The sequence below is a fragment of the Hippoglossus hippoglossus genome, chromosome 17 (genome assembly GCF_009819705.1).
Source record: "Hippoglossus hippoglossus isolate fHipHip1 chromosome 17, fHipHip1.pri, whole genome shotgun sequence".
Classification (NCBI taxonomy): domain Eukaryota; kingdom Metazoa; phylum Chordata; class Actinopteri; order Pleuronectiformes; family Pleuronectidae; genus Hippoglossus; species Hippoglossus hippoglossus.
The window spans coordinates 8565128-8848048 of NC_047167.1; the positions used below are offsets into that span (position 1 = coordinate 8565128).

Consider the following 282921-nt stretch of genomic DNA (forward strand, 5'->3'; position numbering starts at 1 on the left):
CCAGAAAAAGAAACGCGGTCAATTCAAGGTAACATATCTTCATGATCTAATCCTGTCTCATTAGTGAATGCAAACCTTGGAGGATCTATTTTTGAAGCTATTTCATAATCAAACTTTTTTTATTCTGTCTTATATAGTTCCCTCACTGCTCTTTATATCACCAGACATTGTAAAGTTCACCTCGTTAAAATTTACGTGAAACCTGAGTTATGAGCTATTTACGCTGACAAACAATCATTAAATCCATCGATTTCAGAGCCGATATTCACTGTGCTGCTGCCGTCACTGGGCTCCAACTTTCCGCAAAAACTTGTGGGAATCATCATTTCCTCGGTATCCAGCCAACAGCAGGAGCTCCTTTGTGAAGGTCATCATTCATTTGCAAGAAATAAAACCTCTTTAAAATAACTTGTAATTAGGATATAAAACTTTTTTCAGTGAAAACATGAAAAAACATCCACCTGATGCAGATTTTCCCATAAAAGGCTTAATAGAGCTGTAACATTTTTAGTGAAAGTCTGGGAAGTTTCACAGGAAGATCAGACTCGAATAGGTACACCCTGGATTTACAGATGGAGAGCAAGCGAAGAGCAGCTCTGCTCATATTTTCAGTAAATGAGCTTTGTGGTTTGTTAATTTAATTTTAATGTTGACTTAATCGGTGATGCTGGAGGCACAAACTAGTGCAGGTGTAGCAAAGTACTTGTGTTAAGACTTCTAGCTTTTTGGCTGTCACTCATTTACTTTTGAGTGTTTTTTGAAATGGATGATGGTTCAATGAAAACTCGTCCATGTTTAAAACCCTGCCCTTTAAATGATATATGTTGTATGTTCTAGCGTTTAATCAAATGTGCGTGTCCATGTGTGTTATTGCCAGCACTTTTTTCAAACACACACACATTTCGTCTTGAACCACAGGTCCTGTCTCTGCCCTTGGATCTCAAAACATTTCCCGCTTTTTAATCAGAGCTTATTTATTCTTTTTTTTTACTTTCGAATGATGTGTCCTCCTTTGATGCACAACAGCAAGCTCAACCTTTTTTTACAACGGGGGGAGTGACAGCAGCTCAAATGTTTTCCTCGCTCATCTGTCGACGGCTCGTTGCACTGGAATGAGGAGCATCAGTGTCGACGCCGGTCAGAGCAGCTCTGTGAATATTTAAGACTCATTCGCAGCCTTTTATCCTGTGTTGTTGAAACAATAATGTCAGCTGAGACCCTTGTCCCCCCCCCCCCCCGCCGCCCCCTGCCCGCACATCTGAGAGAATACACGACTTTCCACGTTTCAGCACATGAGATAGAAGGTTTCATCACTTGATTCCTCAAAACAGCTCAGGCTTCATCATTTGACTGACAAGAAGATGGCGGCACTGAGTGTACGGCGGCGATTCGAGCCTGTAATGTAAAATGGGATTTTTTTTTTGCTGTGGCGGCGATGCCTTCTTGATGATCTGAGTGGAGGGTGGAGAATATTACGCGTTCACTTAGTCTGCGCACATTTTCCCATTGAGTCTGAGGGTTTGAAACACCTTTAAGTCCCCATCCGGCGCCTCTCACCTTAAGGCGGCTGTCAGTCATCCGCGGCGCGTTCTCTATTCATGGATATCGCATTCCAGCATGAGGCAATCAACACGCTCCCAGTGGGGATCCTTTCTGGGACGCGCGCTCCTTACTAGATCAAAAAGACTACGGCCTATTGCAAGAATAGAAAACACTTTTGTTTCAACTTTTCCCTCATGAGGAACAAAGAGCAGAAAACAAGTGGGGGATAATTCCAAATTTAGCCCTCTGCTCTCTTCACAGAGCGAGGAAGCTTATGCTTTAGATGTTATTTGAACCCCTTTTACCCAAGATTTACTACCGTGCCCATATTATATCTGCATTTTTTTCAAAGAATGTTTTTCTTTTTCCTTTTTTAATTAAATTTTCATATTTGAATTAGGTCAAACAATTACACACATTAACAATTAATAACATGTAGGGAGGCACTTTTTTCATCGTTTTTTTAAGTACCTTAGCATAACACAGCAGGCGTCACAACAGTACAAGCATAATACAAAACAAAACAAAAGGAAAAACTGAGACATCCCCAGGTTGACATCATTACATTCTATTGTAATTACTACGGTATGCTGAAGTCAACTACATAGGACAAAGTTCAGTGTAGAGAAATGGCCATGAAGGGTTTAAGTCACTTTTTCAAGAGAAGAGAATTGTTGATTCCTCCTTATACCAATTGTCCAGTGCAGGGACATCCTTCGAGATCTAGAATTTCTTGCTGGATAAGAATATACAAATTAATTTAGCATTTTGGTGGCTGTTTGCACTTTTCACTTAAGATTTGAGTGATTATTGTCTTTCATTTAAAGGTTAGGACCCTGTGGTTGTATTCCTCTGCCAAGCAATGCAGCTTCAGTCCCTGCAGGTGTTGAGGAAATAAGCTGCTTTCAGACATGGACTGGACTCCACAGTTCCTCCGTATTTTCCCCAGAGGAGGTGCATGTGTGAACACAAATGTACGAGTTCGACCCTCCGCAGTCTCTGCAGACCCCGCTGAATTCAATGCGACGAAATTGGGGGGGGGGGGGGGGGGGGGGGGGTTGATGACGCTTCTAAAATGCGACAGGCGCAAAAGAGAAAACAAATACTTCTCGGTGAAAAAGCAGAGCCATACGCGTAGATGAGCCCGACAAAGATGTCAAGGGAGTTTGTGGTGATAAGAGCTGGCTACGGTGTCGGGCTTCTGTAAACATGACCACGTGATCTACGCAGCAGAGTTTATACGTCACTTCCTGCATCTGTCTGCTGCGTTATTCATGCTTCGCCTCTCGCATGAATAACGCAGGATTTGATGCTGTTGTGAATGCATCTGTGCAGAGAACCTGGCACTGCATTGTGCATGTGTGAAAGGCAAACTGCAGGTTTACTCTGTAGCCAATTATCATATTTATAGGATATTTTGCCCTCTGTACGATCAATAATGACAAAAAGTCCCGTAATGTACGATAATTTGGTCATTTTGAGGCACTTTGTATAAGGAATGGTATTAAGTCTTTGCTCCCGTCATTGGTCTTGGCTATCTAAATGTACTTCCCGACATGCCCATGACATCACTTGCCCTCACGTTCTGAAGTGGCATCTTGCCATTTGTGTTTTAGGATCACGTTCTCCCACCTCTCACGTGCACCCTTTGCGATTCCCTCATTTTAAAGTGTCCGGGCTAAGAGAAAGGTGAACATATTGACGAAATGAGTGCTGGAGGGAAAGGTGAGGACAGGACAGAGGTTGAAGAGGAGGGCAGAGTCGGTGTTGGATGAACCCAAACCTAAACATCGGCAACAAAATGTACAGGCATGAATGGGAAAGGGACCCCAATTTTACTGTGTGGCTAAAACCTGTCACATGCTGTGGTACTATGGCCTGGTTGTGTTGCTGCAATGTAAATCTCTACATCTGTGGCCGAATTAACCGTTTTAAAAAATCACGCAAAATCGAAAAAACACTTCAGAAAGAGAAGTGTCTGGCACGAATGGAGAGATCAATAGCGTGATGTTTGCAGAGAACGTCGGAAAAGGACCGGATGGACACAGTAGTGAAGACAGCAGAGGTAAAACTAGGGCTTCAGACCATCTTGTGGACGTTTTAAAGGATATCCTTAAAGACTCAAAAATGGCACGAAACTTAAATCTTGGCTGCACAAAGGCAACTGCCATAACCAAGCATGTTATTGGTGACTGTTGTTTCAAGAGTTTTATCTAAATCCTGAAAAGGGAAAATTGATGATTCAACCGACATTGGAAACATAAAATCCCTCTGCAATGTTGTCCGCTTTTTTGATGAGGTCACAAATAGGGTTCAGACACCTTTTTGGAATACTGCCGCAAATCTCTTCAGAAGAACAGAGGCATAGAGAGGGAGGCACAGACAAAAGGCTTCATGATGAAATGATTAAGTCATTCACAGAGTCGGGAGTGCCACTCGAAAATATATTGGGGTTTGGGTCTGATGCGTGTAACACAGTGATGGATTCTGTGTCCAGTCGGCTCAGAAACAATTAACTCCTCAGGGATCACAGTGCAGCGCTGAAGTTGTCACTCGCTACACCAGTGTGCAAGTGACGCCTGTAAACTGCTGCCTCGCCTATCCCGAGGATTTAGCTAAAGAAATCTATGGATACTTTAAAAACAATGCTAAACGTATCGCAAAGCTCCGCAAACTCCAAGAGTTGTGCCATGTCCAACCCCACAAAATTCTGAAGCCCTCACAGACACGAGGGCTGTCGTTGAATGAAGTTGTGTAACATGTGTCTGCCCAGTCGGATGCTCTCTGGCTTTTTTTCACTGAACAGTGGCTTGAGGACAGATTGGAAGCTGCACAAAATATCTTTCACGCCCTGAACGACGAATCTCTCCGGCCGTATAACCACTTTCTGGAGCTGGGTTCTGCCAAAGTTTACAGACCTGAATCAATATTTTCAGAGTAAAAAGGTGGTAATTACTTCACCGAGGAGCAAAATATGCCCGACCCACAAAGATCTCCTGCTGACTTTCATGAAAAGGGACTATGTTCTGCACTCCACAGTGGATCAGATCGATACGAATGGCACCTCAAAGCTCACACCGCCCAACACGCTGTACCTGGGTGTAAAAATGATGCAGCAGGTCCAGCAATCAAAGATCGGCAACGTTTTCTTCGGGTTGCGTGCAGAGAAATCAAGAAACCCCTCGACTTTGATGATGCCCTTGTGACCCACATTGTATGCCTCGCTCCTGCCACTGCCACCGATCCTAGGGCACGAGCAGAGCATCCCTCTCGGCTTCCAGATCGTCTCCAACCCATCGATGACCAGTCGTTGCGATTGGACGAAACCACAAAGGCAATGGACGTGGATGAGTTCTGGCTCCATATCTCTACTTTGAGGAACTTTGTTGGGGGGGACGGTGTTCAGTGACCTGGGAAAGTTTGCCCCCGATACACCGGTGCTTCCCCATTCAAATGCATCATGTGAACGGGTTTGTTCCAAAGTCAACTTGATCAAAACAAAAACCACGAAACCGGCTCATCACAGACACGCTTAATGGGCTCGTGCACACATCAGAGTGTGTGAGGAGCGCACGTGGATGTGCCCCGTTTAAACCATCAAGCACTATGTTGCGCTCCTTGACATCATCGAATCTGAACCGAAAAAGGAAAAAGGCCCCTCAACGTCTGGCACACTGACGGAGGATGTAGCAGCCACAGACACCGGATCAGAGGTGGAGCTTGAACTGTCTCACTAAAGTAAACCCAGTTATTTATTTCATTACACTAACTGGTGGCCATTCCAGTCGTGTGGTCAGTTTTATAAGCTATTATACATAGAATATTTTAATATAAGTTTTCTGGCAGCATTAAAATCATATATTTTGTTACGACTCACAACGCTGCTCATGAGTATGCCCACCTCTTTTGTGTAGCCTTTAGTTTCTATATAGCCAATATATTTGTATTATATATAAATATGTTCACAAACCTTGTTTGTCAGTTCACTTCAATCGATTTCCTTCAAGTTTATGGTTTGTTTACCTCCCTGGATTTTCCTCAGGCTTCAGTTTTGATGGTTTGTTTTCTTCTCTTGTTTTTTACCAGTGTTTCAGTTTTTGCTTGAGACATTTCATTCCTAGTTTGTATCCTCTGCTAAGGAGCTTATGCTTTCAACCCTCTTTGCTTTTCTGGTTTGTTTTTTAACAAGATTATATTTTTAAAAATATTGTTTTTGAGCGTTGTTGCACAAAAACAACTGGACAAACTGAGACTTGGTGGAAGATAACGATCAGGAAATAACTTGTTAAATTTTTGGGTGGATCCAGGGATTTTTTTCTCCAACATTGCGAGAATTTTCAACATTTTCAACCATTTTCCCAGGAAATCATTCATAGATCTTGATGAAAAAAAGATCAGGCATATTCAGACAATAGATTTCTATGAGTGTGTGCAAGTTGGTGCAGCTCAATTGGATTTAAGGGGACTGTTGGGTGCCTTCATTTCCTTTAGTTTAGGGTCTACATATTTTAACAAACTTCTACACATCATATACCTGCATTGCCGTTTGGTCTGCCATGACACAAAACATGACACAGAGGGGCTCAAACAACGATGCATCCATTCAACAAGCAAACTTTGCTTATACATTTTTGCCCCAAACAGTTAAAGGTTTGATTCATTTCTGAAGTTTTGTCTCTGTGTTCCAGAAGAATAGAGAAATATCACTGATCCAATAAGAAACTTTATTTGGAGATCCAGGTTAGGTGAACTGCAACATCCCCAGTTTGAGTCTGACTCTGACCTTTCGTTGAGTCTCTTGTTCACTCATTTCCTGTCATCTCTCAACTTTGACAACAGAGAACCGTCACAGAAAGTGAATGTGAAAGGTTCTTCTGAGTTTACTTAGTTTTTCTATCAGTTGTTTTTATTATCGGGTGTAGAATCTTAATCATGGGTTACTTGCTTGTTTTTATATCAAATGTAGGTTTTTAATTCTATGTGGTGCAGTTAGTTGAGATGATAAGCATATTGCACATGAATTATCCATAGATATAGGACGTTTAATTTGATTTCAAGCTGCCTTGTAAAAACTGGCCAGATATGTACCAAGCCTATACAGCTAACTGTGGCTCATTCACAGTATTTTGAGCACTGTCCCGATCAAATAAGTCAACAAATAGCCTAAATAAATGAAATAAATCTGGATAGTTTGCATAATAGCAAAATTGCACCATGCTATAACAGGTCAAACTATTTTCAGCTGTTGTTTAACACTTAAATTCTTCTTTGCATGCAGTTCTTATATTAGAAAAGCTCAATTCATATTTCTGATGGAATTCATCTTTAGTCTAATAAATCTCTGGATAAAGTGAAAGTGAAAGAAATGTGACCTTAAAGCAACTTTTATTTTTCAGTTAAGAGACTGACATTAATCCCACACTTATATTTTTATATCATAAGGCAGTGATATTTAAATGTGGCATCGATACCATCACAGATACTGTATCTGCTCCACTCTGTTTCTATGGTTTTCGGTGTTTCCGTGCTTTCGAGATGTCTTCTTATCAAAACACCATCAAGTTTTCATATGAATAAATATGACTTCAGAGTATATTTCTTTGTAGAACAAACTTCCCATGGAAACTTCCCCTATGTTGTGGTTTCTTCTAAATGAGTTAACTTGCATCAGATCAGTCTCCCCTTGTTGTCTAATGCCCAGGTTTTCTGTGAGTGGAATCTAAAGCAGCCAGGCGTGAGAGAAAATAACAGCAGGAAGGATTTATCACAGTTTTGCTGAAAGCTTAACTAGATGTCTTAGATTGCTTTAATTTATATAAGTGTGCGGTATGTCGCCTGAAGAACAGTTAATTGTTGAATCAGTCCAACCACCCAGCGATCATTAGTGACTGCATGCAAAACATGTCTTGTTTATCAGTTGTCAGAAAGTCCTGGCTGAGAAAACAGAGCGGCAGAGACGTGCCGTTCTGATTTAGGTTTAAAGCTCATCTGTCAGTTGCTCTCCCTTCTTCTGTCAGTGAGTGATATGGCTGCATTTTGAAGATCTCTGCAATTGATCTATTCCCCCTTCAGATACCAAACACCACAATTACTTATTCATTACTCAAGTGCTTGACTGACACACAGTTTGAATTACTGACTAATTCACTTTGCCAAAAAGAAAAAATCTATTGGGCACAAACTGACATTTTCAGGATGAGTGGTCTCTGCGAAGCTACTATTCAGTCTTTTGAACTGAATAGAAAGAATTTTCGGGACTGAACGTTTTTTCTTGCCTGTTAATTAGTTCTTATAAGGGGGCTGATGGAAAGGAAGTGCGTCCTCTATCACACCCGGAGTTAATCCCCCTGAATATAAGGAGGGAGGTTCCTCGTGGACACACATGAATACCAAGGATGGACACACACACACACACAAACACACACACACGGGGACCAAGACAAGAAAGAGAAAAAGAATCTGGACGAGTGTTGCATAAATCATCAATTCAAAAGTGCGCTTTGGCCAGACTCTGAGTTCTACAATTGGTAAACCACCCAGTGTGTTGTTCTTTTACCCTTGACTTAAAACAGAGAAGACTGTGTCCTGGAGACAAATGAGGCAGACCGCTGGCACAGAATGAAAGGTATCATTTAATCTTGGCCTTGGATATAATCTAAGTGGGTTAATTAGGGCAAAACACCACTCCTTCCACCGCGGGCAAGATGTTGTGTTTATAAATATCGGCAAGGGCGAGATCCGAGATGCATGGTTATGGGGGTGATTTGCATAGATTGCTTTTTGAGTTTCCAAATCTCATCTTAAAAATGTTGGGGGAATGAAAGCAGCATTTGTCCAGCAGTGTTGTCGTCTGTCTGCTGCAACAATGTCACCTGGTCAATTTCCACTTCTGCTGTATGAATGGCAGTCCTTGCTGAGTAATTTTGAATCTGGACCAAAGTGATGACAGACCATCGTTTTTATCCTTACAGCTGCAACTTTCTGGGCATTTTCCTCCTTTGTTTTTACTCAGAGGAGAGGAGTGAGAACAAGGGACACGCAGCAAAGGGCTGGGGCGGAACCGAACCCGCGGGCTCTGCAGGAGGACTCCAGCCTCCGTACGCCCGCCGTCCCCTTCTCTCACCTGGTAGTTGTTGGAGCGCATAACATGACATTTCTTCATGTAGGGCGACAGGAAGAGAAAGGTCAGATTCAAGCGGCGACTGTACAGAATTTTTCCAGAAAAGTAACATTTTGTTTGGTTAGTTAATTCTCTTTAGCTGTGCAGAAACAGGTTGTTAGCTCTCGCAGCACGAACCAGACCGAAGCGGACACAATCAGAAACATCCACATTCGTGCTCATTTGTCAAAGTTCTTTTTCAGTTAAATGCTCAAGAGTGTATGTGGCTCCTACAGACAAGAATTCTCCAGGCCTGTATGTATATTGTTCAAGTTGCCATGACCTTTGTCAGTACACAAAAGCCGTAAGTGTTTTATGAGTATGTGAGTGTGAATGGTAAAATCTGCCTCTTATGTGTAAGACTATGGAATCTGAAAGGTCACCTGTTTTAAAACAAGGCCAAAACACGGAGTACAAACAGAAAGTGATCTCATATCAACTCAGAAACTCCAATTCACACATCTTACATGTGGGTGAACTGTGGGCGGAGACACCTGAGCACCTGTGACACAGCGAGGGCACTCCACAAAGAAAGGCTCCAGGATTTAAACCATTATAAAGTGTTTTCCTGTGAAAATGATGGTGTGGAACTATTAGGTCATCATGAAAACACTGCAGAATCATTCCAATTTCATGATTTTTGTTTTGTATTTCACTCTGTCCAGTAAATTAGCAGTTGCAGACTGGCTGCTGAAAGCCGACAGCGACACCGCTGCAGCAGCGTGAGGTTCGGTTCCTCACTCGAAGGCTCTTAACTTTCAACACTATTTGCAGAACAGCATAAAAGTCTATTATTCACAATCCAAACCATCGCACTCTCATTTAGGAGGCTCGTTCGCGACCTTATTACAAACATCTGCAATTTTTATTACAACAAACGTGGTACATCATCGTGCACATGTTATGAAGCTGTATGAAATTGCAGAGTAAATACAGCGAAATTAGAAGTGTTGGATATAAAACATTGAGGAGGTGGCTTTTCCCGTCGTGACACACATGCATTGGGATCATTTTCTGCTGAACTCCGTTAACCTTTCTTTGATTCATTAGTCAGCGCTGATGGTCTGTTTTTAGATTTTTCATCACACTTAATTTCCATCAGCCACCAAAATAACACCCAAAGGATCTTTTCCACATCTAACACGGTTGACAGGAAACGACAGGGTTATACGTTCTGTCTTGTCATATTTCTGAAGCTTGCTAATTTAAATAAATGAAACGGACTCATAACTAACTGCATTAGTGTCAGGTCAGTGAGCGCTTTAATTCCCCTAATGCAAAATGCAATGTATTAATACTCGACAAGGCTGATGATGTGCTGCTGCGATGTACACATGGTAGCTAGAAGTCATTTAGCCCTTTTTTTAAAATGAAAATATCACAAGACATTAAGAGTAATGACGAGTGTTTTCAGAATGCACAGACTGACACACTCACGGGGGGGGGTCATCAGTGTAACACGACAGGGAGCGGAATCCATTACCATGCCTCCGCCTCCACAGTCGTCCCTGTCTTTTACTTAAAGATGCTTTATGACGGTGGAGGAGACTACACAGTGTGTGTGTGGAGGTATTTTGCTTAATGCGAACTATAATTACAATAAGAAATGCGCTGTAAACAAGCCACATTGGGCTTGATAGTTATTTGATTATTTTTCAAAAGGGCTTTGTTCACATTCCCCGGTAATCAGCCAGGATCAGCCTACACTTTGATGTCTGGTGATTCTAATGATGTTCTAAACCCTCACAGGTCACTACCGGAGCACAGTAAGTCACTTCTTTATTCATTAAAAACACTTTAATGAGACCCCGGTGACTTGTGTTAACTAGAGCACAAGCTATTTAGAATTACTAATAAGATTTAATGCCGTATAGTGGGCCGGCGATGCTGAAAAGTGCAGTGTTAACATCATGGTGTACTATAATAAGGTATGCTGTTGTTAGCTGTTGTGGGGGAATTGAGGTTGCTGGTTGCATCTAATGTCTCTCTATAGGGTGGACATTAGGGTTTACAAATTCATTATAGACAGGGGTGAGGAGCTGTCAGTATTCACTTCTACTTAACTCACATTAAAGGAAAAGACCACCCTGAGAGGGGGAAGGCACACCCCCTTAGTTACTGTTGCTACGCGTTTCAAGCTTTCTCCTCAGCAGGTTCCACATGGAGTTTACAGTGGTAATGGTGTCAGATCCGAGACTACCCCAAAAAAAATGACCCCGGAGAGTAACAGGAACTGGATACGGCCAAAATATACCGAATACGAATGCCACCATCTTGGAGTCTGTGCTGTAACAATCGTTGCATGGAGCCACGGTAGTGAGGGCCTGTCAGCTGTCAATCATGATGTTTCTCCCAATATTTAAAGCATCTAATAACAAATAAATATATAAAACGAACATACATCAGTTTGATAAGAACTAACCTAAACTGACCGCAACCATCTTGAGAATATTTTACTTGACATCTACTTTGACTTTTTTAGTTTGGTAAATGTCCCATCCACTAACATGGAGGAGGTGGGGTTTATGACCAGCACTGCAGCCAGCCACCAGGTGGTGATCTAGGATTTTTGGCTTTTTGGGGAACTGTCATGTCGTCCATTTTATATACAGTCCCATATTTTTCATTGTTGTGTATCATCTAAGAGCCATATGCTAACAGCATCAGTCTTTTATCTCTCTCCCTCTAGTGGTCATAGTCATTATGACGGGAATAACGGGGTAAATCTGTCTCAGAATTACCAAAGTCCAAATAGGCAGGAGGCCAGAGTGGATCCATTGATCAACAACTTTGGACTTTAATTGCGAGAAACTACAGAGTGTTTTTTCATTTGCTTCTTTTTATCATATAAACACGTGTTGGGGAGACTTTTTTCCATCAAGGGCCAATTAAATTTTTATGAAATCCTCTGGCAATACTAAATATGTGAACACATATATGACATGATATTTTGTACTTGATTTTGTGTCTCTTTTTATTTGTTGTAGGATGAGGTTTAACCAACATGTTTGGCTGGAGTTGCTGTGTGTGAACCAGTGGATGACGCAAACAGGTAATATAGTCCATAACCTGAAAAACTAAAGTTAACCAAAAATATGCCTGGCCTTGGAAGTAGCACTCCTCACTGTAGGTAGATAACGGACATGCTAACAGTTGCAACTCACATTTGACACCTGCCGTGCACAATGATTATATATAAAGATGGAAAACATGTCCAAACTTCTTCTCATTGTGAAAATGAAGGCTTTTCGACACACTAATGTTTGCAGCTTACATTTTACAGTTTAAACAATTCATGAACTTATAAAACATCTTCCAAAACAATCCACCAAAAGTTCAAGATGACAAGTATCCCTCTGATTCCATCTCCAATGCGAAAATTCACACTGCTCCAATACGCTCCGAAATCCAAAGCTTGACAAGTCTGTCGCTCGTGCTTATGGGTGAGAAACTATTATTAGACTGTAACTGTTTGGGAGAGGAGTTTATCAAACTGTGAAACTGTGGAGCAGCTTAATGACAGATCCCATTGTCTGCTTATTTGGATCCTTGGACCAATTCATTGTCAGTGTAGTATATTGTAGTGTGACTTGATGGCATCAATATTACAAGTCAAACGCTACTATAATTTGTATCTTTTTTATAGTAATTGGCAGTATAGAGAAATATATTCAGTGTTGGCTGCTGAGTCACTCTGACTAATTTTATCTTTCGATGGCAGATGATAAATGGAGCCATTAATGACTCATTGAAAACAGACGCTCATCAGTACTAGAGCAAAAATGGTTGTAGCTTAATTATTAAATAATGATGGAACTGTTTTAAGATTAAATTTAACATAATCCCAAAACTTTGCAGACTGTATCCTTACTTTTTTGATCCTCTGTATGAAATGTTTTTTTGACCTTTACATTCATTCAGTGATATTGAAAACTTAACAGATCAAATTTAAACGATGGGGGTGAATTTGATTTACTTGAAACTGAGACAAACATCAAGAAGAAGAAAGAGAGTGTATTCACCCCCCTGCAGGAGTCTCCAGTTTGACCGATGGATAGTTTTATCTATGACCTGGTTTCTTTGCATATTAACCACGCTTCCCTCCTCGCACGCTCGCAGGCAGAGGGATTTCGCAGATAACGGTCGGTTTATAGTACGCTGATCATCGGCCACAGAGCGTTTCACAGACCATCAGCCAGATAATTCACTCTAAACAGACTCGCCCAAACACAAAGTGAGAGCAGGGGGAGCTGAACTTTGAGAGAATGAGAGATGAGAAAGCGGGGCGGGGGGGTAGGGAGGAAGAGAGCGGGGGGGGGACCTAAGTGATGAGTCATGAAACCTCCAGACCTTCAGATTAACTCAGAGAGAGAGAGAGAGAGAGGGAGGGATGAAGGAGGGAAAGCAGATGGCACTGAGGCTGTTTCTGATGATTTACCATTAATAGTCTAAATGAAAATATCAGGATGCATCCTCTATAATTAATTAACAATAGCGGGTAGTGAGGTGAAAGTGACATGACATTACTGTTTAAAGATCTGAAACTACTTGTCTTCAACTGACAATTTCAACGTGCAAATCTATTTGACCTCTTTTACTGTGCAATGTTATATCATTTCTCTTATTCATTTTATTATTTTCTATTTTAAATACCCCAGATCTCTTTGCACAGCCATATTGATCAAATAGTACTTGCTTTGATTTATAACTGAAACAGTTACTTGGGAATATGCAGAACACGATCTATTTAAATTTATTTCTGAAACAGATGGACTGTAGAGCGATATTGTTAGTTACTTATTAATGCATTTCATTCATTGCTGTTTATTTGGGTGAAGTGTTTCAGAGGTGACTTTTTGGGCAGCAGTGTGGCACATGGAGCAAGGTCACCCACCTTAATACCGGTGGACACGGTGAGAAACCGTCTTCTAGGAGCGTCCTTGAGCTTGACAGTCAGTACGTACTCGACAAACATCAGGATTTATTCATAAAAGATCATAATAATGACATGTTGTTATAATCCAATCAATTTACACTTATAATCGTCATTCTATGATTAGTGACAAGGGATGACAGGGTTAATTTTTAGTTGTGACACAAATATCGCACTGACACGAAACAGGACAACAGATAATTATCCTGCTGGAAAGCTTTTCACAGTCAATACTCCAATCTGCATTCACACCGTGGGGCTGTTCTCTCATAGAGTCTGTCCTCTCATACTCCAGCAGTTAAACGTGTATTACTTTTTTCTTTTTTGTTTTGCGATGGAGTCACACTGACGCCGGTGTGGCTCCACCGTGAAATATCAAGCATCTGTCAAGAAGTTTTTGCAGTCTACCTGCGTCCAGGCGTGCAGCGACATCCGTCACGGCTGAAATGGAGCGTCCTCCTCCTCATCTAACCTGAAGAGCGCAGTCATTTGTTGCTTTCCTCCTCGGCTTAATCAGTGTGTGTGCAAAATGCTTTCAGCAAATTGATTAAAATGATCTCTTACAGCATTATCATTAGCCTCCTTATAATTTTGGCAGCTGCAGCGGCTGTGTCTGTCGGCATTTGTTTAGTGTCTAACAGCATTAGCCGCATCTTTCTGACTAGACTTAGAATTAAAATAAAGACATGTGGATGTGACTAGATACAATTTTTGCGTTTTATTAACCGACAAAACATACCTGACAAAAGACGACCTTCCGAGAGGTCGTCCCACTCATGCATCTTCTTATATATCGATAGAAAAGTTTTTGGATTATAAAAAGAGACTTGCAGATGCAGCCTCTCCTCAGGGGTAAATGTTTATTGATCAAGAAGGACTGGGCCATGTAAATTCACTTTTCTGCGTGTAGCCTGGCACTGAGTCGCTGCAGAGTGGAATCCATCACTATTGGCATGTGGACCTGATTACTGGACAGACTCTGAAAGTCTCGTATAGACCTATGATGAAGAACTCTGTCCAAGCCCTTTTGCTACCACATCACTCAGAGTATCTGTGCAAAGAAACACTGCATTTAAAAAGGGGGATTAAACACACACATCGCAGGCCTTGTTTTGGCACAATCACCTTAACTTGAATCTCCGCAGAGATTCCAGAAACACACATTTAAATTCTTTCTGAAATATGGCCACAGAACATCGTAAAACAGGATAACACTGAACTTGAGTTGGATGAAAACCTGAACTGAAATCACATTAAAACATAAATGTCTTGAAAAATGTTGGCCTGTCAGCAGAAAACATATGTACTGTTCACGGGGAGGCAGAGTGCTGGAATCTGACTCGTATTTGATTTCGCCTTTGAAACGGCGGCTGCAGAGCCAATTTGTTCGTGAGAGTGGGCGGGGTGGTCCGTTTTGATTTGAAACACCACACCGGCAAAAAGAGAAGAAAAAAAATAAAAAATGTGAAAAACGATCTTTCCAGCAGCGGGTATGGTAATCAGGAAGGAGTTAGCATTTTGCAGCAGCAGGCAGAAAAGCCCAGTCTGATTAAGCTCCTGGCTCACAGAGCAAGTATAGACAGTACATCTTGTACGTGTCTTATGATAACTGTTCACACACACACACAAAAAATCCTCCATCCAAACCTTCTACCTGAGGGAAATACATTTTCATATCCCTGCAACTGAAAGCCATGAAAGCTCCATTTCTATTGAGAAAATCCAACATAGTCTTGAGTGTGTTTTGATGATGTTGAGCTTTTGGTTTGACAAAGATTCCTCATCGGGTGGCGGCGGTGAGTCTGCTTTGCTTGTCAAAGGATCTTATGCAAGACTCGTGTAAACAAAGCAGATGCTGGCCTGTGCACATTAGTGAGGGTCAGCTGGCAGCATTGTTCATTGGAACCAGATGGCCACTTATGGGCAGCACACTTCCATAATAGTGTTACAATTACGGCCGCAATTAATTTAGTTTTGTTAATTTAGTTTTTACTCAATCAATTAATTATTTGAGCTAAATAAAAACAGGAAGTAGTTAAATAATATAAATGACATTCAGGCTAATGTGTAATGTTGCTCTGTCTCACCAACACTGCAAATATTATTTATTGTTGCCTAAGTGACCGACTCAAGACACTCTGTATGTTGATGAGTCATTTCCCAGATTAAAGCCATTTCACATTAAACCTGAGCAGACGCGCTTTCCTGTGCATTCTCCTTTCTCACTCACTGCTGTGCTGTGAGCTTGCAGAGGGACTTGTCTGACTCAGTGACAGGGAAATGATGTCACCACCACGCGGCCATGTTGCCATCTGCCTCTCTGACGCGTCAGCTAAAAGCTGATTTCCTGAAAGCCCTCGACCTTCTTGTAAAGTCTAATGAGGGAGATCCCACACTTCTGTGCGAAGCTGTGAACCAGCCCAAGCTGTGAAAACCCTTTAAACGCACAGTGTGATTTAAACAGATTCAGAACTTCAAGCCAACATGCTGCATAGTCATTGTACCAACTTATCAAATAATATTAATAAACTAAACTAACTGGGGGTTTTTTTCGGGTTTGTTCTATTCCAAAAATTATTAATTTCCTCATTATTTATTCTCATTTATGTCAAAATAGAAGCTTTCATGAGTTTTGAGAGGGATCCATACAATCGGTTTGAGAATTTGCATTTGCATTTGGAGAGATTGTAGAAAAATAGCATTGTGTTAAATAATATCACAGCTTATAGCATGATATTTTTATGTGAATTTGATTTTTTTCCACATTAATTCACAATCTTACTACAATATAGTACTAATATAGTACTATACATTAATATATCATATTGATAATAATAATAGATGAAAATAAAATGTTAAAATGTAATTCAAAATAACAAGAGAACTTATTTTAAAATGTTTTAAAAATGCATAAAAACAGAAAAGAAACAAAATGATCAAAAACTATAGAGCGTAGGAGTGCAGGTAATTGCAAAGTCAAGTTAAAATATACACTATATAGTATATAGTATCAATACAGGTGGTTAGCACTTTAGCCTTACAGCAAGAAGGTTCCCAGTTCAAATCTAGGTTCAGCCAAGGTTGTTTTCTGTGTGGAGCTTCTCCCCACGTCTGTGCCGGTTCTCTCCTCGTACTCCGGCCTCCTCCCACAGTTCAGACTTGCATATTGGGAATATTTTAGTCAGAGACCAATGTGAAAGGTTGTTTGTCTCTCTGAACTGTAATTATCATAAAATATTATTACATGGAAGATAACCAATATGTCTGTAATTGGTCCTGTTTGTCCACTTGCTCCATAGTACCACTCCTCAACGGTCTAGGAGCCAAAGACAGCTTTGAGTGGGGACCATAGGAAAAGACCCCAGGCCTCTAATGGACTGCTTTTGTGTTAATTTAACAGGATTGGTGTTAGAGAGAAGAAGAGCCCAGTTATGCCCATCAGGTTACATTTCCTGCAATACTTTTTGTTTTGCATTCACTGCACAAGCACACAAAACCACCCATAAGTGTCATTAGTCTAGCGACACCATCTGCACGATAGCAAGCCTGAAGCTGAAAAGCAGCACAACACACTACTGATTCCAGTTTGCTGTAGCGCATGACAAATGTGCAGCACAAAGGCCCCAACCATGATAGCTTTCTGAGCTTCGCTTGTGCAAATACGTCACGGGAGGGAGTGCAAGAGAATTGCAAATAAAGGTTGGTTTGAAATTCAGCCAACTCACGTTTTAATCCCTTGGTGACCGAGTGAAATCTCTCTTTTTTTCTCTTTAATTTTCCAACAAGGGCCCACCTGCTCAGTTTCATTAGCCCCCCACGTGAGCAGGAACACACTGGAACATTTCACTTTTAATATGTTTTTATCATGTTTTTATGATGTTGTATTTGACTGCATTGTATTCAGAGGTGTCTCAAAAAATCATGTTGATCATATCACATTGACAATATCACCAAAAACAGAACATTATGAGCTCTGTAACAATCGATGTGATGGCAGGGTTCCTGTATTGGATTGTTTTTTACAAGAGTAGCTAATTAAAGTTAGGGTTGGTCATTTGTTCCTGAAACACTTTTTATCTTCTTTGTTGAAATCCTCCTCCCGTCCCAATAGCCATCAATAAAGCAAGAAAAGTTTAGTGGCCCTTGAAGGACTGTGATAAACACAACCAACCATTTTATCTGGACCAAATGAAATTTGGCGTACCTGTCTGTCACTAACCTGCCTGCCTGTTCTCTCAGCGGGCATGATCGCAGTCTTCGGCAGAGACAGACACTGATAGCCAGAAGTTAGCGAGCAAGCCACGGGAAAGTCGGCGTCTATCTGTTGTCACTCAGTGCGCAAAAGTGTAGCCTGCTCTTTTTAGCTTTTCCAAGATTACCAACCCTAGCTTTAAGTGGCCACTGCTCCAAATACCATATTATCACTTACCTGGTCAAGGTGGACGCTGTGTATGAAACAAGCAAAGGTCTCTAGAGTACGGCCTCAACAGGCTTCACTTATATTTATGGTCAGAGGTAGAAGTCCAGCTCGGTCCCAAATTATATCAGCAGACAAAAACGTCAATAGTATATGTCCCTGCATAACCTCTAATATTCAATGTTTACAATTTTAATCACACCACATCTGTACATGGTCACTATGGTACAGTTACTGGGAAATATGACATAGTTCACTTATAGTAAGGTTCAGGCAACACCAGAGCACAAACTGGTCTCCAGCATGAAAATCGAATGCCCTGCTACCACAGAGGGAACACTATCTTAGCCACCCTCACTTTTATCATCCTTATACAATAGCCTTTAAAGACCAGATACCCCATTAGTCTGGTGGAATACAAAACCAAGCCGTGAAATTTCATTTCCAAGCTGACATACATTTTTATCAGATAAAACTTTTTTTTAAGAAAGCCATTTACTGAATGAATGAGCAGATAACGCACATTTTTATATCAGGAGTGTGATAGAAGCTTATTATAATTCTAAGCTGCTGTCATTAAATAGACTGTCTAATATGGCAGATGATAACAAAAGAAATGGAAGTAGTCCTCCAGTCGTCTGCCCTGATTTAACATACTGTACCATCTATGGGAGAGATCAAGGCCTTATCGATGCCCGGCCTCTCCAATGAGCACCCAAAACTTCTTTCTCTTCCACGTCCCATTTTTAGATAAAAGCAATTCCGCAGAGGCATATTGTTCATCTGGCATTTGAATGCAGGAACATAAAGGGAATAAAGCAAATTATGTAAATGCGAGGCAGTTTCAAGGGATTTCACAACTTAACTTTGTTTCTATGGTTATTTGTGTGCGTGCATGTGTGCGTGCGTGTGTGCGTGCGTGCGTGCGTGTGTGCGTGCGTGCGTGTGTGCGTGCGTGTGTGTGTGTGTGTGTGTGTGTGTGTGTGCGTGCGTGCGTGCGTGTGTGTGTGTTTTAGTCTCTAATCCGGTGTACTACTGACCTTGTTATGCGCAGTAGACCTCATGGCGACCAAATCCGAGGCAAAACATCATTTCTGAGGTTCTGGTTAAAGTTAGTGGTAAGTTGTGAATCAGGGTTCGGTTAAGCTTAGAGTTAGGCATGAATTGGTCACGGTTAAGGCTATGGATGAGATTCCAGTTAATGCAAAGTCCTAAGCTGGGAAAACCTGTGTGTGTGTGTGTGTACTCTTATATCTCTGTGAGGACCATTTTGATCATAAACCTTACGGAATGAGGACATTTTGGCCAGTCCTCAGTTTTTCAAAAGACGGTTGGGGGGTTATTGTTAGGGTTAGGCATTTAGTTGTGATGGTTAAAGTTAGGGTAAGGGGTTAGGGAATGCATCATGTCAATGAGTCTCCTCACAACTATAGAGAGACGTGCATGTGTTTGTGTGTGTGTCTGTGTAGTCCGCACAACATAAATCACTAAATGTTAAGGACATGTTTTAAGTTTAGGTTAAGGTTATGGTAAGAGTTAGGGTTAGAATAAGTCTCCAGGAAATCAATGGTAGTCAATGTAGTGTCCTCTGAAGTCATGGAGACATGACTGTGTGTGTGTGTCGGATGCTTTAATGGCGTCTGTAAGTTTTCTTTTTTTCGTCTTTGTCTGACGCTGGTGGGATTTCACTCTGCAGGCCATGGCAGACTGTACACCGACATGTGAACAGATGTTTTCAGACAGGAAGTAACGACAGCCACCCTTCCCCCTTCACCCGTGTCAGCACTTTGCAATTTGGACTTTATCACTTCCCCTTTCACCAAACAACATCTAAAGCACTCTCATCAAGATCAACTGACATATTATCTCTGCACACAGATGCACATATCTGTTTATAGATGCAGATATACAGGAAATTCATGCGATGATAGACACACTGGGGAACATACGTCTACCAGACATCATGTGATTTCAGATTAGTGTGACCACTGTGCAGGCAATATGAAATGCTTAGTTCAGTGACACTTCAGACAGCACATTTCCATATGTTTCCCCATCATACATAGACATAATTTAGAAAGAATGGTCATATGCACAGTCACTCTTTGTATGCTCTCATTGTATGGAGAACCAACCACAGGAGTAGGTTACAGTTAGGAAATTAACATGGAAAATGGAAATATTCTTTCAAAATACTCAAATAAAACAAGCCTAATCTTTTGTGCCCAGCTGGTGGGAGCACCTTCTTGGCTGCATGTGTGTATTGATTTTGTTGGTTCTCTCATCTGGTATGTTGACAAGAGGCAAATACATACAGTGAAGCTAAATGGCTGCTATTTAATTTGGTTTCAGTGATTCAGCAGTCTGCTGTTTACCTGAGGGGAAAGGATACTGCAGCTTCAGTTTATCGGACCACTGGGCTGGAGCTGCACACACGCATTTGCCGTACAGAATTTGTCTCTTTTAATCAACTAGTGCAGGGCCTTCTCAAAATGTGCGTGTCGGTGGGGGCTGATTGCTTGAGTCTGTGTAAATCCATATCGCGGATTTCTAGAGGGCACCATCTGAACAACGACTCGCTCGACAATGGACTTCCTTGGGTCCTTAGCAATACACCTGCAACGTTTAAAGTCAAACGGATGATCGGTTTTGAAGGAAATCAAATTACAGGGACAAAGACAATGAGATTCAAGAGCTTTTGGAGATAAGGCCCAACACCAATGCTATAAAAAAAAACAACAACCATAATTTAAACAGTGGAATCTATATGTGCAGACCCAGTTCTCCAAACAGTTTCCAAAGTTCACGTCTGAAAAAGTCTTTAGACAATTTGCCCATCTGGTTGCTAGCCACGGCTAACAGCGACAGCGACAGCGACAGCGACAGCGACAGCGACAGCTAACAGCTAACAGCTAACAGCTACGGCCAGCAACCAACAGACTAAGCACATGTGTGGAGCTCATACACATCCCTTACACAACCAGGAACTCTATTCTTCTCCTCCAGACCCCTCTCCCCTTTCCATATCTATATTTTAACAATAAGAATAAAGTTTGAGACATATAATATTTACATCCAAGTTTTTTTACTCTTTTGTCTTTGCCTCAGTTTATGCCATCAAGAGCGAATTCACATTCATTCACCGAACCTGTACTTGCAGTGTTGCTGCTTAGTTTTCAGTCTGAACGCACCTTTCAGTAAGGACTTACTGGAAATAACCAAATCATGTGACTCCACCTCTGCCATTCCCCACCTGTTACAGGCTAAGTTTGGTGTCTGTGATATAGACTGGTTCCAAATCAAACATCATCAGTCAAATCTAAATTGATAACATTTTGCAGTGCACATCTACGAATTTTAAGTTTTGTGATTTTAAACCTCTTGCCAAAATGCACCTTGGGAGACGTAGTTAACACCTTCGTCAAAGCCCACAAGACTGTGTCGTTGACCTTTCATCAAAGAAGCTCATACGTTCATTTTTTTGCACTAAATATTTAAGCGGGAGCTTGATGCTGATCCAAGCTGATCCAAAATGACCCAAATGCTCCAACTGTGAACCGAGTTGACACCACCGGTAGGAAGAATGAATTGGACGTTTCCTTGCAAAGACAAGCAATTGTGTTCTAACATTACAGTAAAGGAGCATTCTAAATACATCCACATGTGTCAGGTTGGGCAGATGGTTCTTTTCTGCAAAATAGATATTTGGCTTTGTTTAGTCCAAAATGGTCTTTAGGAAGGTTTGCCTCGGTCCACACTCATCCCAGTTGTTGGTAGATTAATTATGTTGACACATAAAATTATGGTTTAAGCTATCGTGGTTTCAATTCTATTTGCACAGGAGGCTTCAAGGGTCCACATAAAACGTGTGTGTTGCCTATTGGACCAGGACTCTCACAATATCATGTTAAACTCAGATTGAAGGTAGGTGCAGAGAAAACAGTGTCAAACTCCGCACATGGATCATTCTGCACGTTGAAGGTCAAACATCCAAGTGAGGTAACAATAAGCAACAGACATTTTTCCCTCTCTCTCTGTCAAAACTAGAGAAGCACTGTCGGGATATTCCACTGGTATCTTTAAAGACGGTTTCAGTCTCTCTAACAGAGACATCACATTTGTCTCCATCTACCCCAGAACGCACCTATTCCCTGCTGCTTTCCACCGTGTCACAGCGAGTTTGTCTTTCTCCATTAAGGCTCTGATGTTCTGGAGAGAGCTCAGCCCAGACTCTGTCTATATTATTCATTACATTTCATTCTTTCATTCCATCCAGTGTCTGGCCTTGCTCGAGGTGCAAGAGTTCCCTAATAAACTCAATCTCTTTAATAACCCACACTTAAAAAAGACATTCATCAACTTGCTTGATGTGACTCATGTGTCAACCACACAAGCGCATTGCATCAGCGAGGGAGCATAAACAAAATGTTGAAAATGTGTCCCAACATTTAAAAACTGTCAACATATTGTCTCAAGCAAAAAAAACGAGTGTTGATTCCTGTGAATGAGTGTAAGCCGCCGACTTTTCTCAAATTTCTGAGTAAAACAGTTGACAGGATGTTGAACCCAGGGGCTTTTCTCTGTCACTGATGAAGCTGCGAGTGTATGCACCATTACAGGAAGTACCGCCAAAAAGGTATAGGAAACGAAAACGCGAGCGAGGTTTATAAAGGCACAGAGCGGCTCAAGAAGTGATGGGTTAAAAATGTTTGGCGAGCTATTTGTGGCCTGTCGCTTTACACGCAGCATACAGACAGAGTAGCATGGAGACACTTCTTTTTCTATTTCCTCAATTCAACTACATGGCCCCAAAGGAGGAAGCATATTTCAAAATGCTTAGTCCAGAACACTTGCAGGCACCAAAGATGAAGGACGATTCGAGCAGGTTGGTGTGCGCGAACCTCGGTTATTTAAAAATGTATTAAAATGTGAAAATATATATGAAAATATAACATAAAAATGTGTTATTTTTCAACTGTTGCAGCAAATGTCAGAAATCTAAGAAATGGACTACAATGTCGAAAAAAGAGATAAAGCAGCAGTTTGTTTTGTATGGAGAAGCTTTTTACTCAAGAGCAACCTCATGTTTTCATAATAGCTACAGTGTGGGATGCTTTTATACACAAGCTTGTGTGAGTATGACTGACAGCCACTTCTCTATGTGAGCCTGTGAAAACTTTTAAAAAGCTGCCGTCCTCCGTGATGACTCTCTACTGGCTCTTTGTTTGAACACATGTGCGAACGTGACTTGTCTCGCATTTTGTGGCACAAAGGTTTGTGAGTGATTTATGGCGTGTCGTGTGAGCCACTTTGGAGACGCGTCTGCGAGGAGTAATTTCTCTGATAAGTTGCTGATTTGGTGAATAGCGCCGCAGCTGCAGCTCAAGCACACTTTGTGGAACTTGATGTATTTTCTCTGTTGTTTGCAGACAGAAAGACAAGGAGAGGAAGAGTCGACTAAGCCTTTTTCTCACCAAGTCGGGCTCCCATGAAAACGTCAGTCCCCATAAAAAGACAAATCCGACGGCCAGCAAGTGAGGCAACATCCATTAATATCATGTACAGGCAACGTTGTTTGGGGACAAGTATTATTCATGTTTTGACCTCAGTTATGCAGCTCTCTCCATGACTCATTGCACACTTATAGAAACATGACTTCCTGACACCTCATGAGAATCCTAAACATTTTTGCTGCATCATTAAGGAAGAGCTGACTGCATCTCTGATTTTTTCTTCTTCCCAGTATCTCACCAGAGGCAGCTTTGCAGTGGAGCGACTCCTTTGAAGAACTGCTGAAGCACTCGGGTCAGATTAATGCCTCAAACTTTTCAGAAACGTTGTGTCGAATTGCTGACCCCCCCCCCACCCCAAAAAAAACAGCTTCACCTGCTGTCAAGCCGTTGGCTCCATTTGAATTGTAAACTGCTAAGAAGTGCCTGAGGCAATAAATAGTTAATAGAGAAGAGCAGCGAGAGTTTCACTACAGCTTTTAATGTTTGTTGGCACATAGAGTAAAACAGAAACTGTTCTACTTCCTCATAGTCCCAGACGTTGCACTTCAGTGCCACATTGAAACACTGTGGACCCCTGAATGTGCTCATTTAGGAAATATCTATTTGATGAAGACAGTATATGAATAACACTGTTTTACCATATTAAAGCTATTACTTATGTATATATATATGTATAAATATACGGTTTATACAGGCCAATTAGACTTTGGGATGAGGATATAAGGATGTCCATAACTCCTTTAACTCCTTTGAAGATATAATATGTAACAATTCTTAAACATTAAAAACAAATCCAAAGAAACATCTAAAAACATCTAAAAACAAGGTTGATTTTCATTGGCAAGCTGACTCATAGTTTGGGTTGAGCGTCCCCTTGCAGCTGAAGTTACATATTGTACTTTTAAAGCATCCTCAATTCTGAGCCTCATTCCCCAACATCATCAGAAAAGTTACAGATTAACTTTTTAACAGCTTTCGACTTTCTGTCACTAACAGTGTCTCTGTTTCTGCTTCTTTTTTTTTTGTTCTGTTTTCAGATGGGGTAGAAACCTTCGGTCAGTTCCTCAGGACAGAGTTCAGTGAGGAGAACATTCAGTTCTGGTTGGCCTGTGAAGAATTCAAGACCATTGATTCTGAGACAAAGCTGCTGTCTAAAGCCAAATGTATTTATACAGTATTTATTGAATCGGAAGCCCCTAAAGAGGTAAGACATGGTTTGTTTATTTATCATAAAAATACATGGATGCAATGCAGAAAAATAGGCTGTATAGTCTTAAATAGTTTAGCATTCTCTTTAGCTCACTTGTCAACGTGGGCTGTTTGAGGTTTAAAATATTTATGCCATTGTAATGAAAACAACAGTGGGCGAATTGCAAAGCTCTGTGCAGTGGAAAGCCTGCAGCAGGTTGACCTTTGTGAACAATCATTAGGTGCAGGAGCCCGCAGAGGTCACATCCTGCACGCTGCACTGCAGAGTTGGATATTTTTGGGCTATTTCTGTGCGAGACAGTTATCGTTGCGACCACCGTGCGATATGCGTTCAGGGCCTACAGCGAATCGGACTGTTACAGAGGTTTGGTGTCAGGTCTGAGGTTTTGACATTCCACTGCAGAGCTGACGAGAGACTCACCCACACACTTTCAGTCTGAGATGAATGTGTATGTAAATGTGGACGTTTTGTTTGGAGCATGCTGCAGTGGCATGAAAGCACTTACTAGCACAAGTGATTTAATTAATGTAAATTCATTCATTTAAATGAACGTTACCTTCAATATCGTTGGTGGGAGATAAAGCAGTTTCATACGCATGAATATTTTGAGTGGTGTATCAGTGATGATTGTTTTTTATGGCTGAGACACTCAAGGGCTATAAATGTCATAATCATGATTTCTAACTCAGAATTTTTAAACAAACAACTCATTCATGAAACTAAAAGCCAGAGAATTAACACACTTTTCAGTCTAAGATGAATGTGTGTCATCTGTGATCATATCCAGGAGGATGAGAATGTCTCCGTATTAATAATAGAGTCCTGTAGCAGTGTTTCAGTCGTACCTCGCCAAAAGATCAGGGTCATAAATAAAGTATTTTATCTTCGGGTTCACATGAACCTTTAAGAAAATCTGACATTGCCAGACGACGCTTGTGTCCTTGTGAGAAAGATCGTCTGAGGTTATAGAGAACTAAACTTTACTGTTTGAGTTGGAAGAAGAGTGCGTACATGTTGATTTTCTCTATCTGTTTTAATGGATTTGATTCACACCTATAACTCGCTGTGGATGTTGGCGTGTCCCTTCCTTGTCACTGTTTGATATATCCTCAGTGAGAAACAAATCTGCTAGAACCTTAATCCATCTGTGTTGTTCTGAGCTTAAGTCAAATTTTCCATTCAAGACACAACAATTCCAAGCTCTTGTATTAGGATCTGAACTAAAATATGCATTGTCATACGTAGCCCTCCTTTAATTATAGATTTGATGTGTGTAGTTCATTTGTATTGTTAGCGAGTACGTTTTTTTAATTACGACGATTTCTCTCAGGTCAACATTGACTACAGCACCAAGGTGGCCATCAAGAAGGACATGGCACAGCCCACAAACAGCTGTTTTGAAGCCGCACAGATGAAAGTCTACAGCCTGATGAAAAAGGACTCCTACCCTCGGTTCCTGCACTCTGACATTTATCTGCGTCTCACCAGGCAGAAAGGCCCCGGGGCCAACATGTTTCGCAGAAGGTCACGCTCCTGTGTATTCAATGAGCGAGGCGAGGCCACGACTGAACCCTCGGCCTGGCAGCTGTAACATCCTGGGCGCAGTCGGTCGCTCTGTGAAACAGATTAAACAGGAGATAATCCTTGATTTGCAGCACAGTTAGTGTAGCACAGAGCTTTGTTATTCACTGGTTTGCTTCTGCAAAGTGCATATGTTTTCTTTTTTTTTATAACCCCAGGGGTCATAGTGGATTATGCATCAAAATTACAGGGATACACAATTAAGGCAATAATTTGATAATTTGTGAAATACATCTATTTGCTCTCTATGAGTTACACATGAGGGTCAATACCTTTCTCCTGTGTGTATATAACAAGCTACAGCCAGCAGCCGGTTAGCTTGGCTTATTTTAAATGGTGGAAACAGGGATAAATTAGCCTGGCTCTGTCCAGTATTAAAACATCACATCTGAAACTCACTACACTCACTAAGTCACTCACCAGCACGTTATATCTTTTCTATTTAAAGGTTCAGTGTGCAGAATTTAGTGACATCTAGTGGCGAAGTTGCATGTTGCAGCTGAACACCCCTCACCTTACCCTCCCCTTCCAAACATGTAAGAGAACCTGTGGCAGCCTTCAGCTGTCATAAAACCTCAAGAGGTGTTTAGTCTGTCCACTTTGGACTACTGTAAAAACATGGTGGTCTCCGTAGAGAGGACCTGTTCCCGATGTAAATGTAAAGTATTTAAATATAAAGGGCCCATTCTATAAATTCATTGAATTTAGATGAAACACACTAGTGAAAACATCGCTAGGATTATTTTATATTCAATTTGTGCCAATAGATCCCTTTCACCTAAATCTTACAGACTGGACCTTTAATCTGCACCGGACCATTTCTTGTCCAGTAACCTCTTGGAGTCTTCACTGGTTTCATCACAACCTCGCATACGACAACATACATGGAAGTTTAAGTTTGCTGTTAACAGTATTTATGCTAAGCTAACTGACTGATATCCACCATACAGACATGAGAGTGATATTGATTTTCTCATCTAACTCTTGACAACCAAGCGAATGAGTTTGTTTCCTCAGATGTAGTTTTTCTTTCAGTTCTATACTACGCAGCACGATAACAGCATGACACCATCGGCCTTTCAGCTGTAAGAATACATTTAGAAAGGTTATGAGGCCGCTACGTCGCAGCCTTGTGGTTATCTGAAAATAGCGAAAGCCCTCTGGCCAGTCAGAAGTATGTGGCCACAGAGAATAGAGTATCTGTCTGTCTATCAGTATAAAACCAGATGACTCTATCTATTCATCGTCTTTCTCAGAGGCACTGCACTGTTTGTGGATTGAACCTGATGATTTCTATAGTTTCTCAACTCTTGACAAAACTTTATTGACAGCGGTAGACAGAATCTCTTACTGCTTCTCTCTAGCTCTACTGTACAGGCCTCCGCACTGACCTCAGACATGTTACATTTCCTCATCTTCCAAGCCAGAGACAGCACCTCATACCACATAATTACAGTTGATTTAGTGTATATAAATTGACCATATCACATTATAACATATTCATGATTTTAGCCCTCGCACTGTCCAAATTGCCTCAAGTCTCACCTGCAGTGGAAGCCTGCAGCCACGTAGAGAAGCTCTGAAACTTTTTAACGAGGGATACCGATCTCTCATTTTCCATTAACAATTATAATGTATTCTCACACACAAAATATGCATCTATCTTATTTGAATACTAATATCTTATTAATCATGATTGCTGATTTCAGTTTACTACCATCTAACATTATTTATGCGTTTGTTGTGATCATATGTGTGTTGCTCGCTGTTGTAAATGTACATACTATAATATGTGAAATAATTCAAATAAACACTTTCGTATAAAAGTCGTTTTAATGAGGCCTTTAGTTTGAAAGGCCACTTCTTAATGTGACAAATTGAGTCATAATTTGTGCATATTACACTAGTGGGGGAAATTGTGATCGCGTGCGGCTCCCTATTCCAAATCACTGAAAAATGAATAGACCTTATCAACTCTACCCACTGTAGCACAGAATTATTCATGTTACTGTGTATGTATGCACAAACTATACTTCTTACCAAGACAAACACGTATTAATTCCAAGCCGTCAGTGATCCCACTGAGTTCGCCCCCGATCGCCTGAATATGTATGCAGAAAAACCATATCCCAGTACATTCCAGCAAGGCGGTTTAGCTCATTAACACAGATGTCAGGGTTTCCAGTAGCCTTCTGAGGGATAAAGTCCACCTCAGCCCAAGTTATTTAATGGAAAACCTGCGTGGAATACCTCACAGTCTCCATTAATTATGCATCCATGTAGACGACAGTGGCATGAATATACTGCAGGTCCCGCTGTTTTCTGACACAAATAATCAGAAAAGGCGGGGCAGACCCTAATGATGTGTTAGCAATGGGAGAAGCTTAGCTGGCTTTCAAAATTCATCACAGATGAAGACTAGTTGCCCACTAAGAATTTGCTGGCAGGTTTCTTTTTTCTTTCCCCATTGGTATTTAAATTTGTGTCTCACTCTGCGCTAAAAGCCTCTGAAATCACAAGTTAAAGATGTATTGTGGGATCTTTGAAGGGAAACAAAAGAAAAAGACGGCAGTTTGCCTGAAGTTATGAGGCTTGTAAAACAAGATGAATACGAGTCAAATAGAAGTTTAAAGCAAAGAGATCTGTTGTAAGCTGTCTACTAGCTGCACATTGTCCCAAAAAATTGGGTTTCATTTTTACAGACTCCTCAGTCGAAGCCAAATCCATTGATGTCTGCAAACTTCTACACCACAGGTTTCCATTTTTAAAACCTCTATGTCCGATCCAAGCTTTTAATTGACTCCACGTGAGACAAATTTACTCATAGATCTGCTGACTCCCAGGCTCATATATTGAGCTGTGAATTCTTCTCACAAAACTCTTTGCACTAGATGCTGTTGCCCTGTAATGATATCGACAGGCCTAGATGAATGTCAGTGCAACTGCAAACAGGAGGCTGTGTTCAGACTTGAGGTACGAGTTTGTACTTCGGTGTCTGAAGTATATTTAGAGAAACACCTGTATACAGGGGACAAGATTCAGTTCAATGGCTAATGAACATCTTCGCACAACTCTGAAGGTGTCTTTGTTTCCATCAATAAATCAGTGTCATGTTCCTGGAGGCTATAAATAACTCCTAACGCCAGTTTCTTCAGACTAAAGCTGCTAAAACCAAGTCTGTAACAAAGCCATTGGACCTGTATGAACTCTGCATGTGCTTTTAAAAGCAGCTTGTTAAAGAGAATATAGAATGCAACAGCTTCTCATTGTGTTTTTCTATCATCGTTTTTTGGGGTTGACATGAAGCCAAACACGACGGTGGTGTGCTGTCAGGACATGCAAGGCAAGTAGTGTTTGACCAATTAAACCTAAAAATAGACTTGAATTGGAACGAGACCGAAGTGGAGATCTCCTCGGTGCAGCTTTCTGTCCCATAAAGGATCAGATGTTGCCTGTTGGGATTTATCTTGTTATTTACTCCTCTCGTGTGGCCACACAGTCTCTGGTAGCTAGGTTGCCTATAACCATATTAACTTGGCCTATAGCATAATGTCACATGTCTGTTTTCATTAGTGACCGTGAACTAAGACGATGAATGTTGCTATTACTGGAAGGCTTACTGTAAACATTTCGGCTAATGGCTGTGGCTGGAATGATTTTTTGTTTGCCATCCTCTATTCAGTTGTTATTCTCTTGCACGTTTAATGAACCACTTTTACTGAGCTTCAAAACCTCTTGCTGAGAACAATAAGGGGAAGATAGGTGTTGTTTTTCGAAGATGGCAAAAAATTTGGTCAACAAACTATTTGTTTTAATCCAGGATGTAGTGCTCTGGAGTGACATCTAGTGGCAGTCAATGTGAATGACATTTAACATTGAAGGCTCATTTATGTTCAATGTTAAAATGCGTATATGGTTCATTTTGCACGTCTTCTAAAAAACGTACGGATATGGACGAATCAGATCAGTACCAGAGGGAAATCATGGGGGGCGGCAGGGTAGCCGATAGTTCAAGTGAAATGATGAAATTTCAACAATGGCAGAATTTTTTAAGGAGATACTTTGAGAATACCTTACTCTGGAACTGGGGAAAACCGCCACTTTTGCCTCTTTCACAATCACAACCTCCTCCACCGATGTGTTTGTTCTTGTTGGAGATTCTCGATTCTGCCCTGTAGTGGATACATCGCTCAACAACCATTGCCAATGTAAAGGACGCATGTAAGATTGTGGGCAGTGATGGTTATATTCTTTGAAAGTGATGTTTCTCTATTGGCAAGTAAAGTCAGCATGAATGAGCCTTAGAAGGCAGCAGTAGCAAAAACAAGCTAAATACACTGTAATTTGTCATCTCACTTTGATTTATGTCGTCGTAGTACCTTAGTAAACATGTGTGATGTGTTTTTCTTTCTGTTAATCAATTTGAGAATGTGTGAGGCTCGCAAACAAAGCTGAGGACAGGCCCATCCAATGTACTATATGTGCACCATAAATGCTACAATTCCTCAAGACACAAGCCAAATTGGCACCTGCTGGTTGGAGTGATGGAGTGTTTGCCCTGTCAGGCTGTCTCACTTCAGGCCTGAAACAGAACACAAATCTCCCCTGCATGCCTCCTGCAGATGGTCCACACGACTCGCCACAATATCTTATAACAACACTGAAGCAGGAAAACACAGTCACTGGAGCGGGTCATTGTCAGTAAATGGTAAATTGTTTGAAGATTACCACAGCAATGATTCTCAGATATTTGCCCTCTATGTACTGTACATTTAATGTTTACTGTCAGTTCAAATGAATAATCCTTGTAGTTCTTCGGCCACTAATGTTATATTATATCATATAAACCGTGTTCAGTATGGGAAGGAAGGAACAAGTTGACAATGTGCAGCAAGAAAGAGGAGAGAGACTTTCTGAGCAGGAAAGTCAGGCAGCAGAATCTCGACACAGTGAATTTTGGAGAGTCGCTGTTTCCACTGTCACGGAAAGGTTTGTTTCAGTCTCATCAATATTTTTCTCGCTGCTGAATCACCTGCTGAAAGAGTGAGTAGATAAAAAAAAAAACAGGGTCATTTGAGGATCTGGAAGAGACGAGACACTCCCTAATCAAATCAAATGCTTGCCTACCGAATCGTGCTCAGGGACTCGAAACCTAATTTAGGAAGGTTTTCAGTTACATCTTCACTCGGCAACCTCCCACCTGCAGTCCAGGACTTGTACGGCTTCAGCTGAATGGGTCAACACCCCATTCATCCTCAACTGAATAAAACAAGCAGCAAGGAGAAACACACATATTCAGTGCTGTCACCAGTTACAGAGAAAGGTGGACACATGAGGGGATGGCATCGTGGAAACCTGTGTGGAGGCCTGAAGAGGACTGGAGTGCCACCCTGTGTTTGATGGGGAATGTGCAACTTGGCATAAAGTCCCATTAAAATGCTGTATCATTGGTGAAATATCATGGATGCATGAAAATGACTCACTCCCCCTTAAACAAATCTTCTCTGGGTTTTATGGAGTCACTTTTGTCCTTGGGTGGTCACAAATGCTCACACTTGATTTAAGGAGCATGAAAGACTAAATGAAAACAAGACCAAACATTGTAGATGGTCTGCGGAGACGGCTCAACGACGACACTGAGTCCTCATGTCGTTCCTTGTGCTGCCTTTTTTGAAAAACAAATTCCTCAGCTTGGTGCGTCCACACACATGCAAATAGAGGCAGCCCGGGTGTTTTCCATCACCTGCTCTAATTTACATTCTTGCTTTGTGTCTGTCCAGCAGTGGTCAGGAAGGTCAGGACAGGTTCAACTGCACTGGACACGTTTTCAGTGATTCATTACCAATGACTCTGTGTCCTGACCTGTGTACATCCAGCAGAGCAGAGGACAGCCGTCCACGTAAAGCTCATTATATGATGAGCATAATGTGATTCTCTGTCGCTGTGCAGTGTCGTGCAAACACCGCTCTTGTGTTCATCTGTTCTAAATCACAGGAAAACGTCATGATAGAATACAAGGTAATTCAAACATGGGACAAAATGTACAGTACTGTGGAAAGGTACAGTATGCCACACATTCAGCATGTGTCATTTCAACATCAGTCAAGTAAATGTACACGGGTGGAAATTGAATTGTACACAGTAGACTTTATGTAAATGCAGCAGCCTACTTAGCTCAAGCGGTGAGTGTGTATGATGAAAATTGAATATACGTCTTTTCCTGTCAACTGTTTTTCACACGAGCAAATCTTTTTCAGGGTTTTTATCTTCTAATCAAGTTTACATACAAAATTTGCATCAAAATACATCATCTGTTTGTCAACAATTAAATGAACATTCATGTTCCGTGAAGACAAATCAGAGTCCAGCACCACCAGCAGGTCAAATCTTCCATTTATAATGTAAAACATCTTAATGTCTACTGGAGGGATTGGTCTGGAAATGCCTGGAATAGGCTGGCGAAGGCTGATGCCTGCAGGAGGTAGAACATATTATGTAAATTCCGCTGCGCATGTGTCTTTGTTTGTATTGACACCAGCATCTGCCCTTATTTAAGCTTGTTGTCTTTCGAACTTGACATCTTCGTCTGCGTTTTCTACGTGTGTGACACCACTTTTTCATCCTCGGTGACATTCGCACATTCTCCAGAAAGTTTACCAGGGGGCTGGGAGAACAAGTTCTGGAAAATGTTTGCAGTTCAGTTCATGTCAGGAAGCAGTTTTGTTTTTGAGTAAATTGATTACTCAAACAACTATTGGATTCTATTGGTGCAGACATTTTCTCCTTAATAAGATGAATTGTCATAACATCTGTGATGCTTTATCTTTTCTTATAGCACTATCATTTTCCTGATACCTCGGGTAACGACCGAACTATAATTAAAGTAATGGTATTCAATCAGCCTCAGATGTACTTTATGTCAAGTGGCAATTAGCAAATGTGGCGATAACATGCTAAATAAATATGTTGGACGTGGATTGCATTTCTCCGCTAAACATCAGCATGTTTGCGGTGTCATTGTATAATTGCTCTTATGTTATTCATTCATTAGAATTAACATTTAGCTCAAGGCTAAACCAAAAGAGCTGCTAGCATAGCTGCAGTCACTGCAACCCTATTCTGATTGGTTTGAAATAAGGAGTGAATAGAACTGTGCTGTGTATGTAACGGCATTTTAACCCCAGTATAATTACACGATGAGGATCTGTAATACACATACAGCACCTACCTGTGGCGTACTTTACAACAACCCATTTAATGTACTTTTGTGGGGTCATGCTCTCCTGATGACTTAACCATGTGCATTGTTCAGTCATTGTAGTGGCTCCCAATAGGCCTCAATATTGGTGTTAACATGAAAAACCATGAATTTCACACCTAGCATAAAAAAGACGTATAATGACACAATTAAAGATCAAATAAACTAATAGGATGAGTTCACCGGGGAAAAAAATGAGCGTACTTTCAGCTTTGAGTATTACTGAAGTGAGATAGAAAAATTACCCACATACACACTCTTAAACGGGATTGAAATCAAGTCAGTAAACCTTGACCTGTAGAAAAAAAAAACAGTTTAAGCTAAATGGGGCTTCAGTCATGTGCAAATGAGCAAATATGAGTTTTGCTGCCTTTTACTTCTCTGTCGCGCCAGAGGTTGGCTAAATTATGGATGAGAATTTTTTGTCCAAATCTGAACTTTTCTGTTTGAAGTGTCAGCGGTCACCTGAGTCAACTGGAGGTAATGTGTGAGGCATATTAACAAATCCAGTTTGCATGTTCGCCTGTGTCCTTGTGGGTTTTCTCCAGGTACGCCGGCTTCCTCCCACAGTCCAGAGCCATGCAGATTGGGGTTAGGTTAGACTCTCATTTGTCCGTAGGTGTGAATTGTTGTTTCTGTATGATGGCCAGGTGATGAGAGGTGACCTGGCCGGGACCTGCCTTAACCCTCAAAGGATAAAGCAATAGCCTTTATATAATGGATGCATGGATGGATATTAACAAATCAGTGCCAATAAGGAACACTGCAGCCATGCAAATAGCAGGAGAACAAGCCTTTTCCTTAATAGTGAATTTGTTTGTGGCTATTTGTTTATGGTCAGGATATTTCCTGGATATGACACGTCGTTCTCTACCACAGAAGCACAATCTGTTACCAGCGTCGCCACTATAATTTATATTCCTCACTGCTGGGCTGAATAATAATAAAGTCATGAAGACATCAAGTGGATTTTTTAGGAATATTAGGAATATGGCTTGAATATATCATGATTAGATTCACCAATTTATTCTTCGGGTTAATCTTCCACCTTGTGTTGTCACATCCGTGTTAGTCGTGACCACTGTTTAGGAGATGAGGTCAGCTTTAATCACAGCCGGGCTCTCTGGTCCTGCTCGTGTGACAGCCATGGAAGGGTGCCCCGTCTTCCCCAGAAACAACAACACTTTGCATACAGATTTCCATATATTCCATCCATGTAGGGTGTGTGTGTGTGTGTGTGTGTGTGTGTGTGTGTGGGGGGGGGGGGGGGGGTCATTTAGATTTGTACAGTCACTTGACTCCCTCATTTCCAAACAATCCCAACCCCATCTTCCGTCTAGCAGGATCTTATCTCTGTCTCCCTTCGTAGAGGACGAGGAGATGGCGATAAAGTGAGTTACTGCATATTTGATTATTGGGCCTTTACCTTTTTACAGACAGCAGCCATGTGGAAAATACCAAGGGGTTTTTCACTCACTGTAAGTCACACTTTTGCATGGTGCCTTTATTTGTGAACTGGGGATGTTCAGTTCATTAAATTGAATGTTTACAGGTCATCTGGAAACCTATCACATACTTGAAATGATTAATGAATGGGCCTGCCAGTCTGGTTTGGAGGTGCCGCCGCCGCCGCGTGCCGAGTTCACAGATAACTGAGCTAGTGATTGATCTTGATGCTCTTTTCAAGGGTAGATTGTGCTGCTTTCCCAAGGATCCGCTGGAGGATGTTGAGACCTGGAGTGAGTCTGTGGACAAAGTCCTCAGTTGTAAAGGTGAGAGTCTCCTCCGACTACACACACACACACAGAGAGGCATTTGTTTGAATATGCACTTTTTACCTTTGCGATTTCCCAGCCGGACAGATAGCTTTGCGGGAGTTCCTGAAGTCGGAGTACAGCGAGGAGAACATACTGTTTTGGCTCGCCTGTGAGGAGTACAAGAAAACCAAGACAGTCCCAGAGATGATCTCATCTGCAAACAGGATCTACTCAGAGTTTGTCCAAACAGAAGCCCCCCGACAGGTAATTCACTGCAAGGTTTAAAAAAAAAAAAGACAGAATATCAGTGGTTCAAATTGGAGCAGTGCAGCGGGATGGTCATTGTTTGTAATTTGAATTCAGTGAGCCTATTGTGATATAGTAGCTGCAATAAAGCTGTGTGTCTGTGCCTTTTGTGGCGGTAAAAGTGCGGGGATTTGATTTAAAGGCACTCAAGTTGTTACCCCAAAGAACATTATGAAGATGAAAAGACTTGCTGTAATATGCCGCTGGGCAAAATTGTTTGTTTCCAGATCAACATAGATTGCAGTACCAGAGAAAACATAACGAAGAACATCTCCAAGCCGACCCTGACTTCGTTCGACACGGCGCAGAAGCTCATCTACAGCCTGATGGCCAGGGATTGTTACCCCCGGTTCCTGAAATCTGATATTTATCAAGGACTCCTGAGGAGAACTGATTCAAGGTGACTGTTTAAACAAAACAAAAAAAAATGACAGCCTGACAGCGAAATCATCTCCGACTCTGATCTGCTGCGGCGCTCTTTCATTTCAGTGTGGATAACGGGTTTATGCCATACAATCCGGACCCTAATGTGTAGCAGAGCTATCTTTCCCCTTACCTGTGTGATTCAGTAGACAGTTAAAGCTCAAGAGAATCTGAGGCTTGTATTATACTTTATCTCTTTAATTATGTTAAGGTTAAACAAAATCTTTAAAGATATTGTGCACATAATTCTTCTCTGATTATCTGTTTTCTCTCCGTGAAGTTAGAAATGAAAAATAATTCCCTTTTTGTGAAGTATTATCAACGCTTTATCTAATTGATTATGCAAATCTACATTATCATATTCTCTGATTGAGTGTATTGTAGAAATTCTGCCTCAGTTGCTTGTTCTATTAAATGGTTTCTTGTCGTTGTTGTATTTTTTTTTTTTGATATCTAAACATCTAAAAACTAAATACATTCAGTCCAATGACATTTGGGTGCAGTCCTTTTGAATATAATGCAAATCAGCCTTGTTGTTGTCAGAGAACAGTCGTCTGTACTGCGACGTGGTGGTTGGCCTCGTAGACAGCAGATGGCAACAGAGTCCCTCAACCATCATGTAAACAAGAAGACGTACCGATGCAAGAGGTACAGTGAACAACGTCACTTGTGAAGCAACTTCCTCTTTGTGCAGTGTATGTCTGCAACCAGCCAAAGCACAACAACAGCAACTTTATGAATCAAACCGGCCTCGGGTTAAATCTGCTTGACGTGGCAGACACAGGCCTGGAGGACTAGGTCTGTGCTTGTGGTTGCATCTTAGTGTGCTCTCATGCTGGTGGTTGGTGGTTGTTCATCATGAGAAAAGTATCTGAGAGGATTTAAGTCCCAACTTTGGATCTGATGAAATGTAAAAGCCTCTCCCACTAAGCTCATTGGGCTTGATGTAAATCTCCTTTCAAAATAAGATTAGTGTAGGTTGTGTCATACAGAATTTTAGGCAGCATCGTGAGATAGCATTGCTATTTTCTCTTTTTCTATTTAGGATATGTTGAATGCAAAAAGCATGCAAACAATAGAAAGCAGAAGGTTTTTCAAACTGCGATTAGACTTCATGTTCAGATTCAGAAAGGGATTTAACTCATGAATGCATAGGATTTAAATTGACACAACATAGGGCATTCACTTCCCAAAACATTGCTCCATTTTGCACAAACTTTAACATATTAATTGTGTCTTGTGTTTGTATTTTTTGTTTGGAAAGTGGAAGTAGGCACAGCGTGGTTTGTCCTTGTGACGCCTGGGCGTTAGACACACACTCTATTCTGTTTATGTAGCTGGTGTTAAATGTTCGGGGGATTTATTTTAGGAGGTGTTTCACATGTTTGGCAAAAGCTGCTCCGTGTTGTGCAGACAGTTCACCGCAACTTCCTCTAACGGAGACAACACTGGTTTCGCTCGACTCTTTGTGGGAGGAGGGTTACATTTGTCGAGTACTGTAAAAAAAAAAAAAAAAAAAGTGCTTGACAAACCTTGTTCAACCTGCGTTGGTAGCAAAGCACACTCAGACTGTAACTGCACAAGACGTTGCATGCAGGAAGTGAGGACGATATAAAAATGACTGAAACTGTGCAAAGTTGTACTTGTGCGATAACGGCTGATGGAGGAAACTCACAGATGGCTGTTGCAACCGATAAATAAAACATCTGCGATAATGTTTCTGTCACCACAGCAACAGCTGCATTCTGTCACAAAACATTTCCTGTCGAGCAAAACATTAGCATAGACAGTGTAACAGAGCAGGCTCAAAAGCAGCTTTCGTTATAGACTTTACTTCAAATGTAAATATCTGCATTTTGTTAAACTAAACACATAAATTTAGAGTTTTACAAAGCTTGTTTTTGATATCTTACGTTTAAATACATTGTTGTTTTTATTTATGGCCACATGTACATATACATGTTTTTATGTTTTTCTTTTGCCTTTCAGCAGACAATTGTTTTAAATGTTTTCACAATGAAAATCATCTAAAAGAGAGTTTAAACAGTGAACAGTGAACATCAGCACGGGGCGGCTGTGCCTCAGGTCGTCCACTAACCAGGATGTCGCTGGTTTGATCTGCGGCTCCTCCAGTTTAGCAATCCAAACCAAACCTTGGGCAAGATACTGAATGCCAAATTGTTTTAGAATGATAGAAAAAGAGCTGCATATAGAAGTGGTGTAGGTGACTGGGTGCATGCGGCTTGTACTGTAAAGCCTTTTCAGGTTGATACATGTCTAAATACAGTCTGTTTACCATCTATTTAAAACACAAAATCAGACTGAGGGATGACATTTAGGTCAAATATGGGTGAATCAAAGAAACCACAAATTGAAAGGTTACTAAATAAATAGTAAACATGTGAAAAGAGAAACAGCAAACTACCCTGTTGAAATAAATTGTCGGAGGAAAGTTAACAGCCTTTTCAGACTTAATCTCCACAGGTTGGTTTTAGCGACATTGCTGCATGGCCCTAAAGATGATACTGAATTTCCATTGGTCCATCTGTCCAGCACTTCCAGAATATCTCAACATCTTGTGAATGGTTTGTCATTACATTTCATGATCCCCAGAGGACGAATCCGACCTATATGGACCCCCGACTTTAACCTCTAGCGCCATCAGCAGGTTGACATTTCTGTCTTTTAGTGAAAACAGTTGTCACGGTAAATAAGTCCACTGGAGATGTGTGGAAAGAATTTATGAAGGCTTTCTGAGGCAGGAATAAAAACTAATCTTTAAGATTTTGATGAGCTGATTAAAAAGAAATCTGGTTTACCAGCTGTTTTGCTTTTCACCCAAAATGATCAGACATAAAAATATATATAATTTCCTCCTAAAAACCTGGAAAGTTCAGACTATTGCGATATCACTGTGAGAGGAAAAAACACTGAGAGGGATAAAACAGAGGAACTAAAGATGTCACATTTATGAACTTAATAAAAGCGAGCATAATGAAAACTGAAAGTTGGGACTCTTTATGTTCCTCTTGTAAAAATTCAGAAAATTCCAGGCGGGGGGGTGAAAGTTTTTGTTTTGTTAAAAGATCATGTCATCATATGAAAGGGGAAATGAATCAAACAATCATTTGCATCTATTTTATTTGAGACAGAGAGCTGACATTAAATCCTCTGTGTCTCACTCTGACCTCAATGGAAATACATAGGGCGACATAGTGGTCTAAGATTCATTACATGGAACCACAGTGTCTCGTTGTTCTGGTGGGTGAGTTTTTCCGAATGTACTTCCCCTCTGCCTCCACTCTCTGATCAAATAATGGCAGGAAGCTGATACATTGAAACCAAGACATTATTGCATTCATCTGACAAGCCATTGAAAGAAAAAGAAGATCCAACTGACCCAAGGAAATACTGAACTTTGCTGTGGAACGGCAACAAAGGTTTGAGGCTAAGTTGCTCTCAATCGTAAATCAAGTATCCTTCAAGAAATTTGTGTGTGGTTCTTGTTGTTGAGGAATTTTTGACCATTCTCACATATTACTGTAATTGCCACTGTATGTTATGTATATTGTATATTACATATTATATCTGTACAGGAGAATAGTGCCTGTCTAATTCCACACATACTCCCTTCTCTCTCTAAGCAGTACCCAAGGTCAGGTTATAGATAAAAGGACCAACAACAGCACATTGTAGCGTCTACGCTTAGCGACTTTCATATCTAACTCAGATGTGCCAGACAGAGAGGCACCAACAACTCTTTTGCATATTACACCAGGGACAAAACGTGAGAACACAATGTGATTTAGTTATGCATACTTTAGGCTTAACTATCCAATAGGATGCAAACACCTACATGTAGCACAGAGAGTGACAGCAATTCTAGCCATTCATGGATGTGCTGTTAGAATGGGTGACGCAAGCAGTGGGAGATATACTGGGATGCTGTGGGAGACATCTTCAGACTTGTTGGTGACAGTTGCTCATGTTACTCTGTTAGCGTTTGTATATTGTTTCACCTTCTGGTCTCCTTAATGCATCACGTCTACATTAAACTCTCCTGCATAAGACATCAGCTGCTGCCTGAGTTCTCCTTTCACCAGCTTCCAGAAAACTTCCAGAACACTTGGTCAAGCGTGTGTCCCACAGACGACGGGCTAACTGGATGCTGGCTTTGTCTGCAGTATATAATTAACACACAGACATGAGAGTGATGTCAGTCTTCTCGTCTGAGTTTAGGCTGAAGCATTAAAACCCCTGAGTGTCCTCAATTCAGAGAGGATGTATTTTATTATGTCATGTCAGTAGCATTACTCAAAAATGACAGAAGTGATTTCCATGAAATTTTGTGGAGGGGTGGGACATGGAGTGGATCTACATTATCGGGCAGTTTCTTCAACATAGTGAGACAGGGTGTTAGCTTTGGTGGAGGTTGATACGTTCTCCGAGTGCCATTCAAGTTAACTCCACCAAGGAGGTTTACTTTTTGTTTGTTTGTTTGTCAACAGAAATAATGCCAAAACAACTCAACCCATTTCAATGACATGGGGGGGGGTCATGACCCAAGGAATAGCCAGATCAGCAGGCAGATCCAGGGTTTTCTTTTCACTTTCTTTTACATTGTGAGATAGAGTGTTTTTCAACATTGTCGTGGATTTCTTATGGATCTTGAAAAATAATAAAAATCTGGATCTACGGAATTTAAATGTGTTTTCATGTAGCTTCAGGGGACTGTTAGGCCTTGGTGGAGTTATGAATGGTGATGCCTATGGCTTTTCAAAAGTAAAAGCAAAAATGTGTTACTTGCCACCGTCATTAATTCGTGTGTTTCAGATGTTATTTATGTACAGTTGAGGGCTGAAATAGCCTCAGCATCTAATTCACAAAATCAGAAACATTGGTTTCTGGCAGCTGTTCTCGAGAAGAACTGGGACAGAGCCTAAAACATTTGCTTATCTACTGTTGAACTTTCCACTGCCCCATTTGCATCCTCAGAACTAAAACCAAACATGTTATGATGCAGGTATATCAGCGTAGCAAAGGCACAAAGGAATGGCTGCAGTTGGCGTGCATCTCTGCGTCATACCCAGCTTCCTCTTTTTCTGTGGTGAGTACAGAACGACGTGTGACGATACCCGCCAAACCCCCATCACACGTCAGATGAACATATATAAGTCACCGCTGGGCGGGTTCCTCAAACACAGTTCTTAGGAGCGACTCAGCGAACAGCCACACACGTACAAAGCACTGATGCCATGCCAAGTGTAGTCGCATCACCACCACGGGAGCTGCAGCACCTCAACATGGACATGGAGGATAAGAAGAGGAGGATAATTAGGTAAATATTTTATTTGAATTGATGCATAATGCTTTGGTTTCGTGCCTACGAACACGTCAATAAAATAAGTGTTTGTTTATTCAGAGGAAGAAACCTGAACTCTCGACTGCGCTGTAGATCGTCTAAAGCTGGCAGCACCGAGGGGTAAGTGAAAACGTCTCTAACCTGGAAACTAAACATCCAAACTGTTGACGTACTTATACCACGTGTGAGTGACACTTTACCCTTATTTTACAGGTTTTGTTTTGAGGAAATGTCCCAGTGGTCTCTTTCACTCGAGAGACTTCTATCATCCAAATGTAAGTTACCCAGTCCACAGTCCAAAGATTAGGTTCCATTGTCAGCGTCCTTTCTTTACACTGGCTAACTTCTGCTCATTGTTCCTACCTGTTAAGATGGCACGAAGATATTCCAGGCCTTCTTGAAGTCCGAGTTCAGTGACGAGAACATTGAGTTTTGGCAGGTGTGTGAGGACTACAAGAAGATCAAGTCGTCCTTCAGGATGTCGTCGAGGGCCAAAAAGATCTTCAAACGCTACATCCAAGCCGAGGCTCCAAGAGAGGTAGGCGCAGAGAGATTTACAGTTTTGCAATACTGTACTTACCACCACTGCTAATGTTTTAGTGTTTATCGATCCTCATCATGTTTCCTCATGCTTCCAGATTAACATTGATCACAAGACCCGGGAGCTGATCAGGTGGAACATTAAGGCGCCCACCACAGCGTGCTTCGATGACGCACAGAGGATTGTGCTTGGGCTAATGGAGAGGGACTCTTATCCACGTTTCCTCAAGTCTGACATTTACAAAGCTCTAATGGACTCCACGCCGGGAACAGTGAAGATGTGAAGAACATAGACACTGGGGACATTGTATTTGTCAAAGCTGTGACAGTGAGCTTGAGACCAACTCTGGACAACCTAAGAAAAGCCATGGTGTGTGGTTGTCTTGGGATGACCACAGCCAAACGCATTGAAAACATTCAAAATGTTCAGCACATTCATGCCTTCCTTTTCAGCCGGAGAGGCCATGTTTTGCGGTTGCACCTGTTGTGATCGTGCCTGTAAAGAAAAGCGAGAGACTTCCCAGAGATGCAGTGATTATACAATAACAATGAGAGGGACTTTCTGTGAGAGATGCCAGGAAGTGGATGTGTTACACACCTTCCACCCAAGACTGAAGAGATGGTATCTACATTTGCACAACGTCTCATCTTAAGTTTGTTGTTGTGACTAAATCAACAGATTAGTAGATGGCATCTATGCGTGGATTCTTCTGTTTTTCACATTCTGTCGTCTGTGCTGTCGCGCTAAAATATCTGTTATATAATGTCACAACAAACATAATCTGTTATAAGCTACTCTCCACAGTGTTATGAAAGCATCATGAGTGTGAATATTAAGATTGTTTTGCGCATATTTAATAAAAAAATAATTATTTGAATTGTAATCTGTGTTAAGCACATTATTTGAATTGTAGAGTCTCGCAATGGCTAAAATATGTTCTTATCAGACCACACACCAGGTCCAGTTGATGAAACTTTTGACTCACGTCTCCTTAAAATCCCAGGAACTTAATAACCTACACTCCAGTTCTTTCATTAATTTATTAATTCCCCCCCCCCCCCCATTCAAACCTACTTGTGGTTACAATATGTTTCATAACATCATAAAGTTTTTATGAGTAGTATGTCACTGTACCAGGATAACTTAGTAAATACTTATACTGACTATTAATACTATTAATTAGTCATTAACACAATACAGAAAAGAGCCAGTGTTAGTTTTTCAATCTCAAACTTTAATCAGAGGAACAATAAGATTAATAGCACTCTCACGTCTGAACTGTCAACATGAAGCCTGACAGGCCCAAGCAAGCTGCATCCCCCATTTCTTTGTGCTAAGCTAAGTAGCTTACATGTCATATTTAGCCTTTTTACAGGACAGTAGTGCCAATCTTCTCATCTAACTCTAAAATGTATAATTTCCCTTTCTTACCCTTTAATCTTCACATGTGTGACATAATCAAATGTAGCCTATAATGTTTTGAATCTCGTTCTTTCTGCTCCTCATTGGACCTTCAGGGAAAATTTGGTGACCATTAAGAAACATTTAAATGTTGAATATTTCTTGTACATCTAGTGCCAGTTACCCAAAGTTATGGCAACTTTGAGAACCACTAGAGCATTACATTATGGTCTGTTTAGATGCAATGTACTTGTATGTTACGAGGCTCAATGTGGTTTTGTAATGACACGTGGTGGTGTTCGTGTAGTTTACTGAAACTCCTTCAGACGGGGCTACATGAATAAGATATACTTTCACACAACCTCCCACCTACACAGCTGTTTTTTACATCAGCCTTTCATGCTTATGAATGTGTTTCAAGCTCATCCTGCCATTCAAGGCTTAGTTTTACCATTCAGCCTGACTTATCAGTCCTGCAAATCTCACCTTCACAAAAAGCCCAGAGCAGATATCTGAAACGACATTACTAAAAACCCCAAAAGGAAGTCCATCCGTGGGAACTCATCACATGTCAGTCTGCTAAGGGTTACAGAAATTAGTGTAAAGACCCAATTGCTCCACCACATCTTCTTTCGATTTCAATTGTGCATGTTTGCGCAAGCACGCACACAGGAGGAAACACAACGAGAGTAGATATGCCTGTCAACCCCTGTTTGTGCTTTCAGACTGTAAAAGATGCAAATTATCTGTGGCACCAAACTTATTGCGTGTTTTCACCAAAAGAGCTTTCAGCAGAATGAGACATCCACTCTAACTATGTGGGGGGGGGGGGTTTCTTCTTCAGATGCAGTTGAGGTGTTAAACTGACATGGATGGATCACTGCCTGACAAGTCATCATTTCCTTATTTGCACTGTTCTGTTCCTTAGTAACAAGATGGTCCTGTGATATGCCAGTCATATGACCATGAGATGCTATTTTAAAAAACTGAATAGCTGAGGACACAGTATGAGAGGATGTTCATGTTATCAAGCATTTAATCAGTCAATCCTCAATCAAATTTGTATTTGTATAGCCTATATTCACAAATTACAATTTGTCTCATATGGTTAAACAATGGCGCAAAATATATATATGACATCTGAACATCTCTGACATTAAACTTTGAGGGTATCTACTCTCTATATAGGACTCAACCATTGAGAGTAAAATTCAGATTTGACAGCTGCCATGTGTGTTATGGGACACAGGTCAGGGAGGGGTCAGGAGGCAGGAGGCAGGAGGCAGGAGGCAGGAGGCAGGAGGCAGGAGGCAGGAGGTCACTGGATTACTCTGTGATGTTGTTTGACCAGTTCAACAAAGGAAGCTTTGTTTCAGGTCTGTGTCAGACCCAGGTGAAAAGTGTTTTATCAAGGAAATTGTCCATCAGATAAAAGTCTATTTTAATCAAACATGAGGTTAAAAAAATGCTGGTGTTGTCACCAGTTGGATCACAATTCATCTTAAACCATTTAAAGACATCAGGTCTGTTTGTATTACAACATTTATTTAGAGGAACAAATAAAAGGGGAAATTACATCACAGAGAGTTGGATACAGAACAGTTGTATAAAGACTGGGCAATGCAAACACCTCTGTAAAGCACATACATATATATATATATAGGCACAGTGTTACTTCAAGCTAAATGCTAGCATCAACATGCTAACCATACACTGTACATAAAGATGGACGACATGACTGTTCCCCAAAAGTGAAGACAATGTATCTCAATCTCCACCTGGTGGTTGGTTGTAGTATAAGTCATAAGCCATTCCTCCTACATGTTAGTGGATTAAATAGTCGAAGTACACGTCAAATACATTTTTCTTGATGATGGTTTCTGTAATTCACTGTAGTTAAAATCAGACTGGTGTGTGTTCCAGTGCTACTTTGGTAAGTTTGGTTTTAATTAGTTATTTGATCCTATAAAATGACATTATCATCATGATTGGCAGCATTTGTATCCACAATATCTTGGCTTCATTTCTGAATAGTGGGAGGAAGTGGAGATGCAACGTCTATATTTCTAGTCTATGATATGGATATGTTCACAGTGACAGAGACACCAAAGTTGATAGCAGGTATAATGTTTACCATGATGTACCCCATCACAGCTTAACATGTTACCATGCAAACATTTGTTAATAACAGCTACGTACAGCTGAGGCCGATGTCTTACTTTTGCAGGTGTTTGGTCATAAACCAAATGATTGGACAAGATAGTGACGCAAGATAAAAAGTCAATGGGTCACCAATGTTTGTTAATGTCTGTACAAAATTATACAATAATCCAAACAATAGTTTTTGAGGCATTCACTCAAAAACGCATGACAATATTTTGTTGGCACTCTTTTGTGATCACGAAAGTCATTAGCATTCATGCTCCTGGCACCATGAACGTTTCATGGCAATCCATCCCGCAACTGTTGAGATATTTTAGTCTGGTGAACCAATACTCACCTAGAGCCACGCCGTCAACATGGCTGGAATTATTATATTGTCATATTAAAATGTTATCTTTAAAGTGAAAGCAGGACAGACTGCATGCAGAAAATGCCATTGTGTTGAGCCTGTTAACTGTTTGTGAACAGGTTTTGAAAAACATTAACATTTTTCCACGCTTGGTAAATGGGTTGATCCTGACAGTTGACTCAGTGTCTCGTAAGTTCAATCAGGAAGACTTTCCGCCATTCAATCAATCTCAATTCTCTCACTCTATGCTAATTCATCAGCTGATGGTGAACGTTTCTAAATGGCCAATCAGATTCTGCCACAGTCTCTTCCAGCCAATCTTGCGGCTGCTGTCCAACTTTGAATCCCTCCTCCTCTCTTCTGCAGTCAGCCGTCATTCAGTGACGCGCGTAACCTGCCTCCAGCCTAATCTCCTCCGGTCTTCAGCAGAATCATCATCACCTTATCTGGATCCCCAACCACAACCAGTGTCTAGATGCCGGGGGGATTTCTGTCCTACGTTCTACTTCATGTGTCCCCAAAGATGCTTACATTGAAGTTGAATATCCATAATTTACCTTCTCTCTCTCCCCTGTCAATTACAGATGGGAACTTTAAACCACAGACCTGCAGAAATACCAGTGTAAATGCATGTTGACTTTCTAGAGCTCATATTAAAATGTCTCACATTTGACTATATTGCAACTTCTGATCTTTCGCAGGCATTAAAAACACCGTTTCAAATACACAACCACACTTATTTCAATTATACTAACAAATTATAATATCAATTCTATAAAGAGGCATTTAACTTTTTCTTCCACTTTAAAATGCTGTTCATTTCATGTGATCTAACATTTTGAAATCCACAGCATTTTAAAGAAAGTAAAAGTAAAAAATAGCCGAATAAAAAGTCCCACCAATGACAGTGGAGAGGAGGTAATCCAGACTGTGAAAGAAAGATGGAGTAACAGCAAAGAAAAAGCAAAACTGCTCAAAGAAACTCATGACCACTTGACCTGTGTCTAAGAATAGCGCAGACTTGAATGTGAGCGAAGTGACGTAGGGAGTGGATGACTTTCAACAGCCTATGGAATGCTTTTAACTGTGGATAATTTGATGGGGGCTGGTTGTGACACACAGCAATGTGTTGTTCTATTATTAAACATTCAGGAAGAGCACAAGGTTTGAGGCACTTTGAGTATTCATGTGGCTCCTTGTAATTGCAGTATTTAACAATCAGTCTGCATGTCAGCAGAGGTTAGAGAGAGCAAGACACCAGAGGCGGGGGGGGGGGGGGGGGGGGGACCAGGGAGGAACAGTGGTGCCCTGAAATCTCAGATTCCATCTGGCGCTGACCCTCATTGGTGTGGAGAGATGTTCAGGATCATGTGGTGAGACTGTCGGATTTCAAATCTGACTGAAATCTAAGGATCGTTCCTCTGTGGATTCTGTGGCATCATGCACAGTGAGACATCAATTTATGATTCGCACAGGAGAGAGGGTAATTCAAATCTAACCATGAATGAGCTCTCTACGACTTCTCTGGACCCCCGGGATACAAAGAGAATGTAAGTACAGTATGTTTGACATGTAATGCTGTTTGTATTAATATTCAAATTAGTGTTGAACATTTGAATTCTCATAGTTTTCTTCTCTAGACATAACGCATGGAAATCAAAAGTGCAGAAATATTTCCTCAGGAGTCCATTATCATGGAGGAAAATCAACAAGTGGGTTTAAATTTGATTGTACTGCATATTCATATTGTATTGTTAAATATTTTTTGTGAAGATATCCCAAAACTTAACTCTTCTTCCATCTACAGACAGGAAACATATGAAGTAAGCCATATGGAAGAATCACTCGAGACACTACTTTCACAGAAATGTAATATTCATCTGCTTTCAAGCAACACAACACTAATGCGATGGTTGGTTTTCCTTACGATGACGTTATGTTTTTCTTGTGTCACAGTTGGACGAACAGCATTCCGGGACTTTCTGAAGTCCGAGTTCTGTGAGGAAAACCTGGACTTCTGGCTCGCGTGTCAAGAGTTCAAAACCTGTGACAGTCCAGACGAGCTGACGAGGAGAGCAGCCAGGATTTATGAAGAGTTCATCAGCGACGAGTCCCCCAGACAGGTGAACATAAGAACATGTGTGCAGCGATATGTGGCTCAAACCGAAATATAAGCTTGGCATAAGGAAAATTGTCCCTTTTTTGCACATGAGTATTCAATGCATTTTAATGTGTGAGAGCAAGAACAAGGATGTGTTTTGAGAAAAATGCAGCCCAGCATTATGCATTTATTCTACATTAACCACAGCAGCCAGTTACTCTGCGGATGTGGTAATGATACAGGTGTGCATATTGCAACACCGTGCAATATGCATCACAAATCCAATTAAACCAAACCAGTCCATATATATATATATATATATATATATATATGAGCCTTTCGTAAGTTGCTTTACAATGTGGTTAAAATACAATAAAGCAACACAATGAGCGGTAAAATTATAGGTGAGATAAACCGAATAAAATGAAGCAGGTAGCAGGAATGTTAAATAAAAAAGGTAGGTCTTAAGTTTCCTTTAGTGTCTGAATTGTAAGTCCAGTCATTTTATCCGTGTGTTCTTTTATATCTTGACAGGTAAACATAGACTTCTACACACGAGAGATCATCAGCCAGAATCTCCAGCAACCAAGTCCATCGTGTTTTGTCGTGGCACAGAAGAAGATCTACGGCCTGATGGAGAATGGCTCCTTCCCCCGCTTCATCCAGTCGGAGTCTGATACAGATGCAAACAGAGAGGCCAGACACAGAGCAGACACTTCCCCTTCCCTCAAAATGTTCCCTCGACAACATAATGTATGAAAGGACTGAAAACTCTGTGTCTGTGAAATGAACATGACTGCAGGAAGGTTGTGTATTTTGTGAGTTTGCAATATTTATAAAAGTATTAGAAGATCTGGACACGTATGCATCAGTAGGTGCTGCAGGGCTTTGGACTTTATTTTGTTTTAAATTCATGAGAGTTGCTCAACTCTCTGAATAAGTCAGCTGACCGGATGACAGCGTCCACGTGTGTCATGAAAAATGCATGATGTAATATTACAGTCTGTGTGCTACTGCCACCCAGTGGTTCCATACAAACACAGTAAGGATGGATGAAAGGAGCCTTTGTCTCAATTGTCAACAGCTGTGTATTGTATTGTGCATTTTCACAAAATCCCACAAATGAACACAATATATTTTCTATTTCAAATGGGGATTCACATATATGTTTCAGACAAAAGCATTAAATTTCAGTCCATTTGAAATCACATTTCTAAATCATCTCCAGGAAATCTGTTCTTTTTTTCTGGCAATTTTTTCACAAAAAACCTTTGTGTGGATGGATTCGTTCTGTGTTCGGTTAAAAAGAAATGTCTTGTTGTAAAGAGAATAAGAAGACGGTCAAATTGGTGATTCTGTTGCAATGCACTGTTCAGACATCTTTATCTTTCCTACTGTGACAAGCTAAATTGTTCTCCGTGGAAAAGGCCTGTCGGTCAGGCTCCATCAAAACCATTATTATACTAGGACTTTACAGGAGGGCTATGTGAGTCATCAGCCCTCCACAGAGAGAAGAGTGGCATGAATAGTCTTCATGCAATGTAAGCATAGGGTCAGCACTTAACGTCATCATCTTCTTCTCTGAGCCTCTGCTCATGCTCTGTAGCCGGCCGGAGGCATTTTGGATTTGATTATAGAAAATAGAGGTTGAAAACAAAGAGGCAGTATCAGGAATCAGAATCTGTATGAAAGCGTACAAATAACGTGTCCACGCATGCAACACAGAGGAATGGGAATTTTAAGAAGGAACAAAAACATAGCTGTGATAAATAATGAATGAGTAATTAATAGTGAAATAATGAAAATCTTTTTGCAAAATATGTCTTTTAACGTCCGGTGAGATGAAGCTTGTTCTTTTACTGATGATTGTTACATACTCTATTCTATTACTGACAATAACTACACCGTCAATTTGTCATTGCTGCTCCCTTCGTTTCTATCACACATTTCCTTACGTACAAATAATTTAAACATTGACACACTTTTCCATTATGTTACAAACTGTTTCTTCTTATCAATGCTGTGAATGCTGCTATTTTGCTGATGTTCTCAGTTACACGTGGCACTTCTGTCCTTCCTGGGAGAGGGATCCCTCACACGTGGCTCTCTCTGAGGTTTCTACTTTTTTTTATTGACCCCTGTCAATAGGTTTTGCTCGTTTTTTCCCTACTATAGTTGAGGGTCAAAGGGCAGAGGATGTTGCACCTTGTTAAGCCCTATGAGACAAATTGTTGATTTGTGAATATGGGCTGTACAGATCAAATTTAATTGATTGATTGTTGATCTTTTCGTCAGTTTTTTTTTAATTTTTGTAATGCTTATAATGCACCACAGCAAATTCCTTGTATGTGTAAACCTGCTTGGCAATAAAAACAGATTGTGATTCTGCACAACTTTGTAACTCTAGTTTGGAAAGATACTATAGAAATAAGGTTTATTATTATTATTATTATTATTATTATTATTATTATTATTATTAAAAGGGGGTTTATTAAAAAATCAAACACATAAATTGTCAATTGGTACTCGGTGAGACTTCAGCGGTGGAGAGGATGCTGAGGCAGAACTCTGTATCCCAGCATCCTTTGCAGCATCGCACCGGCTCACTGACGGTCTGACAGGAGGCCTCCTCTCTCTCTCTCTCTCTCTCTCTCTCTCTCCCTCTGGTGCTTTTAGCCTCATCACAAACTTGAGCAGTGTGCGCGTACATCGTGGTAAGTTCCCGTATTTACATCCTCTTGTAGCCGGGCTTAGTGTTTGGAGGAACGCCGCTGGGTCGGAGCAGCAAAACCCACAAAGTGCGGCTCGTGTCATCGGATGTGAGGAGCCCAGCTGCCCTGGTGCCCGGCGAGTCGCTCAGATGGAGGGTTTGGATCATCTGCGTGGCTAACAGTAGCATGCAGCTGCAGCTAACAAACAAACACAATGAGCAGACTGGGTTATTGCCCACTGCACAACCTGCTCTGCAACAATTTAACATGAACACAACACCATCGGGCTAGTGTTGACAAACTTCGCGCTGACCAGACCGGCCTGACTAAGTTAGCCACCTGAGCTGGTGATGTTAGCCAACCTGAGCCCTACAGGCTAGTTGGCAGCTGAGGTGTTTAGCTGTATCTAACCTTAGCGTTATGAATGGTTAGGTTTATGGTGTGTAAACAGCTCGGTGTGGCTGGTGGCGGTCTTCTGTGTATCACCATGACCGGTAATCGGCTTTAAACTATTTCCGTCGGTGCTCAGAGGCGCTGAGTAAGTAGCTGGTGGAGTCAGCTTTGTTTGGTTGTCAGCTGTTCACTGGAACTCAAACTAATGTCTCCCTGGTAACGTTATGTTTTCCTGCTGCTTACTCCTTCCTCACAGCAGCAACATGGATCAGGTTTATAATCTGAACTGTGGTTGATAGTCCACTGATTAGTATTCATCTGATCTATTAGTGTCTTATGTGTGATGAAGTAGCAAAGTGTCCCTTTACCAACTGTCAATCATTATTGTCCAGTGAGTGTTTGTTCTCTGTATGTGAGAACGCAAATGTCTGAAATAGAAACTCCAGACTTTCTCTGGAGTTTCTCCTGCCAGCCACCCTTGGAAAATATCTGGATAATGTCCAAGTGAAAGCAAGTGAGAACCTAGTGGGAGATTCTCCAGAGGACTCACCTCCAGCGAGTGGGCGTGTTGAGGATGTTTGTAAAATGAACACAAAACTGAACATGACAAAAAGAATAGAAGTATCTCAGGATGAAAAAGTGATGCCGTGTATGTAGGACAAACGGTCGACGCTGGTGTCGATTTGCTGTAAACAAAACCACATAATCTCTGCAGCGAAATGTATATGTTACGTCCTGCCTCACCAGATTTCTATGTTGTTGTGGACGTGTCTGTCCAGAGAATCTCCTGCTGCGTTTTTTCATGTGTGACAGGCAAGATCCAGGGAGGAGCTCTGGAACCAATTGTGTGGACATTCTCTGGAGTTCATGTCTGAAAACAGCTTTTCTTTTTTCAGGCCTCGTCCAGTTTCACCATGGAGCCATCGGAAAGTACTACAGCAGCCTCATCGAGCAACCACAACCAGAACTCGACAGGTGGCAGTGGCTGTCCGTGGGAGATCAGCGATAAGGTCAAACTGTGCCGATTCCTCTGCTATGCCTCGGAAGGAGACGTATACACGGCCAGGGAGGAGGGTCGTGTCAGCATGGAGAGCACTGAAACCCTCCTCTCCATGCTGGAGCAGGGCCGGGGTGCTGAGGTGGTGGAGGAGATCAAGAGGTTCGCTCAGGACGGCCGAGCTGTCAGACTCGACCCCTCCTTCTTTGCCTTGGCCTTGTGCTCCCAGTATTCCGAGCTGAAGACGAGGCAGGCAGCGTTTAAAGCTGTAAAGGAAGTTTGTCGGAACCCTGCCCACCTGTTTTCTTTCATTCAGTATAAGAAGGACCTGAAAGAGGGCATGAAGTGTGGGATTTGGGGACGCGCCCTGAGGAAAGCAGTGTCCGACTGGTATAACGAGCAGGATGCCATGAGTCTGGCTGCGGCTGTGACCAAGTGTAAACAGAGAGAGGGATGGACGCACCAGGATCTGCTTCGGCTCTCTCACACCAAACCAGCTAATGAAGGTTTGTTTACACAGGCCCAACGTTACTCTTCATGTTAACAGGGGACTGGCTAAAATATCTTCCACCTCACATTGCTACATCCCTGCTTTGCATCAAATAACTTATGAAGGTCCTCACTCATTTTTGGGAAAGATAGATGAATTAATACATTTTTTGGGAGGGATATACGATCAATAGCAACATAAGCAGCAAACTGCAAATTAGAAAAGCAGTTAGTAAAATATCAGTTGTTGGTATGTGTGAGCTTTAATCGAGGTCGGACAGTCATTATTTGCCTGAAGCGTTGAAAAGTTTAATTCATTTAATAATTAATTAATCACACCGTTTGTGTTTCCAGCAATTACTTTGATCAGCAAATATGTAACGAAAGGATGGAAAGAGGTCCAGGCTGCGTACGCAGACAAAGAGAACCCAGAGGAGGTCGTCAAAGTGCTTTCATATCTTGAAGTGGTGGAGAAGGTCAAGCACAGTTGTGATGAAACAGAGGTCATCAATTTGATAGAGGAACACAAACTGGAGAGGGAGCAGCTCCTGACAGACCACCTGAAGTCCAAACAGGTGATAGAGTGTGTAGTGTGTGTGTTTTGTTTTTTTTTATAGGTGTGTGCGATTTAAGAATGACTTTATAGACGAATGATGGTTTTTTCCACACATCAAGCACTAAAGCTGCAAAACAGCATTGCATTTTCAGGGTATCAGCAATTTGTAAACAGTTTTTGTCTGTACAACCGAACAGTGTGAGGTTTTCACTCTATTTTAAACATTTCCCTGCAGACATTTTAAAGATGTTATGAATATTGGGAGGGGCACGTGAGCTGCCCAAATCAATTCTAGATATGGGAATGACTGATTGGAAGTGTATCATCTGTAATGAATCTTCTCTAAAAAAATATGTGGTTACGTTTTCTTTAGGTATGGAGGGCTCTGTTGAAGGAAATGCCTCTCCAGTCAGTGCTAAGGATCTTGGGTAAGATGACATCAAACGCAATTCTTGAACCAGGAGGCTCAGAAACACAAGCTGTGTGTGACAGAATCCAGAATGAAGCGGCACTAAAGAAGGTAGGAGCGTTAGATATTTTTCATTCATTTGTCGCTGTATTTAAAAAATAAAAAATAAAAAAATACAGGAGACAGTGCTTGAGTTTTTGATTTCCATCTTGAAATTGCCAGGCAAACATCCACCCTTTCAGTATACTCTTGGCTTCAGAGAACTACAAAAGAGGCCAAGGCTACCAGGGTAAAACCAAATGGACACCAGACAGCAGCATCCTCAAAGCTATGGACGCTGCCTTTTACACAAGTTTTGTGGTCGGTTCTTTCATTCTCACAGCTTCTCGTGAATATCGGATGAAAATAGCAATCAGTAGCATTAGATAGCACAAGTAATCTCGTGCACTGTTTCCATTCTGCCCCCAGAATGTGGAGCCTGTGGGGAAACGCTTCGTAGTGGCAGTAGATGTGAGCACGTCACTGAGCAGCATTGTCCCGGGAACGTCGATCAGCACTGCTGTCACCGCTGCTGCAATTACCATGGTAAGAAAGTGCTGAAGCTAGATAGCTATAGTTGTTGCAGTTTGAACAGCTGCGTCTGTTAGCAGGGCTCAGACAGCCCCATCTATGGAGGAAGCCCGGGTAGAGGAATCGGTCTGTTGACACACACTGCGGATTCCTGCAATATCTGTCTGAATGTGAGACGGATGTCATGATCTTCTTTTGACGTTTGTGTCTGGGCAGATTTTTGCAAGGACAGAGGTGGAGACACAAGTGCTGGCCTACTCTGAAGGAGCTGTGGTTCCATGCACTGTGTCTGCTGACATGACTCTGGCACAAGCAACAGTTGAACTGGTGAAGGTGAGACATGTCACAGCATCAGAGAGTTAGAAATTACTGAAGGAATTAGAACATTATCTGAACCATTATAATTTACAAGTCCTTTAATAAATGATCGGCCCAGGTTAGGCAGGTTCGGTGTCGTGTTCACATTGACTTCACTGAACATATTTTACTCCTCGAACTCTGACCTTTCCACCGTGTGCTCCAGATCCCAGGTGGAAGCACAGACTGCACTCTTCCTGTCACGTGGGCCACAGAGAACGGAAAATCTGTCGATGTATTTGTCATTCTGACCAACAACCCACTGTGGGCGTTTGCTGCCAGCCCAGTGGAGTCTCTACAAAAGCACAGAGAAGTACGTTCATTAATTTGCATCTTTTTAATTGACCTATATGCTCTTGTTTTAGAAAATAACGGCCAGGAAAGAAATCATCTGCAATTTCTGCAGACTTAATCAGACAAATGGGATGAGGTTCTATTTCACATTTATGTTAAAGCTTATCCCTGACTTTTAATTTCTTCAATGGCATTGGCAGTTGACCAGTACACAGTTATTCATGTAATGTTAGATAGATGTTTGTTTTTAATATGAACACAGTTTATTTTCTTTAATTATTCACATGCACATCCATCTTACCCAGTGCTTTTTTTCTCTATGACAATCAGAATTAAGGGTCAATTTTCAAGTAAATGTGAACTTACATACTCAAGCGTTTACTCAAAACAATACCAAAAAATGTTTTGTATGTGCATTTTCTCAACAGAAATCAGGAACTAATTCCAAGTTGGTGATGTGCGGGCTGACTTCTATTGGACACGCAAACACGGATGACAGGGGTTTCGTAAGCGTCTGTGGCTTTGACCTTGGAGCTTTGAGTGTCATTCGTAACGTAGCCCAGGATCTGATCTGATGAAGACTTTGTTTTGGAATCGTGGTCAGAGTTTAAAGAGAAGGCACAGAGTGGACCAGTGTGGCATACTCAGCATGTACAGTGCCCTTAAGCAGCACTAATCCAAAAGGTGTTGACATTTACAATTCCAATTCCTCTTTTTCTATTATGTCACTTACAAATTAACTGACAAAGTGTCCAGCAGGCTGGAAAACACTCTGGAAATGTTATGTGAATTTATTTTTTCATAAATTTAAAAAAGAAAAGGACGGGAATAGGACATGATAACCCTAACCCAATCATGCTGAGTTAAGGTGCCAACAGCACTCTGTGTGACAGGCTGTGCAGTGGTGGTTCTTAGTGAGACACTAACCCATTCAATTAAAAATTCCACTAATTTATAGCAAGATGTTTGTAGATTAAATAAGAGGGAATGTCTAAGAGTCAGGATGTTAGTGAAAGTGCAAGCAACGGTTTATTTTAAGGTGTTTTACTGTAGTTTTCTGGTTTGTATCGATGGTATGATTCTTACAGAATTGATGTGATCGTAGAGGAGTGTTACATTTGAAAACCTGTTACTCTGTTGCATGTAGCACAATTATACAATATTAACAGATATAAATGAATTAAAACAACAAAGCCCCAAAAGTAAGCAGAATACTGGAATTCTCGTTGGGAATTCTGTTCAAATATTTCATATTTTTGATCAGAAGATTTTTAGCAGTAAAATTTTAATAAAATAAAAACGTGTAGAATCCCGTTTCTGCAACTCTTGCGTTTAGTTCAGTTCAATTTTATGTTATTTTATCAATATTTTTTCCCCCTAAACCAGTTTTGGTTTCAAAACTGAGTTTTGTGTTCTGCTCTTGTTGAATTCGTTTTATAAAAATAATACCCTTGGTGCTCTTGAATGTCATGATTCATTTTTGGGGGATTATTCTGGTTGTTGTTTTCCCCTGTGAATCAATGATGCCAATGTTTGGGACTGTAAGTCGAAATACTGTAAGTTGGAGGAATGGACTTGTTCTCATATTTTAGTCGGAGTCCTACGCACCACAATTGGGATTTTCCTGTATTATTATGTCCACGCAGGTCAATTCATAGCTATTTAACAACTGTTTACTGAGACTGAAACTACTATCACAGTATTGATATTGATTGATGTATGAATCCTCATTATGCAAAAATTAAATGAATTGAATGTAACAGTAGAGGTTTAAAGTACCACGCTTTATATTTCTCCAGACACACAATGTACACACTACTTACAGGGTTGTAGTGTTAGGGGCCAAGTCATTGTGGTGAAATCAAAGCAAATGACTGCGGTGGTGCTTGTTGTTTTAGTCAGCAGTAATTGCCGTAGATACTGACAGCAGTCACTTAACATGTCACTTATTTACTCTCGTGTCATTCACACTTTATGAAGAACAAACCCCTGACCATGTTACTGTGAAGGATTTTCCTCCACACATGCTGATAACTGTCATTTTCAATGTTAAGACAATGTCCACTGTATTTTTGACCAAAGCTGAAGTGTGTGTGTGTGTGTGTGTGTGTGTGTGTGTGTGTGTGTGTGTGTGTGTGTGTGTGTGTGTGTGTGTGTGTGTGTGTGTGTGTGTGTGTGTGTGTGTGTGTGTGTGTGTGTGTGTGTGTGTGTGTGTGTGTGTGTGTGTGTGTTTTATCATTATTAAAACAACATTTGTAGCTGAATGTCTGGCACAAGAGATAGATGATAAGAAGTTTGGAAGTTCACAAGTGTTTCACCACCGTTGTTGGTTCTATCCATTCTGGTCAACATATAAGTATTTGACTGTAGTAACATTGCAAACCCCTAATAAACACTTTTCTGCTCATCAAATTGTGTTTTCTTTGCTTTAAATGTTACAAATAACTGCCTGAATTCCTGGGAAAATACACAACTTTATTCTTGGTTCATCCCTTCCTCTGACCAAAGTGTCCATCCAGGGGACATGTCCTTGAGCAAGGCACCAGGGCTGTCACAGTTCTATGTTTACCATGTGGGCAAATACTAGTAAAATAACTAGTAATAATCGATATTGGCCTTGGAATTTAATCAAACACATTGGAGTAGGTGTGTAGAACCATCTGACCAAGTATGTCACCATGGGGGAATTGTTAGAAAAAAACAAAAGGTAGAATTCAGATCAGGCATCCTGTGAGGCCACATGCTATTTATAACTGGGGGCCTCGCAAACACACTACAACAAGAGAAGTGAAGATGGCGGATGTGTTGAGTGTTCTTCGTCAGTACAACATCCAGAAAAAGGAAATCGTCGCTAAAGGAGATGAAGTTATATTCGGAGAGTTCTCCTGGCCGAAAAATGTCAAGACCAACTACATAATCTGGGGGTATGTCAGCGCTAGAAATACATGTGAAGGTTTGTAGGCCGGCGGCTGCAGCTCCTCGGTGCCTTGTGCTGCTGGGAACCGCGAACACTCGCTAGCAACCAGATGCTAACTCAGCTCCTGTGCTCGTTGGTGTACTTGGAACTTAAAGCACTCTTTAGTTGCGCTGAAGTTATATTTAAACAGTGCAGCAGAGACTCCCGAGTCTCTGTGTCTGCACTCATTCGCGTCAGTTCGCCTTTTGTCAACTTAAAATACATGTGAGAGCTAAACTTGCATTAGTGATGTGTTGCTAACTAATAGGTCCCTATTAGTTAGCAACACATCACTAATGCAAGTTGGCTAATGTTGAGCTGTCTGTCCGTGAAGTCAGGGTTCCACTGGCTCAAGGGTAAAGAAAGAATTGTGTGTGTTGTTTTTTTTTAAAGCATCTGCATTCATGACTATTAGTAGCCTTGTGTTAGCTAACGAAGCGCACAGGGGGTCAAAAGATTAGCTAGCTCAATACCTCAAGATAGTTCCCTGCTTATTTGACAGTAGAACCAGAGTGTGGATTTTGGGGATTTTGCATTAGCTTCAACTTGCAGCAGTCAGTGTTGATTTTAGTGGTTTGCAATGATGATCAATTAATGATGAGGTCTGAGTGTTTTTACTTCTTCCTTCTCATGTTGTTCTTTTCCTGTGTTTCTGTGTCCTCAGTACTGGCAAAGAGGGCCAGCCCAAAGAGTACTATACTTTGGACTCTATCTTGTTCTTGCTCAACAATGTCCATCTTCCGCATCCATCCTATGTTCGAAGAGCTGCAGTAAGTTTTCTGGACAAACTATCAAACTGAGCCAAACTGTCAAAAAGTAAATTCTATTGCAAAACCCCCGTTGCAGCCTCTGTTTTTATAAGTCCCCATATACAACATCTTTCAGACTTCCTTACAGCTGACCTGACTGTGTTGACGTGTTTGCTTTTAGACAGAGAACATTCCTGTTGTCAGAAGACCTGATCGAAAGGGCTTGCTGTCATATCTCAATGGCGACAGTTGTAAGTAGCATTTATATCATCTCTGGTGATTTGTAAATCGTGTTTCTGTTCATGTGTAGGCTGTAAATGATTTGTTTCCGCGGCACATTGTCCGGATTTCCTGTAGGTTTCGACCCAGTAAAGGTTGCCAAGGTTAAAGCCCTGTAAATAAGGCCCTTCTTACAGTTGGTCTTATAAGAATTTCTAACATGTGATCGAATTGTCTCCATTTACAGCTACATCAACGAGTATTGACAGAAGTGCACCTATAGAGATAGGTTTGCAACGGCCAACACAGGGTAAGTTTACACCTTGCTTCTTTGTTTGCAGCTTCCTGATTATTATGATTAACCATGGTTATTTGAAACAATGACAACTAAATGGTGGCTTTTGTTATGACCTTTGCTGCTATATTCAAATTTGTCTTTCTTTATTTTTATTTGTGCTATTTCCGTGTGAATGGCTGCAGCAAAACACAGTGACATAATGCAATTATTTTGTTCCTCCGCCCAGTCAAAAGAGCAGCTGATGAGGTCTCTTCTGAAGCCAAAAAGCCAAGGATTGAGGTAAGTTGATAGGGATATAATTTCTTCATACAAAACAACACTAATATAAAAAGACATTAATAATTACATGTTGTTCTGTGTGACTCAATGCCATTTTGGATCGCTTAACTGCCTCATGGTCGCACCGTATTGTTGATGACATTATGGCAATGATAACAAGTGGCATATTTTGGTCTAATGCTTTCCAAATTATACTTTTTTATGAATATTTAAATTATATGCAATTTCATAAACATGGTATTAAATCTAATATAGATTTTGTGATAAATGAAGTACACTTTGTTGCAATTACAAAATCACCATCTTGCATACATGGCAAAAGAAACTGAAGGTAAATAGATAATCATAAGGGTCCTTGTTGTCGACAGATTTATTTCATTGTAAAATCCAACCTAATTTTCTGACTGATTCACAGTAGCCACAAGTAATAAAGTGTTTTTTGCAAATGTGCAAATTTAGCACTAACTTGTTCAACCACTGGTGTGTACGATTAATTTGTGGGTTATTCTGTAGTGTGCTCATCAAGTTTGTTCATGGCTTTGATTTTTAAGGATGAGGAGCGAGTGCGTCTGGACAAGGAGCGTCTTGCTGCCCGTCTGGAGGGCCACAAGGAAGGCATCGTGCAGACTGACCAGATCAGGTAACATTCAACATACTGCATTGTCAGTGTGGAGTGATCAAAATTAATGGCATGTTTATCACCTGCAGTTTCATGAGCCATTTAAATGAACAATATATTTCCTTCTCTCCATTTTCTTCTTCTCCTTCGCCAGATCTCTGTCTGAGGCCATGTCCGTGGAGAAAATCGCTGCCATCAAAGCCAAGATTATGGCCAAGAAACGTTCCACCATCAAAACAGATCTGGATGATGACTCAAACCAGAAGCAGAGAAGCTTTGTGGATGCAGAGGTGGATGTCACCAGAGATATTGTCAGCAGAGAGAGGGTCTGGAGGACCAGGACAACCATTCTCCAGAGCAGTGGAAAGGTCAGTCGGTTTAAAGCAAATGATATCCAATCACAGAGAGCTTTCTCTGCAAACAGGTTTTTCTTTTCTCAAAGTAAATAAGTATATTTCCCTATATACACAGTGTGTGTCAGATCAGAGTTTTCTTGTATCCTTGCCTGCAAAGTGGTTTAGTATTAGACCTTGACACTTCAACTAGCTGGGTCGATTTTAAATGAAATTTGGGCTCTTTCATACGTATCTTGTTTGGTCCAGACCTTTTAGACTTTTCAGTTAAGTCAAAACCGAAATAACAGGTGTGAAAAGTTTCTTGGACCATGTATGGGACCAGTGGACCAAAATTAAGTTCGAGCAAAAGAGTATTTTTCTCGATCTCGGATCAAACTGAATCATGGGTTTGGTTTATTCACAATGTGAAAATACTTTTTGGGGATAGTTTAGACTTTCTGACCAATTGCAGGAAGTTCACCTCATTAAACAATTGAAAAAGAAACAGAGGACTAACTCATCTCTCCAGAGATAGCTACCCAGGCTCGCAGTATTGCTTTGCAGTCTTACATACAACATAATGTTTGAAATACAAGGGCGTTTATTTGCTGCATTCAACCTGGTGTAGAGTATCTTGCCTGAAATTTGTCATGCTGGTAGTAAAACTATAATGATATTACAGCAAAGAAATTATCAATATGAAGGGGTCCCTAAATTGTTTCCATTCAAACAAGACAACTACAACCTGCTGAATTGACCAAGTCCCAGTCAGACATACGCCCGTCCACAAACCAAGCATGTATGCAGACCATGTAGGGGATCACAACAGGACGTACATATGTCATACTAAATTCTTTAGTCCGGTCCCTAAATAGCAATGTGAAACCAAAACTAACCATATCAAATGTAACAAGACATGAACCTTAGTTTAGGATTTCATGTTTGAATATGACCTTGCTGGAAGAGTCAGACGACATTTGGAACTGTACTCGAGAACAGCCTTCAGAGTTTGAAAACAGCTGTCCTAGTTTACCAAACCTGCTGAGCTCCCAGGGACAAAATCCTTGTGTGTGTGTGTGGGGAAACATTGGACATTTCCAGATGGCCAAACCTCTTCCTCAATATGTAGCAACATGACAATTACAACCACTAGATGGCAGCAATGACATGAGTTCTATCCAGTTTGAATTGACTCTCAAAAGATTGATTTTTAATGAACCACTGAAGGACTCTCAGAATGAAGTCAATCAACACTATAGCAAGTTGGTCAAACTAATTATTCTAATAGAATATAAATTACTTACCATATTTAATGTCCATTCCAACCTGGCTACAATGAAAAATTAAAATGTAAATCTAGTTTAAAATTCACTCTTTTTTTTCCCACTCTGTTTCCTATTTGAGTTGCAGTTCAAATTCAAAGGGAAATAAATTCTACGAGGACTGCAACTTTAGAAAACAGGAGGACTAATACCAGCCATCAAAACCAGTGTCAGTGTTCATATAGGTACCTGACTGTGATTTTAAGTAACACTTGTACAAGAACAGACTTTCTCCGGAGATGTTGCATGATTGACATCAAATCCTAATCCATAGATGGCCTGCATGTGTTAAAATAAAACTATATTTGTGTTATATGTCTAATTTCCCATTTATAATGATCAACTTAGTTTTTACTGTTAACTAGAAACCACCTCTCATCAGTTTTGGAAATTGATCCGCACTGGTCTTGATTTGTGGCTGACTTTCTGTACTTGCCCTGGAGGACCTCATGTAAACAGAGCTCCCCACTGTGCAATGAACAACATGATATTTATTCTTCCAACATTTCTTCTGACGTTGTTCTTCCTGGGAATTTTTCATGGCTCTTGATGGAAAATATCTGATTTGTTTTGGGGACTGATATCTATGAGTGTGGGAAATGTGGTGCAGCTGATATGTGCTCTACTGAGTGCCATTCCAGTAATAGACAGGTTCTATTCTGTGAAGACTAACATGTGACTCACTTTGCTGCGCATGCCTTTGATTCAAAATAGAATTACATAAAATATCATACAATAAGTTGTGAATAGGTTGAACAGCTCCTGTGATGGAAAGTTGTGTGTGGTTCTTCTGTTTTCATCAGCCTTTGGCCACAGATCCTATAACACAAACACACAGGATGAATGAAACAATAATGTTTTGTATATCTGTCTCGCATCATTTCAGAACTTCTCCAAGAACATATTTGCCATTCTTCAGTCAGTGAAAGCCAGAGAAGAAGGCCGAGCACCAGAGCAGAGACCAGCACAGACCACAACTCAAGTGGTACAAATTGAATTTACTCCGCTTTATATATATTTGTGTCTCACATTCCTGTTTCTTCAGATTTTCAAGGCAATTTGAAACATCAGTCAAAATAAATGTGTGTATACTAATAGCTTTACACCCAGGAATGACATTTGAATGATGTTTGATTTAAATTAAGCATGAAGACGTAGAAACCCTTTTTTTCAACCCATGAAAGCATCAGTAACCCTATAAAACTACTGAGGTTTTAACTAAAGAGAGTATGACAGTTACAACAATAATGAATTGTTTGTGTTTCATGCAATTTTCAGGACCCGTCCTTAAGGAACAAGCAGCCGGTCCCTGCTGCCTACAACAGATACGATCAGGAGCGATTCAAAGGAAAAGAGGGTGAGTTGTATTCGTGTTTCTCTAGTCTTGCTCTCAATGAAGGAGAAGGTGTGTGGTAGTTGAGGAATAAAGAGTTGTTGCTGAATTCAGATCTCCAATTACACCTGGTATCAACTAACAATTTAATGCAGGCTATAATTTCACACTGAACACATTGTAGCAGCCAGACTTCCTCCAGAAGTGAGAGGGCAGGTGAACTAAAAATGGAGCTAATGAATTAGTTTTGCTTCTTTTGCCCAAGGTACATAAGCTTTGCCTTAAAATGGATTTCATTTTACAACACATTTTACAACAATGGTTACACACTTTTTATGCCGCAATCAGTTGTGAGAACTTGTTTGATGTCATTGTAGCTATTAATGATTATTATTATTAGTCTAGCTGAATCAAGATCTTATTTCTGTGATCATTTTTATTACAGTTAATGCAAAAGTTTTCGCACACGACTAGGTACTGATTTATCAGGAACTACTGTATATGCCTCTCCAGTTATTACAAACCTTGTGTTTGTAATAGATAGAACTACAGTATGTAGACATACCTCTGTATAGAACATCTTACTCATGTTGAATGACTCAATCAAGCTGCTCATTCAAACATAGAAAACTATGATTTTCACAGTTTCATAGTATCACTTTACTCTTAGTTTATAATTTTCATTCAAGAAAAGAAATCCGTAGGAAGGTTCTGGGTTTAAAAGCTGGTTCGACCGTGTCTGTGTGGGTTTTCTCCAGCTTCCTCCCACAGTCCAAAGACATGCAGTTTAAGTAAATTGGAGAATAAATTGCCCGTTGGCGTGAAAGGTTGTTTGTCTCTGTATGATGGCCCTGTGATAGACATGCAACCTCTCCAGGGTTCACCCCTCCTCTCAACTAATGTCAGCTAGGACTGACTCCAACCCCCTACAACCCTCAGGGAATAAGTGGTGTAGCTAATGGATGGATAGATGTAAAATATTCAGGGTGTCCATCAAAATACCCACATTTGCGGTATTTGCAAATAGTCAAGTGCTTTCTTCCCTGATGTATTTCTGGTAATTGCCCATCAAGATACCATTATAGTGTATTTGGTTAACAATGACATCCCACTCCTTACACCAATATATGGTTTTATAGGGCTTGTATAATATGTTTATAGATTATTTAATAAAAACGGTTGATAGCATGATATGATCTTCAATGTTTATGTTGACAATGTGTTGTATCAGTCTAATACATGTTATTAAGAAGAATATCGTCCGTAAAGGTGTGTCTTATAGGCTGCATACTAAACGTGTTGGAGAGGAAATTGTATCCTGTATGGTTAGGGTGGTGTGTCGGTTAGCTGAGTTCTTGGAACAAAGCACAAACCTAGTTAAACCGAGGTAGAGCAAAAGGTCACTATAGAATTCAGGTGATCTCAGGGTCAACTTCTGCAAGACATGAATAGACAATGGGCTCACATGCTAGACAGTAAATTTCCATTACACTGCTGCTCTGTGCATCATCCAGTGTAGAATACATGAAGCGGTCATTTGCATTCTCAATTTTAAAAGAAAATCAGGCTTTTATGGAATAATGTAAATAAATCAAATTTAAGCATCAGAATTCATTCTTTATATAGTGTCAACTACTTGTACTGCTATTAAATGTAGGTTTAATATCAACTATTAAAGTACTGCAACTAACTCTCCTGATTAAGTACCTCTGCCAAGGAGGTTATGTTTTCACCCATGTTGCTCGTTTACTTGCCCCAAACCTGGTGAAGAGCTGTGGCGCTTGCTCGAGAAGAACTCATGAAATGTTGGTGCTGATCAAGGAGCAGATCCAGACATTTTTTCTTTGACAACATTTTTCATTATTCTAGTTAGAACCTCAAATGATGATGCTTACAAAACATCAAAACAAGATAACTCCAAATACCACACCTCCAGTGGCATGAGCCTTTTTGATTTAATAATTATTTGCTTGTTACTGATCTCCTGACTGTAAAATGTTGCAATACAGTGAGCCACTGACAGAGGTCACAGACACTATCTTTGTTGGCGCTAAGCCAGCTACTGTCAACACCAGCTATCTAAGGCTAGTGTGGCTCCATGTCCAACCCAGCTGCTTTCATACTAACATACTCCCACAATTTGAATAAGCAGTGTGAAATTCATTATCATTGAAGTTTTACATTATTTATAACTATGTTGTGTTTTTGATGTGTTACTGAGTGTATTGAGCGAATAGAGTCTGCAGACACAATGCATACAGCAGCACAGTATGATGTATTGTTTAGGAAACACAGAAAGAGTCAGTTTACATCATTGACAAGCAATTTGCAAGTTATACAGACAAAACATGACATTTTCGCCCATTCAAAAAGTCCCCCACATCAGGTGTTAACTTGCCTTGCATTCAAAGTGTTGCCCCCATTCACAGAGATTTACTTTGTGCATGTTTGCAGACGAGGCATGCATCTTCAATTAGGCTTCCCTCAGCTCTATTATAAAACCAAAAGACGGCCACACTTCACAATCTGTCTTTGAAGGCTGAAAATCTCCGGAGCCATGTACATAAACTGCATGCTGCGCGTGCTCCCCTGTGTCTGGGGAACGGTTTCTAACTTTGGCTGAAGCTGGACATTTACCTGAGTGTGGAAATCAAACACAGCTTTCGTAATAATCTAAGTTTAACACAGCTGTACTAACTGTCAGGACTTTTACTGTGGTTTACTGGTGTTTTTACACTCTCACCTCTTTTCCCCATTTGTAACAAATGCAGTCACATCACAGTTTAAACTCTTTGCGTACTTTGCCTCATTGTTTTAACACTTGTAAACTGGATTCTACCTTTCAGCACAAATGGTGAACTATTAACTATTGATATGATGTTCAGCATTTGCAAAGTTTCCTTAAGCGTTGGACAATAAGTGTAACAATTAAGGTGCAAACATTGCATAATATTTTCATGCAACAAAAAACTAAATTCTGTCAGCAGTCTTTACTCATTGTGTATATTTTTCTCAGAAACGGAGGGTTTCAAGATCGATACCATGGGCACCTACCACGGCATGACCCTGAAGTCAGTGACGGTAAGAATGGGGCTTCTTGTTTGCTGAGGATTTACCTAAGAGCTACACCGCATGTTTATATTTCATGTTGCCAGTATCTAGAAAGAGACACTTTTTAATCAGTGGTATTGGCTGGAAGCTGCTAAACCAAGTTTCAGTGTGACATTTACTGTTCAGTCTCATGTGTTTGAAGACAGTAAACACAGAATGCTATGATCCTGACTCAGTTGGCACTTGCGTATGTTGGTGTTACTTCCTTTATCTGCATATGCTTGCATATGCTTGCATGTGAGTGCTGCCCTGCGCTGTTCTCCTTGTACACAACATTTGTTTGTTCACAAAGCCACTACACCACAAAGCCACTGTGCATGGTATGTACCAAGTGGACTACAACATTCTATAATCAAAACAGCAATGTGTCCATGATGTGCGATCCAAGGGAATATAATTGAGACTTACTCGCTTATTTTCAATATTAAAGCTTTCAATATTCTATTACAAAGAAATCCTGCTGGTTTTTCCTATTCCATTTTACCTTATCAAAGAGAATCAGCAGAAACCACAGAAATATTTTTCTGTAGATTGTCTTTAGAAGGGTTTTCTCATCTACCATCATGTCCCAACAGGACCTTACTTGATCAACAAGAGGATCTGTTGTGTTACATTAACTCCCAAATGTAATTTGTATCGGCAATTTCCAAAAATGTGATATATAATGGTCTGATAATTTGATGCATAAAGTGTCTGTTCCCACATAGGTTGTCAACCTGCAACAATCTCAGTCTGCTGTTACTTAACTGTTGATACTCTTTTAAAAAGACTCCCCTGACTATTTGATATGCAAGTTTTAAATTTTTTAAAGTTTATTGGCACTGTACCTTGTTTTGAACTTGTATCTGAACATAGAAATCATGAAGTATCGCATACATTATTACAAAAAGTAGCTTTTGCACACACAGCTTATTCTTTTGTAAACTAGAGCTGTGGACATAAACTCTCCAGTGGTTTGACTCAAGACATAGAAACTTTGTTCTTCCTTTGTACAAAATTGGCAATAATAATGGAGCACACACATCAGGTTTTACTCATTTATGCAGAGTTCCCATATGAAAAGTGTGGACAAATCTTTTGTATGAGATAAAAATGATTTGCATCCAATCCCCTTTTTATATCCAAATTAACATGGATATGCAGGTTTCTTAAACTTTACCAAACCCGCTACAAAGATAATTGACTCCTTTCTCATTGCCAGGAGACAAGTTTGCCTCTCTGTTTTGAACTGCGTTGGAAGTTGTGTCTGAGGGTACAGGAGTTACCAAGGATACGGCCATGACGAATGTGATAACATCAGAAAAGGGGCAAAAATGTGTATGTCCACCCGCGTGTCATGTTACCATGACTGCCAATCAGAGCTGGAGTAGACTGTTACCACTGACTATGGCAGAGTAATGAGAGGATTGTACCTTCCCCCCTAAAGACAAAACCCAGATGTTTGTGTGTTGTTGTTTTTTTTTTCCAGTGTGAACAGGCTTAACAAGAGCTTGTGAGTGAAAAAGTGTCAGTTATTGAGCTTGTTTCGTTCATTCCTTTGGACTGTGTGCATCCTGCCCCCTCTCTCTTTAAATGTGTTGATGCAGGCATTGTGTTTGTTGGTCTGTAGGTGATGCCAGTATTTAAGTAGTTCATTGGGATGAAACCCATGCGATGTTATCAGATGGCTGTACTTGCAGCTGGAGTAAGACACCCGCCAGTGGTTGAATAGGAACTCATTGGGCGGTGGCGTGGGCTCGATCCGGAGCTTGGCTAGGCATATTCCCACATACACATCCTCCAGATGCAGGTGAGGGATACTGAGAGATGCTTGGTAGATCTTCATCGCCAAGTCTCCAGAGAGGACGTAACCAGTCCCAGAGCAGAAGGTGGGGTACTTCTCGCTTGGGTACAGCTCTGGCGGCATGTACCATTTGCTGTTTTTATTTCGGTTAGGTGCAAAGCCTCTCATGTTATTTCCTGTGAAGTAACTCTTCCTGGGAAATAGTTCTGGCCTGAGAAGCTTATAAATGAGGTACTCTGTGTTGACGAACATGTCACTGTCCGTCTTCATGACATAGCTGGCCCGTGGGCAATGCATTGCCACCCAATTCATTCCCATCAATGTCTTAATTGTCAGGTTTTTGTAGGAATCCTCAAAGTCCTGCTGAATAATATCATGATGCCTTTTGCTCTCTGCTTCTATTATCCTTTGTTGTAAAAGTCCTAGCTCTCCCTCATTTTTCCCCAGCATGAACAGACGGATGATTCCCAGAGTCAGACCGACACTCTCATTCCCCCACGTCTGGCGTATAGCGTTCCTAGCCTCCACCTTCCGAGCTTCAGTGGCTATCAGTAACACCAGAAATGGGGCGGGTCTGTTTTCTACACATTTGTCTTGCTCATTGATAACATAAGAGAAAGGCCCGCGAGTTATCATTCCTCTAAGATCTCCCTCTCCACTTTGGCTTGTGTTAGCTGCCAGGGTGTTCTCAGAACTTGGGTCTCGAGGAGAGAAGACGCCTTCCTTCTCATGGAAGCTGATGTTGGTGTCAGCCTTCAAAGTCGGCTGAGGAACGATGACAAACCTCCAAATTGAATGTTGGGAGCTCATATTCAGTTTGGTTTTGGTGTTTTGAAGTCCACCACTTCCGTACACCACTGGATGGCCTCTCCACCATGGCATACCTGTTAGCCTAGGCAGCCACACCTGGTGGGCCAGAAAGACCAGTACACCCAACAGTGAAAGGAGATACAAAAGTTTAGCTGTGTGTGCACAGCAGTGGCGTCGTCTCCACTGCATGGTTCTGTTGATAGGAGTTTACTCAGTCGGTAGGCATCGAAGTCCACTTGTCAGCAGCATTTGATCAAGTCTTGATCCCGGAGACGAAAGGAAGTTTCCTTGGTGAATTGACGAATGGACTTGGTCCCTGTGTTGGTATCCCATTTCCATATACTATATTGTTGATGTCCAGTGATGCCCTAGAAGATAGTAGATAAGAGGATATAAATGAGAATGAAATAGATACAGCATATCACATAGCCCCATGAAAGCAGCTATAATCAACGATTTTATATTGACAATGGCTGGAGTGTCTACATGGATGTTAAAGGTGTTGTTCTGTGACAAACACAGAGAGACATACCAGCAGTTCCCTGTAACTCTTTGGTCCTTGTTGGTTTTGTTGGTTTCATGCTCTGCAATTTTGTTTGGGTTAATGTCTACTATTTTTATCAGGCAGCTGTTTGTCGTTCAATAATATGTAAACTCTATTAAGCTGCAAAGTGCTAGCTACACATTTAGCAGCCAGATACAGGGTTTTTCCTGCATAGAGAATTGTGAGGTGGCCGCCTCCATCCAATTTTGTGCCGCCTCCGCCTCCCGACAAAATTCTAGTACCTGTTTACACCGAAAACATCACAGTGCAAACCGGTTATAGTGATTAACAATTTCTCTGGATAAAAGCTTACGACAGAATCATAATCATAATTTGGGTCGTAATTGGATCTTTTCATATACGTTAGGATCGTAAAAAAGTTTATACCAGCTCTGTCAGTAATTTACTGCTCCTCTCTTTCTATATCATTCCGCGCTGCAAACTGCCAACCTGAATCGAGCCAAACCGAGCGCGCCCCGCCATCTCCTCCGGCTCTCCATACTTTGTCTACATTTACAAATTCTGTTGGTTTTACCCAGTCACAATCAACCACTTATAGTGATTCATTTGGCCTGGGACAAACATGATCACTCTGACCAGAACAAATGAGTGGATTCAGAAGGTGAAACTCTGGAGTGCTTTTACTTTGAAACGGGTTCGGAAAGTGTTGTAAATACATTTGTGTCATAGACAGATAAACATTGTGGTTCACAGCAGAATAAACAGAGACAATTATCTTTCACCTGAGCTTTAATGTTTATCTGATGAATTTATGTCACAAACAAATGTTTGCCACACTTTCTTTATGACTTTTCAAAATAAAAGCACTCCAGTGTTTCTGTTGATGTAATTCATTCCCTTGTTTAAAAAGGTTTTTTTATTGTGAAATAGTTGCAGGAGCGGAAGATGCACGGCTTCATACTGTGTAGTACTGGTATTTATTTGAGTACAAGGGACTTCTTTCATACAGGGCAATAATCATATTTGGCCATATTAAAATCAAAGCCGAAATGTAAAAACATTGTGCTGCAGTAGCAGTTCCTATCTGAATTGATATTAATTTGAATATTGTGCATTGAATAGAAAAAGTTGCACAACTGCCCTTTTGTGTAGATTTATTTCTTGTACATTCAGCCTTTAACAGAAATTGCAAAAAATAATAATTGTGACCCTCCTAAGTGGTTTTTTTGGAAGGTATCAGGGTGGTAGATCTCAGCTTACGTTTGGAATTAAAGTGATCTTGGGCTCGAAAAGGCTGGTGACCACTGTTATACACTAATAGGTTGAATATTGACGTCAAATCCATGTTCCTTCCTGCTGTTCTGTTGTGGCCCTACAGATGATTTAAAAACTGACTGCAATAGATAATGACAAGTCAGCAGACTATTCTGTCTTTGGCACGTTGTAAACTACCATGCATGAAAAATTGGTGGTGCACATGTTTTTACAGCAAGCTAATGTAGAACAATATAAATAAACAACACATCTGACTGTTTCACATCCTGAAACCTTTTCTTACATCGTTGCTTTCAGTGCAAGAATGAACTGATTATGATTTACATTCACAACTCGACATTCCTTTGGTTTTGAACAGAACCCAGATGGTAAAGAACAGCCTATGTTTACATGCTGGACTATGACGTGAAGTGTGTTCTCTCAGTTCTTTACTGAATTACACACTACCCCTCTTAAAGGACCCCAACAAGACAAAGACCGGTTTGTGAGAGCTAACAGAAGCACTGAAAAGACGTATGTTTGCTCTCTTGAATGTACAAATGGAAACCAATGTTTCCTGTATAAAACAGGAAACCCCCTTCACATTATTTCTTCGTGGTTGCATTTTGTTGGCATGCATTTATTTTTAAGCCTTCACATCAAAAACGTACCTGTTTTCTTCTAAGTACTCATTTCTTTCTCATATCCATCGGTATTGATCTCACGTACAGTTTAGGTCCTCATTATTTACTTTGACATGTTACAAATCAGCCTTTCTTATAATTAGAAGGTAAAAATATTGGGGTTCTTTACCAGTAGTAGTCCTCTTCAAGGAACTCGTAGTTATCTACCACATGCATGAAAGAAAACGTGCGTCTGTGTGCATCAGCAGCACATGTCAGAGCTCCAGTGTTGCAGTCTCTCTGTCTTTGGCGCATTGTCCCCAGTGGCTTGATGCTAATGGTGCTGCTGCCGATGCTTCCTCTGGCCAAAGGCAGAAGAAAGTCAGCAGCTGACAGTTAGCGAGGGTCCTTTCACTGTCCTCTCACTCCATGTTGTGAATATTACTGCAGCAGTCGGTAGATTGGGTTATTCTCTGGATGATGCATAACCAGGCTAATGCTTGTTTCCTCTTGCTTCTCTCTTTCCTCTGATTCACATGCTCTTGTGATATCTTCCCTCCCCCTATTTGCTTCTCTTCCTTTTTGTCATTTCCATTTTCCTCTTCTAACCCTCCTCATTCAGCGGCCCATCTGTGCCGTCTCGTTGTCTGTGAGAGGACTAAGGCTAGGAGGGTGAAAGCAGCGGGGGAGGAGAAAGATGGAGCGGGAGGCAGCGCTGTGAATTGTGTATTCATTCTGGAAGGCAGCTCCCGGCTTGGTGGCAGTACGCTCTCTTACCACGTCATGCCGTCTCTGCTGCTGTTGCTGCCTACTCCGTTGTGGGGGGAGGGGTTGGTCTCCTGACCTATATGAATTCCTGACCACTCTTCAAAAAGGATAATAAAGCATTATCTCAATCTGTCGTGATTTGAACTAATAGGAGAGGGTTGTGAAACATTCATGTCAGCACCTCCACAACCGCTTCCTTTTAACCTGTGCATGCATGGACAGTGCAGCTCAAAACCCCATTTTAGTTCCAGTCTCTTGTGTTGGGCGATGATTAGGACACTTAATTAAAACAATCTTTCCACTGTGCTCATTCAACCGTGTTGGACTGTTGTCTGAATTTTCATATTCAAGCATTGTCATTTTAATTCACCTACTGTATGGCTAGGAGCAGCATTTTTCTTCCCCCTGAGTAAGGCAGGGGAAGAGGGGTGCTTGTTTTTGTGTTTCAGTCACAATCCCATTTGTAGCCTTCTGCCCACCTTTTTAAAGAGGCTTCCACAGATTTTCATAATCAAGTCATGCTCACGTCCATGTTGCAGGAAAGTTCAAATCTCAACATGATGAGGTATACAGGTTGATTCCTGTAACCAAATTGCGTAGCTTCTGTATGATAGTCCTGGAACTTGATGGTCAAAACAACAGTATTTGTAAACTAGGACAATGTATGGAGAGCCGGAGGAGATGACCTATCGTTAAAACGTGTATAAAAAGGCCCCAAATGAACACTGTAAGCTTATCACTATAACCAAATAATTTAAACCGAATTTGTATAGGAACGATTTTCTCCCAAGCATTTTGATCCATATAAATGGTTGATCATTATATCCGTGATCTCTATAGGCAATTTCCACTGACTCAAATTTTAACTCTCTAAAAAAGGAAAAAGGTTGTGTCCTGTTCAAATGTAAACTTGTAGCGGCACATCCTGTTAAGGAGAACTGTGTTCTGTGGTGTGGGTCATCCAAGCGAACATTTCTGGTAGATAGCTTTGTGATGTGAACATCATATCATATTCCATCATTGTGGATCTGCTACTCAACCTGGACTCCATCAAACTATTTCATGTCTGAAACACAGACTGGTGCCTGAACAACACCCCTCTGCTGTTTGGTCTACCTGTTTTTATGTGAAACATTTGGTTTGAACCCTCTCAAGAATACTTGTCCAAGGTTCACTCTTGTTGTACCTTGGTTTCTATCACTCTTCCTCTTGCCATCTTTGTCTCTTCTGACAGCGGGGCTCTTTTTCCTTCACTGGATAGAATTTCTAAACTTACGCAGGATGTTCCAACATCTGCCATTTCAGCAACTTGGGTAAAGGTTCTTCTTCTACTGGTGTTTTGGTGGTTAGCAAACAGCTTTTTGGTGCAGATACTGTCAGCTTCTGAATTGGAGAGAGGGGAAGCTGGTGGGCTGCAGCAGATTGACGTAGTCGTGGAATATGTTGTCAGGGCTGTCGCATATCTTTCAGTTGAGTAGTGCATCTGAATTATCTCCAGAAGCTGAATGCAAGTCATTCATTGAGTAGGAGATTTGTAGATTGTGATCAGTTCGAGTTCCTTCCACAAAGAACTGATGTCATTGGCTGAGAACTGATGTAGAGTTCAGTCATTTAACTTCTGTTAAGTATTGCTGTGAAACCATGGCTTGGATAACTACTTTAGACACAATTGCTGTTATTTTGATGTATTAAAGGGGACATAGCATGCCCATTTTACCACAAGTTGATATGGTTCCTTGGGGTCTTAATGAAATGTCTGTAACATACTTTGGTCAAAATACCACAAGGATCATTTAAAACAGCACCCTTTTTACCCTGTCTAAAACAGCCCTCCACAGAATGACCTGTTTTGAGTGCCTGTTCCTTTAAATGCTAGTGAGCCAGCTCCCCTCTCCCCCCATGATTTTAAACAATATAAATTACATATTTTATATGATATAAATTATCAAATATGCAATCCCATACTTTGTATTCCCCTTCTGTTGTCCTGGAGTTTTAATTTTCCCAATCACATAATTAAATGTCCCCCTCTGCCCGTCCACTACAAGCACACAAGCAGATAGACAGAGAGAGAAAGAGAGGGGTGGGGGGGGCTATGAAGACCATCATTTACCCCCGAACCCCGACATTCAACGGGTACAACAACAAGCGGAGAAAGCAGAATCGCGGGCTGACCTTATATATACAGTCTATGGGGCTGACCAGCGCGGAGAAATGCGCGTCCCGTGTGACCAGCCAGGCGGCTGCGCGCTTGAGAACGGCGCTTCCGCGTCCGGTGTAAACCTGGCGTAACAAGTGTGGGGGGATGAGGTGGGGGGTGGGCCAAGGCCATGTAGGGAGACTTCCAGTGTATTGTGTCACAATACACTAGAAGCTCATTCCAGTCACTCAAGCATGACGTTTCTGACTTAGAGGAACCATAACAAAACGTGCGAGTGTCTTTTTTCCAGAGTTTTTGGGTTGGTAGACATGCCAGATACCCACATTAACGTGTAGAAGCACTAACAAAGTGGAATTTTCGTGATATGTCCCCTTTAAGAAGTTTTCTCCTTAAGTTTGTGTGTTTCTGTTCTGCATTTTGTCAGTGGTGTGGTTTTGTGCAGCACAACACTGACCGTCTTGAGACTGAACATCATTCAGCCGCAGCCAGGTTAGGGTTAGGGTTGGCCACTTTTTAAATCCTCCTCCTCATCAAACACAGGCACATAATCATGCTTGTGTGTGCACACATACACAAACACACAGGGAATCAATAGGGACTTGGAATGAGAGAAGGATACCCACCCTCAACAAGGAGAATTATATTAACTAGGAAAAAGGGTTGCAGCCTCTCTATGAAAGTTGTCCCAATTCAACACTTTCTCCAAAGCCACCTTTTCCTCTTAGACTATCTAAATTTTGCAATTCTCAAAGGTTTTTGGACGCACACCAACACAGCCTGATATTGTTGCAATATTGTATTCATATAAGATTTGCTGTATAGTATGTTTGCTGCATGTATATGACCTTGGGATGTTGTGTTTTCCAGGAAGGAGCATCTGCTCGGAAGGCCCAGACCCCTGCACTGCAGCCTGTCCCTCGTCCTGGTTAGTGTTTATTTCCAAATATCTACATACATTCATGCACAGGCTTCCTGACATTGTTTGAGGGAAAGTTTACTAACATTAAGTTGCCTCATACATTACAAGGACCGAGAAAAATGGGTTTTCTTATAGAACAGCACAGGTAACAGAGGATTAATAGTCTATGCAGAGCTCTGCTAACACTGAACATTTGAATTGTTTGTCACGAAGAGTCGAGGTTAACGCTAAGGTTCAATGTAATAAACCAGTAATGGGTGAACATGTACAAGTATATGGGTTTCTCCTCCACTGGATTCGTCTTGATGTTTTGCGTTTTGAAAGGACCTGAAATCAACAACAGACTGAGTAACTTTCTCCGACACAAATTAAAGTCTTGTTTTATGTTGCCGTTTGTCATGCCCCATCTGCTCCTTCCTCTTTATCTATTTCTTGCATTCCATTGCATATTGGATATGCAGGGAAGGTCCAAGCACATGATGAATAACTACAGTGTGAGCTGTAACAAAGCAGCTTTTCTCTTCATGTTTCACAGTCAGGCTGATGCTTTCCCCCTTTGTCTGAATTCCTCAAGGGTTTGGCCCATGATCAGACTGCTACCTCTCTCAAAAAATTATCTTGAGCTTGCCAGTAGCCAGGTTATAGATTTGTAAGATTGATTTTTGCTACACATGGCATATTTACACACACATTATTTTTAGATGAGACTTCCCCTGTGGAAGAGGCGTTGTCTTGCAGAGAAGAATCACACTTATTTTGAGAATCACAACATAGCAGCATCGATCTATGTGTTGCAACTGATGACAAGACTGATTCATTTTGGATGCATTCCCCTAAAGCTGTAATACAGATTAATAGATGACTGATAAAAAGTCCAAAGATACTATTTAAATATACTACTTGCAGATTAGAGATCTTTTACATGTGTACTTTTATTTAGCATTTTAAGCAAGGCATGTGCTATAATGTCTGAGGAATCATTCAGTTATAAGATGTTGATGTTTGTATATAATGGTCACTGTAATTTAGTAGTTAATTTAGGTATCAAAACCTTATCTTGTCTGCTCTGTATTAGATTTGTTTTTACATGGATATGCTCATAAACCTTTCACATTTTCCTTGTCCTTTCCTATCAAGTTTCACAAGCCAGACCTCCACCAAATCAGAAGAAAGGTACATCATTTTTTTTGTGTCATAGATATAAAATACTGTTGTTTAGTGTATACATTATATGTCTTTGTGTTTTTTGGGGACTTTTGCATTTACCTCTTGTAATTTCCTTTATTGATCTGTCTGTCCGACTCATTATCTATTTTTTATCTATTTATCTATATTTTTTTTTCTACAGGTTCCCGGACACCCATCGTCATCATCCCTGCTGCCACCACCTCACTCATCACAATGCTCAATGCTAAGGATCTTCTGCAGGATCTGAAGTACGCATACACTCCTGTTGCACTTTAGAAAATTGTGTTTATTTCATTCACTGCTGCAGTTTGGTGGCAATTTGAGAAAACCTTAGTTCTCGTTGTTTAGTAACTTGATACTGAGAGAGCAGAGGGCTCATTCGAAAGTTTCAATGAGTATTTTTTAAACGCATTAAATGGATCCAAAAACTAATTGACCCACAGTAATTGCAATATTATAATATTATTTCTGGGAAGATTGTTAGATTTTTTAAATATAAAATGAAGCACAGAATGGGCCTGTGACACCTGAATCCTTTTTCTTATCAAATTCTTATCAAATCAAATAAGTTGGTTAATCAAGATTTGTTTTTAAATCATCAAACTACGCAGAAAGCATTTCACTACATTATACAGCAAACACAGCTTAGCAAAATGTACAACGTTTTTCAACTGAAGCATGCAGGTTCCAACATATACAAAGTTAAATCTGTATTTTTTTCCCCAATGATTTCACAGTTAGGACATAGACATAAGTTCACCATATACTCTGTTCACACGCTGCATGAATACGCTCACTGGCACTCACTCATGTAACGAGATGACAAAATATGAACTTAACAATCAACTAACATGTTTTCAATGTGGCAACTGTGAGAATTGCCAGTAAATCCTGCACATTATACTTTAAAGAAGTATAATACGTGATGCACATAGCAACTGTGATCAGGTTTAAGTCCAGAAGAGAGAAGTGTTACATGTAAATGAACTCCATGTAAATGAACCACTTTGCAACAACAATGCAACACTTGTTTATATCTACATGTTAGACAAAGCAACCCACTCGAGCTTTAAACAGAATATACCTCAACAGCATTACATCACACGAACCTCCTTTTGCTACGACTCTTAAATACTACACTTCAGTCGAAAAAAACCTGACTGAGATTGTAATAACGTTTATCTCCTCACTTTAATAACGGGTATTATTACCTGAAATGAGGCTGGTTCCGGAAAGGTCACATTATTATGCAGCTGGTTCTGAAAAACAATACAAGAAAGAAGAAGTACAGAACAATATAAGGGAATCGCTTTGTTTTCAATTTGAGGAAACAAATTGAGTAACATGATCGAACTTGTCCCCTTCTCAGTTCCCAAACTTTCTCACAGAACAGGATCAGTCGGCCTTCCACTGAAAAATATAATACTGTGTTGATGCCAGTAACTAAATGTTATGAAGGGATTCACTGGAGGGAGAATTGATCTCACCCCTTTGATTCTGTTTTAACTTGTCTCTTTAGAAAAAGACTGGATGTTGTATATTGTGCTTTCCTGTGGTTTTTAACAAGTGGAACCATTCGTTCAAATCCCTGTTATTTACATGAAATTGTTCAATGAGCATCACTATGTCAGGTGGAGAAAGCTGGACTGATGTGCTGTGGCATTTACTGTTGCAGAGTCACTGTACACAGAGGGGGGGGGGGGGGGGGTTAGTCAACTGAATGTAATGTGTGTATTCAACATGTAACATTGTGCAAAGTAGAGGGTTGGAAAAGAAAATGAGAAGATTTAAAATGTTGTTTGTAACTCACCAGGTTTATCACATCAGAAGAAAAGAAGAAGGGCGGCATCCAGCGCGACAACGAGGTTCTGCTTCAAAGACGCAAAGACCAGATCCAGCCGGGCGGCACAACCCTGAGCGTGACTGTGCCGTACCGTATCATCGACCAGCCGCTCAAACTGGCTCCACAGGACTGGTTAGCACTTCATGATTTATTTACAGAAAACCAGCGAGGCCTCCAGAGATGGCATATTGTCAAAGTGTCAAACTTAATCTCGGTTGTAATATGAAATGCCTTCTCTTTTTTTTTAAATGGGTGTGAGCAGTCTCAACAAACGGTTGTTCGCTGTAGTCATAACATGAAGCAGCCACTTGTCAGACCCATGTTCAGATGACTCAGCTGTTGACTATGAGACTGAGTCATTACAGTTTGACACATAGGATTGAGTGGCACAAATGCAGCCTGTGTCAGAACCACATGTAATCTAACTGGTACAAAAACCCTTACCTCTCTGTCGTCCCATTCATTGATTTTAGATGAAAAAGAGCCAGTGGTTTTTTTTTTATTGTTTGAAGAAATGGATCCTGTTATTTTTTCCTGTGGGTGTGTTGTTCCAGGGTTTTCACCATCCTGTGCATATCTCTTGATATTACAATAGCTGCTCTTTCATTATAATGTCAACCCTCAGTGCATAAACCATACGCTGCAAAATGATTAAAATCTGCAGGGAACAGCACACTGCCAAGACAAACACATTGATGATGAAAAAGCAGCATGATGTCAACCACTGCACCAGTAGTTTGAACTGGTGGCAGGTAACGTGGTTTTATGTCTCTGCGCCGGGTCCTGCCGGAGGCATTGTGTTTTTGGTTTGACGTCCATCCCTGTCCATTCTTGTGAAGACAATATCTCAAGAACTGTGAGGGGATTTTGTACAAATGTTCAATTGGACTCAAAGAGGAACTGAATAGATTTTGGTGGTCAAAGGTTAAGTTGACCTTGCAAACATTTTTAGCCATTTTATCTTAAGAACGCCTTCAGAGAATTCTTTCAAATTTGGCACAAATGTTCACTCACGGATAAAGTGATTTAGATTTGGGTGGTCAAGGTCACAAACAGGTTTTTGGCCTCTTGAACATATCTCAAGTCTGTCTTTCATTTTAAAAATGACCTCATGAGTTTGGAAAAAAACACAAATTGCTCTGGTTAGTGGGGCATACAACCACTGGGCAGTAATTCCAGTTGTATCCAGCTGTGATGTGAAGCACATCTGCCTCTGTTTCATGACACCAACCGGAGGATGTTTCTTCTTGCAGGGATCGAGTGGTGGCTGTGTTTGTGCAGGGACCTGCCTGGCAGTTTAAGGGCTGGCCGTGGCTGCTGCCCGATGGATCTCCTGTCGACATTTTTGCCAAAAGTAAGCAAATTTTTTACTAATGAAATTGTTACCACCCTGACAGCAAGGTTTTAGCTATATTTATAGAGTGGCTGCAATATATAAACAGTCTATAGTGGTCCCTGGTCAGCCTGTTGTTTGTGTGCTGGTCAAATGTTTCAAAGTCCCTCACCAGTAGCTTATTATACCTCCTAAAAGTCCTCTCTGTTCCTCAAAATTACACATTCAAAAGATTTGTCATGCGAAGATTCCTCTCGCAGCCTATAAATGGCTCAGATGTATCTCTACACCTTCCTTCCTCCTCCTGAGATCTATGAATATGCTGATATGGTCGCTCCAAGTCTCACAGCACCACCTGCAGTTGAGGAGCCTTTTCCAGCTACTGAGCTCTACCCACCCAGGGTGACATCACAAACCCTGGCTGTTTGAATCCCTTTTTAACGGACTGACATTTGTTTACTGCGATGTTAAGGTGAAAGAACTCAACCAATTACGTTGAGTATTTATTTTTGCTCAAAATATATCTTTTGTTGTATAAAAGGCACAAGGGGGACATGTTAACATGTTTTACATTTAAATTTTCACTGGAGTAAAAGGCAGAAGAACGTTTTAGTTCTGCACACAACCTGGATTCTTCTGTGTAAATGTGCGTATGATTTCCCTCCAGTTCGAGCCTTTCATCTGAAGTATGACGAGGCAAAGATAGACCCCAATGTGCAGAAGTGGGATGTGACCGTCCTGGAGTTGAGTCACCACAGGCGCCATCTGGACCGGCCCGTCTTCCTGCGTTTTTGGGAAACCCTCGACAGGTGTTTATCTCATGCACCTTCTTATATACACAGCTGTTTGTCGACTGGTTGCCTTATTTCTTACGGATGATGTAATTTATGAAGTCATTCAGTCTCAAACTAACATTTCTTCCCTTCTTTCTCCTTCATCAGATACTTGGTGAAACACAAAGCTCACCTCAGGTTCTAAACCCAGATCACAGCATCCATCCCCGATGGTCCCACAAATAAATTCTCTTCCAGGCCCAGCTCTCGCGGAGGTATCCCCTCTCATCCAGGCTGCCATCCCATCTTCTAATACGATCCCCACGACAACAGGAGGAGGAGGGGGACAGATCACCCGCTGCTCTTCCTCCTGCACTTCCTCTGGGACTCCTAATGCAATGTGCTGGATTTCTTGCTCTGGACACTGGAGAGGAGATTTATGGGATTTTTGTGTTTCTGTTGTAATTGTTTTCTAATGTTTTCATGTAGTTAAACGAAAATACCAAAATATGTTTTATATAAAAAAAAAAGGCAACGTACTGTGGAAACAATTTAAATGAGATGTTAAGCAACATACGGGGGTGGAGGGGGAGCTGGGTTTGTCAGTGGTAAAAACTGATTATTGTGAATTCAGCTCAGAAATGTTTAGATTGAGAGACGTGTGAAAATATCTCTCGGTGCAGCCACTCAGTTTGAGGAAAGAGACTCCCTTATACTTATATTTTTTTTCCATTTTGGGTGTTTGTGGTCTGAATGTACATAAATGATGAAACCTGTTCGAGCAGAGAGGAAGATGCAGTTAAGGGATTTAATTTAGAGAACTACTCTGCTCGGGCTCAATAAAAGAATCTCAGTCAAGCAGCCAGTTCCTAGTTCAGTTTTTGGCGGTTCAGCACATCTGGGTCATGCAATGACCCTGTTTAAGTCTTCTTTTTCTTCTTTGTTGGTGTCACGCTAGAGGAGAGAAATGATGCAAGTATTGCTTTAAGTCATCACATAAAAATAGACAATAAAGCCTCAGAGAAACAAACTGTGCTGCCTGTTGAAGATTGTCAATGTTTACTTTGTTCTTTTTTTTTCTCTGTAGTTTCATTTGAGGGTTTTTATGCCTCCTGCCGGTGACACCCAGTGGCCAGAGGTGTTCTTTCTGTCCAACCCATTCTTGTGAACAAGATCTCTCAAGAACCCCTTGAGGGAACCTCTTCAAATTTTAGATTTTGGTGGTTATAGGTCAAAGTCACTGTGACCTCACAAGACCCTTTTTTTTACCTTGTGAACGTAAACCTTCACATAACTGAAAAACACCTGGAGAGAATCTCTTAGAAATGATATCTCAAGTCTTGTCTTTTGGGAACTTCTTTGACCAGTTGTCACTAGGACTCAAAGATTAACTGAGTAATGGTCAAAGGTTAGGGTGACCTAATATTATTGTCAATGCAACATCTCAGGACAATAATTCTTGCGTTCATCCTGTCGTAATATATGTGTAAATATAATGGTGACGGGACACGCACACCAATGGGAGGTGAACCAGCAGTAGTGACATTTCTTTAGGGCCTTAAAGCATCATGAGTGCAGCAGATCCTCTTGTCACTATACATAGAAATATTCATTTATAGAAATCAATTAAATATTGATACAGATACACAATGTTTTCACACAGATATTGCATTATCATTGATTAATACAGAAAAACTACTGCATGTTTTATTTAAAACGTTAATTGATTTTAATCGGCTCAAATTTATATATATTCCTGAATTCCCTTCTTTTTGATGAATTTCTTTATGCAAAGCATCACACATCCAGACAGGAACAAAAAATATGTATATTATTAGAATTCAATTCTCAGAGACGCATGACAAAATAGAGAAAAAAACAGTGGTGAGAGTGGTGAAACAAATACAAATGCTTCAATGCAGGCCACTGAGTGAGACTCAGCCCACTTTCACTTCCTTTTTCTCACCAACATTTTGTAGTAATATAACGAACTAAGTGTCAGTCAAACCTTCAGCCCGCTGCAGTTATAAATGTAAAACGCAAAGATGATACTACTGTGATAAGGGAGAAATAGTGGGAGTGTGTGTGTCTATCCATCGATCGATCATCTATCTATCTATTATCTCTGTTCATCTCTTATCTCTATCTGCCTTTTCTGCAGTATTTGGATTTATAATGTGTCTATGGGAGGCTTTTCTGACATTTCTACGATGCATTTCACTGCATGTCACCTCCCTGTATTCTATCAGTTAGATCAAAAGCAAACAATTCAATTTAGGAACCCTGGTATTTACAGAGCATTATATTTCATGCAGAGGGTATACAAGTGTGTGAGTGAAGCTCAAGCCTCACTCAGTTTTCCTTGGATTACTTGGTTGGCTGCACTTTGAATTGATTGGACTACTTCGCTCACAAAAAGATTCTCTTTGGAAAATTCTTCAATTTCTTTGCACCGACACGATGGCAGGAGCAAAGGAAAACACCACGTTGACCTTCATGCCAATTCCTCTGTTGTTAGCAGAGAAGACGAATGGTGAACAGGAGGCCGTAGTGTCTGTGGCCCACTCCAGGAAGCCAAGAAGCACGGCTTCACCTAGACCTGAGGGCGACAAGAAAGGATGCGCTCAAACCGAGCCCGTCCTACAAAGGGCAGCCAAAAGTACATGTTGCCTTCAGATTTCCGACCGAGCAGAGGACTGAGGATGCAGAGTCTCAGCCTCCAGATAAGTCAATCCAGAGTCTGTCACCGAAAGTGTTCCTGCTTCCATGACTCAGCTGCAGGACCAGATGATGGACACAGAGGAGAACAAGCAGGAATTCGTTGAGATGGTCTTTGAGAGGGAGGAGACTCTGCTGAGCTGTGCCAACGCCCCTAACAGTAAGTTATGCTTCGATGACTGGAAGCTTCTTTTATAATCTTTTTATAACTTAGCACCTTGTCATTATTTTGCATGTTCCAACCTCGCTTTGCTCAAATTACGAGTTGATGTTGAATTTGAGTTGAGGGGGGGGGGGGGAATCTGCACACACTGATCACTTTTGACTGCCTTTTGTGTTTGTTCTAAAAAAAGCCTTTCTTTGTTATAAATATCACTATGTTTTTTTTTTAAGTATGTTAGTTGCTTATGTCTTAATGTTTCCTTGTGGTTTTCTCCAGGTCCAAGTGCCTGTCGGACTGGTCAGCTTGAAGGAGTCTGTGATGCACAGCTGCATCAAGCGGCTCCTTCAAAATCAAGATGGGCCGTCTCTCGAATGCGCTCGTCCAAATGATCCACGGGGACTTGGAGAAGGTCACATCGAAGGAGGTGATGGACTCCTACTTTAACCGAATGGAGTTCATTGCAAATGAAGGGAAGAGATCACCCAGGCTCTGCCTTTTGTTGAAGGAGGCAGCGGAAGCAAGCAGCAGAGCTTGCTCAGAATCGACTGGCTGCAGCAAATAGCATCATATTGAATTTCACGGGTTCCCTGGCAACAAATTACAAGTTTCTTACTGTAACAAAAGAAATAGAACTTCAGTGAGTTGAAACAAGTCGTAGAAGTACGGAAACGTGCAGGAGGCAAAGTATAGATCATGACACTGATGGGAGGCTGATGTCATTGAGAACTTGAGTTTAACAAATTATATTTATATTGATGGAAAAAACTAAAAGTTCAAAAGAAAGCATGTGTCTGTGTGATAGTGTGTGGGGGAGTGAGTGAGTTTCTGAGTGTGTGTAAGGGAAATGTGTGGTTGGGGGCGGCTGTTGGGGTGAGTGAGTTTCTGTGTGTGTGTAAGGGAAATGTGTGGTCGGGTGCGGCTGTTGGGGGGCAGAGTGAGTTTCTGTGTGTGTGTAAGGGAAATGTGTGGTCGGGTGCGGCTGTTGGGGGGCAGAGTGAGTTTCTGTGTGTTCACATTCATACAGTGCCTCTATGGGCAGCACTAGGGGCAAGTCAGGGTACAGTATTTTTACCCAAGGACACTTCGGTGGTGAAGATTGGAGTCAAACCGCTGACTTCCAGCCACAGCCGCCCCTCAGTTGGAGTGAGAAAGGAGTTTGTCTGTGTTTTATGAGTGTGTGTGTGTGTTTTATGAGTGTGTGTGTCTTCTCATCATTTCTCAGGTGTCACAGATTCTCTGATCTTCAGAGAATAAAGACAAACCCGGACTTCTCAGTGAAACAACTTCCCACATGTGAACTTCTGCTGTCGTGGAAAATAAACTCAGAAAGTATAGGTTGCCCGTGAGGTTTGTGTATCTGATCCTGTGTGTCCTGACTGTACGTCTGCAGCTCTATATTAGCAGCTGATGTGTGTGGGGGACGTTTCCTAAATGAAGAGTAATGAGCTCTTTAGCGGCGGCGCTCACTCTGCACGGTGGATGATTAAGTAGCTGCGTTCACAGGCTTCTGGCTGAAACTGAAAAACAGCAGATATGAGGGATCTGGAGGCAATTTGCACAAATTAGGAGGGAGCGAAATAAAATGGAAGATGTTTTTTCAAGATTATATGATTCATGTTTTCTTCGGCTAAACCAGACAAATGAATTTCATTATGTCAGCAAGCTCTTTATTCTTCACACTGGCACAACACTGTCTTAATTTTTTTTAAATCCTCTTTCAGTTCACTTGTTTTCATTTGATAAAGTAGGAATGAATGGACCATATATGACAGTGATTCTCTATTAGTTCAGCCTCGTTTTTCTTGAGTCATTGAGTAGCGACCCACATCTTTGAACCACTCAACTGCAGTAATACACGTGGCTCTCGGTAGCTTTTCAACTTGAACCCATGTGTTTTGGATTCTTCATGCTTTCATCCCACATAGCAAAAATAGTTTTCTCCCAGATTTTTCCCACATCCCACTACGGCGTGGAATGATGGGACTCGGGCGGTCCGCTCCTGTTCACCAGACCTGGGACACAAGCGAGCCATAAAAATGTTGCCTGTCAACCAAAGGTGCCAAATGCGGCCCAGATGTGTATCGTGCTATTTGGTCCATATTCACTGTTGATTACATGAGCCACTTTAGGTTCACATCCAGATTTACACCTTGCCTATAGAGCACTGCATGTTAGCCAAAAATAAACCACATTTTTCTATTTTACAAGTGGGTATCTTTAGGCTCACATCCAATTCATCGGGGCCACAAGAAGGCCAGAGGTGCCTCAACATTTCCTGAAGTGGCCCACATCCGTAGGGTTTTGGTCCCTCTCTGTCATCTTTTATGACAAAAAAACATATTTAATGTAGTTGCTGGGTTTTTTAGTTTTGCTGTTTACCTTAGTGCTTACTGTTGCTCTGCATCATGGAAAGCATTTATCCTTCAAAATAAAAGCAGAGCACTCAAGAGTTTGACTTTTTTTTCGTTTTACACACAAATGTGCGACCCACTCAAAGGGGCCCTGCGACCCACCATGTGAGAACCACTGGTATAAGGTGTGAGGGGTAGTGTGACAAATCAAGGATAAATAAAAATAAAATAAAAACTCCAGAGGAAATTGGCAACCTAAACCATCTGCGAGGGGAGGATGACGAGACAGTAGAAAGACAAATCAGCATCAGACCTCAGTCGTCTTTTACACCATCTGACCCTTCGACCCTGTGTCATTTTCTGAAGTGGCTCTTGGAAGTGATGCAGAAAATCCCCATGGGTCAGTTCCTGGAACTGCAGACGTTTTCCAGTAAGAACTTGTGGCCATGGAGTTAAATTGACACATGGAAGTTGAGCAGTCGTGGCAGCATCACATGAATTGTCAGCTCTGAAGATGAAATGTTAAATAAACGCACAAGAACTAGAAGAGAAATTCAATAACAAACGCAGAAATGCAGAAAATCACAGATCAGAAATGGCGAACGTAGCAAAACGGACGTGACTCACTTACAGTATCTGTAGGGTGACCTGGATGACAACACGTTGAGAAAATGCAACATTTTAGGAACACACTAACAAATCAGAAGACACAACAACACAATAATGCTACATGGTCTGTATTTATTTTCCAGCCTTATCAACCACTCAAAGTTCTTTACAGTACAGATCACATTCACCCATTCACACCCACAGTCATACAGGGCTTCTATGTGCAGCCTTTTCATTTCCTTCACACACCATTCGCCATTCCCAGGGTGACTATGGAAAACAGACTGGAGGAGCCGGGGATCAAACCACAAACCATCTGGTTAATGGACGACCGTCTCTACACCCTGGGCCACACCCGTCCAAATTTCAGGAAAAACATCTTGCAGGAAAACACTCGAACTCAGTTCACTCCAGTGTTGTTTTTTTGTTATAATCGTTTTCTAAATCGTGCTTTGAGACACGCTCACTCGAACACGGAGAGAAGACGACAGGCTACTGGCGCCTGCCTGTTTGTTCTCTGTCACACCAAACCTCACACCATCACAGGCCTACATACACATAAATCAACAGACATGGTGTAAGTCAGTGAGTTATTAAGTTTATCCAAAATATTGATTGTAATATTCAATCACATCCTTAAGTTAGAATGAAAGTGAGGATGAATCTCAAATCAATCAATGGGATCAACACCAAATAATTGATTCATTAGTAATGAAGCTTTAGCGTAAGTTCAGTCAGGAAGACTTAACCTGCATACTGATCAGCTGATCGTGGGTGTTCCTAAATGTCCAATCAGGTCTGCCGCGGTCTCTTTCAGCCAATCATTCAGCACCTGTCAAACTTTTAAAATCCCTTCTCCTCTCTTCCGCAGTCAGCCGTCTTTCAGTGACGCGCATAACCCCTCCTCCACCCCGATCTCCTCCAGTCTCCAGCAGAATATCATCACCTCTCCCGGATCCCGACCTCAATTGATCGTATGCATAATCCCACATTGTGTTGGCAGCGATCATGGACCTTGATGATGGATCCCAATAGTATCAGTGGATCATGACAAGGGATCGTGGATTACGGCGGCACCCGATCATGGTGGCAGCTGATCGCGGACTAAAAAAAAATCAATAAGACTGCCTGACAATATACCTATTACTCGTGGCATCCATTGCACTTCTGTCCGTCCTGGAAGAGGGATCCCTCGCATGCGGCTCTTCCTGAGGTTTCTACGTTTTTTCCTGTCGAAAAGGTTTTTGTAGTTTTTCCTTACTCTTGTTGAGGGTTAAGGGCAGAGGATGTCACAATTGGCGAAGTCCAATAGGACAATTCTCACGAATATGGGCCATCCAAAACAATCGATTGACTGATGAACCACCACCAGTGTCTAGACCCCGGGGGGTATTCCTGTTTGATGCTCTGCTCCACCCCCTTCTAATCCTGATGACATCTCACAGGGGTCTAAAATGCCAAAGACTGTAAACATTCACTTTGCTTCTGTGCATTTGTCAAATAAACATTGTTAACTTGTGAATCAAGTCTCTCCTGATTGAATTAGTATTAGTATCCACTGTTAAGTCAGAAGTTCATCGCATCACAAACACACCACTGTGCTCAACCTGTAAAAACTGTCTCCTAGTGAGACACAACATACATGAAACCAGCGCCAGTGGTAAACGTGTATGTCAGATAACAGCTGCACTGATGTGTAGAACTAACAGGATGTCGAGGAATCAACGGGATTTCTGTCAACACCATAGAACCTTTTTTTTCCTAAGCTCCGTCACATCCTGAATTTGATTAAAACCAAATCTCACAGGGACTTGTGAATTGTGTTAATGTGAAGGTGCCAGTCGACAGTATTGTGAAACTATTATAGCTGTTGTAAAAAGTTCTGATGTGTGAGTGGATGTGTGTGTTTGGGCACTAAAACGTCCAGAAATGGTCCCGACAATGTGTTTTCTTCAGCGTTGTTTTGGTAATTTTCCCAAGTCAGAGAAACACAGTATCACATATGGCCTCTTTATGCTGCTGCCTGTGTTGTTCCAATCGTTAAGCTACAGCGGATGTTTGCTGTCTTAAAAGTGTTCAACTTTAGTTTGAGTTACAGTAAATCTCATGAATGTACAATCTTTTGACAATATGAGAAACAAAGGAGCGTGAAATCCTCTGTGATTGCTGGTGCAGACACAGATGCATGCGAGGAGAGGAAGAATCAAAGAGAATTATTTTGCTTAAAAATGTTTTCATGCCCGGATCGGAGACACTTTGCATCAAGAGAATGACTCATCTAAAGGAAGGAGAAAGGGAAAACATGCATGTGTGAGTGTTTGTGACGGTGAGAATCCTCTTTAAAAGGAGTTAGTGCACATTTTTTAAATCAAAGTAACGTGAAAGACAACAAAAGATTTTGCTGGTTTTAATCAGCGAGGATGCAACATCATGCATTTATCAGCATCTATAATTCCTCCTCATTAAAAAACAGAATGTGTCGTTTTCAGTTTGCAAACGATGAAACACATGTCCGTATTAAACACTAGGGGGAGTATGTAGGGGAGTAGGGGTGAGCTGCTTGTGTTCAGTCTTGTGCCCACTTGAACCAGAGAAAAGAAACTTTCTGAAATCATCTGAAGGACGAGTGTGGTCACAGTGACACATCCAGACTCTATGCATGTGTCTATTCTCAATGTTAAATATTCATACTAAACAAGTCTGCACTTATATAGCTCTAGATATACTTTTTATTTCTGGAGGTCATGTTACAGAAGATGGGTCAATGGGTCAAATCACACAGAGGTGGCCAGTCTAGGTGTTGTATCTCAGATCTGAGTTTTACGGCCCACATAGGGGACCACAACCTTATTTTTCAACCTTAGAAACACAGCAAATATTCGGCAGGAGAGTAAGGGTGTGTATCTGCCTCCACTGGGTCGGTTAAAAGAAGAAATGAGGGAGAGTGAGAAAGAGGGATGAAAATGGTGGAGAGTAGAGAGAGAGAGAGAGAGAGAGAGAGGTAGAAAAGAGTTTCTATATACTGCTCATACATGTCAGAGATGAGGACTGAGTAAAGTGGTTCTCCAACACTGAGCTCAAACACAAACTGTGCGATCACACTGTAATGATCAACATCAACATGAGTCATTTTAATAAAAAACTATGTTCTTCTGTGAATTTCACCTCTCTCTCTCTCTCTCTCTCTCTCTCTCTACCTCTAAAGTTTGGCCTTGGGCATGCGACTGTTTGTTGTGTTGCAACGCTGACCTCTGCTCACAGCCGTCCGGGAAATCATTTTGAAATCTGCTCTTTAAACAAATTCTGTGTAAACAAACATGGAGGTAAAAAAACAAAACACAACTGAATGTTGGATTGTTACACACATAAAATAATCCAAATGAAAGTTGAGACTAAAACATGCAGGTACCAAAGTTACAGTATCATCAGCGTCAACAGATTCATTTGTTTATATGCACGTTTGTTCTATCATGATTATGATTTTTTCATTTGTCATTACTTTGTGTGTTTTGACACTATAATAGGGGGTTTTGATTTCATTTGATTCTTTTAGAAGTTGTCAGTGTTCTTCACATGTGTCTCTGAAACCCATATGTAGAAAAAGTTAATAAAGAAACAACCACAGTGTTTGTCTTCCAGTGTGTATGGATTTGTAGAACATGTGTTTGGTTTGTGTGTTGGCTTCAGAGCGACAGCGTCACGTCACAGTCACTGTCACAGAAAGTGTTAACTCCTCATTCTTTAACTATTTGGGGAAATGCCCTCAACAATCACTAACTTGTTTGGATTTGAACTGGGTCTTTGCTCTGCTTCGTCCTGAGGCATCAGAATTGTCAAAATGTGCTCAAGATATTTGGGATTTTTTCTTCTGGTTTGGTTTCCAGGAGCACTACACGGTAAGAGACTCAAATTTACCCCTAGAATCATTTAAATTTGTTTTTTTAAACACACACACTTATTATAATACAATAAATATTATTCTCTTGCTTATCTCTGTTTCAGCACAAAGTGCAGCTCTGCAGTGTGCTGCTCCCTCACTGGACCATGGTTATTTCCTCCCTGTTAAAGAAACGTATTCTCATGACACCAAGCTCAGATATGGCTGTGAAAACACACATAAACCAGCTGTGGAGGGTTGGTGGGCAGAAATCGTGTGTCAACATGGCACATGGTCTCATACGCCACGATGTATAGGTACGTTTTTCACAAAATAAATCATTTGTGGTGTTAAGTGATCTCATCACTCTGTATATTAGGTATGAACAGCACAGCACTCTCAGGCATTATGCACAGTTTAAGCTTCTCTCATGTTATTAAAGCTGGTTTGGTCAGAGTTAGTTTGGGGTTAAAACGCAACACAGTGCTGCAAAGGTCACGCAGGGACTGTGAATGTTAAAGAACACTCTGAGGTTAGTGAGATATCATAAAAGGAGTGTATGAATGTGTATATATTTTTGTGTATCTTGCAAAATGACTGACATATTATTTATGGATAAAATACATTTAGGGTTAGAGATTAGGGTTCTGGTAAAAATTCATAGTATCAAAAAAAAAGAAGATGAGCAAAGTGATGTCATACATAAATGATTTTTTGATGTGACACTGTCTTCTCATTCACAGGTTTTACCCACAATACAAACCCTGCTACAAAATTCATCCTTGTGCATCCAACCTCAGTTCTCATCAGGAACTATAGACAATGTCTTGAGATATTCCTTGAAAAAATAATTTGATATATTTTTTTCTATTTTATCAGGATGTTCTATGATGATGAGGGGTCCAAACATCAACAGTCCACCCACTACATGATCAAAATGATGACAATTCTTTGGTTTGTTCTTTTTTCTTTCAGAGGAAAAAGCCTGCATTCCGCCAACTATTGCCAATGCAAAATACACAGAGGCCTCAGAAGGTTGGTACGAGGAGGGACACATCATCAGGATCACATGTGACAAAGGATATGAACACAAAGACAACATCGCAACAGCAAAATGTATAAATGGGACGTGGTCCTCTTTGCCCATCTGCGAGAGTAAGTCTTTCAGCTTTGTGCAGAGTCTAAATCTTACTCCATGAATTCTCACTGGCTACATAAACCAAACTGCCTGTTTGATCCATGACAAATGTGCTTTTAAAAAATTTTTTTGCAGTAAGCATCAAAACGTGCAGGGCGCCTCCTAAAATCCCACACGCTATTATCGTTGACCAGGGATACCAGGAGCTGTTTCTTGAAGATGTAGAAGTGAAATATGAATGTGAAGATGGATACAGCACAGAGGGATCACACAAAAAAACACTTTTCTGTCTGGCTGGAACCTGGACTGAAGGCCCAATGTGCAGTAAGTGGACAATATGCAGATAGGATCAAGGGCACATCATTGACAACATCTATCTCCAACTATGTTCAAATAAAACAAGCTGCTCACATAAAAGACTTATTTGTGGTCTTGGGAGAGCGAAGTCGGTGAGTGATCTGCTGAACTTTGTTAAAGTAAAGCAAACACGTCTGCAATGATGGTTTCATTTGTCAGTGGTATACTTGAATTCTTATTGGAAGGGGATATTTTGACAGGGTCATTTCACGAGAAGTGTACAAGGACGAGTCAAACTGAAGCTCAGAGCAAATCTGCATGTGAGCAGGAGCGGTTTTAAAGGGGGGGAGGTACAGGGTTGTGAGGGAAAGCAATAGAAATGGCTCTTAAATGAAGAAAGAAAAGAAACTCTATACTCGCTAAATCTGCGCTACATAAAGGGTGTGGATTCAGGCTTTTGAGTTTGTGACGCAGCCACGTTCAAGCTGAAATAGGATGCTACAGGGTGTTGTTCTTTGAAAGCAAACATCACCAGCAGTAAATAAAAGCAGACGTTACATCAATTGAATCAAACGTCCTTCTACACATCTGTCTCCTAGAAGTTATGTCTCTACACGTGTATGTAATGTTTGTCCATATAGGTAAAGACACAGGACGAGTGGTGTTTTTATTTATTTCCATTCAGGAAGCAGACCAGATATTGGACCTGGTGGTTCTGTGGAGGTGGGAACAGGCGGGGGACACAGCACGTCCTCTGGCAGAGGGACAACACAACCTGGGGGTGGAGGGGGTGGAGGTAAGTTACTGATTTTTATTAGAAATTAATCAGTAAATCTCTTTATCTAACCCCACTGAATAATATGTATGGACTCTCTTTTTGTTTTTATTTTCTTTCCATTCAGGAAGCAGACCAGATATTGGACATGATCGTTCTGTGGAGGCAGGAACAGGCGGGGGACACAGCGCGTCCTCTGGCCGTGGGAGACAACCTGGCAGTGGAGGTAGGCCTTTGTCTCTTCTATCACTGTGATAAAATATAAGCAGATCCCACTCATTGATTTTAAGTTTTAAAATTTCAAATGGTACAAAATGTCTTTGGACAAGACTCTGAATGAATAAGAAAGAAATAACATCCTAATGTGATGTGTAACTTCTATTCTGGCTTCATGTGCTCTGTGTCTTACAGGATCTTCCAGCACCTCTGCCAACAGGCCTCTCTTCATACCCAGTAAGTCACTCAGACTCATTCGCTTCTTTGAAACGAACCATCGTCATCATGGCTCCAACTCTCCCCCTGACCCTCAAACTCTAAGCATTATAAAAAATGAATGGATCGTGGATGGAGGACACTTTACTGGTTGGAAAGAAAAGAAAATGAATGAACTAATGACTTTTATTGCAAGGGACATTCACCATCTTGTCCTATATTCTAAAGAATACGGTGTATTCCAGCAAAATGATTGTCCTTGTCATTCCATCATTATGTCGTCGGAGGTGAAGACTTGACATGCCTCTGCCTTCTTTTCTTCTTCTATTGTTTAATGTTGTTGTTTTTTTTCCTTCCTGCAATAGATCCGTAGGTCCAAACTATCAAAAATGTTTTTTTCTCACTGCAAACAAACCAAACCTTGGATCAGTTTGATCTGGACCTGACACCACCTCTTTTGGTCAAACTGAATTTGGGTTGGTTGTTACAGACGGTGGTGCGAGACACTAAAGCGTCTGCAGGTCTGGACCCTAACCATGTGGTTGGTGTGAAGGCCCCCTTAGAAGTCTCTTTATCTGCCTGATCTTCACACATGCACAACTTGAATTCATAAAAAAAAGAATTGGGACTGTGGGAGGAGGCCCATGCAACCTGCATTCGAACCAAGAACATACTGGATGTGAACCACTGTGCTAACCACTGTACCACTGTGCCACCTGGATGCCAGTTGCACTTACAAAGAAATCTGAATATAAGTCAACATGGTCAATTCAGCATAGAGAAACATTTGGGGATGATTTGGGTCAAAATCTTTGTTTATTGCTGCACAAAGCAGATTTTCAGTTCCCAGCAGTGCTGTGTAATTGCCTTTTTCCACAATGTTCATTTTAGTACCACAAGTTATGTTGTTGTTGATGAGATAATTTTTTCACTGAGATACTGTGACAGTCTTAAATAATCCTTTTTTTTTCATTTCAGTCGACAACTGTAAGACACGCCCAATCGTTCCTAATGGTGTCGTTGTGGAAGAGCATCGAATGTATTTGAAATTCAAGTGTAATAGTTTTTACAAACAAGTCGGTCTAGACACTGTGAGTTGTTACAATGACGGCTCTTGGTCAAAATTACCCGTCTGCGAAGGTATAAAGAAGTCAACACTTATTTTAATTCCATAAGTCTGTCAAATATCGAAATGTTTTTAAAACAAAAATATTTATCCATGTGTTATTTTCTGTTCATTTTGTGCAGATGCATTTTGTGTCATGGAACCTGGTTATGGTTTAGAGCTTTCTGTGGCTGAGTATTTAAAGGAAGGAGAGCAGAAATATTTTCCATGTACTTCGTGGGATCACAGCGTGGCTGTTCATTGCTCCAATCGCAGAATCACTCGTACCCGCTGTAAGTATAAATACATTAGGTGCTTTGTATTTCAACGTGTCACAGTGCTTTTTGTTCCTGCCTTTTTTATTGTCAGCAAACAAACATGAATCTCTGAGCTCTGATTCTCAGTAACAAGCAGAGGAGACAAAGTCAGTAACTTTGTGATTCAAGATGCATTTTCAGTCAATTATCAATACTTGGATGCATTTGTCAACATTCTTGAGTGAATCTCAGGCTTCAGAGACGGGTGGTTCATAACTAGATAAAAAAAAACTACACTGACAAACCAGTGTTGTTCAGAGCAGGTTTTCTTGTGTAGGTGTCGTCAGGCAGGAAGGTATTGAATCAGATCTCAATAACAACATTTTAAGTGAATTTAGGGACTTACTGAAAAATTCACGGCTGTTTTTATTTAATTTTTTTAGGTTGTAACACCCATGACCATTATTGGGTAAGTGTTCTTGGATAATTCTTTTTTCTTAAATAATGGATTACAACTTGATTTGTATTAACTTCAGCAACTCTGTTTGTTGGTTGGTTTGTTTGTTAGTTAGCACGAATACACAAAAACTACTGACCGGATAATCAGGGAACCTAGTGGAAGGATGTGGTGTCGGCTTTTCATGATTTTCATTAATTACTAGACAATAATTCATGGATCTTGATGAAAGTAAAAATAAATATTCAGGGGACTGATATTTTAGATTGTGTGCAATTTGCTGCAGATCCAAAGAAAAATCTGGATCATGTGAATATAAATGTGGTTTCATAAGGGGACTGTTGGGCTTTTGTGCCGTTCTAGTTATTATTGTGGTTTGCATTATTGTGTTTAATGTTTTTTAAACTTTATTTTACTCTGCAGTTCTACGTTAACGGTTAACATTATTATAATTGTCTGTATTGTAACCAGGGACATTGCTCCTAAAGCTCAGCGAGGGAACTCCTCCTGCTTGTTGGATCACTCATCAACAACTGACAACCAAAGCCGAGCAGGAAACTGATGAAATCCCTCCAGCAGAAAACAAGAGTGGATTTCTTTTTAACCAGATGTATTTCAAAGATCCTCACAGTGTTGGAGCTTGGTGCTGTTTGACAGTCAGCTTGTATCTTCATAACTGGAGCACATGATCAATACTACTTATATTCTGTGCTAGTGTATGGCTACAGTAGTTTGAATAAAATGTCCACTATACATTCCAACAGAATCCTCTGTATTATTTTGTTTAGATCCGGCATATCTGTGTCAAATAATGACTTATGATTTATGATCAATACGTACGACAACCAGCTTATAGTTTAATCACTTTTTTTTATTCTTGCAAAGAGTTCATATTGGCTGTGTCTGGAATCACCGACTCATTCACTAACCCATACTTCACTTTATAAGGACTTTTATGTGGGGAACTTTGAGCTCATTGGCAAAAGAAACACTTGTTGACACTACTTGATGTATTTTCTCTGATCCTCATGACGAACAGCAGCCAGGGGAATTTCCATAGTAAATTCTGAATGTTTATTTTACACTTAGTATTAAAACCTTTAGGTAAAAAGCAGGTTCAATTCATGTAGATATGTAGAAATACACTTGTTTGCTGCAGTTTGTGCTTTTACCACCACAACTCACAGATTTGTCTCAAGCCGTTCAAAAATAATGAGTTCAACGAACAGGGTATAAAAATCTTCTCAACACATTCAGACAATACAAAATGGTGAACAGTGATTAGTAAGAGATTTGGGACACGGCCGTTGTCTTAAATGAACAATTGTGACATAGGGGACTAAACATGTGTGTTTTAGAAGCACATATGTGACAATGAGCGAGAATGAATGTAGAAGAGTAAGTTGTTTGAGACATTAGTGATCATTTTACTACATGTATTCATAACGATGTACAGATACAAATCGTTTCGTCTCTGTTGTCGGGGACACATCCAGACTCTATGCATGTGTCTATTCTCAATGTTAAATATTCATACTAAACAAGTCTGCACTTATATAGCTCTAGATGTACTTTTTATTTCTGGAGGTCATGTTACAGAAGATGGGTCAATGGGTCAAATCACACAGAGGTGGCCAGTCTAGGTGTTGTATCTCAGATCTGAGTTTTACGGCCCACATAGGGGACCACAACCTTATTTTTCAACCTTAGAAACACAGCAAATATTCGGCAGGAGAGTAAGGGTGTGTATCTGCCTCCACTGGGTCGGTTAAAAGAAGAAATGAGGGAGAGTGAGAAAGAGGGATGAAAATGGAGGAGAGTAGAGAGAGAGAGAGAGAGGTAGAAAAGAGTTTCTATATACTGCTCATACATGTCAGAGATGAGGACTGAGTAAAGTGGTTCTCCAACACTGAGCTCAAACACAAACTGTACGATCACACTGTAATGATCAACATCAACATGAGTCATTTTAATAAAAAACTATGTTCTTCTGTGAATTTCACCTCTCTCTCTCTCTCCCTCTCTCTCTACCTCTAAAGTTTGGCCTTGGGCATGCGACTGTTTGTTGTGTTGCAACGCTGACCTCTGCTCACAGCCGTCCGGGAAATCATTTTGAAATCTGCTCTTTAAACAAATTCTGTGTAAACAAACATGGAGGTAAAAAAACAAAACACAACTGAATGTTGGATTGTTACACACATAAAATAATCCAAATGAAAGTTGAGACTAAAACATGCAGGTACCAAAGTTACAGTATCATCAGCGTCAACAGATTCATTTGTTTATATGCACGTTTGTTCTGAAAGATAAAATCACAATGTAGAGATAATATCATAAATGTTGAATACTGAATAATGGGTTAGGGTTAGGATTTGTTGTTATTAGGGCCCGAGCACCTCCGGTGGGAGGCCCTTTTGTATTTCGAAGGATTTGTATTTCCCTTTTGGGGCTTTGTCAGGGCCTAGACATGCTCAGATTGTTACCAAAGTTTGGAGGGAATTCAAAACCCCAAAAAGTAATTGTATTCTGGAGTAATTTGAAATGGGCAAATGGCTCAACAGCGCCATCTAAGGAAAAGCCCCTCAGTTAGCTTTCACCGATCTTCACAAAAATCATAGCCCCGGTGTATCATGACCAGACTGGGTCTCAAGACATTGATAATGAAGGCATAAGATTACTGTGACTTTTCGTCAAACGCCATAATAGTGGCGTGGCGTCAAAGTTCATCAACTCGCCGTGACACACGAAATTGCTATAACTTCGGTGTTCGAGGTTCAACCTCCCTCAAACTACATTTGTGTAACAACAGCCCCCCCCCCCCCCCCGCAGACATTCAGATGGTTTTAAGGAATGGGCGTGGCAAAATAACTGACTAGCGCCCCCTTAAGGGCAGCCCCGGCACTACGATTGGCCGACATCTACAAAAATCGATAGAGACATGTGTCTTTCAATAACAAACAAATAAGTCTCTTGGATAGATATGCTAGACCAAACAGGAAGCCCGCCATTTTGACTTTAATGGCCATTTTGGCCATTTTCCACATTTTTACTTTGACGAACTTGTCGTAGGGCTTTCATCAGATCAACTTCAACTTCTGGGAATGTCATCTAAGCAAGATGGAGATATAAACTGACTCGGTATATTTGATTTCATCACACGGTGTGACCGTGGTGTGGCATCAAAGTTTGATTACATGCCATCAAAACATGACGGTCTGTATCTCGGACATATTTGGTCCAATCGAGTTCAAACTAGACATGTAAGACAAGAGTCCCGGCCTGATGACATCTACACAGAAATCATGACTTAAAATCACAGTGCCACCTGCTGGCTACATGAACTCACATGTTTTATACTTTGACGAACTACTCCTGGCTGCTTTACAATATACAGCTCAAATGAGCTGAGAGAAGTCAAAGGACCATGGTCAGAATTGTGACATTTCCTCAAACCGTGTAAACATTGAGGTGCGGCGAAGGTTCATCCTTCGCCAAAGGAGACGATGTTGTCATAAGTCCAGTGTGCATTGTCCTATCACCGCCAAACTTCTGTCTCATGATCAGAGACCAAGCCTGAACAGCTCTATGTGTCAATAATTCATCAGTGTCATAGCGCCACCTACTGATTAGCCATGAAACAGGAAGTACTTTGTAAATCCACTCTGCATTATCCAACCGGCCCCAAACTACTGACCTATGATCACAATCCTGACCTGACCAGCTCCATATATTAATATTAGTGCAGGGTCATAGCGCCACCTACTGATCAGTGTGAAAATGAAGTTGTTGTAACATTGTCCAATTGACACAAAATTGCTCACGCTACATCAGAGCCCCTACTTGAACAGATCTATTAGTCTGCATGTAATAATACTGATGGCGCCACCTACTGGCAACAGGAAATAAGCTTTGTTTTACAACTATCATTCAATTTACATGAAATTGTCACAGTGTGATGTGCAATTGACAGCGTGGACCGTAATGAGCAATTAGCAGTCAAGGATCGACATCGCGTGACGGAGTGAAGCGCTACTCCTTGCCGCAGTGCGCAAAACGCATGCAACGCAGAGACGTGCGCTTGGTCATTGATCGCTCTCTCCACTAACTGCAGCAGGCTTCAAAATTCCTTTGCTCGGGCCCGTTAGTGCTACAACGTAGCCCTACTTATTACTATAATTGTATTATTTATAATTATATATGAATCTAAAATAATTACTATAATTACAATTAAATCTGTATGTTTAAAGCCCCTCGATGTTATTAGTTCCTTTAAGATATAGTGTATAACTTTACTGCTTAATGAGATCTTAACTCATAATATGCAAAGTCTATCATGATTATGATTTTTTTATTTTTCATTACTTTGTGTGTTTTGACACTATAATAGGGGGTGTTGATTTCATTTGATTCTTTTAGAAGTTGTCAGTGTTCTTCACATGTGTCTCTGAAACCCATATGTAGAAAAAGTTAATAAAGAAACAACCACAGTGTTTGTCTTCCAGTGTGTATGGATTTGTAGAACATGTGTTTGGTTTGTGTGTTGGCTTCAGAGCGACAGCGTCACGTCACAGTCACTGTCACAGAAAGTGTTAACTCCTCATTCTTTAACTATTTGGGGAAATGCCCTCAACAATCACTAACTTGTTTGGATTTGAACTGGGTCTTTGCTCTGCTTCGTCCTGAGGCATCAGAATTGTCAAAATGTGCTCAAGATATTTGGGATTTTTTCTTCTGGTTTGGTTTCCAGGAGCACTACACGGTAAGAGACTCAAATTTACCCCTAGAATCATTTAAATTTGTTTTTTTAAACACACACACTTATTATAATATAAGAAATATTATTCTCTTGCTTATCTCTGTTTCAGCACAAAGTGCAGCTCTGCAGTGTGCTGCTCCCTCACTGGACCATGGTAATTTCGTCCCTGTTAAAGAAACGTATTCTCATGACTCCAAGCTCACCTATGCCTGTAGAAACACACATAAACCAGCTGTGGAGGGTTGGTGGGCAGAAATCGTGTGTCAACATGGCACATGGTCTCATACGCCACGATGTATAGGTACGTTTTTCACAAATTAAATCATTTGTGGTGTTAAGTGATCTCATCACTCTGTATATTAGGTATGAACAGCACAGCACTCTCAGGCATTATGCACAGTTTAAGCTTCTCTCATGTTATTAAAGCTGGTTTGGTCAGAGTTAGTTTGGGGTTAAAACGCAACACAGTGCTGCAAAGGTCACGCAGGGACTGTGAATGTTAAAGAACACTCTGAGGTTAGTGAGATATCATAAAAGGAGTGTATGAATGTGTATATATTTTTGTGTATCTTGCAAAATGACTGACATATTATTTATGGATAAAATACATTTAGGGTTAGAGATTAGGGTTCGGGTAAAAATTCAGAGTGTCAAAAAAAAGAAGATGAGCAAAGTGATGTTATTCATAAATGATTTTTTGATGTGACACTGTCTTCTCATTCACAGGTTTTACCCACAATACAAACCCTGCTACAAAATTCATCCTTGTGCATCCAACCTCAGTTCTCATCAGGAACTATAGACAATGTCTTGAGATTAATTAAAAAACTTTTAAATTAAAAATAATTTTATATATTTTTTTCTATTTTATCAGGATGTTCTATGATGATGAGGGGTCCAAACATCAATAGTCCACCCACTACATGATCAAAATGATAACAATTATTTGGTTGGTTCTTTTTTCTTTCAGAGGAAAAAGCCTGCATTCCGCCAACTATTGCCAATGCAAAATACACAGAGGCCTCAGAAGGTTGGTACAAGGAGGGACACATCATCAGGATCACATGTGACAAAGGATATGAACACAAAGACAACATCGCAACAGCCAAATGTATAAATGGGACGTGGTCCTCTTTGCCCATGTGTGAGAGTAAGTCTTTCAGCTTTGTGCAGAGTCTAAATCTTACTCCATGAATTCTCACTGACTACATAAACCAAACTGCCTGTTTGATCCATGACAAATGTGTTTTTTTTCAGTAAGCATCAAATCGTGCAGGGCACCTCCTAAAATCCCACACGCTATTATCGTTGACCAGGGATACCAGGAGCTGTTTCTTGAAGATGCAGAAGTGAAATATGAATGTGAAGATGGATACAGCACAGAGGGATCACACAAAAAAACACTTTTCTGTCTGGCTGGAACCTGGACTGAAGGCCCAATGTGCAGTAAGTGGACAATATGCAGATAGGATCAAGGGCACATCATTGACTACATCTATCTCCAACTATGTTCAAATAAAACAAGCTGCTCACATAAAAGACTTATTTGTGGTCTTGGGAGAGCGAAGTCGGTGAGTGATCTGCTGAACTTTGTTAAAGTAAAGCAAACACGCCTGAAATGATGGTTTCATTTGTCAGTGGTATACTTGAATTCTTATTGGAAGGGGATATTTTGACAGGGTCATTTCACGAGAAGTGTACAAGGACGAGTCAAACTGAAGCTCAGAGCAAATCTGCATGTGAGCAGGAGTGGTTTTAAAGGGGGGAGGTACAGGGTTGTGAGGGAAAGCAATAGAAATGGCTCGTAAATGAAGAAAGGAAAGAAACTCTATACTCGCTAAATCTGCGCTACATAAAGGGTGTGGATTCAGGCTTTTGAGTTTGTGACGCAGCCACGTTCAAGCTGAAATAGGATGCTACAGGGTGTTGTTCTTTGAAAGCAAACATCACCAGCAGTAAATAAAAGCAGACGTTACATCAATTGAATCAAACGTCCTTCTACACATCTGTCTCCTAGAAGTTATGTCTCAACACGTGTATGTAATGTTTGTCCATATAGGTAAAGAGACAGGACGAGTGGTGTTTTTATTTTCTTTCCATTCAGGAAGCAGACCAGATATTGGACATGGTGGTTCTGTGGAGGTGGGACCAGGCGAGGGACACAGCACGTCCTCCGGCCATGGGACACAACCAGGCAGTGGAGGTAGGCCTTCGTCTCTTTTATCACTGTGATAAAATACAAGCAGATCCCACTCATTGATTTTAAGTTTTAAAATTTCAAAAGGTACAAAATGTCTTTGGACAAGATTCTGAATGAATAAGAAAGAAATAACATCCTAATGTGATGTGTAACTTCTATTCTGGCTTCATGTGCTCTGTGTCTTACAGGATCTTCCAGCACCTCTGCCAACAGGCCTCTCTTCATACCCAGTAAGTCACTCAGACTCATTCGCTTCTTTGAAACGAACCATCGTCATCATGGCTCCAACTCTCCCCATGACCCTCAAACTCTAAGCATTATAAAAAATGAATGGATCATGGATGGAGGACACTTTACTGGTTGGAAAGAAAAGAAAATGAATGAACTAATGACTTTTATTGCAAGGGACATTCACCATCTTGTCCTATATTCTAAAGAATACGGTGTATTCCAGCAAAATGATTGTCCTTGTCATTCCATCATTATGTCGTCGGAGGTGAAGACTTGACCTGCCTCTGCCTTCCTTTCTTCTTCTATTGTTTAATGTTGTTGTTTTTTTTCCTTCCTGCAATTGATCCGTAGGTCCAAACTATCAAAAATGTTTTTTTCTCACTGCAAACAAACCAAACCTTGGGTCAGTTTGATCTGGACCTGACACCACCTCTTTTGGTCAAACTGAATTTGGGTTGGTTGTTACAGACGGTGGTGCGAGACACTAAAGCGTCTGCAGGTCTGGACCCTAACCATGTGGTTGGTGTGAAGGCCCCCTTAGAAGTCTCTTTATCTGCCTGATCTTCACACATGCACAACTTGAATTCATAAAAAAAACAGAATTGGGACTGTGGGAGGAGGCCCATGCAACCTGCATTCGAACCAAGAACATACTGGATGTGAACCACTGTGCTAACCACTGTACCACTGTGCCACCTGGATGCCAGTTGCACTTACAAAGAAATCAGAATATAAGTCAACATGGTCGATTCAGCATAGAGAAACATTTGGGGATGATTTGGGTCAAAATCTTTGTTTATTGCTGCACAAAGCAGATTTTCAGTTCCCAGCAGTGCTGTGTAATTGCCTTTTTCCACAATGTTCATTTTAGTACCACAAGTTATGTTGTTGCTGATGAGATCATTTTCACTGAGATACTGTGACAGTCTTAAATAATCCTTTTTTTTTTCATTTCAGTCGAAAACTGTGGGACACGCCCAAACGTTCCTAATGGTGTCGTTGTGGAAGAGCATCGAATGTATTTGAAATTTCAGTGTAATAGTTTTTACAAACAAGTCGGTGAAGACACTGTGAGTTGTTACAATGACGGCTCTTGGTCAAAATTACCCGTCTGCGAAGGTATAAAGAAGTCAACACTTATTTTAATTCCTTAAGTCTGTCAAATATAGAAATATTTTAAAAACCCAAATATTTATCCATGTGTTTTTTCTGTTCATTTTGTGCAGATGCATTTTGTGTCATGGAACCTGGTCATTATGATCGTGGTTTAGATCTTTCTGTGACTGAGTATATCAAGGAAGGAGAAACGAAATATATTCCATGTACTTGGCCGGATTACAGCGTGGCTGTTCATTGCTCCAATCGCAGAATCACTTATACCCGCTGTAAGTATAAATACATTAGGTGCTTTATATTTCAACGTGTCACAGTGCTTTTTGTTCCTGCCTTTTTTATTGTCAGCTAACAAACATGAATCTCTGAGCTCTGATTCTCAGTAACAAGCAGAGGAGACAAAGTCAGTAACTTTGTGATTAAAGATGCATTTTCAGTCAATTATCAATACTTGGATGCATTTGTCAACATTCTTGAGTGAATCTCAGGCTTCAGAGACGGGTGGTTCATAACTAGATAAAAAAAACTACACTGACAAACCAGTGTTGTTCAGAGCGGGTTTTCTTGTGTAGGTGTCGTCAGGCAGGAAGGTATTGAATCAGATCTCAATAACAACATTTTAAGTGAATTTAGGGACTTACTGAAAAATTCACAGCTGTTTTTATTTTATTTTTTTAGGCTGTACCACCTATGACCATCATAGGGTAAGTGTTCTTGGATAATTCTTTTTTCTTGAATCACGGATTACAACTTGATTTGTATTAACTTCAGCACCTCTGTTTGTTGGTTGGTTTGTTTGTTAGTTAGCACGAATACACAAAAACTACTGACCGGATAATCAGGAAACCTAGTGGAAGGATGTGGTGTCGGCTTTTCATGATTTTCATTAATTACTTAGACAATAATTCATGGATCTTGATGAAAATAAAAATAAATATTCAGGGGACTGATATTTTAGATCGTGTGCAATTTGCTGCCGATCCAAAGAAAAATCTGGATCATGTGAATATAAATGTGGTTTCATAAGGGGACTGTTGGGCCTTTGTGCCATTCCAGTTAATATTCAATCAATCAATCAATCAAATTTTATTTGTATAGCCCATATTCACAAATCACAATTTGTCTCATAGGGCTTTAACATGGTGTGACATCCTCTGCCCTTAACCCTCAACAAGAGTAAGGAAAAACTACTTGAAAACCCTTTTAACAGGGAAAAAAGAAGGTAGAAACCTCAGAGAGAGCCACATGTGAGGGATCCCTCTCCCAGGATGGACAGAAGTGCAATGGATGTCAAGTGTAAAGGAGAACATCAAGATAAAGGTTTTAGCAGCATTGATAAGGGTAAACATTTTGAAGTATAACTGAAGGTCAGTGAATTGGTGGATTAATGTCATTAATGGTCAAGTGTCTGAGGAGAAATACTATGTATCGAGCAGTCCTGCTGCAATCATAGTCTATGGTCAGCAGCCAGCAAGATCATGATCCACCATCAAGATCGGATGCCACTATAGTCCACAGTCATTGTCCACTGCCGCCACTAGGATCCATCATCAGCTGCCACCTCGGTCGTGGTCCACCACCAGTATCTGATGCCAACACGATAAAGGATCTGCCTTTATTATCACGATCAGCCAGCACGATGCAGAATCCGCCATACAGGATCCACCATTACGACCTCTGATACGTGATCCACAGATCCTAATCCATGATGTGGCCACAGCCGCGGCCCTGGATCTGCGGACGATAAGGCAAAGGGACTCCGGGGAAGAAGTCAAGTCAGTAACATGTATTGATGGGATATGAATTACTTTGATGTGATAACGATTGAGAAGAGGAAGGAGAAGCTGGAAAGAGAAGCTCCGTGTGTCATGTGTCCCCCGACCTTCTAGACCTATAGCAGCCTAACTAAGAGCAGGTCTAGGACAAGCCTGGACCAGCTCTAACTATAAGCTTTATCAAAAAGGAAGGTTTTAAGCCTACTCTTAAACGTACAGATGGTGTCTGCCTCCCGAACTGAAAGTGGGAGATGATTCCACAGGAATTGTGGTTTGCATTATTGTATTTAATGTTTTTTTAAACTTTATTTTACTCTGCAGTTCTACGTTAATGGCTAACATTATTATAATTGTCTGTATTGTAACCAGGGAACTTGCTCCTAAAGCACAGCGAGGGAACTCCTCCTGCTTGTTGGATCACTCATCAACAACTGACAACCAAAGCCGAGCAGGAAACTGATGAAATCCCTCCAGCAGAAAACAAGAGTGGATTTTTTTTAACCAGATGTATTTCAAAGATCCTCACAGTGTTGGAGCTTGGTGCTGTTTGACAGTCAGCTTGTATCTTCATAACTGGAGCACATGATCAATACTACTTATATTCTGTGCTAGTGTATGGCTACAGTAGTTTGAATAAAATGTCCACTATACATTCCAACAGAATCCTCTGTATTATTTTGTTTAGATCCGGCATATCTGTGTCAAATAATGACTTATGATTTATGATCAATACGTACGACAACCAGCTTATAGTTTAATCACTTTTTTTTATTCTTGCAAAGAGTTCATATTGGCTGTGTCTGGAATCACCGACTCATTCACTAACCCATACTTCACTTTATAAGGACTTTTATGTGGGGAACTTTGAGCTCATTGGCAAAAGAAACACTTGTTGACACTACTTGATGTATTTTCTCTGATCCTCATGACGAACAGCAGCCAGGGGAATTTCCATAGTAAATTCTGAATGTTTATTTTACACTTAGTATTAAAACCTTTAGGTAAAAAGCAGGTTCAATTCATGTAGATATGTAGAAATACACTTGTTTGCTGCAGTTTGTGCTTTCACCACCACAACTCACAGATTTGTCTCAAGCCGTTCAAAAATAATGAGTTCAACGAACAGGGTATAAAAATCTTCTCAACACATTCAGACAATACAAAATGGTGAACAGTGATTAGTAAGAGATTTGGGACACGGCCGTTGTCTTAAATGAACAATTGTGGCATAGGGGACTAAACATGTGTGTTTTTAGAAGCACATATGTGACAATGAGCGAGAATGAATGTAGAAGAGTGAGTTGTTTGAGACATTAGTGATCATTTTACTACATGTATTCATAACGATGTACAGATACAAATCGTTTCGTCTCTGTTGTCGGGGACACATCCAGACTCTATGCATGTGTCTATTCTCAATGTTAAATATTCATACTAAACAAGTCTGCACTTATATAGCTCTAGATATACTTTTTATTTCTGGAGGTCATGTTACAGAAGATGGGTCAATGGGTCAAATCACACAGAGGTGGCCAGTCTAGGTGTTGTATCTCAGATCTGAGTTTTACGGCCCACATAGGGGACCACAACCTTATTTTTCAACCTTAGAAACACAGCAAATATTCGGCAGGAGAGTAAGGGTGTGTATCTGCCTCCACTGGGTCGGTTAAAAGAAGAAATGAGGGAGAGTGAGAAAGAGGGATGAAAATGGAGGAGAGTAGAGAGAGAGAGAGAGAGGTAGAAAAGAGTTTCTATATACTGCTCATACATGTCAGAGATGAGGACTGAGTAAAGTGGTTCTCCAACACTGAGCTCAAACACAAACTGTACGATCACACTGTAATGATCAACATCAACATGAGTCATTTTAATAAAAAACTATGTTCTTCTGTGAATTTCACCTCTCTCTCTCTCTCTCTCTCTCTCTACCTCTAAAGTTTGGCCTTGGGCATGCGACTGTTTGTTGTGTTGCAACGCTGACCTCTGCTCACAGCTGTCCGGGAAATCATTTTGAAATCTGCTCTTTAAACAAATTCTGTGTAAACAAACATGGAGGTAAAAAAACAAAACACAACTGAATGTTGGATTGTTACACACATAAAATAATCCAAATGAAAGTTGAGACTATAATTACAATTAAATCTTTATGTTTAAAGCCCCTCGTTGTTATTAGTTACTTTAAGATATAGTGTATAACTTTACTGCTTAATGAGATCTTAACTCATAATATGCAAAGTCTATCAAGATTATGATATTTTTATTTTTCATTACTTTGTGTGTTTTGACACTATAATAGGGGGTTTTGATTTCATTTGATTCTTTTAGAAGTTGTCAGTGTTCTTCACATGTGTCTCTGAAACCCATATGTAGAAAAAGTTAATAAAGAAACAACCACAGTGTTTGTCTTCCAGTGTGTATGGATTTGTAGAACATGTGTTTGGTTTGTGTGTTGGCTTCAGAGCGACAGCGTCACGTCACAGTCACTGTCACAGAAAGTGTTAACTCCTCATTCTTTAACTATTTGGGGAAATGCCCTCAACAATCACTAACTTGTTTGGATTTGAACTGGGTCTTTGCTCTGCTTCGTCCTGAGGCATCAGAATTGTCAAAATGTGCTCAAGATATTTGGGATTTTTTCTTCTGGTTTGGTTTCCAGGAGCACTACACGGTAAGAGACTCAAATTTACCCCTAGAATCATTTAAATTTGTTTTTTTAAACACACACACTTATTATAATATAAGAAATATTATTCTCTTGCTTATCTCTGTTTCAGCACAAAGCTCTGCAGTGTGCTGCTCCCTCACTGGACCATGGTTATTTCCTCCCTGTTAAAGAAACGTATTCTCATGACACCAAGCTCAGATATGGCTGTGAAAACACACATAAACCAGCTGTGGAGGGTTGGTGGGCAGAAATCGTGTGTCAACATGGCACATGGTCTCATACGCCACGATGTATAGGTACGTTTTTCACAAATTAAATCATTTGTGGTGTTAAGTGATCTCATCACTCTGTATATTAGGTATGAACAGCACAGCACTCTCAGGCATTATGCACAGTTTAAGCTTCTCTTATGTTATTAAAGCTGGTTTGGTCAGAGTTAGTTTGGGGTTAAAACGCAACACAGTGCTGCAAAGGTCACGCAGGGACTGTGAATGTTAAAGAACACTCTGAGGTTAGTGAGATATCATAAAAGGAGTGTATGAATGTGTATATATTTTTGTGTATCTTGCAAAATGACTGACATATTATTTATGGATAAAATGCATTTAGGGTTAGAGATTAGGGTTCGGGTAAAAATTCATAGTATCAAAAAAAAAAGAAGATGAGCAAAGTGATGTCATACATAAATGATTTTTTGATGTGACACTGTCTTCTCATTCACAGGTTTTACCCACAATACAAACCCTGCTACAAAATTCATCCTTGTGCATCCAACCTCAGTTCTCATCAGGAACTATAGACAATGTCTTGAGATATTCCTTGAAAAAATAATTTGATATTTTTTTCTATTTTATCAGGATGTTCTATGATGATGAGGGGTCCAAACATCAACAGTCCACCCACTACATGATCAAAATGATAACAATTCTTTGGTTGGTTCTTTTTTCTTTCAGAGGAAAAAGCCTGCATTCCGCCAACTATTGCCAATGCAAAATACACAGAGGCCTCAGAAGGTTGGTACGAGGAGGGACACATCATCAGGATCACATGTGACAAAGGATATGAACACAAAGACAACATCGCAACAGCCAAATGTATAAATGGGACGTGGTCCTCTTTGCCCATCTGCGAGAGTAAGTGTCAGACGTTAGTTTCCCATCTAGTCGCCCTTTCCTGCTCCTCTTCATGATTTATTATGGTATTTACAGGAAGTATGTCCGCCTGCAGTGAGCCTCCCAAAGTCCCCCATGCTGTGATCACTGGTTTGGACTATCAGGACTTGTTCGCTGCAGGTTCAGAAGTGCAGTACGAATGTGAGGATGGATACACTATAGACGGAGTGCACACAAAAAAATCCACATACTGCTTAAGTGGACACTGGACTGAAGGCCCCGTCTGCGGTAAGTGGACAATGTGATATTATTAATTGGCAATAAAGCAACACTATGCAACTTTTACTAAGCAACAGCCCCCTCTGCAGCCACAATGAATATCTAGATAAATGCTGGTTTGTCATTGCTCCTAGGTTTTTTTAACAGATCTACATTTTGTGATCCATAAAAGATCAGTTTGTTATAAATGCAATGTTTTTTTCCCTCTCAGGCGGAGGAAGAGGACCAGGTACTGATCTTGGTGGCTCTGCAGTGGGCGGAACAGGTGGAGGGCACACTTCATCTGCTGGCGGTGGGACACAGCCTACACGTATTGATATTAAATAGATTTATCTTATGTCTTCCAAACTATATCAATATATTGTGTATTTATTTATTCAACTCAGGCCGCAGACCAGGTAGTGGACATGGAGGGACAGGTACTACATCTGCTGGCAGTGGGACACGGCCTGTGGGTGGAGGTAAATTTTCATTTATATTAGATATAAATGGAGACCATAACATCTCAAATTAAAGTTATTAAGAATCTGAATTCAGAAGAAGAACATTTCTGGAAGAATAAAAGCATAAAAGCAACATCCTGGTGTGATAACAAACTAAAATCTAACAAACTGCTGTTTCCACTCTAACTTATAGGATCATCGACCAGCTCTGGAACAAATGAAGAGGAGATTCAAAATGCACCAAGTAAAGTAGATCCATCTCTACCTATACATTTATGCTTCATGTCATATATCTCTCTATATATCTATATATCTATATATATATGTATGTTTGTAGGTATAGGCTATATAGATACATATAAATATTGATATATTCATTATTATTACTATACAAAACAAGTACTATGGCCGTATTGAAGAGAAAAAAAGAGATTTGGAGAATAAAGTTATAAAAAAAACATACTAATAATTATTTTTATTTTCAAAATAATAATAATATAACAGGAACAAAGTCGTAATCTGACGAGAAAAAAAAGAAAATTATTTTAAGAATAAAGCCATTATTTTATGAGAAAAAAATTGTGATATTACAGGAGTAAAGTTCTAATCTGACAAGAAAGAAATCAAATTATTTTAAGAATAAATTTGAAATTGAATGAGAAAAAACTCATACTATTGCAAGAATAAAGTCCTAATAAATCGATAAATAAGTTATCGTGTAACAAGAATAAAGTTGTACTTTAATTAGATTATATTACGACAGCTCTGCCCCAGTCATTTCCTCCTCCACAAAAGAGGTATTTTCCTCCAAGTCTGTGATTCTTTCTGTAAAATAGACACAGTTTCTCTTGATCCTTATGATGATGTGGTGCTGATGACTTATTTTGTTAACATGAGACCTTATCAAGATGATTAACATTCTTCATTTTAACACACACAACAAGCTGATCTTCGGATATTCCCCCTCAAACATGACATGTAGCCTAAAATTCTTCTTTTTTTTTTCTCGTAATATTCGGACTTTATTCTGGAAATCTCTTGAAGTGGCCCTGATACTCCGTGGCTCCTATAAGTAGCACTAACGAGTTATACTGAAGAATTTAAAATCAAATTTGAAGTTGATCAACTTTGCTGTTACAGTCTGAAATTTCCCAAATCATTTTTTCTTATTCAGTTGAAAGCTGTGGAATACACCCCAGTATCCCCAATGGTGAAATTGTGGAAACTAGAGAGATGTTTTTGAAATACGCGTGCAACATCTTTTACACATATGTGGGTCCAAAGACCCACATATGTGTAAATGTCCAAAGTGGTGTGTCATTCAGACGGCACATGGTCAGATGTGCCCAGCTGCAGAGGTATGAACAGGTCAGCACTGCAAGACTTTATATCAATGGTCTGTCCAGGAGATTGTGAAAATACAAGTGTTTTTTTCTTTTTCCTTTTGTGCAGCTACCTACTGTTCTGTGGACACTCGTCAATATCGTGAATTATATTCTGATGGAGTGAAATATGTAAAAGATGGTGAGTGGCGGAAATTGGCATGTGTGAAGCTGGACGAATGGTGGACAGATCATTTTTCTGAAGTTCGCTGCACTAATGGAAGAATTAGATTAAGTGAATGTAAGTATCACTTCAGCTATGATATGTGTGTGTGTTTGTGTTTGTGTGTGTGTGTGTGTGTGTGTGTGTGTGTGTGTTTGTGTGTGTGTGTGTGTGTGGAGTCTGCTAAAACGTATTATAGTCGTCAGGCCAAGATGAAGGTTTGGATATTAAACTGCTTTCAGACATGCACTGAACTCAGGAGATTTTTCCGAGGGGCTGTATGTGAGAACGCAAATGTTGGAGTCAGTTGCTCTGAAACATTTTCTGGAGCTTTTCCTGTCAGGCCCCTGGTAAAATGTCCAGGAAATGACTGAATTAGCCTCTGTCAGAATACAGCGGGAAGAAGTCCAGAAAGACTCGAGTGGGCGTGTTCTAACACCTTTTCGAAAGATTTTGGTGATTTAGTGCGACGCCAGTGTCAATGTGCTGTAACTAAAAACAGGAATTTGACAGCAGAATTCATACGTTATGTGTCATTTCTTGTTGTGAATTCGTCAATGACTTCAATTGACAGAACAATACTCACTGCTGTGCTAACATTTTTAGGTTGTAGCTGGCTCACAATAAAGGTGAGTATTAATCTTGTATTACGCAATAATGTAGCGTAATTTTTATTTGCATGTATGACTATGGGTTCATAATATAATCTTTATTATTATTACTGTTTTTTTTATCATTGTTTGGTGTTTGTAAAACCTCTGTCATTTGACCAGAGCCTTTGCTCAGGCACTTTGAGGAAAAGGAGGTTGCTGCTGCCTTTGGATTTGCTCACTGAATGAAAACAGATGCCAGCCTGGAAAACTGAAGTTATGACTGTGATGATACATATGTTGTAACATTATAACATGTCAGCTTTTTCTAAAGCTATTTCAGGCTTCTCATAAATTCCTACAACAAGCTGGAGTTAACTGTTTTTCTGTGGGTTCAAAGCCACACAAATGACTGGTAGTCGGCCTGGTTAAAACCTGGACTGGAATCACTTGTCTTTCTAGTATTGTGTTTTTTCTAAATCCTCTCCTGAAATCAACCCATTCATTCATCTTTCTAGTCTGTCACAAGGCTAATGACACACACGTTCATTCCCATCAGATTTTATTGATCATGACACAAAGTTTGAGAAGTTTCAGAACAGAATCAATTCTGTAACAGATCATTAATATTAACTCAGCTGATTGACAGACAATAAAAACAATAACAACTGCGACACAATTTAAAACAGCAACACCTCCTCGAGGTGCAACTGATACTTTTACACAGGATTTCTATTTAATCCGTCTCTTTCTTCAACTACCCTCTGAAATTCAATCATTTCACAGTTGGAAATTGTTCATAATTGTTTTAATCATATTTCATATGATTTACCATTTCAATTTAAATCTAAGCTCTGTGCAGTATTGAAGGGTCCTCGCACCTTTGTGCAGTGTCTGGGAGGTGCAGTTGCCACGACGTTACAGATCTGACCACGTACAGGTTTTTATCAAAAACATAGAAATGTGTCCTGTTGTTCAAAGAAAACAAAAAACTTTCGCAATTTAACATTGTCAAGATCTTTAAGATTTAGTTAAGTAAACTGGATTAATTCCCTTGGAAGTACGAGGTGTGGAAAAGGCAAACAATTTGCAACTTAAAATAGAATTTCTCCTGGTGGGTTTAGGGTACGGATCCACAAGCTTTTTTATGGTCTCAAACTAATAGATGTGCTTCCCAAATTTCATACATCTTGGGCAAAGTTAAGGCAGAAGGCTTCAATTATTAAAATTGTTGGGCGGCGCAATTAAGCCATTTTTCTCGCACATGCGCGGTACAATAAAAGATTTTTGGCCAGACGTGATGCATGTACAACAATTTGTCAGATTTCAAGCATGTTCAGGTCGTCGAAAATGCCAATTGACAAATCGGTGCAATCATCAACTTCTAACACTTAGATAATTAGCTCATAATTACACTGCATGAGTAAAAAAAGTTTTTTAAAAAGTACACACATTACAACGTAAGACCACCCACTTTACATCTCCTCAGTAGTAATGTTTGTTATGTTATAATTAACCTGTGAATATGTATAACATGCAACTTTTCTGCTTTAAAACCAATAAACCTCTGTAATGTTTTGTTGTGTTGTGTACTTACACCATCCCAAATGTTTCCAGCTGTTTTTAAACCCAGAAAATACATAATTCCATTTACATGTCTGTCAATTATCTCCTATGTACTTACCCGTCTGCGAAGGTATAAAGAAGTCAACACTTATTTTAATTCCTTAAGTCTGTCAAATATCGAAATATTATTTAAACCGAAATATTTATCCATGTGTTTTTTTCTGGTCATTTTGTGCAGATGCATTTTGTGTCATGGGACCTGGTCATTATGTTCCTGGTTTAGAGCTTTCTGTGGCTGTGTATTTAGAGGAAGGAGAAACGAAATATATTCCATGTACTTGGCAGTATTACAGCGTGGCTGTTCATTGCTCCAATCGCAGAATCACTTATACCCGCTGTAAGTATAAATACATTAGGTGCTTTATATTTCAACGTGTCACAGTGCTTTTTGTTCCTGCCTTTTTTATTGTCAGCTAACAAACATGAATCTCTGAGCTCTGATTCTCAGTAACAAGCAGAGGAGACAAAGTCAGTAACTTTGTGATTCAAGATGCATTTTCAGTCAATTATCAATACTTGGATGCATTTGTCAACATTCTTGAGTGAATCTCAGGCTTCAGAGACGGGTGGTTCATAACTAGATAAAAAAAACTACACTGACAAACCAGTGTTGTTCAGAGCGGGTTTTCTTGTGTAGGTGTCGTCAGGCAGGAAGGTATTGAATCAGATCTCAATAACAACATTTTAAGTGAATTTAGGGACTTACTGAAAAATTCACAGCTGTTTTTATTTTATTTTTTTAGGCTGTACCACCTATGACCATCATAGGGTAAGTGTTCTTGGATAATTCTTTTTTCTTAAATAACGGATTACAACTTGATTTGTATTAACTTCAGCACCTCTGTTTGTTGGTTGGTTTGTTTGTTAGTTAGCACGAATACACAAAAACTACTGACCGGATAATCAGGAAACCTAGTGGAAGGATGTGGTGTCGGCTTTTCATGATTTTCATTAATTACTTAGACAATAATTCATGGATCTTGATGAAAATAAAAATAAATATTCAGGGGACTGATATTTTAGATCGTGTGCAATTTGCTGCCGATCCAAAGAAAAATCTGGATCATGTGAATATAAATGTGGTTTCATAAGGGGACTGTTGGGCCTTTGTGCCATTCCAGTTAATATTCAATCAATCAATCAATCAAATTTTATTTGTATAGCCCATATTCACAAATCACAATTTGTCTCATAGGGCTTTAACAGGGTGTGACATCCTCTGCCCTTAACCCTCAACAAGAGTAAGGAAAAACTACTTGAAAACCCTTTTAACAGGGAAAAAAGAAGGTAGAAACCTTAGAGAGAGCCACATGTGAGGGATCCCTCTCCCAGGATGGACAGAAGTGCAATGGATGTCAAGTGTAAAGGAGAACATCAAGATAAAGGTTTTAGCAGCATTGATAAGGGTAAACATTTTGAAGTATAACTGAAGGTCAGTGAATTGGTGGATTAATGTCATTAATGGTCAAGTGTCTGAGGAGAAATACTATGTATCGAGCAGTCCTGCTGCAATCATAGTCCATGGTCAGCAGCCAGCAAGATCATGATCCACCATCAAGATCGGATGCCACTATAGTCCACAGTCATTGTCCACTGCCGCCATTAGGATCCATCATCAGCTGCCACCTCGGTCGTGGTCCACCACCAGTATCTGATGCCAACACGATAAAGGATCTGCCTTTATTATCACGATCAGCCAGCACGATGCAGAATCCGCCATACAGGATCCACCATTACGACCTCTGATACGTGATCCACAGATCCTAATCCATGATGTGGCCACAGCCGCGGCCCTGGATCTGCGGACGATAAGGCAAAGGGACTCCGGGGAAGAAGTCAAGTCAGTAACATGTATTGATGGGATATGAATTACTTTGATGTGATAACGATTGAGAAGAGGAAGGAGAAGCTGGAAAGAGAAGCTCCGTGTGTCATGTGTCCCCCGACCGTCTAGACCTATAGCAGCCTAACTAAGAGCAGGTCTAGGACAAGCCTGGACCAGCTCTAACTATAAGCTTTATCAAAAAGGAAGGTTTTAAGCCTACTCTTAAACGTACAGATGGTGTCTGCCTCCCGAACTGAAAGTGGGAGATGATTCCACAGGAATTGTGGTTTGCATTATTGTATTTAATGTTTTTTTAAACTTTATTTTACTCTGCAGTTCTACGTTAATGGCTAACATTATTATAATTGTCTGTATTGTAACCAGGGAACTTGCTCCTAAAGCTCAGCGAGGGAACTCCTCCTGCTTGTTGGATCACTCATCAACAACTGACAACCAAAGCCGAGCAGGAAACTGATGAAATCCCTCCAGCAGAAAACAAGAGTGGATTTTTTTTTAACCAGATGTATTTCAAAGATCCTCACAGTGTTGGAGCTTGGTGCTGTTTGACAGTCAGCTTGTATCTAACTGGAGCACATGATCAATACTACTTATATTCTGTGCTAGTGTATGGCTACAGTAGTTTGAATAAAATGTCCACTATACATTCCAACAGAATCCTCTGTATTATTTTGTTTAGATCCGGCATATCTGTGTCAAATAATGACTTATGATTTATGATCAATACGTACGACAACCAGCTTATAGTTTAATCACTTTTTTTTATTCTTGCAAAGAGTTCATATTGGCTGTGTCTGGAATCACCGACTCATTCACTAACCCATCCTTCACTTTATAAGGACTTTTATGTGGGGAACTTTGAGCTCATTGGCAAAAGAAACACTTGTTGACACTACTTGATGTATTTTCTCTGATCCTCATGACGAACAGCAGCCAGGGGAATTTCCATAGTAAATTCTGAATGTTTATTTTACACTTAGTATTAAAACCTTTAGGTAAAAAGCAGGTTCAATTCATGTAGATATGTAGAAATACACTTGTTTGCTGCAGTTTGTGCTTTTACCACCACAACTCACAGATTTGTCTCAAGCCGTTCAAAAATAATGAGTTCAACGAACAGGGTATAAAAATCTTCTCAACACATTCAGACAATACAAAATGGTGAACAGTGATTAGTAAGAGATTTGGGACACGGCCGTTGTCTTAAATGAACAATTGTGGCATAGGGGACTAAACATGTGTGTTTTTAGAAGCACATATGTGACAATGAGCGAGAATGAATGTAGAAGAGTGAGTTGTTTGAGACATTAGTGATCATTTTACTACATGTATTCATAACGATGTACAGATACAAATCGTTTCGTCTCTGTTGTCGGGGACACATCCAGACTCTATGCATGTGTCTATTCTCAATGTTAAATATTCATACTAAACAAGTCTGCACTTATATAGCTCTAGATGTACTTTTTATTTCTGGAGGTCATGTTACAGAAGATGGGTCAATGGGTCAAATCACACAGAGGTGGCCAGTCTAGGTGTTGTATCTCAGATCTGAGTTTTACGGCCCACATAGGGGACCACAACCTTATTTTTCAACCTTAGAAACACAGCAAATATTCGGCAGGAGAGTAAGGGTGTGTATCTGCCTCCACTGGGTCGGTTAAAAGAAGAAATGAGGGAGAGTGAGAAAGAGGGATGAAAATGGAGGAGAGTAGAGAGAGAGAGAGAGGTAGAAAAGAGTTTCTATATACTGCTCATACATGTCAGAGATGAGGACTGAGTAAAGTGGTTCTCCAACACTGAGCTCAAACACAAACTGTACGATCACACTGTAATGATCAACATCAACATGAGTCATTTTAATAAAAAACTATATTCTTCTGTGAATTTCACCTCTCTCTCTCTCTCTCTCTCTCTCTCTCTACCTCTAAAGTTTGGCCTTGGGCATGCGACTGTTTGTTGTGTTGCAACGCTGACCTCTGCTCACAGCCGTCCGGGAAATCATTTTGAAATCTGCTCTTTAAACAAATTCTGTGTAAACAAACATGGAGGTAAAAAAACAAAACACAACTGAATGTTGGATTGTTACACACATAAAATAATCCAAATGAAAGTTGAGACTATAATTACAATTAAATCTTTATGTTTAAAGCCCCTCGTTGTTATTAGTTACTTTAAGATATAGTGTATAACTTTACTGCTTAATGAGATCTTAACTCATAATATGCAAAGTCTATCAAGATTATGATATTTTTATTTTTCATTACTTTGTGTGTTTTGACACTATAATAGGGGGTTTTGATTTCATTTGATTCTTTTAGAAGTTGTCAGTGTTCTTCACATGTGTCTCTGAAACCCATATGTAGAAAAAGTTAATAAAGAAACAACCACAGTGTTTGTCTTCCAGTGTGTATGGATTTGTAGAACATGTGTTTGGTTTGTGTGTTGGCTTCAGAGCGACAGCGTCACGTCACAGTCACTGTCACAGAAAGTGTTAACTCCTCATTCTTTAACTATTTGGGGAAATGCCCTCAACAATCACTAACTTGTTTGGATTTGAACTGGGTCTTTGCTCTGCTTCGTCCTGAGGCATCAGAATTGTCAAAATGTGCTCAAGATATTTGGGATTTTTTCTTCTGGTTTGGTTTCCAGGAGCACTACACGGTAAGAGACTCAAATTTACCCCTAGAATCATTTAAATTTGTTTTTTTAAACACACACACTTATTATAATATAAGAAATATTATTCTCTTGCTTATCTCTGTTTCAGCACAAAGTGCAGCTCTGCAGTGTGCTGCTCCCTCACTGGACCATGGTTATTTCCTCCCTGTTAAAGAAACGTATTCTCATGACACCAAGCTCAGATATGGCTGTGAAAACACACATAAACCAGCTGTGGAGGGTTGGTGGGCAGAAAGCGTGTGTCAACATGGCACATGGTCTCATACGCCACGATGTATAGGTACGTTTTTCACAAATTAAATCATTTGTGGTGTTAAGTGATCTCATCACTCTGTATATTAGGTATGAACAGCACAGCACTCTCAGGCATTATGCACAGTTTAAGCTTCTCTCATGTTATTAAAGCTGGTTTGGTCAGAGTTAGTTTGGGGTTAAAACGCAACACAGTGCTGCAAAGGTCAGGCAGGGACTGTGAATGTTAAAGAACACTCTGAGGTTAGTGAGATATCATAAAAGGAGTGTATGAATGTGTATATATTTTTGTGTATCTTGCAAAATGACTGACATATTATTTATGGATAAAATGCATTTAGGGTTAGAGATTAGGGTTCGGGTAAAAATTCATAGTATCAAAAAAAAAGAAGATGAGCAAAGTGATGTCATACATAAATGATTTTTTGATGTGACACTGTCTTCTCATTCACAGGTTTTACCCACAATACAAACCCTGCTACAAAATTCATCCTTGTGCATCCAACCTCAGTTCTCATCAGGAACTATAGACAATGTCTTGAGATATTCCTTGAAAAAATAATTTGATATTTTTTTCTATTTTATCAGGATGTTCTATGATGATGAGGGGTCCAAACATCAACAGTCCACCCACTACATGATCAAAATGATAACAATTCTTTGGTTGGTTCTTTTTTCTTTCAGAGGAAAAAGCCTGCATTCCGCCAACTATTGCCAATGCAAAATACACAGAGGCCTCAGAAGGTTGGTACAAGGAGGGACACATCATCAGGATCACATGTGACAAAGGATATGAACACAAAGACAACATCGCAACAGCCAAATGTATAAATGGGACGTGGTCCTCTTTGCCCATCTGCGAGAGTAAGTGTCAGACGTTAGTTTCCCATCTAGTCGCCCTTTCCTGCTCCTCTTCATGATTTATTATGGTATTTACAGGAAGTATGTCCGCCTGCAGTGAGCCTCCCAAAGTCCCCCATGCTGTGATCACTGGTTTGGACTATCAGGACTTGTTCGCTGCAGGTTCAGAAGTGCAGTACGAATGTGAGGATGGATACACTATAGACGGAGTGCACACAAAAAAATCCACATACTGCTTAAGTGGACACTGGACTGAAGGCCCCGTCTGCGGTAAGTGGACAATGTGATATTATTAATTGGCAATAAAGCAACACTATGCAACTTTTACTAAGCAACAGCGCCCTCTGCAGCCACAATGAATATCTAGATAAATGCTGGTTTGTCATTGCTCCTAGGTTTTTTTAACAGATCTACATTTTGTGATCCATAAAAGATCAGTTTGTTATAAATGCAATGTTTTTTTCCCTCTCAGGCGGAGGAAGAGGACCAGGTACTGATCTTGGTGGCTCTGCAGTGGGCGGAACAGGTGGAGGGCACACTTCATCTGCTGGCGGTGGGACACAGCCTACACGTATTGATATTAAATAGATTTATCTTATGTCTTCCAAACTATATCAATATATTGTGTATTTATTTATTCAACTCAGGCCGCAGACCAGGTAGTGGACATGGAGGGACAGGTACTACATCTGCTGGCAGTGGGACACGGCCTGTGGGTGGAGGTAAATTTTCATTTATATTAGATATAAATGGAGACCATAACATCTCAAATTAAAGTTATTAAGAATCTGAATTCAGAAGAAGAACATTTCTGGAAGAATAAAAGCATAAAAGCAACATCCTGGTGTGATAACAAACTAAAATCTAACAAACTGCTGTTTCCACTCTAACTTATAGGAACATCGACCAGCTCTGGAACAAATGAAGAGGAGATTCAAAATGCACCAAGTAAAGTAGATCCATCTCTACCTATACATTTATGCTTCATGTCATATATCTCTCTATATATCTATATATCTATATATATATGTATGTTTGTAGGTATAGGCTATATAGATACATATAAATATTGATATATTCATTATTATTACTATACAAAACAAGTACTATGGCCGTATTGAAGAGAAAAAAAGAGATTTGGAGAATAAAGTTATAAAAAAAACATACTAATAATTATTTTTATTTTCAAAATAATAATAATATAACAGGAACAAAGTCGTAATCTGACGAGAAAAAAAAGAAAATTATTTTAAGAATAAAGCCATTATTTTATGAGAAAAAAATTGTGATATTACAGGAGTAAAGTTCTAATCTGACAAGAAAGAAATCAAATTATTTTAAGAATAAATTTGAAATTGAATGAGAAAAAACTCATACTATTGCAAGAATAAAGTCCTAATAAATCGATAAATAAGTTATCGTGTAACAAGAATAAAGTTGTACTTTAATTAGATTATATTACGACAGCTCTGCCCCAGTCATTTCCTCCTCCACAAAAGAGGTATTTTCCTCCAAGTCTGTGATTCTTTCTGTAAAATAGACACAGTTTCTCTTGATCCTTATGATGATGTGGTGCTGATGACTTATTTTGTTAACATGAGACCTTATCAAGATGATTAACATTCTTCATTTTAACACACACAACATGCTGATCTTCGGATATTCCCCCTCAAACATGACATGTAGCCTAAAATTCTTCTTTTTTTTTTCTCGTAATATTCGGACTTTATTCTGGAAATCTCTTGAAGTGGCCCTGATACTCCGTGGCTCCTATAAGTAGCACTAACGAGTTATACTGAAGAATTTAAAATCAAATTTGAAGTTGATCAACTTTGCTGTTACAGTCTGAAATTTCCCAAATCATTTTTTCTTATTCAGTTGAAAGCTGTGGAATACACCCCAGTATCCCCAATGGTGAAATTGTGGAAACTAGAGAGATGTTTTTGAAATACGCGTGCAACATCTTTTACACATATGTGGGTCCAAAGACAGTGGTGTGTCATTCAGACGGCACATGGTCAGATGTGCCCAGCTGCAGAGGTATGAACAGGTCAGCACTGCAAGACTTTATATCAATGGTCTGTCCAGGAGATTGTGAAAATACAAGTGTTTTTTTCTTTTTCCTTTTGTGCAGCTACCTACTGTTCTGTGGACACCCGTCAATATCGTGAATTATATTCTGATGGAGTGAAATATGTAAAAGATGGTGAGGGGCGGAAATTGGCATGTGTGAAGCTGGACGAATGGTGGACAGATCATTTTTCTGAAGTTCGCTGCACTAATGGAAGAATTAGATTAAGTGAATGTAAGTATCACTTCAGCTATGATATGTGTGTGTGTTTGTGTGTGTGTGTGTGTGTGTGTGTGTGTGTGTGTGTGTGTGTGTGTGTGTGTGTGTGTGTGTGTGTGTGTGTGTGTGTGTGTGTGTGTGTGTGTGTGTGTGTAGAGTCTGCTAAAACGTATTATAGTCGTCAGGCCAAGATGAAGGTTTGGATATTAAACTGCTTTCAGACATGCACTGAACTCAGGAGATTTTTCCGAGGGGCTGTATGCGAGAACGCAAATGTTGGAGTCAGTTGCTCTGAAACATTTTCTGGAGCTTTTCCTGTCAGGCCCCTGGTAAAATGTCCAGGAAATGACTGAATTAGCCTCTGTCAGAATACAGCGGGAAGAAGTCCAGAAAGACTCGAGTGGGCGTGTTCTAACACCTTTTCGAAAGATTTTGGTGATTTAGTGCGACGCCAGTGTCAATGTGCTGTAACTAAAAACGGGAATTTGACAGCAGAATTCATACGTTATGTGTCATTTCTTGTTGTGAATTCGTCAATGACTTCAATTGACAGAACAATACTCACTGCTGTGCTAACATTTTTAGGTTGTAGCTGGCTCACAATAAAGGTGAGTATTAATCTTGTATTACGCAATAATGTAGCGTAATTTTTATTTGCATGTATGACTATGGGTTCATAATATAATCTTTATTATTATTACTGTTTTTTCTATCATTGTTTGGTGTTTGTAAAACCTCTGTCTTTTGACCAGAGCCTTTGCTGAGGCACTTTGAGGAAGAGGAGGATGCTGCTGCCTTTGGATTTGCTCACTGAATGAAAACAGATGCCAGCCTGGAAAACTGAAGTTATGACTGTGATGATACATATGTTGTAACATTATAACATGTCAGCTTTTTCTAAAGCTATTTCAGGCTTCTCATAAATTCCTACAACAAGCTGGAGTTAACTGTTTTTCTGTGGGTTCAAAGCCACACAAATGACTGGTAGTCGGCCTGGTTAAAACCTGGACTGGAATCACTTGTCTTTCTAGTATTGTGTTTTTTCTAAATCCTCTCCTGAAATCAACCCATTCATTCATCTTTCTAGTCTGTCACAAGGCTAATGACACACACGTTCATTCCCATCAGATTTGATTGATCATGACACAAAGTTTGAGAAGTTTCAGAACAGAATCAATTCTGTAACAGATCATTAATATTAACTCAGCTGATTGACAGACAATAAAAACAATAACAGCTGTGACACAATTTAAAACAGCAACACCTCCTCGAGGTGCAACTGATACTTTTACACAGGATTTCTATTTAATCCGTCTCTTTCTTCAACTACCCTCTGAAATTCAATCATTTCACAGTTGGAAATTGTTCATAATTGTTTTAATCATATTTCATATGATTTACCATTTCAATTAAATTAAGCTCTAAGCTCTGTGCAGTATTGAAGGGTCCTCGCACCTTTGTGCAGTGTCTGGGAGGTGCAGTTGCCACGACGTTACAGATCTGACCACGTACAGGTTTTTATCAAAAACATAGAAATGTGTCCTGTTGTTCAAAGAAAACTAAAAACTTTCGCAATTTAACATTGTCAAGATCTTTAAGATTTAGTTAAGTAAACTGGATTAATTCCCTTGGAAGTACGAGGTGTGGAAAAGGCAAACAATTTGCAACTTAAAATAGAATTTCTCCTGGTGGGTTTAGGGTACGGATCCACAAGCTTTTTTATGGTCTCAAACTAATAGATGTGCTTCCCAAATTTCATACATCTTGGGCAAAGTTAAGGCAGAAGGCTTCAATTATTACAATTGTTGGGCGGCGCAATTAAGCCATTTTTCTCACACATGCGCGGTACAATAAAAGATTTTTGGCCAGACGTGATGCATGTACAACAATTTGTCAGATTTCAAGCATGTTCAGGTCGTCGAAAATGCTAATTGACAAATCGGTGCAATCATCAACTTCTAACACTTAGATAATTAGCTCATAATTACACTTCATGAGTAAAAAAAGTTTTTTAAAAAGTACACACATTACAACGTAAGACCACCCACTTTACATCTCCTCAGTAGTAATGTTTGTTATGTTATAATTAACCTGTGAATATGTATAACATCCAACTTTTCTGCTTTAAAACCAATAAACCTCTGTAATGTTTTGTTGTGTTGTGTACTTACACCATCCCAAATGTTTCCAGCTGTTTTTAAATCCACAAAATACATAATTCCATTTACATGTCTGTCAATTATCTCCTATGTACAAACATCACTGTTGGTTGTTTAACAGAAACAATCCTGATCGACTTTTATCCAGTTTTAAGCCACATTTTTACACATTTAACAATTAAACATTTAAGTGGATGACAGATTTGAGTTATCATAGGAACAAGCTGAGCGAACAGTGGTTACACAGCTCGCAGCCGCTCACAGACGCCCTGCGCTCGCCGAACGGGCGTCAGCATCACACGGGTCTATTTGTTGTGGAGGAGGAGGAGACTGATAATGTGGATAATTTGGCTCCAGCTAAAAACCTCATGATTTATTAACACTGCAGGAATCTTAACCAGGAGGAGCTGAGCGCAGTGATGACGATGGTGGTAACGACAACAATTCCCATGATTCCATGCAAAACTTGTTATTGTTTTGACTGAGAGAATCTGAGCAGCAGAAAAGTACATGTTGTGCATTTAGGAACATGAATGATGAACCAAGTCCTCAAAACCTGCATTAAGGTTTCTGCCAATTGATGAATCAAAATGAATTGTGTCATTCCGTGACACTAAAGGCTCGTGCTAAAACTGATGCACGAAAAGAAAAAAATATTGTTAAAGCCACTTTGTGTGACCATGTAACTGGTATCAAATTGTTCCCAAACTTGTCTTTTTCACTTTTAGTTCCAGATTTTACAGTTAAAGTGGTATTTTTCATGGTTTATTATACTGTACTAAAAAAAACAAAAAAAACGCCCTGGTATAAATCCACAGTCCCGCCCAGTTTGCATGGCGCATAGAACACCATTTATCGCAGTTCAAGCAGTCTTTTGCGATACGTATATCGCGCATGTTGATATCGCGTTGACGATACATTTTCGATATATCGTGCAGCCCTAGTGTCTACGTCATTGTTTCCAAACGTCTCAGACTAAAATGAGATCAGCAGTGTTTCCAGTCTTCTCAGTTTTAGTGGCTCTAATTCTAATACTCAGGAATAGTGTGGACAGCAGGCATATCTGGAGCAGAGTTGATGCTTTTTCAAACAAATACATGTGTTGATGTAGCCTTAAATTGAGTCATTTACAGTTCAAAAAGCTGAAACTCCCTGTCTCCAAATGCAAACATATTTTAGTGGTGAATACTGAAGTTTTGTTCTTCGGATTCAAATGACTAGGTTCCTTTAAGACTCAGTGGAGTAAGGAGCATCAGTGCCTGTGGTCAGAGTTGGACATGTTCTGTACAGAGGAAGATGAATCCAGTCCCAGTAGCGTGCCCAGGTAGGACTGCTCTCGTGGATCCAGCATCTGATCAGGCCTCACAGGGTGGACGATGTTGGTGGGCTGGGGGGTGAGGGTGTACTTCTCTAAGAACGCCAGGTCGGTGGCGGCCTGGTAGACGGAGTTCTGCTGCTGTCCTTGAGCCTGCATGCTCACGACATTATGAGTCTGGGAGGAGAGAGACGACGTGTTCAGCTCACCTTGTGCTCCTCCTGCCGTCTGGATAGGAACTAAAGTGACTGGCACGCAAACATTCATAGCGGGAGGGGGGCAGCTTTGAAGAGCCGACTTAGGCTCAGCGCGATACGCCTTCGAGGTCTCCTCAAAAGGGATGGAGACTATTTTGTCCTCGCTGAGGGTGCTGACGGGCTGCCCGGTGAATCGCGTGCTGTGCACATGGTCGACGTGGTACTTGAGCTTGTCTTTTCTTTTGAAGGTGGCGCTGCACTGTGGACAGTTAAAAGGACGAGCGTCCGAGTGAATCACCATGTGCTTTGTCAAGGTCTTCTTGATCCGAAATGTCTGGTGGCATTCAGGACATCTGTGGGGTTTCTCACCTGTCACAGCAACACAAGCAGAAACGTTAGTGTGAGGATGCGTCTCTCCTTTAGGCTTTTCTTAAGTGGGGTAGTTAATTATACACCCCCAATTTCAAATCTTATGATAATTTCCGAGAGGTGAATAAATCCATCTATTATCTATACAGATTACAGGATCACGGTGGAGCAGGAGCAAATCCCAGCTGACATTGGGGGGTGGGGGGGGGGGGGGGGGGTACACCCTGCACAGGTCGCCAGTGTATCACAGGGCAGAGTGTTTGTACTGTGGGAGGAAGCCTGAGTAACTGGACAAAACCTACACAGACATGAACATCCAAACTCCACACAGAAAGCCAAAAAGGATTTGGAACCATCGCACTGTGAGGCGACAGGGCGTAACACTGCAACACTGTGCCTTCTAGAGCTGGATCTGTGACCTTTATCATTGTAAACTGTATCTGTGCCATGCAAGAGCCGTGATTAAAGGCGATAGGGCTTTTTCAATCATCAAATCATTTGACGTCTTTGTTTCCTTACCTGAGTGAGTCCTGAAGTGCATTTCCAGACTGGACTTTCCTTTAAATTCCTTCTTGCAGACCTCACACTGATGCACTGCAGTTTTATACCTGTGAGAAAAAAGTCAGAAAGCAAAAGCATTTGGTTAAGGTTGCAGGGCCCACTGAGAGTAATGTTAACATGCTGTTTGTCCGTCATAAGACAACATACTTCTGCCAGACTTTCTCTCCTAAATGAACACTTTTGTAGTGGACAGTCAGATGATCATGGCGCCTGAAGCACTTCCCACACTCCTCACACTGGTGTGCTTTCTCACCTGAAACAAAAGTGGGCTACGTTAAAATACACACAGACAGGAGGGATTAACAGTATGTTTCACTATACCTTATGTATAATAAGAAATAACACTTTATCTTTGGGAATAAACCAATGGTGACCTTGCTACTAAAATAGGAAAATCACACACTGCAGAACGCTTTAAATCAGGAGAATAGACTCCAACTGGGGCCCAATATGTTAGGGACATAGACCCAGGTCTGATCAGCCTGTGGTGGGACTGCCTTAGCAGTCTTATGATTAAAAGGCTGAAACACCCAATGGCGCTGAGGTACACAACTGAGGTTATGTCCCTGAGATCCGCTGGTGGTCGCTTACATCTGCTGGTGGTTGGCAACTTATCATCCAACTAGTGCGGAAGACCTTCAAACATACAAGTGATATTTACCATCTTCTATGTTCTAAAACAAAACGAAAAAATTGTCGAAAGAAGGACACAGAAGAATCCCACTGTTACATGTGTTCTACTGTACCGGAGTGTATTTTCTGATGCTTGGTCAGGTGATCGTGGCGTATAAAGGTTTTCCCACACTCGTCACACTCGTAGCGCTTGTCATCATGGTGTACTCGGAGGTGGAGCCTGTCCACGGAACATTGAGGGGCCAATCAAACTGAGAGCTTGAATCATAACATCACATCACAAACACAGCTGAAACCTTCTTTCCACACTCAGTGAACCCACCTGTAGGAGCTGCCATGACGGAAACTTTGGCCGCAGATACTACACAGGTGAGGTTTCTCCCCACTGTGGATCCTCATGTGCTCCCTCAGCGTTGTCCTAGAAGTAGAAATCTGAGGCTCAGCATGTTGGAAGGGTTTAGTGATACAGAACAGACCCACAGGCATCAGCCAAAGCATCACAGTGCTCTTCCATACGGAACAGACGTACCTTTCCCGCACTGATTTCCCACAGATAAAACAGGTCCACTTTCTCTTGCCTCCGTGAGTACACTCAATGTGTCGCTTCCTGTTGCCTGTGTCATTGAACTGTCGGCCACAGATCTCACAGGGAAACGGACCTGAAAACGAGACACATAGAATCAGAAAGTATGTGTGACTTTACATTTCTCTTAGTGTACTTACATATATAGACATATAGCTATAGGGACGAGGACAACAAAAAAACTAAACAAATAACTGAATACATCTTTGGAATTTAACGTTTTTCCCATTTGTAAAAGAAAATGTCTATCTCTAAATCTAAGAGCTTTAGGATTTAATTTTCATGGTGCATTTCCCACCTAAGTGGTACTTTTCTTGGTGCTTCAGCCTGGCAAACCTCGACTTGAAGTACTCATCACAGAAGGTGCATTTAAAAGGGCGTTCCTGTGTGTGCAGGATCATGTGCTCCTGCAGATGAGGCCTGCGGGTGAAGGTCTTCAGACAAATCTGGGTCAGAAAGGTCAAAGGTTACACAATGTTAAAATCTCTCTTTACATACAATATAATATTGATTAACTGCTAAAAATCCTCATCATTCTGAAACGGGTCCTTACAGCACATTTCCAGCCTTCACTCTTCCTCTTCCTCTTGGTAAGAAACTCTTGGATGTTGTCGGGATGAAACCTGATCCAGGAGATACAAATATTATGGGTCAGTCATTATTATATCTGAACTGATGGAAACTGAAAACTTTAGTTTAGACGGCTACATTGATACATACATTAAAATGAATGGGAATGTAGAGTGACATTAGACTGGATGTAGAGATATAGCAGTGACTAACCTCCTGACATGTTTGGCCAGGGTTTTCTTGCTGGCATGCAGCTTGTTGCAGAAGGGACATTTGTGCTCCTTCTTCTGGAAGGGAGCGTCGCCGGCGTGCTTCTTCCTGTGCACGGTCAGGTTAGACTTGGTGGAGTAGCGCTGGAAACAGATGTCACACTGGAACGGTTTCTCTCCCGTGTGCACTCTGGTGTGACTCTCGTACTTCCCTGAGAACAGGCAGCAACAGTTGATTACACATTTGAAACATTTGTATCAGCACTCTCATGGAAATGAGCACTACTATGTTTACTGGGTGTCCAATCAGGTTAAAGGAAACATACTGTATTTGTCAATAGGACTAAACTGAAGGAGAGCACAACCACAGCGTTTAAAGGGGCAGTAGGGAACATCTATGAGAATAACTATTTGTCATATTTGTTGAAACTGCCTCTACGATCTGACGCTAGAACATGAGGTAATATCTGACAAACATCTGGCTCCTCCCACAGCTCGTAAGGCAATTTGGAGGAATCAATCGCTCCTGTTTCTGTTGGGTCTGATTGCTTCTGATGCTAAGCTCAGAGACTGTTTTGGATCTCGGCCGAAACAGAAGGAGGGGTCTGGAAGTTGTATCTGTTAAAATGTTCTATTTTTCTCCTTCCCTGTCCTATTTTTTCAAAATCCCACCAAATGCAGCTTTAAACAGAGTTTCTGGCAACGGGTGACGAACCTCTTATGCATATTTATACTTTTTAAACAGAAGAAAGGAAGAAAAGGCAGAATTAAAAAAAACAAGTATTCTGATAAATATTTGGCATGAATAAGAAAAAGCCAGACGATGTGCTCATTCCATCTTTCCAAGTGAATCAAATCAAAAGAATTTGTCTTTTTAAAATGTATACCTTTGTAAATTCAACATCTTACTGCTACTACTACTGCCACTGCGAGAGATAACGTAAATCACAACACTAAAAATCAAGACCTTATTCTATGGTTCCCACCTGCACGGTCAAAGGTCTTGTCACATTTGGGACACATGAGAATCTTCTTGCTGGAGGTCTGGATGATGACTGGGGCCAGACCCTCAGGGTACACCGGGCTCTGGTTGGAGCTTCCTGCTGCAGGCGCCTGCACCTCCGCCTCTCGAACACCTAGGCACTCTGACCCTTCTCCATCTGGACCCTGCTGACTTGCGCTCTTGTCTGCTGCGGCTGTCTTTTGGGCAGCCACATCCTCGTTCACGTCTCCTCCCTCCTCCACTTCATCTTCCTCATCCACCACGTCATCGTCGAGAGCTGGTTTAGACGTCTCTTTTAAGCTCGGTTTGGACGTCTGCTTTTCCACAACCGCATTTCCTGCTTCCTCTACTCTAGCTTTGTGCCGCTCGCTTGGTGATAAAATCTTCTGTGTTTCCTCAGGTGTGTTGACAAAGTACTCCACATCATCTCTCTTATACTTAGTGGGTGTTCTCCTCCTACGAGCTGATCTCCGTGTGAGAACAGTCCTCTGACCTTCTGCCTTCTCTCCCTCTGTCGGGGTTTCCTGCTGTACATCACCGTGACTCTCAGCCAAGTGGTTCTGCACAGAGTTTTCTGCATTAAACTGGCGATTGCACAGGTTGCTCTGCTCAAGTGGGCTCTGGACGTCAGCGTTGCCTGCTGGTGAGTCACTGGAGGTAATTTCTACCTCGGAAGACGCTCTTATCTCAGCCTGGGCCTGGATCACACTTACAGGGTGGACCTCCCCTTCTTTACACAGCATCTTTAGTATATCCATCATGTCCAGAAATCGTGCTGCTTCAATTAGAGCCGGGAGGTCTGTGTCTGTGACAACACACTCGGAGGTGTACAAAAAGTCGAGCAGGTGCTGGAAAACGGAGTCCTCCACGTGGTCCAGAGTCACATTGGTCATTGCAGGGTTCTTGGACAGCTCAGCGTGAAAGTAGCTGCTCCCGTGAGCCAACACCACCTTGTGGGCTCTGTAGATCGTTCCACCCACAGACACAGACACATCGCAGAACTTCCCCCGGCTCCGGTCCTCATCCAGAAACTTGAGGAGGTTGTGACTGTGCCTTGACATCCTCAGGTGTCGGATGAGCGAGGTAGATTCTGGGACGGTGTCAGAGTTTGGTGGTGCATTGGAGCTAAGCACTGTGCCCGGCTCTGGAGCACAATCACCGCCGACACTGACCGACTTGCTGCGTTTGGGACGCAGGGGAGTACTAGATTTTCTTTTCATGGGTGTATCTGATGGGTGACCATGAACCACTCCTGAAATCCAGAGGAATAGAAACAGTGTGAAGATTGACAAATACAGATACTAACATTTCATGCATTTTAATTTAGATTTGATTCAATGTAATATTCAAGAGGATAGACCATAGACTTTATAAAGATACAGTCTATTTATATACACTAGAGATTCACAGCTCTTTCTAAATAAAAAAAAGACATTAATCTTATTAGGTAAATGTTGGCTACAGGCTACATGTGTTTGGTTACAGTTTTGTTAATGACTTGAATTGATTGATTTTGATTGACTGGTTTTTGAGCAGGTTGCATGATGCTGTTTGAATATATGTCGTGATATTAATTTACCAAAGCCATATTATGCACTTTATGTAGCTATTGATTTGGTATGGCTCACATGAACTGATGATTGAGGTGTCTGATTTAATATAGAAACAAGAATGTCCGCCAAGACCAAAAGTCAACTTATGAGACCACATATAAATTCACTAGATCTGGATTTTTATCTAGAGCTGCATCAAATTGTGCAAACTGAGAAATATCAGTCCCCTAAATACAGATTTTTTTTCATTAAGATCCCTGAATTATTTTCTGAGATATCAGATAAAATTTTGGGAAAATTAGACGATCTCGCAAAAAAGTGAAGAAGAATTCCTGGATCTGCACCAAATTTCAATGACTTCTTCCTTGAGCGATGCCTTACCCCTCCACATAATGTCATGAAAACCAGATGAGTAGTTTTTGTGTAATTCTGCTAACTATCAAACAAACACATGCAGATAAAAACATAACCTCCTTGGCAGAGGGAATCATTTGGCTTGATAATATACTTTGCTGATTGCTGTTGCTGTTATTATGGATCTATTCAGTCACCTACTGTGCACTGATGTTTTGTTTATGTTCCTACACTTGTGTGCTCTGATGTTATCTGTTGAGTTAAATGAGTGAAATTCTGCAATTTGGCTCAGCTGCACTTATTTCTGAGCATGATGTGTACTTTCATATGAATGTAAAACAAAAAAAAAACTTGGGCCGGAGTTTCTTGATGTAACACAATGCACTGAACTTGTGCATTTACTAAATTCAAGATATGCACTCCTACGTTGTTGTACTTCACTGTGTCTGGCTGTAAATGGGCTGACTAATATTTAAAGTCATATTTCTCAGCTCCCTCATTTGGGATCATTTTCATGATCTGGCCTCTGATCTGATCTCATTGAACAGGCCTGACATACTGATAATGGATTAGACGGGTACTGTAGCATGTAAATGCCTGAGTTTAACCACACAACAATGATATTAACAGTGTTGTGATGAAAACTCAGCACTAATGTGAAACTGCATGAAAAGACAATAACAACGCTTTGCCCACGCTTGACGTACATTTCTCACGTGTGTTGAAACAAAGCAGAGGGAAGCAGCAGCTGTAGTAAAGGGTTAGTAAACAGTAGAGACATTATAAACATTATAAATATAAGCTAACGGATCGTACATCGGTGCATCCGCAGATTCGCTCCCCACCTTGAGGACCCCTGACATGAGTGTGACGGGCGGGCCCCCTCCGGGGAGAGCGTTGACAAACGACCCTTGCTGCTGCTGCTCTGTGTGTTTCCCCCGGAAATGAACCTTTGAACGTCTGTATTTAAACACAACCTTACCTCAGAGACGCGGACGGTGTCTGTAAAACTCCGGATCCTCCAGCTGATGATGCAAAGAGGAACATAAACAGAGAAATAATAGTTTCCTGAATAGAAGTAACGCCCAACGCCGCCGTCCTATCAGAGATGTCCCGACACCGTAACAAGCTGCTCGTTGATTGGCTGTTTCAGCTTTTTGTCCTTCAACGCTCTTGTTTCTAGCAGTAAATACAAAATAAAGACACACAGAGCGAGTTAATGAGCTTCCTTTGGTTTATTTCAATGCTTAACATGAAAAAGTCAAACAGGAATCAGACAAAGAGGACGTGTTGACGTGCAGCATCACGAGAGAGAGTTCTCCAGACCAGGGTATCATGGGTAATGTAGTCTGTAGGCTCACAGCAATAGCAAACTTCCGCCAGCTGCTAACAACCTGTTCAACATCTCAGGACGGTGTGAGTATCAGTTCAACTCTATTTAGGACAATTTAACATTTAAAGGAAGAAAAAGAAAGGAACATTTTAGTTTTCATTTTAGTCTGATACAGTGATTATAAAGAAACGATACACACTCACTCAATTATTGGACTTGAGTATAATTCTGGGTTACTTGAGTACTTTTGATTTCATGTTACTTTAAAGTTTTACTCCACTGCGTTTATTGAAGAGGTTAGAATATGCTGTTGTTCTCCTGTAATAAACCATCCAAAATGATATGATAAGAGTAAAATCACATTTCCACGGCTTACATGTTAATGCATCATTAATAATAATGCAACCGTATGACATATATTATTATAACACAGACACAGCCCATTTTGAGCTGCTTATTTGGTGTAATTTGTTAAAATATATAGATGATTGTGAGACTTTGCATAGTGTGGTATTGGTACTTTTATTTAAGTACCGATTGTTTCTTTCAACAACTGTCTTGTCAATTCAATCAGGTTTTATCATCTGAGTCTATATATGGTTTCAAATATGTTTGCAACATACATTGGCTATATTCGTATACATACAAATATACACAACTATAACATATGCTCTAACATAATGATAATCTTTCAGGTGACAGTGTGTAATAGTTGTAAATCTACATGTTAGGTCATGGCTCCACATTCTGGTAAATATATATAATGCTGTTCATGCCTGTGTATAACCTGAGCCAGAGCAACTGTAAAAAAAAAAAACAACAAACAAACGTGTCACTATAAAAGAACAGTAAGACTCTTAATATAACTAATGAGCAGATTGGATGCTCTTAAGGCTCTTCTGAGAAATAACGTGTGTTACGTGAGAGACGTTTCAATGACAGAGATGTTTCCTGGATTAGAACCACTGGCCTCAGTTTACTTCTTTTAAAGACCGGGCCTCGGTCCAGCCAATTGTTGCAATCCAATAGTTATCAGCTGAGGACACGCCTTCAAGCACATGTGTCCATGCACATGCACAAATGTCTTGTGTTAGTCTCAGTGTTAAAGGGTGTGTAGTGAATTGTTTTCATTAGCTGGGCTTCAGCTGTCATTTATGTAAGTGTACATCACACTTCTGTGTGTGGGAAAACGTTTGGAATTGCTCAAATGAGGCTCCAGGATGAACCCCTCCCTTCACCAACACATGAAATGTGTTGACAAGACATTTTAAGTGCATTAGCTTAATCCCTCCTATCTGACTGGCAGCACTTCACAGAGGCACTTCAGTAAGCAGACACATGCGTGGAGGAGCAGAGCTGAGGATGGAGCCGTGCACACATGTACTCTCCACCTGTCTTTGACCTAAAATGAAGATATTCCCAAACAGCTAGTCATCTGGAGGACTTTTTGAGGACAATGTTGAGATACAGCGTGCATGTGTGGATGTTATGTTTGCTTTATGCAGGTAATATTTACATTATGTGTGTTACAGTCAGAGACTAATGTTATTTGCAGTTTTTGATCATATTTAAAGTCAGTAAAGTATGTATAATTTATTTTAGTCTTATTGTCATTGCACATAATAATATGATAATATAAATATTATGCATAGTGGCTTAGGTGCCCGAAGAGTGTATTGTAAACTACACAACATCTAATATAAGCATAATAATATAAGGATAATATTACATTTACATGTGTCTAACTTAAGTAATTAACAGAGTAATGTTTTTCTTTTTAATTTCTCATCTCTTTTTAGCTTATACAGACATATGGATGAGTCAAACACTCTGAGACCTCATTCAAGTAGTTTGTAAAAAGTTCTGATGTAAAAAGTTGTCCTGATTGTCTCTCCAGGCACTTCATCTAGTGAGGACACCAACAGATGTGAACTTCAGCCATGCCAAAATGGTGGCATGTGTGAGAGCCACGATGGGGGATTCAGATGCCTTTGCTCCCAACAGAGCCAAAATGGGCGCCTATATGGGGGTGAAACCTGCACAATTGCACTTTCAGGCTGTGATGACCACCAGTGTGAGAATGGAGGAATATGCTCTCCTTTACTTGTAAATGATCAGCACGCGTACACATGCATCTGCCTTCCTGGCTTCACAAGCTCAAAATGTGAGACCCCCACAGTCTTCTCATTTGAGTCCAGAGGCTACATGTACATAGAGACACAGCATTTTGACCCAGAGGCTCCTGTTAATGTCACATTCAGCTTCAAGACCGAAAGAGCAGTCGGTACTCTGCTGCAGCGCCGAGTGGACGACCTGCTCCTCAGCGTCGAGCTGATGGATGGGCATCTCCGCCTCCTCAGCCTGAGCGGCCACGGCTCCAGCACGCTGGTCCAAGAGCTCCCTGAATACTTGTCAAACAACAAGTGGCACACTGCGGAAGCATCACTAGGCGATGTGGTCAGCCTCCTCAGGCTGCTCTGCACTGAAGGAGACTGCACCAGACACTCCAGCACGGGAGTCCAGCCGCTTGACGGAGCCTCTGCTCTCCTCGAGCCAGGGACAGTTAATCGAAGCCTCTTCATAGGAGCAGCCGTGGGCAGCTGGGGTCTGGACAGAGCAGTGGCAAACTACCCGCCTGCTTTTCTAGGCTGCTTCAGGGATGTGCTTGTGGATTCACATCTGGTGCTGCCAGTTGTAGTGCCAGGAGATTCAGATGCCCAGGCGAACATCACTGTGGGATGCAGCGACAAAGACAAGTGCGACAGCAGCCCGTGTCAGAACCGAGGCCGCTGTGTGAGCCAGGGCTGGAGGAGCTACATGTGCGAGTGCCTCAGGCCATATGAGGGAAACAACTGTGCAGAGGGTAAGTCAAACACACACACACACACACACACACACACACACACACACACACACACACACACACACACACACACACACACGCAAACCTAACCTAACCTTTAAACATGTCTTCAAGTCCCCATAATGTGACTGTGGAAACAGATTTAGGTCCCCACATCATGAGTAATATCTTGGCCACACACACACACACACACACACACACACACACACACACACACACACACACACACACACACACATATTTTTAGCACTGCTTGCCATATCAAATTTCAATGGTATCGAAAAACGGAAAATAAATAAATAAACAGTTTAAAAACAATAAATATAACAATATATTGTTCTAAATAAGTCATACTTGTTTGGTTTGGTTCTCAATTTTCCTAAACCTATTCCATGAATAACCAACCACACTAACATATATGCACACACTGGCTACTTTCTTACCACAAATAACAGTAGTACACAAAAGCAAAGTTCAGGTGTCACACTTGTTGTCTGTCATTGATTTAAGCATGTTCTCCTTGACACGTGACACTTGACGGTGTTGGCGGAATTACACGTGCTGTGAGACCAAGTCCAGGCCAAGTCAAGTTCAACCTCAGCTGCGTCCCTGCAGAAGCCTCAGTGGTTAGCTATGACGAGCGCAACCATGCAGGGCGATAAAGTTAGTCAGTAGACGTTAAAGGAGCTTACAGAGCCAGTAGAAATAGCACAGAGTTCAGCCACTCTGTCATGCAATTAGGCGGCATTCAGGAACACCTGGACCAGGGATTACAAAAACGTGGCTTTCAGGAGCTGACTTGGAATGTGTTCACTCTGAGAAGCCAGGGAGTCGTATGACCTCACGCCACACTGAAGCGTTTACGTTGTTTGGCAGCCTCAGCAGCTTTTTCTATTCAATTAAAGGGGAGCGCACATTGTCAAAACAAGACTTATAACCTCACCTGTCTGTCATAACTTAATGTGGTCCATAACACTGACAACTGCACATAATCAAATGTTTTATTCACTTAAAGAAACCTTTTGACATTTTAAGGAAATTAAAGTTAGTTAAATGAGAAACATCAATATCACTGTGACAGGTGTCATTAAAGGGATAGTTCACCCAAAATTGAAAACTCACTATCTACTCACCACTATGTCGATGGAGGGGTGTGTGAAGTGTTTGAGTCCACAAACACTTTTGGAGTTTCAGATGTAAACGGAGTTGCAGTCAAATCCAATACAATTGAAGTAACTGGGGGCCACTTCTTCAAACGTAAAAAAACAACAGGAAAAAAATAAAATGCCTCCATACTGCTCCTGTGGTGTGATCCAAGTGTCCGTAAGTTCCGACAGTGATATTCGACTCGAAGCGGCGTCATTTACACCGTGTTTTTAGATTAAATGTCCGCTGTTAGGTTTTGTGTAACTTGCTTGTGTGACTTGTTCTTTCTCTCTCTCTCTCTCTCTCTCTCTCTCTCTCTCTCTCTCTCTCTGTCCTCATACAGAGTACATCACTGCCAGGTTTGGAAACGAGGACGTGGAGAGTTACGCTGTCTTCTCCTTAGACGATGACCCGGGTGATCCCGTAACTATGTCCATGTTCATTCGCACCAGACAGTCCAGCGGCCTGCTCCTCGTCCTGGCCAACAGCACCAGCCAGTACCTCCGCCTGTGGCTGGAGGAGGGCAGGGTCAAGGCTCAGGTCAACAACTTTGAGACCCTTGTTGGTCCCAGAGCTGTCAGTGACGGCCATTTCCACCTCGTGACTGTGAAGCTGGAAGGAACGGCTGCCAGCTTGTTCCAGTCAGCCCAAGACCAGGCCTCTATGCCCATCAGGCACATTCACGCCCACTCAGGGGATCTGGTTTTCATCGGAGGGCTTCCAGACTCGAGGGCCTCTGCTTCGTTTGGTGGCTATTTTAAGGGCTGTGTCCAGGATCTGAGGATTAACAGTAAACGACTGCAGTTCTATCCCATAGAAACTGCAGTGGAATCTTACAACCTAGAGAAGCTCATCAATGTCGCACAAGGATGCAGCAGTGACGACGCCTGTGCTGTGAGTCATATCAATGCTGTCCTGTTCACCATGTTGCCTTTAACGTGCCAAAGAGACTAGTTCATTCGTTATCTGCACCAGTAGTGGCAGCAGAACTCACAGGGGTCATGGTTTGATTGATTTAAACTGTTTACTCTTCATTAGGTCAAGCCCTGTCTCAACGGGGGAATGTGTTACTCCATGTGGGATGACTTCATCTGTAACTGCCCCCCCAACACCGCAGGGCAGCGCTGTGAGGAGGTTAAATGGTGCGAGCTCTCTCCCTGTCCCACCGGTGCTGTTTGTCTGCCACACTCCCAGGGCTTTGAGTGTAAGTATCTTGAGATCAGGGTCAGTTGTGGCACTCATTCTGTTTTAGAAAATAAAAACATATATATATATATGAGTGTGAGTCAAAAAGAGTCTGTGAGGATTTCACAAAAGAGGTTCCATGCTATAAATAAGATACTGTGTACAGCCTCAGTTGCTATTCCTGTTTGTGGCACGTGAAAAGAGGATCTATGATAAACATGTAAGCTTTTTATTACACCAGTCTATTTCTGTGTTTCCTCTGAAGGGACTGTCTGCAGTGTGCAGTCCCTTCAGAGCGCTCGCTGGTGCAGGCACTGATTAATTAGAGGGAGGCTGATTACAGCAGGGAACAGAGTCGAGGCAGGGAACCTTCACAGGATTCCTCTAAGACGTGGTAATCCCTGCTCAGATTAGGTCTGCCGCCACATGTCTGGAAGTTCATGATGACAAGACGTCTTCCTGGAGGTGTCGCATGTCCACAGAGAGAATAGGAGCAGAGCTGCCTGTCCAAGCCGTTGAAGCAGCTTCCAAACAATCTCTTTTGTCTGTTGTGCATCAGTTTAAAGGCTATTTTCTGATTTAGCTCTGTATGTTGACTGATTACGTAATTTTCTCGTTGGTTTGAAGTGGGCAGCCCTCAGAAGGTAAAAGGCGATGTAACATACTTCCATGCACTAATATGGACGCAGCAATGTGTGCAACTAACATGATACCAGTTGCACGGATGTCGTAAATGTTGCCAACACTGTTTATCAACTCTCATTAAACCACACTCTCAGACTCCAAGTAAAGCAGATTAACTCCAAACTCTTTATAAATAATAGCCCGGAATGTATTTTCCCAACCGTGACTTTGATTGTCGATTTTGTCATGATGATTTAATGTTTATAATAACTAATCCTTATCCCCTAAAAATCTTATCTCTGTTGATCTCCAACTTTTTTCTGCATGTCATTTCACAAAAATAATACATAAGATAAAATGAATAAGTAAAATACAGTAAAAGCAAAAAATATTTAAAAGCAAGCGGTACGTGAAGAATCAACAAGTAAGATAAAAGATAGAAAAAAAGCCATGGTGAATTCAGACACAATAATGTGATACAACAGGATCGAATCAGAATCAAAATAGAGCAGTAGCATAAATAGGCTCATAAGAACTTTACTTTTGATCCTATAGGATACAGGGAGCCAGTGCAGAGAGGTGCGTGGTGCGGTGATAGGTTCTCTTCTTCACACCTGCTGCTGGAGGGGGGGTTTTACAGTTTTGTGTGAAGCTACTTGTTCAGATATGAAACCAAATTTTCAAAGGGCTTAATGCTCCGCAGGGATAGCTATCGCAGTTAGGACACTATGTCTTGGAACTGGAATAAATAAAATGACTGGGAAAGCTACATTAAATGCTAGAATTTAGTTTTTGCTCATCAAGTATCTTCTATTTCTTTCCTTCAGGTTTGGCTAATGTGACATTTCGGGCCGACAGCAGCATTTTGCAGTACCAGAGCAATGGAAAGATCAGACGCAGCCTCACCAGTGTGTTCCTCAGCCTCCGCACAAGACAGTCCGCTGCCACCATGCTGCGTGCACAAAGGGGCTCGGACTACCTCATTGTGTCCCTCCAGGACTCTCATTTAGTCATGGAGATCAAGGCTGGGGACGACGAGGTAACCGTTCAAAGCCACGGTGCAATCAGTGATGGAGAGTGGCGCACAGTGGAGCTCAGCAAGACACTCCCAACCTCCAGGTGGATCATGGATGTGGATGGGAGCCAGAAGCAGCCAAGCATGTCCGAAACAGCTGCAGGGAATCTGGATTTCCTCAGGGAAGGAGCAGACATTTTTCTCGGGGGACTCGGGGGACTGGATGCTGGAGTGAACTTCTCTGGCTGTGTGGGCTCTGTGGAGATCGGAGGCCTTCTTCTCCCTTTCTACCTGGACACGGAGTTGAACCTGCCCAGACCTCAGGAGGAGCAGTTTGTGAGGGTAAATGACAACGCTGCCCCGCAACACGGCTGCTGGGGAGCCAGTGTGTGTGCATCCAGCCCTTGTCAGAACCAGGGCGTGTGTGAGGATGTCTTTGACCTGCACCACTGCACCTGCCCCTCCGAGTGGACAGGGCCGCTGTGTGAACAGTCGACAGACAATTGCATCTCCAGCCCCTGCATCCATGGCTACTGCACCAACTCCCCCGGGGGGTTTAAGTGTGTGTGTGAGCTCGGTTACAGCGGTGAACAGTGTGAGTTTGAAGTGGACATGTGTGAAAACAACAACTGCAGCAAAGGGGCCACTTGCCTCAAAGGCTTCCAGAGCTACGCTTGCCTCTGCCCTCAAAATCTGACAGGCCTATACTGCGAGTGAGTTGGTTAACACTTTATTAATATCTCTCTCACACCAAACTCACAGTCGATCACACCTATAACAAGCTAACAAGTTCTGAGTTGTACTGATTTACATATTTGTCTCCTACAGTGGCAGCGTTCCTGAAATCCCATGGTACATTGAAACATATCCGTGAGTGCTTCTATATTATTACTAACAATATATTAACTTTAACCAAAGTGGAGGGTATTGATATTTCTATGTTGTGTTCAGACTTCCTCAGCTGCCTACATCTACATGCATGGGTTCAAGATGGAAGTACAGCTGCTATAATGGAGGGAACTGCTCTGAAGTAGACAACACCTGTTACTGCCTGCCTGGTTTCACAGGACAGTGGTAGGACACGTTTAATGGTTTTTAATCTGCTATACACAGAGGGTCAGGACCCTACGGCCCCACACGGGGTCATTAGGTATTCAGACAGGGCTGCACTGATTTTTAAGACTTTATTATTGATTTAACTGCATGTGATATATATCTTTTAAAGGAATTTAACTGAAATAATTAACAATGCATTAAATATAATTGCATTTTAACAGATTTACGGATACTTAAAGGTTCAGTGTGTAAGATTAAGGTGAAAGGGATCTATTGTCAGAAATTGAATGTAAATAATCCAAGTGATGTTTTCACTAGTGCGTTTCATCTAAATTGTACGAATTGTCATTTTCTTTACCCTAGAATGGGTCCTTTATATTTACATACTTTATATTTACATCCAGAGGATTTCCAGTAGCCCAAATTAGACAAACTAAACACCTTTTGAGTTTTTATGACAACTAAAGACTACCACAGGGTCTCTTTCATGTTGGAAGGGGGCTGAGGTGAGAGGTATTCAGCTGCAACATGCAACTTTACCACTAGATGTCACTAAATTCTACACACTGAACCTTTAAGAATCTTTGGACCTATAATCAGGATCATGAGCCATAAAATGCTCCCAAATCCTTCACTGGGCCACTGCTTAAAGCTTCTATTGTCAATAGTTTAATGTTAACTCTGGATCGAGCAGCTATGTGTCATGTGAAAGGTTTGTTTGACTTGGTGAATCAGCTAAAAATATGATTCCCCTCAACTCTAGAGCATTTTACTGTCTTTCAGCTCACTCTTTTGGTTTTAGGACCAATAACTTGACTGTCTTGGTTCACTCTCAGCACCATTGTGTCATTTTTAGTCAAGCATGAAAAGCTAATAGCCCGGTTCCAAATTGCAACGACAGGTAAAGTTAGCAAACAAGCTTGTTTTTAGAACAAATATTCCCCTCTAGAGTTGGTGGAGCCTACAAATTGAGCTACAAAATGTGAATGTAAGGTTTTTATTCGTCAGTTAGCCACAATTACAAGATTGCAAATGAAAGCTAATGTTTCTTTGTGTCATAAGCTACTGCTTGCATAATTTGTCTCCTCTCATCCGTCCTTCCAGGTGTCAGAAGGATATAGATGAATGTGCCTCGTACCCGTGCATGAACGGAGGCTTCTGTGTCAACTACGTGAACAGTTTTGAGTGTGTGTGTGACATGAATTACTCAGGGATACACTGCCAAATGGACGTCAGCGACTTTTACCTGTACCTCTTCCTGGGCGTGTGGCAGAACCTGTTCCAGCTGGTGTCCTACCTCGTGATACGCCTCGACGATGAGCCGGAAGTCGAGTGGATATTCCACTTCAATGAATAGCCCCTTCCTCGTCGTATTTGACACATCATGAGAGAGGGTCAAATTGGAGTGCGCTTGAATATTTCATCTGATTATGCACACAGCACAACAAAGCTTTTCAAGATAGGGAGCAGATAAACCACAAGCTTTCTCAGGAGAAGCGGCTTCTTCTTCTTATCTGAATCAGTTTGTATTCTTACATTTTTCTCACTTCCTTTGGGCAGACACGTGTCCACATAGACATTATGAACAAATATATATATAACTACCCAGTCTCAGTGGTGAAGTCAAGCTCCTCTCTTGTATGGCCTCTTGTGATTTAGGTGGATTAAAGATGTATCTACATTAAACTTCCTCCTGCTTATTGCGGCATTAACCAGATGAAAAACTAAGTGTATAATTTTCCCAGGAACTTGTTCCCTTAGCACGAGAGGCTGTTGTGACCATGTTACCTCTTTTTAGATAAAGTGAGATTCTCTGAGCTCAGTTCTATAAACGCCAGGAAACAGAAGTTGAGTTTAGACCAGAGGAGACAAGGAACTGTGGCAGTAATTATACATTATGTGTGGCACTGTATTTAAGTACGTCTAGTGTACTGATAGAAATCAGTGTCAGTGATAGAAATGTCTGTTGTGAACAGATGTATTTGGTGATGAATATTATATATTGTACCATATTTATCACAGTATATTAATGTATATTATCTGGTTCTCATACTGAAAACCACTTTAGAGTTTTTCTTGTGCCTTAAAATGTTCACATTTTCCTGGAGAACTGTTTTATAAGTAGTGATTATTTAATAACTGTTCAGGTGGGTTTTTTTTATTACCAATCTTTATTCAAGTGTGTGGTCTGTCAGATAGAGAGAAGGAATTATTCATTTCACATTCAGATTTTGTAGTGCTTTCACTCAAAACCCTTGGCTTGCACTCAAATATAACCAGCTTGTACTCAGATTTGCTCTGCTTGGGCTCAAACTGTGCGAATTACATTGTAAGAAATCAAAGCACAAGCAGGGTATATTTGAGTGTGAGTGCAAGGTTTTGAGTGAAAGCATTAATAAATCTGAACAAGACCTGCTCTCAAACTGAAAGACCACACTCTTAAATAAAGATATGAAAGAAAACCCATATTCAGGGTCACACTAACAGTTATAATGTGCTGGAGATTAACAAAACCTGTCTATAGCAACAAAGTTGTATATGTATAAATATGTATGTAATCTAATATATATCAATAAAATACATTCTGACTGCAGAGCATACAGCGCATGATCCTGATTGAAAACAATAAAAAAAAACGTTGTCAACATCTACTTTAATTTGAAACTCACATTTCCATTATGCAACAAACAAAAACAAGGATTTTCTTCAAAAACAGAATATACCTCTATAGTTTCTATTCAGTCATGATACTAACAGGAAAACCATGATGCAAAACATCTCAATCCACAAGTCAATACATTTGGACTTTAAAAATGTGCAAATAAGGTTTAAACAATAAATATTCAACACAAGAAATGAACCAAAACAGATGAGATCCACCTCAACAGGCAGTCAAGTCAATAAGGCTCTGTTGGTGCACTGTAGATGTGTAAACTCCAGGAACAATAACAGCTTTTCTTTCCTTAAATAACATTCCTGAATAAATATCGCTCATTTTACTACAAAAATCAAATATCATGGTTTAGCATGAACAGCGCACCTCATACAATAGTGACTATCTCCTGCAGGGGTCACTCAGAGGAATTTAAGCTTGTGAGCTGGTAGTGAACCCCTGCACAGACTAGAGTGTGAGGAACGCTGACTTCAAACCTGAATTAAAAGCAGCACATATTATTATCATTATTATCAGCAATAAATACATGAATACACACGTCCGTAAGATCCTCGTCAGCCCTCCTCACGGAGTTTACAGTCACACAGCTCTTTGTAGATCCTCTTACGTATCTTTGGTATGTCCTCCTGGGAAAACTGCAGGGCTTTTGTGAGAGCAAGGCATCTGGAATACTGAAATGGAAATCAAGTCATTAGTGAAGAGTTAAAAAAAGAAAAAAGAAGAATGATTGAAGTCGTGAGTACTAAGCAGGCAGAGCTGTTACCTCCAAGACAAAAACTCCACAGTCGTTTTCATTGGTCTGCTGTGGGACATTCTGTGAGGGACAGCAGGGGGAGACAAAACATCATGTCAGGGAATCTCCAGCAGGAAGAAGAAGCTTAGAGCTAGTTTGATGCCTCCGCTGCCATCAACGTTTACGTACCTCATCAAACGACACTGTCCAGCCGTTTTCAAAATCTGTTTGCTGCTTCTCCTTTGCTTCTGCCATCAAGTATTTCAGGATGTTCTGTTATTAGCAGAGCATAAAGAAATACACTTTTATGGATAAGGACTTATTACTTAAAAATAAGCAGCTCAACTGTTCATGTATATTGTTAAAGGGACAAAAAAAAAAAAATCATCAAATTACCCTTGCAACCTTCTGGAGTGCGTTCCCTTGAGAGTCGTAAAGGCAGATTTTCTTTTCGACAAAGTCAGCAGTCACCAGACACCAGTGAACCTCCAGGTGGATCGGTACCAAGAGCAAACGCTTCGAAAACAAATCCACCTGTGAAAGAGACAGAAAAGAGTTAAAGCTACGCAGTCTTATTTTTCTCTCTTCATTTCTTCAGTCCATGTCATCTAATTTCATGAAGACTTAATGTTTTATTACCTCCGCCAAGACAGTCATGTTTTCATCCCGGTCTTCTCGTTTGTTTGATTTTAAGCAAGATTTCACAAAAAAATGGACGGATTTCCACGAAACTTGGTGGAAGCATGTGATACGAGTCACAGAAGAAACCATTAAGTTTTGGTGCAGATCCCAGAGAATAATTCATGGATCTTGATGATAAAAATCAGGCCCATGTAGGGAAATGATATCTATGAGTGCGTGTCATTTGTTGGAGCTTGTTTGAATTTAAGGAGACTGTTCGGCCTGGGCGGAGGTATGTGCTCTACTTTGGTCTTGGATTTTAATCTACATCACAAACACTGATAAAATACCACATTAGACCTGACCTGCTTTGTCCATCTCTTCACACCATCGTATCCTTTAGTCATGAGCTGACGGTGGAAGAAGCTGTTGAGAAAATGGACCTGTAAGCGGAGAAAGATTAAGGTTACAAAGGATAATCATAAAACAGAGTTTTTGTTTATACAGGCTCACGTGTTTTTGATGGTAAATTAACCTAGTCTAGCCAGATTAGGACAGAAATAATAAAAAAAGACCAGTGTATTAAAGGAAGTCAACTACAAGCAAATAAACTGATAAGGGATATTTTAATAACCCTGGTAAGTACGTAATTGCCACCTGATGCTATGATTTTAGAAGAAAAGCAACATTCAGCATCTACATATCATTAGATTACCTTGTGATTGGCAGATTCCACAATCAATTCTCCATACATGTTCATGACCTTAAGCAGAAACAAAGATATATGATTATATATGGTTAAAAGCAAAGGTTGGACCACTTCCAGGTAAATGACATATTTTAGTGTTGGATTCTAACCTGGTCATTGAGCCAGTTCTGATCTGCCAGAGTCGACAAATCGTCCAGTGTCAACGTGTGTTTCTTGTAGACCACCTGGAAGGAGGGAATGGGCTTCTGAACGATCGCACTCCTGTATTTGGTGACCTCCGAAAAGACGACATTTTTCCTGCAGGGGCAGGAAAACATTAAATAACTGGTCCAGAAATTGAATCCATTCCAGATACCAAGTTTTTACATGCTCTAATGTTCAGCAGCTCCTCTTTTCAGCCTCTTTCTGAAACACTTGGCTTTAGCGCCTGTCTCTTTAAGCCCCCCCACCCCCATTTCTGATAAAGCCCAGTCTGTTGAGATTAGTCAACCGCTTCCAATGTGTCATACATACGAGGTGAATTACGTTCCATAGGTTCCTGAATGAGGGCAGTGCAAGAGTAATAAATAAATACATACTGTCTCTAAAAAAAATGTTTAAAACCTGTAAAGAGAGAGAATCCCACGATTCAATGTGATTCAAGATTTAGATTTATGGCAGAGATTTACCTGTCACTGAAATTTGTGTTAAACTTCCTCTTCAGGTGTCTCAACACGTCGCTCTTCTGTAGTGGAATCAAACTTCCATATATTCTGTAAAACTCATCGAGGAACTCTGGAGAAACAGGGAAACACTCAGTAATCTCAAACAGCTGTGAAAACAAAAACAAAAACATAAACCTAAAAGTGAAGGTTAAAGAAAATGATAAATTGATATATAAAAAAAAAAGTACCATGTATGTCCTTCGTCAGCGCTTTAAGGCTGACATTGGTTTGAGAGGCCTTTTTACAGGTGATTCTCTCATCAGTATGTGAGTCTGAAGCCTTTTCCTGACCTGGAGTGACAGTGGTACATTGTCCTGATGTGCACCCCCTCATCCCCTCACATGCCTCTGTCCTCAGCAGGGGTTTGACTGTGCGAGAGGGTTTCGAAGGCTCTGCAGTTACACAACACCGTCCAGAGGTCTCTCTTCTTTGAGATGACACAGTTTGAGTGAATGGAGCTCCAGGAACATTTGTGTCCGTGACCCGGTTCTGAAACGAGCTGGAAGTGATCAAAGTTTCTGACGGACCGACTGGTTCAGGTGGCTTCAGCGGACAGTTCTGCCCTCTGAGCATCTCCTCTGAAGCTTCAGTATCACAACCAAGTGGTGACACTGCCGCTGAAGTCCTGTCTCGAGAATTGTCTGAGTTTACTGTGTGGTACATTGGAAGTTTCCTTGTGTTTTTCTGTGATTGAGCCTTTGAGTTGAAGCAGGGTCCAGTGCTGATCCCGTAAGCTCTTCTTTTTGCTCTGAAAATCCCAAAACGGCATTTGTCTCTCCGCTTCCTCCACATCCAGAGCTGTACTTTGAAAAACAAGCGTCTCTTGGCTCGTCTGGACAGATGAGAAACTCCCTTGACTGAAGACATGAACCCCTTCCGTCTCTTGAGGTACTTGGCTTTGCTCCTGCGGCTCTGTGTTCGGTGCATCTGGCAGATAGTGATGAGTGGTCACATGAGAACATGGAGGTGTGGGCATCATAGGTAGCAGAGCTGAATCTGGATTTTATTTTGTCTCCTTTGTGATAAAGAGATGCTCAGTCTCAAGGCCATGGTCAACTGACTCTAAAGTTTCAAGAGTAACTTTCCCTTCAGACTCCACTTAGTTATCTCTGTATTCACGTCCACTTCTGGTGAGGTGCTCAGCAGTCTGAACACCTGCTGCAATAAAGAACAGATGTGTTGTTACATTCAGTGCTCAGCTTTCATTGTGGAATACAGCAGATAACTAGACAAGTACAATGTAACTGAGTACAATTACTTGAGTATTGTACTGTGAGATATTTTCAGCTCCTCTAGTGTTTGTTTCAGCCACAATCATTAGAATGATCGGCAGAGACAAAAAGAGCAAAAGGCCTGCAGCAGATGGAGCAGTGGCTTGAAATAAAGGTTTCTATATCACTGTAGTTTTACTGTTACTTGAAATGAAGTATTTTATATCACTGTAGTTTTACTGTTACTTGAAATTAAGTATTTATATATCACTCTTGTTTAACTGTTACTTGAAATAAATTATTTTATATCCCTGTAGTATTACTGTTACTTGAAATTAAGTATTTTATATCACTATTGTATAACTGTTACTTGAAATTAAGAAGTATTTGTATATCACTGTGGTATTACTGTTACTTGAAATTACATAGTATTTTATATCCCTGTAGTTTAACTGTTAATTGAAATGTAGTATTTCATATCCCCGTAGTTTTACAGTAACTTGGAATAAAGTACCTTATATCTCTGTACCTTTACTGTTACTTGGAATAAAGTATTTATATATCCCTGTAATTGTATATGTACACAGTCACTTAACAATGTCCACACATGTTGTAGAAGGATGCAGTAGAAAGGAGACCTGTATCCAACCTAATGTGTTTTAAACCTTGACTGTAGTGGTGTGTATCAGTGTGAACCTTTACTACGCGTCTCACACACAGCCCAGTTGTTAAACCTCAGCCTGTCACGTCACAGACATCTCATGGTTTGTGGATCTTCTCGACACGTGTTAGCAGCAGTCACAGAGTCCTCGCTACAGCAGCTAGCTCAGCTAATGTTTACTGACCCAACACACACTGCTCAGTCTCACCGTCACCGCCTCGGTTCGCCTCCGCTCCGCTCCGAGAAGCTGTTGTCCGATGAGGCTCCTCCATGTTCACACCCAGGAGAGGGAATCCGCTTCTTATTCACTCATGTTTGAGCGCTTCACCTGCAGCACACTGCTCAGCATGTACACAATGCACTGCTCTCTCAGTGTCGCGGGTATAGTGCGTCATCCCGCAGCCGACCAACCACATTTCATTAAGAACGATGGTTTCAGGTCAGAAGGAGCAACACCCTTATACTACTATTAATACTAATCCTCATACTAATACTAACCCAAATACTAACCCTTATACTAATACTAATATTTGTACTAGTATTAATCCTTATACTAATACTAACCCTTATATTGACATTTATACTAATACTTGTACTAATACTAGCACTAAAACTAATAATAATACTAACCCTTATTCTAATACTAGTGTTGCTTGCGTTTTGCGGACCGCGGAAAAGATAGGTGCTTCAATTTCTTTGTCCGTCACGCAAGGCCGAACCACGCCAACTAATCACGCGTTACGGTCCCCGCCATCAAGTGTAGACCACACGGTGAAAATGCGTGAGGGCAGGGTACAACCTGGACAGGTCACCGGCTTATCACAGGACCAACACACAGAAACAATCAACCACTCACTTTAATTAACCTACATGTCTTTGGACTGTGGGAGGAAGCCGGAGTAACAACCCAGACACAAGGAGAACATGCAAACTCCACACAGAAAGTCCCTGGCCAAACCAGGATTGGAACCAGCAACCCGTTGCAGCTGACCAGGGCGTGTGGGATGGAAATGAGTCAAATCTGTTTCCCCATGTCAGTGTTAAACATCTACCTCAGGTGTCTCAATGCTTCATTCCCCATAGGGGGATGTAACTTCCATATATTCAGTAAAGGCCATCAAGGAATTCTAAGGAGGTCTGAAGAACATGGTCAGGTGAAAAAGCTATGACAAAAAGAAATGCGGGGGGAAAAAAAGATAACACAAAAACAACATTTATATAACATGAAGATGGTTTGTCAGTGTCTTGTGGCTAACCTCTGTTTGACAGGATGTGTTTTCCTTATAAGCCCTGATCAGTATCTGTTTTTCATGGTTCTGACCTGGAGTCACACCAGTGCATTTGGCAGACAGTCCAATACAGAGCAAACATGTGCTGCAGCAGTGTGTGTCCGTGACCCTCCACTGTGCCCCCCGCCCTCTCGTTGGCAAACATCCTCCCTGCAGAACTGTCGTTGAGCAAGTCACTGAGTCCCTGCTGGCAGTGGGGGCCCTGCTCTGTGGCTGATCACTCTCATTGACCTCTGTAGAGTGCAACAGCTGTTTACACAGTACGGCTGTTTGGACGTGACGTTCGTCACATGTGTTTTTATGATATTTTTTAATTCAAGGAACTCTCAGATGTGGGGACAGCTGTGAAAAGACAGAGGAGATGTTTGCAGATGTTTAAGGATGAAAAAAACACAGTGAATTAGGGCTGATTTGAACTTCAATGATAGACTTACCCAACTGTCATTTGTTTTGGCAGCAGTCCTAAAACAGACGTGGGTTACGTGTCATCAGGAGGGATGATCATGCAGACTCATGCAGTCTGCGCTGTATATATCCTGCACTTTAAACAGCGCAGACTGAGTTTTTTTCCCTCTCTTCCTTTCCCCTTGCTGCTTCACTACTCTGGTATCTCTTACATCTCTCGCAGACATGAATCCTCTGGGCTTCGCTGTGGTTGTGGGACTTCTGGTGGGGACGTGGGCTCAGGTCGACGTGCTGCGGCCTCTGTGCGACTCCCCTGATGTGGAGGAGGCTGCGATGGCGGCCCAGGATTACCTCAATGGCCAGCATGTTCACGGCTACAAGTATGCACTGAACAGGATCGAGGATATCAAGATCCTTCACAGGGTAAGTCAGAGGGCAAATGTTGTCTATTCACAGGCAAAAACATGCAAGTAAATTTTGTGTGACATTGCAAAATAATCTGCGTTTCCTCCATACACCACTGGACAGTAGGATCACATAAATCGGTGGATTGAGGTTTGAACTGAATCATGAATGTGCCACTTTGAATGTCCCATAAAAAATCACAAACTTAAAATCTGCATGACCTAATAGTAGGTAGAATTTGTTAAAGATACCTGCTTACTTTCCTTAACCATTGCACATCCAAACTATATTTCTTTCTTTCTTTCTTTCTTTCAACAGTTGATGTTTGATCCCTGCCCTTCTCTACTTTTCAGTATCATTACAAACAACATGTGCATGTTCGTCCATGCAGACACCAGAACATTTGGTCCATTTGGTGAACTATCTCATGCCGTACAATAAAAAAAAATATATTGTTTTGTTTTTTCTGTCCTCAGGCTAATGGAGTCGACACATACGTCCTTGAAATTGACCTGCTGGAGACAAACTGTCATGTGATGGACCCCACACCTGTTGCCAACTGCACAGTCCGACCCAAAATATCGACGGTGAGTCTGCGCACATACGCTTCACATAATCGCCCAGATCTAATGATGATCATAATTTTTCACAACATAAATGAATGAGAATAGAAAAAGAGACTGATTGGCTTTGTATGATCATCTCTTTCCAATTCAGGCCGTGGAGGGAGACTGCGATGTGGTGCTGGAGAAAATTGCAGGAGTTCTGAATGTGACTGCATTCAAGTGTAAAACAGACGGTATAACTTTCTGATCACACGCTCATCCATGTGAACCCACACATACACTGAAGACATCAGTGTCAATCAATCAATTCGATTTTATTTGCATAGCCCATATTCACAAATCACAGTTTGTCTCATAGGGTTTAACAAGGTGTGACATCCTCTGTCCTTAACTCTCATCAAGAGTGAGGAAAAACTACCAAAGAAAACTATTATTGTTGTCTGTGTCGCCCTCTACATAAAAAACCCTTCGTGTGTCTTTTTGCTCAGAATCAAGAGAGGACGAGTGCGAGGACCAGCGCGGGGACTGTTCCAATCTCCTCCCTCTGAATCACACTTTAGCGCTGGACTTTGTGCAGGCCTCGCTGGCGACCTTTAATAACAACACTGTGAATAAGACCTACACCATCCTGGAGGTTGGAAGGATGTCGTCACAGGTGGGCTCTGTTCAGATGAATTAAAATAATTGTATAATGTTGAACGCTCCTGCACATTTTATTAATGTTTGTCAGTAAACCAATATCCCCCCAAAATGTCCTTGTTTCAGGTTCTGCTTTCTTCGATACAGTATTCAGTAGAATATGTCGTGGTTGAGGCTAATTGCACTGGCAACGCCTGCATCCCTCTGAATGACCCCATGGCTGTAAGTACACAAAGCATCAGTTAAATCTCCAGAGAACAGAACAACCCATTTGAGAAGTTCACCAAATTGTTATTGGAATGAATAATTACACATTTGAACCCCTGGTGTTAAGTTTCGTTATGAACATTGAATGAAAATGAATTTATTTTCCCTCACAGGAACGTGGTTTTTGTACTGCAACAGGTGTCAAAGCTGCTCACAGTGTGGACTGCAGGATGTTCCCTGCTCCCATGGTAAAATGAGGCTTAAGTTCTCCAAATATTGTTTTGTGAGCAAAAATAAGTCCTGGAATTTACAATATTTCACTGTGTTGATGCACACCATTTTTCAGATGCCAGTTGTAGATGCCAACAGCACTGTGGCTGCAGCTCCAGCCGTGCCACCAATGGTCCACGTACACACAGGCAGCCTGTCACACAAGCACGGTCTGAGACACCACAAACTGACCTCCCTCCATGACCCTCATCTGAGTGGCCTTCTGTCATCAGAGTCAGGGGAGTCCGCAGAAGTTGTACCTGTGGTCCCTGCAGTGGTTGATGCTGCTGCACCTGTTGCAGGTCCTGCTGCTACTGCAGATCCTGCTGCTGCTGCTGATCCTGCTCCAGCTGCTGATCCCACTCCAGCTGCCGACTCTCTATCAACCTCAGAATCCTCCAATAGTAAAGAGGTCCCTTTGCATATCTTTAAGAGAGATGTAGTTGCTGTTGATGCATTAGTCCCTGTAGCTCCTCCAGCATGTCCAGGAAGGGTCAGATTCTTCAGTTGAACAGGTCCCACACAGTCTCCATCTTTGCTTTCTTCAGCTGTATTGGTGCCAGTGTAACTTTAATTGATGCAGAAACATGTAATGTGGTAGGTTGATATTACGCAATATGTTTCCTACAAACCAAGAATAATCAAAATTGTCAAAAGAGCGTAATGTGTTGCAAAACAGGAAAATTAGAGATTTGCATTTCATTCTGAATAAATCTGTCAACTCCAATATTGTGTTCATTCTTTTTTGTCATTACATTTTTCTCTATAATGAAACGAAACAGTCAATGAAGGATTCATGAGGTTTACTACAGGTCTGATGAGGACACATCGATAACCTCTATGCAGAGATTTCAATGAACAAACCGGTAGTGGAAAGCTTTCAATCCTTAACGCTTCATCTTTGATGGTGATTGCAAAACAGTCTTGTTTGCTGATCATGTTTACCCAGGCCAATGACATTCCTGCAAACCCATTGAGATTTCTACAAATACTGCTACAGCAAACGTCAGATTTGCTCTTGCACATTGTTGAAATCATTGGAACTCTGCGTTTGTGTTTTAAAAAAAATGCTAACTTAAACGCTGACCTAAAAAAACACCGGCCAATGACCATTAACTGCTCTCCATTCCATGAATGCAGTAAAATTCTAAGGTAAATCACACTTCAGCGCTGGACTTTGTGCAGGCCTCGCTGGCGACCTTTAATAACAATACTGTGAATAAGACCTACACCATCCTGGAGGTTGGAAGGATGTCGTCACAGGTGGGCTCTGTTCAGATGAATTAAGGTAATCAAGGATTTTTTAATCATTGTACATATTTGTTCAATGGTTCTGCACTCCCTGCTGGATCTTCCTCTCAAATCCTGTCATTCATACACCATTGTTTGTGACTTGATCAATTACATTTGGTGTAAATTCATTCGACTGCAAAGCTCTTGGGCTTCCACTGCAAAAACTAATTTTTCTAAAAACATGCCAACTGGTGAGGAATGTTTGACCATCCTCACACATTGCATCTGTACACCATTATGAGTGGGGCCTGTTTCGTGCCACACACTTCAGACTTGGGGATGACAATTGCTTACCGTTGGAATATTGTTCCACCTTCTGGTCTCATTGAGGCATCAAGTCTACATTAAAACTCTTCTGCATATGACATCAGCTGCTGCCTGAGTTCTCCTTTCATGAGCGTCCAGAAAACTTCCACAACGCCAGCCAATGTAGTGCCCCAAATTTTCCCCATTTTTATAGTTGAAGTGAAATTGAAAAGCTTATTCACTTTGGTGAAACTGGAATCAGCGGTGGATCGTTTCTTTTTTTTTTTTTACCATTTTAGATGGCAAATGCAATAATTGTGCAAGTGTTTTTCTGTATTGATGGTGGATGAGTTAAGGTATGAAGTCTATCTAATTGGAAAGACAGGTTTAAGGTTTCAAAAACCTTTAAATAAGCTCAAATTTAAAAAGCACAATGATTTTGCATTGAATTTAAGGCCACTGTTGATGAATGAACAAGAAGTGTATCCAATGTTTACTCAAAGGAATGGGTCAATGTGCATTAAGCACCAGTTCAGGGTAAGGCAAAACAAATTAGTTCAAGGGCAATGCACCTTTTGGGTCTAAAAAGCATTTACATTCCTCATGTCAACAAGTACAGAGTAAAACAACTTTGAAATGGAGAAAAGCAAAAGAGAAATAACACTTATTACCACTAATGCCAAAAGAGATTGACTACAGTGACAATTAATTTACATCCACTTCTCAAAAACTACTCACTTTTACCAAAATGCAGTCGGACAAAAACTAATTTCTAATATTATTGGGGGGGAAAAAATAAAAAAGCACAAGCTCGGGTACTGTTTTAATCATTTATTCAAATTGAATGCAACTAGTTTCTAGTTCTGATGTTCTTCACCTCTCTGGGCGCATAGTTCCAGTCCTGTAAGGAGACAAGTTTATTAGATTTAAAAAAATAAATAAAAAAAAAAAAGACTGGTTTAAGAAGTTAAAGAAATCAAAATAATCAACGCACCTTTGGTCAGCTGCTGAGTGCCATCCTTGAAATTCCTCTCCAGGAGCATGGGCTGGAATCCTTTGGTTGTAGCCGAGGGGTCGCCTGAGTTTCCAAATTTTTTCTAATAATTCAGGATTTATATGCGCTGTATTGAAAGAGTCCTTGGGCAATGGTGCAAAATGAGAGCCATTCATTGCAGAGACAAATGGGGGGTTATCCTGTAGGGGATTTAAATTCCGATGATGGGGTTTAAGATTTTGTGACTGGAGGGTTGTGTCAGCAAGCAGATCTTCAGTGTTACTGTTGCGCTCCCTACCTGGTGGGCCCTGCTGTAGCAGCACATAACTCTTTGATTGAGCGTTGGTAGATTTCTTTAAGGCACCAAGAAATTGTTGTGAGGAGTTTGCAATAGGTGCTCGGGCATCTTGAAGCATGGGGTTAGGGACAAGAAAACGATCAGCTACACTTTTGACTTTAGCTTGCATTGGCTCTTCAGAATCACTGGTTTTCACATTAGATGGTTTTAGTTCCGTGGCTCTGGGCACCCTTTGCTGGTTTGCCAAAAGCTGTAGTTGACTCAGTTGTGACTGTATATAATGTGGATTTCCTTGCCAATTACCAGGAGCCTGGGGTCTAGAGGGTGCATTGTAATTAACTGCTGACTGGCTTTGTGGTAAATTTTGTTGTAGATACAAATTGGGTACAAAATAAGGGTAGGTTGGCATCTGATTTATAGGTATACTGACACCATCTGGTGGCAGGAGATATGGCAGCTGTTCATTCGGAGGTGGAAGGGCCTGTTGTAAAGCGGTTGCAGAGGTGGCAGTTGTTGACACTGTTTGCTCTGGAGAGGGATCAGCCAAGCCCCTATCAATCCCAGAATATCCCAATGAAGAGAGATATGGCATTACTGGATAGACTAGAGGAGCATTTTTACTGCCAAGTCCAGCTGGAACAAAATGATGCATGTGTTGATGAAAAGCAATTTGTGGACAGCAATTAGAAATGCCAGATGGGCAGAATTGAGGGCAGTAGAAAGGGGGCATATATGGAGAGCCTGGTTGTGGACCTTGGTGGACATTACCACCATTACTAGGTCCTTTGTTAGGTTGTGGTCTCTGTGTGGAGGTAGTAGGGGGTAACATTATCTGCTGAGGCTGCTGGGGGTAATAAGGGTTAAAAGGGTAATACACATTGCCTTCTGGAGGGTTGACAGCTGGTTTAGCACCTGGTTCCTGAGATGGTTGTGGCTTCTCATCTGGTTGTTTTTCAGGCTCTGGTTGGTAGAAGTAGGGATAGAGCTGCTGTTGTACTTCGCCTGCAGGAGCTTCAGGTTGTGATGGCAATTTGCTCTGTGGAGCTGAAGGTGGTTTACTGGGTGACAATTTCCCAGGGATTTGGGGGTTTGATGTCCCAGGGTTTACTTGGCCCTTTGGAGCCAGTGTAGGGGTTGGCATCTGTGGCTGGTAAGGGCCTTGAGGCCATAAGGGAGTGTAAAATGGGTTTGGGTAGAACGGCTGGTATATTTGTCCCTGAGGTTCCTGAGAAACTGGGGGTACCGGTTGTGGTTTGTATTCTTGGTTCTCAGGTTTGCTTGAAGTGGGTTCTTGAGGTTTCTGAGTAGGTCCAGATGGGTAGTAATTTGGAAGGACATATTCAGGGAATTTACCTGGCGGTGGTTTAGTTACTGGTGACTGCGTATCAGGGTTTACTTGGCCCTTTGGAGCCAGTGTAGGGGTTGGCATCTGTGGCTGGTAAGGGCCTTGAGGCCATAAAGGAGTGTAAAATGGGTTTGGGTAGAACGGCTGGTATATTTGTCCCTGACGTTCCTGAGAAACTGGGGGTACCGGTTGTGGTTTGTATTCTTGGTTCTCAGGTTTGCGTGAAGTGGGTTCTTGAGGTTTCTGAGTAGGTCCAGATGGGTAGTAATTTGGAAGGACATATTCAGGGAATTTACCTGGCGGTGGTTTAGTTACTGGTGACTGCGTATCAGGGTTTACTTGGCCCTTTGGAGCCAGTGTAGGGGTTGGCATCTGTGGCTGGTAAGGGCCTTGAGGCCATAAAGGAGTGTAAAATGGGTTTGGGTAGAACGGCTGGTATATTTGTCCCTGACGTTCCTGAGAAACTGGGGGTACCGGTTGTGGTTTGTATTCTTGGTTCTCAGGTTTGCTTGAAGTGGGTTCTTGAGGTTTCTGAGTAGGTCCAGATGGGTAGTAATTTGGAAGGACATATTCAGGGAATTTACCTGGCGGTGGTTTAGTTACTTGTGACTGCGTAGCAGGGTTTACGTGGCCCTTTGGAGCCAGTGTAGGGGTTGGCATCTGTGGCTGGTAAGGGCCTTGAGGCCATAAAGGACTGTAAAATGGGTTTGGGTAGAACGGCTGGTATATTTGTCCCTGAGAAACTGGGGGTACCAGTTGTGGTTTGTATTCTTGGTTCTCAGGTTTGCTTGAAGTGGGTTCTTGATGTTTCTGAGTAGGTCCAGATGGGTAGTAATTTGGAAGGACATATTCAGGGAATTTACCTGGCGGTGGTTTAGTTACTGGTGACTGCGTAGCAGGGTTTTCAGGCGTCTGTACAGGAATGAAGTTAGGGTGTTGAAAATTGTGTGGATAATGATAAAAAGGGTTTTCCACTTTTTCATTAGGTCGTTGGGTGGCTGAAGAGTCTACTGGAGTCTCTTTTTCAACAGGCACTTGTTCAGGTTGAGATGGCCAGACATAAAAAGGCTGGAATTTCTGGGGCATTTGTCCTTCAGGGGCAGTTTGTTTGGATTGCACTTCAGTTGTCTTGCTTAAAGGAGATGACAGTGGCTGCGCAGTAGTTACAGGTTTAAGATCTGGATAAGGGTAGAAGTAATGTGGGTACGAAGGATAGTATGGTACCTCTGGGTTCTGAGCAAAAGTTTGATCAGGAGGTGAACCAGAATTATGAGATGGGGTCAAGGGATGTACCCCTTTGCTTGGCACCTCAGTTTGCAGTTCTGGATACTTTGGTGGGCTTTTTGTGGGTTCAGGTTCAGTTGCTGACAGTGATGGACAGGAAATTTTGGTTTCTCCATCTCCATAGAGTTCCAGGGTGTACAGACCATCCTTAAAAATAACAAGTTGGTTACAAACGCAGTTCAAATGTATTTGCAATTGCATTTTCTGGAAAACAAATTTGACTGTACCTTTTTCTTCAGGCAGGGTGCATAGGGAACAGAGATGACAACACCATCAGGATGTACAACTATGCTGAACCCACATTTGGCTGAGGCCTTCATCAGAGGCTCCCAGACATCATTCACTGCAAGGTAAAATTAGTCAGACACGCAAAGTTTTAAAAGTCACCTTCCATCCAAGTTAATCAAGTTTCTGGTTTACAATTCTGCTTAGGATTGATGTAAGCCACGTACAATCATGTGTGCCCATTGTTTCTATGCCGTAGATCTGATAAACAAATAGCTGCTGACTTTGAATTGTGGAGCTGAAGCCAATTTGGAAAATTAGAACATTGAGGCAGCTATGGCAGTTATTTAAGCACAGAACAAAGGAAATTTGCTGTTTGAAAGCAAGAAAAGCACATATGCCATGTAATTTGATGGCAGAAAGCAAGTGCACACACACTACAAGGGGTCAAGTACAACTAAATGTAGCCATTGTAAAAAAAAGTTACACAATTGACAAATCTATCATGCAATGCAACAGACATTTTAGGCATGGACTGAACTTTAGATATTATGTTAAATACACAAAAGTAAAAACAACTTACAGTTTACTTTAATTTTAGCAACAGAGATCATCCAATCGGTTTTCACAACCATGCCCTCAGAGTGGCAGGTGACCATTGGAGGGTTAGGTGCAGAAGGTCTCATCAAAGGACATGACATCCTCACCGGTAACCCGCACCAACGCAAGGGGAGAACATAGCAGTCCTCCTGAAATTTATAAGAAGTTAGACACGGGCAAATTTTTAAAGTTCAAGTGAGTAAAGTGCTTTTGGAAAGTACCTCACCTCATGAGCAACAAAGCAGCCATCATAGGGTGCAACCAAGACAAAATCTCTCCTTGTTGACTGGATTGTGTAACCACAGCTTTGAGGCAACTTGGACAGGGGCAGTGGAGACAGGTTGCTTCCTGGGAGATTATAGACAGAAGAGGAAAAAATATATATAGTAATGGAATCAATGATGGCTGTAAATATATGACCACAATTAAACCAAACATTTACCTCGGTCCACAAAGAATAGAGATCCGGGGGTAGAGGCAGCACCCTGGATTTGAAGCTTCATGGAGTCTCCTGTACATTCAACCTTCGGTTCCAGTTTAAGAAGTTGATCCACCACTGCCTCGCCTGGCTTTGGGCTTGACGAGTCGTCACCTTGTCCTTTAGCTTGTTTGGGCTCTGCCCAACCTATAAATAATAATGCTGTTATCTAAATGTTTTCACAATTTCGCACACATTAATTGAATTAAAAGTTCGCAAGGTTACAATCAATTAAAAGTCATGACAGGTACATTTTATACAGAATTATATGCAGAACTTAAAACATACCAATATCAGCTTGGTAATCAGCATCTAAATCCAGGAGTTCCATTGAGGTACCGATTGCTTTAACTTTTGCACCTTGCAGAGAGTTTTGCCCAATGAGGAGTCGTCCATGGTGCAGACCACTTCCTCGGCTAATCATCGAGTTTTCTTTTGATTTATCCAGTGCCTTAAGCCTCGTCAGGGGGCTACAACTGCAAAATGAACTAGCAACCACAAAAAGTCCTAGACATAGTAAACTTTTACTGCCCACACTCCACGCCATCAGAAACAATAGAAAGGAATTATGCACAGGTCTGAGGTGAATACTCAGCTTTTCTGTGCTCACTCACTTTTAAAGACTGGACACATGAGGCCTGGTCCTAATTACACCAATCAAACACCCAACTACAGCAGGTGTTACCAGTTGAGCTGGTAGGGGCGGGGCTTAGCAGGCTACAGGCTAGCACTCAGAATAGTGTTAGAGAAATGCACCTAACATTTCATGGCATTCTAATCCGGTTTATATGACCCTGATGTGTTTGCTAATCCAGCACTTGTAAAATGAATGTATTATATTCTACACACGACTATGAGAAATGCCTTCAATATCTCAAAACAACTGGCATGGGTCATAGCTAACGATACACATGCTCATGGTGTCTATGGTTCTTCTTCAGGCCTAACAGGATGATAGATGTACACATACTGTGAACACACTGTGACACCTACCTTTAATTTACAGTACTACAGTACAAAAAAACACATCGACAACACAGATTTAGTGCCAAAGTGGAAAAAGCACTGAAACAACTTTAGCTTCTCTGGGACAATATTGTCCAGATTTGACAAGTTTGGGTGTTATGGTTTTTAATCTGAACCTGGTTTGGGTTCTATGAAAAATCGAAATGAGAAAAAGCGGTGACTTCCCCCTGGCTGCTGGCACCAGTTTGCCCAACTGCTTTTTAAAATGTTTTTGTGATCATACATACATACTTAGATTATGTTTGTCTATGTGTGCTGCTTTTTTTGGCAACTTGTCATATAATATACTGTATGCCAGCATTTCCATCAAAATCATTTAGGTATCTATCTTTTGCATTTTCTTACATAGAGTAATCAGAGACTAACTTCACTGTGGTATGGATTTCAAATTCATCAAGTAGCAGCAACCCACTGGTGGGCTAGTTATCAGAAGCTCATGCTGTGCAGCCAAATATTATTTAAAACCTTTTTTATTTCTCCATTAACAGTCAGAACCGCAGGGCGCTAAATCTTGATTCCCCTGACTATTCCATTTAGGAATAATAGAATCTATTAGACAGTGATTCACACAATTGAATAAAATAACTGACTTCATCCATTGACATTAAAGATTATATACACATTTGTACTGAAGAAGCAACAGACGGGACATAATGGCATTACCTCTGGTTGGAATAACTTTTATTTGATCTGTCTGTAAACAAGACATCTCATCAATTCATGGCATTTAAAATAGCAGATTTTGTGGCAGAAGGAATTTTCTCTCAGAAACAAAAAGACAAAAATTGCAAACATTTTTTTTTTCTGTCGTTTAATTCTGTACATATTCCACAAAGTCTGGAGATTACTGATGACAAAACATCCCTTAGGAAAGTGCCATTAAAAGTTACTTCTTGCCGGGGCAGCAGTTAAAAATCCAACTCATAGTAGCAACAGATCAGATCGATTTTTATGGCACAGAATACACGGTTATTCTCAGAAAATTTTCACAAGACAACTTACAAATGCTCTTATTCCAACCAACACCATTTTCAATATGTTTAGTGTACACAGCATTTTTTTTTCTTTTAAATATATTCTAAGTACCATACTATGACATTTTGTGAATACACCTTTGATGACTAAAGCACAAGGCAAATAATTCCAAGGTGCTGGAGCCCAACAGCCTTGTTTTACAGTCAAAATGCATTCACACTGTAGTAAAATGACATTGTTGTTTCATTGGTTAATGGACATGTTAGCAACAAATCAATTAGTGATGAGACGTTTTAAGTAGTGTTGAAGTCTAAAGAAGCAGTAAATACACAGTCATCTGAAGTCGTCAATGATTTACAGTCAACAGGTGATGCCAACAATCATTCATCAGAGAAAAGATGAAGCAATTCTGATAATCCTCTTAAACTGACAATTGGTCCGAAGGGGAGGGGAAGAAAAAAAAAAAAACTGACATGAGTGTGTGTAGTGATTTACAGCGAAATTTACAAAGAGCAGGAGCTGACTGACAAATGTCGGAGCTGTCACCGAGGTGGAATGTCCACTGAGACTCCAGGATGTGTGGAAGCGTCTTGACATTATCTTTGAGACCTCAGCAATGCTGACCTTATACACTTCACTCAAATAACAGCCCAACACCACACCATTAACTTTTAAGACCACATTCAGGTACAACAGCGAAAGCATGTGATGGAGGGTAAAGGAAGCTGCGCCTGATGGTGGCGAGTAGGTACACACATACAGGACTTTGTCAGAGGAAATTTTGTTGTTTCTTTAGCGGAGGCTGTGAAGACTTGAAGATGAAGAGGCAGATGAGAAGATGGTTTTGGCTGGAATATTACGCTGGGACAGAGAGAAGATAGGGCTGGGATCTGAATGCTACAGAGGGGTATGCATGCAACTTTTAAATGCCCACATGCTGATGGAAAAAAATGGCATATTTTAGTAATGTGCAAAAAATAAAAACTATGCACCATTACATATGTACTTCCCCTTGGAATATAAGCCAGTTGGTAAGTGAATGTTACACAAGGCAAATTCAAATTTAACACTTTTATTATACTTTGCAATCATTTTTTTGCAAGAGCATGCCATTACTGCCGTGCCAAGAACATGAGAAGTACAATGTTAAAGTGGGGGTAGGGTTCTTTTTTTTTTCCTATAAAAAAAAAGAAAAGAAAAGAAAAGAAAGAAAAGTGTGGGGAGTATATAAAAGTAGACTGCGGAGGAAGTAACTTTGTATGCCATCAAATTCCCGGAGTATTGTCGACACAATGCGGTTGAGTGGGAGTGGGCTGCTAAGTTGATGGATGGGTGGAGAGGTTGCTTAATATCCAGACTTCCTCAGGTACTCAGCAATTGTATGTGCTTTCATGTTAAGAATTCCACCATGGACCGCCTCCTTTCCCATGACAAAAACCAATACTGGAGCACACAGGGAAAAAAAGAGAAATGAGCAAAATTGAAGAGTCCCCCCCCCCCCTACAGGATGCAGGGGGGGAGGGGGGACAAAGGTGACACAGCATCTTACCACTCTTCATTGCTATTAAAAGTTTCCAAGACATTTGACTGCTTGCAGGAGAAATCTTAACGGCAATTATTTATTTTCTCTTCTTTTTTGTCCCTCATTTTTATCTAAGTGAGCTCGAAAACATTAAAACCCTGAATCCCTCAAGTATTTTGCCATTGAGTAAGCCTTCTTATTCAATCCGCCTCCATGGACCCCTTCTTTTCCCATTACAAGAACCAAAACTGAAAGAGAAGAGATAGAAAAAAGGGACAGTTAAAAAAAAAGTAAAAAGGGTAAAGGCATTCCAAGTAAGAAGGATCATCACCAGGAGTGTGTAGTGCAGGGATATTTAACTGTGTGTCATACAGTGCCAACTGTCTGCATGCTTCTCTTTGCAACTGTACACGTTACCAACAGACACAATGAGATGCTGCAGCTTGGACAGCAAATGATTCAGTGTTCAAAACTTGAAAAAGTCTTTCGTAAATGGGAAATAATCTTGAGTAAATAACTTAATTTCCCAACAGAATCCTGGTCCTGAATTTGCAAAGTAAATTTGTTGTTGGGGGTTCAGCTCTCAAACAGGCCCTGGCTCATTCTGCTAAATCAGGACATGACTATAAAGATACATGCAAGAGACTAAGGTGCAGCTCACAGCTGTGTATAGAGACTGATAGAGACTGAAGCATCTCACTGCACGTTTGGTACGAATTTACTTTAGTAACATATTCCACCAAAAAGATCAACATGCACAGCAGGAGGGTGACAGGTGAGGAGGAAAAAAAGAAAACAGAAAAAGGAGTAATGTTTGGAAAATGAAAGGAAAGAGTTTGATGCAATTGATTGCACTCTGTGTTTCCCACTTAGAATTAGGCAGCACACTCAGGTCATTTCCCCCTGATACCATGATGGAGGTTGAGTTGATTAAAACAGTGTCAGATTTGTTATAGCTGTGGGAAAATGTATACACAAAAATTGTTTGTGAATACATAATGCTTGATTGTAGCCAATTATCAAACGTTTTAGATGTCAGAGCCAGATAAATATTGTGAATACGTGAGAAACACTGGAGCAATGTCAGACAGTGAGGACCACAAAGGCAAACGGACAGAGTCGGCAATACTATGGCTTACATGAGGTTTATAATAAAAATCCGACCATTAGGCAAATTAACATATTTCATCTTCAGATGTCTGCATCTGTAAGATTTATGTTCCTGGGACTAAGGCCCATTTCACAAAGCCACTTATGAGCTTGCATACATAGCTGTAAAAATATTTTTTCAGCAATAGGGCTGCAACTATAATAATCTTCATGATTGATTAATCTACATTCCCTACTAAAAACAGTGAAAATGCCGTGTGCATCCATCCTTCATTTTGTCCGATCAGCAGTCAAGAATCCCTAAGCTATTCATGCACAACAAAGAAAAGCATCAAAATTTCATATAAATGCTTGACATTTTTTAAAGCTTTAAAAAATGTCACCAAAACTATTTTTAAAATCAGTGCACAATAATTTGATATAAATAAACAATAATAATTATTGTAATACATTTTCCAAGTAATTTCTCAAACAAAAATATTACATTCTGCATGCAAATATGCATGCAGAATGTAATATTTGATGCTTTTCCCTGTCCTTTAAATCTGGACTGTAGATCAAACTCAATAGAAAGATATTTGCAGACATCACATTTACAAATGATTGTTACAACTATATAACAGATACATTTATGAGTCTTGCTCATGCATAGCTCACAAGTTTGGCAAAAAGCAACAGAAGAAATGTTGCAAATTTGGTCAAATGGGCCTGTGATATTCAGTCAGCACTTCTTCAAGTCACAAAACTTTATGGAAGAAGCTCTGATACCGACATGACACTTTCACAACATAAACAATATAAGATCTTAAACTATGAAGGGGGCATTCTAATAGCTGAAGTAAAGCATTTAGGAACCAGACTCTTACCTTTTCCAGCTTTTCCCACAGAGACATTGTATGTAGGCTCTCCTCCGTGGCTCTTTGTCCTGATGTCCATTGTCCAGTCCCCATCCTCATGGAGGCTGTCTCTGAGGACTGAACATTTCTTTGAGCCCAGAGTGAGACCGCTGGTGTAAAAGGTCTCCCTGTCCTTACCGATAAGGATGTCAATTTCTTGAGACTGAAAAACACACAAAACCACAGGATCGCGGAAACGTCAGACAGATTTTTAAATAAATAGGCCTTCAGTTACATGCCAATATTATTGAGTATATAAATGACTGTAAATAGAGGAGATCTGTGAGAATTCGCAGGCTTGAGTCCTGCTGCAGCGGCCACAGGCTCGGTTCCAACCCGGCCCTTTGCTGCACGTCTCTCCTAATTTCACGCTTATGGTGTCCTATCAATAAAGGCCCAAAAAAATCTTTAAAAAATAATTAATCTAAAAAAAAAAAACACCTGAATGTTCCGCAGAGAAGACATTAGTTACCTGAAAAGTCAAGTTATAAAAGTTAAACAAATAACCTCAGTAAAGAAATGGATTCCAGTAGCTTTTGCTGTTGCCAAATAGATGATCTTTTGTAAACTGTAAGACAACAGTGCTCCACACATTCAAGACTAATGTTATGCTGAAAATGGCTAAACTGGATCTAATAATTTACATGAACATGGGCGCTCTCTCATTTCTATCAACCATGTCTTGAAGACAACAGGTTGAACAATTAAAGGTAAGTGTAAATGATCTGAGAAAGAGACCAGCCTACTTTTGTTTTTCTAAAGTATAAGATGCTTATCATTTGAAGCCCATCTTTCCTTAGTTTCCTTTTTTGGGGTTGGCTCGGTTTTGTTTTGTTTGTTTGGTACCACTGGTTAGTTTAGTAAGGTATGAGTTGGTATTTTGGTCTGTGTTAAATAAAAAATAAAAGATAAAAACTTGATTGTGGTAGCCAAGCTGTAATGGCAACCTACAGTAGCTTTCCCTTACTGTCCTATGCAGCGATGATAATTGGGATAAGATGTACCTTCATTGATTCCCTGAAGAGGAAATTCAAAAATTGACAAAGCAGCAGAGGGGGAAATGTATTAAGAACTAAAAATAAGAATAGAAACAGAATCTCGAGTAAATAAGATAAATCTGAAATATTATATACAATAAAAATAGAACTAATATATACAGGGATGTTTTCCTAAATTTGCAACTTAGATACAAGTTGTGTAATTGTGCAATCTGTCCAAGTTCTTTGCAATATGCAATATACATAATGATAGTACAATGATGGCCTTTTCATTGTTACTGGTTTCAATTATTTTTCAAGAAAAAACGTCTAATATATGCTCCAGAGTTGTGAGAAGTAAACGATAATAAAAACGATTGTTAGTTGCAATCCTATTCATTAAGCTACAATTCCAAACGTCCTCCAAACTTGCATTTGGTTCACTCCTTCTGGACAGTAAACTGAGTATGTACATGTTTTGCACCATTGATCTGCAATATTGTTTAATTTTATTCCAAGTGTAAGCTGCAGCTCTATTCCAAACATTAGCGATCCTAGCGCCAGTATTGCATAGGAATGGTAGGAGAGGAGCTTTGTGAATAGAAAATCTGTAAATGTATCGATGCCAGCACCACGACTACAGGCACGTATCACAGCCCAGACAATAATAAAAGCCTGTAGGAAGGAGCGGAGGCAAAGTGGCGTCCTTTTCGGTGAATTAAAAACATAATGTCCCCAATAACCACATGTGCATTAATATGTGCGAGGCGGAGTGAGGCGGGATCGTGGTAAGCTGACCACAGTGAGCCGGTAAACCTGCAGCTTACTGCTTTCTAATCAAAGCGGCCGAGCACACAAAAGCATGCACGCTCCCTCCAGGCAGACACCGTCTACTAGCTGCTTTTTCACATTAGCGCCCGGTTCATTTAGCAGCGTGCTAACATTTCCGATGGGCGTTCGTCCGCAGCTTTTGTGTCCTCGCGGTACGTGCGCGCCACAACGAGCGGGGGTCTCCTCCGATTCCACACGCTGTCTAATCCCGCAGCGTTTCCTCAGCAGGAAATAGCCGCGGCAGGGCCACCGATGAGCTAGCTGCTAGCACGGCGCTGTTAGCATGCTAATCATTTAGAGGCTGCGAGATAACGTGGTTTTCTTTAGCGCCGTTTATTCTGCTGAGCGTCTGCGTGGGTGGTTCACAACAACAACATCCGAGCAGAACCACCCTTCCACTCCAATCCTCCCGTTGTACCCCCTCTTACCGTGATATTGTTGAAAGTACCACCGGCATGTGCTGCCCAAACATATTTGGCGTCCGTAAACCCAACAATGGCGCTATCCTGACAGCTGCCATCGGCCATCAGGTTCTCCACGTAGCTTTGCCAAGACATGTTCAAGAAACTGATGCTATGTGTTAGTTTTTTTTGTAAAGGATCCCTAGAGCTGAGGAGGAAGGCGGCTCTCCAACAAACAAAACGTGCAGCCGAATCGGGAGGAAACCTGCAGGCGAATTTAGAGTCTCCAATCTAAAGCCACACTCCGACGTTCAGCGACGTCAAGGCTGGGGCAGCAAAGAAAACCAGGGAGGGCAGTGAGGCAGCGGCTGGGTGTAGTCCCGATCAGATCACTCCGCACAATGCGCTCAGCAGCAGCAGCAGCAGGCGGCGGAGTAAACAGGGACTTATCAGCTCAGCCAAGAGTCAACTGTCTGAGGGAAGATGCCGGGAGGAGCACACGTATAGACACACGGGCAATTATTTAATCATTCATTCATTCCATGAACGAGTTTCCACGACGGAGGCTGAGACCGAGCAGTCGCAGCCAGTGTCAACACAGAAAGCAATGTGGGCCCGAGGTCCGTAAGGCTCATGGAGTCCAAACTATCTAATCTAATGAGATCACCGCTTTAGAATTTGATTTCTATATTATGGTGGGGGCACTGGTCAGAAGTTCATTTTGATAAGTTCCTACAGAGAGGCTATTACTCCTAAATCTAAAAGTGTTTGACCTGCATGGAGGCCCTGACATAAATATATTTTTTAAAACTTGTATAACTTTTTCCCATACAACAAATATCGTGCGAGCAAGATGATCACCCTATGACCCTAATTTACCTTAATCTCCTAAAAATCAAGCCTGGTTCCTTTGATTACATTCCTTACTGAGAGTCCATTCACCCCAGAAGTGTTGTAGGATGAACGGAGGTCTGTTTTTCTTATCTTGTGTGCACGCAATAATAAGTTGTTCCCAGACAATTAATATGTCGTGCTTACGAAATAAATTACCTTGTGGCCAAACTTATGTTCATGTCATGAAATTACTCCTAAATTTAAATTTGTCCTTATGTTGGGAGCCTGGTCAGAAGTTCCTTCGATAAGTTCCACTGAGAAGCCATTTTCTCCTTTCAAATCTCTGAAGTATCGAGATGTGTGGGGGGGCCCTATAGTCCTGACAGGTCAGTTGTTTTATCTTGTGTGCACATAACTTGTTCCCAGACAATACATATATTGTTTGTATAAGATAATGGACCTTATGCCACAACTCATTAAATCTCATGAACTCAACTTTTTTTTTTACATAAGGGGGGGGTTAGAAGTTCCTTTGATAAGTTCCTGCGGAGAAGCCATTTACCCATCCAAATCTCTGAAGTATTTGAGATGGCAGAGGCACTAACTCCCTGCAGGTGAACATTTAGTTTGTCTTGTTCATGCAAGATAATAACTTGTTCCCACACCATAAATATCTTGTGCATATAAGATTTTCTTTTTATCATTATGGTGTGAGCCTGGTTAGACTTTCCTTTGATAATTTTCTACTGAAAAGCCATTCCTCCCTCTAAATCCTAGAAGTATTTGAGATGTTTGAAGGCCCTTAATCATTAGGTGATATTTTTCTTCTGTTGTGTGTGCAAGATAACAACAAGACAATTACCCTGTGCAACAAATTATTTCTGCCAATGACAATCACGTGTCTCTATACAAGAGCAGCAATCATTTATTAAATGACATTCCAAGGTGGAAATAAAACTTGATTAGCTAAGTCCATCATGGTGCATCTGAAGTTGTTAGAGACACATATTAATTTTTAGGTAAATTATTGCATGCACAGTTATGTATGTTGTACAAGGTTTTACTATATTCTGTTATGACTCTATTGGATAAATAATTGGATTTACACTACAACCAAGATCCAATGCATATGATAAAGGATCATGAAATACAATACCAGATCAATGCATTATTTTTGTTGAGCTAGTTGAGTAAAGTAATTTGCCTTCTACAAAAAGTTCATATTGATATAAACCAATACTATGTGTTTGTGTGCAATGACAGGATATTACCAGAGGCAGGCCTACAGTTGGGTTTGTACAGTCAAGGACTAAAGGTTTTTATTTTAATATCTGTCTACAACATTTAAATATTCATACATTCCCAGTTTATAACAGCAATTTCAATACAATTTCAGTTCAAATAACATTAATATAAACGACCTAAAGCTACATTGCTTTTGCTATAAGATTTGACATAAAGAAGAGAATATAACCACTGCAGAGAACAAACAGAGGTTATACTATTTAAAGCTGTATAATTTGCAAAACTCTAACAATGACAGTATGGCCTGGTTCAAAGTTAGCCAGTGACATATGATTGAATTATGACTTGAGTTGATGGTTCCATTTATAAAGTGCATGATGTAATTTCTATTTTTAAACTTATTACTGGCTCAACTATTTTGTGGTTAATCATTTTCATTCTACTCTAAGCATGGATCATCAATGGTAGACCCAGTAGACTTTTGAATTATCATTTGGTGGCTGATCTGCTGACACACACGCATAAAACCGTACTGTTTAGGAACATAAGAGAACTTAAATGAGAAACAGTTCAAGGCTCATCCAAAATAACCAAAAAAGGAAAAAGAAACATGGTACCCTATCACAGAGAAGTACAGTCACTGACCACCGGGGGCAGTGTTCTCTATGGGTTGTGTGTCTGGTTTATTTCTGGCGCAGAGCTATGACTTGTCATGTGTCTTTAAACCTGTATTTAGTCTCTATGTAGGGGTATTTTCAAATGTGTATCTTTTTAAATTGAAACTGGTTTATTGGTAATAACAGAATTTGCATATGTATAAAAATCCTACAGATATACTTTCATCCTTTTTTTTGGACTTTCTTAGATAATAAAAGTCCCATATAATTCACTTTCTCACCTCACCTGCTGCAGATGCAATGCAGCACCAGTAGTGTGATGCTCCTCCAACCACATCATTGTGAATTAACCTCCCATCAACTCCCTTAAAAATATACTGCTTTTCTTATGTCATGCTTAAAATATCTTTACACTTGTATTAAGAATATTAGCTGGTGTAGTGATCACAGGAGTTGCCGCATGCTGTGTCATATGCTCGCTGTTTTCCAGAAACACAAGCCCAGGGTGTATGAAGAGCTGTGCGATTTCAATTCACTGAGAAATGAATAAATAAAGTTATCCCGTGATCATTCTGAAGATGCCACTGCACAAACACACACTGCTGAATTCTCCCGTGGAGGTTCACTGATAACATCAGTGTATCACTGACACTGCAGCATACACAAATACCTACAGTGTTGGGAGAGAACGAGTTGATGCGTTCAAGTTCCCTCCAATAAAGTTTGACTCAATGCCTAAAATTAATCATTTACCTGATAATTGTAGGAAAAAAATAAAGCAAAACATATTTCATGTGTGCTACACTTTGATGATTGCTGTGTTTCGCAATGGAAGCATCCCGTGGCTCCTTTTAGCTAGAGGAAGGAAAATGTTGCCGCTTTGATTCATTAATGAATGAGTCAAATTAACACAAATCTGTGGTCAGTTAGTCCATATAACAAGGGCCCAGTAGCTATGGTTGTAATTATTTTTATTACCTCCTGATTATCAATTTAAAAAATCAGTTAATCGTTCAGTCTGTATATGCTAATACTCTGATAATGCCTTTCACAATTTCCCAATGTGATGTCTTCAGTCTGCTTATTTTGTTCAATCTATATTGATATATGTTTATTTAATTGACATTGATGTTGAGCTGATTCATTTGTTGAATATTCAGATAATTAGGGCCCCCGAGCACCGACTATTGAAATTGTAATGATTATTATTTTTTCAGGCAAATGAATTGCCTTTTTGAGGCTTTGACACACTCGAGAACTCACCAAAGTTTTGCCAAAATTCAAAAATGGGTGTGAAAATGTACGTATTCTGGAGTAATTTGAAATGGGCGTGGCAAAATGGCTCAACCGCAACGAAATTCGGTACACATGTGTATCATGACCAGACGCACAAAAAAGTCTCAAGGAGTATTATGGAAAAAGCAACAGGAGGTTGGCAATTTTAGACTGAGTGGCCATTTTGGCCATTTTACACGTTGTGTATTTTAACTAACTCCTCCTAGAGCTTTCATCAGATCAACTTCAAATTCGATGAGGGTCATCTCAACAACATGGAGATTAAAACTAAATTGAGACTAACTGATTTTTGAGTTTTCGTCACACGGTCTGACCGTGGCGTGGCTTCAAAGTTTGATTACACGCCATCAAAACACAAGGTTGTTGTATCTGTATAATGTCAGTGTCAGTGGTCAAGGATTTAAAGGATCTGAAGAGAAACAAGTGTTTTTCTGTATGTAGTGATAGCACCACCTACTTGCAACAGGAAATAAGCCTCGTTTTACAACTTAAATTCGATTTTCGGGCCACACAGTACTGCTCGCAGCCCTAGTTAACATTTCTTTTTTGAAGTATCAGCAGCTCTTGTTGCCCATTACACACTTTAAAAACATTTTTTTTATTTCAATTATCAGTATGATAATTTTGTATGTTGGAACTCTACCTGACCCTTGATTTGTGTTGTAGTTACATTTTACATGGAAGATTAATTTAGGACTGTGCACCACAGAAGCATGAATTAAAGATTAAAGTGCACTTAACACTATCAGTTTTTATAATTTTATATATACAACATACAGTCTATACAAATTTGATCACTCTCCTCGTGGTTGCGTGAAATTTACGTTTTTCAAACGGTTCCCTGAAGCAGCATGAAGGGCGATTCACAAACGTTTGGCACGTAACCACCCTTTGCGCAGCCCCGCCTACCCAGGATTCAGCGCGGCCGCATACAACATAGCCATCTTGTCAGTAGTGACTGAGGGAGGGAGGTGACTGTGGGCGCTGTTTAGATCCTCGTTTTGTCTCAAAGCGTGAGGTTTAACTCAGTTTCCTTCCTTCGACCGCAGCCAGCTTCACCGTCGGAGCCCAAACGGGAGGACTTCCAGCCGGGGAAGTGTGCGGGCACGACGGACTGCTTTCTGGAAGATGTCTCGCATACTTGTTCCGACGTAGGGGGAGTGTGCAGCCGCCACTTGGCTTGACTTGCTAGCTAGCTCTGTGAGTGGAGGGCTGCGGGCCCTCCTCAGCCTCTACTAGCTCCTGCAAGCTGGGCAACCACACTGTGCGACAGCGGCCGCCTGACAACTGCACAGCCGGGATATTAGCAGGCCGGCCCGGACCCACCTACACCCCTCGGCTCGATCCCCGCACAGGCGCTGGCTCGGGCGGCTGGTAGCGGCGTCTGAACTCGCATCCGCCGGACTAGACGACACGAAGTGCGGCGTTGCGCTATGAGCTCATGAAACGAAACAGGAGACCGAGAGAGGAAGAGGGATGGCGCAGATTCATCTCGATTACAGTTGAGTAAAATAGATGAAAGTGTGCTCTTTAACATGATCTAAGCTGCTCCAGCTGCAACCAGCTCGTCCCTTTTCCGCGGAGGATAAACATAGCCATACGGGGGACTCGGAATCCGGCTCTCAATATGTCGAAAATGCCGGCCAAGAAGAAGAGCTGCTTCCAAATCACAAGTGTGACTCAGGCCCAGGTGGCGGCGATAGGTGCCGCGGACGACACGGAGAGTCTGGACGACCCGGACGAGTCCCGGACTGAGGACGTGTCGTCGGAGATATACGACGTTTCCCGGGCCGAGTACGAGCCTGCGTGTGACAGGAGTTCGTCCGAAGAAGCGCTGAACAACGTCGGAGAGCCGGATGGCGATCAGCGCTGTGGCCCATCTCACATACCTCAAGCCGGGTCACCTGTCTGCGCTGTCAGGCGCTTCCATAGGGGAGTTCCGAAAAGTGCCGGGCTCAGCTCAAGGTGGTCACCAGCCGCAGGGCAGCGGCGTCACAACTGGTTTACCCATCATCCCTCAGCCAGGAGCAGGGCATCATCAGCCTGCTCCGGCCTCCAGCTTGTCAGCAAACACATCCCAACCTGCTGCAGTGACCAGTTCAGCTGCTGCTCCTCCTCCTGCCACCTCCACGGTGAGTTGCACTCACGCTTCAGGGTCATCCAAGCTCGATCACGGTACTGGAGAACCCTTCCGGAGAGGGCCGGTGGACGTGTGCACAGAGTTTTATGAGAAAGACTCTGACGGCTCTTGGCTGTTGGTAGGACTATAGATAGCATCAGGCATGCCAGTGCAACATTGGACCCTGCTGCAGGACAGAGACAGTGGGCTCAGCCTCACAGGGGTCTCTGTGCTTTCCTCAGGTCAGGGCTTGGGCTCCGTGGCAGATCCTTCACTCCCATCATCCTGCATGCATTCAGTGGAGACACTACCGCAGCAACAGCAAAGCCACCATCAAAACTTCATCGCCCGACAACAGGTAGTTAGTGCGTCGGCCATGCAGAGCGCTTTCTCCAGCAGCAAGTCTACAGCTGTCCCGGCTCAGCAAACAGTGGGAGGTCTCCAGCCCTCTGCCCCACAGAGTGTGCTGCCAGTCGGATAAATGGCTTTGCCTCAATCTGGTGTCATCATCCAAAAGACCTCCATCATGCCTCCCACAGCCCAGCCCAGCACTTACTCTCCTCCGCAACATGCAGCACCAGCTTCCCATGGCCACCCCTTGGACCGGCCAGTCATCTGGACTGTTGCAGAACCAGACGGAGTACTATCAGCAGCAACAGACTGCTTCATGCAGCCCTGGGCTTTTCCACCAGCCAGTCCCTCCCAGTGTCCGGCCTCTCAGCCGGGTTGCAGCCTGGGAGCCAAGGGCCTGCTTCAGTCATTCCTCCAACCTCTGGAGGGGCGCCTGTGCCAAGTCAGGTTGGAGATCTTGTTGGAGCAGGAGGGGGATCCCTAACCACTGGACAACCAGCTCCGGGCCTCTTGCAGCAGCAGACTGTTGGAATGGGAGGTGTCGGAGGCTCCATACTGGTTGGTGGATCCATTCTCCAGCAGCAGACTGTGAGTCCGTATGCCCCCGCTGGACAGCCTCAACCCCACGGCCTCCACCCTGCATCCTCCAGTGTACAAAATGTGCCTGTCATGGCAGTGAGCTCCAGTGTGCCCCCCACTGTGCCCGCCGCTGTGCCCAGTACCTCCAGTGCAGCCATGCCAAATGTGACAGCTTCCAGTTTGCCTCTGGGTCTGATACCCCACAATAAGACTTCACTGGTGTTGGGGGCGCAGGGTCTCCCAGCACCTGGATTTGGACAGGTGGAGGGTGGTGGAAGGAAGTCAGAGGGTCTCGTCAACTTACAGTCTCCTGTTGTCTCTGGGAAAGAACCAGTGAAGCCCCTCATGCCTCAAAGCCTGCAGCTCACCACTCCAGCTGTCAACAGCCTGTTTGGAATCCACATACCTGTCGACGGGGAGGAGGACAGGTAACAATTTTCAAGATCTTATTGTTTACAGTTAGAAAATTCTCCTCTTTGTTCAGTATCATCATCATATGTGTTATCAATAACACACACAACTTGAACAATGGCATACAGACAGTGTAAGGCAGTGTCAGTGAACAGGGGGTTGTTACAGCTGACATGATTTGTCTGTTTGCTTTGATCCCAAGAATGTAGAAACCCATAGTTAAGGCAATGGCTTATGTAGTGTTTGTCATTCAGCTTTTCAGATGGACCCTAAAGGAAGTTATGGGGGAAGCGTATGAGTAGAGGGAAGAGAAAAGTAACACAAAAGAAGGAAATGAAAAATATGTATAGTCTCATTAGTTACTAAAGGAGTAAGTGGAGTGCGGCACAGTGGAGGATAACACCTGTGGCTTCCTCAGCGCATGCAACAGCTTGTTAAACACACACATGACCTACGTCATACCGTCATTCCCTTTGTGTGAGGATGTGTGTGTGCGTTGTAGCATTTTGTTGCAGGTCTCATGTCTCCAGCGTTGTTGTCCTCCCACTTATCTGTCACCTCCAGGACAGTGTCGGATGTGACGGCCTTGGCTGCACACATCAACCATGCGTTGCTGGTTGTTCAGTGTGTGTAGAGTTCACTCAGCTTTCTGTTTTATTCTCGGGCTTCTCCTGGCCACTCTGCGAACGTGTTGCATGCCTGACCTTTTAATAAGTTAGCTCCTGCTGTGGAAAAGACTTTGTAATACAAACACAGAGAAGAGTGTTTCGGTTTGTGTAGCCACTTGTATGATATCATGGTTTCCACTTGTTGCCACATCAGGTGGCCCTGAGGAAAGTCTTTAAAGAGGATTTTAGAGTAAGAAAAACCTGCTGACTAGCTTTTTATTGAGGGTAGTATGTTTTGTGCAATGATCCTTTGGATTGATCAGTGTGTAAATGTGAAAATAATCCATAGAAGACATGGTATAAGTGTAGGAATTTAAAGCACCTACAAGTTTTTTTTTTAATTGGTTATGAAACGGTCTTATTTTAATATTGCTGCCTCTTTATTACCTACAACAGCAAATGAGACAAGCAGGGAGAGATTTTTTTTTCTTTTATAAACTATTTTCTACTAACAATGTCTGTGGTAGTGACGGATTACTCACGAGGTCAGAGCACCGATTTACGGCAGTGGACTGGAAAAGCCTCTTGTTAGGCGGAGGGAGAGGAAACAACACAAAACAGAATCTTTATTTTTATAAGTATTTTGATCTTTGACCCCCCCCCCCCCCTTTGTCGCGCTTTGTTTCGTTTACCCAGGAATCGCTCTCTCAGTCTGCATTTGGAGCAGAGAGAGACAGTGGTCTGACAAGAGGATATAAACTGATGCAGTCCTTGTTTCTTGTTATATAATTACAGTAAAAGCAATCCAAAGAGAGCTGCAGTGTCGCAGAGTTTTCTTGTTGTGCGTCCGGAACTCCGTACATGTGTCTTCTTTTCACTCTTTCCAAAACAAATGCTCATGCTGTCTGGACATAGGTTTTTACGACAGGTGACAGTGGAAACACTACACAGAGGCGCCGAAATCAACCAAGATGAAAAGGTCCTTGTTGGAGCTTTAAATTTGACATAAAAAGATTATTAACTTCATGTATCACATTGGAGAGAACGGCTCCGGCCACAATTTTCAGTCAGACCTCGGCCGAGCATGAGAGAAAATTAGCCAAGACCGACCTGAAACCCAACAGACTCTTTTTTTGTGTCTGAATCCGACTAAAGCCCGATGTTTTCCCCACCGATTACAAGCACGCACAGTGACAAAAAAAAATCCTGCCTGACTAGTTGGGTCTCCACACTCTAGTACATATGGATAATAAGACATGTTATCACTGTGTTGCTGTCACTTAGGGGATATGACATTTGCTTCCTTTCCAATCTAATTTTCTCTCAATTCCTGAGTTTCAGCTCTTTGTCTCACTTGTAGTGGATGCCACTCACGAGCGGAAATGACACAGTGCCTGAAATCTCTGTGGTTTCCATTTACAGTCTTTTAGATAACCAGAATGTGGACCAGATATGCAGACTGCAGAACACTGGCTCTGCTTTACTACACATGTTGTTGCATAATAGACATGATTTAGATGTGTTGCAGTTTGTTATGAGCACATCAGGGAAGCTTCCTGTTTGTACTCCGTGTGTAAAATCCATCACCTGTGTCAGATGCAACTGTGACACTTTAGACCACTGTTTGTCTCAAACGTTGACCGTGTTGATAAGTGGGTCAAATCAACAAACTAAAGACAAGAATTTACTATTTACCTCACATGGTATCTTTGTCTCATATCACACCTCAATCGATGGAAAAGTCACTTTATTCCCTAAAAGTTCATTTTTTTCTTGGTGCAAACTATTTATTTTGAAATTACATACTCGTTTTGGTGTCTTAATTTGTAAAGACAAATACATTTCATTACAGTATTCATGTTTGTGACAGTGCTCCTGACTTCAGGCTGTATATTACCTATGTGTTGCTTGTGAGAAGACCCAGCTCCCAGGCTGATAAGAGCGGGGGTCTCTCACGACAGCCGAGCACTATCAGACATTGAGCAGTAGTCTTTCCACTGTGCCCACATTGTGCCGATAAGCGACCTGACAGTGGGGTGTGTCGCCAAACTGTGCTTGTTGTCACATTGTGGCCCTTTTGTTTTGCAATGCAAGCTTACTGTATATCCTGTGTAGGCCCTTTGGATGTATATAGTAGGCACACCCACTCCCTCTGTTCTTCACTCACCACCCGAGCTGGCATTAGCTGTTGTTTGATGGGGTTTTCATTTCTTACCAATGGTGCAGCATCAGTGCTTTGTACCTACCACCCCACAGACTGACAGACAAGGCAGGGCAGTTGTTCATGTACGGATTAGGTGCTGAATGACATTTCTTTGCAGCAGCAACTGTGGTACGTTCAGTAGGTGGAGGAAGCTGCAGAGTGACTTGCAGGCATGTGAGCTATGCTCCATACAACCCTTCCTCCCTCCCACCCAGCTTCTTTTCTTTGTCTCTCTTAATTTCCACACCACTGTTTATTTTGTCTCCTGCTGCCCCCCCCCCCCCCACCACACACACACCACGCAACAAAAACACTCACATTTTATCCTCAAATGGACGACTTCAGCAGCTAAAATATATCATCTGTATATGTACACACATGCAGCCGCTCATGATTTAAAAGGTTGAGGACTTCAAATAAGTTCCACAACCTGGAACAAACTCTCGGCCATTTGGTAGGAGCTAATGCTCGTCCCTTTGATCCTGCACTCTGTAGTTTTCCCAAAACAGAGATGGACTCAAGATTGAATTTGATGTTCTCATACTTTGAATATCATCTGCTCAGCTTAATGTTTCCCAGATTGCTTCAACAACTGAGGGCATAAAATAACATCGTTGGGTTGTCATAATGTCTGTGTTGCTCTGATTTTTGCTGGATAATTTGCATGAATGTAATGCATCTGTGGTCTGTGTATAACCGTAGTCATGCTGGGGTAGAATGGTTTATTGGCCCTGCATATCGGGAGCTTATGTAAAATTGTACTCCTCAGGAGGTGAAGGGGCGGGGGGGGCGAGATCTGTGATGAAGTCGAGCAGTTAGTGCCACTGTGAATTGAGGGACTGTCTCTGTGTGGGTGGATGAGGGGTGTGTCTTTAAAAGGGGATGGGTTGACTCAGCTTGTGCTCTTGCAAAACTATCCATGCTGCGGATGGGTGGGTTGTGGGGCTCTCTCTGAGGAAAGCTGCGTGGCCGTGCAATAGTTTTGGACAAACTTGCCAGTTTATTCGTTTTTAGTCATGGCAGAGTTGTGTAGGTGAGGGGAAGAGAGAGTGACACAGAGACAACATATACCACAGGGTCTTTCCCTCCCCTCCGTGACCTCTGGCGTACTTCCACATCCTGTTTTCAGTCAGCCCCTCACACTGCCACCTTCTATTCATTTAATATTCCTTAGCTCACTCCCCACTTCCGCAATGAGGCTCTCTGGTCATATCATATGACTTGTTGTGGGCACACTTCATCCAGAGTGCCTCACAGGGGTAGAAGTACACACCTATCTTAATCACAGTTCTAAACCTGGCCTGCCACCATTAATGCCGTAATACTTCACTGCACCAAATCGAGGATCTGTGCACAAGCACTGAATATAGCAGTAGTATAATTAGTCATCTTCTGCTCCTGCCCTGAACTCTGTAACCACTCACTGTGTATGGTATGTGTTTCTGTGTACACTTGTCCACTTTTTCATCATCTGTGAACCCAGTGTTCTCTAAGCCCTAAAGCTATTTAAAAAAGAAAGTTTAAAAAAAGGTTTTTCAATCCTGTATCTGTGGGATTTGCTTCAGTCATCACCTCCACCTCGGGTATGGAGGCCCTCCATTGTTCTCAGAAGAACATCAACTCCAAGACTTTAATGGCCTGTTTAACTGGGGATGTGCTGCACTGTAGATAAGCTAACTGAGAATATCCTTGTTATCAGGCATTTTGGAAAGTGACACTTATGTGACGTGAAGGATTACTAAGAACCCCATATTTCTACTGTCTTGGCTTTTCACTCGCTGGGCAGAAACAACTTATTATTATAATAACTTACGATTAACTTTCTATAAATTCATTTAGTATTCTTTAAAATCTGAAACATATTCTTACACATAGGTTTTTTCAGCATAAATGCATTTCTTCAATTGTGTTCTTTCAATTACTTACCTGTTGTTTGAACAATAACCGAAAATTAAATTAATGTGTAATATATTAATTTACCTATAAATGTAGTTTATTTGGTATGTATGGAGACTAGTAGGCCCTAACACCAAAAGCCTCTTTTGCACATTGGCACTTTTTGTCAAATAGTGCAACGATTAGGCAAATCAGACAAATATTAACAACAGATTAAAAAGCAATTTTTTCTTGTGATGAGCCAAAAGAAGGATTAAAGTCATTGTCTTTGCGGATAACTTGCAGCTGTAATACAACCACAATATTTCTGTTGAGAAGGAGGAATCCAGAGCAGGAAAGGGGGGTTGAAAACAGCAGAAAAACAAGATGTTTGTCTCATGCTTGTGCTTATACTACTCCACTAATCTAGCATTGTACTCCTTTAACACTGTCAGACTCACAATGGACAGTAAAACAAACAAAGAAACGGCATTGATGCAGCAGTACTAGAGATATCATATCTTTCATTCCACACATTCTTCCTCCTTTAAAACCTGGCACCTAAAGTACCCATAATGCAACCCTATGTTCAGCAGTGTGTTTCAAGAGTAAAGTGTGCTATGCTTATAGCGGCTAACGCAGCTGAGATGAGGAGGGACCAGACTACAGAGGTCTGCTAAGCTCACTTCTTTGTCACTCCTCACCCCCAGATTTTTTATTTTTCAATTCCAGATGTGTAGTTGTCAGATCCAACTGACACTCAGACTGAAAAAACAATAACCTTTTACAAAACTTGTTTTATACACAGTAAGAATTTGCGAAATAAAGTGAAAGGTTCACTGTAGTTTCTCTAACTTTCTATCTCGCTACCTCAGTTTCTCACATTAGCTCTCCAGTTTTTTGTTCTGGGACGTTAGCTGTATATTGTTTGTTGAAAATAGTGTCTGGTCTTCTCAGTCTTTGTATTTTAATGCTGGCTTGTAGCCTTAATGTATTGTTTACACACTACAGCAGCTTGTGTCAGCTAGTTTAAACCCTGATACTTCTTGGAAGTCCCCCATAAATTCCTAGCAAGTATGGACTCTATGGAGAACTATGGCCCACGATCCAGAAGTTGAACAAGGTTCCTGCGGTCGTCATAGCGGTAAAGATCTTTCTGTCCCTGGCACTCATCATATGCTAATCTCTCCCCCAGTGGCCTTACAGTAATCAAGCAGTGTCTCTAGGTGCTCCCTGTACTCCATCTCCCCAGCCTGCAACCCATAACCCGCTGAAGGAAACTCCCATAGGGCAGCTGGAATCTAAATATTTTTGACCTACTTCTGCTCTGTGACAGATGGATGGATGGTGCTGAGAACCTGAAGCCTCGAAAGCAGCAATAGTGAGCGTTTAGGCTACATCATAACTGTTTCATACGTTTTAGTTTTTAAATTGATTATGGTTACTATATTTACGCCTGGCATCCACACTACTTAAGAGTTTTACAGCTCTTGAACAGGGACTTTTGGAAATGCTACTGGTCCCATTTTATTTTTGAAAAGTCCGGGTCAGCATTTCAGTCTAGAAGTACAGGAACTGAGACTTTTGTAAACAATCACCAACATTTCCTTCTTGGTTGGTTCTTATTAGTTGTGACTTGACTACCAGGGGCAGGAGCAAAGTGTTGCGAACCCTAACTTTCAGCAAAAGTTCCTCCTTTTCATTGGTCCAAGAAAAGATCTCCTTGTTCTTTCTTTTCACCAATGCTTTTTCTTATTTGTATTATTTTCTACAACTATGCAGCCTACAGCAAAGAAACAATTGGCTTCCAGTTTACACCAGCATGGGCATGACCAGTGAATGTGAAGGGTCATGTGATATGTATGTTTTACTATGGACTGAGATTATTCTTACACAGGACTAAAACATATTTCTTGAGAGCATTTTAGTTTTATAACCTCTCCCTTGACTGTCTCTACAGTATCCAGTTATACTGCTTTACTCCATAATTAGGTATATGCAGGTTACGTGAATGTGACCTGCTAAAAACGCGATTGGCTTCCTTCCCATTGCCAGTAGAGGAATTTGCCTTTCTGTTTGGTTCCCCAGTGCGTCATGTTCGATGTCACAAAGGCGCTGTCTTGCCAAATTAGCGTTTTCACCTGGGTGTCTAGTTTGCATCGCTGCGGATCAGAGCCAGAGCCGATTAAAATCCTGTGTCTGCAAAGTCTTTTGACACGGGAGTAAAAGCCGATTGTATCCATTCCCATTGCAGACAGAAGCCAGATCTTTTTGGACCAGTGGAAAAGGGGCTTTAATCATCCCTCAGCCCATTTGCCCCAGCACAGTAGAATGAGAGGGTTTGGACTGAATACTTGTTGTTTTCATATGGTATCTCCATCGCCTCAAGTGTAGCACATGCTTGAGGTCACCACAACACCATAACGCAAAAGTAAAAATCTATTTTGACGTGTACTTTCTGTGTACTTTCCTCTCTCCTCTTCATTTCTACTTCTTTCCTCCAACCCTCCTCCCCGGTTCATCAATTAAGGCTCCTGTGGGGTTTCATGTGCTCAATGAGTTTGTGTGGTTATCATAAGGAAATAACCGTGAACCTGAACTTTTGACGCAGCAGCTGGTTTGTAGCACAGGCACACTGCAGGAAAAGCCATGTGTCATGCTGCGGTGAGATGTGTGATAGCAACCAGCAAGAATTTACCAAAAGGTTATTTTCTTCTGCTGTCAGGTTATAATTTTTGCTTCAGGGTACTTTCGGGGCAAAGCCTGAGCATGTGCAGCCAGCTATGGAGTTTCTGTCAGGTTAGCTTATGTGCTCTGAGAGAGTGGTTCAGAAAAAGAAAAGGGACTTTTTCTGCTGTTATGTGTTCCCTCTTTCTGTCCGCCTCACACTCCATACTCTGGGGTTTATGGGGGGAAACTGCTACACTGCCGAACGCACTGACTAGTTGGTTTACAAAGAGGTGCTTTCATAGATGGATATTGACATGTTTCATTTTAGAGTTACAAAGAGCACCATTGAGAGCTGAGTGTTTGCTACTTGAAAACAGGGAATGATGACTCCTCCAGTTCTTACCTCTTTCATGAAGAGGTTGCTGGACTCCAAGTCATCTGACCTCGATGATTTCAGCCCGTTGCTCACTCGCTCGCACACAGGCCTTGGCAAAAAACAGAGGCTTTTCTGTGGAGGTGTGCGCTTACACACGTGCAGAGGTTTTTCTTGCGCCATTGCCCGCAGAGTAAAATTAAGCAGGAGGCATGGGAGGAGGATGTGAGAGTGTTTAGTCATGAGGTAATGTGACAAAGGGAGTTTGTGCCACAGATTTCTAGGAAAAGAGCCTTGGCTGCTGTAATGTGCACACACATGCTGTAAATCAAATTCCCAATTCCCCTGTGCTCTCGCTCTTGCTCTCGCTCTTGCTCTCGCTCTCTCTCTCGCTCTCTCTCGCTCTGTGTGTATGTATGTGTGTATGTACGTGTGTAAGAGCTTTGTGTTGGCTCACTCCTCTGTGTGCATATGGTCATGTCAGTGTGCGTTTACATTTGTTTGAATAATCCCGAAGAAAAGCACTACGTTTTGAAAGGCACAAGCTGGGTGTAGATAAAGTGAGTGTGTGTATGTGTATGCGAGAGTGTGTGTAGGGGTCAGACTGGAGTTTCCTCTCCCCTTCCCAACATACCTCCTTTGGCATGGAACATCATATACATGTAGCTTATCAATTGCAGTATAGATGCTAAGACGCAAGGGTATTTAAAAATTTAACTGTCAGCAGTTTCCCTCTTTTTTTTCAGCTTGTATTTTGTAAACAACTTAAACATGGGTAAGTGCCACCATACTTTAGGTGAATGGCCTAAGGGAGGACTTAAAACTTTATGAAGCTGTCCCCACCTTTTGAACACACATTCCTGTGTTTAGGTCAAGACTCCCCCTTTGCTTCGCTGATTGAATGTCCTATAAGAGCTTTTTCTCCAGCCAATCCAAGCCAACAGGTTTTGTGCGGTGGAATGAAGTTACGTAAGGAAACATTTCTAGGAATCATAACTTCAGTTTTTCTTTCGCTGTTTCAATTCTGCCCTATCTCTGTCGTCTCTCCCTTTCCCTGAATGTGACACAGGAACCCCTCCAAGGCTTTCTACCAGGCCTTCCAGTCTGGCAGCAGATTAAGAGACTCAAAGGCTCACAGTGATAGGTACCGTACTATACTGGAATGGACTGGACAGGCCTGCAAGAGTGTAATAACGTGTGCTGTGTTCAGTAGCAGTGAGCCTTGCTTTCTACACGTGCATGGATTGAGAATGGAAACAAAGCCTGGCAGCAAGCACAGGATTGGCCAATAGTCTTCTCAGCCATATCTCTGTCTCTCTCTCCCTCTCTCTCCCTCTCTCTCTCACTCCTGTTTTCTCTCAATCTCTCTCCGTCTTTTTTTTTTTTCTTCGACTGCCTCTTTTTGTAACATTATAATTTTGCCTGTGCCGCTTCAGAATCCGGGTTTGTTTACAGCCTTGGTGTTATTTCCATTTGTTTGGAAACATCTCTAACGTCTTATGCACCAGTGTAATTGCTGAGATCTCGGGCTGCGGAGACAAACAATCAAATGGAGAAAGTTAAACAGATTGTAAACAGGTTTAATCCAATAACGGGCGCAGCTAACGGTTATCTTGCAGAAAGCTATGCAAGGTCGTCCAGAAATCCCTTTTCCACAACAACATCTTATCTTTCCTCGTGAGGGATCAAGAGAGCATTTGGTCCAAAAATTTCCAAAATTTCAAAAGAAACTTTATCAAAGTTTTTCAAAGGGAAGTTTTTTAATTACTCGTGTTTTTGGACCAACAGTCCAAAACCAAAATAAATTCCGTTCACAGTGAAGGTGAAACTGAACTAAGATATATTGAGTCATATTAACCATATATTAGCTAATAATATATCGGTATTGACGTTTTTAATTGACTATTATCTATCTTGTTGAGAAGAAGAAGGTGCAACTGGCGTAACTGTGAGGTTGGACTTATAACACCAAGTTACTACAGACTTAGCTTGAGACCAGGCATAAGACCAGTTGGTGCAACCAGCCACTATTGATCAACTAATCCACTCATTGACTAAACGTTTCAGCTCTTAACCCAATTATCTAATTTACGATACCTGTATTTGGAATCGCAAACAAAGAATTCACACAGTATGCATATCCTAACTGGTCTTTGCAAAGAAAAGCTTAAAACAAAAATGAAAATGACATGATCACAGTTGAAGTAGGAAGTAGTTTAGGGAGTAATTTTAAAACAGGCTCTTGTGGTTTATAATTCGCTTGAATTCTCACTTGAAGTAATGTAATAAAGCGGACTAGACACACAATGTCTGGTCATATGACTGTTAATGTTTGTTTAAGCCCTTGTGGAGATGTTAGTCCCTGTTAATTCATTAAGTAAAAAGTAGTTATTATTAGTCATTATTCAAAACAGAACTTGTGCACCACTTTCTGTCAACATGTAAAAACTCTCACCCTGACGCTGTATAATGAGCCTGAACGTATGCATAGTGCCTTTTACAAAAATGAAAAGGGAAGCACTGGAAACCATATCCGAGTGACAGGAAATGAAACAGATTTTTGAGAAATGAACAGCTTACACACAGTCACCGAGAACTACACGCACACACACAAAACACGCAATTATTTGTCCATTTGCTGCCCCAGCTGCAAACAGGTAAATCAACGTTGTGATGTCATTATCTACACTGACAAGTGCCTCCAGACACAATATCTGATTGACTTTAATTCACTCTCAATGTTTGGCTAGTTCCAATTCCACTCTCAGGAGGCACCGTACTAGTGAACTGGCACCAGCAGTGCTTCTTTTTTTTGTGTGTTGCTGTTGTGGATTCACTGTTCTGCCAAGGGCTGCTTTTGTTTCCATGGAAGCAGAGATAACCAGTGCTTTGTTTAAGACTGTGTTTGGCAGATATTGATAATGGCCTCAGGAGTTGACCCTTACTAAGTCTATTTTATTCAGCTTTATTTGGGATCATGTTTGAACCAACCAGATTAAGTCATAGAAGACTTAAAAAACTGACATTTGCTTAAATATAAGTGATATTTTGGCAAAAGAAGAAATCCACTATGAATGTTTTACAGGTCCTTTTCTTCGTAGTTTTTAAAAAGTCATACATGAAATTACGTTCTTGATGAAAGCTCTCCACGAGGGTCGGCTATGTAATAAAACCTCTCCCGCAATGTTTAGAAAATGATATTTACAGTAAAGTATGTATATAAAGAAAACCTTCATTTCATATGCTAATGTCTGTCGACAGCAATGTTTGTGTCATCTAAATCTCCCTATAAAGTATTTAACTCTACAGTAAGTTTATCGTAATATGATTGTTAAGCCTCACTAACGGCTCCAAAAGTGGAACCGTGCCAGATTGTCAAAATAAAAGCCCCCCCCATCAGGGAATCCTTGTGGCTCACTTGGCACATGTACGTGGCAGAGGACCTTTTCTAGAATGTTATTTTCTTCTGTCTCCTTTTTTTCTTTTCTTTCCTCCTCACCAATCACAGCTTTACGTTGCTACAATGCTGTATATAAAACTTTGGAGTTCAAGTTCAATTTAAACAAAATGTACATGTTTGCTAATATTCAGGGATCCAAGCATTGAAGGTTTACAGTACTATAACCAAAACCATATTGGTGTTGAATTTTCATGTTTACATTTTTTATGTGCAACCAGCGGAGACTGGATCCAGCCAGAAACAGTCCAGTACATAATCAATAACATGGAGTAGTTTTTCCACTTCTGTTTTTATACAAACATGATTTAGGATGATCATTTGTGCGCTTTAGAGATGCTGGTATTTGTGTTTATTCAGCTTTAGACAGAGCCAGGCTAGCTGTTTCTACTTATTCCCAGTCTTATGCTAAGCCAAGTTAGCCCACTGCTGCGATAGCTTCATATTTAGCGTACATACTTGAGTAGAGTCAATCTTATCATTAAACGTTTGGCAATAAAGCAAACAAGTTTGCAAAATTTCGGCAAAAGGCTACCAAAACAAATCTGCAAATTGACAACAAATTTTAGATCTCTAGAACTGCTAACTTTAAATGTAGATTACATGAAACAAACCGGATTCTCACAGACTATCAATGTATGTGGATCAACGACAGAAAACATTAAAAACCCCATTTTGTCCATTATATTTTTCCGCCATACTTGTTAGGACCACACTCAGTAATTACTTCACTGTTGGCGCTCCTTAAGTTTTGTTTGTGCAGATGCAAATAAATGTGATTAGACTGTCTCAATTGATCACATATACTGCTTCCTTATAATCGACCGGTGTCATGCAATTCACAAGAGTTTTCATGCACGCTCGCCTGTAATTATATCACTTCCTTGTTTTTATTCTCTGCTGGTTAACTTCCTGCATGCAAAGCTGTGTAATGTGACATTGACAGTGGGAGGTGTTGGATTAAATGGAAGTGGATATATGCTCATTTTAGTGTGAAAAATATTTGTTACTGTAAACAGCTACATGCCCAGATAGAAAACAAGATCTAGATTGATAAAGAGCAGAGTTAATTCTTTACAATGACAGGCATTGCATTGCAGGTGCCATGGTTAGACTGACTTGTGCACCTGCTGTCCTTGGGCATATGATCAGACTTTCCCTGTTAATCCCTGAACTTGTTTCATCATGTCTCAGGTTGACTTGAACAGACTTAGCGTCGTTCTTCCCATGTAGCTTTAGGAAACCTGCTACTCTTGAATATGCCAGCAGCTCTTCCAGAGTCAAGGAATGACAACAATTCAGATGAGTTAGTCACCGTTGCCCACAAACCTTTCTGCCTCCAATGGACTTTTTATTGACATTCCTACTTTACAGCTCCAACACTGTATGGGGAAAGAACCAAACTCTACCCGGAGCTTATAAACGTCAGTGCTGTTAATGTACAAGGTGAAGTTTACATAGGCGTTGGTTGCATAATCCGTGGCAGAGTAAGTTCAAACCCTCATTAGCATTCTTTTTTATCTCAGCCCAGCCCTGAGGCCTGCAGGTCCTGACCTAACTTGCATCACCAGATCTATAGTGTTTGTTTTCTAACGCTGGAGAAAGGGAGGAGGCGGCTTCACCACACATTCAACGGCTTTTGTTTTGTAGTCCGATGCTACTCTACATAACAGATTCTTGACTTGGACTTGAGATCCAGAGGCTTAAACAAGATCATGTGCACCAGGAGCCAGGCACACTCACTCTATTGAGCTCCAAAACACTACTCACTCATGCTGTGGTTTCCAAAATCTTCCCCCAGTGCCAGTTGTTACTGGAAGTTGTACTTGGAATACCAGATGTTGTCCTAATATGGCTTTGACTTGATTGTTGTTCCTGCTTGTTTTAGGGTAACTAGTACATTTACAGCTGAAGTAAAGAGAAGCTGCCTGAAAACATCATGACTTAACAAAGTCATCTTTACCCACTTTGACTTCAGGATTCAGAACTACAGTTTATCATCCAGCTCTGGGCTTTGTGGAAATCTGCCTTGCACACTCTCAGAGAAGCATTATTGTGTTATTGATGTTTTCCTGTCTCCATAGTTACAAATCTATCTCTGGCCTGTCACATGTCCTGACGCTGACAGTACACTCAGGGGTTCTTGAGTTTTCCTCTACTGTTATTCACTTGTTGTTCATCCCACCTCACTGTTGCCTCCACTGAAACCAGCTGGAGGAAAAGCCCCAGAGAAAATGCTTCACGGCGTTAAAGGAATTCAGTGATTTGTCCTGGTCATTAGGACTATTAGCTTCAACACAGCATTGTATTAAAGCTTAGACGACTGTTTTGATAATAAATTTGTTTAATAACTTCCTGGTTTCATCTCTAAAAAATAGTTTAATTAAAGTTTAAATTTTAAAACACAATCTTAAACTTAAACAAGTATGACTAGAACTGTTGAAATCTTTCAGCAACTTACAAACTGTATATTCCCATCTCCTGAATCCACCTCCACCTGGTGGTTGGCTGCAGTATAGGTCTTAAGCCCGCCTTTTTCAGAAAGTGTTTTTAATTTGTTAGTTGGTGTTATAAAAACTGTGGAAACCGTCGTGATTGACAGCTGAGACTGACTCATGGTTGGTCGAGCATTTATTGGTGGGTTTGATCCCCCTTTACTGCCCAGACCTCTGGCTCCACATGCACAACATGGCATTGTTCATACCTGGGATATTTTGGCTTCATTTCTGGATAGTGGGAGGAAGGGGCGATGTGTCGTCCATCTTTGTACACCTCAATCAATAACTAGTTGTGATTGATTGATTTTTCTCATTTCTCAATGGTTGGTGCTAAAAAAAAAAGCATGTATTTTATGTATGTAAATCAAGTGGAGAGCACATGAATCCTTAGAAAACATGTCAAATGTCATATTCAAGTTATTACAAAGCTACTGCTCTCTATTTAACAGTTAAATAAAAAGGCATGAAACGATGGCCTCAGTCAGATTCAAGCAGGTTAATACTGATGACTGCATGACTGATAACAGGTCTGTACCACATATATACATGTACATGCAAGAAATACTGCACACAATGTTGAGATGTAGTTGATAAACGCATGTTTTGTCTCGTGAAGCAACAAGGGTGTAGCCTATAGACTCCACTCAGTGTCTGCGTTTTATAGAGTGAGAGATTCCTCTGGGCACAGGCATGTTGAAAAGTCCTGTTAGGTAGGAGAACTATGGGAGGGTCTTTAAGTGACGCCTTGTTTGAATTAAACACACATTTAGGGTGAAGTTGAGGTTGATGCTGGTTTTTTTTTTTTTTTTTTTTTTCCATTTGGTTATGTAACTACTTGTGGGGGGTTCATATAATTTGGTCTCTGAGGGAGAGACACAGAAACTAATGTAGCTCATGTTAGACGCTGTCATGTCTGACGGCGATCAAAGTAAGTAATGTGGATGTGAGTGACAGTGTTTCTTAGCAGTGGAGGTATGAGGAACATTCCTTCCCCCCGTACTGCCTGATGTAAATCAACTGAGTGCTTCCGCTGGCCTCACACACACAAATTGGATGGTGTGGAGGAACAGAACATTTTGTCCTCGGGGCTTCTTTGGTCAACCGGTTCTCCACCACATTCACCTTCCTACCACATGGTGGCATTGGTCTATACAACAAGGGGATGGTTTTCCATCCTAATGACTGAGGTGATTCTTTGAATGTTCATGTTGTACCACCATAAGGTTCTGTGGTTCAGATAAAATGTCATTAAAATATGGTCTAGATGTTCAAGGTGTCCAGTGGATGAATCCTAGTGACTTTGGTTACACCTTTACAGAGTAATTAAGTTATTTTGGTGGTCCATTGGACATGTTCAATCACCACATTAATTAAGAAAATAAATTGACTGACTGATTTATAATTTTAGAATATATTACTATCCCACACTTTGCAATAGCATTAAAGAGACAAATGTATCAAAGATTTGAGAATAATTTAATAACATGTTATATCTACAAATGTCTTTTTTTTTTTTATTTGATTAAAATATTATTGTATATTTGCCATGGAGCAACCATCTGTTTGCTAATTTCTGAATGGATACATGAACTGTGTTAAATAGTTGTACTGGCCCCACTGGGCTTCCATACCGCCTCCCCTGCAGCTGTAGGGTACAGTTGCTTGAGTCACCGGTCAGCAGGAGGCGGGCGGAGCCAGGAATCATGTCAGCCCGACACCCCGCCCCCCCCCCCCCCCCGTCACGCCCTCGGCCCGTGGGTTCATGTTTCACTTTTCTAAAAGCGGTCACCGTCGCTCCGTTAAAGCGGCTCCGCTGCGGCCCGCCGGTTCTTTCTCTCCGCCGACACAGATGTCTCGTCAGCCGCGGGCCGCGCCATGCCGTGCACGTTCTCCTTCAAACCTCCGTGCTGCCCCGGGGACCCGGCGGGGCGCGCGACCCCGCTGCTCGCCCACTACCGCACCCGCCGCAGGTAACGGCGCGCGGCCGCTGCTCCGCTCCGCGTGCACGCATCCTGTAAAGTTAGTGGTTGGAGTCAGAGGGACGAAGCTGAGTCATGATAAGAAGCAGAGTTATGATCAGAAGCTGAGTCATGATAAGAAGCAGAGTTATGATCAGAAGCTGAGTCATGATAAGAAGCAGAGTTATGAGCAGAAGCTGAGTCATGAGAAGAAGCCATGATGGCTGCAGACAGTAGAGGAGTGTGTGGACTCTCTTTCTTTCTTTATCACCACACCTCCAGTGATAATTCTCTCTCACGCTGTATTGGCACCTTCTGGTACCTGATGTGTTTCCTGCAGCTCAGCCTCTGGCCTGTTCCCCCTGTGACCTCCATTCACTGAGCTCTGATTTCTTATTTACTCTTTCGCTCATGTAGATCGTTGTTCATTGTCATGATTTCCAGAGTTTTCTGATTCTACTATCTGTCCAGGGAAAGACTAGCAACCTGATTAATTCTGCTATCTAATATCTGTCTTCCCCCCCACAGTGCCTCTGGAACCAATGTCGTTGCCATTGATAATAAAATAGAACAGGCTATGGTGAGTAATCCATTCACCCTTCATCTTACATTTCTTGAAATACAATTGTCTTTCTTTCAAATTAACAATGTCTGAAGTAGGTATTCAGTTACATGGAGGGAAAGTAACATAACTGATTATTAACACATATTCTGTATTATGTTGCTGCATTAAAGTGAGTCTGGGCTTGAAGAATAAAAAGCATGTTGCCGTCATGTCTGCCTTGACTTACTGTCGTGCTCTAAGAGCCTGAGGGTCTTCAACTGCCATTTTTATCTTTTACCTTTTACACATTAACCCAGTGACTACACGAGCAGCTGTAGCCTTGAACTTCCCTCTTACATGTTGCAACATGATAAATCAGCCTGTGTGTGACTGGTCGTCTTCTGGTTACATGCCGTTGACTCATTTCGTGCCATTGTTCCCTTCTCTCTTCAGGACCTGGTGAAAAGCCATCTGATGTATGCAGTGCGTGAAGAGGTGGAGGTCTTGAAGGAACAGATCAAGGAGCTGTTTGAGAGGAACTCTGTGCTGGAGCGGGAGAATGCCGTGTTGAAATCTCTGGCCAACAGCGAGCAGCTGTCTCAGCTGTCCACCCAGCCGGCCGCCAGCTCGGGTGCCACGCCTCCCCAGCAAGGACTCAGCCATCCCCAGCAACAGGCCCCACCTCCGCTTCAAGCTCAAGTTCCGCCACAGTCGCACCCCCAGCTCCAGCACCACCCCAAACCCCAGCAGCTCCAGACTCAGCCCCAGCTCGACCCAGGCCAACAACAACAACAACTGCAACCCAACGTCACCTCTGCTTGAAGTGCATCTGCCCCATACGACGCAAAAAGAGCATCTTCTCTACAGCTTATTACAGTTAGTGTATGTGAAAATAAAAAGAAGAAAAAAACTGTGTCTTCTTAGCCACCAGCTTGACCACGAAGTACAGTGCTTGTGTGTATGTGTGTGTGCGTGAGGGTGAGTTAGCAAGAAAGTGTGAATTTGGTGTTGGAATGTGTATGCATCTGTACTGTGGGCCTTTCCAGTGTTAATGCAATCATCAAGAGAGACAGAGACGGAGAGACTTGGACAGAGGAAGTGTGTGTAGAGAGAGTGTGTAGAGACAGAGTGTCCGGGAAGGTTGGGCTGGTTTCATTGTGTCGGGTCGGCCGCCGGTTCCGGGCTCATACAGACTACGTCCTGTATTGGACCGGGCCTCGGAGACGACCTGCGACTGGACCTGAAATCTGCTCTACCTGCGGGCGTGGAAAGGGAGGAGTACACCTCACATAAGGGACAAATGAGTGATTGTCAAAAAAAAGAGTGATTATTTTTTTAAATAAGACAACTGGGTGGGTAAAGAGTTATTTTTAGCCTTGCTGTTTCATGTAAAGTAAGAAGTGGGAGAGAGTCTGTTTTCTTTTTGAGCGCCACACCGCTGCCGTTACTTTCACATCATGTCCAACTCTTGCATCGCTCTTCTGAGTCCTACTGTTAAGTGTTTTATTTATTACGGGGCTGCTATTTTCATTCATGAACAATTTCCACGAAACCAGTAGCCCTTTGACTTCGTTCCTCTTTTCTTTTACAGTGTTCAGCAGATGGGCCACATGTCCCAGGGGGCAAGGCTTTATATTAGGCAAGAATGTTGGCAAAACCAATTCTGACAAATGTTTAACACTAACTCCGAATTTTCTGGCTGCGATCGCCTGTTCAGAGCTCAAGTCCAGATCCAGAAGGTACATTTTTGTTTAGTATAAAGCATCATAACTCCTGTTGACATCAAATCTAAACGTGAGCCTGCACACACACAACATTTGAAGATTCGATTGTCTGTAGTTTATATAAAAGTGAATTAGTATTGCCACACCCCCCCCTCCTTATGTTTCCTCCATTGTTTTTCCTGAGGGGGGCCTGGGGGGAGAAGCTGTGAAATCATTCATCCTACTTTGTAACCAAAGATGCAAAGCTGTGTAAATGGATTATTTTTAAATGCACACATGTATTTTTGTTTTTTGTTTTGTTACTTCCTCTTTCACAGAATCTTTTTTTTTTGTTGCTGTTCGGCATGTTCTGCATGTTCTGTAATCTTCAAACCACTTTCTTACCTCATTTTTATTCAGCACTCTTATTGTAAGATAGTCTGTGAACAGTGTAAATGGGATGGGGGGGGGCGGGGGTAAAAAAAACAACGCTGTGGCACAGAAAGAAAAAAAAAACCCTAGTGTTATTGACACTAGTCACAGAAAAATGAAGTGAGCCATGTTTTGTTCATTTAAATGGTGTTTGAATTTCATATGCCAATAGTTTTGTTACATTGCAAATTTTAATGTATTTAAATAAAAGCAATATTCAGATTCCATAATAATGCTCGTGTGTAAGTAAAAAAACAGTTAATTCTTAGGACATTTAAAAATAATGTTCTGTTGAATATGCACCAACTTCTTGAAGCTCCACTTCCTCTTGATAACGTATTGTATTTAAATGCATCCTCTTTCTACTTAATCTCAAAACTCATACGAGAAGACGGTGCCAAATGCAGAGAGTTCTGTGTATAGGTGAAATACTTCATATGCACGTGCAAACACCAGATGTCTGTAAATCCACATGTCGGTGGTGAGTTAACACTTCACAGGCAGCTGCCACTGTTTGATGACAAGAGAAGATGGAGACCTGAAACATGTTCGTCATCAGTGTGCTGAAGACTGATGTGAAGCTAATACAAATATCACACTTTTAAAGAGACTCATTTATTTGAAGAAACATTACAAAACTATTCTCAAAAAAGAAAATCGGAAGGAATCGGGGAACATACGTGCCACCCACGCAAATACATAACAGTCCTCTGAAAAAAATACTCTTCACAATCATGACAGTCCAGAGTCCAAAGGGGGAAAAAATCCCTCTCCTTCCGAGAGTAGGACCTCCACAATACAAACGGCTGCATACAACGATAAGAATTATGAACGGGAAACCTTCCATTGACATTTGAGCAGTTGTGCACGTTGTGCTCATTTGTCCCACGATCGGTTGCCCACTCACCACTTGCAAAGTCAAGAAACATGTCGGTGGGGTTCGCTGTGTGGGTCTGAACAGGACAAAGGAGCTTCCGAGTTTTACTTAGTCACTGTTTTTGCTGGCTAACCCACTGTGACAAATCGGCTGCCTTTACCGCTTTGTGCCATCGTGGTGCGCTGATCTTTCATGATGCGGAATCGCTCGTTCAAAGTCATCGACGTTTGCTGTGAAAGGAATTGGGTGAACAAATGTTTAACACACTTTAATGAAACTACAAACAAGACCAACGCTGAGCCGATAACTGATAGTCTACAAACACCCCATGTCAGAACTGATCTAATTATAGTAAACCTATTAATACCTACTGCCTGCCTTTGAGATTTGTGGCGAACTGTAAGTAATTCTGGGACTTTAATATTCTTTCATATCTGTCGTACTTGTCATAGGCGTTACATTTCAATCACTGTGGCCTTAAAGTCTTAAATTTACTTGTTGAAATCTGCCTATGACTGTGTATTCAACAATATAGAATCAACAACGTAGGATGCTCTCACCGGTTTGCCAACACTGTTGATGTCAAACTCTAGAGGAACACCTTTTGGTATTTTCTTCTCTACTGCTTCTATCTTGACTGGAACAGGACTGACAGCCAGGGGGTGTAGGGTCCAAGCAGTGGGAGGCCTGTGAAGAAGTGGCAGAAACTGTTGGTTGAATCTGGAGGTGTCTAAGATCATTGTCAACATGTACAATTCCTCAGAGAGGACACAAAAGCAAACACATCCAAACTTGATCAACACTAGGTGCTGGAGAAAAGTGACGACAAACAGAAGACACATCAGTGGATGCTCACATAAACTTCTTTATTTGACCTCACAGGTAAGTTAAGTTCCTGGCACTGCCACTGATTCTGACATGTAAAATCCCACATGTGTAAATATAATGAATAGAAAACTGGATTAATGGAAATGATGTCTTAAACTATGTGAAAAACCAGTGGGTTTGTGTTGAGTGGTACTAACTCAGGCTGCGTCCTGGCTGTGGGGTTGTCAATTGAAACAGTCAAGATCCCGTTGTTGGCTGTCGATGTGCGCCACCTGGTGGACAAATAGAGGCTGTATCAATATCACAAGCACAACAGACACTGACCCTAAGATGGCAAACAATGGTCCCCCCAACCCCACCTCTCCAATGATTCACATCCGTAGTGGGACTTCCTCTCCCCCTGCACACACAACAGAGTAGCTGCTACTACAAAAACAGGCTGGAGCCTACAAATACTCACTGGCGAGTTCTGACTGGAGAGCGAGGACTTGGCTTCTGCACCTGAGCTTGTACCTGCCGAGCGACATGAAGAATAAACAGTGGTGCATTGACAGTTGGATTAGGTCTGTAAGTACACAGATAAACATTTATAACTACATATACAAACAGAACATGTTCTAAAAATATATTTACCAATGACCTGTAAATCCACAAATAAATATCACGTGCCTTGAGTCCCCTGCGAAGAAGAAATGTGGCCTGGCGTGCTTCCCTCCGAGTCTGCTGGACAGGTGGCAGTGGTCTGAAGGAGAGGAGCAAAAAACAGAGTTGAAATACAGCCGAGCAATCTCTGCAGGTAACAAGTGTACTATGAACTGTACAGTTGAACACATAAGCCTTCACTCATCTAAAAGAAGTTTAAAATCCAACTGCTTACCACATTCCACCGATTAAAAATATGTTTTGGGCCATAAAAAGCCAGAGTGGATTCTTACAGCACACCCCCAAGTCTCCATGCATTAATAAAGAACCATACAATAGTACATAATTGCACCATTTGACTGTATGAGTTGTTGTAAAGAGGTTCTCACCGTCGTCGCAGCTGAAATGGTCTCCTGACCGATGTGCTCGGGCCTCTCTGTGGATCCGGCTGCCTGTACAGTCGCCTCTGAACCTCCGGCTTCCTGTACGGAGTTTCAGTGCGTTGAATGAAGGGCCGGGTTTTCTGTCTTGTTTTCTGAAAGAGGAACGTGCAGTGGGTGCTCTTCAATGCATTGTAGTTATAACCAAGGCAAAGCATCCACAATTTACCCTGCAGGGAAGATACTTTTGTTTCAGCGCAAAATACACATCAGGAACGGGAAACTTCCATTTTCCTTCGGTTGTTTTACCAACATCCACACGAGAATTCGTTCATCTTTATTAAGCCTAGTTTAAAGGCACAGAAAGCTAAATGACAACACTAAAATACACTACGCTGATTATCTGAGTTAATGTCTGATATGATGTGAGGCAGTTTGATCATTTAAGTAAGAAGAGACAGAAATAAGAATGTAACTTTGATAAGAATGAGAAAGATCGAATGAATCCCAGAGTGATGACATAACTCAGTGTTTATTATGTAAAACCCATTTTAACTCTCACTCTGATAGAAAAAGAAAGAAAAACAACAAAAGATGTTGTGTTGGTTCAAAGTTATAATCACAGCTGACAAGGCTTTTGTCATAAGATGACAATTTGTAAGTGATTGGGGGGAAAAAAACTGCAACATTTCCAAGATTGTCTGGAGCAAGAGATAATGTCTTGTTGCCAGGTAACAGGATGTGACCGCTGCCTCTGGGCGTGAAGAGGGTCGGGCAGAGCCAGGTCTTCACAGCAGGAAAAGTACAGTTTGTTTAGTCTCGCTTTTAGTCTCTGCAAGCCAAGAGGGGTTTTGTTACCAAGGTAACTGCTCTGTCTTCTTTTAATTGTTCTTTGTCAGCAAGTGCAGGTACATTGAAGTTGCAGAAGTTGTTTAAGCTTCAATATCAGTCTCACATTGATTCAGTCTCACTGTAGACTGGATTTTCATTGATTAATCTTTATGAATCCAGCAGTGAAATAGAGCACGTGTGAGAGGTTTGCGTTGAGGAACAAATATGAACAAACAAATAAATCAATGTAGCAGAAAACCCTGCTGATGATAAGAGAACAGTGATCTCAATTCAAAAACCTACCTAAGAGGCTGAGAGCTCTACTGCAGCTTCTCAACATGTACAGACGCCTTACATCAACTGAGGTGATTCCTATGACCTGAGCCATCGCTCTTCTTTATTCAAACTAAACAATACATCGGAAGATTCTCAGCCATCCAGGTCATGGTCTCTTCAGAAGTTGTAAGTGTGCGTGTGTGTGTGCATGTGCGTGTGCGTGCGACCCCAGACCCACAGAGGTTAAACACCTGAAACCTCCCATAAGACTTTTGGTTGAGAGACGAAACCCCTTCATGAGACAGTTCAGCTGACTACGTACACTTGTACAACTTCTGAACAAACCCAACAAGGTCAGTCAATGAGATCTGTGACAAATACCAGTGATGCTGCTGGGAGATATTTCAGACCAGTGTCTGCAGCTGCTGTCAGTGGACCATCACTGGCATGGAGGTGTCCTCCATTACCTGGTTGATCGCTGCTCTGTTCAGGGTGCCCACTCGTTTGAGCAGGGCAGTGGGCCTCCTGGCGGCCAGGCCTGTGATGACCCCCTGACCCCGCCGTAGCCCCTGCAGGGGAGGGACCCTCCGGTTTCTTAATTTAGGCGCTCCTCCTCGGGGTGCGCCACCTCCTGGTAGAGATAATAATAGCTGCATTAGTACACGTACAGGGCAGGTTAGAAGAGGAGTAAATGACTGACACAGACACACAGACAGACACACCTCTCTGAGCGGGTCCCACAGCTGCAGCAGCCCGCGGTGACACCTGTGTTAAGCGGCCTTTCTTCTTCACCGGTCTCCGGCTCCGTGTGGCCTGTCGCCTCCTCAGCTGCTGCTGCTCCTTCTTGTTCAGGCGAATGATGTCATCTGTTAAAAATAATCACACGAGCAGAGTAAACGACGGCGTCTGAATGAGACCCACGTAGCCAGCTAGCCGCAGACGCCCTCCCATCACTGAGCGCCGTCAGCTATCATTAGCTCGGGCTGTATTTTGGTACCGTGACGGCCGGCTGCTGAGGACCTTACCCAGCGACATGTCGACTTTATCGGGCACCGCTGGTTTCCTCTCCCGGCCCTCCGCGAAGCCGCCTGTGTCCATGCTTAAAAGCCCGTGAAACACGCAGGGAGCGAGGAGACGGAGCGTGGCAGCTGCAGAGTCGCGCTATGGCTTCCTCTCTATACGATACAGCGAGAAACCTCCTCCCAACGTAAGCGGCGCCGCGCATGCGCCGCAGACGCAAAGCACTGTGGGCGACGTAGTTCCAGCTCACCGACAACGCCGTGTTACAAAACCCAAACACAGGCGGGCGCGTGTAACTCGTACCAGACGCGTTCAGACGCGTGTTAAGAGTCGCAGCCACTCGTCGCGTCGTACACTGAACACTGAGAGTCAAGTTAGTTTCCCCTGCTACACGGCGATAGAAGAACTGCAGGATCCATTCGCTGCATGTTCTGCATCTGGAGGAGGTGAGTTCATCCGAGAGAGGAGTTTGTGCAGCGTCGTCGTGCTCCTGGTTTGTTGCCTTTGATGTGTGCACGTTTCTTCCTGTATTTAATCCTCATGGTTACTCATAATGTGTTTTGCAGTTTAATAATTTCCGTGTTTTTGTTGTGATTGTCACCACTTTCTCTGTGGTCCCTCGCAGCTCTCCCTCTGCACAAAGGCGACCCCTGACGCTCACCTACCAGAGATCACCAAGGCCACTTCTCTCCCTCTTCACCGGTTCGTTCTCCAGTGTTTCCACCATGTCAGATAAGAAACGCAAGGCTGCTCCCGCCAGTAAAGAGCGCTCCGCCAAGCAGAAGAAGCTGGCCCCCACGAAGCAGCAGGAGAAGCAGGAGGAGAAGCAGCAGAGGACTGGGGGCTGGCTGCAGGACCTGATCATGCAGCAGAGGTCAGAGGAGAAGGAGATAAAGTTCAACAAGAAGCGTCTTCGAATTCTATCTGACGCTGAGAAGATGAAGCAGGGCTCAGAGGGAGTCCTGTACTGGATGTCGAGAGACCAGAGAGTACAAGGTAAACACCTGCACAACCAGCACTGAGCCATTTCCCTTCTCTTCATGTGTCTAATGGCAGTGTGTGTGTGTGTTTGTGTGTGTGTTTCCTCTTGTGTTTCAGATAACTGGGCTCTGATCCACGCACAGAAACTCGCTGTGAAGAAAAACCTTCCTCTGCACGTCTGCTTCTGCTGGTTTGTCCCAAAGTCAGAACTGTCTACTCTGAGACGTTACAGCTTCATGCTCAAAGGACTGAAAGAAGTCGCAGAGGTGACTGAAAGATTTAGTCTGGATGCACAGATTACATCCAGTAATTCTAGTAGTGCACTAGTCAGTTTATCAATATGTTTTGATTGATGGGAAAGTCACTACAGTGTATAATTTATATTCAAATAAGTTAAACAACCAAACACTTTTACGCTACTTTTTTACTAGCTAGAAAGTCAACATTTATGGTTTTAAGGAATCTACCACTGGAATTCAGATCTGGTAAATGGAGATTGGTATTTGCGTTTGTATTTCCAAAATTATATTTTTTACATTAATAGAAAATTCGAAACAACTTTAAATCGACTTGAAGTAAATTATGAAGCAAAATTCTGTCCCGTTTTACACTGTTGACCACACTCAACAAGCAACTTTAGGATGTTGCCCTGGTTTAGGGTAATCACAACCATTTTGTTTCACTTTATTTAGATGTTTAATAGAAGAAATTATCAATTGATCTCTTAAAGTGTTAGATCGAATAATGTTGGTTTGAATTAAAGTCAATGACAAATCTTTGCTTCACGTACAAACTCAAATCTCATGCAGGTTTATTTTACACACTATGAATTTTTTATTATGTGTGAACATCGCTTTAACAAGTACGAAAGAAAAAAAGATTATAAAAACAGTTTCATCTTGAGTTAAATGAGCAACAACAAATTTAAATCGCACTATACAGTCAGGGGAAGAGGGTGAACGTGCATAAATGTTGCTTTCTTCAGTGATATGTGATCCACATTGTTAAACTCAACTTAGTCCACTAGTCCTAACTCTGTTGTTCTACTCTTAACAACCAGGAATGTAAAGCCTTAGACATCCAGTTCCACTTACTCCATGGATCAGCAGGGGACGTTCTCCCCGGCTTTGTGTCTGATCACAACCTGGGGGCAGTGGTGACAGACTTCTACCCTCTCAGAGAACCTCTGCAGTGGTTAGAGGACGTCAAAGAGAAGCTTCCTGAGGACATCCTCCTCAAACAGGTAAAAGCTCCCTCTCTTGCTGATTGGCTGCTCTGCATTCTTTAAGTTTTTGTAGTATATTTTATATTAGAGTTTGACCCTGCCTCATTCTTACAGTAGAGGGGCACTCTGAGAGCACTTTCCTGCACCAAGGCTAACGCCCTATCTCGCCACGTCAGAGCAAGTGGTAGAAAAAAATCTTTGGGTCCGTCCATTTATTTGGATAGTTTTAGTTTTAGCTTAATCCTGCTAAATAACAAACAAACAACGGTCCCTGTATGAAATATTTAAATTCACATAATCCAAATTTGTCTTTATAATCTGATAACGGAATTTAACACATCATTGTCCTTTTTATAGGTGGATGCCCATAACATTGTTCCCTGCTGGGTAGCGTCACCTAAACAGGAATACGCCGCCAGAACGATCAGAGGAAAAATCACCAAACTTCTGCCGGACTTCCTCACTGATTTTCCTCCGGTAGAGAAACACCCCGTCCCTGCTACAAGAACTGCTAAAGTAAGTGCTGCAGTAACGCCGAAGGGAACATTCACGCTGCTGTGGATCAAAGTGAATGTGTTATTGAAAGATGGAGAAGACACCAAGTGTTTTTATGCCACATTCAAGGACTTTTGGCTCGGTTGAGACCACGCAAACATATTTAGTCTCATCCTGAAAATATTATTTGCCTTTGAAGTGTTAACTAAGATCAATACAATGTGAAATTAAGCTGTCAGAGAGTCAGACTGCTGAAATTAAATACCGCTTTCAATCTTTAGCTCTCTCCTCTCCTCTGCACATCGTTTATTGATGAGTGAACATAAACAGGCGTTTCTTTTTACGACTGTGAAAAGTTTTTAAATTTCTATCTCAGTAGCAGCTTTTACTGCTGTGCTGTGATGGATAAGCCAATCACTTGTGTGAGAGTACTCTCCTAATTTGAAGGGAGAGATTCAGAACTTTCTCTGCTTTAGAAGTTTGCATTTCACTGTCACAACACAGTGGAGATTTTAGCTCACCACTGGCCGCTGTGACTTCTACTGACTGTTTCTGTGTCCTCCTCTCTTCACCTCACAGCCAATAGAGTGGGAGAAAACTCTGGCCTCGCTGCCGGTTGACAGAGAGGTCGAGGTGCCGGAGTGGGCCAAGCCTGGCACCAAGGCGGGGATGGCCATGTTGGAGTCCTTCATTGATGTACGCCTCAAACTGTTTGAAAACAAACGCAACGACCCAAATGTCAGCGCCCTCAGCCAGCTCTCCCCCTGGATCCGCTTCGGTCAGTAATCTATATAATAATTCAGAAACGTCTGTCTGTTGCTCACATATCATCTTTCATCTTATCGTCTTCACACTTGGCATGTGTATTGTTAAGGGCCCATGAAAGTGCAGTGTTGAATTTGGTGCGATCTGGACATGTGATACGTTCAATATTAATAAACAGGCAACCAGCGGCGCCTGGGACTCATCAACGACGTTGGTGATCCCGACATCATCGTGTTCTCGACAGCTGATAATCCTGTTAGGGGCTCTGTGTAAGAGATACGATAACAGTTTATTGATCCACACACTGGGGAAATTCAGTTGTTACAGCAGCAGGCAGGTTAGAATGAGGTAGAGAAGAGAATACACGTATTTAAAAAAGGCAATAGACTGAGTTGAGCTTAACTGAACTCTGAATAAACAGGTGAACAGCTCTGTGTGCAGCTTCAAGGTTCTGCGGACAGAGTCCAGCAGCCAGTCTTGACTTGCTGCGGTTTAATTACTGCAGTTGACTTTTACAATTTCAGAGAAATAGCTGCAGCCAGCATCACAGAAGACTAAACCAACAGCCCATTCCAAACAGGCAGGTTCAGAACGGCCACTGCACTAGTACAATGAAAAGAAAAATACTGGGCATAAATGTAATTAATGTTATGGGGAAAATGTAAGATTTGGTTTTGCTAAACTTTGCAGAAACCATGTGTGACAGTTTTTTTCAACCTACTACAATATTACTTCTTCTTACCTCCTTTTCATTTGTGACCTAATCAACTGCTTGAAACAGATAAAACATTATACTATCCACACTGGGTGATGACCTTCAAACAACTCTAGATTCCATTAACCATCGTGCCGTTCAGTTCATTACTCAAGATATTGATTGTACTGATCACTGGGTTGTTAGAAAATATTAGATGCTCATCATTTACATCCAAGATGCATCAAGCATATCTGAGTCTTAATTTACTGGAGCTTTCTGTCAGAGTAGCTGAGATATTGCAGATCCTCAGCTGAGTTCAAAGTGAACGGTAGTGACGCACAGATCACAGAATGTCTTTGTTTTTTAAATGTTCCTCAACATTAAACTGGGGAAGAAAGTCTCTTCTGTTTGCATTCTCATCTAATCTCGTCTTTAAATTCCTCTTTTCCTTTCCAGGCCACATCTCAGCTCAGCGCGTGGCGTTGCAGGTTCAGAGCAGTGGGCAAAAGGCCGGTCAGACCGTCGCCTCCTTCATCGAGGAGCTGGTGGTGCGTAGGGAGCTGACGGACAACTACTGCTACTACAACAAGAAATACGACAGCGTGGAGGGTCAGTGGAAAACGAATCAGTTCACTCTGCTGTAACAAGTGTCCCATAAGTGACCTCAGCCAGATGAGTCATCAGCTCACAATCTGAATTACTTTGTCCAAATTACAGGCTTGTACTGAGCGTTTGAAAGGATTCAGATCTTTCTTTGTATTTTCACAGTTTCTGTAAAATGATGTATTACGTGCTTGTGTTTCTCAGGTGCATATGAATGGGCTCAGAAGACCTTGAAGGACCACGCCAAAGACAAGAGGCCTTATCTCTACACACGGGAGCAGCTGGAGAAAGCAAAGACGCACGACAAACTCTGGAATGGAGCTCAGGTAAAACACTGAGACTGACCAGGTCTCAATGTGTCTGATGTAAACCTATATGTTTGTCTGTTTTGGTGCTTTGTTTCCAACTGCTTGCTATTACATGTCTCGTTTAGTACCAGCTGATCACTGAAGGGAAGATGCATGGTTTCTTGAGGATGTACTGGGCCAAAAAGATTCTGGAGTGGACATCGTCACCAGAGGAGGCGCTCTCCATCGCCCTTTATCTAAATGATCGCTATTCGCTGGATGGCCAGGACCCCAATGGTTTTGTTGGTAAGCTCATTCATTAAATAAAGCAAGTCACTAAACACTAATAGACTGCATTGTTTTCCTCACATCTTGATTTTCCTCCTGTAGGGTGTATGTGGTCTATCTGTGGCATCCACGACCAGGGCTGGGCAGAGAGACCTATTTTCGGAAAGATCCGCTACATGAACTACAAAGGCTGCACCAGGAAGTTTGACGTCCCCCAGTTTGAGCGAAAGTACTGTCCCAAAAACCTGTGAAGCTAAACTGCATTGAGAAAGGGAAGGAAACGCAGGAGCTGGTCCACATCTATTACACGTTCACCTCAGGGAGAGTTTGGACAGCATGTCTAGTGGCCGATTTTTTGTTTCGTTGTTGTCCGCTGCTTCAAGTCCAAAATATTAGGTATGTTATAGCACAGTCTATTTTTACTGGGTAGACATGTTTAAGTAATGTTTTATCATTACTGTAACTGTTCTCTGGTATTTGACTGTAGTGTGTTATTTTGTTAACTTAAAATTAGATGATTATCTGTGGTTTTTCCTTTGTTGTTACGCTACTTTTATACAACGGCTTCTACTTTTGATTTTTACTGTTATGTTACAAAGAAGTTGCCTTGTTTGGGACCACAGTGTTTAAACTTCGGATTCCTCTTGTTGTTTAAGAACTTTAAACAAATTAAAGTCATAAACCGTTTTCTGTTCAGCAAAGTCACAGTGTCGTGATTCATTCACAGTTCTCCCATTCTAACTTGTCTCTGAAGAAAGCAACAAATCCACTTTATGTTGCCTTTTTAAAAGACTAGTTTGATTGTTTTTCAATGAAAAGCAGACATTCACCCACAGTCACTTGAAATTAATTGCATTTACAGTTAAGTAAAGACAGACTTTGAAGTTTCGCAGTATCTGCAAACAACTGTGAAAGATCTGTGACCTTTTTAAAATAGCATTGATCTTGAATGGCACTCAGTACACAATAGAGAACACACTTTGACCAAGATCCACATTAAATCGTCTTCCATTATGTGTCAGTGATGACGCATGTTGGCCACACTGACGTGACAAGAAATCCAAGCAAAACCTCAAAAAACTGATTATATTAGAAAAACATGCAGTTGACTCCTCTGTGAAATTAGCTGAGATCAGTCAGGATCACTTTGTCACGATTTACCCATTTATTGCACAAATGGGAATACAGTTACGGCTCCATTCTTTGGATGTTCCCTGGATTAGCCAAGCATCATGCTAAGATAAAACAGGGAACACGGCAAAAAAAACCCAGTGGGCGTAGCAGGCAAGAATCATTTGTTCAAGATGAATATCATTGACCACAACCATGTTTGGGCTCAGTGCTAAAAGGTGGAGGCTGGGGTGGTGGAGCCAAGTTGCCGGCAGCAGGGCATGGGTGGCAGTGTAGCTGAGCAGGGATCAGTGAGGAGGAGGTCGTATTTAAAGGGACTGCTTTGTCGAGAGAACGGGCTGTGATTGATGAGTGACTGACAGCTGAGCACATGACTCCATGTCCTGCATGAACTAACGCCATGCTTCATTTGTGTAATTTTTCCAGTTACATGTTAACCGCAGAGTGGAGGCCGACTAAAAACTCGACTACAATTTGTGAATATCTGTGCACATTTTCAGGACAATTTACCAGCTACTCCTATATCAGGTGAAGGAAACAACACACCAACACGGACATCACATTCAAGCTGCTAGTGAGGCTAAAAATGAAAAGATGAGATCTCTCACCTGTTCTCTGGGGGGGGTTTGTCTGTCTCCACTTTGCAGATGTTTGAGGTATTCCAGCACGAGAGCGTGGGACGTGTGAACCGAATGCAATCGCAGCAGAATGTTAGTGTCCTGGGATTCACCTGTCTGAGTGGAGAAAGAGGAGAAAATGGAAGCAGTGGTGAGGGTTTATCCATCAAGAGGTCCCTTTTATCTTTAATATTTAATATTTATAGTCTCCAAAGTACTTTTTGCTAACACTGACACCCACGCTACTGTTGTAAATATGTGTTTCTGCATGTGAGCTTAATCCCAGCAGTGGCTTTTCAGGAGGAGGAAAATGGAAAACACCTTCATATTAGGAAAATGATTTCTTCATATACTGGCGGACATTTGCCCTAGATTCTGTGGTCAAGTGTTAATATTTTGGACTTGGTTATTTTCCACCTATTCAGTCTTTATACAAGCTCATTGTGTTCATTGTGAGGTGAATGCAGTGGGTGAGAGGGCACTGTGCTTCACCCTTTGTTGAGTTTTCTAATTAACCTAACCTGTATGTGTTTGCACTGCGGGATAACACACACACACACACACACACACACACACACCCACAAACACACCCACAGAAGCTAGGGTGGACTTGAATAATGCTTATTCTGACTCACTATACAATATGAATACATCCATTTTCCTAATAGTAGCTGTACAAGAGGTCGAAATATATTCTAGTAGTGTTTATTTAAATTAGTGAGTTAAAGGTCTAAAGCTCCATCATTGCAGATGTGTTCCTTTTACCCTTATAGACAGTATATAAAGTCTGGATGTATTATAAGTATTATGTGTATATATATATATATATATTTTTTTAAAGTATACATGATGTTAAGACGGAAGACATGCCTGCCCCCAAAAGTAAAGCCAAATAGTCTTGATCGCCCCTAGTGGCTCAGACTGTCCTGACACCGCAGCTCCAAACTGCGATCGCTACAGCGTAGACTCTGACTCCAAATGTCGTCATTGGTACAAATTGACATGATCGTATCCAGGATGTTTTGCATTTCTGGATAGTGGGAAGAAGGGAAGACATGTCGTCCATCTTTATATACAGTGTAGTGGAAAATTCAACTGACCAGTGTCTAAGGTATTGGAAATCCCCCTGACCAGGTGTCTAACTGCTGTGATACTGTCTACCTGACAGGATGGAACCCTTATTTGGTGGTGTCTCACTGCTATAACCTTGATAAACAGGGTGCATGCCCTTATTTGGTGATGTTTTTCTTCCAACTGCTACAGCGGACGGACAGACACAGATGATGATCTCATGTCTTTCATGTCTTTTTTCATATTATGTTTCATGAAACGCCTCTTTGTATAAGTTCTGGCTTTTGTGAACTTGCGGCCAGTTCCATTTTGAGCACCCGTGCTTGTTGTGTAACCTCTGCAGAGCTTACTATTATAAAGACTCAAAGGCAACTCCAGTCTGAGAATTTCATTATTTCAAATCTCAAGATGAATTTCCATCACAACAGTCTATGCTTTTACTACAAAGCCTGCGTGAACAGCTTCAAAATAGATAATACACAGTACACAACATTTTTTCTTCGATAGGGATGATGTCAAAAGATGAATCTAGCAAGAAATGGAACATCTGTTTAGGAAGCAGCTCATTATTTAAGAATGTGAGGGTAAAACGCTGGAGACGTGAGATATGTAGAAATGTCAGATATTCACATGTTCGAATAAGTTTGTCAAATTAAGGGAAAATGAGCCCAAAGATTTAAGATTTTGAATGAACCAATCCTCTGCTTTTGTGGAGTCACAAAGCCAACGTCAGTGACAGTAGATATTTGCAATCAAAGGGTCTTAAATGATCTATGATGTTTTATGAATCATTTCCAAATCTTTAGTCTTGTATTAGCATTTAAACAGATTAATTCAAAATTGAACATTATAATCTTCATTAAAAGAGGATTAACTGCAAGGCTGGGTTGTTATACTGCATTTTGTATACTGGAGAAAGACCATTGTGAATTTTCATGAAAGTGTATTTTTGTATCAGCAACACAAATTCTTTAACAGACTGTAACAAAAGACTATTATGAGTTTCAAAAATTTCACAAAAGTCTACAACGTTAATTTGAGCCAGAAAAGAACAGTGAACTAAACACTGCCGTCCAGCTCCGGCTGCGTCTCATACGAATCAATGTTAGCTTTGTTCTAGCTTCAAGTGACAGCTGTTGTGTTGCTGTGTAAAGCTGTCTCCAATTTACAGAGCTTGGGTGTGTGTACAAAACACTTCCATGCTTCAGATGGGCTTGTTTTTCAGGAGAATCCAGGCTTTGACATGGCCCCAGTGATGCCTCCACCTTTGCAAGCTGATGTATGACGACTTCCACAGCCCGAACTGACAGTCGCTTTATGTTCTTAAGTCACAGTCGACTTCCTTGAGTCAGCAGTGCACATGCAGTTAGGGTTTCAAATGGATCAGAAGAGAATCTGAAGGACAGATGGAAAGATAGTTTCCTCTGTTTATAGTTATGTCAAATTGTTTGATGGTTTGCATGAAACCAGTTTTATGCATCACTTCACTGCTGGATGTCAGGTTTTATAACTGAATATACTGCTAACACTGAATTGCACAGAGCAGCTGATGGAGCCGCAGCCTCACTCTGCTCCCTGTTCATCGGGTCAAGGATGTGGTCTCATGTATTACCAGGGCCTTTTCGAAACTGCTCTTGTTGGAGAGTCATTCGTGCTCCATCAGTGTCAGACCCCGTCCACACACTCGTCCCATTATCAGACACCTCGTGTCATCATTTACGCAGCGAATCACATCTGCTCCTCCGCGGGAGGAATTGGACAGTACAAGGACGTACACATTCAATGCAGAGACGTGAACAGCAGCATATTTGTAATCTGTGTAAGATGTGAGAATATTCCAACTCCTGCCATTCCAAGCCTATCAGCACTGACGCTCTCCTGAGTTCTTTTGGCAGCTGGATTTGTATGATACAACTCTTTTACTTTTTAAGAGGGAACAAAAATGAAGAGGACATGGACAAAAGTCAGCGAAAGTTCTGAAGATGCGTATCTGTTACTAGATTTCAGATATCTGTTGTTCTTTACTCCAGATCTTTACTCTGGCTTCCTGTCTTTTAACGAATTGACTTCAAAATCCTGCTGTCGATTTAAAAAGCACTGAATAGAAATATAGTATATCTAATTATTCTGCTCCCCATTAACTCCATTAACAGTTCACTGGTTGCTGCCCTAACAGAGTGGACAGAACTTGTCTACACTGAGCCTGTCCACTTCCCATTAATCCCTCTGCTCCTGACTGTGTACAAGAGGACTGACTGCAATGTAGTCCTGAATGAATTGGCATGAAACGTATTAACACCTGATTCTGCACAAAAACACTACATTTTATGATTATTTATATATATTAAATATTAATATATGTCATTGTCATGGGTTAAGGGCTGAGGATGTCGCACCTTATACAGATATTAAAGCACTTTGAGGCAAATTTTGTTTTGTGATATGATTGGTGAGTTAAGGATTTACGACAGCACACCTTGATGTTCTCTCAGAGTAATAAGGAAAATAAATGGAGTGGAACAACCCTCTTGGCCAAATGTAGCTGCTGCTTTGTAGTCATGGCGACGTTAATAACTGGTTTCCATGCTTATACAAAGACAATGTCTGATTAAACCAAAATGGTGAGTGCCATTAAGTGTCTTACGGTGCTTGAAGTCACGAGTACTTACCACAAAGATAACTCACCACCATTGGAATTGTGCAAATCTAATCTGATGGAACAATATCTATAAATTCTTATCAAAACATACAGAAAATAATCAGAGTGTTTTTTTAAATGTTGCAAGTCTTGAGCGGGTAAGTTCTCATTACATTAGATATTCTCTGTGGGTGATCTGTAAGTTTTGCAACGACAGTATCAGTTAAGTTTCTCTCTTCCTTTCATTATGTTTTGAGTCAAAGTAAATTAAACAAATGATGAAAACAAGATGATGTGAGGCTCAGACTCAGACCCCCCCCCCCCCCCTCCTACAGCTCTTACCGAGCATCTCACTATGGTCTCTAATTTTTTGATTTGATGGGTTCCAACACTCCGGCTCTCTCTGCTCATTTCCCTGTGTGAAAGTCAGAATGAAAACACGTCGTATTCCTCATTTGGGTTGATTTGTGTTTTAATTTCACGGCTCCCACATTCTGCTCACACAATTGGTTAAAGTTAAATGCGTTTCTCGTGTTGTTATGTGAGAAAGCCGCGGGCGGGGATAACAACCAGTCTCTTGAAATGCCATCACTGGGATGATGCTGTGATCTGAAGTGGGTCTATTTGCAGAGGCAGCGTGCAAACAGCGTATTCTGCTGTGGAGCTAGTGGGTTTACTGACACTCATTAGTGGTGGTGTGGCACACTGATAACACTGCACCATTACAGAGTGATTTAATATTTATATAATCTAATTTCTTCTCCCCCCCTTGTTAATTTTCTGACATATAATCGACCCGGTGACATCATCCTTCCCTTTAGCCTCGACCCCTCGTCCTCATCATCTCCATGAGTACAGGTTTATTTTTATCCTGCACTGTGTGCCACCTAAAGCTGAGCTGCAACAGCCCTGTGTTTCTGTGGCACGCCTCATTACTCATAAATAACCGGTGTTGTTTAAACAGAAGACATTTTTGTCCGTCTGCTGGTCGCTCTGCAGGCGATTGAATATAAAACCATGTGCAAAGACTCATTCCTAATTTCTCAAACAGAGTCAAACCAGAAATAGGAACAGTAACCCTCTAACCACTAGCACGGATTTTCAAAAGCAGGTCATACATATGATATCAAAGGGAAACATACACACTTTCATTACATAGTAGAGACCTTTAACAATAATCAAAAACATGATGAATATTCACATGTCCTATATACTGTACAGGTCATTTTAAAGCAGTTATTTCATTTGTAAAATATCGATACCGCAATTTAAAATGAGGGAACTTGAATATTAATACATTTTGTTAATTGAGCTTTACACAATTTAAATAATATTGTACATTGTATATGAATAAATTTGTGTAAATGCTGCGATGGTCTATATAATCATAATGCCTTATGTATTTTATATATTCATATCATTTTATGAACATAATGTAAGTAGTTTTAAGGCACCTGACTAATTAGCATTGTGTCATATTCAAACCATCCCATCATTATTCCTGTTTCCCTTTATTAACTTTCATTTCTGTTTCATCCACACACACTCATTGTACCTTCACTCTTCATTCAATAGGCAAGCATGGAAATGTTGCCTCGCATTATACAGTAAATACCATAAATACATTACATAGAAATGAATTAACGTTGAGGCTGCTATATGGTTGTGTTTCCATTGCATAAAAATGCTGCTGTGTGTATTTTTATGCTCATTTCATTGTTCGTCTGAGAATTGACTGAATCCTCATTTTATCTTTTATTTTATTGTTCCTCTATTCTAAATCGGTTTGGAGCTACTATTGAATCTGTGTTGGGACGATGAACAACTTTCTCCCAAAAGATATTCCCTGATCTGCTGTGTTGATGACGAGGGTGGTAGCTCCTAAATATCCCATGAGTCCCATTCACTAGCAAGGACCACACCATCAACGAGATGCGACACATGAGAATTTAAAGGATTCTTGGGTCTTAGTTTCTTTGTGGGGAAGCTTTGGACTGGGGATCTGTTGCAGCAACCTGGCGGGATGGGCCCCCTCAGGACCCTATGTAGAGGAGCAAGGAGAGGGAAAAAGAAGGGGTGCCGAATAGGAGAATGGAAGAGGGGAGAGGGTTAGGATGATATGCAGTTGAAGAAAACATCATTTTCTTTATTTTGAATACAATATATACATCTTTTTTCATCTATCTGCTCTGGTGGCTGGTTTCTGGTCGGCTGCAGGCAGTCACCTGACATTACATGACGCGTGTGACTGAAAATGCATTACGCAGCCATGAAAAAAATAAAGGCCATTGCCAACAATGGAGTCAGAGTCAGATTGGGGGAAGCCAGCATTGCAAAAGTAGGTAAAAGACAACAATCCATGTATCACACTGAAAAAGCTTTCAGGGAAGTCAGAAGTTTTAAAGAGCAGAAGATGTCAGTGTTAAATCAACGTACACAGAACAGGAGATGTTTTTCCACGAATAGGTTGAGAAATGGTCTTTTATTCTCCTAATGGATTTGGACAAAGCAGGAGTTACACACCCTCTAATCACACCACTGCTCCACCCAACCAACCATCACCACTTGTGTCCTGTACTTGTTCAATTATTCATTTTGTTGTTTAAGTTGTTGCCCATCTGTGTATAATATCCACTGACCTCCTTTGGCCCAGACGACCCTAGGTCCAATTCATAGTGGCATTTTCTCGCTGAAGGTGCTGTGCCGGGTCCTCTGTGACATGGAGTATATCGGCCAGCTGTTAGAATAACAAGTCGCGTGACTGAACATTTCTCTGAACCTGGTGGACATGAGGTTGTAGAGGATGGGGTTGATGGCAGAGCTCAGGTAGAAACAAACTCCGGAGATGATGTGGACGTGCTCGAAGAGCTTGAGGTGCTGCTGGGAAGAGGTGTCGATGTAACTCCACATCAAGCGGTCCACGTGGAAGGGCGCCCAGCAGAGCCCGAACACGACCACCAACACACCTGGATCAGGAGGATGCAATCACATAGAGTCACAGAGAACACGCTAACAGAAGCAGACACACGATCGTCAATCCAATCACCAGCATGTGACAGACGGCAAGACAAAGCTGAAACACAATAGTCAAAAGGAAAAAGACAAAAATAACAAATGCTTATGGGCTCGAGGGCTGTTAACACTCAGATGCACACATACTCAAAACATAACTGAAAAAACACCTACACAGCATCTTGGTGACTTGCATGTTGCGTTTGCTCAGCTTCTTTTTACTTGACCCGGAGACACTTTCCTCTCCAAAGCTACACCTGGTGTCCGCCATGGTCATGATCTTCTCGTTGCGGAGCTGCAAGCCAATGAGCAGGTAGAGAACGCTGATTATCAACATGGGGAGCAGGAAGAAGACCAGCGTGGAAATCAGGATGATCAGGTTGTACATCCAGGTGGGCTTGACCACATCTGAGGATGGAGATACAACAGTGTGGAGAAGCACAGATCTGAGTCAGGTCATGATCCCAGATGTACCAAGGGCATCATCGCTTCATATGTCAGAGCAAAACCTTTGAGCACTTTGTAGCCAGCTAGGCAGTTTTGCTCTAGAAATGGTTAGTCTGTGAGTACATAACACAAATACATACATATATATATATGACCCTTAACAGATTCCTTGACATGATTTTGAAAAAATAAATGAGTCTACAGCAAGATTGTATTTAAAGATGGATGACACCTCTGATCCCCCAAAGTAAAGCCAAAGCATCTTCATTGCCCCCTGGTGACTGGCTGCAGTATAGGTAAAAGATTCTGTGAATGGGACATGGACCAAACTAAAACGTACACGTCATATCGATTTCTTTCACGTCATTTTAGCTAATTCTTATCACGCTGCTGTATGTCAAAGTGTTATTTTTCTCATAAGTTTGGTTTGAATTAGTTAGTTTATGCTATAAAAATTAGATGAAACATCATGATTGACAGCTGAGACTGACTCATGATTGGTCGAGTGCATGTACAGTATCGGCCTCGCTAGTGTTGACACTTGACCCAAATGTGTAAGATGGCAGTGCTTGTATATATCCAGGATATTTTATCTTCATCTCTGGGTAGTGGAAGGAAGTGGAGATTTTTCATCCATCTTAATATTCGGTCTATGGTCTACAGCAACAACAATTTTCGTTTGGTTTTGATGGAGGGCCCCTCGGCCTCTTTTGCCTGGGGCCCCCAGGTCCCTTTAAACACTCATTCATTAAAATGGCCTGCAAACCAATGACATACCTATCGGCCTCAGCTGTACTTTGTGTTTAGTGCTAATTGGAAGATGTTAGCATGTGAACATGTGAACTAAACCTTTAATATTCCTCCATTTCAGCACGTTAACATTATCTTTGTGAGAATATTTGCATTTGGTCTCACAGCAGTGCTACAATGGCTCTTAAACAAAGGGAAAAATTGAATATAAAGATTTACACATACGGCAGATTGTAGATCGAGGAAACGGTCGTCCAAACCTTGGAGGCAGCACCATGATGCCGTGCAGGCTGGTGTTTGGCACAGCACACACCATGGACAGAACCCACAGCATGAAGATGACCCTCCTGACGTGGGCGTGCGTGGTCATGTGTTTGACTTTCAGGGGGTGGACCACAGCCACGTAGCGCTCCCCACAGAGGGCGGTGACATTGAGGATTGAGGCGAAACAGACGGTCTCAAACAGGAAGGTTTTGAAGTAGCAGCCCCCCTCGCCGAGCAGGAAAGGGTAGTTCTGCCACATGTCGTAGAGCTCTAAAGGCATGCCCAGCAGCAGCACCAGCAGGTCAGACACCGCCAGACTCAGCAGGTAGTAGTTGGTGGGCGTCTGCATCACCCTGTAGCGTAAGATGACAGCGCAGGTCAAACAGTTGCCCAGGACGCCCACCATGAAGATGGCGAGGTAGGTGACGCAGACGGGAGAGAAGACGGGGGACCGGAGAGGCCCCAGGTACCTGGCCAGGTACTCCTCCTCACTCAAACACAGCTCATCTAGATCCTGCTGAGTGGCGTTGGCCAGCACCCACGAGATATTCATCCCACACGCCACAGCGGCCTCGGGGCAGCCCACGCCACTGAAGACTTGGGCACCAGATGTGAAAATAGCTTTGAGGGAACAGTTCAGCTCCAGCATGGTGATGTTTGATGGTTCTTTGCAGCTCTAAACCTATTGAAAGGAATAAAAAGGTGGAAATGTAAGCACCCCACTGGTTTTACACAGTTCAACCTATTTATTTATACTTCTCAACCCGTGACGACAGTTGTGTAATTTCTTGGCTAAGATTGAAAAAATAACCTTGATGGTGTCTTAAGCTGTCAGTGAAAACGTTCCTGCCAGCCCCCTTCTACAATGACTGGAAAATGTCTTAGTGAGCCCATGTGAGAACACAGCAGGACGGGTGTGTTGATGTCGTACACAAAAGTGAAAAGAACATCAATATTTTAGGATGAAGAAGGTGTCATACACGTAGAAAACAAGGATGAAGATGTCAACTTGGAATTACAGCTAGATTCTGAATCTTTTGGTGATGAGGGCCGACGCCGGTGTTGATGTGTTGTAAACAATAACACATGTTGTCCGCAACAGAATTTCTACGCTATGTTATACCTCCTGCATGACGCCACTCATCTTTTCTTTGTTGTGAACGCATCTGACTCGAACAATCTTCAGCTGTGCTCTCATAAAGAGGCAAACTCCGGAAAATGTCCTGGAGGGGGGGGGGGGCCTCGTAGCTGCGGCCTGAGGCAATATCCCGCTTTACCTACCTGTTGAAATGTCCCTGTTTGGCAATTTACCACAGGAAGGTTCTAGCCAATAGGATTATAAGATATGAGGTTACCTCAATTTTGACCATTCCTTTCTAAAAATCTGTGTCTTGAGAGTCCCTCAGCCGTATGAAACTGCGACACTAACTTTCTGGAACACCCACTTTCAGCTAAGAAAGTAGTCTTACATAATGTGATTACATTTGGATTCTAAAACAAAAACAACTCTCAGAGAGATGATTTGTTGAAGTGAATCTATTTATAATTGACTAGTTCACATAAACTGCAGCTGCAACTGAGCTCTCATCCACATCAGGGAAACTATATGCTCACAAGTGGAAGCAACAGGCGGCTGAAAACCAGTTTCATGAATTAATGGAAATTGTGGTATCACCATAGCAGCAAGAGCTGAGATGTTTGACACAACTTGCCATATTCTCTGAGCTTTAGCCTTTTAATTATTCCAACATTCGGCAATTTTCTCAAATAGGTTTGGTATTGTCTTTTGTTCTCACACAAAAATTAACTTAAAGACTAACAAGGATTGGATATAAACAAGGATTTTTTATATCCATTCAACATAACAGAGATAATTTCATTTGAGGAAAAATAAAATCACACACCTTCAGCTTGCGGGTTCCATGAGGCCTTTTTCCTCTTATTCACAAGAAATGAAGAAATGAAGACATGTGAGAAGATGTATAATCACCACATTTCTCTGCATCCTGACTTTAGTTGTCCTGCTACTTTACCTTCACTGCTTTGCTGCTTCAATGCGACGCAGCTGCCTTGATTTTATGTATTTGCAGCACTCCTTTATACCCCACCTCTCTCTCTCTCTCTCTCTCTCTCTCTCTCTCTTTCTCCATCACCAGAGCGTATATGTAGCCTGACACACACACACACACACACACACACACACACACACACACACACACACACACACACACACATTTTTGTACTTCCGTCTTAGCGAGGACACTGATTGGCATAGTGTATTCCCTGTAGCCCCTACCCATTCAATCTACACCTATTTCTAACCCTAACCCTTAAACTAAGTCTTAACCCTCAAACAGCCCATCAAAACTGGGTCAGAAAGTGAGGACAGGTAACAATGTCCTCACAAAGAATCTGAACAAATACACACACACACACACACATTTTCACATCTTTTATGTGAACCTAGAGCCTGTATACCGCAATCTTCCATTCTATTACTTTTCCCATTGAAAGACCAAATCATTTTCAAATTTGAAAACTAAGGTTGAGATTGCTTTGACCTGTGGCTTGAGTGTGTGCGGTGTATGTGGGGGTGCACATAAAAAATAAATCTTTATTCTCATCACTATTTATTCAAAGACAAAAATAAAAATCCCACTCAAATCATTACTAAGGACATTTTGATATACAGTTTAGATATATATATATATATATATAAATGAACTATTACTCTGTTGCCTTCGACTCGGCGATTCCCAGTTTTCCGTCTGCTAATCATCATTATTATTATTTATCAGAATAGGCAGCAAACAGTGATCATGATTGTGGATGTAAAATACAGAACACCACCAACCACAACCAAAAAACAAAACACCTACTGCCACTTATTTGTCCAAACTTTAAACTTGCATCAAGTTTTTTTGTCTTTTCTTTTTTCTTAATCGTGCATTTTTATAAGAAAGTGACATCACTTTGAGGCATTCATTGTTCCCAGAGGGTGAATTTTAATGACTTAATTATACCCTAAATAATAATTCCCTGAATTTCCTCCTAAAACCAACACATGGAATCTCATCAGTTTATTCACTTATCATGAGAAATATGTCTGTATGTATTAGATGAGCGGGGACTATAGGGGACTGTGGTTCAGACATTCATGGTTCCAAGAGGACGAATAGCATAGCAATCAGATATCACTGTAATACGACAACATTATAATTAGTTTTAGTACCGTTGATTTACTGGCACAAATCGTTTTGTCTGACCTCACCACAGACACTGAGAATAGCTAGAGAAAGACAATTGTCTCCCTGATTGTCTCCTTTGCGGTGATATTAAAATGAGTCAATTTCATATCCAGTTAAAAACTCCTTGTAGTACGTTGAACTTCTTTTCCCACAGTAACTCATCAGCAACTGGTAAAATCTGTTAAATGACTCCGTCTGCACTTTATGCTCCATTTCAATTACAAGCAGTGGATCTCATGTGACAGTTACATTTGACCCTGGTTTGACTTGGCGGACATCACTCCTCTGACAGACTGACTCAGTTCAACTGACTGACAGGGATTGGTCTTCTCCTGCAGGGCTGCTGTCAGTCGGAATGAGACCTCACTGAACCCACAGCACTGATTAACAAATTGCGTAGTGCAGATACACAAGAATCAAACCCTGTCCCCCTTGTCTGCTAAACTGGTAGTCAGATAAAATCAGGCATTATTTACCTTGGCAAGACACATTTAGTAAACACCACTACAGTTCCAGGCTAACACAAACTGCACTGTGTGATGGGCAAAGTTTCATTAGGTCTAATTTCATCACATCTGCAGCTCCTCGTTTCGAACGAGAGTCTGGGTAAAAATATCTCTGTGTGTTTTATGTGAGCAGATGATTTGATCTGAAGTGACTCATGTAATTCAGTATCTTTTCCCCCTGAATCAAACATACAGCGTATGAGTCACTGAGTGTGCTATCATGTTTGAACGTTAGGGCGTAGATTAGGCAAAGTGAAAGCCTAAGTAATGACACCGATATTTTTGAGGAAATATTTGATTTGCTGAGGAGCATCCTACGCAGGACAGGATCGGGCAACTCTGTGCACATAAGTCATCATCGGAGCTTCAGTCAGAGGGCAGAAAATTAACAGTCGACTGCACGCGTCGGAATGACTGCGTCTCGTACCCGCACCTCTCCACATATCCCTGCCTCCCCCCTCGTGTGGGTTACTAATTCGATCACAGCTTTTGATCCCAGTGCAGGGGGCTCCAACACGTCCTCGGCAGCTGGCATGTTCTCACTGGTGCGTCCATTTAGTCATGCATTAATGGTGTCAGAGAATCCCTCAACATGTCTGCCGGGTCTGCCACCGGAGTCTGTGATTATTCCTTTTTCTGACAGGTTTCCGCAAAATGATGTCCAGTTTTCCCGAAGTGTGACCACACAACCAAACATCACTCTGTGCTTTGTACAAACTGGGTTTCCAGACATGAGCGCCGCAAAATTTCAGAAAAATGGGTTTAGATATTTTGCTGGAGTTTGTCTTCCACAGGAGACTGTCAGGAGTCAGACATGTTCACAACAACAGGAACACTTCTGAAACATTCATGTGAGGGCTGGCGTCTGGGTAGAACATGCAGGAGGCAGGACGTGATGCTGGTCTGCTGGTTTTCTCCTGGTACTCTGGCGTCCTCCCTGCAGTCCAAAGACATGCAGATTTGAGGTTAGGTTAATCTGAGACTCTAAATTGATTGAAGTTGTGACTGTTAATGGTTGTTTGTCTCTGTATGTTGGCCCTGTGATTTGCTGGGGACTGAGTTGGGATTGGCACCGGCCCCGTGTGATCCTCAGAGGATAATCGCTAATGATAATGGATGAATGGATTCTCAGATGGGTTTAATCGGACATTTTACTGAGGGTCTGGCAGGACAGGTTCTGGAAAATGTCTGGAGCAACTGCCTCGGACATTGACGTTCTCACATACAGCCCATCTGGAAAACTTCAGGAAATGGTCCAGACTTCAGTGCATGTCTGAAAGCAGCTGTATCACAACAGAATTCGTTCTTACTTGCCTTTGGTGGCATTGATTCCAGTTTATTTGTTCGTCAGCTGGTCTGTGATTGTGTCACCACAGACCTCACAGTCAACAGTTTTCATTGGAACTGGTGTTATTGGAGCAGGAGTAATTTTTCAAGGCTGCGAGCTCTGCAAACACAATTACATTGGTCTCCACCGTACTGGACGACGGCCAGAGGGGTCAGAGTCAAATCAAACCAAGACTGGTTGCATAGATGGAGCAGTAGTTCCTCAAGAAAGAACCAGAAAAAAACTATGCTGTTCAAAATTATGTTAGATTATTATGACCTTTTTCCTCAAATCACGTTTTCATTCAATTAAAAGATGGACGGATTCAATTTGGTCACTTTGACTCAATAAAACTTTGCCTTGAGAACGTGTTATCTTAAGAATGCCTCAAGAGAATCCTTTCACACTTGGCACAACTGTCCATTTAGACACACAGATTAACTGTTTTGATTTGGGTTGTCAAAGGTCAAAGGTCAAGGTCATGGTGGCCTCACACAACATGTTTTTGGCCTCCTCAATATGATATCTCATGCCTGTCTTTAAGGAATTTCTTCAAAGTTTGACCAGTTGTCACTTGATCTCAAAGATAAACTGATTTGATTCTAGTGGTCAAAGGTCAAGGTGAAAGGGGGATACTTCTAGTTTACTGTGCAACATCTACAGTGATTTACTGAAAAAAAATGATGGGATGTTGTGACATGAAAGTACACAACATCATTATTCATGCCTTTGTTGCAGGTAAATTAGACAACAGAGATTTGCCAGGAAATGAGGCCTGAGAATGATTTGCAGCAAAGGTCACCAATTAGATTAAACCATGGATGTCTGGATGCTGCAGATCAGATCTTTGTATTTATGATATCAGCCTCTGCTCCTCTCAGCCTACAGCTTCTGACACGTCCCACACAGTGTCCAGAAAACACACATGCAGCCTGGAGAAGGTTTTCCTCGTCCTCATATTAAATTCTGTCACGCACCTCCCACCGCCTTGTTCTGTGTGTGTGAGTAACAGCAAACAGATTTGTGATTCCAGGACCGTTGTGGACCTGCAGGGGGACAGCAGCTGTGTGATGTAAAGTTACGTGTTTCACATAACAATGTAGTATGACTGTGGTTTCTGCTCCCGTGTAAATATGCAATCCTGTTTATCACTGAGACAGTATCGTATGTGAGGTTTTAGGGTCGTGGAGGAGCCCCCGGTGGCTCTCACTGACATTTCCTCCATGAATTGTTTCCTGTATCGTATACGAATGGAGGCCAGGAGCATTTATTTTAACTGTTTGCTCTTCTCAGGCTCCACCTGAGTCAGTGGAGGCTGCATGAAGGAATCAAGCGTGGACTCAGTTTATCACTGCTCTCACTTATAATTGGATAGAAACTTGTATCCTCGTGCTTCGTCTTAAATGAGCCTTAAAACTGTAAAGTCTATCCAGAATGAAGAAAACACTGCTATGAAAAGCTCCAGCACACTGTTAAACACATGCGTATAAAATGCAATTACATTTTTTTTTTATTTCATCTTTAAGCCAACCACCAGTATTTTCTCGCAAGTGCCACTGAAGTTCATTTTAAAGGATACACAGCTGCGTTCCTTTTTCCAATGAGAGTTTAATCATATTTGTGTCACATTAAATCTTCCTCTTTTTATTAGAAGAAAATATAAACACTTTAATTAAAGCTGCTGCCTTGGAAAGACTAGCAGCAGCATAACAGCATTCATTCCCTTATATGAGTATAGGAGAACCAAATACTTGTTACTGACATCTTTTAATGAAAAGTCTTTAATCTGTTTATATATAAAGGGCCAGGTGTTTTTTTTAAACAATGACTTTTAATCTGACATTTAAGAGAACTTTCTCTATGTTTTTGATTGTAGGCATGTGTGTTTTAAGTGTTTTGTCTCACCAGGGGAGATGCTCAGTCCCTACAGATGGAGACACAGGCGTCTGGAGTCTGTCCTGGATCACACTGAGACGAGTGGTTCCTTGGCTGCTGGAGGGACAGTGGAGAAAAATCCTTTTACATTCACAAAATGTAAAAACAGCTCTTTCACTGCTGCTTTACAGACTGTGTCATATTGATTTTAGCAAGGATGTGAAAACAGCTGAGACAGAGACATTTTTCATCCAGAGAATGTCCAATAGCGCTTTATCTAAATGCAGTATATATATCAACTGATTTAGTTGGTACATTCAAAGTACCTCATCAACCATAGACTGTATTTAAAGATAAATGACAGGTCTCCACTTCCGCCCACTATCCAGAAATGAAGCGGAGATCTTGTGCCGTCATTTAGACTCAAGCTGGACCAATCACGAGTCAGTCTCAACTCCCATGATGTTTCATCATGTCTTTCTTTCATCAAATCACTAATTAAAACAAAACTTAAAGGTGAAAACTTCCACATACATCAGTGTGATAAGAACGATCTAAAATATATCTAAATATAAAGTATTTAAATACAAAGGGCTCATTCTAGGGTAAATAAAACAACAATTCGAATAATTTAGATGAAACACACTTGTGAAAACATTACTAGGATTATTTTATATAAAATTCTGCCAATAGATCCCTTTCAACTAAATCTTACACACTCAACCTTTAATCAACACAAAATCATTTTTGCAATAATTTGAATAATGAATGAATGAATTGATTAAATAAATAATCGATTTCTGCTTCCAGCTTCTTCAGTGTTGAGATTTGCTGCTTTTTCCTGGTTTGTATTATTGCACGTTTAGTATCTTGGAGCTCTGCTCACAGTCGATGGGTAACTGTAATGTCCCCTGTATGAACCTTTAAAACTCAATTTGAACCCTCATCACAGTCAAAGTGAAAAGTCAAGCTGAAAACAGCACAAGGCCAACTACATTTCAAAGACAGAACATTTTTATGTACATTTTATGTAATGATAGATTGACTGTATTTATATCGTGGTTATCCAGTCTTAGTGAACAGCTTTTTCTTTTTTTCATCACATTCGCACAGTATTGGTACAGCTCAGCTGGGCCAATGTGGGGTTCAGTATCTTGCTCAAGGACACTAATGCAGACTGGAGGAGCCAGATATCGAACCACTGACCGTCTGGTTAGCGGTCGACCCATGCTGGTTGGCTAGGCTGACCCTGGCAACACCACTGGAGTTGTATGAATTAAGCAGAGAGATTTCAATGAGGACTGTGTCACAGTACGACGGTGAACAGGGAGATTTCAGGACGACCTCAGGGACGATAAACAGGACTCACTGGTGGTGCAGTTCAGATATCTGTCCTCTTCCAGAGCTCATGACTGGGTAATTCCTAATTATGTTTATCCCTTCTTTTGCAGAGGTTAGTGTTAGACTCTCTGTCACTGCTCCTGAGTTTATGGAAAGGGCAGCAGTGACACTCTGTCATACAGTTTTTTCTCCAAACATGGGTAGAGGCCTTTTTTTAGATTCAGACACAGTTTACAGAAGAGAATAGGTGCTGGTGATATACGCGCTCACTTCAAACAATCAGAGGACAGTTACGTATATAGTTACAATCATAAAAACAAAATAGCTTGGAGTTAAGCTTGCTGCTGTGGATCCACTCTTACAGACGCTTCCAGCAGCACGACACGAGATGCACGTAATCACCCTGTGGGAAATAATCAAGAAACAAACTCTCTATAGTGGATGTAAACACAGAGGAACCAAGACAAGTGGACGTTCGAGTGGAGGAGCAGTGAAGCACTGACATTCTCACGTTCACAATTCGAGCATGAAGCCTTGAAACAGGCCAAACGTAGGAAGATGTGACAGGTGCCGGCTGTCGACTGACACAGTGTCACGTCACTCACAGTGTCCTGCCAGAACAAATGTATTGTTTAAACTGTCTTTTTATAGGATACTGCACCGGCTGGGGTGTATGTGGAAAAACACTCACATTTACCGTCGCTTCTTCATCCGACATCACAACGCTGGCCTCAGTTGCCTCCATGTGCTGCAGCCCTAATTTATGATGGCTTTGTTTACAAGAGCACTTCTCCAGGGACAAGCTACTGAACGCTGTGTTTAGAGCCTGTGGCTGAATTCAGACAAAAAAAAACACAAACAAATTCCCTCATTTGAACTCATGTGGTCCATGTGGTCTTTTCACCGTTCGCTGAACATAAAGAGCAGCCACAAGCCAAACGGATCCTTTCCTTTGCCTTTCAGGCAGCGAGCGGGATTATCTCATTATTTTATAACCAATGTTAATAGTTCATAAATGTATGCATTTGTGTGAGAGTTCATTTAGTATGCAGACTTTCTTGAGTACGCTTAAGTGTTACTCTTTCTGCTTGAATGCGTCTCCATCCTCAAAAGCTGCTCAGCATCAAGTGTGTATTACTGCATTTAAGTACTTGAACACAGGGAGGCGCTCGTGCTCTGTGAGTGCCGGGCCCTGCAGCTGGAGGCATGAGTAGAGTATAACTACTGATGCGTACAGCAGGTTGCATCATCATGTAATATTTCCTGTGTCATCGTGCCAGATAAAATTAGTGAGTCCCCCCCGAACCAAATTTCAGTTAGTGTCACAGCCAGACTGCTCCCTCTCCTCGCTGCGTGTCACCGCCCGTCGCAGGGGCGAGGACCCGGGGGGGGGGGGTTCAGAGGGCGCAGACAGTCACAAGTGCTCATCATCACCATGCTACCTTTACATTTGGCTGCAGTCATTTCTGCTACATGCAACTTTTTGCAGCCTGTAATCCTCCCAGAGGGTTTGGTGTGGTTTAAAGCTTTCTCAAGCTTGACTCATTCACACACACGTACACACACACATGTACACACACACACACACTTGGCACATGACATAACCCTCACCTCATTATAAAAAGGTTTCGCAGAGTCTTTGACCTACAGGTTGACTCCTGGTCGTTTTCCTCGGAGCTGAGGCCCATGAGGTCGTGTTAGGTGTGTCTTCAGGGGAGCGCATGTCTGTTTGATGCACAGCTCCCTCCTGTTGCAAAGAAACCATCTATTCTAAACACAATACATAATAACACAAATCTAATCTAACGGTATGGAAGGTGGAAAACACCATTCTGTCTGGTTTGTGCTCATGGAAAACACCAGATTTATTTTTAAAAGCCTGCATGAGGAAGCTTGCCACGGAAATATAATATTACTTGCATTACAAAGCAACGTTCTTTCAATTCGGTATCACTGAACACTGATGTGAGCAGACTCCTGATTCTGATTTTGTATTTTATTTTTATTTCAATTATTCATTTTATAATTTGTTCACAAATTTCAAAATGTGCCTTAAAGGTGTCAATGCTAAGTGGAATGTAACCTACGCAGTCTCTATTTTGTACAAGAACATTCAGGTGCTGGGAATTTTGTATGTATTTATGTGTATGTTGTTTTTTGGGGCATGTGTGTTTTGCTTTCTTTTCTTTTTGTTGGCTCGTTTCCTCTGCTTTTGGAATATTATGCTGTAAACCCTTTCTTTTACTTTGTGGTTTCATACGTACGCATTATCATACCTGCTACGGTTGAGGTAACTGTATTTCTTATGGCAACGATAAAAAGCATAATTCAAGAAAACAATCCTGTCGTCTTTGGGCCCATTTTGAGATTTGTTTTACTCCAAAAATCTCATGTTAAATATTTCAGATAATGCCCTTTTCCCTGCCTTCCAGACGGACTTGGTATTACAAGTGCAGGTTAGAACCGGTGATTGCAGACAGTCTGTGCACTGTCAAAAAATCTCTCTCTACATCTGTTGATCCCACTGTTCACTACCACTGATGCACGCTGACCCAAATCTGTAATATCTGTTTTACACGATAATCCAGGCAGCTGATCTCCATCCTAAAACCACATTACGTTGTTCAAAATGAACTGGTCCAACAAATTACAGAAATGTCTCAGCAGCTTGAAAACACGTCTGGTTTATTACTCATGAATATGCATCATGCAGGAATAGGCTTCTATACGGTTTAGTTTGGCAGCTTCATTAGGGTCACACCTGAAACTCTTGGCTCAAATAGTTTTCGGAGATCCAGCAACATTTAGTTATATTTAAAAAAAGGGAGGAATACATATTAATGTGTACAACTCCCTTTTTTCTCTTTTCTTATTTTCTCCCTTGCTTTAACGATACGTTCACCAATGTTTTTGTCTCCGTTGGTCTACAACTGGACGGATTACCACGAAATTTGATGAACCCATTACATTTTGTTGCAAATCCGGATCAGCATAGAGAGATAGGGTGTTTTGCAACATTCTCCTTGATTTCTCAGAGAATGATTCAAGGATCTTGAAGGAAAGAAATCTGGCATGTTAACAGTTTGCAATGAGGGGCAGATCCAAATAAATATCTGGATCTAGTGAATTTAAATGTGGATTCAAGGAGACTGTTAGGCCTTGGTGGAGATTAGCGCTCTCTGAGTCTCTATATATGGGCTCAATCTATTATATCATATTCTGAAAATGAAATAAAAATGTAATGAATATATTGTTTAACTGTGTTTAGTTTTGAAAACTTGAAGCACAGCTAAGTTTGGGAGTGATTTGAGCTCCTGGTTGTAACAGAGAAGGGCCCAGGACATCTTGAAATGGTTGAGTTCGGCCTCGGGGGGAAACACATGAGCAGCCTCTGCCCAGCCTGCGAGATAATTGTGCCTGAGTAGAACCTGAAGTGGACGATACTGCTTCCTGACTCACGTCGTTTTGCAGGTTGCGCTGGGTTGAGGAAATACTCTGCTGAAGTGTGGACCTCTGGCTGAAGCTGAAGCACCGGACACTTATCTTATATCTAAGGACAATTACTCCACCTGTGGGAGGAAGTGGTCAATTTCCACACAAGAGGAAGAAGGTCACACAAACGGGTCAAAAGCTTTCTCATATATTCTTACATTGAGCATTGATAAGTGATAAGAATCGATTAAGCTGTCTTTTTTCTCACTTTCCTCACTGTATGTATGTTCAAATGTTATAAAAAAAATTTTTTATTAGTTATTCGATGCCACAAAAAGGCTCCATCCCACGATTTCAACTTTGCAAACTGTGGCTCCAAATGTGCATGATGGCAGCGTTCGTCTCCAGGATATTTTGGCTTCACTTCTGGATACTGAGTCCATCTTTATATACAGTCTGTGGAGTAAACAGAGTGATCGGACACAATTCCAATGACCACAAACTAACACAGAGTACTTCACTGTGACCCGCTGTGGCCGCAAGGCATGAAATTGCTCCTGCATTTAAGAAGAGGGCAAGTGTTCACTGACAACCAGCTCATAGTTAAGACCACAAATATGTTGACAAGACAGAAGGAGAGGCCGAAACAGCAGGCGCGCTGTCCCTCGCTCTCCAGCCTCCGTTATCTAATTTGTCTCAGTCTTCTTTGATCGTGTCCCTGCTCCATCTCCGCTGATGAAAAACAATTGTCGGTATTCATTTCCTGCCTCCGTTATTCCTTCGCCCTCTAGATCCTCTGCCTTCCAGTGGGAGCCCATGTTGGCTGACTCTAAGCTGGTGAGGGATGCGAACGCAGAAATTTAGCAGACACGCCAAAGCTAGTAATTGTTAAATTGCAGCAAATGGACCCCACGTGAACTCGGAAATCAACAAAGCCTACCCAGACCCAGTTTATCTAAATTCCAATAGTATCCTCAGTAATGGAAAAACACTGTAGAAATGCCATTTCAAATAGACCCCAATGTAATCCCCAGCCCACTGGGGTCCATTTAATCAATGCTACAGACATGAGCGTAGAGGAGGAACAGTCTGCAAATGGAAGTGGAGTTCTGAGTCAGCTCACAGGAGATTAAAAAGTAGAGGTGGATGAATAATGGAGGAGGAGAATGGTGGGAAAATTGCAGAATGTGGCGAATCATCAATAACGCCTCCTGTGAATAATTCTGAAGGAAAAAGACTTCTGCTGAAAAACTGTCTGTGCCCACTAAAATGGAATTGTTCTTAATTAGTTTTTGCTGTGCGTTGCCTCACTCTCCGGGTTGAGAACTCATTATTTCGCACGCAGGGTTCCACTCATCGGCGCCTCAGATTACCTGCAATCCTGAAATCTCCAACTGAAACTCCCCATTATGCAAAAATAACTGACAGCCCTCCTCTGATTAGCTGTGAAGTTGGGGAGTCAGAGGAAGTGCAGCTGGCGCTGGGTGGAGCTCTGTTGCCGGAGCTGTGGGCTGACAGCTCCAGTCTCCAGACTCCAGTCGATTCAGGAGCAGTTTCACAGAGACAAAAAGGCGCGGAGCTCCTTGAAACCAGCAGCATTTCATGTTTAATCAGTCAGCGGTGCACAGAGCAACACGCTGACAGCAGTCTGCGAGGAGCCCGGCAGCACCTGTGCCCTTAAGCTCCAGCTAACAGCCACCTCCCCGTCTGAGCACAATCATGTATCATTACTTCCCCAATCAATGAAGCAAATCGCCACTCCTGCACAATTTCATGTCTGGTTTAGTGGAGGACTCTGAGCTCTTTATTTTTGCCTTGTTAGCGACCAAAGAGCTCAGACTGGCATCGGCAGAAATCCAGATACATGCAGAATGGTTGTGAAAACTCTCTGGGCAAAGTCTGTTCTCTTCATTATCAGTCTCAGTTGCCCCCATTAACTTTATCCCCACTGTTTGTTGACAGATTGTTTTCTGGATTCTGAAAATCATAAACACTATGACTGATTAGCATCTTAGTTGTGCTGATATATTTCCAATGTGATATACAGAAGCCAAAGCTAATAAATGGCATACGCTAATAGTTGTATTTATACATTTTGAGAGTATTCGCTGAGATGAAAACTTTAATACAGCTCTTACGTCTGTAGAGTAAATGTAAAGCTAGTTATCTTAGCCAAGAAATATTTGTCACAAACTGTGAATTCTTTATTGTTAATATTTTCACTGAGACGTGCTTTAGCTGATACCTCTCTAATATTTGTCAGTTCCATATTGAGCTAATGCCATCAGGCAGGGGTCAGCTAGCTTTCCTAGAGCAAAGACTGGAAGCCATTGACTGAATATAAAGATGGACGACGCATCTCCACTTCCTCTCACCATCCAGAAATGAGGCCAATATATCCCGTATACGAAAGCTGCCATCATGCACCAATGATCTTGTGCTGACAACCTCGTTTGGAGTCTTCACAGCAGTGATCCTGGTGTGGAGCTTGGCTAGTGGTGAGTCATCGCAGCTTTTGATCATGACCTTTCACCCCCGTTTTTATAGCATCAAATAGCTCATTTAAACCAAACTTACAGGAAAAATTAACAATAAACCAAATATCACTGTGAAGACCTCACTAAAATGATAAAAATGTAAAAAATGTATTTGATTTATTCTTTGACTTTTCTGTTTAAGCCATGTCCCATCCACTAACATGGAAGAGGCTGGGTTTCTAACCTATACCACAGTCAGTCACCAGATGGTGATTGAGTCACTTGGGGAACCATCTTGTCGTTCATCTTCAGTCACAGTCTACGGGCGAAGCAGCTTGACTCTGTCCACAAGTAACCGAATCCTGGTGCCAGCTCCTCTGACGCTCACACAGCTGCTGTAACTCTCTGCTGAGATAACCAGCTGCAGCTTTACATTCACCGTACAGATGTGAGGCTGATTTGAAGTCCCACCTTAATCGCACAGTGCAAGAAGAAAGTAAAGGTTCATCTTCAGCTGTTTCCCCTTAAACTTCCCCTAAATAACGAGAAGTGAAATTCCCAAGAAACTAAATTTGACCATGAACACTGTGCTGACGGTGAGATTATTGCATTAGTCGTGGTTTGTTTTTCATGCTGAACATTTTTATTCTAATGACATGCAAAAAAAAAGTAATACAACATAAACACAGAATAAGCATAAACATCAGTAAGGAAGTGAAACATTCATGGAAAATCAATAGAAAATGACTGCATGAGTTTAACGTAGGTATACTTCATGCAAACAAAGTTCTGTGAGCACATGAATGTTAATCATACACACAGTGCGGTCGACTGGACAGACTCCATTATTCACAGGTAGGTTGCAGCAGACAGTCTGGGTCTGTGGAGATGTTCTGTCATCCCTTCTTGTCAGCTTAACACCGCTGTCCCACACAGCTCATTTTCATTCCCTCCACCTCATCCTTGACTCTTCACGTCTCCTCTCCATGCTCTGTAAAATATGTATTTTTCCCCCTGAGCCCGAGAGCTGATTTCTCATCTGCAGCAGGCTGGGGGTAGAGTCTCCAGAGCAGCAATCCCTTATTCCACCTGTCGCGGCAACAGCTGAAGCACAAACAATCCCAGCACATTCAGCATCTGTAAATCTTGCTGTCTGACTGCTGGTTCATCATGTTGGACCGGGGTGAAAGGCTGCGCTGGAGCGACACCTGAGGTGCAGATAACTTGAGAGCAGGGCTGCAGGGGGTCCTCTTTCACTCAAAGACACACTATCAGGATCTTTTCTGTTTCCTCCACACAAAGAGATTTAACAAGCTTGACGCTCTGCATTCCCCATCAGTCAGATGCAGGATTGACAGGATATTTCAAAACAAGAAGAGGAATGAACACGGCAGTTATACTGGATTTTTTCTTTTATTCGTTGAAATTCTTCCCTGCGCTGTGTACTTTAAGATACTGAGGGAATTTAATGACTGCGGCGAAGCTGAATCCACTGGCAGACTTGTAATTTTCTTAAACACCCTTGGTCTCTGAGGAGCCTCTTTAAAAACACACAAACAAGCAAGCTATGAGGGATATTTAACAAATACGAGCCGCAGCAGCAGCAGCAGCAGGAGTGGATTCCTGCTCTGTCACATGTCATGTTGTATAATGACTTCACCGTTGCTTGGACTTTTTTTCTTATTTGTTATTTTTTGGATGCAGGGAGCCCGTCAGTGGTTTCAGTAGTGGAGGTTGACCCAAGCCTGCTGGGAACTGAACTGTAGTTAATTAGTGCACAAAGCCTCGGGGACAAAAGCAACCCCGGGGGTTGTGTTGATGGGGGAGTTGCTTGGAAGTGGGGGGTATGTGTGGGTGAAGATTTCTTGAGGGGGGGCAGGGGTAGCACAGAGGGCCTTTTGGGGGGAAACTTTGTGTGAGTGCGTGTGTGTGTGTGAATGTGTGTGTTCCTGTGCAGGAGGGAGTGGGATTTGGGGATTGTGGGTGTTTGAGCAGTGGGAGTGGGGACACACAGACGGATGAATTAGTAGTGTGAAGGGGATCCTTGTCCCTGAGCTGTGAGCCACCACACACACACACACACACACACACACACACACACACACACACACACACACACACACACACACACACACACACACACACACACACACATTCACTGCCAGAGTGACAAAGGACAGAGTGGGTCTGGGGGAAAGGGACCAAAAAGAGACGGAGACGGCTAAAAGGTCAAAGTGTAGCATGAAGTAATGAGGACAGGCAGACTGTCGAGACACTGCATTGCACTGAAGATATCACTTTGATGAGTAGTAGATTGTATTACACACACACACACACAGCCGTGTCTCCAGCATGACTTCAAAGGACATTACGTTGAAATTGCATTACATTCATTTTGGAGACATACTCTATCCTTAACCGTACTACTACCTACATCTAAACCCAACCTTAATGTAAACCTGAACTTAAAACACACGTTTGACTTAAATCTTAATGACTTACGTTATGTGGACACAATTTTTGTCCCCATGAGGAAGACAAGTCCCTATACTGAGACTGTCTAAAGAGATTTAGGTCCCCATAACATGAGTAATACCTGGACCATGCACACACACACACACACACACACACACACACACACACACACACACACACACAGCTAACCCACTCTATGTTCCAGCACACATGTTGCCTCAGTTTATCTGAGTATTGAATTTTCAGTGGCAACATCGTTAGACTTTTTATATGAAATTATCAAATTGACTATTATTATACTATTATTATTTTGTAAGATTACCACCCTCGTTAAACCACCGACTCTCATGATGATTATTGTTATAATGCACTAAGCTGTCAGCCTCACATGACCCTCAGTAACCCTCAGGAGGCGCTGTCTGTGGATTATGATCGAAGCTCTTATTGATGTGGTCTGCCGATCTGACCACAGTCCATTTAATGCTGGGATTGATCAGTGTTGAGCTGTGGCTCCACACCAGTGTTACCTGATGCCGGCGCCACACACACACACACACACACACACACACACACACACACACACACACACACACACACACACACACTTCGGGGCTGGAGAAAGCTTCAGTCTGCTGGACGACCATCCATCCAACCAACCATCCACCCATCCACCCATCCACCCATCCAACCAACCATCCACCCATCCACCCATCCAACAAACCATCCAAACAACCATCCAACCAAACATCCAACCATTCATCCAACCAGCCTCCCCTCTCCTCTGCCTCCCTCCTCCCACCTCCTCTCCCTCACATCTTCCTCCCACCAGCTGCATCAAATCAAACACACACATCCAGGAGAGAAACGGCAGTTTGGCTGCTGTCACTTCAAAATAAAAGCACGAATGCCTTCCATAAAATGTTCTCTTAATATAAATTTACAATAGACACTGGACTGGTGTAGCCAGCCTCGTCAGTGACGTCACCACCATGCATTTTCGCTGATGATGATCTGTGATACTCCGGTGACATCACTGACAGGCATGAGGTCACCTTCAGTCTGCGGAAGCCACAACAGCTGCTGACCTGTGTGACTCACCTTGGCATCTAATGAATATTCATGTTAAGTGTCCCAAGAAGCAATAGACGTGATGATAAACAATCTTTTCATTAAGTATTTTTTTCACATTTCACAAACGATGATATAAGCTTTTCTCTCTCACTTGAAATGTGACAATATCACATCACTCATGGAATGATATAAACCTTTTATCCACATTTCACATGTGATGAATTTTATTACTATAACAAATAATGTCTTTTTATCCATATATTTGCCTTGTGGTTGGGTAAATCTTACTGTTCTGAAATTAAATAGCCTTAAATAAATGAAACTACAACTACATTAATATACTTGGTGTCTTGATGTTTGAGAAATAACCAAATTAGTCTTTAATTCCCTGGTGGCATGAAACATCCATTAATTACGATTACTTGTTCTAATAAATGCTTTTTTGACCCACGGTTTTACTTTCAGTCTCATGTGGTCACATGTGTTATAGCCTATTGATCGGTGCTTGTGTCCCCATATCAGATTTTAACATCTGGTTTTACCTTACTTATTAATTGTTGAGGGATTTTTGACGATCCTCAAACTCATTACTGTATATGCCACTATGCATTATGTATATAGTGTATAATACTTCTGTACAGGAGAATAGTGCCTGTCTAATTCCACACATACTCCCTTCTCTCTCCAAGCAGTACCCAGGTTATAGATAACAGACCAACCAACAGCACATTGTAGTGTCTACGATCAGGGACTTTCATATCTAACTCAGATGCTCCAGACAGAGAGGCACCAACTTTAACTATTTTGCGTATTACACCAGGGACAAGACGTAAGGACACAATGTGATGTAGGAGTGCATACTTTAGGCTTAACTATCCAATAGGATGTGAAAACCTTCATGTAACACAGAGAGTGACAGCAATTCTAGCCATTCATGGATGTGCTGTTAGAATGGGTGACGCAAGTAGAGGGAGATATATGAGGATGTTGTGGGAGTTCTAAATAATAATAATCTCGTTTTTTTTTTCAAGATAAAGCAAGACAAACTTTGTTGATCCCATTAAGGAAAATTAAAGTTGGCTATCATAGTAGCAGAAGTAGGAGGAGAATATATTGTAATAGGCCATTGAGTTTACATTCATTAAACATCAGCCCATATAATTCTGAGCATAGGAAAAATGAAATAGCTTAGTAATGAAGTACTAAACCTCCATTCCTCGCTACTCCTACTGATAATAATAATATTTATATGAACAATAATAATAATAATAATAATAATTATGATGATGATGATGATGATGATGATGATGATTATTGGCAATGACATTATTTTGAAAACACTGAGCGGAAGCTTAGTGTAGAACACGTGTGCATTGACTGTGTGTGAGCCCCCCCCCCCCCCCTCTGTGTCCCAGTGTTGCCATTCCGACGCACATCCCTCACGGAGGAGCAACAGCTACGCGGAGTTGTCCAAAGTGTAAACCCGGCGAACCAGCTCCCCCCCCCCCCCCCACCGGACACAGACCGCCGCTCCATCCCGCTGCAGCAGCCTGTGCGCCGGGCAGGTTTTTCGGAGATGCGCCCCTGGACGGAGGATCGGCGTGGTTGGGTGAAGTGAGGGGAGAAAGGGAACGAGACGCAGTGTAGCGCTCCTGTCACAGCGGGAATAACGGAGCCCGGCAGAAGGCAGCGGCTCGGTGGGTTTTTTTAATGTTTGCAGGGTCTTTTTTTTTTTAAATTTGCTTTCGTTTTGGTGGAATGTGGAAGTGAGAGCTCCGGGTGCACGGCTGAAGACATGAGACCGAGAAGAGGAACAAAAAGCGGGGCTGCGGTGCTGTGAGTCTCCATCCATCCACACGAAGGGTCCAGTCCACACACACCTCCCTTCATGTTGCAGACGCCTGCTCTATGACAATGGATTACTTGCTGTGGGTGTGCAGCCTCGTTGTCCCCGTGGTGCTGGCGGTAGAAGGTATGTTGATATTTCCATATGATATTTCCATCACTACTTCTGTCTCCCATCGATGGACAATGGGTTGAATGCATGGATCAGAATTAAAACTCTCTTGGCACAAGAAAATCCTCATTAATTTACCTGTATAAATATAAAACCCAATATATACATAGGAACAGAAAGTAAGGTTATTTATTCCTGTAATTGAAATCATTCTGGGATCAGTGCATCACGTCAGTTTAAATAAGCACACTGCAGATTTATCCTTTGTGAAATTAGATCTTTAACCAAGACTCCTTTCATTTTTATGTTACATTAAAGCTGTTAATAATGATAATAACAATGATGTGGACATGCTCTGTAGAATAGGCAATTCTACTGAGTATCAATTTGCTCTCTGATTGTAATACATGCCCACATGTATCAGCACGCCCTGGTGTGAGTGAGTGTGTGTGTGTGTGATGACATCCCAGTGCTTCCATTGCGGCTGAAGGACTGCCCTGTTGCTATTGTCCCCTGTTGTTGTCACACCCACAAGCTGAGCGAGGATGCCCACACTGATATTGCACCGACCCCCAGGTTAGAGCCATAGCAGAGGAGACAGTCCGGGGGGGGGGGGGGCGTCCCTCCTCCACTGTCACTGTAAAATGCAAACACACTGGCTCCTCATATGATGCATGTCAAAGCATTGAGACCTGCTGTTGTGGTTCAGGGATACCGGTGCTGTGGAGGCTTCAGCCCACAGCAGAGTGGATCGCTCCCGGCCCCCGACGCACCACAGGGACACACATGTGAAATATATTAAATGACAAGTGTGAATGAAAGGTCAACGGCTTAACAAGTATGCAGCCGTCCCTGTAGCTCCCTCCATCATCGAGGGAGCGTTGCTCCGGGGGGAAAAGCCCACCCTTGCCCACCACCGCCTCCGCCGCTGCTGCATCCCACCCAGCAACTCCTCTCTGAGCTGTAGCTACACGTCTCTTGCCTCCCTTCTCTCCCTCCCCTGTCCAATCTGCCTCTCCTGGACCGGGGCCAGCCCGATCCCTCATCAATTCTGGTGTCAGCAAGTAAATCAATGCAGCGGCAGCAGCCCTCCAAGTCCCACCGGGCTCTCACAGCGAGATGATCAGTCCTGTTTCCCCAGCCTGCACCACTAACTGTTACTTAAAGATCAAGGGTTAACTAATGTTTGTCCTCTGAGGATAAACAAAATGGGAAGATCATCAGATAGGTTTAAATGACAGGGAAAAGGGAGGCCCCCTTTTTTGGGGGTTTCAGCGAGTTACATCTCATTATTGAGCTGCTTACTCAGAGGATTTCAACACATGGCTTGAATCTGATTTTTTTTTTTTTTTGGTCTGGCAAGTGTTTGCGCATGGATGATGCAAGCTGGACTGCAACTACACACACTGCAACTAAGTGTGTGCTTATTTACAAAAGCTCCAGAGATGACTTATCTCCAGTTCACACCAACACACTGCAGTAAAAGCCTCAGCAACTGTGACACTTTTATACCATATTACTTCCATTTACAGTCAGTGTTTACTGTACTCTTATTTTAAAAGCTCATAAAGGAGATGGATGACCACTCGGAGAGCATTTTACACAGTATTCTATGGTCTGTATGTGTGCGATGGTCGGAAAAAGGCAATTTTCACATTAATAGAGGAGCTTCATTTACATTTCTCTGCTTCCTATGCGTGAGAATATCAACAAGAGTCGTAATTTGTTGACCTGTAAAATCAAATGCTGAAGCGAGACTGAATTAGGTCAGATTTACTTGTTCAAAAACCGCTCATCAGACGTCAAGCTGAGCATCACACACATCTTTGATGCAGGCAAATAACAATTCAACTCCAAAGTTCATTTTTAGTGACAAAAATCCCAGGTTCTCTTTTTACATCTGTTTATAGCCACACGTTTTATCATCCTTCGATCACTGATGATGATGTCGGGCTGTTAATATTTCATATGTTTGCTTGTTGGCAGCGAGTGTCGGTGTAGTAGAAGGCGAGGCCTCCCTTTCATCATACAGCCGCTCTCACAAAGTGAATAAAACATCAGCATGTGTGAGCCTCCAAAGCGCTCAGAGAATTCTGAGTTGTGTGGCATTTTGGCTCTGGCGGGTGATCAAAAAAACAAAACAGTAAATGCCACGGGTGGTGATGCTCTAAAGTTCCCACTGCAGCATTGTTTTCCCACCCCCGGGGGCAAAACAACTCCACCGTTTAATGGGAGCGGGGGGAAGATTTCTAGTTTTGAGTTATAGCAGCGAGGCTATCTCAGAGGCATTGTAAATTTACCGTGGAACAAATGGGATCTTTTTCAATCTTAACTGGTCTCTGGGATTTAGTGATTTGATGAGGAAACACTTTGGTGGTGATTGGCGTAGTCGAACGAAAAACCTTTTCCACAGTGAGGTTTTAATGATCCGTCGGCATCGTGAGCCTGACGATGTTGAACTCTGGCTGATAATAGTTTTTTTAGGTTAAGATACTGAAGCGGTTTTCAGACATGCACTGAAGTCTGGGTATTTTCCAGAAATTTCCCTGAGGGGCTGTAGAAGATACAGACAATATCAACTCAGAACGACAATGAGATTCAAGAGCTTTTGGCGTTAAGGGTTGACACCGGTGTCGATGTGCTCTAAACAAAAACACGCAGTTTCCGCAGCAGGATTTATACGTCATATCCTGCCTCCAGCACGCTCTACCCAGGCTCCACCCCTCGCCTGAATGTTTTTGTGACCACGTCTGACGCAGACAATCTCCCGCTGCGTTCTTCATATGTGGTTAGGGTCAGCACAAAGTCCTGAAAATGTGCAGGAGTTTGGGTCTTTTTCCAGAGTTCATGTCTGAAAATGTCTTATTGTGATTCTGAGGCAACGTGAGTCTGGACTCTGTTATTAAGATTTGGGGCTGGGCATTAAAATAATACCATTAATTATCACAACATAATTTCCATCCATAAAAAGACAACACAATTTCTATTATGTATAAACAACTGATCGACCTCAGATTTATGAAATATTTTGCTGTTTATCAGGTGTTTGTCTTTTGCTGTACATAAAAGTACAACCTGCACTCAGGAGCAAAAATCTGTCTTTAAACTTCACAGAAATAATAATGTGACATTGATCATGATAATTTTATGTATCAACTGGTATGATAAATGGTTTATTAATATAATTTTCTGCCGGATTGACCAACCTGAAGATTGGGGATAAAACAGTGTAAAAATATTAAGATTCTTTCAAATCTTGGTAGAGAAATAAATCTCTTGCTCCAAATGGAGGTTAAAGGTCAGGATGCATGATAGCACCCCTACAGCTGCTGGGGATTCAGCCTCTTGCTCAGGAAGGCTCCAGTGGGGTGAAATCCTGCTTATACCGGGGGCTTGAACCCGGCTTTTACACATGGTCACCCGGCTGCCCCCTGCATCTGCCCTGTGGGAGGTGAAGCCTGTTGAATGGAGCATCAGCTCAAACCTGTGGTTAGCTGAGGCTGAGCGATTCTGTCTCTGTTGCTTCTGGGCGCCGGGAGAGAAGAGGGATGGGGGGGGCAGAACCAGATCAGACACCCAGGGGATAGACTGGATCCATGGATCAGCAGCAGCAAGTAGTCTGGGAGTGTTCAGTCAGCTGTGTGCCTCCCAGGGCCGAGTGTAGCCAAGCAGAGACAACAGCCGCTGATTTCTCTGATTAGTTGCTCGTCTGTGGCTCAAGTCGTGTTAATCAGTAAAACAACCTTGCTCGCGAACACGACGAACATTAGGGCTCGACAACCAAAGTTATTAACTGCTGTCGCTCATGTCCTCACGCACGCAGATAAAAGAGGCAGAACGCTTTTACAAACGAGTTACACGTCTATTCCTTTTTGTTAAACGCCGCTTTATGCATAAATAATAAAATGTAGAAGTAAATGTCAAAAGTAAATTGTCAAAAAGATGAAGGCAGCCACTTTGTTTTCCCTTTTTAAAATCCATGATTTCTTCTTTGTGCAGCACCACTCATCTGTTTATTTCAGCCCACTTTTCATTTCCTAAAACACGGTTATTTGCATTTGAAATATTTCTGTTTAAGGCCATAAATCACCTGCTTAAGCGATGCACGATTCCTGTTGCTCCCCATGAAGGAATGATAAAGTGACTAAGAGTTCATGTGATTAATTAATGCTTAGTGGTTCGTCACTTAATGATTGTTAATTCGAATACTTCAGACGCTAATATGCCACCAAATTAGCTGGGATGAAGTCACATTTCAGAGCCATGAATAGATTCAGTTTGAAATCATTGCTGTACCTACTCTCGTGAAACCGGCAGTGATATGCAAACATGTACATGCTGCTGCGTGACCCACCAGTCAGTGATGGTGGATGATGGTATGTCTATTTAAGCATTAATAAAACCTCGGAGAGACTTCATCGTTTCTTAATGGTGAATATCATGAATTTGTGAGACGCCCTGAATTAATTTACGCATTAAATCACCATAAATCAAGCTGTAGTTTTTGAGAAGTATGTTTGTTTTCCTTCTTGTCAAACGTTAGATGAGAAGATGGATACCACTCTCGTGTCCGTCATCTTCACAGCCAGTTATCTTAGCTTAGCACAAAAACTGGAAACAGAGGGAAACAACTAGCCTGTCTTTGTTGAAGGGAAGAAATGACAAATACCAGTAATTATACTATTATACTTTTCTTCAATTTGCACAAAATACACAATCTTTAAAAGGGGATATAATTGCTTGTTGGTAGATTTTGTTCCCTGTAGACAAAGTTACAGTTGTTTCCTTCATTTTCCAGTCTCTATGGTAAGCTAAGCGAATGCTGGTTGTAACTTTATATTGACTGTCTAGACATGAGAATTGTGGCAATCTTCTCATCTAACTCAAGACGGCAAAAAAGTGTATTTCCCACAATGTCTAAGCCGGTATTTTATAAAATTGTTAGAAGGAATTATAAATCTTTGGATCAGCTCCTGACCATGATGGACCATGACTGGCCAGACTAGAGGAACATATGATAAACACATTTTTATCTGTCACATCAAATAGCAGTTGTCACATCCTGCTTTCATTTACACACAGACAGGCTAATTTGCATGAGAACTAAGGACGAGGACGTTTTTTGTCTCTTTCTTTTGGTCGAAGCGGTAACTGCAGCGAGAATGTGACCACATGAAGCACTAAAATGAGCTTTTAATTAGAGTGTGATCGCTGCCTGTTTGCAGTCTTTGGTGAGATTCTCTCTGCTCTCCGTGGCACACAGTTGAAAACCCACAGATGTAATGTACAGATCACAATTCATTATCTGTCATCTTCTAGGAAGAAGAAAAGCCATTGTGGTTTTTCTAATGAACACAAAGCACAGATTGTAAACACTGCAAATAGCTCGAGCTCAGCGGCTACAGATGGACCAATGATCCACTCACTCAATCAAGCAACTTTTATTATTTGCACACTGAAGCCAAGGACATGCTGTCCTGTATCTGCATTGTTTCTCGTCTTTTAGAGCTAAACGTCCACCATCAACGTTACGGGACCAGGGCCATGCTGCTGTTCTGCACAGGACATGCAATTTGTTTGCCCTCTCACACCCTGCTTTAGCGCCGTTATCAATGACTTGCGAGCAAATGGTGCACAGCAGGCGCCGTGTCACTGAGGCTCCACGAAGAAAGTGTAATTGTTGCAGTAATTATGTGCTAACAACAACGGAGCGACGAGAGCCAAACACGTTCACAGCTGCATGCTGAAAACCCAGAGAGAGGAGTCGCCTCTTCAGAGGTGCTACAGACACCTCTGGACCACCACTCGGGTGACAACTGATTGACAAGCTGACACAACAGTGCTCATTGATCCCGCTGTTTATTCGCGGCCTCTCCTCTGATTGTGTGTCCTGCTCTCACCTCGCTGTGACGTCGTAAAACAGCGAGGTGAAGAAAAGATTCCCCAAATCTCAAGTCAACTCAGATTTGACAATTGTCAAACAAAAGGCATCACATTTCTGTGTCTTGGGCGTAAGCCTCCCCTTTAAATGTGTTATATTATTACATTTCCCTGTGCTTATTTGACCTCACTGCAACAGTTCTTGCTGATGGAATATTTCCCACTAAAGGCATCTTGGAGGATGCTTTGTTCTTAGTTCTACAAATGAATATTGAAAGAGGTGCACTTTTGAGTGCCAAAAACACACACACACACACACACACACACACACACACACACACACACACACACACACACACACACACACACACACACAGAGCGAGAGAGAGAAAAAGCCTTAATTAGGCGTCATCACAAATATGCCATGCTTGTCAGCGTTTTCACAAACAGTACACGTAGGTGGAGGTTATGAAAGAGAAGGAAAGTTTTACCTGGATCCTTTGTCTCACAGGGGGGAACTTGGATGTGTGTAAGTGTGTGTGTCTGTGTTTGTGTGTTGTTGTGTGGTCTTTAATGTTGTGTACTGATTTGGTTTTTCTTCCTCTCACCAGTTAATTCTTGTGTGTCAAACCTTCCTCTTCCTCTTAATTTGCAGAAACCCTTATGGACAGCCGGTGGGCAACCACAGAGCTGGCTTGGACCACATTCCCAGAAAGTGGGGTGAGTTTTAATTTGTGTGTGCATGTGTTGAGATTGTTTTGTGTTCCCTTTTTTTTTTTTCTTTAACAACATTTGTTCCATTTGCTTGTTAATTGAGCCCAGTCTGCCTTGAACAGCTCACCTCCTACTGTTTTATATCTTTATTTTTGCAGTGTATGTTTGCTTTTTTTGGATCCTAAAAAGCAAATGAGAAACACACTGTGTGACACGATGTACAAGAAATCTGAGATTTTTCCAGCGTTAAAACGATGTAAAAGGCTTAAACTGTAAAAACAAATCTGTGCATCTTGTACTTAAAACAAACAAATGGGCAAACATGCAGATACACAAAGCAAATCCCCGCAGTGTGTCAGGACTACAAGGTAGGCTCTACCCTGCATGTCTCCCCAGGAGAGAGCGCCAGATAATTGAAAGCATGTGTCTGTGTCTTTTATAATATAGGCCCCAGAGTACATTACAGGCAGGAATTAAGGTATTCAGTTGATACCCCCTATAGGAATGGTGAGAAAATAAAACAACATGAATTTGACCCGGGGCTAACAGCCTGACAGACCTCCCCCACTCCCGGCCAGTGTAATTTGTCTTCGCTACGTGAGCGCAAAGTCAGTCAATGGAAATGGTGGGTTTCCATGGAAACGATATTCGGCAGCCCCGGCTCCTTCCCTCTCCCTCAGAATGGCCGGCTCTGAATGTCCCAGCATCCATGAAGTCATATGTCACGACTGGCGAGGCAGCCCCTCTCCTTGCGCCTGACAAGCCCATACGTTCGTGGGGGCCAGCAATTATCATATTTGTCAGGTAGTGCATCAACGTGTTGCTGGTGATTTACGACGCCTAATGCTGACTCTTGGGCTCATCGTTTGGGAATAAATTGCGCAGGAACTCGCCGACGTGCGATGAGTTATGCATTATTTTCTTCCCAGTTGAAATAATCAATTCCTGGGAAGCTCATTTCTTATGGAAACGAAGCATCCAGTCCAATAGGGAATTAGGAAGAAGAAGAAAAAAGTCTAAAAGGATTGACTTCTCACAAGGTTATTTCCTAATGTACTACATTTATTGACCAATGAAGCCATTAATCATCGGCTCTAATGTTATTTACCACATACAAAGAGCAGGTACAGCAACATGTAAAGCTGTGCATTGACATGGGTCAAAGGCAGAAATCATGTCCATGTCATTCCTTTAATAGCTATTTTCAAAAGACAAGTCCACCAGGTATGTTAACCACAGTGAATGCTAATATCAGCTCTCCGGGTCGACGTGTCAGCATGAGAGAATACGTATAATATCAGCATCACCTTAAGTTGTCAGAAGTGCTTCCACAGTGCGATGCTGCTGACAGCAGTGCATTTAGATTGCCATTTTAATAAATAACACACGTCTTGCATTATACATGTATGAGGAATGTTTCCATTAAAAATGTACAGTTTGATACTTTCATTCTCTCAGCTAAAATAACACATTTACATGTTGTGGAATCTGAATCCCTTCCTGAGGACCGTTTCGATTGCCCCGCTGCAGTAACACTGAGCTCTGTCTGCAATTCGTTTAACATCAGACTGACCAACAACCTCCATTTACCAAACTCTTATCAGCAGCAGGGTTGGTAACAAGCCAAAATGCATTAAATGAGTTTTTATGTAGAAATCTTTTCTATTTCTGGTCCGTAATGATTGGAATTTTCGGAACGATTCGTGCAATTAAAATCATTTTAGCTGCAAATTATTCCTCACAGGCCTCATGTACACAACACACTGTGGAAATGTGTGTGTGTGTCAGTGTGTGTGTGCATGTGTTGCATTTTCACATTGTGTTTATATCAGACGTGGCTTCTCTGTTTTGAACGTCCTCTATGCTCGGATTGTTTGCATTAGGATGCACTGCATTTACCATTACTCAACATTAATTGACAACATATTGGATAAGTGACTTTCTGCTGTAGTTTAGCAGCTTCTGAATGAGAAGTAGAACTGTGTTGTCACATCAGATAATAAATTCAATTTCCTCTCATTTTATCCTTTAACCTTCTCTATTCTTCTGTCGCGATTGTCTTAATCTGCCGTCTGTCCCTGCTGTCGTCTCTCCCTTTGTCACACCGTCTCTCTGCTGTGTCCACAGTGGGAGGAGGTCAGCGGCTACGATGACTCCATGAGCCCGATCAGAACCTATCAGGTGTGTAATGTCCGACAACCCAACCAGAACAACTGGCTGAGGACGGACTTTATCCCCCGGCGGGGCGTGCTGCGCGTCTACGTGGAGCTCAAGTTCTCCGTCCGTGACTGCGCCAGCATTCCCAACATCCCTGGCTCCTGCAAAGAGACCTTTAATCTGTTTTACTATGAATCGGAGGGGGACACAGCTACAGACACCAGCCCTCTGTGGAGGGAGAACCCCTACGTGAAGGTGGATACTATAGCCCCAGACGAGAGTTTCTCTCTGCTGGAGGCGGGCAGGATCAACACCAAAGTGCGCAGCTTTGGCCCCCTCTCAAAGGCAGGCTTCTACCTGGCGTTCCAGGACCTGGGCGCCTGCATGTCTCTCATCTCTGTCAGGGTTTTCTTCAAGAAGTGCTCCACCACCATCGCCAATTTTGCCGTCTTCCCAGAGACCGCCACAGGGGCAGAAGCCACCTCCTTAGTGATCGCTCCGGGGGCCTGCGTGACCAACGCCATGGAGGTGTCCGTCCCTCTGAAGCTGTACTGCAACGGGGACGGCGAGTGGATGGTTCCCGTGGGCTCCTGCACCTGCGTGGCTGGCTTTGAACCCTCTGCAGACAGCACTCAGTGCCAGGGTATGTGTATTTAACAGACATTTGGGCTTTTATTTAACCAAACCCTCTTTATATGCTCAGTGCAAGTCACCTCAGTCTGTGCCCTCTTCTCTGCATTTATTGTGAGGCTCCTGAAGGGGGGGTGAAGGAGGGTGGAGGAGAGTATGAATTAATGAGGTGTTGCGGAGAGGAGCAGCATACAAATATTGTGAGAGCAGAACAGGAGGGAGAGAAAGAGAGGCACAGAATAGAAAGGCGGCAGATTTGTGCGAGGAAAATGCAGATAATACAAGTCCAGAGGAGAGATATTAAGAGAGATAGTGCGAGTTAACAGGCGTGAATAGCCAAAGAAACAGCCGCCGAGGGATGAGGATGAATAAGGGTGGGGGCGGGGGCACAGGAAGTCAAAGACAGACAAGCGAAGCCTCCTCTCACCTGGGCGTGAGAAATAGTGTCTAACATGCGCGGGAGAGCTCGTTCGTTGCCATTTGGCGGCTCAAGGTTAAAAGCTTGCCTGATAAAAACTCTGTAGGGCGTCTGCCAGCGGTTGCGTTGAGGAAGTGTAATTTCCTCCGAGGCCTCCCGTTAGTTAATCTACAGATGGCCACGCTCATTAACACCATTCAGACCAACGTGAGCCAACACCGCTACACCAACATTAATCACTGAGACGTTTCATTTCTTACCCCGGTCTGGCTGCTCGCTCGCAGCCAAATGCGGCGTGAGACAGAGCGCGGTCGAAGAAGAGGAGACAATAGAAGCGGGGGGGGGGGGGGGGACAAGGAGGTTGCCTTGGATTGAAGCAAGACAGTGGGGTGATTCAGAACCCACTCGAAAAAGAAGCGAGGAAAACAAACAAATAAAAGGAAAATCACGACGCACTGTGTAATAGAAGAGAAATAAATCAGATCACAGAGTCTAGAGCCTAAAGGTCTTGGTGAATTATGGGGAGAAAAATAAAGAACATTTTCATCTCATCTTCCTCTTTGGCTTTTTATTGCATGGTTTCAGAGCTACAATGTGGGTCCATTAGCTGTGATGATTTTCCTAAAAGTGCCATTGTTGGGAATTAGGGTGGAACTTGGGTTCAAACTGAAAAGACCACTTAGCCTAACTAGTTAATCATGCTCTCTCCCTCACTGGCTGCCTTTTTACGAGCCCTCACGCTGACAGGACAGATGTTTGCCAGAGACCCCGCGTTTACACCACCAGTCAGGAATGTGGGAAACAGTAAAACGCGGTTCTCGGGAGGCTGATATATCCAGACCTTTTGCTGCTAATCCCCTTTATCTGAATCCTGCTTTAGTCTTGGCTTATGTCGGTTTATCCTTAAGACTCGATATCAGCCGATCGTCTACGTGACACTTATTAATAAGTGGCTTGGACACATCATCTGAGATTACGGCAACTTTGTATATTTTCCAAACAGCTCCCCTTCAGCTAATTTATGTCCAGTCTGATGTCCCTTCATTTGCATTGATTTATTAACTTATTATGGAGCCGATCTGCATGCTTGTTTGTATTCAGCAGTGGGGTTTGGAGAGCTGAGCACTGAGCAGACACTGATTGATGGGTTTAGGGTGTATTCCTTTTCTCAGAAGCATTCTCCATCCCTGTTTGTCTTGACAACAGCTATCTCCCGTCAACACACTATCTTCATCTCCATCCTCCTCTTCAACTTGAAACTTTGCCGTCATCTTGACTCTTTTTTTGGGGGGGGAGATTAATGTCAACTGGTCAAAAATGATGCAACCGTGAAAATAACACCTGATGCTTGAGCGTTCACCATTTTCACATGCGTACGAGTTTTGCAGGTACCCAACAGGCACAGTTTTTGTTCTGTGACAGAAGTGACACCCACTTGTCTCTTATACGACACAGCACAGCATGTTTTTTGTTTTGTTTTTCCCTTCTTAGTTTCCTCTGTATTTTCTCTCTCATCCAGCTTGCATCCCTGGGACCTTCAAATCTAAATTCGGTGAAGGATCCTGTGTTCCCTGCCCGTCCAACAGTCGCACCAGTGCACGAGGAGCCAATATTTGTCCCTGCCAGAGTGGTTTCTACCGCGCTGACAGCGATCCTCCTGACTCTGCCTGCACCAGTAAGTCATCCTCCACTGCACAGAATAAAAACAAGTAAAAAGCCAGTGTAATGCTGGACTGTGTATGGGCGTGTTGAACTGAAGAGCCGTCTGTTCCCTTATTTGTCAATCAGGTATAACGCCTACATCTTGGTTATAGCTTGGTAATAAAATACGACCTAATGGCTGATTTTGTCTCCATTTAGGCCGCCGAGCGTTTTCACCCGGTGTTAACTTGACAGAACACCAGTAGTCTTTGCTTTAACTGTGCATGTTCCTGCATTAGCTCTTGGCAGGCGGGCAGATCTCGGCCAACACTTGACACCGGAGCTGAGCGTGTACAGCAACAAGTCCGATGATGTTAGTGTTTGGGCCAAATCATTTTAAAAGAGCAACGTCCAAAGGGAAAAGTCCGACACTCGGCCAGCTCTGTCACTCCCTCACACGGTGCCTTATTCAGTTTGTCAGGGACCCGGCTCCCACAGCTGTCCAGCTGAAATATTCACATATAATATTCAGAAGAGCCCAAGTAACTTACAGGAAAATATTAGTGTCAGGTCGAATCAATGATTTTGTTTTTACATTACATGTCATTTAGCTTTTATCCAAATTCTCCCGACAACTGCTCTACCCCCCTCAGCCACAGCCACCTGTTGTTTAAAAACAATCTGAATCTAAATTTTCCTTTTAATAGATCAGCATATATCCTTGTATTTTCATTACTTTGTTTTGGGATTTTGTTATCTATCAAAATATAAATTATTTCGTTTTTTTTACGAAATTAATCGTATTGGCCTCTACAATGGTTTTCAATTTAGCGTGTGAACGTTTGTTTGTTGGTTCTTATCATTTGATTATTTTTGCGGGTAATTTATAATTAATATTTATTGTTTTTGTAGCAATATCTGATTGAGCAGGTGCTACAGTGGTTTGTTATAGGACAGCTGGGATGCTTAAATTATTAGCGGCTGCTTTGTGCTATCAGTCCTCTCTGTATGCAAACATTAGAATGTTAAGCTGACTAGCATCCATTTTCTGATTGAACATCGGGCGGATCAAGCTGTTCTCTTGCTCAATCTTATATCATGTACGGCACATAACTGATGCAAAGTGAGTTTGTTGTAAAAAAGAGGACGATGTCTTGTATTAATGTTCATAAGCTTTACAGGAAAATGACATATAGTAGACAGTAGTGAATCAAGGACACTGAAAGTGCTGACTCTCAAATATCAGTAACAGTCAGACACACAGAATGCTTTTATATATAAATATCACTTTAGTTTATATTTTCTTACACCAAAAATGTATGAGAATTCAGTTTGAGTTCGTGTCAATGTTTGAAATGGAAATTGTGCTGTGGTGGTAACCAGTCTGGTCTGGTGCTGACCGCAGTGTCCACGCTTGTTTTGCATAGACAGGCCTCTGAGAGGACTCCCAGCAGTTGTGCTGATGGAGAGGGACATGTGCTGTCCTGACCGCGTAAAATCACCCCCCAGGGGCCTTTCACCGCGTTAAATGACACACATGGCCCGCAACTGTCCTCCCCAGATCCTCGTCACAGGAACACTGTGGACTCTGACATTGACCAGTGCACACAGACAGGCAGGCAGGGACACAAGCACCACCTCCGAGTAAACACACACACACACACACACACACACACACACACACACACACACACACACACACACACACACACACACACACACACACACACACACACACACACACACACACACACACACACACACACACACACACACAAACACAAGCCTGACAGTTCTGTCCCTGCGGACTGTCAGAGCTTGTGCTAGGCAGCCTGTGCTTTGTGTTGGAAGTGGTGTGTAGCACAAGAGAGCCTCGGCCAGTCAATGGCCGGCAGCTTGGACTCAGCGTGTGTTTCAGATGGGTGTCCAATTAGAAGAGCCTCCACTCTGAATTGTGTCTGTCCAATTAGGGAGGACAGGGCGAGTGAAACGCGGCTCAGGGCGAGCCGACTGAGGAGCTGAACTCAGCGGACAGACTAAGAGTCTTCCCTTCTACCCGGCCCCTCTTCTCTCTCTCTGCTTTGAGACAGGTTAGACTCTCCACCACTGGAAGCTTAGAGGGAGAGCCCCTCTCTTCTCCCACTGTAATAGGATGAAAAGCACGTTAGCTGAACCAATCTTTGTTGCCTCCCTCTGTGGTTATCATATTTTATCCAGGTTTTTAATACTCTTCACTCAAAACGCAGCACTGCCTATTGAAACCAGGTGGCCTTGGGTTATACTGATACTAGAACATGATTTTCTATCATGGGTGGATTAGCCAAGCTCTACGAGCATCAAGAGGAGATATACATCGAGATGGACGTGGGCTACAACTGTACAGCTGTACAGCGTTGTGTATTCCTTTAAGCAACATTACTTAGTGATGACCAGTGGTGTTGCGTTGTGCATGTGAAGTTGTGCTTATTCTCCTGTTACCGAATTCCTTGATTTATTTATTTGCACCAGGAAGGATTTTTTCCCTGTTGTTGTGTTCTGACAAGTTTCCATGCTCAGTTTTGGGACTCGTAAAGCAAATAACACATCTATTTGTGTAAAAGTATTGTGTAAGAAGAACTGCACTGCATAGGGAACATGACTAACACCTCACTTGTGTGTTTTTCTATTCTGCCTGCCTACCTTCTTAAACACCTACGTATGTGTGTCTGTGTGTGTGCAATTCTGCAGCTATCCCCTCAGCGCCTCGCAATGTTATATCCAGTGTGAACGAGACCTCGCTGTCCTTGGAGTGGGAGGAGCCCGATGACACGGGCGGGAGGAGCGACCTGGTCTACAACGTGGTGTGCAAGAAATGCCTGAGGGACCGGAGCCCATGCACGCGCTGCGACGACAACGTGGACATCGCCCCCCGCAGGCTGGGGCTGAGGCAGAGGAAAGTGGTGGTGAGGAACCTGCAGGCTCACACGCGCTACAGCTTCGAGGTGCAGGCTGTCAACGGGGTCTCCGGGAAGAACCCCATCTCGCCCAGCTACTCCACCGTCAACATCACCACCAACCAAGCCGGTTAGTAGAAGATGCGTCAATGACAGCGTATGTGTCCACAAACCAAGTTAATTTATCGGGCGGCTCCAATCAATAACGTTTACCATCAAGATGAAGCAGGCTGGTTAGTGGAGCCTACAGCCGGTGAGAGTCGTAATGAGCTCCAGAGCAGTATCAACACCAACAGCAAACACTGGTGGACAAGCTCAGTGGGAACAACAGATGGAAAATCCCGGTGAGAGCGACTTAGGCTACATCCATATTGCTGCGTTTTCGTTTGAAAATAATCTCTGTCAACACAATCGTTTTGGCTCTCTCTGTATCAGTTCTAATCCCTGTCCATACTAATACGCCTGAAAACGCATATCACATATGCCGGTGTAAATAGGAAGCATTTGGTTGTTAGTTGCGGACTGTGCCATTGTAAAATGCTGAATTTAATTGCACAGCAGCTGTTAGCCAAGACAACAGGGTCAGCAACGCTTGTTGTGTTCTACACAAGCAGCTGAGGCTAATGCTGGTTGTTTTCTTCTGGATCATGTGATAGGAGCCTGACGAATCAGCGGAGGCTACATCGTGACAGACCGTGTCCGTCCAGACCAAAACACAGCCCTGAAGTTTTCAAAGTAAAATGAGCTCAGCGACATTTCAAACGTGAAACACCAGAGGAGTGTGGATCCGTAGCAGAGTTGATGCGAGAACATAGTTGTGTGGGTGTGGCCTTAAAGGAAAGACAGATATAATGTAAAGTATCTGTTATGTCTCCGCTGTCAACCAGAAGCTCACTGACAATGTCACCTTTCAACATCTCCACTTAATATTTGCATCATCACCATCAACCAAACTGCTCAGCACCTTTCACAGAATGTAATTACTCTCCCAGTTAACCTGCACTTAATCCACCTTACTGCAGTTTATGGACCCGGGACAATGACTATCAATTGAGTCACTTTCAGGCCTCACAAATCAATAAGCTGCAGAGCAGTGAAGGTGAAACATGTACTGCTTCTCTTAAACCGCTCTGCATGAAGTATGTTGAATAATAATTATCGTACTGGGATGGTTTGTGTCTTTAAAAGAGCAAAAATGTTGGCAACTCAGAACAAAAAGTACCAGTGTAATATAAACCTCTCCTCTCTGGTGTCCACCCCCCAGCGCCTTCAGCAGTGCCCACCGTTCATCTGATGCGCTCCACATCTGACACTCTCAGCTTGTCGTGGCTGCCCCCCGAGAAACCCAACGGGGTCATCCTCGACTACGAGATCAAATACCACGAGAGGGTAAGCTCTGACTTTTTAGTTGTATCCTCAATGTAGGTCACATTGCATGCTTTATCTACTTTGAAAATGTTCTTTTCCAACATTTTTACGGCCTGTGGAAATGCTGGTTGCAGCTTTCATTCTGAAACTGTGAAAGTGACCTACTGATAACCCTGGCTGCAGGACTCAGTCTACTGAAACCTGAAGCTGCAACTCCGCTGCTGCACAAAGAGCTGTTCACCTGCTTATTCAAACTTCGGTGAAGCTCGTATGTAGAAACCTAATTCAGTTGTCATTGCCGTTGTTGTGAGCGCGCTAGTTGTTGTGAATTCACTGTTGTCGCGATTGACAAAAAGTCACTATCATCGATGAGTCCCAGCAGCTGCTGATACAGAGCACTGGTCGCCTGTCTACTCAAAGTTTATCCATATTGAACATATCTCGTGTCCAAATGGCACCAAATTCAATGCTGCACCTTCTTGCGCCCTTAACAATAAACATGTCAAGTGTGAAGCCGATAAGATGGACGGTTTTTGAGATATGTCTTCCACATACACACAGACAGACAGACAGACAGAGATTGGAATTAGTAGATAGATGTAGAGAGATTTGATATCTAAATGTGCTGTGAGTGGGTTAGAAGAGTCTAGAAATCTTTATTGTTGCAGAGTATGTGCTTGTTAAACTCAGCAACTGGTGATGTAATGTGTCTTTGGTATTTTTTTTTAAGTTATTGTTTCAGGCATTTTTTTGCCTCATGACAGTGTAAGTGGAGCGACAGACAGGAAAGCCGGGGGGGAGATAGGGGATGACATGCACCCATTAATGGCCTATAAAGATTCAAACTCAGGCTGCTGCAGTGAGGACTCAGACTTAATGTTACACAGTCAAACAGGTCAGCTACCAGAGGGAGCCCCTTGTTATTGGTATTGATCGAACTGTAAGCCCTGCTGATCAAATATGGACATTTTATTACCTTTAATGGTAAAAACCTAGACCTTAGAATTTGATTGTGTGTGTGGGTGCATGGGTGGCTGTGTGTTTGTGTGCGGCTGCCTTAGGGACAAATTTCAGATTAAAAACCAGTCAACTGGTGAAGAATTGTCCGATTAAGGACAAAAGCTGTTTTCCCATTCGGAAAAAGCTGACTTTGGGGTTAGGGTTAGGTTAAGGTAAGACTCAGGCTTAGGTAAGTAGTTGTTTGAGTAGGTCTTAGTGAATTAATGTAATTCACTACGGCCACAAGTGACAAGGAGCAGTGAAGAAGAAAGAAAATCATAATTGGGGAAGGAAAAATTTGCCACCACCAGCCAGAAGAATAGTAGCTGCTGAACCTCTCAGTCGAGTTGAAATGGTTCGTTTTATTGGTCATGAAATGAACTTTAAATATTGTAGGTGTAAGATTGTTTAATTTCTCAATTTTAAATGTTACATAAGCTGCTTTCAGACATGCACTGAGTTTCGGACATTTCCCAGAAATCTTCCAGATGGGTTAGTAAGTGAGAATGCCAACCTGCCAGTCAATTGCTCTGGAATTTTTTTCCTGAGTACTGCGTGCCCCACTAGTACAATGTCCTGGAAAGGTTTGAGTGAATGTGGTAAAATCCACAACGAGTGTGTGGGCGCGTTGATGATGGACACAAAACTGGAAAAATACAAATATCTCAGAATGCAAAAGAGAGACAAAGATGGCAACCTGGAAATCTCCTGCTGTGTTCTCCATATGTGAAAGGCAAGGTCTAGAAAATCGGGTCCGGGCATTTTCAGAAAGCAGCTTTATTCATGCTTTAGGGGCAACACATTAAAGAACGGATTTTTTTTTCATGTCAGGGCCAAGCGATGTCGCACACAGTAACTGCCCAGCACAGCTCAGCCAAGGTGGAGGGGCTGAGGGCCTCTACGCCTTATGTGGTCCAGGTCAGAGCTCGCACTGTTGCTGGATACGGTCGCTACAGCAACCCCATGGACTTCAGCACCAGCCTACACAGTACGTATACCCCCCCCCCCACACACACACACACACACACACACACACACACACACACACACACACACACACACAAACACACACACAAACACACAAACACACCCCCTGTGCTTGATGAGCTGCTGCCAGAGTTTTCTTAATGGGAGTTCCAGCTTAATAGTTTTTATGGCTACCTTAATTGGTAGTCCTTACATGCAGAACCAGGCCACCTTTAATTCTCTCAAGCAGGGTTTCTGCTGTTATTTACTTATTTGTGTGTGTGTGTGTGTGTGTGTGTGTGTGTGTGTGTGTGTGTGTGTGTGTGTGTGTGTGTGTGTGTGTGTGTGTGTGTGTGTGTGTGTGTGTGTGTGTGTGTGTGTGTGTGTGTGGTCCAGGTGACCCTCAGAAGTCGGTGCAGGACCAGCTTCCTCTCATCGTCGGTTCGGCCTCTGCAGGTCTGGTGGTCATTGTTGCCATGGTGGTTATCGCTGTTGTCTGCCTTAAGTAAGTGTTTGATTTTTTTTATTACTGACAGCCTGAACTGCATGTTTCATTTTGTTAGTTAGGCTCTAAACAAAGAGGCTCATTAAACTTTAACGTGCTTTCAAAGTGCGTATACTCACTCTTGGGCTTCAAAAAGGAGGAGGGAATTCACAGGGCGGCTCTGTGAGTTTCTTCCTTGGCAGTCTGAAGTTTTCACATGATGGTTAAATATTAGTTTTAATATGCTCTACCTGGAAACGATCAACTCTGAGTATGTGAATGTGACTTTGTTTATGTGCTGCTTGTTTACAGGAAGCAGCGCAGCGGCTCCGAGCTGGAGTACACTGAGAAACTGCAGCAATACAGTAAGTTCATGTGTTCAGCTTGGGAGCCGTGTCCTCTGCGGTCATGCCCGTACAGTTAACCGACTGATTCAATCAATTATCCAATCACCTGATCGAGGCAGGAAATCAGTTCCCCCGTTTGTTCGGAGGAGGCCCCGACCAGACAGAGCAGCTGAGCTGACAAATCTCAAGCACACAGATGGAGAATGTCAGCATGCAAATATAATCACAACGGAAGTGCTAAATGTGTAGCATGTGATGTTTAACATGGTCACTGTCTCAGTTCAACATGTTAGCACGCAACTCTAACCAAGAGAAAATAACCGGAGCCATTAGGATCAGGCAGATTTGTAATGTTCATCCCCTTTAAACCAAAGTGACCAAAAATTCATCCCCGTAAATAATCTGACAATTCTGCCACCCCCCATCCCTTATGAGATAGAGAGTGCTACATGTACAGAGGATTTGTGTGTGCTTATGAACATCCTTTAGTTAATGCTGCTAACTAAATTGCAGGACGGAAGCTTGGGGGCCCCACAAACAGAGGCTTGGCCGCTGGTTCAGTTCCAGCCTGGCCCTTTGCTCCTTTTTAAATGCCCCAAAAAACATATGGATCCGCAGTATTTTTAAAAGTTGAAAACAAATGTCATTAAAAACATACAAGAGAACAGTGCTCTGAGCCTCGCTACACAAACACACTGATCGTCTGTCACACTCAGATTGACCATTAAGAAGCATCAGAAGAAATCCCAACCTCATCTTTGGCTGTTAAAAAATATCCATAAAGATTTTACTGTCTTCCGCAGCATTCAGCATTAACTTGATAGAGACTGTGTTTGCTGTGCGTTTTCATGAGTGAAGTGACCTGCAGTATCTTGCACCTCATATTTGGGAGGCCTACATTTTACATGGTGTGTTGGTTGGTGCTCATGTGGGACTGACTATCCCCCTGGAAATTAACTAACAAATCACCAATGAATTACCATCGTTAGAGTGGCTAAGTTAGCATGGCTAATGTCTTTTGGTTGATTTCATTCACTTCACTTTTCTGCCTTTTAATAACTATACTCATGTATAATACTATGTGGATGCTGATTCAGCTCTTTCCCTCTCAGTTTCACCAGGGGTGAAAGTGTACATCGACCCTTTCACCTACGAGGACCCCAACGATGCCGTCCATGAGTTCGCCAAAGAGATAGACATCTCCTGCGTGAAAATAGAAGAAGTCATCGGTGCAGGTAAAAAAAAAAAAAACTGCTGTTGTTTTTGTCTGAGTGGCTGGAGAATGATTCAGGTTTATTAATCATTTATTTGAACACGAGTGTGCCATCAAGCCCTTGGGTCTCCTCTGTAAGAGAGTCTCTCTCTGGGAGAAAGGGTTAGAGTGTGCATGAGCGCCGAGGGTGGCTAGGATTGAAGGGAAAGTCTTTTCTGCAGCTCTTCCCCCTCTAGTCTGTTTTTTTCTTGCTCTCCAGCAGCATGTTGTGTCCTAACATCACCTCAAATGACAATCTGCTCCCGCTCGCTCAACCTTCCTCCCTGCCTCTCTTTTATTCTTTCACTTTCCCGCTCTCCTGTAAACATTCGTACTCAGGCACCAAATCTAGAACCCCCAAGTTCCTTGCCCGTCCTCTGTCTCCCTACACCGCTCCCAGGTTGCACACTCGATCGATACCAGTCACTCCCTCTCTCCCCAACATCTCTGACCTCTCCGCTTCTCTCTTCTAATCCTCTCCCACAGTTGACGTTGACCCTCAACTCTTTCAAATCAGCTCCTTCACTCCTGATTCCAACCAGTAACGCTCCCTTTCCCTGCACTTTTCCACAACCTCCTCTTTCCCTCCACCCCTCCTCTTCTTTCCTCTGCTCACTCAATCCCTCTCACCCCCTTCCTCCCTCCCTCCCTCACCCATCCCCCTCCCCCACCTGTTTTCTCACTGCAGGTGAATTCGGCGAGGTGTGTCGCGGGCGTCTCAAGCAGCCCGGTCGCAGAGAGATGGTGGTGGCGATTAAGACGCTGAAAGCCGGCTACACCGAGCGCCAGCGGCGGGACTTCCTCGGCGAGGCCTCGATCATGGGGCAGTTCGACCACCCCAACGTGATACGGCTGGAAGGCGTCCTGACACGAAGCTGTCCAGTCCTCATCATCACCGAATTCATGGAGAACGGAGCGCTCGATTCCTTCCTCAGGGTGAGCTTGACGGGAGGTGCATGCTGCAACACCTCTGACAGAGAAGATTACTTTCTGTTTTTTATCAAAGCTGAGAGGAACACACACATGCAGACAGTCATTCACCACACCTCTGGGTTATCGTAATGTTTTTTCTCGCTGTAAAACACCCTGAGGCGCTCACTTGCTGAGTGATAGAGATTAAATGTGCAATATAACGCCTGGAGACAGGCATAGTGTCTCTGCTTGACGTGAGTGACTGATGCTGACAGACTTTCCAATACACAAACTCCTGGTGGAGAACTGTCACAGAGCAGACCTTTGGATAGATTTGCTCCAGCGTATTAGAGTCTTTGTACAACTACAGAATACATTACTGATCAGACTTTCTGGTTCAGACTACCACCACCTACACAATATGCTGAACAAAGGCAGGATGAGAAATGAGGTGTCACACAGTACATTTCCAGCTGCGTGGGGGCTATTACATGTCATTTACATTCAGGAAAATGTGTTTTCTCGCGTGGCTGCACTGTGACGAAGTCTACTTACTGCAGCTGTTAGGCTGAGTGAGGTTACTTAATGCTTGTGGGGAATCAATGCAAAGCTGTTGCTCTTAAATGCAATTTATCTTGAAGTGATATTCAGATTTGTTGAGTCTCGACATTGATCAGCTTGTATTGACACCTTGCTGCCTGTTGTCACCTCTCCATATGGATGCACAAAGACAAAAGGCAAAAATAGAGAAATTCAAAAAAACTAAAATCTTTAGGATTAGTGGGTGTTGCATAAAATTTGACAATACTGACACACAAAGTTTTATGATTTGACCACATTTTTCAAAACCCATTGATTGTTGCAACATGTTATATCATAAGCAGCCACACAACAACTATGCCTGATTAAATTTGGATACATTCCAGTTAATTCTGTTGTCACCATTCGATCAACAGAAAATGTATTAACATTAATTTTGAGAATTGAGGAATTTTGTAAGTAATCTATCAAAGTTACCAAGCAATGTATTTTGCCTCTAAAATGTGCAAACCTTCTGCCTTTGTCTGTGTTTTCATCCTGGGTTTAGTCTTTTGATCAGAAAAAAAACTGGTCATCTGGGGAAAAGCATTAATTCATTGAAACAAATCAAAAAACTGATTTATCAAGAATGAAATTAGTTAAATGTAACATGAATGTCTTCTTCCTTTCAGAACATGATCAATATATTGATGATGTGATCAACAGAAAATTGATAGTTTATTTTTGAGGATAGGACTATTTTCTGTTTTCTTTCTTCTTGTCTTTTTCTGACTCGGTATATGAAACAATAAATAATTCATAAATCAGCCTGAAAGATTATTATCAAATAAATAATGGAAATAACTAGTAGCAGCTCTACTTTTCCTAATATATTTATGTAGTATATGTTTCAATATTTCAATATTTATAACTTCTTAAATATTAAATGTCACCTCGATAAGAAGCTTGACCAGAACTTTGCCTGAATAAAATGCAGTGTAAGATCTAAGTGAAGCTCTAATATGGTTAAAGAAGAACGAGTAAATGAGACGATGAATCGTGATCTGGCACTCTGCCGCTTTCGGTGCTACAGACACATTTCAGTCTGCACCACCAAAAGTACTGAGGTCCAATTATTTAGTCAATTAAAACCAGTTAATTGACAACAGTTTTGGTAATGGATTAACTATTTGAGTCTAAATTGCTTTTACTGCGACAAACTCGGATGCGTTAAATTGCTGCTTTTCTCTGTTTATTATTGCAAAATCAATGTCTTTAGGTTTCGTACGTTGCTCCTCCACAACAAATAATTTGAAATAGCTGCAATTGATAGTTTTTTCAATATCAATCAACATTTTTTGTGAAGTGTAAGAAAAAAGCTAAAAACTCAGGTCACAAGAGCCCAAGTAAATCATTACATCTCAGTATATTTTGATTTTTTTCTTAAAAAGTAACAACTGATGAATTCCTTGTCAGATAATTTCCCATTAATCTTTCATTGGAAACGTCACCTTCACTGTTTTCTGACATTTGAAAATAACAAAAACAGACTAATTGGTACTTAAAAAAAGAAAAGGAGTTTGTTGTACATCTGATTGTCCAGCCTGAACTTCTTCCCTCCTTCTCACCCACTCCTCTCAGTCAGCTGTCCCACAAATAACACAAAAAAACCACCCAGCCTGTGCCGTCCTCACCCCCGCTCGCCGCCAGTGTCACACTGCCTGTGACTCAAAGGAACTCTGAGTTCTGCTCTAACCAAGACACTATAGAGTTAACTTAGTTACACATGCACAAACTGTCTGAATGTGTCCCACACATGCTCCCTGGAGACTCACACACACACACAACATATGCACATGTAGAAACACTACAGATATACAGAAATAACACACACATTCCAACCTACACGCCACCGTGGCTTCGAAGGCCTGCGATGAATCATAGCTGTTTATACATCCATCCATCCCGGCTTGTTTTGCTGTCAGATCTCAGTGGAGTGTGCAGACTACAAAGCAGGATGTTTATGGTTTTGTCATGTCACGTCTTGTATTCTTTGCTTTCTTGTTGCTGAGTCTGAGAGATTGATTATGTCGAAAATTGTTTTGCGCTTGTATTAAATATTCAAGTCATAGAAGGGAGCCTCGGCGCAGATACGGCTTTGTCCAGATTTGCCGAGTTATTATGTATCAGTATTTACTGTGCGTCGACATTCCATTGATTAGTTTTAGTCCAGCACAGTCGCACATCGGCTTTCATGAGCCTTCACAGGTTTTTAGTGCTGAATTATTATGATCTCGAGTTCATCCCGCGGCGGCACACTTCATAAACGTGGAGAATTGTAAATTAAACCTTGAAAGCCCTAATTTCAGATTTGTTTCATGCTTCTCAAATGTTCACATAAAAGGGCAAAAATCCGCAAATGGTGGACTTTGAAATGAGGGAAACGAGCTTTGAGCAACATGCTGCGCCAATCCGGTCGACGGGCTGACTTTAAAGTTCACAGGAGAAGAAAATGTAGAGAGGGGAAAAAAAATACTTGCAGAGGTCTGGTTGAGATTCCAGTGCCGCTGCTCCCTTGTTTATTTGTGTGTGGTTGGTTGGTAGTTGTTGGTATTGAGCCCTAATGGGTTTATTATGAAAGCAAAGAGTATAATTAATCAGCTAATTGGACAGCATGTGTGAAAAGGTCAGCTGTCAGTGACTGTCAGTAGCGGCCGTGAAGCATTATGACACATGTCATGTTTATGTTGCCTCAGTGACTGATTGGCTCCCTGGTGCTTTCCCCTCCTCTTTAGCTCATAAACCCGTCCCTGTTGTCTGTTCCTCCATATTTCTCCACATCCTTTTTTCCTCATTTCCCCTCCATCACTGATCCTCCTTTATTAACCACCCTCTCCTCCCCCTTCCCTGCTCTTTCCCAGCTAAACGACGGACGCTTCACGATGACACAGCTGGTTGGGATGCTGCGTGGCATCGCCGCGGGGATGAAGTACCTGTCAGACATGAACTATGTTCACCGAGACCTCGCCGCGCGGAATATCCTGGTCAACAGCAACTTGGTCTGCAAGGTCTCTGACTTTGGCCTGTCACGATTTCTGGACGACACCTCTGCTGACCCCACGTACACAAGCTCCCTGGTCAGTATCGCACGTGTGTGTGTGTGTGTGTGTGTGTGTGTGTGTTCTGCCCTTGTGTGTTTGTTTCCTCTGTGTGTGTTTAATTGTGCTTTCTAATTCGATCCCCTTCACTTGTCTCACATATACACACGGATGCATGTGTGACTGATCATGTGTGCCAATATTTTCCTTAGCACGTCTGGGAAATTTGCATGTGTGTGTTCGCGCGGTCTCCCCGTGTCGTTGTCTGATTGTAATGTCTCCTAAGGTGTTGACTCCATCCCCCTCTGTGTGTGTGTGTGTGTTTGTGAGCAGGGAGGGAAGATTCCCATCCGGTGGACGGCGCCAGAGGCCATCGCCTTCAGGAAGTTCACCTCTGCCAGTGACGTGTGGAGTTACGGCATCGTCATGTGGGAGGTGGTGTCATATGGAGAGAGACCATACTGGGACATGAGCAACCAGGATGTGAGTTATAGCAAACACCTATCCACAGACCAACGCGGGAGTAGTGCGTGGAAGTTTCTCTGAGCTGCGGTGGCTATGATTTCTAGCGTGACATGTTGGACCCGGGCCTGTTCAGTTGTCTTTATCTCCTCATTGCAGATGCTGGTGCAGCTGTGTGCCTCTGTTCTAGTTTTTAACAATTTATTTACAGCCCCATTCTGCCCACCCTCTACAAATCCATACTGCAAATCCTCCTTCCCCACACACACACACACAAAGGCATATTCAGGAAAGGCTTTTTTTTTACGGGCGTTGTTACCTGAAGGCTATCTGCACTGCACAGACATCTACAGCAGCTAGCTCGCAGCAAAGAAAAAGAAATCTCTGGGTTCCTCCTCTTGAACAAAGTACTGAAGCGGTGTGTACACCTCCACTTTATTCTCGGAGGAGTATCCGCTCTGTATTGTGCTTCAAAAAGAGGAGTTGTAACGCTGATAGCAATAAAGCAAAGAAGGAGCCAAAATGAAAAATGCCAGTAATGTATGTATAACTTTCATAACAAAACCCACACGCACTAATGAAAGCATCAAAGTAGCGCGGGCCTCTATTGTTCCCGGCAGCCTTTGTGCCGCAGTCGTCGCTCAATAAGCAACAGAGTCGACAAATAGGAGATATAAACAGAGGTACTCGCTCGACATAAAAAATCAAAGGACAAACAGCAGGGGAAGACGAGTGCAGCAGAAAGGCTTTATTGCTCCCAAATGGCAATTTTGTTATTGTTGTGGGGAGTTAAAACCCATTCAGAGTGTATGGAGGGTAATGTAGTTGCTAGGCGAAATCAAATCAATGAGCAAACGTTTTCATCCCCCACTTATTGTCTCTGCTATCAATCATGGCTCTTTTGAAGTGACAACTTTGAGAATACTTGAGAAAAATAGTTTTTACAGTTTTGTGGAGGCAGATGTGACAGACTGAGCGGAGGAAGCTGAGTGAGCAGTAATCAATGAGAAAAGGGAGAGCGTTAGAACTTTGGCTGTTAGCACTATGAAGAAGCACCACAATAAAGTTGATCGAATCTTTCTGTTCAAGAGAGTCCAATGTTAAAATTTGGGGTCAAAATGTTGCAGTAAATGTGAAATTTAATCTTTATTTGAATGTTTTTGCATTTTTAGTTTTGATTCCCAACCATGGGGGTTGGCAATCTAACAAAACTGCCGTAGCTAAAGGCTAACGTAGTCACGGCCCCCTCTCAGTTTTGGGTCCCGGTCTCCTCTTCCTACCCTGTTGCAACGCCCCTGCACACATATAGCTGCTTGCATTGCTGGTAAATCTTAGCCTTAATGATGTTTTCCTGTTGCTCAGGTGATGACAGCAGTAGAGCAGGACTACCGTTTGCCGCCGCCCATGGACTGTCCCATGGTGCTGCATCAGCTGATGCTGGAGTGCTGGATGAAGGAGAGGAACCTGAGGCCTAAGTTCTCGCGCATTGTCAGCACCCTGGACAAGCTGCTCCGCAATGCCGCCAGCCTCAAGGTGGTGACCAACGCCAACTCAGGGTAAGTCCATGTGCAGGACTTAATGTTCGTATGCTTGAAACAGGGTCATCATAGATGGTATGTGAGGTCCTCAAATCAAGGATGTCGTGACAATAGCAAATACACTGCCCCTACTGTCCATGTGGGTATTGCATCATGCAGACAAAAGCGTTCATTTCTGAAGTGTGGCAGCCACGATGCGTACCTGTGCACATAAAGCAAGATAAAGTTAAAAGCAAGTCTATCTTCAGCCTAAAAGAATGCGTGACGAGCCGAAATGACGATAACTTGACACTCTTGCACTTGGTTGTACAAACACAGTTCAGCTGTTTCTCACGGGCGCCATCCACTGCATGAAGTGGGCGAGCTTGTTGTGAATTGTTGGTTTCGTAAAATGTTACAGAAATTGATTGATGCAGCCCCCCCCAACCCCCACCTCTGATTCCAACATTTGAAAGGTGTGGGTGGAGGAGGCTGCTGCTCACCCAGCTGACAAGCACCTCGTTTGAAGCACGCTGACACCTTAATCCCTCACTTAGAGACACGGCAGAAGTTTTCTCACATATTTTTCTCACATAGTTTTCTGTCATAGTTTGTGCCGCACCTTTGTTCTCCAACCGCCTCTCAGACGCTGAGTTGAATTGAGAGAAGTGGATGGAAAATTTTTGCTTTCAGAAAATATGTTGCAATTTCACTTCATTTTAGAGCAAAACACTTCACTGGTGCCACCTTGGCAGGTTTCCTGCGAGATTTATCAGCTTTTCAGACAATATTTACATAGAATTTATTTAGAGTTTGAAGTTTATTTTTTCTGAGTGGCTATAGCAAAATATTCAGTTTCACTGAGTTCTCAACTATGCACAGAGCTTTGAACCAAATGTTCAACTACAAATTACTGAATTTGAATTTTTTTATATAGACCTTTTAACAATGCTCAAAGACACTTTACACATGTTAAATAAAAAGAAAGCAAAAGCAAATAACTAGAAATACAATATACACATAATGAATTGTGTATATGTATGTATAATATAGAATATAGGTACATATAGGTGCATACACTAAGTTTATTTATAATATACTTATATAATATTTGGTAGCAAGTCTCCTGTGACTGCAATATTGACTGTTGTTGCGGTCATAATATAAAGTATTTGCATTAAGCTGCTATCGTTCAATATAGGCACAAAATGCTTTGGAGGTTTTTCTACAGTAACAGCAGAAATAGAGCAAAGACAAAAAAGAGGTGATGCAATTTTTTCTCTCTCACCTGGTGTGAAATTGTCTCCTGTTGTGAAGCTGAGGACAAAGACTCCTCCTGGTGCAGAGACGAGCAGCGGCGCCTCTGGGCTGTTAGAATAAGATGTCACCGTAAAGAAAAAGACTGCCGGCCTAAAGAGACTCACAACAGCTTTCATGCCTATTGGGTCTGGTTTGTTTTATGTTTTCGGTTGATTTTGGAGGATGCTGGAGCTGCGACAAAAACGTCTGCCTCTTTTTCACTGACACTTCCCTCTGAAGTTTACAAGTTGACTTACTCACAGGTAGCCATCGACGCCTTGACTTGAGTTGTATTTCAGGTTATGTTTGCTGTCTCCAAATGTTTCAGCCATTTTTACCAACACGTTTGTGCGGCATTTTGTTATTCTGGCATCCAGTCAACAATATGATTGGTGCCGGTGTAGATACTCGATCCTCAGCTCCTGCAGGGACGTTTAATGAATCAAGCACACATCCTCCACTCTGCAACCCTGACTACACGACCCTGACTAGGTACAAAAGGCAGAATTCATACATGCAGTATCCAGGTCTGGTGCCAGCTCCTTGGCTCAAAGTTTCACGCTAACACTGAGCCCCAAGGGCGATCGCTATGCCAGGATTTGGGCTCAGTGAAGCTAATTGTGTGTGGAAATGTAATGGCTGACCTCGGTTTAATTCCCCTATACTTGGCTGGATTCTGGAATATAGGTGATAGGACAGACAGCAGCCAGAGCTGCTGATGTGGAAAAGCAGGAAGTGATGAAGTGTGAGTAATAAGGGAGATTGAGGAGAAGCTAAAAGAGAGGAATGTGTTTAATTAGGTTGCTAATGAGCTTTTTAATGCATCAGGGGAGGGCGCGCCCGATGCTATGATGGGCGAATAGGAAAGGGATGTGTGTGTGTGTGTTTGTGTGTGTGTGTGTGTGTGTGCATGTTATGCTACGTGTCGCTGCGTGCGGATGACATGCCAATGATTAATTTATAGCCTCATCTGTATGCAACAACAAGAGAGATAGGCAGAGCGGGAGCAGGAGGAAGAGAAGGAGAGAGAAAGGATCATTTTGTCTGAGCATGATTTAGAGAGCGTCTCCCGTGTTTCTGTGTGCGTCTGAGCCGGTGAATTCTCTCCGCTGTTCACCTGCCATTGGCTGCGCAGCGATGCTGGGCCAGATAATGGAGGGAGGGGGAGGATATGAGATGCGGCGCTATCTGTAGAGTATCTACAGCCACGAGGGCCTTAAAAACAAGGACACTGGCCGAGGAACAAAGGACACTCTGAGGCTACAGCGCTTCTCCCGAGATAGCTGAGAAATATACAGAACTTTTATTAAAACTGGAAATGTGATGAATGAGCTGGATTCTTCTTACATAATCTGTAGCTCTTAGGTATACGGACTATGCAGAATATAGCTACTCTGTCACTAAGATGGATTAGGCCTTTATCCACATTCAATGAGAACACTTAGCGCAGTAATAATGAGCTGTATCTTTAGTTTTAAGTGCCTGTGAACCTGCTGTTGACCTGCGTGGCTTTGTGTTGGCAGGGACCTGCTGCGGCTCGGAGGAACGCTGCCAGGACACAACAGGAAGAGTCCGGACACCAGTCAGGAAATCGTTCGGCAACAGATGAGCCAAACTCTCCCCATCAGAGTGTGAGCTGCCACAAATCATCGGAGGACGCAGGACGAATGAGAAACTACCTAGAAACTCTGCTGCAAAAAGAGCCTAATGTAAAATATAAAAAGAAGAAGATAGAAGAGAGAAACTGCAGAGAGCAAGGACCCACTTTTGGAGATTTTCTTTTTTTCCCGACTGGAGATTTAATGTCCATTTAAAGAGAACTTTCCATTGCAGTTGTGTGTGTGTTCATTACTTGACACTTTCTGGATTTGTAAAATTGACATAAGGCCAAACTTCCTATTGCCCCCTCTCAGGTTGTGTTTGCATGTCTGCATGTGTTTTCTGCTGGTTGGGAATCAATCCCTCCCTCTCTTCCACCCCCGACGGAGGATGAGAGAGCTCACACAGATGATAGGATTCAGTGTCTATAACGATACAACAGTGCCAAAATAAAGCAAACATTTGCTTTAAAACTAACTCTTAAGACCGCTCTACATCTGTAGACGTTCAGTCAAATGTTGTTTTTTTTCCAACCCAACCAACCAATGTTCTTTTACTTTGCAATTTTTTTTTGGAAACCAAGAAAAAAAAATGAACCTTACTTTTCATCCGCTTCCTCTTAAATACCGTCTTCCATGTGTACTGGGAGATATACTTGTTACAAATCTGTACAAAGCATCTGAGTCTTCACACCGTCTCTCTCTCTGTGTCGGAGGGGAGATGTAACTGACACTGTGCGGGACACGTCATGTGCATGCCAAAGTGGAAGCTTCTTCATGGGAAAAGTACAAAACCAGTTCCACGTTAACTGTTGCTTTGGTGGCATCTTGCTGTATGGACCTTTAACGTCCATGTTTTCTTAATCTTATTTGATTCATATAGGCATTGTTTTGAATGCTAAGTTGTTATCTATTATTGCAAAGAGGTGTTTTTTTGGTGTTTTTTTTTACGAGTACCGGGGCTTCAACTTTTTTATTACGATGCTTGTTTTTTCACACATGAACAAACCAGACAGAAAATGAATGAGGGAATTGAGAAGGAAACGTTCTGCTCAGACCTTTAAAAAAAAAAACACTGAGGAGACTTTCGAGATCGCTGTTCGGCATTTTTTTGTTTTTTAATGAAAAGTGCCCGTGGTAGTGCTGTTGTTGTATCTTTTACTTTGGCGAACATGTTGCAGATCAGCGAGAACTAAAAAGGTCCCTATCCACATGATAGCTCCGTGACCTTAATATTGACCAGACCTACAAACTTTGATGTTAAACAAATCACTCACTGGTTTATTTCGCCCGACATGTGTTTTCTTCAGCACGCCACCTGTCAGCGCAGTTCTCTATCTAAAACAACTGCCTGTATATAATACTATATTTCTATTAGACCAATCTGCTCAGCATTTACTTGATCTGACCTGACTTTGGCCTCTATGACCCTTGTTTCTATGCTTGTTTGTTTATTGTGGAGGAGCAAACAAATCGCAGATCGCAGTTTAATGGTCATTACATATCTGAAACTATATGTCACAATGAAAGAAGAAAATCAAACGTTGTGTCTGTTAGGGCAGACTTTTTCCTGTGCAATTAAAGGTGTATTAGATTGTAAAAAAAAAAAAGGAAGAAAAAAAAACGCCAGAAAACTAGAACAAAAATAAGCATTTCTCTTTCAGTATTTTTACGATAATCATATGCAAATAAATTATTAAACGGTCTCTGGTATTCTCTTTGATTTCTCGGCGGGTTCACCCAGCTGAGGTTCCAGGTCTCTGCTCATCCGGCCGCGGGATGAAAGGAGGGAATCGTGAGTGTGTTTTACCACCTCAGTCGGAATATCACAGCAGCTTTGGACGGACTCATTAAGATTTAAGACGAATCAAAGGCCGGTCCACGCGGCTCGCCAATTAGCGAGACCACAGGACTATTCTGGGGATTTCAGTGTCGGCTGCTGCTGCTGCTGGACAGGCTTCAAGGAAGCAAAGTTAATCTGGCGTCACACCAAATGTCAATGTTGTTCGGCTTTAATCTGGTAACCAGGACACAAACTGGGTCTTTCTCCAGAGCGATGCAGAAGAGGGAAGCTGTCACCCCCTGGTTTTATTGACCAAGAGGGAGCTCGATCATGGGGGAGGTGGCGCTCTTCAAGGGTTCATGATTAACCATATTTGACTGGCTGCAGCTGTATGATCCTCCTGGAGTTGTGTTTTCCACATGTTCTTTAATCTGCTACAATCACACACTAGACCAACACCAAGCCCACATACAAATGCACAAATGCGCACACACACCGAGCCACGGAGTGTAATTCCACTGGGCGACCTAGGCAGCGTGGCATTCATCATGTGTGTCAAAGCTTTTGCAGGCAGATCCCAGATAAACGCTTTGTGGTGTAACTGCTCTTTCTGTTGAAGCAAGAAATAAGATGTGTAGAAATGCTTGACCTTGCAGGAGAACACTATGCATACAAACCGGTTCAGGACGAGGGCTTCCAGTGAAAAGCTGCATTGTAGGAAGTTATTCTGAAGAGTGTTCGGCTTTAAATTCATCTCTGAAACAACAACAATTTTACATGCTGGGTATTTTCCATGACATCTGAGATCTGACACAGTGTCAAAAGTGAGGATTTGCATCCTGATTACCAGTAAACACTTGAAGCGTTTCCAGCTTCGCCGGCCACTGTGGCTCACTGCTTACATCACAGACAACATCCGCCACCCGCCATCTCCTGAGAGCTGGAAATGTAGCGTTTTTTTTCCCACCGCTGCATATTTAAAGATGATGCAAAATGGCAGCAAACCTAAAGGAAAATATCTCATTATTGTATTACAGACCATTAAGTGATGAAAAATCAGCCGAGACAGTTTCTCACGGCGATTTTAATGAGCATGCTTGGTGGAGTGAAAACTGAGGAAGCGATGGCGGGATGACGGACAGGTTTTATTTCATGGCTGCTGGTTGCTTGTCAGTGACCAGACAGTTGGAGGGTTCACCGTCAAATCCCTCCATCACCAGAGAGATCCCGACGATTACTGCGAGATTAACAGCAGCTCTGCCTTCATACCCCATGTACATAATCGCACACAAACACCAGGCCAGACAGGCTACTGCAGGAAGAGAAAACCCTGCAAACACCCATTCAAATACAACTGCAGACGCTCGTGCACTCACTAACAGATCTGCAGGATTGGCAGTGATTTGTTCGATTTAGCTGCAGCTACTTGTGTACCCCTCCTGAATGCACCAGTCAGTTCTCTTCCAGGCTCAAAGCACTCATTTGCCATCCTGTCCAAAGCAAGTTTAATGCCTCCAATTACAGGGGGTCTGCAAGCAGGCAGATTTGGAGCGAGGAGGCTTGGCAGGAGAGTTTGCTACGCATCAGGGCCTTTTAACAGAGAAGTGATTTGCTGGTGCCGGTGCTGAAGCTGCCTGTACCGGCTCATCAATGGAAAACTACCCTCTTTATTGTGAGGCGCATGCAGCACTAAGCCCAAACTGTGAGGAGAGACACAAAAATATCAGGCTTTTTTTTCTCAAACTTTGTGGAGGAGTTTCTGCATCTCTGCACTGCAAGCACAAACGGAAATCAAAGTCTTTTCAGCAACGACTTTTATGTAAAACGGGCTCTGTTTTAATTAAGCTGGCTGAGTGTTATGATTTGAAGGCAGCAAATGAGGGAAACGGTGCATACACACACAAGATAGCTGCTGCTGAAACATTACGTGTGAAGTGTTTCAGTAAATGCTCTGGATACGACAGTCAAAGGGAAAAAAATACTCTACTCAGCTCAGATATGACTTTAATAATCATACTTTTATGTTTATGTTGTCATGACAATATACATCATCAAAATGCTCTGAAATTTCAATACAATATTACACAAAATGTTTAATATATGTTGTGGCAAAAATAAGTTATCATATTATCTTTTCTACACAAAAGTTGGCAGGTATATGCAGTTTTTTTCATGCGGGTAAACCTGCTAAAAAAGGCAACTCCTTTCCTATTGCCAGTAGAGGAGTTTGCCTTTCTGTGTTTTCCCCTCGTTGAGTCATGGTGGACGTCACAAAGGTCCTGGGAACTGAGGCGCTCTCCCACCTGTCGCTGCCTTACCATTGTTCCATTTTCCAAAACACTGTTGCAGGTTGTTCCTAAGTTGTAAAAAAAAAAAAGTCCACAAGTAGTCGATGCTTCATGCAGCATCAGCATCGAGACTTCCAAAATAAAACAAAAACAAATTATAGCGTGTTCACTTGGTTGTCATGTTTCCATCAGAGCCAGAGCCGATTAAAACCAGTGTCCACTGCTGTGTTATATGACCTGGGAGTGAATGCAAATCAAATCCACTCACATTACAGGCTAAAGTCAGGTGAGAGTGGGTGTTAGTGGGTTTTTGACCTGTGGAAAAGTGGCTTGTGTTGTCTTCAGGAGTTGCAGTAATATGTATAAACGTAATATATCACACACTTCAATGTACTAAAGACATTACTTTCATTTTCCTTATGTTTAGACACTAATTAACAATTAACATATGCAATTTCCACTTTTTGCTCATAAATCGACAATTCAGAATGAAGCTGTAAAGTTGCGGGACAGTTTCTCTTTTTAAATCTAAAGGAATGGATTACATTTAGCATTTCTCCTAACCAGATTATGCTAATCTTGTTAAAGATAATCCATTACTCCCTAACCCCGCTCTTCAAGTGTTATGGTGTGAACATTTCGACGTAGCAGCTGGCACTAAATGCAACTGTAATCTGTGCTGTGGCATCACGTCTAATGAAAAATATAAATGAGGAGCTACAAACGTCTCATTACTGAAATACTCAATTTTCCCCTCAAATGATTTTTTTTCACATTTAATTAAAAATGCTGCAACACAGAAACACCCTCACACACACACACACACACACACACACACACACACACACACACACACACACACACACACACACACACACACACACACACAAACACAAACACACACACACACACAAATAATAATACCTCCCCTTTACCTCCCAGCACTTTCCTTATGAAAGCCCTTAGTGTTGCAGGGACTGATGATTAGCATGACAGTGCACTTTGTGCTCAGAGAGGCTTCCCCACCTCCGCCCGGGTCCGGTGCTCGATCTCTGCAGCGTGATCCATTAAATGGTCTCTGAAGCCCTGACCATTGATTAACGGGTGTCAGTACCCTGTTGTGTTTAAAGGACAGGACACAGTGCATCAGAAACGCGTCCGCTCGCTGCTTCCCTCCACCCCTACACTGCTGCTTCCAGGGCTGCTGATCTATGGGCCACCGCCACACACAGCTTGAGGAGAATGTGCAGGGACAGAGCAGCAAATGAGGTCAGGAGGAGGAAAGGGGCAAAGGAGGAGATGAGGAAATGTAAGGATGAGGATGAATTGAGGATGAATCGCTGTTGCCTGTAGGTTTGAATCTGTGTTGTTTGTGCTGTAGCACAGCTGTGTCACAGACTACTTCTTGGCCTGGAACCATTAACGTCTCCACTGGTTACCTGGCTCCTGGAACTCCCATGTTCTGTTCCCCAAGTATGAAAACCCCCGTCAAACTGACACAGACATTTCGAACTATAGAGGAGAAAATCCAACATGTGTACATGGCATATGGTTCACTCCATTTTCAGTGCTTCTGTTTGTAGAAGCTTAAAAAGAACACCATTTCCAATAAGCCCCAGACCATAATGAAATAATCATATCCATGGGCAGGTCAGGGGTCACGGTTTGCACCGACATACCTGTAAAAACAACTGTAATTTTAGACAGATGAAACATTAGAAAGATATCTTTACATGACACTTGTTGCTTTTATATAGATATGGAAAAAAACAAAAGCCTTTTTCAGACAGTGTCCAGAAAACTGGATGCGGCCATTTTATGGAGTTTACCTTTCTACGGGTCAGAAGCATTCACAACAACACGAAAATGCCCAGAACATTCTGGTGAGGGGCGGCACCTGAGTCGAGCCTGCAGGCAGCAGGACTTGATAGCTCCGTCTCAGTGGCCACATCCTTCGGAGGACCAGGTCTACGTCAGCTTCATCCTTCATCAGCCGCGTTGACCACGTCGGCCGAACCAAAATGAGAAGTCTGGTCTTCTTATTGCATCACTAGCTGGTCCCAGCCTTACAGCCGTTGCCTAGCAACAGAGCTATGGACGAAGTTCTCAGGTTATTTAAAAATGTTGAAAATGTGTTTTTTTTAACATGTTAGCTGTTCGGTTAAGTACTTACATTCAAAAATAAATGATTCTGACGTTTTCCCCTCGCTTTTTGCCACCATTATCTCCTTGAAAAACAGTTTTGAGTTTTTGAGAAAGAAGAAGAGACCACATTAATTTTCTAGAGGAACAGAGAGAAACACTCAAAGACAGGGGCCTAACAGAGTCTGGACATGACATCAGGAGTTCAGCACTTTATAGTTTGGACACAGCGTATTTTATCTTTTAGCACAAACTAAATACTTTCTGTACAAATTAACCAGCAGGATGCTAAATAGTCACTGTTGAACAGATGCAGGCGTTTCCACTATACAACATGAGAGGGGAATCAATCTTCTCATCAAACTTTCAGCATGAAAACAAATGAGCTCATATCCTCAAATTTCAAGCTGTTCTTTAATTGGTATCTGCCCCCGGGACGGTGATCGGGTGAGGATTTGACATTTCAAAGCTGAAATGTGCGCGTGTTCGCCTGGGAGGCTCTGACTGAGCTGTCATGTTGCCATGAGGTGACAAATCATCAAACACTGTGACACTGTGTCTATTGTGCACTGTACAAAAAAACAACACAATCCAGCCTGATCCAGGGCCGCATCACACTGCCAGGGTGGGTTTCAAAGCACCCAAGCAAAGGGCTCTTGGTGAAAAGAGGGGCCAACACAGGTCATTAGCATGCATGTGAATGGGCCGGAATGAAAGAGCAGATTATGCATTTGTATGTTTGCAGATGAGATAGAGGGGTTTAGGTCCCTCAGCCCAGTTTGAATCACAAATCCCCACTAGGGGTGGGGAGGAAGAAGGAAGAGACAGACTTTAGGCTTTTGAGTAAATGGAGTTGGGGGGGGGGGGGGGGGTTGTGATGCTGTGGTTTCAGAGCAGATGTCCCAAATTGGCAGAGAAAAGAAGAGGAGACCAAAGGGATTGGTGGATCCTGGGCTTAACTCCTATCTCTCTAAATCTGCAAAGTATCTGTGTGGAGCATCGGGGCGGTTCGCACCACCGGGCTGCCAGTCAAAGTTTTGAGAGGTTGTTTTCAGAGCCCCTTTTGTTGTGGCCTGTGGGGCGTGTTAGAAACAAGGCCGCGAGTGAGAGGGCTGGCTGGCGGGCTTCAGGGACTCTCCTCTACATGTGGAGGGCTTTACAGAAAGATGAGGAGAGACAAGGAACCAAAACACTTCCTCGCCATTCCGAGCTGAGCGCGCCGACGAGCCAGTATGTCGCGCTGTCGTGTCCTGTTACCGGGGTCAACGGCGCCGATGTTGACAGTGATATGTGTCAGTGCAGGTTTGTAATTAAATGGTAGGAGGCTGTTTGACTGAAGTGCAGCGTGATCTCTTTTTGTCTGGCACAAAGACACACACACACACACACACACACACACACACACACACACACACACACACACACACACACACACACACACACACACACAAACACAGGCAGACTCTTATTGCCTGAAACTACCTGTATATTTGAAATAAATAGCCTGCCAAGCATTTGATGGGTTGGCTAGAAATCCCAAATGCTCATACTGCCTTGGCTGCTTTCAAGTAATCATCCCCATGGTAACACCTGACACCGGCTATTCATCATGCAGCTCATATCAACTCCAGCATATTCACAACAAGTCGCGCAGTCAACTTTTTATACCCGCCGCTGATAAATGGCCACACAAAACATGTCTGTGCATGATGACCCATTCAAAATCAAATCCCCATATTAAAGCTTAGCTGCATGTCCGCTGTGTGTGTGTGTGTGTTTGTGTGTGTGTGTGTGTGTGTCGTGTTGCATCATGCAACTCCCGCAACATTAATTGTCAGTCGTTAGCGTTAAAGTGACAGGGTAAAGTGACTTTGTTAAGATGGCACTGACTCTAATGTGTTGCCGTAGTTAGTACGAGTCAGTGGAGTGTGCCGCAGTATTAGCGGATGAATATTCAGGAATCCGAGCCTCATTCACGTTAATGCGAGCAATATGGAAATTCTTTGGCTTTAAATTAAACTAGATGAGGATTCACACATTGCACAAATTGTCCTACTGTATGTAGCTGGGGCTTTTTTTTCCCCCCCTTCCACTCTCGCTGTGTTCCCACCATCTGTCAGCGATATTGATGCTTCTCACAGAGGGCCACGGGGCGCAGGATGAAGGAAAGGAGCGAGAGTGAGGAAATATTTGTGCAATGTACTCAAGCACATCTTCTCATCACTGCCTCACACTGAGTCTAGGGGATAGATACAGTACACAGAGCTGAGGGTTTTATCTCGGTGCCGGGCTGTAATGCTGGTGAAAGAAGTGTCAGCTAAATAAAAGCCGCAATGCAACAATGTGAAAATACTCAATTGCAAATAACAACAATCATAGGTGTCGCGTGTTCATGTGCTTAAAAAGTTGGTACACGAGTTACCGCGTTATAGAAATCCGAGTCGTTTCTGGAGATGCATATGACGTGACCACTCGTGTCCCTGCGCGTGCCGATGTAAACAGGAATTGCTCGAATATCAGCTCGTCTCTTTCACACGTAAGAAGTTGTATCATTGTAAAACGGCCCAACAGCTGTTAGCAAAGACAGGGTTAGCAATGCTTGTATTTGATTATTCATGTAGCATTCTACACCGGTAGCTGACACTCATGTTGAGGGGGCATCATAGCCGAAAAAAGATCCAACCAGACTAAGGGTCACATATATGCGAATATCGCCAAAGTTCCGGAAAGTTAAAAGCCACACTTTGGATTTCCTGCGCCACAGGAAGAGAATGTTTTATTCGCCTCCTCGCTCATTTAGATATTTGTGACCCGCGCCCTAAAACGCAGTGCCAGAGTTTTCTTACTTAAACTGGATTAATTTTAGCGGCTCTGATACTCCAGAGAAGTGAAGACACCAGACATATTGATGAGTTTCCTTTTTTCTTTTGTAATAAACATTTTTTTGCAACAAAACCTTGCGGCAGACCACATATCAGATACAGTACAGATGATTTACACAATAGGGGGCAACCAGCCATTAACACAAAATGAAATATAATAAAACGGTGGACACGAGGGACGTGTATCCATTAATTAATATATATATCAATTTTATCTAAGGCTCAGCTTGACATGAAGACAGAAGTATTCCCATGTCTCAGTTACATTATTCATTCTACTCAACATGTGTTCATGTGATGAAATCTTAATCATTTCATTAATCCATTCTTTTTGCCGTGGGGCATCAAGGATTTTTCCAGTTCTTTTATTTAAATCTTGATGCATTTTCAAAAGAAAACATAGTAGTTTGGATGTAGCCTGAATATTAGCATCTAATGTGCACTTGTGACAATTTTGTCCATCTCTCACAAGCTCTTAAACACCACTCTTTACCCAACACAGACATTGTTATGATAAATGTGCTTAAGTTTTAAATTATTCATATGCCTGTCGCACCTGTACCTCTACTTTTTGTTATTATGCAAATATTGGAAAAAGGTGTTAAGGTTTATTTAAAATACTCTAAACACTTAAAGTTTAACATTTTGTGAAAACAAAATTCCACATTCCGTCTTTAAAGCACATGAACACACCAAGTCGGAACAACAACTTCACAACTCGGGTAATTGGAGCCTAGGAGGTGCAAATACAAATCAGCAAAGCGAATACAGTTTGAATAAATGTGTTCGAGTAAATAGCTGAAAAATCTCAAAATTGCACTTAAGGACAGTTTAAGTCAAGTTCCGTTCCACAACCTGTTAGCAATGATGGCTTTATGTCATTTTGTCTTTTACTTGCAGTCAAAAGTTCATCCTAAAATACCTCATGCCATTTTGACAGACATGCGGGGTCCTCAGAGAATAAATCCTAATAACTTTGTTGATCATATTTCTTATTTTTTATCATGATCTTCTTTCTAGCAGAAACACAAGGCTTCCATTTATGGTTTTGAGTGAAATACAGTAGGATGTGCAAATAAGATTGTCATGATATTTAGTACAGAGCATCAATTTGCCCTAAGGATATAACTCGGGCTGCCCCCTCTACATCGAAGATTGAAATAAGCAGCCCCTTCGGGAAACTTCTTCAAGTTGAGCATTTGTTTTTATTTTTGGTAGGGATGGTGATTTAAAACACAAAATAGCATGTTAGCATTGTCTTAATGAGCGTGAATGCATGGTGACTGCTAGCACGCCTCTAGACCATAGTTGAGCGGAGGTGGCTCACAGGATTGCTTGCAGTCCACAATGTGTTTGAACATCAAGCTCATTAGTTTGCTGCATTCACACTAGCGTTGGGTATGGAACCCGAAGCTGGTGACGCTGCTAGTGGAACCATAATGATCTTAGAGTGGCAATGAAATGAACAGAATGAAACAGTTCATTCATTTACTTCAAATGGAAAGACCACTACCTGCCGAATCGACAACGATGAGGTCAGACATACACCTGTCTGCAAACCAATTAAAATCGAGTGTAGGTAGACCCAGCCCACGTAGATGATGATGTACATGTGTCACACCAAAGTCTTTGGTCCACTCATTATAATGTGAAGCAAAATCTAACCAGATCAAATGCTAACAGTGTAAAATAAACTTGGTTCAGACTTTCAGGTGAGAAAAAGTCCTAAACCTTAATGTCAGGCTTTTATCAAAAGTCTACAAAGTATTTAAAAGTTACACTGTGGCACGGAACACTGCTGCCTTTTAAGTGTTGTTGAACTGAAAATGTGCAGAGATTTTGTGTGGAGCAGAAGAAGAAAGCTTTGCTCCTGGCTGCGAGAGGTTCACTATCTGCGGACAGCAGATAATGAGGTCCTATCTGTTAGCTGCAAGAGAGCAGCCCAGTCGGACCACAGGATCAGTCCGGAGAGAATCGACGTCTCATCCAATCCAATAGTAGCGTGAAGTGTTTGTAAGGTACATCCTGAATTCCTCCAGGTTTAATGTCTCCTTGAAAAGTAGATCAAAAGCAAGGGATTAGAGCAACATAACAGAGGTAAGTGTGGAGAGGAGTCTTCGCTAAACTCCACAGCGCTTTTGATAGTGCTCATCCCTGCCAAACCGTAGCCATGGCAACAGTGGAGAGGGAAGTGTGCGGCATTGATAAGAGTGCGACAGGGGATGAAGGGGTTGACAGATCATTTTGGAGAAGTCTGACCCTTCTGCCGAAAGACCGCCGTCTTGTCTGGGAAATTAATACCATACGCAGATGGTGTGTAGAGATTGACAGTCCCAATTCTCTCTGTGGGAGCAATTTAACACAAATCATACTACAAAGTGTTAACTTCAGACACCAGTGAGGGTATTTTCACACTGTAAATGTCTGTGACTGTGGGTCTCTTCTTCAAGTCCTTTAGGATTTATCTGCTGTGCCAAGCTTACCCGGCTTCACATTGTTAGGAGAATATGCACTAAACTACACGTCCATGCCTTTAGCTGGGCTTTAGCACGGCGCTAGAATAATGGATGTCATGCAGAAATATGCGTTTCGACATCCAGTGCAGCAGTTTCAAAAGGACAGGATCGCGCGAGGGGACAATTAAATATCGACACTATTGCTCTTTCCTAATTTGTTCCTCAAACTGCACCTCTTTCTTGCATTGTAGGATTTTGTGTAAACACGACGGGAAGAAAAACATTTCGTAGCTGCAGAAAACCCCCGGGAACGCTCGATTTCCTCTCTTCGTCTGTGTACACATGAAGGGAGAGAGAAAGAGGAAGAGGAAGAGCACTGTACAGTAGAAGGGCCTCCAGCCTGCCTCAGGGGCAGCAAGCCGGATACAGCGTATGATTTGACAAACAACGTTAGTTTTTGCACCACTGATTCAGGCAGAGTGTACTTAATTAGTAAAACTGGACACTAATTGAGCCCCAGCTGTATGTAAGGGGGGGAAAAAAAGATGTGAATCTCCGAGCGCACCAACCCAAGAGCCCCGAGTCGCTCTGATCCTCCTCTACCCCCTGAGCTCCGTCTGTTCACTCACTGAGCGAAGCGGCTTGTTAGCACTCGGGGAGATTTGTAAGGATAACGAAAAGTCGTGAGAAGATGGGAGAGTCGGAATGAAGGAGAGGGACTTCAGGAACGGTCCTCAGCCGAGCAGCATCCTGCAAGAGGAGCGCTGGGAAAATGAACATTTTCGTGACCAATTCGATATGAATGTTAAAATGTGAGCGACAGTATTGCACCGTGCGTTTCGCAAAACACAGACATTGTTTTGTTGTTCTATTTGCACATTCTGTTGGGTGCAGGAGTGTCGAACAGTAAACACGGTTTCAGGACTCCAGCCAGACGGAATCAGCGGCTGCAGCAAAATAAATGAACGCATTAAACTTGAAAGCTGACTTCTGCCAAAACATTTAAATTAGATTTGTGGAATGCTAATGGGAATTTACCCCCCCCCCCCCACTCTCCAAAAAAAAGTCAGAAAAATATACAGCCAGAAGGCAAAGCAGAAAAATTAAAATAAATGTGTCTTTTCATGTCCACAAAGATGCTTCATTTTGTAAATAAGCCTGTGTGTCTTGTTTTAACATGTTATCTGTCCAGGTTTATATATAAATTCTCATATAATACATGTCCTTCATTGTGTTATAGATGACATAATGTTTTCATGTTGTTGGTAAACACAAATGATCTCACGTGTCACATAATGATCGTTGTTCATTATTTTAAGTCATCTGTCTGACAGCGTCATGATGTTGCTGATGTGGAGTTAATGTGTTTCATTTTATGAGTTGAAACTGAATTTATTAACATACTCTCAATCAATCAAATTTAATTTAGCCCATATTAACAAATCACAATTTGTCTCATAGGACATACAGTACATTAATTATGGCATGTAAATAAAGCTGCCTTCAGACATGCACGGAAGTCTGGACCTTTTTCATCTGACATCTCTCCGATTTTTCTAGAGGGGCTGAATGTGAGAGCGCAAATGTCAGAGACAGTTGCTCCGGACATTTCCTGGAACTTTTCCGAACAGACCCCATCTCCCCTCATCTAAATGCATATATGTGAAAGGCAATCTCATTAAAAATGTGTTCGTCTGGGTTCGGCTTGGGTGAATAAAACGTTGTACCGTTGCTTCAGGTAAATGTGTGAACTTGCCTTAAATATTCATCATTTTGAGCAGGCACCCGTCATCCAGCTGCTGACATCTCAAGCAAGGTCAATCCAATCAGCCCTCTGTTACTGTTTAATATTTCAGAAAACAACAGTGCATGACATGCTATAGCAGTTAGCAATATATTTCCTCTAATAACATTTTAATTCCACTTAGCCAAATGCCAGAAAACATGTTAAATTCTTCTATATGAACATAATTAAACCACTTTAACTATTTAAGGTGAATTGTTTATCAGGAGTATGTGACAGATGTGAGAGCACAGCATGTGTGTGTGTGTGTGTGTGTGTGTGTGTGTGTGTGTGTGTGTGTGTGTGTGTGTGTGTGCTACTGTATTAGGAAAAATAAAATGGATGGCTGGATGGTTTCTAAACAGTAGATAATCATACAGTCATAAAAACAACAGTTTTGATCCTATATTTGATAATTATTCTGTGTTGTATTGATTCTTGAACGTCAGCTCAAAGGTGCAATCCAATACACTACATTATGTTATTGTACAATATTACACAAGCTGTATAATGTATATTGTGGCTCTGGAGGATCTGGAGGATTTGTTTCTTTGTCCTTTAAAATACACTGGAGGCTCAAGTCTGAGAAAATAACCCTGATGATGTCAGAGTGATGTCACCAGAGGTATCTCAGTCCGGATTTGACAACTGCAAATATAATATGCTTTTGCAATCTGCAAGTGTTGAGTTTGAAAGGTGTATTTACGAGAGAGGGAGGGTCTAAGGAAAGATTAGCTTGAGTTGAATTATTAGAAATTTAGGATCTATTGTTTTCTAAAGCTCGGCCCATGCAGTTAGGGCTTAAATTCTTCAGTTGTTTCTTTTTCAAAATCTGTCTCCTGCAACTAATACTGCGACAACAATACTTAAATGAATTTGTGACAATACTTCATAGCTGGATGCAGCAGTCTGGTACGTTTTAAAATGTAATCAGTGTCACTAGAATCTGAATTTCTAATGAAACAATGGTTTCATTATGTGTCAGTGTCACACACAAGCACACACACACACAGTGGGAGCAATTTGGGGTTCAGTGTTTTCTTAAACATTTATGCCGCCACTTTAATAATAACTCATAATTTATACAGAGTTTATAAGATGGTGACTTATTATGGCTGTATAATGAATAATTTATTAAAGCTTGATCCGTTATAATCCTTTAATAACAGCAACTTTTGGGTTGCCAGGTTGTGAAAGATCCCTTTCGCCAAACTTACTTGAACCAAATCCAATTATTCAAGATGATTAAAACCCATTTATTAATAACTTAGTAACATTCATAATTTCGGGCTTTATGGCTGATTACAACATGTCAGAAACCATGTGTACATATTAATGAATACCAACATGAAAATATGATAGCGCATCTATGAAGTTTCATTAAATAATAAAGACATTTAAAAAATAATAGTTTCTATATTTTGGACGTTGGATTTCCATTTTCTATTTTGAATTCCCTGTATAGAAATAAGCTCTTATTTTGCACTCAGTGTCTAAATGTGACGTTATGGATGCAAAACCAAGTGTAAATGTCCTTTTATAATATTATAACTCCATCTGTTAATACTCTCTTATAATGTGATGCATAACGATACGTAGGATACATCGTAACCCAGTCTAATCTCCTTTCCTCAGTGAAAACAAGATTATATACTTGTTTTTAAGCCTGTTTTGAATTTAAATCTCTTTCAGCTGCAGCCGCCACTTAAAGGTCAGACTTAAATTGATCATCTGAACAAAACACAGACTGTTTCCTTGAGTGACTTCAATTTCAGGATAACGAATTCGAGGAACTTTTGCAGCGTTATTTTTCAAAGCGTCTCGTACAAGTTACCAGCAGCCGCCGTGCGATCAAAAACCAGATATGGAAGTTTAGTGAAGTGAAAGTCGCACTTGATTTAATTAGGAGTGAGATTCCCCCCCCCCCCCAAGTGCTGAGTCACAGTCATCATGCTTTTCCACTGCTCTGCCTTCCCATTATTTTCTAACATACAGTAATGAAAGTCTGTGCTGATTGCAACCACACTGGTGGATCCTCTGCTCACTGTAACTCATTAACATAATTTGCAACAACTAGATGAGCTCCTGATGAAAGCGGTTTGATTAGAAAATGGTGCATGGTTATGAAATGAAGGCTGGAATATCTCAGTCATCTTAGAATAGTTTTAGAACACGGTTGCTGATTGCACTTCCCCTAAAAATGACTATTCAACATTGACACCAACATATTTTTTGTTCAAATGTTTTTATTCAAATTTCAAGCAATTATTTTAACCCAAAAATGTAAGTTTATAATAAAAGTCTGAAAGTTTCTATTCATTTTTACGAATATTACATCAACGTACATCAGACCAATGGCATATTAGCATTCTGGCAGCAGTGAGGTGGAAAAAGAACTGACCCTCGACCAGAAGAGCCAGATTCACTCCTGCGTTGGGAAGCAAAACACCAGATCCACACAGACTGTGACCTCTGACCTCCCTATGGAGGCAGAGAAAGTGAAAGCAAATTCAAACTTCACATTGTTACCCCTGGGTCAGTGTCAATGTCAATAAAATAAACCTTAAACATGAATCCGCTGAGGAGTGAAAGAAGTCTTCGCTTTGTTGCATCCAATTAAACTGAATTTGCTGATGAGATTTTAATGCAGTCATTTAAATCAATGACTGAAGCATCAAAGAGGCAGATTCACATAAAATGATTAATTCTATAGCGAGGATTTTGATTATCCTGGTTTGAACACATGAAAGGATTTCATGTGTGAGTATTGTCAAAAGGTATTTATAACTGATACAACACTTTAAAATGCCTCATATTTGGGGTTTTAATGGTACATTTTGCGGCTCATGATCATGACACCTATATTTTCTTTTTTGGCAACAAAAGCAACATTAAAATTATATAAAGAAAATACTCATAGATTGCTACTACTGATGCAAATATTTAAAGACAAAGCTCAAATATTAAGTTTTTTTCATGAGCTTTGCGAAGGAGCACGGATGGAAATCTATCCGTCTACCACTCTGTTCCACACTAAAATCATTTTTAAAAACTAGGACATACCTTCGCCAATGCTAATGCCCCATCTCCCCATATTGTAGACAGAGAAAAAAATACTGTTGGATCTGGATCCAATTTAATGGGTTCTTTCTTGGGTCATTCGCCGCCCCTCCACAGAATTTCATTGAAATCGGTTGAGTAGGTTAAAGTAATCCTTCAAGAGTAATCCTTCTGTCAGACAGACAGACAGGCAAACAAACGGCAATGAAAACATTACCCATGTTGGCAGAGGTCACTATTTAGTAATATTTTATAGTAATATATAATATAGTAATATCATCATATCATCACTAGGTCAAACTCTTAATGTTCCATTTCCATCTGCCTTTACTACTAATTAACAAACGTTGGCATGTTAACACATTATAATAATTACGCTGGACTTTACACCCACTTAACATCAGCAGGTTAGCATTATCATTATTATGTTAGGATGCTGACATTAGCATGTAGCTGAATGCCTAAGTAGCCTACATCCACACAGATCGTCTCACGAAGCCGTAAGCTCTTCAGACACAATCTGTCTTTTTTTCAAAAAGATCTGCATTTCACACATGGAGTAATAAAGTGTAATATCTTCCTTTGGGCCAACTTGTTCTGACACATGTTCTTTGTACAAATGAGTGCAACATCATGATCTCCTTCCAGGAGAGACTGTCCCTGTGCACCATTATACATTGAATGTGATGATTGGCTCACTTCAGTTGTCAGATGATCTATGAACAGATTTGATTTCCAACGAGCTGAGAAAAACGTCTTGTGAGCCAGTTGCAATATAACCCTCAGCCTTGTTTCAAAAGGTTCAGCAGTTTCCAAAATAAAGTTACTTAAGCAAGAGTGAATTGTGCTTATGATGAGGATTATTTTTAGCAGTGGATTAACACACATTCGCTGCCCTAGTGAGTGCATACAGCAGCAGGATGGTGTATGTGGGACTCAGTCAAAATAAACTACAGTGGCCATGTTTTTATTGTAATGAAGGAGTGTGGCTCCCTGAAGTTCACCTCCACCAGGGAGGTTATGTTTCCACCCCTGTCTGATTGTTTGTCGTATGGTTTGTGCTTTGTGGGCAAGATTACGCAAAAGCTGTTTTCACGTATTTTAACGAAACTTGGTGGAAGGATGTGGTATGGGTCAGGGAAGAACTCATTCAATTTTGTTGTGGATCTGAGCCAGAACACAGATCCAGGAACTCTTTTTCACTTTCTATAGCATTGCCACTTTTCAACATTTTCATTGATTTCTTATTCTTGCAGGACTGCTATTCATGACAGTGTGTAATTTGGTACAGGTCCAAATAAATAATAGGATCTTGTGAAGATGGTTTCATATGTGGACTGTCTGGCCTTGGTATATATACGTATGCGCTCTATTAGTTAACCTATGGGGTTGATTCGATTAAGGGGACGGATCCAGGAATTTGTTCTCACTTTCTTTAACATTGCAAGATAGGAAGTTTTTCGACATTTTGGGCAATTTCTCAACAAATAATGTCGATATCTTTATGAATATGAATCAAGCAGGAGAAATTGTAACCAGTTTGCAGAACATTTCCGTGTACATCTAATCTCGAAACATGTAAAGGCAACATGGTGATAATGGTTGCAATTATATGTCTGGCCTTATATGTCAGGCCTTAGATACTGTTATCAATAATTACCAGTAATCGATTATAGATTATGGATAGATAGAATTTAACTATCACCTTTGCACCTGTTGATTTTGTAATGCACGCATCCTTTTCATGATCAAAGTATTTTATCTCTTTGTTCCTTGAGCCAACATACAGTGTTTGCGTTAAGAATTTATGTTTCAACATTACTTGTCTATGAATCACAACTGGAGACTAAAGCCACCCTCAGGGCCAGCAACATGGAAAGAGCAAGGTCAGTATTTACTCCGGCGTGGGTAATATAAAGCTCATCTCAGCACTAGTGTCTCCAATTACGACAGACCACTGGGCTCGCTGCTCTTCCTTAATAGCTTCCTCCATATCTGACACTCTTCATTTCACGTAATGAGAGTCTTCAAGATGTGAATAAAGGTATGCATAAGATTTGGTACAAGGGCTTGAAAATGAGATACGCCTCGGGGCTCACATCAAACAAGACAAAATTTGCTGCTCAAGAGAAATTCTGTGGCTTTAAACCAGACATCTGCTCTTCAGCCCTCGCCGGGGCTGGAAAAGGACGGAGCCAGGGCGTCGGTGCCAGAGAACCTCTTGTGTAAATCTTTGCCAACTTATTTGTCACCACGGCCTCATTGACCAGAGGACCAGCCACAGCCACTCAGCCTAATGGTACGGTCATCTGCTGGTTCATCTCACCACTCGCAGCTAAAAACCTGTGACTCAGAGCACATCAGAGAGACGTGGAGGAGGAAGAGGAAGGAGGAGGTAGAGGAGGGTGAAACCAAACCCCTGACCGGGTTCACTCCTCGCTGTTAACACCGTAAAGTCACCTTAAGTTTACTGTCCGTTCCATTTGCAAGCAATCCAACGAGGGACAGTACTCTCCCAGGGAGCCTCAGAAAGCTCTTTAACTGCCTGACCTTCCTGGGCTTTTATGGAGCTAAGGGCCAACTTAACATGCTTTAGTTTCCCTGCTGCACCAGCTGAGATGCACGAAAGTGATATGAGGCTGGAAATCAGCATTGGCCATTCGACTGTGGAGATGGTTTCCATGCCTACTGTACGCAGAGGCTCATATCTGTTTGAAATCTCGACCTTATTCGTCAGTGCTCAGCCCAGCTGGCCTCTTGTGCGTGGCAGTCCGGCTCGAGTTCGCTGTAAAACTGATTTTAAAGTCCGTTATGCAATTACCTTGACATCTAAGGGCCTGTAATAGAGATATTTAAGCACAATGAGGCTGGGACTAGAAGAGACATCTGACTGCATCAACAATAGACACAGAGACAGGGTCGGGGGGAAAAAACTGAGAAGCGCGCTGACTCGCAGATAAAGAGGCTGTCATACAGCCACAGCTCCAGTTTATCTTTTAATTAACATCTCATACACCAAGACAAACACACCATCAATAATGCAGCAGTAACATGCTACAATATTAATGTCAGATGAAATTAGGTAATTAGACAGAGGAAACTATTTTAAGCACACGTCTGCCCAGAGTCCTACTATTGAGTAAAAAAGAAAATGCAATGCCACTAAAATAAAGCCATGAGAAGAGGAGCGCAGCTGATCCCATGTGTGACAGTGGCCAAACGGGAGGGGACCGAGGGCCAACATTTTGTTTGTCAGGATGAACAAATGGTGACAAACGATGGCAAATTGGAGTGAAGGCCCCCTGCTGAGCTATGGTCTGCTCACTGGGGTCCCATTAGAGCAGAGGTGCTAGCTTGGGAGAATAGAGACACACACACACACACAAACACACATGTATGAAGTTATCGAAATGTAATAAAGTTCAAGGCATGGCGTGCATACACAATCAGCCTCCCACACACTAATACCAGAGAAAGCCATTGGAAGACAAGCGACGACACACACACACAAAAGGCTCCCTGACAATCTAATCCAATGTTTCACTTGAAAGAGTTGAGCCTCTGCTGAGGACTAAAACAGAATATGGTCTAATCCTATAAATGTATATGATCAAGACAGATGGAAAGTAAGTTCCCTGCATCTCCGCCTGTGGGAAAGAAAAAAAAAACCCACGCCCCTAACCCTACACCCCTGAAGAGAAGTGAATCTCTCTGCGGTGAGCGGCGTAGTAGAAGTGGAAACCACAACAAAGTCATAAATAGATTCCAGGGGCCAGCTCCAGCCATGTACAGAAAAAGTGTATTTCATTTAATTGGCTGGATGAGACAAAGATTTTTAATTTCCCCTGGGATCTGGGTTGCCAACTTTTGTTTTTACACCGCAGAGAAGAAGAAGTGCACTCAGAGCCGTGTCAGGAATTTGCAATGTTCTTTTTACCACGGGCAACGTCGTGTTTTTACTCTCCTCGGAGAACCCCACACAGATATTGGATTAATTATGCAGATGTTTAAATATCAACCCCAATAAAAGACTCTTACTAGTCTGTGAACCTTAGTTTGTCTGCACTCGGTCTCCGATGGCCTATCATGGCATATGCTCTGGCACAGGGGACACACACTTACAGCGTTTCCCCCTTTCTCCTGCCTTCCTCCCTCCTCCACACAGACAGGCCATTGTGTGCGGGCACAGATGAGATTTGCATGCATGTTAGGCTGGATTACACATGCAGGCTCTGGGAACCTGGACCCCTGTGGTCTCCCGCCGACGTCCGGGAGCCTGAAAAACTGGTGAGCTCTCCTTTCAATCTACAACTTCAAACAAATCTCACAGCTTAATTGGCTCAGGAAAATGCTAAATCAGAGGTCAAATTCCTTGATTTGGGAGACAAAACTCTGTGGAGCTTCTCTGCAGCTGCCTGCTGGAATTTGCCTGAAAAAAAGAAAAAAATCCATGGCACGATACTGCCCTCATCGAGTTTTTGCATCCATCAGCGGTCAGATTCATAACTTGGGGGAGATAAAAGTGTGCAGAAGGGTTATTCCTATGTGATATGTATGAGAAGCTTAATCCTCAATGCGAAGATGGTGTGTGTAAGAGGGTGGAGATAAAGGATGAGAGCAGCCAAATCTCCTTAAAAATAGCTGAGGACACACATCAGTCTGTCGGGAGATGTAACAAATATTAGATGAATTGATTTTCATTTCATATTGCTTCTACGTCAATACCTTGTTGGATCATATTTGTGTGTGGGTGTGAATATGTGTGCGTGTGTGCGTTTCGGTCAAGCCTCTCCATCATCCATCAGCGTATTTATAGTGCATGTGTTGACAGCCAAACAGCACTGAAGAGCCTGGAAACAGACAATAAAATCTCAAAGCACTTGTGTGTCATTACATTTATTCATATGAGCATTAAAGTAAATTGTCAAACGCTGTCTTCTTTAAGCAGCTAAGCCCCGCGGAGCCTCTCCGCTCAGCAGGATTATAAACGAGATAGGATTTAATATTGATCCTCTGCTGACCTCCTGTGAAGTTCTCATCATTTTATAATATTCTTCACACATAGTGTAAATGAGATCAATGGGCTCCCACAGGTCCAAGTGCAGTTAAACCTTGACCTTAATGCTGTCAGACAACAAGCATGACCGGGGCTTTTTACCACCTCAGGGAGATAAGAGGAGGGTGAAATGAAACGTGAGGATTGGTTGTTTACTTGAATTGTTTACCTCCAGTCTGTCATCTACCTACTAATAAACTAACTGTCTGTCTATCTGTATGTGGAACGCATATCTTGCGAGCAGTTTATCTAATCGACTTTGCACCTGCCATGTTTATTGTAAATTGCCCCAGGAGGTGCAGGGCGGAGTTAAGTGCAATTTGGACTAGCGATGCATTCAATATTAATTAAAGATTTAATAAGTAGGCGACTTTTGCTCTTAGGCAGTCAGTGGGGGTGGGGCAGGGTGCTTTCAGTCTGTGGACTGGATTCTTCAAGATCCGAAGATAAACTACAGCAGTTTGGGTCAAACCGCAGGTCAAAATCACTGCCAGATCATTTTAATGATTTCATTATTTGTATTTCACCATGTCCGACCGCCACAGACGCTGTCGGGTCGTGGGTGCTGATCTTCTTCATGGCAGCAAGATTGGATCAAGATTGGATCGATCACTCAACAGACGTCTCAGAAGGCCAACATATAATGTATGAAAAAATAACAGCAGTTGAGTAAATCATTCAGACTTATATTAAAAGTAATAAAGCAAATTGAGTCTCATTTTATGAAAGATATTGACTATAAAATCTTCATTGCAGATAAACCAGGTAGGATGAACACAAAGTTCTCTAACTTCACTCTGCACCATAGACTGTTTATTAAAAGCTCTGCACACAATGTCCGGCACACAAACGATAAAAAGTAACACTATATAATAGCACTGTTTGAGAAGGACTCACTAATGACGAGGAATAATTCTGAAGTAGCTTTGGAGCACTAACACAGGCCAAGAAAACAAACCCATTCCAAACACTTAGAACAGGCACTGCACTAGAATATACAACAGTAAATTTAGATGACTTTCTTATTCTTCATTATTTCGATCCTGCAGGAGGCAGGACAGGTCTGTACCTACCCGTAGAAATATGGTGTTAGCTCGAACTCTATTCCATTTTGGCTCCGTACAGCATATTGAGCTTTGCTGAGTAATGTCGCCTTCAAAGGGCCAGACCGTGAAATATTGGATAATTTCTACCTCACAGTGGAACAAAACTGGTTGATGAGCAAATTTACTGTCAGCTCCGAGGCTCTCTGGTGGAGAAAAAAAACTCCCTCCCTCTCTCACTCTCTTCACAAAGCAACACCAGGTTCATAAGCAGAGCACATACCTAAATGAGCCTGGTGATTATCTGAATATATTTCCATTGCTATTATTACAATGAGCTGCAATCAATGAGCAAAATGGCACGTCTCAAAGGCATTCATTTCACTAAGGCTCACATGTGACTACGGGGGTGGATGGTTGGTGTGGCTGGAGGCCATTGATTCAATATATCTAAGGCGACGCCAACCACGCATTATACAAACAGCATTGTGATAGGAGCTATAGTATGAGCAGGGGGAAGCTACCTGAGTGACTGTCGCCTCTACACATATACTGTACATAGCCCAGAGCGCTGCAGGCGTCACATGTAATAAATCAAATCATTTACCTTCCCAGGAGCCAGTTCTGTTTCTGAATCTACAGCTGCTCGCGAGGAAGACGGGGGACATGAAGAATTGTGATTTGTATTCATCAATAGCGAGCAATGAGCTCACACTGTCCCCCTCTCCTCTCGTCTTCTCTGCCCCCCCCCCCCTCCTTACTCCCCTGTCAGCTCATTAGTGGCCCATCCTGATATTGCTATAAGGTGTAGATTCAAACTCTCATCCAATTACGCCTGCTGACACATAATACTGCAAATTAGATAAAGAAAAACTTTCTCATAATTGGT

General features: G+C 41.7%; 22 protein-coding genes, 2 long non-coding RNA genes and 1 pseudogene across 34 annotated transcripts; 17 read left to right on the forward strand and 8 right to left on the reverse strand.

Annotated features, from left to right (window-relative positions):
• The first annotated feature begins 22740 nt into the window (after positions 1 to 22740).
• Positions 22741 to 28223, forward strand: rgs18 (regulator of G protein signaling 18). The gene is made up of 5 exons (XM_034614354.1): positions 22741 to 22936; positions 23481 to 23585; positions 23795 to 23856; positions 24602 to 24768; positions 26105 to 28223. The coding sequence occupies exons 1-5, from the start codon at positions 22815 to 22817 to the stop codon at positions 26363 to 26365; spliced, it is 717 nt and encodes a 238-aa protein (XP_034470245.1). The 5' UTR covers positions 22741 to 22814; the 3' UTR covers positions 26366 to 28223.
• A 6661-nt stretch (positions 28224 to 34884) lies between these two features.
• On the forward strand, positions 34885 to 36520 carry rgs1 (regulator of G protein signaling 1). Of its 2 annotated transcripts, none has more exons than XM_034614343.1 (4): positions 34885 to 35004; positions 35306 to 35385; positions 35468 to 35634; positions 35904 to 36520. In XM_034614343.1, exons 1-4 carry the CDS (start codon positions 34994 to 34996, stop codon positions 36078 to 36080), a joined length of 435 nt encoding a protein of 144 aa, XP_034470234.1. In that variant the 5' UTR covers positions 34885 to 34993; the 3' UTR covers positions 36081 to 36520. The 2 variants fall into 2 exon arrangements, with proteins under 2 accessions (XP_034470234.1, XP_034470233.1); XM_034614342.1 differs by having other exon boundaries at positions 34937 to 35091; positions 35301 to 35385.
• Positions 36521 to 41278: 4758 nt separating this feature from the next.
• LOC117778627 (regulator of G-protein signaling 13-like) lies at positions 41279 to 42882 on the forward strand. Its single transcript, XM_034614341.1, has 6 exons — positions 41279 to 41437; positions 41522 to 41581; positions 41675 to 41736; positions 41833 to 41999; positions 42100 to 42654; positions 42807 to 42882. Exons 1-5 carry the CDS (start codon positions 41355 to 41357, stop codon positions 42283 to 42285), a joined length of 558 nt encoding a protein of 185 aa, XP_034470232.1. The 5' UTR covers positions 41279 to 41354; the 3' UTR covers positions 42286 to 42654; positions 42807 to 42882.
• Positions 42883 to 47215: 4333 nt separating this feature from the next.
• LOC117778626 (regulator of G-protein signaling 21-like) lies at positions 47216 to 48869 on the forward strand. 2 transcript variants are annotated; one of them, XM_034614339.1, is made up of 5 exons: positions 47216 to 47465; positions 47556 to 47627; positions 47723 to 47784; positions 47872 to 48038; positions 48551 to 48869. In XM_034614339.1, exons 1-5 carry the CDS (start codon positions 47356 to 47358, stop codon positions 48773 to 48775), a joined length of 636 nt encoding a protein of 211 aa, XP_034470230.1. In that variant the 5' UTR covers positions 47216 to 47355; the 3' UTR covers positions 48776 to 48869. The 2 variants fall into 2 exon arrangements, with proteins under 2 accessions (XP_034470230.1, XP_034470231.1); XM_034614340.1 differs by having other exon boundaries at positions 47239 to 47465; positions 47543 to 47627.
• Positions 48870 to 50555: 1686 nt separating this feature from the next.
• Positions 50556 to 55728, forward strand: ro60 (Ro60, Y RNA binding protein). Its single transcript, XM_034614066.1, has 9 exons — positions 50556 to 50730; positions 52017 to 52623; positions 52961 to 53181; positions 53536 to 53682; positions 53794 to 53931; positions 54040 to 54156; positions 54358 to 54474; positions 54665 to 54811; positions 55221 to 55728. The coding sequence occupies exons 2-9, from the start codon at positions 52035 to 52037 to the stop codon at positions 55365 to 55367; spliced, it is 1623 nt and encodes a 540-aa protein (XP_034469957.1). The 5' UTR covers positions 50556 to 50730; positions 52017 to 52034; the 3' UTR covers positions 55368 to 55728.
• A 1828-nt stretch (positions 55729 to 57556) lies between these two features.
• cdc73 (cell division cycle 73, Paf1/RNA polymerase II complex component, homolog (S. cerevisiae)) lies at positions 57557 to 81003 on the forward strand. Its single transcript, XM_034614067.1, has 17 exons — positions 57557 to 57716; positions 58413 to 58518; positions 58679 to 58748; positions 58964 to 59026; positions 59241 to 59293; positions 59845 to 59933; positions 60067 to 60280; positions 62456 to 62554; positions 62848 to 62926; positions 65919 to 65983; positions 74785 to 74842; positions 75974 to 76009; positions 76185 to 76272; positions 77838 to 77999; positions 79121 to 79221; positions 79868 to 80009; positions 80142 to 81003. The coding sequence occupies exons 1-17, from the start codon at positions 57586 to 57588 to the stop codon at positions 80176 to 80178; spliced, it is 1593 nt and encodes a 530-aa protein (XP_034469958.1). The 5' UTR covers positions 57557 to 57585; the 3' UTR covers positions 80179 to 81003.
• LOC117778485 (beta-1,3-galactosyltransferase 2-like) lies at positions 66766 to 68955 on the reverse strand. Its single transcript, XM_034614071.1, has 2 exons — positions 67486 to 68955; positions 66766 to 67445 (listed from the first exon to the last, which is right to left on the reverse strand). Exon 1 carries the CDS (start codon positions 68793 to 68795, stop codon positions 67521 to 67523), a length of 1275 nt encoding a protein of 424 aa, XP_034469962.1. The 5' UTR covers positions 68796 to 68955; the 3' UTR covers positions 66766 to 67445; positions 67486 to 67520.
• An 8474-nt stretch (positions 81004 to 89477) lies between the features above and the next one.
• LOC117778336 (complement factor H-related protein 5-like) lies at positions 89478 to 90890 on the forward strand. Its single transcript, XM_034613836.1, has 3 exons — positions 89478 to 89710; positions 89817 to 90008; positions 90667 to 90890. Exons 1-3 carry the CDS (start codon positions 89653 to 89655, stop codon positions 90888 to 90890), a joined length of 474 nt encoding a protein of 157 aa, XP_034469727.1. The 5' UTR covers positions 89478 to 89652.
• A 100-nt stretch (positions 90891 to 90990) lies between these two features.
• Positions 90991 to 94918, forward strand: LOC117778489 (transcription factor SOX-4-like). The gene is made up of 8 exons (XM_034614077.1): positions 90991 to 91153; positions 91812 to 91922; positions 92029 to 92127; positions 92313 to 92354; positions 93312 to 93473; positions 93688 to 93731; positions 94139 to 94164; positions 94624 to 94918. Exons 1-8 carry the CDS (start codon positions 91147 to 91149, stop codon positions 94712 to 94714), a joined length of 582 nt encoding a protein of 193 aa, XP_034469968.1. The 5' UTR covers positions 90991 to 91146; the 3' UTR covers positions 94715 to 94918.
• Positions 94919 to 98689: 3771 nt separating this feature from the next.
• Positions 98690 to 104890, forward strand: LOC117778488 (complement factor H-like). 3 transcript variants are annotated; one of them, XM_034614074.1, is made up of 10 exons: positions 98698 to 98911; positions 99018 to 99209; positions 99879 to 100058; positions 100166 to 100354; positions 101013 to 101111; positions 101297 to 101338; positions 102297 to 102458; positions 102566 to 102724; positions 103131 to 103156; positions 104597 to 104890. In XM_034614074.1, exons 1-10 carry the CDS (start codon positions 98854 to 98856, stop codon positions 104609 to 104611), a joined length of 1122 nt encoding a protein of 373 aa, XP_034469965.1. In that variant the 5' UTR covers positions 98698 to 98853; the 3' UTR covers positions 104612 to 104890. The 3 variants fall into 3 exon arrangements, 2 of the variants coding, with proteins under 2 accessions (XP_034469965.1, XP_034469966.1); XR_004616793.1 differs by lacking the exons at positions 103131 to 103156; positions 104597 to 104890 and adding an exon at positions 100968 to 100988 and having other exon boundaries at positions 98690 to 98911; positions 101029 to 101111; positions 102566 to 102707; XM_034614075.1 differs by lacking the exon at positions 101013 to 101111 and having other exon boundaries at positions 98699 to 98911.
• Positions 104891 to 106276: 1386 nt separating this feature from the next.
• Positions 106277 to 111234, forward strand: LOC117778337 (complement factor H-like). The gene is given in 13 exon segments (XM_034613837.1): positions 106277 to 106282; positions 106884 to 106895; positions 107002 to 107188; positions 107846 to 108025; positions 108101 to 108292; positions 108495 to 108575; positions 108670 to 108744; positions 108920 to 108970; positions 109901 to 110010; positions 110012 to 110084; positions 110179 to 110349; positions 110878 to 110902; positions 111044 to 111234. Coding segments are annotated over 13 exon segments (1230 nt in total). The 3' UTR covers positions 111111 to 111234.
• Positions 111235 to 111406: 172 nt separating this feature from the next.
• LOC117778491 lies at positions 111407 to 123191 on the reverse strand. Its single transcript, XR_004616795.1, has 2 exons — positions 122874 to 123191; positions 111407 to 112426 (listed from the first exon to the last, which is right to left on the reverse strand). It is a non-coding gene; the product is annotated as an uncharacterized LOC117778491 (long non-coding RNA).
• LOC117778490 lies at positions 112667 to 115000 on the forward strand. The gene is made up of 3 exons (XR_004616794.1): positions 112667 to 112824; positions 113231 to 113256; positions 114697 to 115000. It is a non-coding gene; the product is annotated as an uncharacterized LOC117778490 (long non-coding RNA).
• LOC117778486 (complement factor H-like) lies at positions 116776 to 121357 on the forward strand. Its single transcript, XM_034614072.1, has 10 exons — positions 116776 to 116994; positions 117101 to 117292; positions 117949 to 118128; positions 118204 to 118395; positions 118598 to 118678; positions 118773 to 118847; positions 119023 to 119073; positions 120004 to 120165; positions 120260 to 120430; positions 121001 to 121357. The coding sequence occupies exons 1-10, from the start codon at positions 116937 to 116939 to the stop codon at positions 121060 to 121062; spliced, it is 1224 nt and encodes a 407-aa protein (XP_034469963.1). The 5' UTR covers positions 116776 to 116936; the 3' UTR covers positions 121063 to 121357.
• Positions 123192 to 123225: 34 nt separating the features above from the next.
• Positions 123226 to 131005, reverse strand: zbtb41 (zinc finger and BTB domain containing 41). Of its 4 annotated transcripts, XM_034614065.1 has the most exons (12): positions 130904 to 131005; positions 127998 to 129266; positions 127016 to 127223; positions 126786 to 126855; positions 126531 to 126678; positions 126179 to 126308; positions 125972 to 126067; positions 125763 to 125869; positions 125164 to 125269; positions 124975 to 125063; positions 123804 to 124455; positions 123226 to 123771 (listed from the first exon to the last, which is right to left on the reverse strand). In XM_034614065.1, exons 2-11 carry the CDS (start codon positions 129232 to 129234, stop codon positions 123827 to 123829), a joined length of 2820 nt encoding a protein of 939 aa, XP_034469956.1. In that variant the 5' UTR covers positions 129235 to 129266; positions 130904 to 131005; the 3' UTR covers positions 123226 to 123771; positions 123804 to 123826. The 4 variants fall into 4 exon arrangements, with proteins under 4 accessions (XP_034469956.1, XP_034469953.1, XP_034469955.1 ...); XM_034614062.1 differs by having other exon boundaries at positions 123226 to 124455; XM_034614064.1 differs by lacking the exon at positions 130904 to 131005 and adding an exon at positions 130767 to 130837 and having other exon boundaries at positions 123226 to 124455.
• Positions 131006 to 132710: 1705 nt separating this feature from the next.
• LOC117778480 (protein crumbs homolog 1-like) lies at positions 132711 to 141656 on the forward strand. The gene is made up of 8 exons (XM_034614061.1): positions 132711 to 132759; positions 133152 to 134117; positions 135607 to 136157; positions 136302 to 136467; positions 137900 to 138800; positions 138916 to 138957; positions 139039 to 139161; positions 140248 to 141656. The coding sequence occupies exons 1-8, from the start codon at positions 132711 to 132713 to the stop codon at positions 140498 to 140500; spliced, it is 3051 nt and encodes a 1016-aa protein (XP_034469952.1). The 3' UTR covers positions 140501 to 141656.
• Positions 141657 to 141782: 126 nt separating this feature from the next.
• On the reverse strand, positions 141783 to 146849 carry LOC117778484 (sentrin-specific protease 5-like). Of its 2 annotated transcripts, none has more exons than XM_034614069.1 (10): positions 146665 to 146849; positions 144773 to 145742; positions 144549 to 144654; positions 144030 to 144177; positions 143887 to 143934; positions 143537 to 143614; positions 142947 to 143084; positions 142740 to 142823; positions 142581 to 142631; positions 141783 to 142488 (listed from the first exon to the last, which is right to left on the reverse strand). In XM_034614069.1, the coding sequence occupies exons 2-10, from the start codon at positions 145509 to 145511 to the stop codon at positions 142372 to 142374; spliced, it is 1509 nt and encodes a 502-aa protein (XP_034469960.1). In that variant the 5' UTR covers positions 145512 to 145742; positions 146665 to 146849; the 3' UTR covers positions 141783 to 142371. The 2 variants fall into 2 exon arrangements, with proteins under 2 accessions (XP_034469960.1, XP_034469961.1); XM_034614070.1 differs by lacking the exon at positions 146665 to 146849 and adding an exon at positions 145843 to 145926 and having other exon boundaries at positions 141785 to 142488.
• A 1204-nt stretch (positions 146850 to 148053) lies between these two features.
• On the forward strand, positions 148054 to 150964 carry ahsg2 (alpha-2-HS-glycoprotein 2). Its single transcript, XM_034614073.1, has 7 exons — positions 148054 to 148573; positions 149032 to 149142; positions 149273 to 149354; positions 149610 to 149776; positions 149887 to 149982; positions 150141 to 150215; positions 150314 to 150964. The coding sequence occupies exons 1-7, from the start codon at positions 148376 to 148378 to the stop codon at positions 150746 to 150748; spliced, it is 1164 nt and encodes a 387-aa protein (XP_034469964.1). The 5' UTR covers positions 148054 to 148375; the 3' UTR covers positions 150749 to 150964.
• A 1589-nt stretch (positions 150965 to 152553) lies between these two features.
• On the reverse strand, positions 152554 to 157650 carry LOC117778479 (histone-lysine N-methyltransferase 2D-like). Its single transcript, XM_034614060.1, has 7 exons — positions 157289 to 157650; positions 156965 to 157147; positions 156749 to 156870; positions 156506 to 156671; positions 155925 to 156040; positions 152770 to 155844; positions 152554 to 152677 (listed from the first exon to the last, which is right to left on the reverse strand). The coding sequence occupies exons 1-7, from the start codon at positions 157545 to 157547 to the stop codon at positions 152627 to 152629; spliced, it is 3972 nt and encodes a 1323-aa protein (XP_034469951.1). The 5' UTR covers positions 157548 to 157650; the 3' UTR covers positions 152554 to 152626.
• Positions 157651 to 158684: 1034 nt separating this feature from the next.
• Positions 158685 to 165157, reverse strand: LOC117778492 (profilin-2-like). Of its 2 annotated transcripts, none has more exons than XM_034614078.1 (3): positions 164766 to 165157; positions 162500 to 162692; positions 158685 to 160444 (listed from the first exon to the last, which is right to left on the reverse strand). In XM_034614078.1, exons 1-3 carry the CDS (start codon positions 164892 to 164894, stop codon positions 160347 to 160349), a joined length of 420 nt encoding a protein of 139 aa, XP_034469969.1. In that variant the 5' UTR covers positions 164895 to 165157; the 3' UTR covers positions 158685 to 160346. The 2 variants fall into 2 exon arrangements, with proteins under 2 accessions (XP_034469969.1, XP_034469970.1); XM_034614079.1 differs by having other exon boundaries at positions 158685 to 160771; positions 164766 to 165133.
• Positions 165158 to 169664: 4507 nt separating this feature from the next.
• Positions 169665 to 190744, forward strand: LOC117778072 (annotated as a pseudogene).
• A 352-nt stretch (positions 190745 to 191096) lies between these two features.
• On the reverse strand, positions 191097 to 195539 carry LOC117778075 (UAP56-interacting factor-like). Its single transcript, XM_034613325.1, has 9 exons — positions 195371 to 195539; positions 195068 to 195211; positions 194813 to 194976; positions 193248 to 193393; positions 192886 to 192958; positions 192677 to 192729; positions 192414 to 192488; positions 191949 to 192075; positions 191097 to 191618 (listed from the first exon to the last, which is right to left on the reverse strand). Exons 1-9 carry the CDS (start codon positions 195441 to 195443, stop codon positions 191517 to 191519), a joined length of 957 nt encoding a protein of 318 aa, XP_034469216.1. The 5' UTR covers positions 195444 to 195539; the 3' UTR covers positions 191097 to 191516.
• Positions 195539 to 201407, forward strand: cpdp (CPD photolyase). 2 transcript variants are annotated; one of them, XM_034613322.1, is made up of 11 exons: positions 195539 to 195811; positions 195991 to 196361; positions 196464 to 196612; positions 197407 to 197589; positions 197929 to 198087; positions 198646 to 198844; positions 199985 to 200137; positions 200336 to 200457; positions 200565 to 200724; positions 200809 to 201106; positions 201148 to 201407. In XM_034613322.1, the coding sequence occupies exons 1-10, from the start codon at positions 195792 to 195794 to the stop codon at positions 200955 to 200957; spliced, it is 1665 nt and encodes a 554-aa protein (XP_034469213.1). In that variant the 5' UTR covers positions 195539 to 195791; the 3' UTR covers positions 200958 to 201106; positions 201148 to 201407. The 2 variants fall into 2 exon arrangements, with proteins under 2 accessions (XP_034469213.1, XP_034469214.1); XM_034613323.1 differs by lacking the exon at positions 201148 to 201407 and having other exon boundaries at positions 195539 to 195858; positions 200809 to 201029.
• A 7426-nt stretch (positions 201408 to 208833) lies between these two features.
• On the reverse strand, positions 208834 to 212670 carry LOC117778338 (neuromedin-U receptor 1-like). The gene is made up of 4 exons (XM_034613838.1): positions 212541 to 212670; positions 210598 to 211318; positions 209350 to 209583; positions 208834 to 209129 (listed from the first exon to the last, which is right to left on the reverse strand). The coding sequence occupies exons 2-4, from the start codon at positions 211283 to 211285 to the stop codon at positions 208834 to 208836; spliced, it is 1218 nt and encodes a 405-aa protein (XP_034469729.1). The 5' UTR covers positions 211286 to 211318; positions 212541 to 212670.
• A 17147-nt stretch (positions 212671 to 229817) lies between these two features.
• On the forward strand, positions 229818 to 259986 carry ephb3a (eph receptor B3a). Its single transcript, XM_034613805.1, has 15 exons — positions 229818 to 230360; positions 236881 to 236945; positions 239067 to 239739; positions 241664 to 241819; positions 244513 to 244848; positions 245983 to 246107; positions 247917 to 248073; positions 248448 to 248556; positions 248848 to 248900; positions 249995 to 250117; positions 250823 to 251070; positions 254487 to 254702; positions 254997 to 255146; positions 256488 to 256681; positions 259465 to 259986. The coding sequence occupies exons 1-15, from the start codon at positions 230297 to 230299 to the stop codon at positions 259574 to 259576; spliced, it is 2781 nt and encodes a 926-aa protein (XP_034469696.1). The 5' UTR covers positions 229818 to 230296; the 3' UTR covers positions 259577 to 259986.
• The last annotated feature ends 22935 nt before the right edge of the window (positions 259987 to 282921 follow it).

Coding starts and splice junctions, on each gene's coding strand:
- rgs18 (XM_034614354.1), top strand. CDS start 22,815: ATGGAGACACTTCTTTTTCTATTTCCTCAATTCAACTACATGGCCCCA. Junction 22,937..23,480: donor ATGAAGGACGATTCGAGCAG/GTTGGTGTGCGC, acceptor TGTTGTTTGCAG/ACAGAAAGACAAGGAGAGGA. Junction 24,769..26,104: donor AATCGGAAGCCCCTAAAGAG/GTAAGACATGGT, acceptor GATTTCTCTCAG/GTCAACATTGACTACAGCAC.
- rgs1 (XM_034614342.1), top strand. CDS start 35,059: ATGTGGAAAATACCAAGGGGTTTTTCACTCACT. Junction 35,092..35,300: donor CAAGGGGTTTTTCACTCACT/GTAAGTCACACT, acceptor GCTCTTTTCAAG/GGTAGATTGTGCTGCTTTCC. Junction 35,386..35,467: donor CAAAGTCCTCAGTTGTAAAG/GTGAGAGTCTCC, acceptor GCGATTTCCCAG/CCGGACAGATAGCTTTGCGG.
- LOC117778627 (XM_034614341.1), top strand. CDS start 41,355: ATGCCAAGTGTAGTCGCATCACCACCACGGGAGCTGCAGCACCTCAAC. Junction 41,582..41,674: donor AAAGCTGGCAGCACCGAGGG/GTAAGTGAAAAC, acceptor CTTATTTTACAG/GTTTTGTTTTGAGGAAATGT. Junction 42,000..42,099: donor AAGCCGAGGCTCCAAGAGAG/GTAGGCGCAGAG, acceptor TCATGCTTCCAG/ATTAACATTGATCACAAGAC.
- LOC117778626 (XM_034614339.1), top strand. CDS start 47,356: ATGCACAGTGAGACATCAATTTATGATTCGCACAGGAGAGAGGGTAAT. Junction 47,628..47,722: donor TCATGGAGGAAAATCAACAA/GTGGGTTTAAAT, acceptor TTCCATCTACAG/ACAGGAAACATATGAAGTAA. Junction 48,039..48,550: donor GCGACGAGTCCCCCAGACAG/GTGAACATAAGA, acceptor ATATCTTGACAG/GTAAACATAGACTTCTACAC.
- ro60 (XM_034614066.1), top strand. CDS start 52,035: ATGGAGCCATCGGAAAGTACTACAGCAGCCTCATCGAGCAACCACAAC. Junction 54,157..54,357: donor CCGCTGCTGCAATTACCATG/GTAAGAAAGTGC, acceptor GTGTCTGGGCAG/ATTTTTGCAAGGACAGAGGT. Junction 54,475..54,664: donor CAACAGTTGAACTGGTGAAG/GTGAGACATGTC, acceptor CGTGTGCTCCAG/ATCCCAGGTGGAAGCACAGA.
- cdc73 (XM_034614067.1), top strand. CDS start 57,586: ATGGCGGATGTGTTGAGTGTTCTTCGTCAGTACAACATCCAGAAAAAG. Junction 62,927..65,918: donor GCGATTCAAAGGAAAAGAGG/GTGAGTTGTATT, acceptor TATTTTTCTCAG/AAACGGAGGGTTTCAAGATC. Junction 65,984..74,784: donor TGACCCTGAAGTCAGTGACG/GTAAGAATGGGG, acceptor TGTGTTTTCCAG/GAAGGAGCATCTGCTCGGAA.
- LOC117778485 (XM_034614071.1), bottom strand. CDS start 68,795: ATGCAGTGGAGACGACGCCACTGCTGTGCACACACAGCTAAACTTTTG.
- LOC117778336 (XM_034613836.1), top strand. CDS start 89,653: ATGTGCTCAAGATATTTGGGATTTTTTCTTCTGGTTTGGTTTCCAGGA. Junction 89,711..89,816: donor GTTTCCAGGAGCACTACACG/GTAAGAGACTCA, acceptor TCTCTGTTTCAG/CACAAAGTGCAGCTCTGCAG. Junction 90,009..90,666: donor TCATACGCCACGATGTATAG/GTACGTTTTTCA, acceptor TTTTTCTTTCAG/AGGAAAAAGCCTGCATTCCG.
- LOC117778489 (XM_034614077.1), top strand. Junction 93,474..93,687: donor AAAATTACCCGTCTGCGAAG/GTATAAAGAAGT, acceptor GTGGGATCACAG/CGTGGCTGTTCATTGCTCCA. Junction 94,165..94,623: donor ACACCCATGACCATTATTGG/GTAAGTGTTCTT, acceptor TATTGTAACCAG/GGACATTGCTCCTAAAGCTC.
- LOC117778488 (XM_034614074.1), top strand. CDS start 98,854: ATGTGCTCAAGATATTTGGGATTTTTTCTTCTGGTTTGGTTTCCAGGA. Junction 101,112..101,296: donor GACACAACCAGGCAGTGGAG/GTAGGCCTTCGT, acceptor TGTGTCTTACAG/GATCTTCCAGCACCTCTGCC. Junction 102,459..102,565: donor AAAATTACCCGTCTGCGAAG/GTATAAAGAAGT, acceptor CATTTTGTGCAG/ATGCATTTTGTGTCATGGAA.
- LOC117778486 (XM_034614072.1), top strand. CDS start 116,937: ATGTGCTCAAGATATTTGGGATTTTTTCTTCTGGTTTGGTTTCCAGGA. Junction 116,995..117,100: donor GTTTCCAGGAGCACTACACG/GTAAGAGACTCA, acceptor TCTCTGTTTCAG/CACAAAGTGCAGCTCTGCAG. Junction 118,396..118,597: donor GACTGAAGGCCCCGTCTGCG/GTAAGTGGACAA, acceptor TTTCCCTCTCAG/GCGGAGGAAGAGGACCAGGT.
- zbtb41 (XM_034614065.1), bottom strand. CDS start 129,234: ATGAAAAGAAAATCTAGTACTCCCCTGCGTCCCAAACGCAGCAAGTCG. Junction 126,679..126,785: donor GTGAAGGCTGGAAATGTGCT/GTAAGGACCCGT, acceptor TTTCTGACCCAG/ATTTGTCTGAAGACCTTCAC. Junction 126,068..126,178: donor GGGAAATCAGTGCGGGAAAG/GTACGTCTGTTC, acceptor TTCTACTTCTAG/GACAACGCTGAGGGAGCACA.
- LOC117778480 (XM_034614061.1), top strand. CDS start 132,711: ATGTTGAGATACAGCGTGCATGTGTGGATGTTATGTTTGCTTTATGCA. Junction 134,118..135,606: donor GGGAAACAACTGTGCAGAGG/GTAAGTCAAACA, acceptor GTCCTCATACAG/AGTACATCACTGCCAGGTTT. Junction 139,162..140,247: donor CCTGGTTTCACAGGACAGTG/GTAGGACACGTT, acceptor CCGTCCTTCCAG/GTGTCAGAAGGATATAGATG.
- LOC117778484 (XM_034614069.1), bottom strand. CDS start 145,511: ATGCACCGAACACAGAGCCGCAGGAGCAAAGCCAAGTACCTCAAGAGA. Junction 144,655..144,772: donor GCTGACGAAGGACATACATG/GTACTTTTTTTT, acceptor CTGTTTCTCCAG/AGTTCCTCGATGAGTTTTAC. Junction 143,085..143,536: donor TGAAGAGATGGACAAAGCAG/GTCAGGTCTAAT, acceptor TCTCTTTCACAG/GTGGATTTGTTTTCGAAGCG.
- ahsg2 (XM_034614073.1), top strand. CDS start 148,376: ATGAATCCTCTGGGCTTCGCTGTGGTTGTGGGACTTCTGGTGGGGACG. Junction 148,574..149,031: donor ATATCAAGATCCTTCACAGG/GTAAGTCAGAGG, acceptor TTCTGTCCTCAG/GCTAATGGAGTCGACACATA. Junction 149,355..149,609: donor ATTCAAGTGTAAAACAGACG/GTATAACTTTCT, acceptor CTTTTTGCTCAG/AATCAAGAGAGGACGAGTGC.
- LOC117778479 (XM_034614060.1), bottom strand. CDS start 157,547: ATGGCGTGGAGTGTGGGCAGTAAAAGTTTACTATGTCTAGGACTTTTT. Junction 156,672..156,748: donor GCTGCTTTGTTGCTCATGAG/GTGAGGTACTTT, acceptor TATAAATTTCAG/GAGGACTGCTATGTTCTCCC. Junction 152,678..152,769: donor ACTCAGCAGCTGACCAAAGG/TGCGTTGATTAT, acceptor GTCTCCTTACAG/GACTGGAACTATGCGCCCAG.
- LOC117778492 (XM_034614078.1), bottom strand. CDS start 164,894: ATGTCTTGGCAAAGCTACGTGGAGAACCTGATGGCCGATGGCAGCTGT. Junction 162,693..164,765: donor GTACTTTCAACAATATCACG/GTAAGAGGGGGT, acceptor TGTGTTTTTCAG/TCTCAAGAAATTGACATCCT. Junction 160,445..162,499: donor TGTGGGAAAAGCTGGAAAAG/GTAAGAGTCTGG, acceptor TGTGTGCTCCAG/TATTGGTTTTTGTCATGGGA.
- LOC117778075 (XM_034613325.1), bottom strand. CDS start 195,443: ATGGACACAGGCGGCTTCGCGGAGGGCCGGGAGAGGAAACCAGCGGTG. Junction 195,212..195,370: donor TAAAGTCGACATGTCGCTGG/GTAAGGTCCTCA, acceptor TATTTTTAACAG/ATGACATCATTCGCCTGAAC. Junction 192,076..192,413: donor ACAGCCAGGACGCAGCCTGA/GTTAGTACCACT, acceptor ACTTCTTCACAG/GCCTCCCACTGCTTGGACCC.
- cpdp (XM_034613322.1), top strand. CDS start 195,792: ATGTTCTGCATCTGGAGGAG. Junction 196,613..197,406: donor GACTGAAAGAAGTCGCAGAG/GTGACTGAAAGA, acceptor CTTAACAACCAG/GAATGTAAAGCCTTAGACAT. Junction 200,138..200,335: donor GAAATACGACAGCGTGGAGG/GTCAGTGGAAAA, acceptor TGTGTTTCTCAG/GTGCATATGAATGGGCTCAG.
- LOC117778338 (XM_034613838.1), bottom strand. CDS start 211,285: ATGCTGGAGCTGAACTGTTCCCTCAAAGCTATTTTCACATCTGGTGCC. Junction 209,584..210,597: donor TCCTCGATCTACAATCTGCC/GTATGTGTAAAT, acceptor CTCCATCCTCAG/ATGTGGTCAAGCCCACCTGG. Junction 209,130..209,349: donor GCAAGTCACCAAGATGCTGT/GTAGGTGTTTTT, acceptor CTCCTGATCCAG/GTGTGTTGGTGGTCGTGTTC.
- ephb3a (XM_034613805.1), top strand. CDS start 230,297: ATGACAATGGATTACTTGCTGTGGGTGTGCAGCCTCGTTGTCCCCGTG. Junction 241,820..244,512: donor TCCTGACTCTGCCTGCACCA/GTAAGTCATCCT, acceptor GCAATTCTGCAG/CTATCCCCTCAGCGCCTCGC. Junction 244,849..245,982: donor CATCACCACCAACCAAGCCG/GTTAGTAGAAGA, acceptor TCCACCCCCCAG/CGCCTTCAGCAGTGCCCACC.